Source organism: Myotis myotis, unplaced genomic scaffold (assembly GCF_014108235.1).
Source record: "Myotis myotis isolate mMyoMyo1 unplaced genomic scaffold, mMyoMyo1.p scaffold_m19_p_3, whole genome shotgun sequence".
In the NCBI taxonomy this organism is placed as follows: domain Eukaryota; kingdom Metazoa; phylum Chordata; class Mammalia; order Chiroptera; family Vespertilionidae; genus Myotis; species Myotis myotis.
Window position 1 is genome coordinate 165454398 of NW_023416335.1, and position 243237 is coordinate 165697634.

The window sequence follows — 243237 nt, forward strand, 5'->3', positions numbered from 1 at the left end:
CTTTGATCAGCTCCCTCCTCCCCTGTCCCCTCCGCCATATTTCTTCTCCAGTTCCCCTCTCTGTAAATGGCTTCTCAGTTCATCCAGGAGCTCACAGCAAATATCTAGGAATCATCCTCAGCAATCTGTACACCTTCATTTTCATTTTGTAATAAATCACCAAGTTTTAATAATTCTTACCTTACAATATTTCAAACTCATCCATATCTCTCCCTTTTTATAGCCACTAACCTAGTACAAGCTCCCATTATTTCTTGCCTAGATCACCAAACTTCTGTTTTTCCCATTTTAATCCTTGATCTTCCCCTTCTATTATCCATTCTTATCATAAAATCAAAGTGATCCTTTAAAACACAACTATGGTTATAAAACCCATCAATAGCTTCCTATTCTTTATGGATAAAGTTTAGAATCCTTAACATGTCCCCCAAGACCCTGCCTGATCTGGAGCATCCAGCCTCAACGTGTATCACTCCTCCTTATTCTGGCTTCTTTCTCTTCTTCCAACTTCTTAAGCTCTTTTCCTCTTGGAGTCTTTGAATATTCTTTTTTATTTGCTAGAAAGCCTACTCCCTGCACCTCCTCCACACTTTGATCTGGTTATATCTATTCATTTTTGAGGTCTGTGCTCAGAAAGTTTTCAGTGACCTCCTAGTATGGTTGTGGTGCTCTACTGAATGGCCATATTGCCCTCCAAACTTTTCCTTATTACCATTGTGATCTTTTAGACAGTCAGGTGATTTTTTATCTAATGTTTACTTCCCACACTAAACTTACAATTTCCCTGGAGACAAGGACTACGTTGATCTTATTTTCAGCTGGATATTCAGCATCTATCATAAGAAACAAGTATTTGTTGAATAGATGGATGGATGGATGGATGGATGGATGAATGAATGAACGAAGAACTAATTACTATTGAACTCTGAGCAAGAAGCCCGAAGGAACAAATGCTCTATTTCCCCTCCAGGGGGAGACATACTCCTACTAGAAATAGCACAGGACTCAGGCCCTTGAAATATTTTTTGTCTTAATTTAAAAATTTTTAAGAACTTGGGGTGCAGTGTCTTCCCCATGTTTTGAGTGTTTTTTAAATTTAATTTTTTCTATCACCATTTATCCCCTCTATGCCCTCTTCTGCCTCCACTTACCCCCTCCACCCTTGTAATCACTGTACTATTGTCCATGTCCTTACGTTCTTTTTTTCTTTTTTGCTCAATTCCTCCATACCTCCCGGCCCTCCCCATCCACAGTTGTCTGCCTGCTCTCTCTCTCTGAGTCTGTCTCTATTTTGTCAAGCCCTTGAAATTGATTCATAGAATTCATTCATTTCCTTGCTAGTAGGATTCTCCAGATCAGTCTGGACCATCCACTGGTACCAGGCCAGTGGCATTTCCTCTGTTAATTTTTCTCCCTTGAACAATCTTAAATCTCTCTGGCTAGAGTTTCTCTATTGCAGTCTTGACTTGCTAGGAAATGTAGCTATAACTGCTCACATTCTTGGAAAAATAGTATCATGAATATGTAATTTAAATACTATCATTAACATTGTTATTTGTATTTTTACTGTAATTTCCCCCCCCCAAAAAAATTCCTTAGATAGCCTTTCTCTATGAAGTCTCAAAATCTTTCGAAATTATTCGAATAGTGAAATATATAAGTGAACTATAGAGCTAAATAATAATACAACATTGATGAAAAGCTAATTTAAAAACATAATACAGTGATTCAGAAATTTCCCTGAGCCTTGGGGAAAGTTAAAGGAAAGAAAAAAGAGTGGAGTTTGAATATTGAGAGCATGTCTGCCTCTCAGCAGTTTTCTGAAAGAAGTCCTTGTTTAATCCTGATGACACGTCTTGGGAGACTACCCCTGCTGCACATTAATACTGTTCTTTTCTCGGCTGAATTACTTTCTCTAGGACAAGGTTTAAGTGTATAAAAAATTTCGAGAGGCTGACATTATATTTCTCTGAACTTTTTTTTTTCTTTTCTTTTGCTCTATTTCCAAAGCTCGCTTTCAGTTTTCCTTTTATATGTGTTTTGGAGTTCTTTCTCAGGACCAGTACATAGAGGCATTCCACTACTCCTGCCTTTGAGAGGGCAGTTCACTTTAGTTAAATTCAGTTTGCATTTATCCAGTACCTACTGAGTTTGGGACTGTGCAATGGCAGGGAGGTAAGTGCAGGAAATCTAATTCCTATCTTAAGGTGCTTACAATGTAACTGGGAAGACCAGACATCTGGTAACCTCCTTAAACAAATTTATATATATAAAAGCCCAGCAACCGGAACGGAGGAATGGCCAGAACAACCAGAACGACCGGTGGCTATGATGTGCACTGCAGCAGCCAACTGGCCTGATCTGGTTCCCGATTGGCCCCCAACACCCTGATCGGGGGTGGGGCCGGTCAGCCAACCACCCGTGGCCCCTCCCCCCCCCATGGGCTCCATCAGGGCCGGCTGGCCAGACCCCACCCATGCACAAATTTGTCCACCAGGCCTCTAGTATAAAATAATACAAGGATGACATAGATAAGATCCAACATATATATAGTTTACAAAAACACTCTCCACAAATGCAATCTAAGTTTTGTGAAATTAACCCTTGGGGTATGTGTTGTTGCTCTCATCCTGATGTATAGATCAGTAAACAGAAACTTAGATAATGTAACTTGCTTAGACAGGTAAAGTAACTAGAGCTACTATCAGAAATGGAAGCCTGGTCTTGATGGTGTTCACATAATACTACATTGTTCCTAAAATAAGGATTATGCTATAAATGATAACCCTAAAAAGTAAAGAAATTCAAAGTAAAGAGGATACACTATTATAGTAATAAAGGAAAGCTTATTTTTCTCAACTGGTCTGGCACTTAGATCTTATTTTCACCTTACTTTGTTAATTTTGATTGATTCCCCTCTCTCTACTTTGCCCTAGGATATCTCAAACTTCCTTTTGGTTCTTTTCTTTTTCTTCGATGATGGGGGAAATGCTTATTTGGGACAGCTGAGGGGACAGGAATTATTTCTTACTTTCTTTAGGAAAGCTGTCAGGAAAAACTTTGCCATCAGCATTAGTCAAGTGGCCCCTGAAGAGGGGTGAAGCCTTTTTAGACAGCAGAATAATTAATGGGCTCTGGCGAGAACCCAAAAAAACGGTTATGAAAGGCTTCTTGTAACCACTTAGCAAGGTTGCAAGGCAGAATTCCTCTCCTCCAGCACGCTGTCACTCTAGAGGATTGCACTCAAAATCAGGAAAGGATTTGGAGCCAGCAGGTGAAGAATGGAGTTTTTCACTTCAAAAAGGCCTGTCGCCAATAGGTAGCCACAATGCTCAAAGAGCAAGACACCCAGATCTGTAACCTGGGACAGCTCAAATGCTCTACTCACGGAGATTGGATACTAACACAAGTGAACAGTGATAGCAGCAATAATTACAAGCAAAACATCATTATCAAATTTCTAGTTTAAGTTTATGCCAAAGTCTGAAAATAGGAACACTAGTTGTTCTGTCAATCAACACCATCTAATGAACACTTCTTAAGAGCAGACCTGGAATTAGCAGGGGAGAGAAGAAAAAATAATGCAAAAAGTCTTATAGAGATACAATACATTAAAAAAACAACTTATGGAATTACTTATAATCAAAATATGAAGAACAGAAATAAACTGAAATATATAAAGATGAAGTTGGAATGTTAAATGCAAGATCCATGGGATATAATCAAAATATAATTTTACTTTTTGGCTTTTACTATATTTTAAAAATAGTTATTGGGAGGTGATAATTTTCCAGTGCCCCTGAATGTAAAATTGAGCAGATTCCCTGACTTTTTAGTTCATTGTTTTATAATTGACAGTTGCTTTAACTAAAAAAAAGAGTCTTAATTTAGTAAATAGAATGTTTCCAGTCCAAGATGGTAACCAAATACTTCAGTGTTCATTCTAAGGTACTAGTCTAAGACTTTTCCTTCTCCCCCTCCCCTGCACAAAGCCTTCTGTGGCTAGTGGCTGCCAGCCTCCAGCTTTCTCCCCAGTTTACCTCCACCCCCATTAGCTAACTGCTATCTGATCTGCTGTGTAAAAGTGGGAGGAGGCTGGACAGCTGAGGGGATAGGGCAGATCTGTTTTGATAGGATGGGTCTGTACTACCTGGGTCTGGCAGACGGTTCAAGTTGACTTTCTTGTAGAGTGCTATTAAAGGTTCTCTGGAGATTACCATCATCAGAGAACTCTCACTTGAGTCCCTTTGTCCTAGATAGACACAGATGGTTGCTTGTGACAACCTCTATAGATTCTAGGATTTCTGTGTTCATCTCTAACTTCTGGTCACTGGGTCCCTCCACATCTGCAGACAGCCCTTTTGAATAGTCCAAAGGCAAACCCATGCTGACTGCCTTCTATGTGACCCACATCTGGTCCAGGGAAACATTTACGCATTCATCATCCTGATCAAATCTGGGAGTACTAGTGGATCCCAATGCAGCCACCTCTGCTTTATGGCTATTGCCTTCTTCAAGTTTGTAGGTAAGAGTCAGTGCAGTTCTTGTGTTTTACATCTATAGGGAACAATTTCCAAGCTCTCTAGTCCCACAGAAGCCCCTCTTTATACTTGAGGAGAGGGTACAGCACAAGTACTGTCTCTTCCTCTGTGTATGAGGAGAGTGGGGACTCAACAGCACAAGCAAATTTCTCCCCAAGAAACATCTTCACAGACCCTCCCTCTCTACACTATCTTGATCTCACCATGAAATAGAACTGTTCTTCAACATTGACCTTGTACATAAAAACGTCATTGAAATAATCATCTTTAATGGCAATTATCCATTTGCAACTCTCTCTCCCAGCCCTTGATAGAAAGGGAATTATCTTTCCATCTTCATCTTCCCTGCCTGCTGAGCACAGACCTTTGAACAAAGTAGGTGCACAGTAAATGTTTGATGAATGGATGAATGAATGGATCTGAACTCTCTTTTGGTTGTGCAGTGGATTCTCAAACACTGTAAAATAATCCGTATAAGTAGCCTATTTTATCACTCTCTGGGAGACTAATCATTCTTATATTTATAACATGCTTGGAGTTTTCCAGAATTTATATACTCTAGCATTTATCATCCAAGAAATTTTGAGAGATGACACAACACAGGGAAAATGTCATCTTTTTTCAAGGAAGAGATGAATAAATAAACATGAGATAGCTTAGGTTTGTAGAAAAGTTATGCGATGTCAAATAGAACCTCATAAAAAAATTTAAACCTGTGAGAACTGCAGATATTGTTTGAGTAGTTCATTTCAAAACCCTAAAGCTGGAAAAAACAACAGAGAAAAAATTAGATTAAAATATTTAGCAACCTGTTAATGTGTTAAACATAGGTGATGGATATAATGAGTTCACCATACTATTCTTTTTAGTTTTTTGTATGCTTAAACATTTTATCTTTTATATGATATTAAAAATTGGAGCTGGAAATCACCAATGTCTTTACCCTGTTTTAGAAATGAGGAGCCAGGAGAAGCAAAAATATAACAGAAACTATGTAGACTTGGCCATCTTATAATGAAGCCTTCACAGGTACCATTAATATACAGTATTAGTATTACAACAGCCATAAAGCTGTTCTTATTTGGACTAGGGAATAAAAAATTTGGAAGCAGGAATTTTTGCTAAGGAATTAGGTAGATTCAGAATTATAGAAATAGAGGGATATAGAAATAGAGGGATACTTCAGCCTGTGCTCTCACTATACAAATGAGAATACTGATATACCCCCTCCCACCCATATTCCCCAAAATGGAATGAAATAACTACCAATCTCAGAGCCAGGGCAAAAATCTAGGTATTCTATATTATGCTTTTTCTTTCTATCATCCTGGTTGGCACATGACATTGAACAAGAGCTACTTTCTTTTGCTGGGTCCTTTTGGCTCTAGCATTTCTGTTGTGTACAGGCAGGCCTCCTTCTTTTGTGGAGGATTCTCTGAGACTGAGCAGTAGACCCACTAGAGCTGGACTTAACAAAATGAAGGCCAGAGAGGCAGTCAACCTCAATAGGTCAGTTGTGTGAAGCTGTGCTCCACTTTGAGAAAGGTATGGGTGGTGCCAATCAAAGCATCACCTTGATCTGGAGAGAGGAAGACTTAGCAGGCCTGGGCCCACGGTATTTATTACATCTCTGCCTCTCATCTCATTAATTCCCCCAGCCAACGAGGATCTAAAGCAGCGGTTCTCAACCTGTGGGTCGCGACCCTTTCACAGGGGTCGCCTAAGACCATCGGAAAACACATATATAATTACATATTGTTTTTGTGATTAATCACTATGCTTTAATTATGTTCAATTTGTAACAATTAAATTGGGGGTCACCACAACATGAGGAATTGTATTAAAGGGTCGCGGCATTAGGAAGGTTGAGAACCACTGATCTAAAGGGTTCAGGGGAGAATATATCACTGGGGTATTAATGTGAGTCACACAGTTCTGGACACAAAAATGGGAATTTGAGAGGTACTGACTGAAATGAGGTTAGGTCCAGACAGGACATGCAGGTGGTTTGATTTTCCTTATGATTGTCCCTGCTGGTGGTCAGGAAAGACCAAGTTTCTCAGATAACTCCTCTATTTTGGATCAGCATGATCCTTTGTTTAGAGGTCTAATGTTCTTTAGGACCCTAATATAGTTTTCTAGTTTAGAAGCAATGGACATAGAATCAAACCATTTCCAGGTCAGTGATTTGATCCAAAGGCCTTAGAGCAGTTGGTGGGTAGGGGTGAGAAAGTCTAGCTTCCGTAAAGTCTCATTCAAACTTTCCCAAGTAAACCTATGCATTAAAAAACAATAGACTTAATATGTAGCTGCTACTTCAAATCAAGTCTCCAGACTCGCTCCCAATCAGAGGACTGCCCCCACAGAGCTGTCAGTGACCAAAACTGCCTTTAATCCTGAGTCTCGAATTGGTGGTTTGCAGGCTGAATGTTGCCTGCTTTTAAAAACAAGTATTAAAAGAAGGAAGGAAGGAAGGAAGGAAGGAAGGAAGGAAGGAAGGAAGGAAGGAAGGAAGGAAGGAAGGAAGGAAGGAAGGAAGGAAGGAAGGAAGGAAGGAAGGAAGAAAAGTTGCAGCCCTAGCCAGTTTGGCTCAGTGGATAGAGTGTGGGCCTGCAGACTGAAGGGTCCCAGGTTTGATTCTGGCCAAGGGCACATGTGCGGGTTGCCGGCTCTATCCCCAGTAGGGGGCTGCAGGAGGCAGCCAATCAATGATTCTTTCTCATATTGATGTTTCTACCTTTCCCTCTTCCTTCCTCTCTGAAATCAATATATATACATATAATTTTTTTTTAAAAAGAAAAGTTGCCAACATTTGCAATTTGGGAGAATTCACTTTTTAAAAATCCGGGATTTCAGCTTCTTTTGAAATATTAGACAATCTCACCATAGCGGAGTGGCGGGAGATGGGGGACATTTCTGCATGGCAAAAATCCTTTGCGTTTGGAATTCAGAGGAGGCACACTCAGACTGGCGTGAGCTTTTCCAGTTCACCACCCCCTCACTGTTGTACATGGATGGTAGCGCCCCGCTTTACTTTTAAATATTGTTGCTAAGAGCAAGCTTTGGAAAGTGGGTGCTGGGGCACTCTTGGTTAGAAAGGCTGCCAGTGGACCGCAGCACTTACAGTCTGTGTCGGCTGCTTCACTCTTTGTGTGCATCACTATACTATGTGCTACTGGCTTCGACGTGTGTATGCTTTATATGGAAAGTACATCGCAGGCATCTGCATCTCTCTTGGTGGGACCGGTTATTGTTAGCATGTACCTCTTTTTCAGGCCTCAGCATTTGGGCTACTGCACTCCTTAGGTGGTTGTTTACCTTTGCTCCTTCTGAGTGAGGGCTGACAGTATTCAGGAGGGTTCCGAGGAGCATGAATGCGTTCCAAAGTTATGAATAATTCTGGAAGTCTCTTTATTCGCCAAAGACACTTCTTACTAACTGGTCCGTCTCCTAGACAACTGAACTAGTGTGGCGACTTTGGGAATAATCCTGGGAACGAGGTGCTCAGGACTGATCTCAGATGGAGCAGTGGGAGGCAGCGGGGGGCATGGAGGGACCCACTGCAGGCCAGGTCTAGGCAAGTGCGGCCCCACAGAGTGGGTCCCACAGCCCGCGAATGAGCTTGTCCCCACCGCGGCGGACCCGGGCCCCGCGGCTGCGGCCGAAAGCGCCACATTGCGCCTGCGCGCAAAGCCTCCGGGGCGGCAGAGAGAGCGACTGGTTCATTAGGCCTGGGAAGGACCGGCAGCTTCACAAGTCTGCGCAGGCGCGGCCCTCCTACGGACACTGGTCGGTGCGCAGGCGCCACCTAGTCGCTCTTTAAGTCCTGTAAACAGAGAAGCCCGCTGGTGACAACTTCTGCTTCCGGGTCACTCCTTGACAGCCGCTCTCACGACCCAGATCTACCCCACGGTTCGGTGAGTGCGGCCCTCGCTGCGGGAATGTTTGCATCCAGGTTCCTTAACCCGGGCACCGAGCCGGGTAACGCTCCCTCCACTGTCCGCTCGGGGTCCGCGAGCCCTCGAGCCTGAGATCTCGTCCCGGCCTCTGGAGACCAGGGAAGGGGTTGATCTGCCTCTGGGGCTCCCGCGGCTCAGTTTATGCGACCCCCTCAAAGTACCGACTCCGGGAGACCTGCCGGGATTGCTGCAATTTAGGGGGAAGACATGCGGAAAGTGACACCTCACGTCCTCGCATTTCGTACCCTTACCCTCCGCCCCCTGGTCTCGGAGGGACAACGCTGCCGCGAGCCCTCCCCCAGCAGGTGCGGCGGAGTTGGGGTCCCCTCCGGCTGGGCCGAGGGTCTCCCCTCCCCACGGAAGCACCAGAGCTATTAAGTGTCGCCTCCGACGTTGCTTCTAGTTTCTCAATAAAACCCCCTTGGTGTTTTCTTTGGATCTGAAGTGCAAGTAAATGGGGGAAAGAGGGCTTTCAGCTCCAGGAGAGGAAAGGGGTCACTTGGGGGTCAAACCGTGCATGGCTGCAGACTGGAGATAGGTCGAGTTTAGATTTCCTGACAGTGAATGTTGTCAGTGTGCCCCGGAGTTTCACTCTTCACCAGGAACTTGGAGGCAGCAGCAGAGAACCCCTGGTCATATGCTGAGTTAGGAGTTCCATGAGCACCCCCAGAATGATTGCAGGGCTTATTTAGCATCTTCAGATGATCATGGCCCAGAATCGGTTAACAGAACCACTCGGTCTAAGCCAGTGGTTCTCAACCTTCCTAATGCCGCGACCCTTTAATACAGCTCCTCATGTTGTTGGTGACCCCCAATTTCATTGTTACAAATTGAACATAATTAAAGTATAGTGATTAATCACAAAAGCAATATGTAATTATATATGTGTTTTCCGGTGGTCCTAGGCGACCCCTGTGAAAGGGTCGTTCGACCCCCAAAGGGATCGCGACCCACAGGTTGAGAACCGCTGGTAAGCCTTCCACTTCAGATGCTCTGTCTTCTGTCCCAATTCTTGGAAGCTCTGATTCAAATGCACCTCTGCCTTTTCCTTGCAATAAAGAAATATAAGATACTGACCCTTGTCTCTGAGGAGTTTAGCGGCTGTTGGACAGATTATGCTAATTCTAAACTATCTAGAAAATTTCAGAGAGACATATAAACAAGTGTGTGAGCATATTCATAATAACATAGGGGAGAGGAATTCCCAATTTGAATCATTGGTACCTACAAATTGAATAATTTTAACTTGCATTCTGTTAATTAATACTGTATGCATTTAAACAGAAATGGCTAGTGATTAGCAAAATAGAAACTATTAGAGTTTGTAGTATGTTACATAATGTATGAGGGGATAGAGCAAAAATTATATTGTATGGAATGACCAAAATAATTTTAGGATTTTTCCCTTAGTAATCATCATATGCATAATGTTGTTTAACTACAGGTCTTGAATTTTTTAAGATCCAAAGTAATAAGCTTTACATTGGTTTCAACAAATATTTATTGAGAACCTATCATGTGCCAAGCACTATTGAAAATAAGACTATATTTACTCCCAAGGAACTTAGTTTAATAATATGGATTCTAAATAGTTGCACATAGAGGGCTAATACTGCATACTATATTTTCTCTATAATTTTTGATATATGCTTGATATATACAGCCAAAACTTTGATCATAGTTGAATTTAAGTATATTACATTATTTTCTTCTTCCATCCTAGAACTCTCTGTCATGTGTTTTCAATATATATTTGCCCAAATCTGTTTCTCAGTTGTCACAAATGGCCAGTTATTAACATTTTTAATTCATTTTGCACTCAAATCTGATTCTTTCCCTATAACTGCATGTGTCATTGGTGCAAACTTTGAATTATTTTCTAATTAAATATAATTGACTCTAGAGTTGTACTTTTGCGTTTCTTATTTTAGAATATTACCTCAAATATTTCCCATTTTTTCTGTTAAAAACATTTTAAACTTTTTCACAGATACTTTGTCATTAACAAACTGTAGTTGTTCTAAAGTCTTTTCCCTCTCTTCTCACAGGTAACAATCACTTCCATGTCCTTTGGTCAATCAATCAACCAATATTTATTAAATACCTACTTTTTGCAAGTCTCTGTGGATAGCCTTACATGGGCAAAAAAAGATCTTGCCTTACAATTTCTTTTCTTTTTTAAAAAATATTTTTTATTGATTTTAAAGAGGAAGGGAGAGGAAGAGAGAGAGATAGAAACATCAATGATGAGAGAGAATTATTGATCAGCTGCCTCCTGTATGCCCCCAACTGGGGATCAAACCAGCAACCTGGGCATGTGCCCTGACGGGGAATCGAACCCATGACCTCCTGGTTCATAGGTTAATGCTCAATAAAAACCCCTTGGTGTTTTCTCTGGCTCTGAAGTGAAAGTAAACAGGGGCTGGGCTAATTACAATTTAGTTGGAGAAAACATATGACTATAAATATACTTCAAAGCCAAATATATCAAATAACCTAACGGTGGTGCTAATAATAAAGACCACAAAATTCAGAGGAGGAAAATAATGTTTTGTGGCATCTTCAGCCTTTAAAAAAATTCCCTTCCTTGTGTACACTTGTTTCAAATCACACAGAACTCCATGGGGTTCTTGGGGAAATCTTGTGCTAGGTTAGGTCAGAGGATGGAACTGAGGTTCTAATGGTCAGGTCATTTGTGTCCAGGTTTACCCAGCTCCCTAAGCAATTATTATTAATTTTTTTCTTTAGATTAAGAGAAAATTATATTAACTAATCATTGATCTCTTTGAAATCTGCTTTGGTATTAGGAAGGCCTCAGAGGACTCCTACCCCTAAGGACAGGTAGCTCAGTGATATTGTGTATGCCTAAAACTTCTTTGTTTCAGGCAGTTTGGAGCATGTGAACATACCCTGAGCCTTGATGAGTTCCAGTATGTGGTATATTATGCAGAGCATTCAGAGCAAATACTCTCTCTCAGAGCGCTTAATCCGAACAATTGCTGCCATTCGCTCCTTCCCACATGATAATGTAGAGGACCTCATCAGAGGGGTGAGTGTGCTGTCATTGACACAGAGTCCTTGGGGAGGTGAAAGTTCCTGGGAAATCCTAATAGATTACAGATTTGTAGCTTTGACTCAGCTCAAGATCACAAGGCAATTTTACAGTATTTTTAAATGTATTAATTTGACCATTGAAATATATTTTCCCTATTTTTTGCTTCTCTTCCCCTCTCCTGTTCACTTTGAGCATCTGATATTTTCCTTCAGAAAATAGGTTCTAGATAACCCTGGTCTCATGTTCTTTGTGAAATCCCTGTCTGGATATGGTGTCTATCGGATCCAGCAAGCTCAAAGTCTTCTACACATGTACTGAGGGAGGGAGGAGACCAGCAAAGCAGAAGTGGTTTTCAAATCTTTGTGTTTTATGATTACATGGAGAGATATCACCTGCCTTCTAACAACAGCTACCACTTCTAGTTCTGTAAAGAATAGTATCAACCCCTAAAACACATGGTAATTCTTGACTTAAGAAAACACCTTAATATCTGATATTTAACCACTACTGTTCAATAATTCATGACTAGTGTATCCTAGAAGGTCTCTGATACTTTTTTCTGCATATTATTCCTGTTGAAAAGAAGTTACAGTGTAATTTTTTAAAAATACATTTTTATTGATTTCAGAAAGGAAAGGAGAGGGAGAGAGAGAGACAGAAACATCATGATGAGAGAGAATCATTGATCGGCTGCCTCCTACACGCCCCTTACTGGGATCAAGCCTGCAACCTGGGCATGTGCCCTTGATGGGAATGGAACCTGGGACCCTTTAGTTCACAGGCCAACACTCTATCCACTGAGACAAACCAGCTAGGGCTACAGCGTCATTTTTCGATCACTAGAAAATGTGTCCAGATGGTTACTTCTGTACATTCTTTTTAACAACTTTAGAATCCTTACTTACAGCCTAGAGCTCTGTAGCTGCTTCAGAGTTGTGTGGCACAGCAGTGAGAAGAAAAAGTCATATGGTATTAGCTTGTTCTCAGCAAAAGTGATACCCGAAGGTCCGCAGTAGAAATTTTGTCACGTTCTAATTCTAGCTCTGCTGCTGAGTCATTCAGTGACTTTGGTCTGACTATAGTAGCTCTATCTCCTTGGTCAGATTTGGGGGGAAGAAAGTACCAGCAGGGCTAGATAGCAGAGAATGCTGACACTAAGAGGCTACTTTGAAAATGTTTGTAAACAAAAAGATAATGTTAAGGTGAGCTTACTACTAGTGATGTCATCTGTTGAATGGCAAAAGGAGCGTGCTCGTTCTGCTGGCTTTAGTCTGACTTCCTTTTTCAGAGCTTAGTGCTCATAGAAAGCTTTTCCAGCTTTCCTGCCTGCTGATGAGGTTCCCACCGCTTTTACATATCAGCTTATGTCCTCAGTGATGTCCAAATGACCTGGCAGGCTCTCTTGTGGAGAAAATAACTCGATTTAAGGAATTGACAGTCCCTTTTATTCATCATCAGTGTTTTTGTTTGCTTTGTATATTAACAATATTATTTAATTAATAGGAATAGAAACTGGGACCACTAGTCTGTTTACAGTTGAGTTAGAACCCTCATCCCCCTGGACTCAGTTCTGAGATCTGTCCTGCTCGATGAGCCAGAGCCGAGCACACTGACTGAAGTTTCCCTCTGCCGTAGGGAGCAGATGTGAACTGCACCCATGGCACGCTGAAGCCTTTGCACTGTGCCTGCATGGTGTCCGATGCCGACTGTGTGGAGTTACTCCTGGAAAAGGGAGCTGAGGTAACATTCTTAACACTGTCACATTGATGATTTACTAAAACTGGAGCTTCACATTTTCTTAAAATTTCTCTCTTCTCCCATCACTTCCCACCTTCTAGCTCCTGGTAATATTGGCATAACTAGTATGAAAGCAAAATGCAATGGCAAATATATGAAATCATCCTAAGGATTTCATTCCTTTGACTTTCTTTTTAAAGTTGCCCAGAAAGAAGGAATCTTATCTCCCCTTTCTCTCCCAGCCTTCCTTCTGGAGTTGTTTATACTACCATTTAATCCTTTTGCTGCCTATTGACTGTCCAAGAGCTGTAAGTGCAGAGGTCCCTTGACTCTGATTAAATCTAAACCACGTGAGACCTGTTGCTACCAGACGTGCACTCTTTTTTTTCTTTATTTGTTTTTATCTTTTTTTTTATTGCTTAAAGTATTACAAAGAGTATTACATAGGTCTCCTTTTTTTCTCCCCTTGACATTCCAGGCGTGCACTCTTAATACCATTGTCACTGGGAGATACATATCATTCAGCAATCCCTTCCTCAATATTGGGTTACTTGTGCTATTTCTGCCTACCAATTATTTTGTCTTAGTACATCTTGCTTCTGTAAAAACTATAGATTAATTTATGTTGGCATTAGCAAGAAGCAGCAGAGTATACTGAGTGATTAAAAGAGTAGACTCTGGAGCAGGACTTCATGGATTTGAATTCTAGCTGTCACTTCTTCCTGCTGTGTGACCTTGAACAAGTTACTTAACCTTTCTTTACCTTAGTTTCCCCACCTGTAAAATGGGGATAATAATGGTATCTTCTTTATAAAGTTGTAAAGTATTTAGAACACTGGCATGTAATGATTGCTAACTGCTTGTTAAATAATTATATAAGCAGTTTTGACTCTTGGTGAACTATCTTAACGTGCATATGCTGAGGTACTAATTTGAATCAGACATGCCATGAAGCTGGTGTGCAGGCTCCAAACACTAATCAGTAAGTCTAAAGGGCAGCCCCAGCATCTGATCTCCACACAGCTGTGTTGTTCTCTACTGTCATTATATTTTCCATAACTTTTTTTTTTTTTTGTCAATTCTCACCGCAGGATATTTTCCCATTGATTCTTAGAGAGAGTGGAAGGGAGGGGGAGGGACACAGAGAGAGAAACATTGATGAGAGAGAGACACATCGATTGGTTGCCTCCTGCACGCACCCCAACTGGGGCCAGGGATCAAGCCTGCAATCAAGGTACATGCCCTTGACCGGAACCGAACCCAGACCCTTTAGTCCATGGGCTGATGTTCCATCCACTGAGCCAATTGGCCAGGGCTCCATAACACTTTTGTGAGTGACCCTGAAATAAAAGCCAGTGATTAATGTCAGTGATGAAAATGAAAATATCTTGGGGGAGAAAAAGAGAGTTTTTATCTAAATACAAGGTTGAACTCAGTTTAAATGTTTCCGTTTTTCTTTATTGCATATAGGGGAAAGGAGGGGCAGAGGGAGAGAGAGAGATTGAGTAGTTGCCTCTAACCACTGAACCATACTAGCCAGGGCATCTCTTCTCTTTCTTTAGCCCTTATTCTGCGGTAGAGATTCTAGTGCATAATAAATGATAACAGCAGCAAGCACCTAAAGAACGCAGGCCAGCCAGGAAGTGCACATAATAGTGTTGCTTGGAGACAGTTCTTTTCCTATTTGCTCCTAAGCTCCTGTGATATCTCTACCTTGATCACTAAGGCCCTCCTGGGAATTGCTTGTTGACTCTCTTGTTCAGAACATTACAAGCCAAGGTAGTGGATAAACATGCATGCTTCTTTGCCCACCTATCATCTCAGTAGTCCATCTACTGTAATATAGTTCCTCCCTCTCTTCAGGTGAATGCCCTGGATGGTTACAACCGAACAGCCCTCCACTATGCAGCTGAGAAGGATGAGGCTTGCGTGGAGGTCCTGTTGGAGTATGGTGCAAACCCCAATGCACTGGATGGCAACCGAGACACCCCCCTTCACTGGGCAGCCTTTAAGAACAATGCTGAATGTGTGCGGGCCCTCCTAGAGAGTGGGGCCTCTGTCAATGCCCTGGATTACAACAATGATACCCCACTCAGCTGGGCTGCCATGAAGGGAAATCTTGAGAGCGTCAGCATCCTTCTTGATTATGGTGCAGAGGTCAGAGTCATCAACCTAAAAGGCCAGACACCTATCTCCCGGCTGGTGGCTCTGCTAGTCAGGGGACTTGGAACTGAGAAAGAGGACTCTTGCTTTGAGCTCCTCCACAGGGCTGTTGGACACTTTGAATTAAGGAAAAATGGCACCATGCCACGAGAAGTGGCCAGAGACCAGCAGCTATGTGAAAAACTGACTGTTCTGTGCTCAGCCCCAGGAACTCTAAAAACACTCTCTCGCTATGCTGTGCGCCGTAGCCTGGGACTCCAGTATCTGCCAGATGCAGTGAAGGGCCTTCCCCTGCCAGCTTCTCTGAAGGAATACCTGTTACTTGTAGAATAGCCTGGAGGAGATGTTTGCACCATCACGCAGGCAACTCTGGGTCAGGTTTTCCCGGCACTGCTGTCTCTTTGTCTTGGAAAACAGGAAAAGCAGCTGTTCCTGTTGTGTTGTTTATATTTTGAGGCAACATGTCACAACAGTAACCTCCACACCACCTCCTCTCCCCAAACCAAGCAACCAAACAACAAGAAAAAGATCTCTCACTTTTGTCTTCTGTTTGCTTATTATATTGCACCCTGTGAAGAGATCTCCCATCTCTCCTCCTCTTTAGAGAAAAAGCCGACAGTGCAATCTAATTTTCTCTAGGAAGATGAAAAGTACAAAGTACTCAAAGAATGTGTGTTTGGTTTTCCTTTGGGGACATAACACTTTGGAACAATCCTCTAGAAGCATTTTAATTGATCTGTGAAGAAGTTTAAGGAAATTCCATCTAACTTTTGCCCAAAGATGAAGGTATTATATAGCCTCAAGTAGTGTGCAGATGGAGAATTGGGCTGGATGGTATCCCTAGAGTGTCACCTCATGGGGCATTCAGAAGGGTCTGGCTCCCTTTCTCACCATCAAAAGAAACAGCAGTCTTTGCCTCTTTTCCATGGTTGTGCCCAAGGATTACAATAATTCAGCAATTTAATTCAGAAAGATTGTCTCACTGCTTTCCATATATTAGAAGAGATAGCAGGTTCTACGCAGTCCTAAAAATTTTCTTGTAATGCAGTTCTTTCTCCCTGAAAGCCAGCTTGCTCCAATGGTGTAGCAGGCATTTCCTGCACCATAGGCGAAGGTGTTTGCTCTAGGAGAAGAGGAGTGGGGCTGCCTTTCCTTGTGGGTCTTCCTTACTCCCTATGTGAAGCTCCCTTTGCTAAGGGCTTGGAATTATTTTTCTTTCATTTGTTTTGGAAAATTGGCTCTTTACTGATCTGGTGGAGGGGATGGAGTTGGGGCCGGGGGAAGAGCATTACACGAGCCTTTTTTGAGATGGCCCATCTACCCAAAAAAGATCTGTTTCAGCGACTAATACTTAGTCAACAATACTCCTTTCCATGTCCCTAACCTAGATCAAGTTATTTTTTTTAAATTTATTTTCAGAGAGGGAGAGAGAGATAGAAACATCAATGATGAGAGAGAATAATTGATTGGTTGCCTCTTGCATGCCCCCTACTGGGGACCAAGCCCACAACTCGGACATTTACCCTTTACCGGAATGGAACCTGGGACCCTTCAGTCCAAAGGCCGACACTCTGTCCACTGAGCCAAACCAGCTAGGGCTAGATCAAGTTATTATCGGTCTTAGATGACCTATATGCAAATTTGAAAAACCTTTAAAAAAAAACAATTGGGAACTACAAATAAAAGTGAACAATCTGCTGACATAGCTAATTTGAACAAGTATACTATCTGCTTTTGCTCTTTTGCTATTGGTGTTTTTGCTTCCTTAAAAAATAAACAGTTCTGAAAGTCACTGGTAATTTCTGCTGTTCTTACTTTTCTCCACATTATTTAATCACCCTGAACTCATCTCTGAAATGGGACTGTCACCCTCCCTCATAGGCTGTTTTGAGGATTCAGTGATAACAATGCTTGATACTTATTGTTACTTCCTGTACTAGTATAAAGAGCATTTGGCTGCTTTAATTCTGGACTCTGACACGCCTTCTCAGTCACTACACCTAGAAAGTTTTTCAAGGTAAAGAAGTAATACTTTGGACAGCCAGCAAAACCGACCTATTAGAGATAATTCCTTCCTCCACCCCTTGTAAACCTGAACCTGCTTCACCAAGCAGATGAGGAAATGAGTTGGGAGGAACATGTTTGCCTGCGCTGTGAGCCAGGATCTGGTTATTGAAGGCTAAGCTGAAACCAGGGCACCATCCTGACCATTTTGGGTATAATTTGTAGTCCCAATCCTGAAGACCGACTGCATTACATGGGCACTTGGCTGATGAAGAAGAAGAAGCTGTTGTTATGGGACAGAAAACAAATTAAGCTGAATAAGAACGGACATCTTTCCAAAACAGTATTGCAACCAAATCAGGTCCCAGATTAGCTGTCTAAATTTCCCAAGCTTTCCAAATATACATGGCTCCCCACAAATGGAGTCTGGCTTTCACCCAGGAAGGAGTACAGGGGAAGAGTTGAAAAGGGAGTGCTGGGGTCCAACCCCAGCGGTCCAGGGGTCCCCAAAGGTGTGGATGGAGTTGGCGAAGAAGGAATGACATGGAGACAGCGTTCAGTTGATCAGCAGCCTAGCCAGGATCTCTAGCCAGGATCTCCAGCCAAGTTCTGGTCTGGATCTCCAGCAAAGTTCTTCTTAGGATCTCCAGCCAGGTTCTGTGTCCATGTTCTCTTGCTAGGTTCTCCAGGTTCTCCAGCCAGGTTCTGTAGCCATGTTCCCTTGCTAGGTTCTCCAGCCAGGTTCTGTCCAGGTTCTCCAGCCAGGTTCAGTCACCAAGTTCTAGTCAGGTTCTCTTGCCATGTTCTATAGTCAGGTTCAGTCCAGGATCTTTTGCCATGTTCTCTCGCTAGGTTCTGTCTCTAGGTTCTGTTGCCAGTTTCTGTCCAGGATCTTTTGCCATGTTCTCTCCAGCGAAGTTCTTCTGTCTCTAGGTTCTGTGTAGGTTCTGTCTTCTTGGTTCTGTCTTCTAAGTTCTGTGTTCTAAGTTCTGTGTTCTAAGTTCTGTCTCTCGCTGTCTTGTTACATCTGTATTTATACCAGTTGATTCAATCCTATCAATCTCTATTACAAAGGTTAGGGCGTTTCTTATCTCCATTCCAGGGAGTAAAGATTATGTAGCTTAAGCATGATTGTTCGTAGTTAAAGTGATTAATTACCCGCCTGGCACTTAGTTAAGAGGTTTTTATTCCCTCCTTAACTTCAGGGGAAAATCCCTACCTGGGGAAACAACCTTTCTCAGAGACCTTGGTTAAAACACATAGTGCCAAGAAGGTGAGCAAACATATTAAGAACAGTATGCCATATATGCCAGGTCCCTTGAAACAGCAAGCATGGACTGGCTCCCGGCAAATTCCCCCTTTTTTATTTTTTAAAAGCAGGCATTAAAAGAAAAACCCGAAATGCTCTCTTGTATCCATTTTAAGAGTAGGATTGGCACTTTCCACTATTACCTGAGTCCTGATCTATCACCCCAGGGAGAACTTGCCAATCCTGCACTTTCCCGGGGTGGAAAGGCTGCAGTGGGGTTAAGAATAAGGCTTCTTGGGCCTACCTCCTCCCATGCCTTTACATTTACCTTTCCTTCCTCAGAAAAGCATGGACATACTTCTTGTATAAAACGTTCTGTCTGACTGGGAGTAACCTTAATTCCTCTGCTAGCAAGCATATGTGTTAAAAGATCAATACAGAGTCTTATTTCTTTAGACTCAGTATGGCACATCTTCTTAATCTAAAGATCAATACAGAGTCTTCTTTCTTTGGACTCAGTATGGCACATCTTCTCAATCTAAGTTCTGTACTATCCACCTTCTTACCCTATTTATCCTCTATAGGGGGGTCTGTAGCACCCTGGTGGGGTCCTATCCGTCCCGAGTGTGGGGGTTTTCAAGGGGGGGCTTACCTAGGGGAATCCTGTTCCAGGGGTTCCCTAAGGTGTGGACGGAGTCGGCGAAGACTATCCACCCTCTTCCTATGGTGGAGTCCGATCCGTCCCGATTGTGGGGCAAAGACTATCCACCCTCTTCCTATGGTGGAGTCCGATCCGTCCCGATTGTGGGGCAAAGACTATCCACCCTCTTCCTACGGTGGAGTCCTATCCGTTCCGAGTACGGGGCACTTACCTAGGGGTCCCTGTTCGGGCGCCATATACCGGGGTGCAACCCCAGCAGGTCCAGGGGTTCCCAAAGGCATAGTCCGAGTCGGCGAAGAAGGAATGACATAGAGACAGCGTTCAGTTGATCAGCAGCCTAGCCAGGATCTCTAGCCAGGATCTCCAGCCAAGTTCTGGTCTGGATCTCCAGCAAAGTTCTGCTTAGGATCTCCAGCCAGGTTCTGTGTCCATGTTCTCTTGCTAGGTTCTCCAGGTTCTCCAGCCAGGTTCTGTAGCCATGTTCCCTTGCTAGGTTCTCCAGCCAGGTTCTGTCCAGGTTCTCCAGCCAGGTTCAATCACCAAGTTCTAGTCAGGTTCTCTTGCCATGTTCTATAGTCAGGTTCAGTCCAGGATCTTTTGCCATGTTCTCTCGCTAGGTTCTGTCTCTAGGTTCTGTTGCCAGTTTCTGTCCAGGATCTTTTGCCATGTTCTCTCCAGCGAAGTTCTTCTGTCTCTAGGTTCTGTGTAGGTTCTGTCTTCTTGGTTCTGTCTTCTAAGTTCTGTGTTCTAAGTTCTGTGTTCTAAGTTCTGTCTCTCGCTGTCTTGTTACATCTGTATTTATACCAGTTGATTCAATCCTATCAATCTCTATTACAAAGGTTAGGGCGTTTCTTATCTCCATTCCAGGGAGTAAAGATTATGTAGCTTAAGCATGATTGTTCGTAGTTAAAGTGATTAATTACCCGCCTGGCACTTAGTTAAGAGGTTTTTATTCCCTCCTTAACTTCAGGGGAAAATCCCTACCTGGGGAAACAACCTTTCTCAGAGACCTTGGTTAAAACACATAGTGCCAAGAAGGTGAGCAAACATATTAAGAACAGTATGCCATATATGCCAGGTCCCTTGAAACAGCAAGCATGGACTGGCTCCCGGCAAGGGAGAACCCTGGGTTGTCAGTGGAGGAGTAGAGATCATGGGATGGCTGGGGAAAGCAGCTCTGGGTAATGGGTATATGATCAAAAAGAGAAACAACTTCAGCTTAAGGGAGTCGGGAGCATCGTACTGACTGCAGAAGCAGCTAGTGCGGATGAAGGTGAGGACCAGTGAACTATGCTCTAGGACAGCCGTGGGCAAACTACGGCCCGCGGACCTTTGAAATGAATAAAACTAAAAAAAAAAAAAAAAAAGACCGTACCCTTTTATGTAATGATGTTTACTTTGAATTTATATTAGTTCACACAAACACTCCATCCATGCTTTTGTTCTGGCCCTCCGGTCCAGTTTAAGAACCCATTGTGGCCCTCGAGTCAAAAAGTTTGCCCACCCCTGCTCTAGGACCTGGTGTGCAGAGCCAGGCGATGCTGCATAAATCCATGGGCTGTTCACAAGGGCTGCATGTCCCATGTGTCCTGTCCAGGCAGAGTCTGGTAGTGCTATGCTCTACTTGTGAAGATGACAGCAGGAGATCCAAAAGCACAGTGACCAGTTGGCATTTATTAGTGTAGTTATTGTTTGTCATTGCAGCAAACACAGTAGAGGAACCAAGACTTTGTTATCACAAAGAAATAAATAAAGCTTATTTTTAGGAAAATTCTAACCGAGTAACTGAAATCTAGCAGTAGAGGAGCCCAGCCTGTGTGATGGATGAAGCTGGGGTAGAAGTCTTGATAAATTCTACCTAAAAGGAGCTTTCACTCATTGCCCCCTAGCCAGAGCTGATCTTGGCTGCAGTTAGAGAATAAAAGGAAACCTAATGAAAAATGAGCTAAAACACTTGAGAATATGTGGACTTGGATCTCTCAGGGGGTGTGCTGACCATTATCAGACAATCCACCCCCCTCCCTCCAAAGATGTTTAGACAGGAGCTTCTCCAGACCGCTTCCGATTGATGTGCTCCAGGTGCGCATGCTCTGAGGTATCCAGGTCAATCTCATATTTGGCTAGGATTTTGAGGATGGGCCTCAGCTTCAGCCACCACTGTTCCTTGGGGATGCGGTGCCTACAGAGGAATGAGGTAGGTCAGGGGTAGGGAGTGTCCAGCCCGCGGACCGTATAAGGCCCACAAAGTCACTTGGTCTGGCCCTGCCAAGGCATTAGGGTGAGTTAATTAAATGTTTGGCCAAATATAGCAGGCTAATTTTTAAATTGATAATTTTGTATGGCCCATGAATGATGTTATAAATATCCAAATGGCCCTTGACAGAAAAAGGGTTCCCCACCCCTGAGGTAGATGATGATTTAATCTTTTAGCAGGGCAATCAACTATCAAATGCTTATGCAAAGAAGTTGAGCAAAAGAGGCTGGATTTAGGGCATGGGCATCGGATCCTAGGTAGGCACAGCTACAGATGTTACTCCTAAGAGAAGAATGGAAGGCAGTGAGCAGACTGGGAAAAGTAGACTTTAAAACTACCAGGGAGGGAATCACTCCAGGAAGCAGATGTACTCACTCAAAATCGGTCTGGTCCTTCAGCTCAGCCACTGGTTGAAAGACCAGGGCCCTCTTACGCATCCCTAGAACGCAGCCCGAGTCTGGAGTATTGGCAAAAATCCGTCCTGCAATAAGGCATCGTCAGTCAGCTTCTATACTGGGGAGCCTGCCTCTTTGGAGGGGCCTTACCCTCTTACCCCACCTACCATTACGGTAACTCTCTTTGATTTTCCCAGTCATCCAGTTCATGGCCTTGGCACCCATCTTAGTGGCAAAATTCCTGTCAAATGGAGTTGGGCTCCCACCCTAGAAAAAGAATCATAAAAATTACTGAGGGAAGGGCTCTAAGTAGCACAGATATCTGAAAACAGAGAAAAAGGAAAGAATGGACCCAGGTTACTGCCAGAAACAGAAATCTAGAAATCTAATTACGAAAGGAAATCCTGAAATAGTTCTGGGAGCCAGGGAGAGCTGGCCAGGAATATTTGGCCATATGTAAGGTATAAGAGTTACTAATTAGGTAAAGGGATGACCGGTGTCACAGTGGCCACTCCTAGCTACACAGCTCCCAGATCTTGTTCATGTACTTCTAGTCTCATTGGCCACTCGGTCACTTCCTTACCCCTCTTCAACCTAGCAGCTTTTGTCATCATCATCAATGACACTGAAGTGTTCCTTGTAGCCCAGTCTAGATGCTCTTGGTAGCTCCTCAGAATACTATAAAACACTTGAAGCCCGATGCATGAAATTCTTGCAAGAGTAGGCCTTCCTTTCCCCCCGCTGCCGGCACCGGCTTCCCTCTGGCCGCTGGCAGGCACCCGGGACCCAGGCTTCCCTCACAGCCCTGGCTTCATCCCGAAGGTCATCTGGAAGGATGTCCAGAAGGACATCCGGTCTAATTAGCATATTATGCATTTATTATTATAGATTATTATAGATATATATTTTTTTCTGAACTAAGAAAAAGTAGGTTGGAAAGTGGGAAGGAAAAACAGAAACGAGGTCTTCATACTTTCATATAATAGTACCCCATTCCTGCAGGTACTCATTCAAACTGAGATACTGGGAATTCATCTGTGGGTCGAGGAAGGTCAAAGGGCAATGTTTAGATAGCATCAGCTGGGGACATTTTGGATGGGGGAAGTCTCTAGTATAGCCGTGGGCAAACTACAGCCCGTTTGAAATGAATAAAACTAAAAAAAAAAAAAAAAAAAAAAAAAAAGACCATACCCTTTTATGTAATGATGTTTACTTTGAATTTATATTAGTTCACACAAACACTCCATCCATGCTTTTGTTCCGGCCCTCAGGTCCAGTTTAAGAACCCATTGTGGCCCTCCTCAGTCAAAAAGTTTGCCCACCCCTGGGCTAGTACCATAAGTGAGTGAGGCTGACCTTGGGTGGGGATTGGATGTGGGTGGTAGAAAGGAATTCCTTTTCCCTTGAAACTCAGTTAGTGGAGATGGAGCCCAACAGCAGCAAGGTGCCTGTACTCATATTCCACAGGCTCCGCATGAAATGGGGTGGAGGGAAGAGCAGTGGCTGAGGCTCATTCTGGCTCTCATCCAAGCTTAATGAATGGTCCTGAAAAAAATGTTTCTCCTCTCTGGGCCCCATTTTCTTCATTGCAATTAGTGGTTCTCAACTGGAGACAATTTTACCCTCCAGGGGACATTGACAGATTTTACTTGTTATAACTTGGGGTGGCAGTGCTACTAGTGTCTCGTGGGCAGAGTCCAGGGTTGCTGTCAAACTGTCCTATGATGCACAGAATAGCCACTACGACAGAGAATTATCCTGCCCAAAACTGCAATAGTGCCGCGGTTGAGAAATCCTGCCTAAATGAAGAGGATGGGCCATGTAATCTCTAAGGCCATTTCCAGGGTAAAGATGGTTTGGTTCTATGACTATAAAAGGCTGTAGGCTCATGCTCTATGCGGCACTGACAGCCTCCAGCAGGTCAGAGGCCAGTGGGAGTCTGAAGGCTGGGAGGGTTATGGTTGCCTGGTGAAGGGCATGACTGGGGCGTCTTCCCTACCTGCTGCATGTGGCCAAGCACATTCTTCCTGCTGTCGAAGATGCCCTTCCCCTCCTCAGAGTACAGGTTGAAAATGAAGTCAGTAGTATAATTCTCATTGCACTTCTCATTCCTGCCAGGTAGAGACCAAATGCCCGTGACTTTGGTTGTCTCCCCACCCCAGCACCCCCTTTCTGCCTCTGTAGGCTCTGCTCTGCCCTCTGCTATCTCCTCCCATGATTCAGGTTCCCTCCCTTTGTATCCAGATTCCTCAGTGTCCCAACCGTGGACCCGTTCTGTGGGCTGGGGCCAAAGCCTGGCAACTTTCTCTCTTCAGTTAGGAGCACGCCGTGGATGAGGTACCTTAACACCAAGCCCCTTTTCACAGTTGTTTTCATCTTTTGCACCAGATGTTCAACATTCGCCTAAAAATGAAACAGTAAATCCTAAGTCTGTGGGAGTGGATAAGGTCGGGCACGTGCAGAGACCTCTTCCCCACCAGGCTTCTCCCAGAGGGCACTGGGCCTGATCCCTTTATGAAGTTCAGTGCAGACTGAAATTTAAATGAAGACCGCAAAGGAAGAAGTTGGAGACAGCTGTGGTGACTGTTGGTTTTAGCCCCCTGGCAACCCCTCTCCTTGCCCCTTCCTAGGGGTTTCTGGTTCCCTCGGGGGGCTGACTCTGCTCTCAGCATCAGTCTGTACATGAGTTGCTTGTATGTACAGCAGTGATTCACCCGGGAGGAACCTGTTCCTTCACTTGGGCTTTGAGTTGGGAGTAGGAGAGAAAAAGTCCCGCCCTCCACTCCTGGTGGGGGCTGGCTGCAGTCTTGGATTAGGGAACTCCTTCAGTAGCCACTGTGTGGCTCTTTTTTTCCTCCAGGGAACTGGGATCTTGGGAAGTAAGGGCCATATGGTCTCTCTGAGAGAGAGGAGTCAGCCTCACCCTGGAGGTGAAAGGGTATCCCCTTCTCGAAACTGGAATGAGCAGAGCCCATGTTGGTAGCAAGGGAAATTGGGAAGGGCAGCACGATGTCGTAGAAAGGTCACCAACTTGCTCAATCAGTTCTGAGTTTAGAAAAGTTTCTAACCTCTCTAAACTTTTCTCGTCTGTAATATGAAGATAGTATTGCCCTAGCATGTCTGTTGTGAAAATAAAATGAAAAACACACATAAAGGTCCGAGCAGCATGCCGTCCTTCTAGAGCAGTGGTTCTCAACCTTCCTAATGCCGCGACCCTTTAATACAGTTCCTCATGTGGTGGTGACCCCCAACCATAAAACATTTTCGTTGCTACTTCATAACTGTAATTTTGCTACTGTTATGAGTCGTAATGTAAATATCTGATATGCAGGATGTATTTTCATTGTTACAAATTGAACATAATTAAAGCATAGTGATTAATCACAAAAACAATATGTAATTATATATGTGTTTTCCAATGGTCTTAGGCGACCCCTGTGAAAGGGTCGTTCAACCCCCAAAGGGGTCGCGACCCACAAGTTGAGAACCGCTGTTCTAGATGAATGCTCCAACAGTAGGTGCTGTGGTCATGTATGTGAGGTCACGCTAAGGAATGCCTGCTCAGTGCTCTCTCTAGTCTCCTCGCAGGACTCCCAGACCAATCAGCTCTGTCCTCATCTTGAGCTCTCTCAGCTCAGGTCACTGTGGGGACGGTGGGGACAGACTGGGGTAGGGGAGAACCACTTAGCGGGCTCTGGGTGGCTGTCTACCTGCAGGTCTCGAATGGTGAAGGGCTCCTCAAAAATGTAGGCAGCATCAGCCCCAGCCGCCAGGCCTGCCATGGTGGCCAGGTAGCCGCAGTAGCCACCCATAGTTTCAATGATAAACACCCGACGCTTGGTGCCTGCTGCTGACTGCTTGATGCGGTCACAGGTCTGCAAAGACAAAGGGTCAGAGAAAGACACAGTCAGGGATCTGATTCTTGTCACTTCCGAGGCCCTTGTCGTAACCTAACCCTGGAGCTATCCCCTCCCCGGGCACCTTAGGTTCCTGCCTGCAGGACGGCAGGCATACTTGCCGCACACACTGCAGAGCTACCCTTTCCGTTGCTCAGAGAACGGAAATTAGGCTGTGACCTCAGAACGGAAAAATACTTTTGGTGTCAGAGTCTTGACGCATTTCTCGGTCAGAGGACTCACAGATGAGGAGAATAAACACATATGAATGGTTACATAGTCTGTGCAAATGCCTGGACTTGAAGAAGCATTTTTCAAATACTGCCACTTGGTTGGTACAAAAAAATATACCTCACTTTCCAGGACCAGACTCAGCCCAGGGCTTTTAATCTTGGCCAGAGGCATGGGTGGGGGCGGGGGCTCTCACCGTGCAAATTGTGTTGAGCGCTGTGTCAGCCCCCACACTGAAGTCTGAGCCAGGGACATTGTTGGAGACGGTAGCAGGAATGATCACAAATGGGATGCAGAGCTCGTCATACTGCTTCCTGCCCTCCATCAGTTCCAGGCCCCCTGTGTAAGCCTGAGAAGACAGCAGTAGGGGCAGGATGAGGGGAGAGAAGGAAATGTAGGAGGGAGGGAGGGAGGGAGAGGGGGACATGGGACTGGCACTCACCTCAAAGCCCCCAATGATGACAAGGCCCTGAATGTTAAACTTAGTGATGTTGGCACTGATCTGTTCTAAGCTCTTCTTGGGCAGAGTCCTAATTGGGGGTGGAGGTGGGTGGGAAGAGGTGTAGGGGTGGGGAGGAAGGATAATGAAATGTGGGGAAGAGACAGCAGAGAGAGAAAAGTTAGAGGACACTTTAATTTCTTGATTTGTGCCCTCTTCCCTACCCTACCCCCACCCAAGAACACACACTGGGGCTCTAAACTGCCAGAGCTGGTAAAAGGGGTGGGGTGGCCTGTCTGCTCTCACTGAAGCAACTGTGAGCATAGCGGGGAGAATCCCAGACAACAGCAGTGGTCCCAGCAGACCCTGACCTGGCGAACTGACTCCCAGGAAGGGGGTGCTCCTGCAATGCCACTTACCTTTTAGTCCCAAGTTTAGACCCACCCTGGCCAGTCCAGCCTCCAACATAGCTCCAGCCAGCTTCCTCAATCTGCAGGGAAAGGTCAGATCGTACACTGACCCCACCTGAGTTCTGAGCCCACCCTGACACCCGCTGGTTGGAAGAGGACCACCAGGGATTGGTTTTTCCCTGCCTCGTTGGACATCTTCCACCCTTTCTGATCATTCCCAAATGATGAGCACCTACTTATGTGAGGCACTGTGTTGAGCTTTGCGATAGAGAATTAAATGAGACGTTGCTTGCAAAGGGTTCGATTCAGTGGCCCTTGCCTGTTTCTACTGTCCTAAAATTAAATATTTGCTTCTGTTCAAACTATGAGACAGAAAGGTAGTGAGGGGCAGGGGAAGAAAAGAGAACAGACAGATGACCCCCTGCTACACTTATCCCCCATGACTGCTCCGTGGCCCCAGAATACCACCCTCTTTCCTTTTGGCTCCCGTACCTGACCCTTGGCCAGGCCCTCGAAGCCATCATGCACAACCAGAACTCGGTTGCCCTGGATGAGGCCAATTCTCACGGTGGAGCGGACGGCGGCATTCATGCCTGCTGCCGGGGCCCCCACATTCATCACGGCCACTGTGTGCAAGCCCGTCTGTGAAGAAGCAAGCAGAGAGAGAGCAGGGGAAAAGGGGGGACAGGTCAGAGAGGAAGCTGAACTAAGTCCCTTGTGGTCCTTGAGTCAGGACATCTGCCTGACAATACACACCTCTCTCTCAGGGAACTCTTGCATAGCTTGCTCCCTCATACAATGGAAGCAAAATTCCGTATCACAAATCAGTCAATAAAGCTGCTGTCCCTGACCCCAGATATCCTATATAATAAAAGCCTAATATGCTAGGTGTCCGGTCAACCAATCAAAGCATAATATGCTAATGATATGTTAAGACCACTCAACCGCTCGCTATGACGTGCACTGACCACCAGGGGGCAGATGCTCCGACTGGTAGGTTAGCTTGCTACTGGGTCTGGCTGATCAGGACTGAGCGAGAAGGGCCGGTCATGCCCTGGAGCCCTCCCGCAGCCCCTCCCCGGCTGGCCAACCTCGCGGGCCTCTAGTCATTATATAATGAATAAGATCTTCCAGAGCAGCATTTTCCAAAGTGATATCCTCGGACCACTTGCTTCAGAATCCATCTAGGGAGCTCATTAAACCTATCTCTTCCTGGGCCCTGCCCCAGATCTAAATCCCATCTGGAAGAATGACCCAGGAATCTGCATCAGCACCAGGGACTCTGATCTACATAAATATAGAGAAACACTACTCCAATGGAAGAGGTGGCTTAAACGCACTTAAGTGTGACTATTCCCAGATTTGTTCAGAGAAAACAATACCTAAGCCCTCTTTCCTGTTCCTTGCGTGCTAGCACGTCAGCCCTGAATTGGACCCGGGTCTTGGTCAGAGATACCCAGGGCATGCTAAGAACACAGGGCTGGTACCTGGGCGTGGCTAACAGAAAACTATCTTTGTAGGGTCAGGGACTTGGCACTGAAGGTGATAGTGGGCCAAGAAACTGGGAAGGCTGAGGTACTAGGGACTGGGAGAAGCACTTAATAGAGGGAGACTGGGGGCACGCCAGGGTGAAGTAGGGTGAATAACTTGCCAGTACCTTAGACACTGGGGGTCTGACATGAGCCAGAAGCTTGTACACCTCCCAGTTGTTCATGAAGCTCCTGTAAAAAGTAGTGAGAGGTGTCTTCCATCCATTCCCCAAGCCAGCAGCCAATGGGATCTGGTCTGAAGTTTTGCTCCCAAAGTGAAACTCCACAGGGCAAATCTCAAAGGACATAAGTGGGGCAACAGCAGGGACTGGGCAGGGTCTGCAAAGGGGGCACTAATTCATCAAACCCTCCCGAGCACTCTTCTCCCCAGGCTCAGCACAGAGACTGCCCCTTGCCTAGACACTTAGAATCTAGCCGGGCTCCACAGAGAGAAATACAGATTATAAAAGGCCAATCTCAGGGAAGGCATCCTTGGGATGAACTGAGCCTCATGGATACTTCACAACTAATTCTCTTGGGGAAGAAAGTTTGCAGAGACAATAGGAAGAGGAAGAGGCAGAGGCTCATATTTTAGGTCAGAAGCTCTGTGACTTTTGGCTTCATTTGGCATCTCATTGCTGTAGCTAGTGAGCTTCGGGTCGTTTCCTCACCGGCCTCGCAGCTTCAGGGCTTCATCAAACTTCTTCTCGCTCATGGCCTTGGTCACGTCTTTGGTCTGAGGGAGGAGCACAGCAACAATCACGACTCCAGGGCAGGTCTTGCACAGCTGGAGGCCCATCCCACAGGGAGACTCTGCCCATCTCTGGCGTGTGACTAGGTCTTGTCCACCCTGCACCCCACCTTTCCTCAAACTTTCACAGAAGTATTTTTGTTTTTCCCTTAATTTTCTTAGTAATGAGCAGCAATAGAAGAAAGCTGATCCAACGCTCTAATTAGTAGAAGATGGGCAGAGTGGAGCAGTGCTCACATATAAAACAGCACCTTCCTCCACCACACACTCAGGGCCCAGCCTCCCAGTAGCCCCTGCACCAGTGAGTGCATGAAGAAGACCCTGCAGATGACCCAGATTGGGAGAAAGGCTGACCCCGGCCAGGTGCTCCCCCACCACTGACTTCTGCTCTGGGAGCCAATGCTTTAGCTCTAAGGCTTTTAGAGATCCAGTTCCGAGCAAGGCTGGAGCCTGCCTGGGCTGTGGGTCACTGGAACCCTGAGGGCCAGCCCTGAGCATTCATGCCAGACACGTTAGCTCTCAGCCACGATGTTCGCTCTGTGGTATCAGTGATTCCTCTATAAGGGCCACACCATTTCCTGAGCATGCAACAGTTTCCAGGCACTGCATCAAACCCTTCACGTAGCTTCTCTCCAATCCTTACACCAGCCCTCCAGGTGGGTATTAGTACCTCATGTTGGTTCAGAGAAGCATGTCCAGGGTAGAAATCAGAGGAAGATATAAGCTACCTAGCCAGACCTTAATAATATCCCCTGCTTTTAATAAAGTTTGGAGAGCCCTAGCTGATTTGTCTCAGTGGATAGAGCATCAGCCTGTGGATTCCAGGTTCGATTCCAGTCGAAGGCACGCCAGGGTTGTGGCCTCAATCCCCAGTAGGGGACGTGCAGGAGGCAGCCGATCAATGATTCTCTCTCATCACTGATGTTTCTATCCCTCTTTTCCTCTCCCTTCCTCTCTGAAATCAACAAAAACATATTTTAAAAAATAAAAAAATAAAGTATGGAGAGCCTGGCTGGTGTTGCTCAGTGGTTGAGCACTGACCCATGAACCAGGAGGTCACAGTTCAATTCCCGGTCAGGGCACATGCCTGAGTTGCAGGCTCGATGCCCAATAAGGACATGCAGCAGGCAGCCGATTGATGTTTCTCTCTCATTAATGTTTCTAGCTCTATCTCTCTCCCTTCCTCTCTCTCTAAAATTAATAAAAACATATTTTAAATAAATAAATAAAGTTTGGAGAGATATTGCACTCCTCTTCTAATAGACATGATGAAGGGGTTTGAGGTTGGATGTCATGAGATAATGGGTCTCCTTACTAGGCAAGATGTAGAGTCTCCCATTCTTTAGGAACATGTCACAGATGGGGAAACTGAGGCTGTGTTGGAGCGGTTACGGCTGCTATGCAAAGCCCATGGCGTCCTTTCCCCAGACGGCTCTTACTCTGCCGTGCTGCCTTCCTTCTGCTCCTGCCCCAGCAGCCTTGGAGTTGGTCTCCTTCCCCATAAGCTCCAGCTCAGAGACGGGTTTGGAGCATTAGGAAGGGGCACTGGAGTCAGTACTTACCACCTGGACACACTCCATGAGAGGCAGGCGCACAGCCTGGTTACCGGAGAGGCTCACCACACAGGCTGGGGTGTCTGGGGTCCCCTCCAGTAGTGCCATCACTGCTTCCACACCCATCCTGCTGCCCTGTAGGAGCCCAAGGAGCAAAGTCTGGTGCAGGCCTCCTTGTCTTGGCCAGGCCTGGGGAACCAGGGCACTTCACGCCCTTTCCATCTCACAGGGTGGAGTTCCACAGTTAAAGACTGTAGCCAAGAACTTCCTGGGCTTTACCTCCCTACCTGCCGGGAGCCGGTCCATGCTTGCTGTTTCAAGGGACCTGGCATATATGGCATACTGTTCTTAATATGTTTGCTCACCTTCTTGGCACTATGTGTTTTAACCAAGGTCTCTGAGAAAGGTTGTTTCCCCAGGTAGGGATTTTCCCCTGAAGTTAGGGAGGGAATAAAACCTCTTAACTAAGTGCCAGGCGGGTAATTAATCACTTTAACTATGAACAATCATGCTTAAGCTACATAATCTTTACTCCCTGGAATGGAGATAAGAAACGCCCTAACCTTTGTAATAGAGATTGATAGGATTGAATCAACTGGTATAAATACAGATGTAATAAGACAGCAAGACACAGAACTCAGAAGATAGAACCAAGAGAGACAGAACCTAGGCACAGAACCTACACAGAACGTTCTCTAGAGACAGAAGAACTTCGCTGGAGAGAACATGGCAAAAGATCCTGGACAGAAACTGGCCTCAGAACCTAGAGACAGCACCTAGCGAGAGAACATGGCAAAAGATCCTGGAGTGAACCTGACTACAGAAATTGGCAAGAGAACCTGACTAGAACCTGGTGACTGAACCTGGCTGGAGAGCCTAACAAGAGAACATGGACACAGAACCTGGCTGGAGATCCTAAGCAGAACTTTGCTGGAGATCCAGACCAGAACTTGGCTGGAGATCCTGGCTAGAGATCCTGGCTAGGCTGCTGATCAACTGAACGCTGTTTCCGTGTCATTCCTTCTTCGCTGACTCTGTCCACACCTTTGGGGACCCCTGGACCTGCTGGGGCAGGACCCCGGCACTAGACAGAACCTGGCAGAAGAACCTGGCTACAGAACCTGGCCACTGAACCTGGCTGGAGAACCTAGCAAGAGAACATGGACACAGAACCTGGCTGGAGATCCTAAGCAGAACTTCGCTGGAGATCCAGACCAGAACTTGGCTGGAAAACCTGGCTAGAGATCCTGGCTAGGCTGCTGATCAACTGAACGCTGTCTCTGTGTCATTCCTTCTTCGCCGACTCCATCCACACCTTTGGGGACCCCTGGACCTGCTGGGGTTGGACTCCAGCACCTACCCAGATTGCACCTAAAGCTTCATGACTCTTCATCCTCTTGCCATCAGAACCCCAAGGATACTACTTGATTCCAGAGAAACATGTCCCACTATAGTGGTCAAGGGGATCGATGAGGCTTAATAATATTCTTTTCTTATTGATAAAACAAGGAAGGATATTGCCTCTCTCTTCTAATGAAAGTAGGATAAGAGGGTTCAAACTGAGTGTATGAGGTTAGATCAGATCTTAACAACTGCACTGATGCTCATAGCTCTAAGATAGGAGACCTCACCATTGCAGGAGCATATAGTTTCCCATCATTTTTTGCAACAGAAGAGAACTCCCAAGTATAAGGGGATGGGTCCAGCCACTGCAGAGGCTGGTGGCGGGACAGCGTGACCAGTGGTTTAAGGCCCTGTGCTGGTGAGGTCCAGTCCTGCAGGGGAAGGACAGCAAGCTGAGGGTTCTAAGGCAGGAGGGCCACCAAGCCCCAGGACTTACCAGGATGCGGTCAAAGGCTGACGGTGTCCCACCCCGCTGCACATGCCCCAAGACGGTGACCCGGGTGTCATATCCCAGACGCTTTACCACCAGCTGAAGAGACCAAGAGAGGAACAGAGAAAGGGATATACAGAGTCAAAGAAAGAAGAGACGTAGATAAAGCATGGACAGCTTATCTTCTTATCTTATAATGATTCCTGGTGGGAGGAAACCAGGGGGCAGGAACCCTGGGAGAGATGTGCAGAAGGATTAAGGAGAGACTCAGAAATGGTTAGGGAATGGGCCCGGGTGGGTAAGGTGTTCAAGACACCTCTGACTTCATGCATACTAACGTTCTTGACGTCTTCTGAGGTGATTGGTTTCCCATGCTTGTCAATCGCACCCTCAGCCACAATGATGATGTTCAGACGAGAACCACGGGTCCTTGTCTGGTCAAGCACAAAGAGGGAAGTGGTGGGTGAAACCGATGGAGGGGAAACGGAACATCAGTGAAACAGGGTGAGGAATTTTATTTTTTAAGGGCAAAGAAATAGTGCCAGTACCTCGCTGAGCCGGCGACAAAGGTGCTCCTCCCAGTCATCATCTGGTGGACATTCAGGAATAAAAACCCAGTCGGCGCCACAGGAGAGAGAGGTGACAAGGGCGAGGTATCTGAGATGAGAACCAGAGGCATCACGCTAGGAGCTACGCTCCACAGATAGCCTCCCCTCTACCCAACAGGCTCGCCAGTCCCCATAGTTGGTGAAAGCACTGAGGAGCCTCAGTTTCATTCTTGGGGTGAGGGTAACCCTTAAGACAGCTTCTCAATAGATTCTGCCCCTGCAGGGCACTTTCTATTCATGCTCACCTCCCACAGTGGCTTCCATCTCAGAGCACTGCCTGTTCTTCCACACTGCGTGTGCCTGTGCACTGCACACATGTACACTCATGCACGTGTAGGTATGCACGGGAGGTGCAGTGGGGACAGGGAAAGGGGCCACACCAAGAGGCCAGGTCTGTACCACTGGAGGCCTCTCTGGACTCCACAGGGAGAAGAAAAGGGCTAGTGCTGGGTCCATGGAATAAACGAGTCAAGACGGGGATCTTACCCACAGTGCCGGCCCATCACCTCCAGCACAAACGTTCTCTGGTGGCTGCAAGAGATAGACACTTACACAGTCCAAGTGTCCCTATGGTCAAGATCAGTTGTACCCACTTTTAGACCAAGTAACCTCTCTGGAAGATGTATTTGTGCTGCTAGGCCTTCCAGCAGGTTTCCTGAGCGAACAGGAAGACCTATGGGAAACACTTTAGCCACAGGGTGTCCTTCCTACGCCTAAGAGAACACAGCAGTAAAAGGTGTCAGTACTGCCCAGTGGATAGAGTGTCGGCATGCAGACTAAAGGGTCTCAGGTTCAATTCTGGCCAAGGGCACATGCCCGGGTTGTGAGCTCGATCCCCTACAGTAGAGGATGTGCAGGAGGCAGCCGACCAATGATTCTCTCTCATCACTGATGTTTCTATCTCTCTCCCTTCCTCTCTGAAATCAATAATATATATAATTTTTTTTTAAAAAAAGGTGTCAGTACTAAGGCTCTGTTCCAGAAAGGATGGGCCTTAGGAAAAGAAGGAGAGAAAGGGAAAAGAAGGGAAGAAGAGAGGACTTGACTAACCTGTTACCCTTCGCCCTCCCATTCTCCCACACTGCCTCCAAGCCCCCTAACCGCTGAGCAGTGGTGGTAATGGCCTCTACAATCTCTATGATGTGGTTGGAAAGGGCGGCTCAGGTTTTGGGCTCCCTAGATTCACCTCAGTCTAGACACTAATTATGTGGGAGACTCAAGAGGTATAAAGACCTCAGAGCTACATGTTTGGACAGTGGGCTAGACAGAGGCAAGAGGCAAATCTTGCAGCATTTCGAGAGCAGTGCAATTTCAATGCTCTAGGGATAATTCCTAGTTAAAAATGTGTTCTAGCCTCAGGAAACTAGTCATTATAGTCACCAGAGCTCAAACACTCCATCTTCTCTAGCTCAGAGCTCTTAGCCTGTCCCAGCTGCCATCTTCCTACTTTGCCCACCCCCAGCCCCTTACCTCTGAGCAGTAGTAGTGATGGCATCTACAATCTCTATGATCCGGTGCAGGGCAGAGTCAGTGCCAATGGTCATATCGGTGCCGCAAAAGTCATTGTCAATTGATCCAACCAGACCCACGATGTTCAGGTAGCTAGACTTCTTTGCTTCCTCAGCTGTGATCTTACCTGACAATGGAAAGCAAACCAGGAGCCCTGGGTGAGGTGCCTGGCATGCCAAAGAGCACATGACCAGAGAGAGAGGGAACTGGAGCTAGTGGGAATTGTAAGCTACGGCAGAAAAAGGAGGGCAAAGACGGCCCATTTTGTCTAGGTAACGACTTTCTCCAAGGGAAGGGAAGGGGGGTGTGTGTGCACACACAAACAATACCGATGAGAACAATGTCTCACCCTCTTTCTGGAGGTCACTCAACAAGCCACTCCACTCAGAACGGAAGGTGTCAGCTCCAGTGAGGCTGCCATCACCTCCAATGACACACAGATTGGTGATCCCACGCTTCACCAGGTTGTGGGCAGCTCGGAGTCGTCCCTCTCGTTCCCGAAAGTCCTTGCACCGGGCACTGCCAATCACTGTGCCTCCCTTTGGGGAAGAGAGAGAGAAGTCAGCTCACCAGATGACACAGCCAAATTTGGGCTTAACATGCTCAGATTCCCCTATTCCAACTCTGTGATGGGCTGACATAACCATGTGGTCCCTGGGAAGTTCCCTGATATCTTTAAGAGTCATTTGTTCCTTTGAAAGGAAAGGGCAACAACGCTGGCTGGGATGTCACGGCATCATTCCTACTTTCTGCTACACCTCTTGGAAGGCTGCTAAGGTCAACCCATTTGGTTGAAGGCCTTGTTCTCAACATGATTTTCCTCAAAGAGAATACATAGATGTCTGCTGGCTTTTGAAATAATCTCCACCCTTTGGAAATTCTCCCTACTGGCCTGACATTAAGGATTGCATCATCTCAATGTGCTTGGTAGTATTCTCCTCTCTCCACCACACTGTGAGTTCTAATTGTAACCTGGCACTGCCAGGCTTTTCCCTTCGCTCTGTGGGATCTATGGTGCTAGTGGAGTGAGCCGCAATACCCAGGTATTCACAGGAAAAATAGCTTTGGATATAGAAAGCCTTAAATTTCCAGGGGTTTACAGATACCCCAAGAGGTAAATACTCTTATTTTCAAAAATCATATAAGCTCCTGATATCCAGAACTTTGGGGCACTGATGGAGACTCCTGGCTCATTCCCAGATCATGTTATGGCAGGCACCATCACTTGCCTAGAACTGTAACTACGCCCTGCACATTAAATTTCTTTCCATGGTGTGGTAAAGGATTGAGGCAAAGGATGGAGATATAAATATAATTTGTAAATTTTTCAGTAAATCAGAAAATGAGTATATAGTAACTTAAAGAATGACTTAAAGGCAAAGAGTTATGGATATGATCGGGGTATTTTTAGTTTTTCGTTTGTTTGGTTGGTTGACTTTAACTCTGAAAGGCTCTCTGGGTTCCTTCCTCCCTTAAATGGTCTGGTTTCAGGCCACCTCATCCCATCACATGAGGACTAGCATATTTCAGCCTTACTTCTGGCTCTGGCTCCCGTCCTCTGGTAAGGTTATTTTCAGGACCAGACCTTCCCCATGACCCCAGAGCAGGTCTTGCTTACATGCCAGGTCCCCAAGTATTGCCTATGACCTTTATATACAGAGCAAACTGTCCTATGAGCACATCCCCACTCTCTATCCCACTTTAGGAAACCAGGGTGATACTTTCAAATGCAAAGAGTAAAGGTCAAGCATAACCCCTACCTTGTCACTGAATCCCTTCCCATCACACCACATGGCAGGGAACTTGGGGAACCATGAGCCCAAAGCAGCACGGGGTGAAACAAGGACAAAACATGGGACAAATGTCTTCTAGAACGTACCAGCTGAAGCATCATCGAAACGCTCTCCCAGGTGGCTTCCCTGATGTTCTCGCCACCATCCACCAGGCCTTGATAACCCTGTGGGGCACATCAGACCCATTCAGTCTCTGCTAGGCTTCCCCCTAAACTCCCAGGATCAAGACAGGAACGTGGGAAGAGGTTCTCAGAGAATGAAGTCACCTGCTCCCATTACAGATTCCTGGATACTTGTGAGACCAACATAGTCCAACTTTTTCAATACCCTCTTCTAGTTTCTCCCATTTTTTATGTTCTTCCTAACACTTAATCTTAATTCCTCTTGTTCTTGGCTCATCCCATTTCCTCTAATCCACTTCCCAGGGGAACTAGATAACAGATGGTTTTGGTAACAGTGGAGGAAAAGAAAAGGGGATGTTGGAGGGAGGGAGAGGAATATGATTTGAAAAGACAAGAAGCTATTAAATTTAAGAGAAGACAGCTAGACCTTACCTAAAGAAGAGTGACAAAGAACAAGAGGAAACGAAAGGAAGGGAAACAAAGAGGAATTAGAACCTCGGAAAGTTGGGCAAACTATAGAAATCTAGTGAGACTCTTTCCTCCTACAGCTCTATCTCTGAATATACTCAATTTGCTGTGAAATGCTAACTCATTTCAGCTTCTCTCTCTGTTTTGGAGGGAAGTGGAGAGAAGACAGGTACTTCTTCCTTTAAACTGAACAGGCAACATGAGGACCCGATCCACAGATCCCTGGGTCCTACCATCATTACTGAGGCTGAGAGTGGGGAGGGAGCCAAGAAAAATCAGACCCAGCAATATAACTGGGAGGTAAGGAAAGAGAAAGTGGGGTGAGGAAAGGAGCAGGTTAAGCATATAGCAAAAAAAGAAATGGAGAACAAAGTAGAGAACCAACCTCATGGACAAAGAAGACACGGGCACCAGTAAAGATACCAACTCGGACCACAGCCCTGACAGCAGCATTCATTCCTGCAAGGAGAAAAGAAAGAAGTGAGAAAGAGGTTACTTCTAAGAAAAGCAGCCTTGGAATCCAAGATAGGAGACAATTCTTTTCCCTATTTTATTTTGTTTTATATATTTTATTGATTTCAGAGAGGAAGGGAGAGGGAGAGAGAGATAGAAACATCAATAATGAGAAAGAATCACTAATAGGCTGCTCCTTGCCTTCCCCACACTGGGGATTGAGCCTGCAACCTGATCATGTGCCCTGACCAGGAATCGAACCGTGACCTCCTAGCTCATAGGTCAACACTTAACTACTCAGCCATGCTGGCCAGGCTTTCCCCCTATTTTTTAAATATATATATATATATTTGTATTGATTTCAGAGAAAGGAAGGGAGAGGAAGAGAGAGACAGAAACATCAATGATGAGAGAGAATCATTGATCGGCTGCTTCCTGCACACACCCTATTGGGGACAGAGCCGCAACCTGGGCATGTGCCCTGATGGGAAATCGAACCATGACCTTCTGGTTTATAGGTTGATGCTCAACCACTGGGCCACACTTGCTGGGCTAGGCTTTTTTCTAAATCTAGAATATTCCTCTCATCCAAGTCTCAATGTTAATGTAGCTCCAGATACTCACCTCATTTTCCCTCCCCGCAAATCCTATCTTTCCTTGCCAGGGCAATCTAGGGAATAATAATCTTGAATGCTATTGTATTAGACACTACTAAGTGCTTATCAAACGTCATCTCAATTAATCCCATCCACAACCCTAGAGTTGCCTCCATTTTACAAATTTTGGAAACTGAAGTTCCAAGAGGTCAAGGTCAGAGCTAGTACTCTTAAAAAGCTCAGATTTAAATCCAAGTCCTAAAATACTTAAACCAACACTACTGACCTCCATGCTATGCCCTCCTAATCTCAATGGCTGTCCTAGGTTTTTCTTTGCCTTCTGCACTGAATTTAGACATACATCTAGCTTTGGTAGGCTTTTCAGGACAAAGACATGACTCTCTGAGGCTCAGTGACCTGCCTCCACACATATACAGCTTTTTAGTGTCACTTGAGTTGTATGTTACAATGTGTATCACACAGTTGAGATTCTCTGGCTTATAATGTGAGGAGGGACTCAAGGTGATGGTCAAGGAATCATAGCACCATAAGAGATCAACTTCTTATTCAAGATATTCCAGTATGTATTTTTGTTTCAATCTAAAATCGACTTGCATCTTCCTTAACCCTACCTGGGGAAATACCATCTACCAGTGAGCACTAGAGAAGCCAGAATCCATCACAAACTACTGCATAACCCAAAGCTCTCTGGAAAGGAAGAGAATCAAAAAGACCAGAATGGCCCTAACCAGTTTGGATCAATGGATAGAGCATCGGCCTGCGGACTCAAGGGTCCCAGGTTCGATTCCGGTCAAGGGCATGTACCTTGGTTGCGGGCACATACCCAGTAGGGAGTGTGCCAGAGGCAGCTGATCGATGTTTCTCTCTCATCGATGTTTCTAACTCTCTATCCCTCTCCCTTCCTCTCTGTAAAAAAGCAATAAAATATATTACAAAAAGACCAGATGTCTTCTTCTGGTTGGTGTTTTATTTTTTAGGCTGATATGGCTGTAAGCTCCAAATCATATTGGAGGTCCATTTGTCATGGAACAAATATTTATTGAATACACATCATGTTCCTGGCACTATGTAGGCATTGGGGATACAGCAGAGAAGAACACAGAGTTGGGGATATAGGGATAAAGTGCTTGGTAATGGTCCTCAAGACCTATGAAGAATTATAATATGGTGACAATATGGGTCCCTATGAAGGAGATTTGTACAAAGTGCAGTGGGAACAAGGAGAAGGAGCATTTCAGCTGCTAGGAGGAAGTCTGGGAACGCTGTACAGAAAAGACTATTTGTGCTGAGACCTAAAGGATAATTTTTCATTTAACCTTTTTGTCAGGTGGACAATTTGGGGGGAAATGTCCCAGGCAGGGAGAATAACACAAATAAAGGTGAGTTTCAATGAATAACCTTAGGTAATTCAGTATTATAAAGAATAAAATATAAAATAGGAAGTGGTGAGCGATGAAGCTGCACAGGTGGGCAGGCACCTGTGCATGAGAAAGTGGCCTTCATTCTGTAGGCCAGTGTTTGACTAAGGATCCATGGGTAACGCTTTTGCGGGCATGGGCCCTTCTTTTGGGAGAAGGTCCACAGCTTTCATTTGATTCTTAAAAGGATCTGTGACCAAAAAATAAATTTATAGACTATGGAGAATCATTGAAGCACCGTGACAGTAGAGGGGTAGGATGAGATCGACATATCAGAAGATGGCTTTGGCAATGTGGAGGACAGACTGAAAAAGAAATCGCTAGGATTAGATGGCCACCAGATAGCCTAGAAATCACTAGGATGGCCATCAAATAGCCTAGGCAAAAAAATGATGAGGTTCTAGACTGAGAGAGTAACATTTGTTGCAAAACAGAGATACTGGACAGGAGACACTCAGGAAACAGAAGCAATAGGACTTATATCTAATCAGCAATGTGATTAGATTTCCAAGTTTTGTGGAAGAAGAGGAAATGCCCATGACTGACTTTCACAAAGGGTAAATTGCGTGCAGTTAACTGAGCAGATGCAGGTTTTGATTTGGGAAGATGGGGTGGGGATGACACACTCATATTTTGAGTTGAGTTCCTGTGGGACAGCGTGTGAACTTGGAAGAGACTGTCTCGAGAGACTATGAAGACTTGGAAGGGAAAAGGGCAAGGGAAGAAACCCTGAGGAAAAGCAACATTGAAGGAATGGGCAGGGGATGAGGAATCCATGAAGGAAACTCCAAGGAGCAACCAGAACGACAAAAGAGCCCAGGGCTTAGCAACGTCTTCGAAGCCATAGGGGACAGTTTTAAGACCTGGGAACAGTGTCTAATGCTTCTGATAATTAAAATAACAGCCGCAGGTTGGGCATGCCAACAAGAGGTCATCGGTGAGCACTGATATCAAAGCTTTTTTATGACATCACTGAGGCAAAGCCCCGTGAAGGCTAGAGGTCTGAGTTAACACCCTCAAATTGAAGGACTCAAAACTGAGAAGTCTGGGAAAAAAAACAAAAAAAACAAAACTGAAAAGTCTGTGAAGAGAGGGGGCTTCTCGGAAGCTTTAAGAAAAACCTGTGTGTGCCCGGCCGGTATGGCTCAGTGGTTGAGTGTCAATCTATGAACGAGGAGGTCAGGGTTCGATTACCGGTCAGGGCACATGCTGGGGTTGTGGGCTCAATCCCCAGTAGGGGCGTGCAGGAGGCAGCCAATTAATGATTCTCTCTCTACAGTAATGTTTCTATCTCTCTCTCCCTCTCCCTTCTTCTCTGAAATCAATAAAAATATATTTAAAAATAAATAAGTAAAAGGTTTTAAGTGTAAAGGAAACAACAGATGGTGGGCACAAAATATCCAAGTCCATTGGGCAGGAGAAAAATCCCACAAGAAAAGATTCTTTCTCTTCTCTCCTCCCTCTGCCTTCTTCTTACCTCAACCCTACCAACCTCTAGAGGTCATCTTTCCCACTTCTAAATGGATAGTTGAGTGTTTTCTTATAAATCAAGTTTTAGGACCCTCTTTCTGTCCCTGGACCTGTTTCTCAAACTCCTAGTTCCCTAGACATCACAGACCAGGATGTACAGATAGTTTATACCAGGGAGTCCCAGTAATTCTTTGGACTCTGCTATCCAAACTCAGTGGCCTATTCTGGCCCAGGCCAGTCCTGGCCAGGCTCCCCTTGGCTGTTCCATGCTGTTCTAAATAGCTCTCTATGAGCAGCTGTCTGACCTATTAGAAGCAAGATGAAGGATAAGATTACAGGCAGCATCCAGGGGGTATTCTGGGTACAGCTAGGAGGGGCTCTGGAGAACGTCAAAAGCATGCAATTTTTTAGAGTCTCCAATTACAGCCTGCTGCAAAGAGGCTTTGGGAAGAACTATGAGTGATGGTTCTCTACAAGATAGAAATAAAACTAATATATGACTTGATCACTATCTTTTTTTTTTTTAATATATTTTATTGATTTTTCACAGAGAGGAAGGGAGAGAGACAGAGAGCCAGAAACATCGGTGAGAGAGAAACATCGATCAGCTGCCTCCTGCACATCTCCCACTGGGGATGTGCCCGCAACCCAGGTACATGCCCTTGACCGGAATCAAACCTGGGACCCCCCAGTCCACAGGCTGACGCTCTATCCACTGAGCCAAACCGGCCTCGGCGATCACTATCTTTTTTAAAGCGGAAACTAAAATGTTTCTTTCTGCCTTAACTGAACTTTGAATAAGAGAAAAATTATTTAACTCCGAATATGAGGACTAAATGTTTGTTAGATGTGAATTACTCTTTCTGATGAATATGTTACTGAAAATTATAACTCCTAGAATAGCAATCAGAGCGATAATAGAATCCCTGCTCTCGTAAACATGTAAAAATAGAATGAGCATGCATTTAAATGAACTGCCTAGCCCTGGCTGGTTGCTCAGTGGTTAGAGCATTGGCCCACAGGCTGAAGGATCTTGGGTTCGATTCCCAGTCAAGGGCATGTACCTCAATCCCCAGCCCTGGGTGGGACACTAAGCAGGAGGCAACCAATTGATGTGTCTCTCTTACTTCATGTTTCTCTCCCTTCCCTTCCCTTCCCTCCCCTTCACTCCCCTCCCTTCCCTTCCCCTCCTCTTCCCTTCCCCTCCTCTTCCCTTCCTCTCTCTCTTTCTCTTTCTTCCCCTACCCCCTCACCCCTTCCTTCCACTTTCTCTAGAAATAAATTTAAAAAAATCCTTATTCCTCGGGTGAGGATTAAAAAATATAATAATAATAATAATAATAATAATAATAATAATAATAAAATAAATTAATTAAATGGACTGCCGGTCTGAAGACAGAGGGCTAGAGCAGATGACTGAGGTCCTTTCCGACAGAACATGCCGATTTCCTAAGGCCACTGTGGCATGGTTTAGGGGCGCAGGGCTGGGAAGAGAACTAGGATTTACTATCTAATCAGCCCAACTTTTGAGCTCAGGATGTCTCCTCACTCCTGGCCACTTTTCTACTTTAAGAGGTTACTAGCTTTGCTAAGGCTCAGGGAATGACAGAGCTATGACTTCCATGGATTTTACAGAGCCCAACCTCACTTTCCCATGTGACCCTAGCCTCCAGGGGAAACACACTTCTGTGCTCTCTCCCTGAGAGAATAGGCACCGTTAAACTTATCCCTGGGCAGGCCGCCTCTGTATCTGAGCTGCTTCTTCAGTTGGGACCTCTCAGCTCTACTGTGACTTTTCTGCTTTGCTTCCTCGCCTTCCTAGAATTTCATCCTCTACCACTCTTGGTGCCTAATGCTATGTGCCTGTGATACTACAGTATGTGGACTCACAGTGAGACATCTCCCTGAGTACACTGATCCTGTCATAGGATCCCATGGGCCTTGTCCTCGGTGGGCCTTCCGGAAATCAGCCTGTCAACAGCCCCTGCCTTCACGGAAGGTGACCCTCCCCTTCACACAGGTTTAACTCAGGGGATGGTCATCTCTAGAACAGGAGGGTTCTCTCTGCTCAGGAGCAGATGCCGAAAGGGCTCTGTTGCTCTTAGACCCACGTTAAATCCTAAGCCTTTTTTCCCCTCTTACTTCTTTCCCTTTCCAGAGAGATCTTCTTTTTCATAATGTCACAACTCTGTGTGACTCCCTTGGGACTTTTACCAGGTCCTCATTTCCGACAGTCTGACCCATTCCACAGGCCGTCCTACCCAAGTTTTAGGATCAACCCTCAAAGTTTATGTTGAAGAGCTCAGTACTGGCACAGGATTCTTTCCAGGAGCGAAGAATGAAGCGGCAGGAGCCAGGTCAACAGTCTCAACAGCCTCAACTTGGGCTCTGCATTCTAATCTCCCCACTATTCCTAAACCCGGGCTTCTGTGCCCCCCTTCCTCAGCTTCCTCATTCTAGCATTCTCCTATTCATAATATATATCCAGCTATAACTAAATAAGTGTTAGTTTAAAAAGATGCTTAAAGTCTAGCATACTAATAAGAAGGACCATTATGCAAAGACAATGTGTGACTTCTTCATGAATGTAGCCCTAGTGCTTAGCATCCTGCTTGGCACATGGCAGATGCTCAATTATTCACTTTATTTAATTAGTAATACATTTATTGAGTACTTACTATGTACCAGGCACTGTTCTAAGCACTTTAGCTGAATGAAGAGTTCAGTTTCTTGAAATCTATCTTCTCTGTGAAGTTTTCCCTGGTTAATCCTATCTTTTCATTGTATAAGCGGAGTCTACTGGGTTAAGCCCACTTGATAATTGCTACTTATGTGTCCTACATAGGCGTTCTAGTAATGTATGACATCTTTTCTCATTAAACTGTAAGTTCCCAAAGGAAATCACCTTCTTTACAACATATAAGACAGGGCTCTATACAAAGTGCGTGCTTACCACAAAGTCTCGGAAAGCCTAGGGAGAGTGGTGCAGAGGAAGGGGACACTAGCTGAAATCTCTTTCTTTCTCTTTCTCATCACAGTCTCCGTGTCCGGGTGTCCCTTTCAAAGAGATTCTGCCTCTCGTCAACGTATTAAGTTAGAATATACAAGATCATCAAAGGAGGGGAAAAAGTAAAATAAATCACACATCCCCTATCTCCCACTTCATTTTCCATAGTCCTGATTTTTCTTATACGTAACTCAGAAATGGGTTCCCTCTGGCTTTCTGCCCACTGCCCACCCCCACCATGGATCTGCACTGAATGACTGCTGCTGTTGTGTGTGTTCAAGGGCTAAAGGGATGGAAGGGGAGGAAGGCCAGAGAAAACAGAGAACGGAGCAGATCTCTGCCTCGTAGAAGGACATGTGCTGTAAGAGTGAGGTGCCTGGCCCTGGTCAGTGCAGGAATTCTGTAGACATCAGAGTTAATCCTGAAGCTGTAGCTGGAGCCCACCAAATACCAATTCTGGGTCTCCTCCTTTTCCCAACATTCCCACGGTACTTGAAGTGAATCTATTTACTGCCTCCTCAGTCGCTGTATATCATCAGTCCCTTTCTTTCCAATGTTCTTTGAGACAACACCAGTCTTTTAGGTACCAAAGGACCAAAATGGACCACATCTTCAGAGAAATTTGGAAAGAAGTTTTACAAAAATTTAGGTAAATAAAAGTAGAGAAAATAAAATCCAAAGCAGTTGAGGGATTTTTAGGAAAACCCAAGATTCCAGTGTGAATCTGTAACAGGAGGATCGTTCATTCTACAGGCTAAGGGGAGTCAAGAAGCTCAAGGGGGCCCATCAGCCATGTTTTTGTCTCTAACCAAGCAGGGCCCTCCTCCTTACCTTGGGCATCTCCACCAGAGGTTAACACGGCGATGGCTTTGCCGACCCCCAGGGTTCTGGCTGCATGATGCTCTTCATGGGTCATGGTCCAGTCTAGAATGCAAATAGTGACCAGTTAAGACACAGCTGGACCAGGGTGCTATGAGCTCTGAAGTGGCTGTTAGACTGGACAGAGCCACTTCAGTCAGGTTCTCTCACTAAACGGAGTCTGGGCTTTGCAGCCTGAGAGCTTGAACTTCCTCCAAAAGAGAGGCACACACCCCCAGAGTGACAAGCTGAAATGTCACAGTCATCAAGCCCGAGACCACAAAAGTCCTGGCTGATCCTGCCAATTGGAGCCTATTTGTAGAATAAGCAAAGGTCAAGGAGAAGAGCAATTGACTGGGCAGAAATGAAAAAGGAAGGAGAAAGTTAAGTTAGCCTTAGCGATCCTTCCTTTTAATGAAGGGAAGGGCTGTTGCAGAGCATAGGAATCAGATGAGACCCAGCAAAGTGAAAGCAGAAAAACAAAGATAGGTTGGATTATGGTTAAGATTAGGGCTGGGTGTTATGGAATTGGGCTAAGTGGAAACTGGACTTTAAGGTTTAAAGGTGCATTAGAACTTGGGCATGTTAACAGTGTCAGGCTAAGGAATGGTTAACAGCCGTGGGCAAACTACGGCCCGAGGGCCGGATCCGCCCATTTGAAATGAATAAAACTAAAAAAAAAAAAAAAAAAAAAGACTGTACCCTTTTATGCAATGATGTTTACTTTGAATTTATATTAGTTCACACAAACACTCCATCCATGCTTTTGTTCCGGCCCTCCGGTCCAGTTTAAGAACCCATTGTGGCCCTCAGTCAAAAAGTTTGCCCACCCCTGGGTTAGGGACTTACTTTTTACTATTATTTTTTAAATATTTATTTATTAAATTTATTGGGGCGACATGGGTCAACATGAACATACACGTTTTCAGGTGTGGGTTTCTATGCTACAAGATCTGTATATTGCACCATGTGCCCACCACCCAAAGTCAAATCTTCTCCCGTCATCATATAGTTAGGGGCTTTCTATGGTTTTTCCAATCCCCCTCAGGCTCTTCACCTCCTGAACATCTCTTGATCCTTTGTCTTCAGCCCTTGCCCCTCACACTACATACAATCAAAGGAGAAGAATAACACAAAATCACTGTCACACATACTCAGATATGTGCACACAACATGTGAGCACCTTCATATTTTTGTCTTTGGGGCTTATCTCTCTCAAAGGAACACATAAGACATACTTTTGTGTCCATAAAATGCCAATGGAATCATCATTCTCCCAGTTATCCAGGCTCAAATCTTATATTTTAAAATGTATTTCCTCCTTACTCTCAGAATCAAAAGTTACCAAATCCTCTTATTCTCCCTTCTTTTTCTTTTTTTTTTTTTTTTGTTAATCCCCATCTGAGGATATTTTTCCATTGACTTTTAGAGAGAGTGGAAGAGGGAGGGAAAGTCAGAGAGAAACACTGATGTGAGAGAAACACATCGACTAGTTGCCTCCTGCACGAACCCTGACCAGGGCCTGGGCCAGGGAAGGGGGGTGGGTGGGGCGGGGGGGGGGGGGGGCGCCTGCAACCAAGGTACATGCCCTTGACCAGAATCTACTGAGCCAAACCGGCTAGGGCTATTCTCCCTTCTTATTATCACTCTAGTCTCTTCTATCCTCACTGTCTCTTTCCATCTGAATTACCTACCACAATAGCTGGTCTCCCTCTCCTTGTGTTTCCCTTGTCCACTCTATTAGAGACACAAAATAAACCTCCATGGAAGGTGATAGGCATCTGAGGCCTCAGTGGAGAGAAGAATCACTCACATGAACAGTGGGTGATGACCTTTAAGCACAAATCATGTTTCTGCTGTGTATCTGGGAAAATAGGGTAACTGCCGATAAAGACATAGGTCACATAAACACAGATCCACACACTTGCCAATAAAATGCATGCAATGAGACTCATAAAGACATACATTCACACAGAGTGTTATTAAAAGACACAGATTCACAGACATACTTCATATGATCAGCGCTGACAGATAAGTCCAGACTTCTTGGGTTGGCATTCAAAACTTCCAAGATCTAGCCCTTGCCTAGAGCTTGAACCTTTGCTCCCACGAATTGTTTCATCATCACCTGAATAATGCTTTGCTCCTTCCCACTTCTGTGCCTGGACACACTGCATTCCTTTTCCAGAAGGCTATGCAGTTCCTTATTGATCTCTGGGCCTGTCCCACAGGTCAATATCCTGCTCCATCATGTAAGACCCATCTTAGCTGCACCCCTATCAAACCTATTTAGCCTTCACTGATGACCATAGGTCAAGGAAGGCTCCTTTTTGGACCTCCTCTAGTATCATATTGTCTGGACCTGGATCATTCATGTAGCACTTAATTACAACTTTCTGTAGTATTGTAATTGCACATTATTTATTGAAAAGAAGGTTAGACTAGATCAGGAGTCAGACGCAAATTACAACCCATAGGCCAAATCCAGCCCTTCTCATTTTAAAATGGTTGAAAAAACAATTTCATGACATGTGAAAATTATATGAAATTGTAATTTCAGTGTCCATACCACTCTCATTCTTTCATGTATCATCTATGACTGCTTTTGTGCTACAACAAGAGAATATTAGTAGATCATTGCAACAGAGACCAGATGCTCTGCATAGTCTAAAATATTTACCATCTGTCTTTTTACTGAAAAAGTTTACAGCCCCCTGAACTAGATGATTACTAAAGCCATTTTCCCTGACTAGACTAAAAACTCACCCAGGGAGGGTTCATGTCCAGTTCTTAAAACTCTCCCACAGCCTGCCAAAGTCTAGCGAAGTCTATGCACGTAACAGGAGTTCAACAAATACTTGTTGAAAGCATTAGTGAACTGACGAACAACACAAAATGCACACAAATATGTGAAAAATTTTAAATATGTTCAGATACAGATATAGCTTCATCTTATCTGTACTTCTAACACATACAGCTACAAAAAGGACCAAAGAAACCAAATGCTAAAAGAAATATAAACATGTGGGTAGAGACTATCTCCTATTTAACATTCACATCCAAATGTCTACTGTTCTCAAAAAAGGAAGGACTAAGTGGCTGGTGCAAATAGGAAAGTAAAAATTTGGAAAGAAAAGACCAAAACACCTGAAGGCTTCAGTGAGGGAGAGAATTCACCATAGCAAGGAGGTCAGTAGTGCTGATCACACAAAAAAACTGCTCAGATTCTTCTGCATGTCTAAGTTATACAGGCACAGGACACAGAAATGCACACAGATTCAAATAGAAGCATCTTTTATAGATCCACAGTGACACACACGTAAAAATAAATATTAAAACCTAAACATAAAATCACGTGTGTAGAGAAGCAGGAGGGAGGGAATAGGAGTCAGCATCGTAGGTGCACTGATTTGAATTGGGTGAGTGCCAGGATAGGAGCCTAGCAGCCAAGAGCCACAAGGTCCGAGCACCTTGCACCCATCCCTGATTCCCAGGGAACCGGCTGTGCGTGGGAGCCCAGGGGCTTAGGGTTCTTCATGACTGCTCTACCCATCCCCCCTCTGGTTTCTGATGCCACACCACCTCTTCTTCCCCTGCTGCTCCTTTCCGTTCTCCCCGCCGCCTCCTCCCAGAACGGTCATTTCCACGTCGCTCTCAGCTTTCCCCCTCGCCTGATACCCAAGGGCCCCTCTTGCCTTTTTGTTCTAGCTCTTCTCGGACGCGGCTTGCTTGCACACTGTCCTTGGAGAAGGGGGGAGGGGAGCTTGGCGAACAAGGGGAGGAGCCAGGTGGAGGCACCAGGGAGGAGAAGGAGGCGAGGCTTCCCAACCTCCACTGGCAGAGGCCGGCCAAGAGGCTCCGCCTCCTCATGCTCGCCTCTCTCCTCCTCCCTCTCCCGCTATGAACGCGGCTCAGATGTGACAAGGGCTTTAGTTTTTTCACTCTCCAGAGAGTTCTCGGGCCCCCACACCGCTCTCGGGAGCCATCAGCTCCTGTAGACAGTAGGAATCAGAAATTATTTAGTGGCTTCTCTTGCTGTCAGCAGAGACAACTTTTCTCCTAGCCCGGACTCTCCGAGACTTACTGCATTCTAGCATCCTCGGCAACTAAGTCACCCCTCCCTCTGGCCCTATCTATGGTCTCCCACCTCTCTCTGAGCGAACACTTACTGGAAGGCTGTGTGCCAGGTTTTAGGTGCTGAGAGATGAAGAGATAAATGAAACAGAGTCCCAGCCCTCGAGGAACATTCAACACTGGTATTTACTATAGAGGGACCTCAAACACTCCCTTTACATGTGCGTTACCTTTCTCAGAGAAATACAGGGCAGTCAGCTACGGATGGGAGTTCCAAGAGACAAGACCCCTGCCGGGATAGCCCTGTCCCAAGTCTGCAGGAGAAGAGGGTGCAGGACTCTGGCGGCGAAGCCAGCATATCCTCTGGGCTACAAAGCAAAGCGGATCCCCCTGGGAACATTGGTGAAGTACTCCCAGAGCAACCCGTGCATCTTTCACTCAGAGCCGCTTTACTCCTTCCTCTGCTCCACCTACGTCTTTGCGTCGGTGCCTCTCCTCAGTCATCTCTTTTCTTGCGGTTTCCACAGCCCAGTCTAGCTTACTTTTGTTTCTGCACCTACACCTTCTAGCCACAAATGATAGGAATGCAAGTCATTAGGAGATAAAACCATTGGCGACACAAAATTAACTTTTGTGCTGCAAATGTTACCATCAAAAAATTAAAAAAACAACTCATTAGAAGAATAAAACTTTGCAAATCATATAATCTGATAAGGGACTGATGGACATCCAGAATATATAAGTAACTCTTGCAACTCAATAATAAAGAGTTAATAACCCACACTAGCTGGTTTGGCTCAGTGGATAGAGTGTTGGCCTGGGGACTGAAGGGCCCCAGGTTCTATTCCCATCAAGGGCACCTGTCCGGTTGCTGGCTGAGTCTCCAGTGGGGGGTGTGCAGGAGGCAGCTGATCAATAATTCTCTTTCATCACTGATGTTTCTCTCTCTCTCTCTCTCTCTCTTCTGTTCTGAAATCAATAAAGTATTTTTTAAAAAAGGTAATAACCCAGTTTAAAATGGGTAAAAGATCTGAACACTTACCTCATCAGAGAAGACATAGAGATGTCAAATAAACATGAAATGATGCTTAACATCATATGTCATTTGGGAACTGCAAATTAAATTGGTGAGATACTACCACCTCTTACAATGGGTAAAAAACAAAAACCCTGACAATACCAAATACTGACAAGAATGTGCAGGCAAGTCTCATTCTTTGTTGGTAAAAATGCAAAATGGTCAAGTCACTTTAAAAGACAGTTTGGTAGTTTCTTACAAAGCTAAAATAGTCTAACCACATGATCCAGTGATTACCCAAATGAGTTGAAAAGTACATTCACACAAAAACATGAACATGAATGTTTATAGCAGCTTTATTCCTAATTGCAAAAAACTGCAAGCAACCAAAATGTCCCCTAAAAGGTGAGTGGATACACAAACTGTGGTGCATCTGTACAATGAAATATTCAGTGATAAAAAGAGAAAATACAGAAAATCTAGCTAGGAATGGGAATACCAAGAGGTAAGACCTCCCCACCTTAATATGACCCCTTGAGCCAAAAAAAGAATGGAAGAAACTTAAATATATATTGCTTAGTAAAAAGAGCCAGTCTGAAAAGGGTATATACTGTATGACTCCAACTTACATTGTGGAAAAGGCAAAACTATACAGAGAGTAAAAAGCTTAGTAGTTGCCACGGGCTTGGAGTACAGAGGGAAGGATAAATAGGTCCAGCACAGGGGATTTTTAGAGCCGTGAAGTTAATCTGTATGATGTTACAGTGGGGCCTTGACTTAAGAGTGTCCCGGCTAACGAGTTTTTTGAGATACCAGCTGTCTCTCCGCTGATTTTTTTGCATTGAGTTGATAGAGTAATTTGAGTTAACAAGCTCCTTAACGAGCTCGGTCTCGGAACGAATTAAACTCGTAAGTCAAGGCCCCACTGTATAATGATGATTACACTACATCATGACTGTCAAACTTACAGAACTGTACAATACATAGAGTAAACTTTCATGTAAACTATGGGCTTTAGTCGATAATAATGTATCAATATTGGATCATCAATTGTAACAAATGTACCACACTAGTGCAAGATGTTAATCATAGGGGAGACTGAACAGAGGAGAGATGATATATGGAAATTCTGTACAATCTGCTGAATTTTCTGTGAGCCTAAAATTGCTCTAACAAATAAAATTATTAATCTAAAAAGTATATTCTGTTCATTGAATATAAAAAAGTTGTGATATTAAAAACAAACAAAAAAATGGGCAAGGGTTTGAATAGACATTTCTCTACAGAGGAGATACAAATAACCAATGAACACATGGAAAGGTTCTCAACATCACTAATCGTTAGGGAAATGCAAATCAAAACCACAATGAGATTCCCTTTTACACCTATTAGGATGGCTATTAAACAGAAAGAAATAAAAAGGAGCCCTATCCTGTTTGACCCAGTGGATAGAGTGTCGGCCTAAGGACGAAGGGTCCCGGGTTTGATTCTGATCAAGGGAACATACCTCAGTTGCAGGCTCCTTCCTGGCCCAGGCCCTGGTCAGGGCTCATGCAGGAGGCAACCAATTGATGTGCTTCTCTCACATAGACATTCTCTCTCTCTTTCCCTCTCTCTTCTACTCTCTCTAAAAATCAATGGAAAAATATCGTTGGGCGAGGATTTTTTTTTTTTGAAAGGAGCGCATTGACCTGTGAACCAGGAGGTGATGGTTTGATTCCTGGTCAGAGCATATGCCCAGGTTGTGGGCTCCATCCCCAGTGTGGGGCATGCATCAATGATTCTCTCTCATCATTGATGTTTCTATCTCTCGCCCTCTCCCTTCCTCTCTCTGACATTTATTTTAAAAAATATATTTTAAAAAAGGAAAACAAATGTTGAAGAGCATGTGGAGAAATTAAAATCTTTGTAGATTAGCCAATATGGAAAACAAGTTGGCAGTTTCTCAAAATGTTAAACATGGAGGATGCTCATTAGCAATTTTATTCATAATAGGCAAAAAAAAAAAAAAAATGGAAGCAGCCCACATGTCCATCAACTGATGAGTGGATAAATAAAATGTGTCATATCTATACAATAGAATGTTACTTGGCAATTAAAAGAATGAAGTACTAATACATGCTACAACATAGATAAGCCTTGAAAACATTATGCTAAGTGGAAGAAGCCAGTCACAAAAACCCACATATATAATTCCATTGATATGAAATGTCCAGAATAGGCAAACCTATAGAGACAGAAAGTAGATTCGCAGTTATATTACTCAGGGCTGCAGGAAAACAAGGAGTAACTGCCAATGAGTAAAGGATTTTTTTTTTTTATTTTTTACAGCAAGGAAGGTAGAGGGATAGAGAGTCAGAAACATCGATCAGCTGCCTCCTGGACAACCCCACTGGGGATGTGCCCGCAACCAAGTTACATGCCCTTGACCGGAATCGAACCTGGGACCTTTCAGTCCACAGGCGGATGTTCTATTCACTGAGCCAAACCGGTTACGGCAAGGATTTTTTTTTGATGATGATGAAAATGTCCTAAACTTAGAGTGACTGCACAATTCTATGAATATACTAGTAGTAAAAAAATTAAATTGTATACTTATTTTAATGAAGTTGTACTTATCAATTATTTCATGTTGTATGTAAGAAGGCATCATCAACCCAAGGTCATTTAGGTTTTCTCCTATGTTATCTTCTAATCTAGAAGCTTTGTAGTTCTGCATTTTACATGAAGTCTAGGACTTGTTTTGAGTTAGTTTTTGTGAAGGGTGGAATTCTATATCTGGATTCATTTATTATTGTGCACATGTCCAATTGTTCCAACACCATTTGTTGGAAAGACTATCTTTGCTCCATTGTATTGTCTTGGCTCCTTTGTCAAAGAATAGTTGCCTATATTTCTGTGGGTCTGTGGCTGGCTCTCTATTCTGTTCCACTGCTCTATTTATTCATTCTTTCACCAGTACTACACTGTTTCGACTACTGTAGCTCGATAGTAAATCTTGAAGTTGGATAGTATCAGGTCTACAACTTACTTTTCCTTCAATATTGTCTTGGCTCTTCCATATAAGCTTTAGAATTAGTTTGTTGATATCCATAAAGTGACTTTCTGGGATTTTGACTGGGATTGCATTGAATCTGTAGATCAAGTTGAGAAGAACTGACTTCTAGACAATATTGAGTCTTCCTATCTGTGAACATGGAATTTATTTATGTATTTATGTATTTACTAGAGGCCCGGTGCATGAAGTTTGTACACGGGTAGGGCCCCTAGGCCTGGCCAGTGATAGGGCCGATTTGTGGGGCGACTGGTGGAGTGATGATCGGAGGCAGAGCTGGCACCCGCCTTGGCTGGCCTGGTGCCACCAGCTCGCTGGCCCCCACCACTGATGCCAGTCAGGGCCTGCAGGCTGGGGGCAGCTCCTGTGTTGAGCGTCTGCCCCCTGGTGGTCAGTGCACATCATAGAGACTGGTCATTCCACCCGTCATTCCTCTGTTCGGTCGATTTGCATGTTAGAGTTTTATTATATAGGATGTATTTATGTATTTATTTTATTTCATTCATCAGTTTTGTAGTTTTCTTCATGAAGATCTTATATATGTTGTTAAATTTATGCCTAATTATTTCACTTTTGGGCTGCTAATAAAATGGTATTTGTGTTTTTAGTTTATAATTCCACATGTTCATTTTTGATATATAGGAAAGCAATTGACTTTTACATATTAACCTATCATGCAAACTTGCTATAGATTTTCTATGTAGATGATCATATCATCTGTGAAAAAAAACAGTTTTATGTTTTCCTTCTCAATCTGTACACTTTTTATTTCATTTTATTGCATTATTGAATTAGCAAGGACTTCCAGTAAAATGTTGAAAAGGAGCAATGAGAGGGAATATCTTTGCCCTGTACCTGATCTTAGTGGAAAAGCTTCAAGTTTTTCGCCAGTATGATGTTAGCTGTAGGTTTTTTGTAATCTTTAGCAAGTTGAGACAGTTCCCCTATATTTCTAGTTTACTGAGAATTTGTTACGATTTAGTGTTGAATTTGTCAAATGCCTTTTCTGCATATATTGATATGATCAAGTGATTTTTCTATTTTGCTTTGTTTACATGATGGATTATATTAATTGATTTTTGCATGTTTGCATTCCTGAGATAAATCCCCTTGGTCATCATCATGAATAATTCTCTTTATACTTTTTGGATTTGATTTGCTAATATTTTAAGGATTTTTGTGTTTATGTTCATAAGAGATGTTGATATATAGTTTTCTTGTGATGTCTTTGGTTTTAGTATGATAGTAATGCTGGCCTCATAGACAGTCTTCCACCACTGGAATGTAAGCTCCATGAGGACAGTCCTTGGGCCTAGTTATGAAACCATTGTCTGCACTGGAGAGTTATCTTTAGCTCTAACTGGGAAGGGATGACTCCTGGAGACAGCAGCCTCCACCAGCCAAGAATATCAAAGTTACTGACAAAGAGCACTGGATTAAGACAATGGTTCTCAGTTTTGATTAGGGCAGAGGTAAACAAACTCTTTAGCTGAGGTATGCAGCCTCCAGCTTGCAACAGATAATATTTTTCTTTCCTTAAAGAAGTAAATTTTGGGGGATATCAGAGCATAGAAGATAAATAATCATTTTGTAAGACAATCCTGGGAGTCTTCTTCAGATCCACTAATACCTCATCAAGACTAATGTGGAAGGCTTAGCTGTTTAGTAAGCATATGGGCCAAGGAATATACCTCTATGCTCTTAAATACATTTTCCTGGGTTAATTGGGAGGTAGTTTAATAGGGGATTGCCCAGAGTACAGTGGTCCAAGAGGAAACATAAGATCATCTCTATTAATCAATGAAAGATAAGTGTTCCACAGTTCTACTGGTATGCTTGCAGATTTGACTAGAAGAAAAGCATTATCCACTCAATTATCTTCCAAATTCAATTGACATTATAAGAGTCCTGGGAGTTTTAGCTTTAGGAAAACTCAGGTTCTCTGGAGCTGGTTCTGGAAGGTTGGGGTCAGAAGCTCAAGGTTGAGATTAAGGTAATCTTGGTAGAGACAGAACTCCATTGATATTCCTTCAACAAAAATGCAGGTTCTTGGATCACTATAACATTGCTTCAATATATGAGGAATCTTGTGTACCTGCTTAGGAAGAACTTGGGCTACGGGGAGCAATCATCTCTACTTATCAGTTGCTCTCACAATATTAGGGTAACTTTGCATCTCAGTCTGCATAAACCACCTACGTATGCGTACACTGTCACAGGAACAGAAGATGGTGGGGGTATGGGCAATGCTGATGACAGGTAGCCTATATGAATAAAGAATATGATAGTAAGGTCTTGTGCTTCGGGGAGAAGCTGTGGCACAGATGGCAGATGGGTGTAACTCTGCTATCTTGGCATGATCCTCCATTTGCAGCCCAGAAAGTAGTCTTCTCAAGCGTCACAGGTTACCAACCAAGGCCTGTTGCTCATCAGTGAATAGGAGAGGTTTATGCATAGGAGAGGTTTTTAAAAAAATTATTTATTTTTAATCCCCACCAAGGACATGCTTAGAGAGATGAGGGGAGGGAGAAGGGAAGAGAGAAAGATAAATACCCATTTGTTATTCCACTTATTTATGCATTCATTGGCTGCTCCTTGTATGGGTCCTTATGGGGGATCAAACCCACAATCTTGTCTTATCGGGGCAATGCTCTAACCAACTGAGCTACCCGGCCAGAGCAGGAGAGACTTTTGATAGCAGTTGGATCTGCTGGTCCAGAGCCTGGCCCATAAAACTGCCCCTGAACCTTTGTCCTGGAGGTAGTTGTCCCCCATGAGTGGCTATCTGAGAATGCTAACCACCGTTCTTTGCAAAGGTTATGGGCCTAGGTGACTCACTCCTTTGCTGTGCTCCAACGCAAGATCAAATGCCTTCCTCATGTTGGAAGTTGATCCTCTATTGGCCAGAAAGTGTTTATACCAAGCATGTCAAACTCAAAGGCTAACATGGGCCAAATAAACAAGGTTTAAGTTTATGTGGGCAGCAAAAAAACAAAAGCTTCAATTTTCATAGAAACACAGGTTTATTTCGATAGAAACATGCTGAATACAAAGGGCTGGAATAAATGAGTAATCGTTAACATAAAATCATGGAACATTTTAATAAAAATTAGTATTTTTTCTTGAACATTAACTTACCAGACACTGAATAACTGCACAAATTAATAAGTGTAACGCAAATAAACCTACTTTTCTTGTTCTACGAAAGCGAAATATTTCCTGTTGCGCACACCAAACAAGTCAGTCTAAGACGAATGACATGGCAATCGGCTGCTAAAATAATCCCTGCTGGTATTAGTAGAGAGAAATGGTGTGCCTGCGTGTAAGGCGCATAAGGGAAACGAATGCAACATGATTATAGTGATCAATTATTAGTGAACAGTGTAGTTCGTTATTAATAATTATGTATAACAGGATATTGTAAAAATTAAGTTAAGAAATTTTTATTAAAACATTTCTTACATAGTGTTATATTGGCTAGGCTGCAAAAATATTTGTTGTGGGCTGCTTGTGGCCTGTGGGCTGAGAGTTTGACATGCTTAGTCTATACTGATTGGCAGGGAGTTGGAGAAAATTGCAGCTGTAGCTGCTTCCCTGCCAGGTGTATGACTAGAAACAAAATGTTTTCCACTTTTCCAGCTTCTCCATTCATAGCTTCACTTAGAGCAAGGAGCAGACATCCTGCAGGGAGTCCCTATATTTTTTTTTCAGGCTGGCAACAGCGGCAGAGGGACATTGGGCCAGGATTTTGGGGTGTTTGGGCACCAGTAGCTCTGGGCTCACCTCTGCCAATAGAATTGCATTGCCTCGATTTGACAAATGGAGCGAGGCAATGGCATTACCACCACAGCAGGTTACCACTTTTGCCCCTTCCAATCCATCCTCAACCCAGGAGCCAAAATGACCTTTTAAAAACACAAATATGACCCTCTTTAAAGATCCTGTCACTCTTTAGTGATTTCCCATAGCTCGGGAATGGTAAGACCTAGAAGGTATATTATGATTTGGCTCTAATACAATTGGGTTTTTTTTCTTAATATGTTCTTACTGATTTCAGAGAGAGAAAGGGAGAAATGGATAGAAACATCAATGATGAGAGAGAATCATCCATCAGCTGTCTCCTGCATGCCCCCTACTGGGGATTGAGCCCAAAACTTGAACATGTGCCCTGACAGGGAATCAAACCATGACCTTCTGGTTGATGCTCAACCACTGAGCCACAGTGGCCGGGCACCAATACAATTTTTATAGTTCATTCTCCAGCTACTCTTCCTCTCACTCATGTTGTATGGGCCTTCTCTATTCCTCCAATGAGCCAAACTCCTTTTCATTTCAGAGCTCAAAGTCCCTTTTTTCAGAAAATTCTTCTTCCTTCTTTGCCTGTCTAATGCATACTCATCTCTCAGGTCTTCCTGAGAAAGGATTTTTCTGACTTCTCAGTCCAGATTAGGTCCCATTTTATACTTTGATTACATGGTAGGTATTATTTTCCTTCATTGGCCTAGCACCATTCTAATTATCTAACCACTAGAGGCCCAGTGCACAGATTCACGTACTGGTGAGGTCCCTCAGCCTGGCCTGCGCCCTCTCTCAATCCGGGACCTCTGGCGGGGGATGTAGTAGTGCGCGAAGTGGCAGGTGGCTGGGGAGGAGCCTGAGTCCTGCTCCTGCTCATCCAAGACCCGCTGCTGCACCCTAGCCACCGCAGCTGTGGCAGGAGAGGCTCATGCACTGCAGCTACGCTTGCCAGCCATAAGCCTGGTGTCTGGCGCCCATTAGTCAGCTGAGTGGCACTCCTGCTGTGGGAGCTCACTGACCACCAGGGGGCAGCTCCTGCATTGAGCATCTTCCCCCAGCGGTCAGTGCACATCATAGTAAGTGATCGAATGGTCGACTGGTCAAACGGTTGCTTAGGGTTTTATATATATATTAGAGGCCTAGTGCACGAATTCATGCATGGGTGGGGTCCCTTGGGGTTGGCCTTCGGGGATCTGGCTGAAACCCACAGTCCAACGCCACCTGCTGCTCCTGCCTGCTGCACCCACTCATCCTGGCCCCACTGCGCCTGCCTCCAGCTCTCGCCCAGTCAGTCCAATCGGGAAAGGCTCATGTTGCCACAGTGGCCGTGAGCCCTGAGTCTGGTGCCCATCTGGAGGGAGGTGAGGGAGGCTGGGATGCAATCGGCCCTCTGGGCAGTTGGTGAGGTGCCCTTGCCAGCCTGGGATCCAGATCTGTCCTGCTAACTTTTGCGCTGGTTGTCGGGAGCCACCTGGCGGAGGCTTTTATATTGTTTCTTCCTGTGGAGCGTCTAGGGAAGGGAAGCGGCTGCAATGCCCGAGACTTACTCCCAGGAGGCCAGCGGTGCTGTCAGGATTGGGACGGGCCTGTTCTCTGGAGATTGGACCTGGGAACTATTGAGGGAGTGAGTGGCTACCACGAGGCTGGTGGGCCACTGGGAAGGTGGATCAGTCAGCTGAGTGGCACTCCCGCTATGGAAGTGCACTGAACACCAGAGGGCAGCTCCTGCACTGAGCATCTGCCCCCTGGTGGTCAATGTGCATCATAGTGACCTGTCATTTAGTCGTTTGGTTGCTTAGGCTTTTATATATAGAAAAGGCATGTGTGTGTGTGTGTGTGTGTGTGTGTGTGTGTGCGCGCGTGTGTGTGTGTGTGTGTTATTTGATTACTATCTTACTCCCACAAGACTATAAATTTCATGAGGGTGGGCAATGTATCTATTTTGTTTACAATGCCTGACAGAGTGTGTGCAAATTTTCTTGGAAGAAATGAAAAGAAGGAGGGAGAAAAGGAGGGAGGTAAGAAGGAAAGAGGAAATGTCATAGGGAAGCAGGCAGAGAGAAGACAGAAACAGAGGAAGGGAGATCCCCAATGGGGCTAATAGGTAAGATGTATATTTGATACTTCCTCTTTAGTGGGAAAGTTGAAAGAGTTAGATATAGCTCTTAAAGATATAGCTCTTTAATGCTTAAAGGCAGAAGTTGAACATCAGAATTTTTTCTATGGGATACTGCTGAGTTCAAAACACAGAAGTAGGTCCAAATGGGTCATCAGAGCAAAGGGAGTCTGAGGAGAGTATTAGGTATAGAGCAAAACGAGAATGGGAAAAGCAGGAGAGTTGAGGGAAAATAAGAACAATCTAGCCCTGGCCGGGTGGCTCAGCTGCTTAGAGTGTGGTCCCGACACTCCAAGGTTGAGGTTTTACAGCCCTGTCAGGGCACATACAAAAATCAGCCAATAAAAGCATAAAGAAGCGGAACAATGAATCAATGTCTCTGTCACTGTCTCTCTTTCTCTCTAAAATAAAAAGAAATAATCTATACAAATTCAAAAGAAACTGTAGGACAAGGCCACCAGCTGGGTTTATTTCTTGTACCTCGTGGCTTTTCATTCATGGGCAAGCAAATCTGATTAAAGGGACATAAACCACACACACACTTGATATATATGAACAAAAAAGGAGCCACATACTAACCAGATAAGCTAAGAGGAGGCCAGCATCGTAGGCCCTACAAACTCTAAAAGTAACCACATCAGATGGTCTGAACATAAGAATTCCTAACTAAAAGGGGCTCATGGCAGGTCCTAGGCCTGTAGCTTCCTTGACAAAGATCAGTCTTATTTGAGGAAGCCTGTCTACGGCCTTTTTGCATCTAAGATAACATACCTCTGGTTTGTTTCTGTTGTGTTTTTTTTTTCCTCTTTGGAATGTCAGAGTAATCTCCTTTTCCAGACCCCTCAGGGCACCAGAGTAGAGACCACAGAACCCCTCATTGTTATGTTGTTCCCGAATACCATCTCTCTGTGCTATAAATGTGAATTGCTAACTATCCTATACCCACCAATGTAAAAGATGTGTCTCTCCATTTTACTCTTTATCCAATCTCAGAGATTTCCCCACTTTGCTTTCTCCAGTAAATTTCATGTAAACTCCCTTATGGCTCCTACTTTGATTCTAATGTATAAAATAAACTGTAAAATTGCCATTCGCCAGAGCATTTTCTCAATTTGTTGGGATTTTGCTTCCTGGCAACTATGACATCTCTTTTGAAATTCAACTTTTTGAACCGAAGTAATAAAGCTCTTAATTTAACATTGACTGCTATTATTTCCCTCCTTAACTTGCAGCTCCTGGAGGACAGGGAGTCTCCAGTTCATTTTCTCATCTCAGGCTGATGACTTCAAATACTAAATGGTCAAAAAGATTACTTAATAAATAATACTATATTTTTCACAGGTGCTGGGAGTAATTACTCCAATGAATTTAACTTCTTGAGGAAAACCTTTGTAGATCTGAATTCCTTCTGAAAATATAAAGAGTTGGAGTAAATATACTCTAAGGCAGAGGTCGGCAAACTGTGGCTCGCGAGCCACACGTGGCTCTTTGGCCCCTTGAGTGTGGCCCTTCCACAAAATACCACATGCGGGCGCGCATGTACAGTGCGATTGAAACTTCGTGGCCCATGCGCAGAAGTCAGTATTTTGTGGAAGAGCCACAGTCAAGGGGCGAAAGAGCCGCATGTGGCTCATGAGCCGCAGTTTGCTGACCTCTGCTCTAAGGCATTTCCAAAATACAAACTATTGGGACAATGGTAAGGTTATGTCATATATATTCTATATAATAAAAGCCTAATATGTTAAGTGTGCAGTCGTCTGGTCATCAGTTCAACCAATCAAAGTGTAATATACTAATGATATGCTAAGGCCGTTCAACTGCTCGCTATGACATGCACTGACCACCAGGGAGCAAACGCTCCAACTGGTAGGTTAGCTTGTTGCTGGGGTCTGGCCAATGTGTACTGACCGAGAAGGTCTGGACACGCCCCGGAGCACTCCTGCAGTCTCTCCCCAGCTCGTCAACCTCCCACATTCCTCCCCGGCCCTGATTGTGCACCAGTGGTGTCCCTCGGCCTGGCCTGCGTCCTCTTGCAATCCAGCACCCCTCGGGCATTGTCAGAGAGCTGGTTTCGGCGGACCCCACTGGTCATGAATTCGTGCACCGAATTATTTATATATATATATATATATATATATATATATATATATATACTATCATTTTTTAGTATATTACTGGGTACATAGTGGGAACTCAATAAGTGTTTGCAGTGAACTGACTCCAGTATAGACATATTTAAGTTGAGAAGAAACAAAGATGTGTTTCTGAAGTTTCATATAAATTGCTTATGAAATGAACACTATGTAAAACATACAAGAGAAATTTGTTATTAAATGGTTCCTAAGGTGAATATTTTTTACAATATTTGGAATTACTTTGCAATATAATAACTCCTTAATCTAGTCCATTTTTAAAGTTCCCATTTTTATGTGTCAAGGTTGCTGATAATAGGATAAACCAGATTGGTAGCTTACAATTATAAGGGCACCAATCTACTTATTGACTAAATCAAGCAATTATTCTGAGAGAATTATCCCTCTTTCTAAAGTTCCCAAGATGATATCTATGTATTTACCCCTCTCTCTCTCTCCCCCTTGTGTCTTAACTCATAATTCAAATTTGGTAGATCTATCCTAAATTATAATGTTATGCATAAATTTTTCACTTTCCAATACTCCTTTCCACATTCCTCCCCTGTTTAACCACATGCCTCACCATTTGTGAAAATAGGTATGTCTTCCATGGTGTCTGGATCATCCATAGTATCTAGATTCTTCGAACCGTCTGCCTCAGGTGGTGGCTTTTGTGTGAGCATGCTGGAAGTGGAAGCTTCCTCACCTTCCTTTTGTGTGAGCATGCTGGAAGTGGAAGTTTCTTCAGCTTCCTTTTGTGTGAGCATGCTGGAAGTTGAAGCTTCTTCAGCTTCCTTTTGTGTGAGCATGCTGGAAGTGGAAGCTTCCTCAGCTGAGAAACAACGTGTTTAAGTCACCCTCATGGTGAGATTCAGGGAAAGCAATGCTCCTTATTCACTTTTATTCCCTCTATGCCTCACAGGCCCTCTTTCCATAAACCCAGCGAAAAATTAGAAAAGTAACGACTCTTCTCAACAACTATCTTATCTCAAAAAGGCTCTACTCCTTTGATACAAATGGGGGAAAGCAGAAAATGTAACTAGATTCTTTGAGACTGGGGTAGAAGAGAAAGCCAGTTTTCTTTGGGACTCTTTATTTTACAACTTTCAGAGTATCAATTACAATGGGAACAAGGACCCCCATAGATGAGCCCAGAAAGATTAAAATAATTCACAAAGGACAAGAAATCAACTACTAGCTCATGTCCTATAAATCTCATTCTCTCTCAATTCCCAAGTCCTCCTCATCTGCCTAGGGCTTATCTGCACGTATCAGGCCAAAATCTTACCTGATACTTGTACCAGGAAATAAAACGACTGACAAATATTTTATCATGGAATAAATGTCAGTTGACCCCTAAAGCCTGCATTTACATTATCAGTAAGTCTCACAACCTGTATTGAGCCTCCATTCAAGAGACAAAGGTACCTGTTCTCTGAGGAGTCCTGACTAATTGGCGAGATTGAATCACGCACATGAAAAATTTCAGATGCAGTTCCTCTTTATGCATGGCTGACTCCTAGAAATAGAGAGAGTTTAATCCAAATGAACAGATTTGTGAAATGAGGAAGATGAACAAAAGTGACACAGACCAGGTATGTTCACTGCTAACAGGACTTATGACCTGACAGTCTAAACTTCAATCTACGAGGTGATACAAAAAATCTACTTTTATACACGTGACAGAGCAAGATCCCCTGAACTCAGCAAGCACCCCTTTCCCAGCTGCTAAGAGTAGCTAAGAGGCTGGGGGCCTCCAGCGGCTTCCATTCTTCAAGTCTGAGCTCAGACTGTGGCTATCATTTGGGTCTAGAGTACCTACTTAGGAGCATTTCTGCTAGGTTTCTAGGCAGGCCCCAAAAACTGAATGAACAAACATATTTCTCTCCATTATTTTCTCTTAAAAAGTATGACACATTTAAGTAAACCTATAATATTTTATCTAAAGAAAAAAAAAGTATGGCACAGATTACAGGTTAATCAATTCACTCACAGGAACACCACCAGGGCCATTTAGTTCCTCAGAGGGCAGACCCTTTGGTCCTTTCCTCTCTTTATTTAGAAAAGTAAATCTCTGGTGGATCCCCAATAGCTTTCCTCACACCTACACCCCTGTTTCAAACTCCTCAAGAGTTCTGGGCGTTTTTACATGTTTAGAATCTAACCTATGCCAATCCGAAGCTCTCCCCCCCTACCCCCCTACCCCCGCCCCTTCCCCCATTTTTTTCCTTTTCCCTAATGGCCAATCAAGCATGATGTGGTGCAGAGTACCGGTCTGCAAGTTAAGAAACTTATTTCCTAATCCCAGATCTGCTATACACTTTATAACTTTGGGGAAATATTTCACTTTTCTGAAACTGTTAAACTATCTCCAAAATCCTCTACAATCACTAACGTTCTGTGATTCTCAAAACACAATATAGCCTGAGCTTGATTGAGCTTTCAGGTCTGCATCTGCCAAGGTGGCAACAGGTTCCAGCAGATGAAAGGCCAGGAGAAGGCTGCCATGGAAACTGGAGCTGTAAGCAATAATCGCACACCGGAACCAGAAGACGGCGGGTGAGGTGGTCGGGGGAACAGAGAAAAGCGAAGGACGGAAGGCACACTAACAGTATTCCGGGAACAAGAAAAAGCCCAAACTGAAAGATCAGAGAAATTGTGACTGCAGCCTCAGATGCTTCCTAGGTTTCTGAGCCTGGTCACACTGCGCAGGCGTTCCGCGGGTTCTTCACTGTGCTCTTTGACCTCCCGCCCCAACCCCCTTCCTCCTCAGCCACCGAGCGGCTCTTCCGGTGTTGGGGAGGCGGTTCCGGTTCGCGGCCGTTCCCGGGTTTTACGTTCCGCGCCCGGCCGGAAACCCCTTCGTATAGCAGCCGGTTCCGGTTCGGTGAGTGGCGGCGGGAAGCTGGGGGAGGGGGAGGATGGAGGGAGCCTGGGCCGGGAAGTTGTGCTGCTCCGGGCCCCGCAACCTGGGCTGGGCTGGGCGGAAGCGAGGACGGCTGTGGGGACGGCGCTGTTCCCTCTGCCCCGCCCCCTGGGACCACCTCCCCTCCCCGGAGCTGTCCACCGGCGACCCGGCCGGCGGCCGTTAGGCTCCGGGAGCCGTTCCTTCAGGCCTTTTCCTTTTGGGCGGTGGGAGGCGGTCTCCCCGCCCTTCCGGAAGCCCCCGTCTCGGCGCCCAGCTCTCCTGGGAAACAGGCCGGTTGGGATTTCGGGGCTTTCCCGCCAGAGCAGGGTCATCTCACGGGAAAGCTGTTTTCGCCGGGAAGATCAGCTTTTCTTTTCTTTTTTCCCCCACCTGCTTCCTCTCCCGCCTTCCTTGAGACCTGACTGGTATTTCTCGACTGCTTCTGCGTCCCCCGTAACCATTTCTCCCACTCGTTTACTGTGTGGTATCTCCCCGCGATGTGAGGTCGCTAGTGCCACCGCCAGAAAGAAACGTCCGGACCCTCCCGCCCCGGCCATGACCCCCCCTACCCGCCGCGGTTTGCTTACCTGGCTCATCGCCTCCCGGTAATTCGCCGAACCGCCTCTCCCGGTGCCCCCTGCCGTGGCTCTCTGGCCGCGCGCCCAGCTCCTCCCGAGCTTGGTGATTTCTGGTTATCGCCGCCCCTGCAGCATCGGCACTATCTTGTTGGCAGTAACCTGCTCCTTTATCGCTCTCCGCTCAGCCTTGTGAAAGGCACTTCGCGTTTGCTACGCTCACTGTAATCGGGGTGGTGGTGATTCTTGCAAAACGTCTGTGAAACCCTCTAGAGCCCACCAACCATTTGACTTGGGGTTCCTGTTCTAAGTGGGTATTGTGGATGGAATAGGCCGGACCTTTACTCTTTATAAAGATAATTTGTGTTAAGGACGCCTATTGAAAGGTAAATTACACTCCATTGGAAATTACGTTTACAGTGAAACTTTAAGCATGATTCCTTCACTTTCTTCCAATTTAGAGATTTTCTTCCTGGCCCGCCCCCCTCCAGTGCCATTTGTGTGGTGTGTGTGTGTTTAAAGAATTAATCTTTTTTGTTGTTGTTGTTAATCTTCATCTGTGGATATTTTTCCACTGATCTTTTAGAGTGGAAGGGAGAGGGGAAGACATCCATGTGAGAGAAACCCATCGATTGGTTGCCTCCCGCACACACCCTGACCTGGGCCCGGGCAGGGGAGGAGCCTGCAACCAAGGTACCTGCCCTTGACCGGAATCGGCCCGGGACCCTTCTGTCCGGAGGCCGAAGCTCTATCCAGTGAGCCGAACCGGCTAGGGCTCTAGTTCCAATTTGGAAACCTCATTCATTTTTTTACCTGATTACAATTAATTATCCCAACCGTCTAGGGCTTTAGTTCCATTTTGGAAACTTCATTTTTATCTGATTACAATTAATATGGTCTTCATATCACCCATCTGATGAGTTAAAGCTAGAGGAGCAAATGGATTAAAAAACAGGTTCTGCTACTTCAGGCTAAGATGATGTAACTCTTAGCTACTGCTTGCAAGCCTTTCCTTTACCTGACTCCCACCCTACCAATTGCATTAGCTTTATTGGCTTGCTGTAAATATCCATTTATGGATCTTACTTCCCCCAGTAGACAGTGCTCTTCTCAGCAGCAGGGACCAGTTCTTATTCTTCTTATCCTCAGTATCTTGTGTGTGTGTAATTGGTGCACAGTAAATGTGTGTGCGTGCAAGAAGTTTCTTAGTGTGTAAGGTGTTAGAGTCTAATCGGGAGAGAATACATGTAAAAATACCAAAAACAAAAACGTGATGATGTAGTACAAACTGTATCATATACAGAGTTTTCCAGAGCACAAAGTAGGGTGATTCACATGATTACTTCCACACCCTTTTCATATCATAAATGGTTCTAACCACATCTTGGCCCTGGCTAACGCTAATTGTACAGTGGTTCCTACAGTATATACTTCCTAGTAACTTCATAGCTCTAAACATTCTCTTATAATCACCTCTTTGCATGTATGTAAGCACATAAATGTTTTGTCATACTTGTTACATTCTGTTACTGTCAGGACTTTGCCATTTTTTTCTTTCAGATTTCCCGTTATCTTCTGTTCAGTTACTAAATTGACTTCACATGAATATCTGTAACTATTTATGTTCTTTCAGTAAAATAAATGACCAATGTGAACTAGGAAATGAGTTATTAGAATACTTTTCTAAAAAGGAAAAAATGTTTATGCTTATAAGAATTTTGGTGGCACCAAAGGTTCCAGATCCAGCATTTCATGTTGAATCTTGGGTTAAATGTCCCTCTCCCAATGCTACTGCAAAGTGGCAAAATGAAAGTACCATAAGCACACTGAAGAAGCTGGATATATTTGTATGAAAATGTAAATTTAGGCCTTTAATTATTAAAATCATAAAACAGCATAGATTCCCTAGAATTATCTAGGGTTTGCTTTTATCTTGTTAAAGTGTATGACTCTTTGAATTGAGGATATGTTAAAGGATGAGTAGTTTTGTGATGTTTGTTGAAAGTCACATTTGCTTTTAAGTCAGGATGCCTGGGTTTTTGCTTTTCCTTGCTCCATCTGTGTGATTTTAGGCAAGTCACTTAACCTCTCTGGACATAATCTCAAATTCTTTGATTTCTTGTTTGCTGAAGCAGCCTTTCTTTGTGTGTGCACTTTGTTGTGATCATAGCGAATACCTGTTACCATTCTGTAGTTGATGAAGTATTCAATCTTTTTTTTAAAATAATGGTGATAGGATTATGAGTAATATAAGTGTGACTATCATGCCTAGTCTTCTCTTGGAAATCTGCCAAGAAGTATGTGTGCCGAGGGTATGTTTATTAACCCAGTCCCAAGCAAGTTAGGCTTTTAACCTCCTTTTCTGGGAAAATTAGAACCACCAGAGGAGAAAGTAATTTCATATAAGCAAAAGAGCTTTGAATTTTAGCAGTTTGAATAACTATGGGGAGAAAGTATTTAGTACTACTGGGACATTCCTTGACTGTCCTCAGAATATCAGTAGCTTTATGTTTGGCTACTGAATAAGACGTGTATAGAAGACAAGTCTTAATAGGACCACCACAAGATCTATCACTTGTTTATGAAATAGTTTAGCATGAGATAATAGCAAGAGCAATGGGTTGGGAATTTCAGTGTAGTCACTAGTCAACTTTATGACCAAATGCAAATGAATGTCCAAAGGGTTGGCTCTCCTAACTTGCTTCTTGATGTAATATTCTGTGATTCTGTGGGTAGTCCATAATTGCTGTTTAGTATAGCATAGATTGTAGAAATGTTTGGAAAGACCTCAGGATAGTTATAGTTCTCATTTTCTTCCCATCAACTCAACTCTCCTTATCACCTTATATTTTTCTCCACTAATAACACAAATTTCACTTCTGAGTGATTTCCTGTTTTAGAATTAAATGAAGGAGATACTGCAGTGTATAACCTTTCTGTTTTCTGCCTTCTTTTACAGGACTTTGTATTTCTGCTAAAGTCAGTGATGTGAAAAGACCTGACATGGGTAAGACTGATTATGAAGTGATCATTCAGTCCTTCTAGTTGTAGTTACTCTGATTAGTTAAGCTGAATTGGAAGAATGGGTTTTCTTAACTTTTTTAATATTTGCATTTTTGAGCTTAATAATTTTAAGGGAGATCTCATACTAATTATGTAATACAGTATACCAAACAATTTTCTTTTAGTTGAGACTTGGTCTATAGCATTGTTGGGAAGCATTTTCTCATTCATTGTATTGAAAAAGCTAAATAATACATACCAGCAGACATTTACTATGTGCGAGGCCCTGTTCTAATTACTTAAAATGTATTTATTTAATTTACAATCATCTTACAAGGGTACCTATAGTACCTACAAAATAGGCACTGTTATCCCCATTATATCGACAAGGAAACTTACACACAGAGGTTAAGAAACTTGCCTAGAGTCACACAACTATAACTGGCAGAGCCAGGATTTAAACTCAGGCAGCCTGGTTCCAGAGTCCTTGCCCTTTAGTACTGTTATATTTCCTTCTATATGATAAATAATTTGATTAAGGTAATTTTTAAGTTTTATTTAGCTAGTGGCACTGACAGTTGTGACTGGAACATTTTCCACTATTCAAGGTACTTTATGTCTGTAAAGGGGGGGGGGGGGGTCAGTATAAGGTCAAGACTAGTAGCCAAATTAAGAATAGATTGAGAGCCCTGGCTGGGTAGCTCAGTTGGTTAGAGCATCATTTACTAGTAGAGCAGGGGTGGGGGACCTTTTTTCTGCCAAGGGCCATTTGGATATTTATAACATTCTCGGGCCATACAGAAGTATCAACTTAAAAATTAGCCAGCTATATTTGGTCAAACATTGACTTAACTCACCCATCATGCCTTGGCAGGACCAGACCAAGTGATTCCGGGGGCCTTGTAGGGCCCAAGGGCTGCACGTTTCCCACCTCTGATTTAAAGCATCATCCCGATACACTAAGGTTGTGGGTTTGATCCATGGTTAGGGCACATACAGGAATCAACTAGTGAATGCATAAATAAGTGGCCCCCCCACTTGTCGCTCTAAAATCAATAAATTTTTTTAAAAAGAGTAGGCTGAAAATCTATACAGTTAGATCTTAAAACATTCTATCTGCTCCTTTTAAATTCACATTGGTCTTCTCTCTTGTTTCTGTTTTTCTCTTTTGCTTTGTGTACATTCTGTCATTTGTTTCCCTTTTTTTTCATTGCTGATATTATAAGTCATTGAGTTCCTTTATTATTTGTTTCTATTCTACTCTTTTATAAGAAAGTAACAAAGTTCTCAAAAAATGGTTGTAAAGTAAGATTCTGCCATAATATTACAGTGATTGAGCTGATGTCTGTTAAGAGCCATATGAATAAATGTTTTTGGCAGAACATTTTTAGGTCGATTAATTTTTTTGAATTAAAACAGAAGAAATAAACCACTGTTAACTAGTGTTTGTTTTTTGAATTGTGAAATTTTGCTCCATTCTTATTATATTAAAATTTTTTCTACAGTTAAAACATTCAAAAATTTATTTTGGGGAAATGTCATTATTTTAAAATTTTGCATTTAACTCTTGACAGTTTTGAGATTTCTTGCCAATGGTTATTTATGAAGGAGAGGTCTTATAATATGGCTGGTCTTTGGGAATTATTATTGTTATCATCCTTACCCGAGGACATGTTTTTATTGATTTTTAGAGAAAGAGAAAAGGAGGGAGAGAAAGAGAAACATCAATGTGAGAGATAAAAATCAATCAATTGCCTCTTGTAATTGCCCCAAATGGGGATTGAACCTGTAACCTTTTGGTTTATGGACTGATGCTCCAACCAACTGAGCCACCCAGCCAGGGCTGGGAATTACATTTATTAAGTGAAAAGACTGATGTATAATAAAGTAGTTATTAAAGCATTATGTGACTTGAACTAATTCGGACTCTTTCTCCAGATGATATTGCTGATGGGATGAGAATGGATGCTGGAGAAGTAACTTTAGTGAACCACAACTCCTTATTTAAAACCCATCTCCTGTCGCAAACAGGTTTTCCAGAGGACCAGCTTTCACTTTCTGACCATCAGGTTAGAAATAATTTTCTTTTGTCAGTTAATGAATTATTTTGGCTTAAGTTTTCATCTTATGTAGTTTAACGGCAAACTCAAAAGAACAAGCATATATATAACCTCTTTAGAATCAGTGACTCTAATGTTTGAAATTCTGTTTGATATATTAAAGTTAAGACAAGAACCAGACTATGCATGAGTTCTTTGACAACAGTACCTTTGAGAAAACTCTGTTATTCCTCTGAATTTTACAATTATCAGTACCCAGATCTATGTTGTTTTAAACTGTATCTTAAAATTGCTGAGCATTAAATGGGGTGTGTATATTTGTGAATATACAGCAGTTCTGAGATTTTTCCGTGCTATAAAGCTTTTATTCTCAAAGGACCAGCAGCGGCATCATCACCTGGGAGCTTGTTGGAAATGCAGAATTTCAGGCTTCACCCATACCTACTGACTAAGAATCTACGTTTTTAAAAATCTCCAGCTGATTTATATGCACATTAAAGTTTGAGGAGCAATATTAATAAAGCAGTCTTTTTCAGTAGGAAAGCCATTACTAATTTGAATATTATTTTTGAAACACAAAAATAAACTGTGTTTCATGTGCTCACAACTGTAAACTTACTTTTGCCCTACCCTGTATTGAATTCTGAAATAGGTCATAATCTTGTTTAATGATACATATTTTTCCAGTGTAAATTTTTACTACATTTTATTGTCAGAATATGACTTCAGAAAAATCTTCTGCTTTGTTTAGATATTACCTTCCAGGCAAGGAAATTTGGATGGATCTTATACATGTTCTACAAGAAGTGCAGCTTATAGTTCAAATTATTATTCAGGTATGATACATTACTTGGAGTCAAAACCTACATACCTTTCAGATTTCTTCCTAGTGTATCATTTGTGTTTGCCATCTGTAAAAGTGAAAGCATTGTCAAAAGCAAAATAGTATTTTCTCCACTAACACATCGTTTTAGTAAGCTGTGTATGTGTGTATGTGTATGTTGTTGCTATGATACTTACCTGATCTAGTCTCGACTAAATATTTTTTAATGGAAAAGTTGTTTTGAAATCCATTCTCCTACTTGTTCATTATGTCATTGTAAAAGGCACTACAGTGTTTTGTTTTGTTTTAGATATGTCTATGTGATGTAAAGGTTATTTATTTTATTGATTTAAAGCTCAAAGTTAGCCTATTTCAATTCTGCTTGAAAGCATGAATTCTGAAAATTTATTTCTGCCCAAGTGTATCCCTCCATCAGGGCAGGAAATGTTAACTACATGTCTCTATCTAGCACCTGCCACAGCCATGCTTGCATATTTAAGGGCTTGCCTATTCAGCTTGTGATCCATGACAGAAGTCAGCATTCTCTAGGCTATCCTAGCCCCTGGGCTGCCTGACTTTGCACCTCCCCTTCCTAAGATTTGGACTTCCAAAGATTTTCTGGTTCTGTCTTGGGGAAACGAAGAATTTTTGCTCATTAGCCTCTTCGCAGACTCAGGAAGATATTAGTATTTTCCTATGTCTTTTCACTCCTGCTTCAATCTCCCCATGTTATCACAAATACGGGAATATTAGTAATACCACTGAACCTGCCTCAGTGAGATTTTTATAAGGATAAACAGATAATAAGTATGAAATGCAAGTAATAATTATTGTTGTTATTTGGCTTCCTCAGGATTCTTTGTCAGCAAGATGAGATCTCCTCCCCTAAAAAGACGTTAGTATGATGCTCTTTTAGATTTATATTATATTTAAATGTCATTTAGGTGGGTGGTAATTTATCCTGGGCTCTGGATTTCCTCTACTGGGATGGGAAATGGTCTCCACATAGTATGTGCATAATTTGTATAGAAAAATCAGTTGTCATGGTTCTTATTATTGTTTTTTTGTTAATCCTTACCTGAGGATATTTTTCCATTGATTTTTAGAGAGAGTTTAAGGGAGGGAGAAAGACAGAGAGAGAAACATCGATGTGAGAGAACATCAATGTGAGAGAGACATCAACTGGCTGCCTCCCACGTGAGCCCTGACTGGGGCCAGGGATGGAGCCTGCAACCAAGGTACCTGCCATTGACCAGAATCGAACCTACCCACCCTTCAGTCCATGGACTGATGCTCTAAGCACTGAGTCAAACCAGCCAGGGCAGTCATCATTATTATTGAAAAATCCTTTCTGATGAGCAAAGAATCTGAAAGCTGGTTTGATAGCTCATTATTAATCCTAAGGGAAGGGTAGTTGAGTGGATAATGAAATCAGATAATTAATATTTCCATTTGAACTCAGTTTGTGTTTCCTTGTAATTTCACATGCTGATTTACCATTGGATAGAATATTTGCTTTTAGTTAAAAATAATTGCTCAATAATAAACAGTTTTATAGGGAAAATTATATTCACGATCTCCTATAATTCAGCTCATCCTTAACTCCTCTCAAATCATCATGTTCTTGACTATAGTGATATTTGGCCAGATTCCTGGCTTTTATGTCAGTTAAATTATTTTTGAGAGTTACATTTTTCCTATATTTGTCCTTATCTACAAGACCTCTAAGGTCATTCTCTAAAAATCAGAATTTTAAATCTTGAATGTCAAGGGTCTATATACCTTTTTCTTATAATAAAGTTTTTCATTTAAATCTACTTTTTACTGTGTACTTTTTAAAACTGTCTTTGCCATACTTATTTCAGTTCATTGCATGTCCTACAGAATTTTGTCTCTGCTATCTCCTTTGGATGTATTATTTTCTGATAATCTCCACATTGATTTCTGTGGTCAGTCACTTCGAGCTTTGCCTCTTAATTGTGCTAGACATGGGTCCCAAGTTTACCTGCCTTAGTTTTCTCATTCTGACTGTATTGGTATTTGTCTCCTCTCTCACCCTGCTATCCTTTCCTCCACCAAAATGAAAACAAACACAGGAAAATCCCAAACTTTAGAATGTAGGACCTGGAGCTTTCTGTTTATTGCTTTACTGGATCTGACTCTTGATATACGAGAAGCCTTCTCAATGGCATGTGACAGAGAGGCATATCAAGCTTTTAAAAATATACTTCTTAATCCATTTAAGATTTGACTATTAAAAACATTGATTTAAAAAATTTTTAGCCCTAACCGGTTTAGCTTAGTGTATAGAGCGTTGGCCTGCGGACTGAGGGTCCCAGGTTCGATTCCGGTCAAGGGCATGTGCCTTGGTTGCAGGCACATCCCCAGTCGGGGGCGTGCAGGAGGCAGCTGAATCGATGTTTCTCTCTCATCGATGTTTCTGACTCTCTGTCCCTCTCCCTTCCTCTCTATAAAAAAATCAATAAAATATATTTAAAAAAAAATTTTTAGAAAACAGAAAAAACGCAGCATTTTCATTTTAATAACTTAGTGCTGGTCAGACGTCAGGACCTCTTTAATTAAGAGTATAATTGAATAGAAAATTAAAACATTTTAAACCCTAAACAAAGAAATGATTTTGCTCATGCTTAGAATCTTTATCAATGTCTTCTCTTTAGAAAATATGTTAAATTAGGTTGCCAAACTGGCATTTAGTAGATGAAATGATTTAAAGCATCCTGCTATTTCTAATAACTCAATAAATCCCAAGGAAAGCAGGAACTACATACTGTTGGTTACTTTCATAGTAAGTGATTGGCTGATACACTTTTTTTTTAAGATACCCATAAAAATACTGCCTGTTCTTATAGAGACTTAATAGAGAAAAGTAGGAAAATACCCATCATTTTATTAGAACACAACCAAAATTAAAATTTGGTTATATTCTCTTATAGTTTTATGAGTGTTTATATACACATGATAAGTAATCTCATTTGTGGCATAGGCAGTCTCGTTTCTTAATGATGACAGAAAACCAGGCTAAATCACCAAAAAATGAGTGTCTGTTATATCATTGGTCCCTCTGTATCTTTGTTTGGTCACATCAGCAATAAAGGACTGTTCAGTGATTTCACTGAGTAAAGATGGAACCACCTTATTCTGGTTAAACAGACTGCCTGATTCTGTGCCTTTCCCTTGCATTTTAAAGCTGAGGTCTCTGTCACATGCCCTTGAGAAGGCTACTCTAGTTTATCCTTAATCTCAAATTTCACACCTGTCAGGGTAATTTTCATTTTTTGGTAGACATCTCTAGTGAGATCATTCCCTAATCAAATTTTAGCAAAAAAGTATGAGAGACAAAAATGTCTATTGTTACTGCTTTGCATTTAATTTGAAGATAATTTTCTGGCCCTTTAATGAGACTCATTTTCATTAGCCTCATGTCTCTATCTTGAAAGTAATGGTAAAAGATGCTAAGCATAGGTAATGATTACAAAGGAGAAAGGTTGTAATTCATTTTGAAAGTAAATTAAATTATTAGATTAGGTTTATCCACTGGTGAATCAACTGGTACTAATATCACTCACCCCGACTGCTGCTTTTTTTATATCATATTTACCCTAAATCCTGATCAACTGGAAAAAGCACACACAACACAATACAAAACTTACACTTTTGTCAGCTGCCATACTTTGTGGAGAGAATATCAAAGGCTACATTAAATATTTTAAATAACATAAATATGTAATGTTAAAAGTCCTATAGTAATATGCTTTGAAAGAGGATCTTCAATGTGATATTGACAGACCAAAAAATGTAGGAAGCAGAGAATTATCATTCTCGTTTTTCCACTGATGCTCCTCAGAGTTCCATAGCCTAACATCTGAAGTTATTTTGAAGGCATGTAAATTGTCCAGTCTTGATGATTAGGAGAGGAAGGTATAGAAATTGTTCTGTTCTTAGCTGAAACTTGGAAATACAGGGTGTCAAAAAAAATGTATACATACTTTAAGTTGAATTTTGAAAAAGAAATGTATTTTAGTAAACATTGCCTTTATAATTCTTCAAAGTGTGTGTATACATTTTTTGGGACATTCATTTTGAAAGTGAATTTAATTATTAGATTAGGTTTATCCACTGGTGAATCAATTGGTACTAATATCACCCTGACTGCTGCTTTTTTATATCTTATTTACCCTGAATTCTGATAATCCTGATCAACTGAAAAAAAAATTATTATCCTTGCTTGTAAGCCACAAGTCAGAAAATTCAAAAAAAAATTAACAAATAATTCTTAGCCTGATTGCAGCAGAAAGCATTGGAGTATTGATATGTCTGTTGATTATGGCATTAAGTGACTGAGATACCATATCAGAACCAGATGAACATGATGGGTCATTCTTGCCATAAACTGGCCAAGAATAAGCAGCAATTAAGTTATCTCTGCTCTTAGAGAGAGCCTCTGAGTTGTGAACATGGTAATTAAAAACAGGAGATACCAGCTGCTTATTAAGCAATAACTGTTGTTCATTTGAATTACAATTCTCGGCCCTCCACCTGCTTTCTTACTGGTCTGGCCTACCTTCTTTCAGGCCCAGGCCTGGGAGTGCTTGCAAGATATAGTTGGGGTAAAATGTTGACTTTTGGTGGACACCACGGAGTCACATTGATGCAGATAAGGCACATGGCTGTGGCAGGATTCAGCTCCTTCAACAATTTTCAGGTTAGTATGGCTGAATCAATTATAGTTTGTAGAAGTTCCCTTACTGCAGACTTTACTGGCAGTTGAGACTGGGATCTTCCATGAGAGACATGGTAATATGCCACATTACTTTAGAATTCAATGTTGGACATGGTTGCAGTCAAATGGAGAACCACAGTAGGTATTTAATTTATTCAAACTTTTATTCCTTTAGATAAACCTTCCTCAGACAGTTTTCTTGGCTCAGGAGACTTAAGAACCTTTGGTCAGAGTGCAAATGGCCAGTGGAGAAATTCCACTCCAGCATCAGGTACAACTTCACAAAAATCAAGAAACAGCCGAAGTCTTTACCTCGAAACCCGAAAGACCTCAAGGTAGGTATTCTGGCTGCTTAGTTCATAAGCCCTTTCTGCGACATAAGAGGAAATGGCTATAAGATAGTTGTTACATTGGTATTTTAAAAGAGTAACACCTTGCCAAACCGGTTTGGCTCAGCGGATAGAGCGTCAGCCTGCAGACTGAAAGGTCCCAGGTTCGATTCCGGTCAAGGGCATGTACCTTGGTTGCGGGCACATCCCCAGTAGGAGGTGTGCAGGAGGCAGCTGGTCGATGTTTCTCTCTCATCGATGTTTCTAACTCTCTATCCCTCTCCCTTCCTCTCTGTAAAAAATCAATAAAATGTATTAAAAAAAAAAAAAAAAAAAGAGTAACACCGTTTTTGAACTTTAAACCATAGAGATATGGACAAGTCCATTTTAAACTTTCAACTTTTACTTGTTGCTGAATTTTGATGACAGCCAAATCTTATTAAAGAAGAGAGCTTTTTTAAGATATATTTTTATTGATTTTAGAGAGAGGAAGGGAGAGAGATAGAAACATTGATGAGGACATCGACATCCATCGGCTGCCTCCTGCTGGGGATTGAGCCTGCAACCCAGGCATGTGCCCTGACCGGGAATCATTCGGTGACCTCTTTGTGCATACCGGCTGGGCTAGGGGAGAGTTTTGAGGGAAATTTGGTAGATATGAGTATATTAGGACCCTTGAGGATCTGTATAGCTATTATGAATCTCAAAGTGAAAACCAGTATCTGCAACTAAAGTAGCAAATAAACTCGCACATGTTGTGAGTTCTTACATAACAGAGACTGCTTAAACCAAGGCAGCTCTGTACCTCATGGCCTTAGTCATCTAGACATCAGCTATTTCTGTTAGAAAATAGAGTCACAAAGTACTTGCTCCTATTTACTATTTAACCCAACTTCATAAGCCCTACCTATCCTCTCACCAAGTTTATACTGATTATTAAAGGCAGATAAAATTTGGCTTAGAAGCTTTGCCATCAGGCACTTTACTATATAAGTAAAGTATTTATTCTTTAAAATTGTATTTATGACTTCTTAAATTTTACAGGAGTGATGGGTTTTAGGCATGTTATATCATTTAATTTCCTGCTTAGTCAAGGCTAAGCTTTCTAGTGTTGATTGAAAGCCACCAATAAGATGGCTTTTTTTTTTTTTAAATGTATTTTATTGTTTTTTTACAGAGAGGAAGGGAGAGAAATAGAGAGTTAGAAACATCAATGAGAGAGAAACATCTATCAGCTGTACCGCAACCCAGGTACATGCCCTTGACCGGAATCGAACCTGGGACCCCCCCAGTCCGCAAGCCAACGCTCCATCCACTGAGCCAAACCGGTTTCGGCCAATAAGATGGCTTTTATTTTATTTTATGATTATTGGCACATGGACTGTGGAAACATGTGTCAGTACTCTCAGAATCATCTTCCCACTTCTTAATATTTTAAATAATTATACCTGAATTCATGAATACATTCACAAAATTAAAGCATTACTCATAAAACTAAAGACCCATGACCACTACCCACAATCTCATTCTCTTCCCTTAGTGTATTTCCTTCCAAATCTTTTCCTATGCTTGCTCTTCTTTCACTATCTCTTACTCATATATAGCATAATATATATGCTATGTATATGATGATGAAATGTATAGTATCATTTTGTCTTCATTAAAGATATTGCGTCTCTTGGCAGGTTGCTTTTTTTGCTAAACAATGCCATGCTGTTATTTTTTTCAAGTAACATTATTGCAGAAATAGTACATGTGCTTTGTAAAAAATTAGAAAATGCAGATAAGCAAAATAAATAAATAAATAATAGGAGCCTCGCATTCCCACCAGTCAGAGATCACCTTTGTAAAATTTTAGTATATATCCTTCCAGCTTTTTTCTCTGCATTTACACACACTTTTTTTCCCCAAAATGAGTTTATACTGTGCATATTCTTTTGTTAATCTGTTTTTTCAATCATCTCCTTTTTACCACTCAGTAAATTTTATCTTATACTCTAACTAAATTAAATTTAAATTTTCCTAGTTGACCCAAACTATCCTTTACAGCTAATTTTGCTTAAACCAGTATCCAATCTAGGATTGCATCTGGTAGTTATTGCCCTTCAGTCTCTTACAATCTAGAACAGCCCCTTTTATAATGACATGACTTTTTTTCTGCAGAATGTCTCACTTTTTGGATTTTATAGATTTCTTTGTCATAACATCATTATTTTGTCCTTCATTCTCTGTATTTTTTCTAAACTAGGTTTTTGACTTGAGTAAAAGGTGATGCTGTCTTATTTCACATTTAGGAAACCTCTATCTGGTTCTCCTGTCATTAGTGATAATGGATTGATCTCTGGATTAGAGAGATAATAGTCTCGTCCTTATTTGTACAGTTAGGTTTCATTCCCCCTTGTGACTAGATGTAATCTAAATGATGTTACTTTGGCATTATATGAATGACCAGTTTCATATCACTCTAATAGTTATTAATCTCAATTGATAACTCTTATCTGGTAACAGTTTTTTTTAAATTGAGGTATAATTGACATAGCATATTAGTTTCAAGTATACCACGTAATGATTCGATAGTGAAATGATCACCATGATAAGTCTGGTTGACATCAATAACGATACATGGTTACAGAAATTTTTTTTTCTTGTGGGAGAACTTTTTAGATCTAATCTTAGCAACTTTCAGATATGCAATACAGTATTATTAACTATATTCACCATGCTGTACATTACATTCCTATGACATTTTATAACAGGAAGTTTGTTTGGATTTTATAGATTTCTTTTTCATAACATCATCATTTTGTCCTGTAGTACAGGAAGTTTGTACCTTTGGGCCTCCTCTGAGCGTATAATAATTTTACTAGAGTTAATGAGATAATATTTTTCTAATTTTATCATTTTTTCCTACACTTATTAATTGGCAGCCTGCTAAAGAAGAGCTCTTCTTCCTCATTAGCTGGGGCTATTTGGTGACTCTGGAATACATTTCCTACCGAGAAGGCAGGATATATGATTAGGTCTTCCTTTTTTATTACCTATTTTCAAAATAAGTTTATTTTTATTGATTTCAGAGAGGAAAGGAGGGAGAGAGATAGAAACATCAATGATGAGAGAGAATCATTGCTTGGCTGCCTCCTGCATGTCCCCTACCGGAGATTGGGCTGAAACCTGGGCATGTGCCCTGACCAGGAATTGAACTGTGACCTTCTGGTTCATAGCTTAATGATCAACTGCGCTGGCTGGGCTCCATTGATTTTCAGACAGGGTAGAGGGAGGGGGAGAGACAGAGAGAGAAACATGGATTGGTTGCCTCCTGCATGCACCCAACCAGGGCCAGGGGTCAGGCCTGCAACCGAGGAACGTGCCCTTGACTGGAATCTAACTCAGGACCCCTAAGTCCAAGGGCTGACGCTCTAACCACTGAGCAAAACCGGATAGGCAAAAGAAAGTTTATTTTATTTTATTTTTTTCTGTTCATCAGATTATTTATTCACTTGATTTTTAGATTCACTTGTTGATAGATGTGTATTTGTTGTTCATAATTTGTATCTTTACCTTTTTCTTCTTCCTCTTCTTAAAGGATACCTTTCAGCATTTCATATAATACTGGTTTGGTGGTGATGAACTCCTTTAGCTTTTCCTTATCTGTGAAGCTCTTTATCTGACCTTCAATTCTGAATGATAGCTTTGCTGGATAAAGTAGTCTTGGTTGTAGGTTCTTGGTATTCATCACTTTGAATATTTCTTGCCACTCCCTTCTGGCCTGCAAAGTTTCTGTTGAGAAATCAGCTGACAGTCATATGGGTACCCCCTTGTAGGTAACTGAGTTTCTTTCTCTTGCTGCTTTTAAGATTCTCTCTTTGTCTTTTGCTTTTGGCATTTTAATTATGATGTGTCTTGGTGTGGTCCTCTTTGGATTCCTTTTGTTTGGGGTTCTCTGTGCTTCCTGGACTTGTAAATCTATTTCTTTTACCAGGTAGGGGAAGTTTTCTGTCATTATTTCTTCAAATAGGTTTTCAATATCTTGCTCTCTCTCTTCTTCTGGCACCCCTATAATTCGGATGTTGGTATGCTTGAAGCTGTCCCAGAGGCTCCTTACACTATCTTCATATTTTTGGATTCTTTTTTCATTTTGCTTTTCTGGTTGGGTGTTTTTTGCTTCTTCGTATTTCAAATCTTTGACTTGATTCTTGCAATCCTCTACTCTGCTGTTGGAACTCTGCATAATATCCTTAATTTCAGTCAGTGTATGCTTAATTTCTAGTTGGTCCTTTTTCATAACCTCGAGGGTCTCACTAGATTTCTTGAGGGTCTCACTACATTTATCGGTGGTCTCACCAGACTTTTTGAGGGGCTTACTAAATTTACCGGCGGTTTCTAGAAAATTCTTGAAAAACCTTAAAAGTGTGGTTTTGAACTCTATATCCAGTTGTTTGCTTACCTCCATTTCTGTCATTTGTGACCTGTTTCTTTGTCTCCGCATTTTTTATGCTTCCCTGTGTTGGTAGAGTGGCTTTGTGTGCTAGGTGTCCTATAGGGCCCAGTGGCTCAGCCTCCCCAGTTACTTGAGGTGGACACTCTTGGTGCACCCCTTTGTGGGCTTTGTGCACAGTCTTGTTGTATTTAAGCCTTGATTGTTGTAGGATCACTGGGAGGAATTGACCTCCAGGCCAATTGGCTGTGAGAGTCACAGGTGGGAGAACTTCTGTGCTGAACACACCCTTATGAGGCAAGACTTGCTTCAGTGGGGCTTTGGTGCTCACTGAGTCTGCCCCCTGAGTGTATCCCTTATGGATCTGAGGAGTTATAATCTGGATCATCCCACTCTGACCACTGGGTACACTAGCTCTTGGATCTAAGGAGGTGCTAATTTAGCCTCTGCCTGAGGCTACCCAGCAGGAGCTACGAAGAGATCTGCAGATTCCCCTTCCTTGTTTGGGGTTTGGAGGTGCCCAGATGAGGCCCAGCTGTGAAGCAATGCAAGCTGCTGTGGGGCCTTGGGCCTTCTCTTGAAAGTTCTGGGTCTGTCTGGCCCAGCTGCAGTTTGTTAGGTAATTTTCAGATTGCAAAGGGCCAGGGCATTCATATGCAAAAGCCTCTGCCGCAGCCTAGGTGGGGCGGGGTCTCAGAGAATCAACAGGGTGGAGCAAGCAGCTGTGGCTGATCCTCAGCCCTGCCCTAAGGGGCCCCAAGTCTCAGTGTCCCATGGTAATTGCTGCAAGCACCTTTGAGAGAAAGTTGCCCTCGAGTTCAGAGTTCCTCCTGCTGCCAGACAGTCCAGTTTCTCCCCGTATGAGTCTGGGTCCCCAGAGACTCACCCGGAACTGGAGTTCAGAGCAGCTGGGGGCTTGTGACTCCCTTCCGATTCAAAAAGACAGCCGCGTCCTCAGTTGCCAGCCCTTTCCGCGTGCGCCTCCGTACCTCCGCACTTTACTTCCGCAGCTCCTCTGAGTTTCAGTGTGCTTTTCTCTTTGCTTCTAGTTGTAGAATTTCCACTCAGCCAGCCTTCCTGTGGTTCTGGATGATGTCCGTTTTGTCTTTTAGTTGTATTTTTGAATTTGTTGTGGGAGGCAGCAATTTCCGGTGTTTACCTATGCCACCATCTTGGTTTCTTCCAAGAAAGTTTATTTATTTATTATTTTTTTAAAAAAATATATTTTATTGATTTTTTACAGAGAGGAAGAGAGAGAGATAGAGAGTTAGAAACATCGATGAGAGAGAAACATCGATCAGCTGCCTCCTGCACATCCCCCACTGGGGAAGTGCCCACAACCCAGGCATATGCCCTTGACCGGAATCGAACCTGGGACCCCTCAGTCTGCAGGCCGACGCTCCATCCACTGAGCCAAACCGGTTTCGGCCAAGAAAGTTTATTTTAATAGCCACTTCAAGTGGTTCAAATATATATATATTTTGTTCTTTTATTTTTTTTTAGTGCCACTATGGCTTTAGTGTGTTTTAATGCACTACAATCATTTTTGATGCTTACATTCTTGCAACTTTAGCCAGTGGGAGTCCAAGCTTACTTCTGTGTCTGACCCAACATTGTTAATTGTTGGTAGTATACTTGCTGTCTGGCATTTCAAGATGCCCTTCTACTGTTTCTTTAGAAAAAAAGAATCTTTTATTAAAAGCACAGATACAATACACTCTCTAGGAAGCATAAATACAAAAGACATTGAGGGGAATTCATTATATCTTCACCAAACAAATTATATCATCCTTGCCATCTTTTCCTAGCTGCGTCCACCCGTCCTAAGACAATAAGCCAGTTCCTGAAACTCTGAGTCCTTGCTCCTTTCTCCACTCTAACACACATAGAAATCATTAGAATTTGAAGAGTTAGAGTGTATGTGTTTTTTTATTTTCTTTAGACCTAGTCTGATTCATTTGTGCCCAAACCACATATACTGATTTGAAGAGTTGATTTTATTGAATTCAGTTTAGTCAGCTCTGTAACTCTATTTTGCATTCTCAGCAAAAAAAAGAAAAGAAAAGGAAAGAAAATTCATTATATTGGTAGCAAATACTTAAGACTTGTTTGGTAACAATTAATGAGAAAGAGCAAATTTTTAACAATTTTAAATTATTTACCTGTCCTTAGAGATAAGACTGGGTTTGAGTTTACAAAACTATTTTTCCTGCCAACTTTTCACATTATTTGGGGTGCAAATAATAAAAAGAAGCAAAAACAAAATTTCCTTCAGAGGAGATATACAGTGAGGCCAGAGGAGAGTTCACAGAGAGTGTTACAGTCTAATAAAAGCCTCTGGTTGTTTTTAATGAAGGATGGGAGCCCTCTGTTGGTGTTTTAGGAAATGTTAAAATTCAGTTTAAAAGCTTTATTGAGAGGCTTTGGTTTTATCCATCTCTGCAAATTTAAGCTTAAAATAATTCCCTCCAAAGGTCTTGGGGCAAGGGGATGTGAGGAGTAAAAAGGAAGTGTATTGTGTATGTTAATATACCTAGAACTCAGATTTTTTGAAGGGGTCTAATATATGCTCTCTGTTGTACCACACAAGTATGTAGTTCCTGACTAAAGGAACTTATAGATCCTGAAGCTGAGACATACAATTTTAGGTGTTTGAGAATTATATAGTTTGGCAATCTAAGACCTCTTAAGTGGCAGAACCTGATGCAGCAACCCATATATCATTTTTTGTATATTTCCCTTAAGTGGTATATCTGTCATTCTACCTGCTAATTTTTGTTGTGGTGTTGTTATTTCTTGAAAGTGGAATAATACCTGGGTTAGATTTTCTTACAAACTTTTGTTTTGTTTTGTTTTGTTTTGTTTTAGTGGATTATCAAACAGTTTTACGGGAAAGTCAAACCATCACTGCCACATGTCTGCATATGAAAAATCTTTTCCTATTAAATCTGTTCCAAGTCCATCTTGGAGTGGTTCATGTCGTCGAAACCTTTTGAGCCCCAAGAAAACTCAGAGGCGACATGTTAGTACAGCAGAAGAGGTAAGGAAAACCTGCAGCAAGAGCTACGGTTAGAATCTTTGCCTACATTCAGCCATTTCTCCCCTCCAATTTAGATGTTTATTAACCATTCCATTTACTTAATCTTTTCTATGGTTTTTCTTTCTTACTCTTTTTGAATGCTGGTATCTGTTCTAAAGAAATTGAAGAGATATTTTAGTGTAGGACTTTATTATTTTTCTTACTGTCTTCTATTCCTGTTGGATAGTAGACTTAATCTTCATTATTGTCTGAATACTTCTCATACATTAAGCTATCTCTCTTCTTTCTTTTTTGGACCCTTTGGAAACTTGTTTCATGTGGCAAAACTGTTAACCTTGCTGGATTTGATTAAATACCCACCCTTTTAAAAAAATATATATTTTTTATTAATTTCAGAGAGGAAGGAAGAGGGAGAGAGAGAGAGAGAGAGAGACATCAATGATGAGAGAGACTCATTGATTGGCTGCCCCCCCCCCCCGCCCCCTGCACGCTCCCCACTGAGGATCGAACCTGCAACCTGGGCATGTGCCCTTGACCAGAATCAAACCTGGGACCCTCTAGTTAGCAGGTCAATGCTCTACCCACTGAGCCAAACCAGCTAGACCACCCTTACTTCTTACTAGGACAATTTTCTCTCAATATAAAAGAAAAATCAAGAAGCCAGCTAAATAATTTCTATCCTTTCATTATGAGTAAGATCTTTGAGATCATAGATTTTCCCCAAAAGAAAGATGTTCTCTTGATAGTTGGGTTGTTATATTTATTCAATAAACCTAAAGGAAAAAAAATTCTGAAAATATCCCAGTTTAAGAGCAGTCTTACCTGTTCCCAGTGTTGCCCCTCCATCACTTTCTATTATTTTCTTATCTTTAATTTTGTTCATACTATCGACTGTTTTGTTTTTCAATCCTTTAACTGTAAGATAAACACCATAATAGCAGATAATTTATACTATAGGAAATGTGCTTATAAATAAATGTTCAGTTAAATATTTTTTATGCATCTCAGCTTTGTACTGATTGCTGTGGAGATACAAATGAGTAATAATGACCTTACATTTATATAGCATTAGAGTTTCCAGTGTGCTTTCCACATGCATTATTGTTTTGAATCTGTTTAACCCTGTGATACAGGTAGAAATGAGGTAATATTTACATTTTACAGATTTGAAAAGTAAAAATCAGAGGTCATACAACTAGTAATTGGCCAGCCTGCAACCTCAGTCTTCTGAAGGAGTCTAGTCAGTGTGCTTTTTTGTTATACAACCTGGTGATGTGGTTCCTGCCCATTGCAGCTTACATATTGTGGAGTCAAGAACAATTATATAATTTGGTAATGAAGATATTTTAGGTGGCAAGACTTGATTATTTGTGACTTAGTAAAAATGCTATAAATTTTTTTGGTTTGAAGTTTGGATTCTAAAATACTCAAGCAGAGGGTGGCAGGACTAGTAAATCATAGTAGGAAAAGGATAGACAAACTGGCAAGAGTATGTGATAAGAGCTGAGCAACAGTTACAAAAAGGACTCATTGCTTTAGCCAGTTTTCTCAGTGGATAGAGCATCAGCCTGCAGACTGAAGGGTCCTGGGTTCAATTCCAGTCAAGAGCACATACCTGGGTTGCAGGCTCGATCCCCAGTAGAGGGCATGCAGGAGGCAGCCCAATGATTCTCATCATTGATGATTCTATCTCTCTCTCCCTTTCTCTTTGAAATCAATAAAAATATATTTTAAAAAAGATAAAATAAATACTGTAAAAGAACCACTAGCTATTCTACCATAGAGGGTAAGAGTAGAAACAGGAAAAACAGGAGGCTCTTAAATCATTCCAGAATGAGAGATGTTCAGAGTGGTAGTAGAAGGAGTGACAAATTTCAAATTTGTAGCAAAAAAAAAAAAAATCAAGAAGAAAAAATTTAGTCTCTTTACCTTTGTATAGATTATTGCTTAGTTCATTCTGCCTTTAACAAACACTTGTAGCTAAATAAAATGCTTATGTGAATATCGAAATGGCACAACGCAAGATGCTGCTAGCCCTGGCACAAAGTATTATAATTGTTTTGTGAAGATTGGTGTGTGTATTAAATTGTATATAAGATTTCAAGGAAGAAAAACACTGGGTATATATATTATTTAGTGAATGCAGCTTATTGCTAGGGGATCTATATAGAATAGTGCTTTACCATGGTTACAAGTCCTTATGTAATCTGTTTTTCTGTAAGTAACCTCATTTCTTTTTCTTTAAAAAAAAAATTATTATGTATTTTTTTGTTGTTAATCCTCACCCAAGGATATTTTTCCTTTGATATTTAGAGAGAGTGTAAGGGAAGGGGAGAGACAGAGAGAGAGAAACATCGATGTGAGATAGAGATACATCTTTTGGTTGCTTCCTGCACACACCCCCGCTGGGGCTGGGGACCAAGCCTTCAAGCAAGGTACCTGCTCTTGACCAGAATCAAACCCACAACCCTTTGGTCCATGGGCTGGCGCTCTATCCACTAAGCCAAATTGGCCAGGCTCATTTCTTACTACTATTTTGATTCACACTGACGTTGCTCTTCCTTGAACACATCAAAGCACATTCCTGTCTCAGGGCTTTTGAATTTGCTATTCCTTTGTATGAAATACTCTTATAAATTTCTTTGACTTCCTCCCTTGATTTAGGTTTTTGTTGAAATATCACAGTTTAAGAGTAGTCTTACCTGTTCTCAGTGTTGCCCCTCCATCACTTTCTATTATTTTCTTATCTTTAGTTTTGTTCATACTATCTGACTAATGTTTTGTTTCTCAATCCTTTAACTGTAAGGTAAACTCTATAAGAGCAGGAACTTTATCTTTTTCAGTGCAATAACTCTACTGACTGGAGCATGGTTGGTATTTAAGTCAATAAATAAATGAATGAATCTTATGGAGCATGTGCTTTCCCTAAGTTTTTGGAGTTAAGAAAAATAAATATGTGTTGGAGATGAAAACCATCTCCGGAAAAAGCATTCTTAAAAATTTAACGGAGTAGAAAATTGTTAGAAAGTTATTGCACTCAGGTCTTGACTGTTCTGATCACTTCCTTGTGATTTTTTCTAATAGGTATCAAGAACCAAGGGTTTTGTTAGAATCTTAATTTAGAGGTCCTCAAATGTTTTATTTCTGGGACTCTATCAGTTGACTCAGAAATAGTTGCCTGTTGGCCTTCTAGTTTCATATTCTATAGCTTCTTTGCACTATTATTTACATATATGCCCCACAATTCTCTGAACTATACTATCTGGAATTTATTTTACTAAACTCCTCTTATATGTATTATATAATTTTCTAGAATATCCTTAGTCAACCATAATTCTTAATTACCTTGAGGACTCTGCCTGAGCTTTGGCAAGGCTTCTGGGAATCTAGATGCTACTTTGAGAAACACTGGCCTCGGAGCTCCAGTGGCGCAATCGGTTAGCGCGCGGTACTTATAAGAGAAACACTGGCCTCATTGAATGCGTTTAAGATTTTTTTTTCTTTTACAGACAGTTCAAGAAGAAGAAAGAGAGATTTACAGACAGCTGCTACAGATGGTCACAGGGAAACAGTTTTCTGTAGCCAAACCCACCACTCATTTTCCTTTACACCTGTGAGTCACAAAACTTATTTCAAATGAATTTAATTCTGCATGCATTATATGATACTGAAGTATACTCTTCTCTTGCTAGATCGCGATGTCTTAATTCCAGTAGGAATACTTTACAAGACACACTGTTTCAAAATGGAAACTCTTATGCAGCTCAGATTACTGGCTCTGATACTTCATCCTCTGGATCTGCCAGCATTTTAACTTCCCAGGAACAATTGTCTCACAGTGGGTATCCCTTATCGTCCTATACGCCAGATATTTCATTCAGTTCCAAAGATTCTGATCTACTCCATCAACTCCAACATCACCACTCTCTTCCACATCAGCCAGATAACTCATCAGCTTCAAATACACAATCCAAAGGTAAAAATGGTATTGTATGCCATATTTTCAATATAATTTAATTATACTTCCTAATAGCCAATTTATTGGCTCTATGAATTATAATGCAAGGTTGTAATGCACATGTAACTTAGTTAACATAGAAATACCTTAAGTACGTATAATTCACTTAGCCATGCTATAGGTAAACCTATAAGTAACTTTTTTCTTATATGGAAATGCAAATGATTTTATATAGTATGTAAAAGATTAACTTCCGAAGCAGCATCTGGAGTCAAAGTTCATTAAGCCCAAAGACTTAAGTACTTTCTGTTTCTCGTATTTTATAATGATTTGAACAACATGGGGGGTAGAGGGTGCTGACCACCCCTACTCCATGCACTCGAAAATCCATGTATATGACTTTTTTTTTTAAATATTTTATTGATTTTTTACAGAGAGGAAGGGAGAGGGATAGAGAGTTAGAAACATCAATCAGCTGCCTCCTGCACTCCCCCTACTGGGGATGTGCCCACAGCCAAGGTACATGCAGGCCCTTGACCGGAATCGAACCTGGGACCCTTGAGTCCGCAGGCCAACACTCTATCCACTGAGCCAAACCAGTTAGGGCCTATGTATATAACTTTTAACTCCCCTCAAACTTAATTGCTAATAGCCTATTGTTGACCAGAAGCTTTACAGATAATATGAAGAGTTGATTAACACATACTTTGCATGTTATATGTATTATATACTGTATTCTTACAATAAAGTAAGCTAGAGAAAAAATGTTAAGAAAACCATAAGGAAAAGAAAATACATTTACAGTATTTATTGAAAAAAAAATCCACATATAAGTGGACCTGCACAGTTCAAACCCATCTGTACAAACCCATCTGAAGTGTCATCTGTACTCTGATGTTCTAGTTGTTTTAGTAAATCAATTAAGTATTGAAGTAAAAGTTCTTAATAAGCTAATATACAACCTGGATAATAGGTTTATACGTTTTAGAATGGTCGTCAGCAAGTTTTGGAAACAAAAAGAGTTTTCTGCTTAACTTTCAGCTAATAAAAATATTCTGTCCCTTAGCATTCTAGTTAAGTAAGGTTTTGCTATGATAATTTTTTTCTTTGCTTAGTTTGCCCTTCTTTAGGTATGTTATATACTAGTAGTTATTTACCAAGAACTATCATTCCTTTAAAAAGCCTTTAACCTCAGAAGCATACCTTGTATGGCAGATGCTTAGGTAAAACTAAACTGGGACAGATGTATTACATCGAACTGTTCAATTACTTGTACTATTTAATAAATATTATAAATAAGGTTTTAATCATAGTGCTTTAGAAGGACATGATTCTTGCTTTTATCAACACAGAAACTAAGTGATAGAATGATAGCGTTTGTACTTTTTGACTCAACTGCTTCTCCTATAGCTGTTTCTTTTTGCGTTTCCATCCCTTTTTACCTCTCCCTCCCCTTTGCTCTTTCACTTTGTTCAGTCTCATGGTAGTTCATGAGCTAAAGACTTTTGAGATATCTTGGCATGTTCTTGTTTCCCAGGAATAGAAAGAGGAATCTCAGGAAACAGGCATAGCCCAGGAGTAGAGGCTGAAGCCATATACACTGAGTGGCCAGATTATTATAACCACCTGACGTTTGTAAGCAAATTAGCCGTACACTGCATCGTATGGGATATGGAAGCCGAAGGCCTGTTAGAACACCTTTGCTGTCTGCAGTTACCAAGATAAAACGTCGCCAATTCACACAGGAACACAAGGATTGGACAGTCAAGCATTGGAAAAAAGTCATGTGGTCCGATGAATTGCGTTTCCAGTTGCATCATGCAGATGGCAGAGTGAGAATTTGGCGGAAACGGCATGAAAGCATGTACCCCACATGCATGAGTACAACCCTTCAAGCTGGTGGGGGCAGTGTTATGGTTTGGGGCATGTTTTCCTGGCATGATTTGGGCCCTTTAATTCATGTGGAACAACGTCTGAATAGCACAACATACCTAAGGATCGTTGCTGATCAAGTTCATCCTATCATGTTGATGGCGTATCCCAGTAGAGATGGTTTCCTCCAACAAGACAATGCGCCATGCCACGGTGCTCGTATTGTGTAGGAGTGGTTTCAAGAACATGAGGGAGACTTTACCTTGCTTAGGTGGCCCCCCCCAATCACCAGATCTCAATCCAATGGAGCATTTGTGGGACGAAGTTAAAAGAGCCATCAGGCAGTTGGTTCCACAGCCATCAAATCTCACAGAACTGGACAGTGCTATTCATCAGGCATGGTGTCAGATTCCTCGCATCAACTTTCAACATCTCGTGGAGTCAATGCCAAGAAGAATCGCCGCAGTATTGAAGGCAAAAGGTGGCCCAACGAAGTACTGATGGGGTGGTCATAATAATCTGGCCACTCAGTGTATACTTGTATTTCAGAGTAACTACTATATTTGTGGGGTAAGCTCTTCACTAAGCCCTATTCTTGGCTCAGTCTCTCTCTCTCCCACCTTGTCTTTATTTTTATGCTGTGTTGTTTTTATGAAAATAGATTGTAACAAAATATGGGAACTTAAGACACAGACATCTAGGATGTATAACTGCAGTTTTATCAGTAATAATATGCTCTTGTGTTTCTTGTTTAGGATCAGACTCTGTGATTTTACTCAAAGTGCAAGATTCCCAGACTCCAGCTCCCAGGTAAACTTTGGAAAAAGCACATTTTTAACATAATCCCCCCTTTAATTAGTTTCTTTACTATGCGTTACATAGTATAAAACTAAAATTGACTCTAAATCGCCGCAGTATTGACCTCTGTCATGTGTAGTTTGAATTATTTCAATGACTTTCTAAGTAGTCTTCCTTTCTCCAGCTTCCATTTTGTTCTTCATTCCATCTTCCACCATGTTTTCTAGTCCATTCTTTGAATTGTTCTTTAGTCCTTCTTCATTCTTCAACCAGAGTGATCTAAAAGGCATAGCTGGTCATTCACTAAACTCCCTCAAGGGTGGTTTATCAGACAGAGAAGCAAGCCCAGACTTTTTAGTGTGGTAATCAAAGCACTTTTTTCAGAAACCCCACTTCCAATCACACATTCTTTCCTTTAACAATTACTTATTAATAGCCTACTGTGTGCCAGTTGCTTGTGCAGACACAGGATAACAGCAGTGAACAAAATGAAATCTCTTCTCTCAAGCAGTTGACATTCATGGTATTGTTTTAAGTTGATCCAGTTTCCCTTGCTCTTTACCCTTTAGCTTCTAGAGAATTTGATTCATTCAAATCTAGAGTATTTCCAGGAATACAGCAGGGGTAGAGTGAACTGGGGTAGGATGCGGGACTTGAAATCTACACACTTATATTTAATTAAAAAGTGTGCAGCTCTAGTAAGTGGCCTACAAATATTGAACATGAATAATCAGATAAGACACTTCCTAGTATAAAGAAACCAATAAACTTTTTGTGGTGCAAATTCAGATAAAATTTTTAAATTATAGCATAGCCAGAGTACCCACTTGATAGCTATGTATAAATTTATGTTAAAGATGTACAAACACAAATCATGGAATGCCAGAGCAAGTTGATTTAGGCTGCTTTTTGTCTAATATAAATAATGGAGAATGCTGCAAACCTTCAGGTACACTTAACTGAACATAATTTAAATATTGGAATATATTTTGAAAATAATTAAGTAGTTAGAAGTATCTGTAATACTAATTCAAAGTGATAGTATTATGGTGACTATATTATGTAGTTTACCCAGTATATCTGCTTTAAAGTACACTAATAAAATTTGCATTTAGTAAGAAAAATGGAGCTTGCATTCTAGCTGTAGATGGTGTAAGGGGAGGAGTGGGGGACAAATAGTGAACAAATAAATAAAAATACATGTCTGGTGATGATAAATGCTATGAAAGAAAAAGAAAGCAGGCAATTATATACCCTGGCGGGAGGGGATAGAGAGAGGGGCGTTATTTAGGATGGTCTTGGCAAGGTGACAGCCAAGGGACATGATGGAGGTGAGAAAAGAAGCCATAAGGAAATATGGGACTCTTTCATGTGTTTATTATATGCTGAACTATAATATGATGTCTATTTTCTTACCTTCATATTCAGTATTCTTTCTGCTGTTATGTCCTTCCTACCTCAACTTGTCTATCTGGCAGTGGTGCTTTCTTATCTCTTAAGTCTCAATTCAGATTTGATCTTCTATATGAAACTTGACTCCTCAGGGAGATATTGAGTACTTCTTCCTCTGTAATCCAATAGGTTACTACTTAGATTGCTATGTCCTTGCCATATATGGCATTAGCAATTTAATTGCTAGGGTGGTAATAGTATCAGTTTTCTATTGAGAAGGTTAGGGATAATAAAATGCTTTTCTCATCTCAGTCCCTCTACTTCTTTGCAGTTCTCCTCTATGTTCTAAACTTAGGTATTTTTAAAAAATTATTTATTTGTTATGGTTTCTCAAGGAGATTTTACAGTTTGGATTTTTTTTTTTTTTTTTTTTAGTCACACCTGGGTTCTGAGCTTGTCTTTTCCAGGCTTCATGTAACTTTAACAGGTTATTCTTCTGAATTTTAGTTTCCTTATCAATAAAATGCCAGTATTAATACTTTACTCTTGAATTGTTGTGAAGATTAACTTACAGATAAAGCATTTATAAAAGTTTTCCACAGGTACTACACAAAAGTAGGAATTCTTTCTTGGGAAAAAGTTGATCTCATGTAAAGAGTGCTTTCAGTTCTGCAATGGCTCTTCACTAAGTCTTCCTTTCCTTTATGAAGGATTTCTCCTAGTAATAACTGAAGAATGAGATGGAAGGAGAAAGATACACTGGGTAAAACTGATTAGACAATACTGTTCATGGAAATTGGAGGTTACTCTCACAGGCTTGGTTGATTGGCTTTTTAGTCTTAATTTCCTACCAGCAGTGAAGATTTGCCCTTATTTCCCAGAATATGCCATGCCATTTCATGCCTATATGTCTGGAATTCCCTTCCTATCCTTGTCCACTTGTTAAACTCTTACTTGGCTTTTTAAAACCTGATGGGGGTGTTATTTTTTCTCTGACTTCTCCAGGTAGCATCAGTCTATCCCTTGAGCACTTCTATCCCTGTACCTTGTTAGTTACTAACACCTTTGCATTTATCGCCTAGGGCCAATCAGTACATTATGTGGGCACTTAATAAATAAACCTTTGTTAAATAAATGAATTTCCCAGAAAGCCTGCAGTGCTCTCTTGACTAGCTCAGGTATTTATCATCTTCATATTGGTTTAATGTTTTGATTTATTAAAAGGCATTTTACAATAATAGAAAAAACACAGTCTTTGGAATTGGACAGACATAGTTTCTAATCCTGGCTCTTCCAAGACAAATTATTCTTCTGGACCTCAATTTCCTTTTCTGTATAGTATGAGTAATAATTCCTTACTATCTATTATTGCGCTTTAATTAATAGAGCAGAGTTTTACATATAGAGCATTAAGTAGATGTTCAGTAAATAGTTGTAGTTATTATTATTGTATGCTTCAATTATATGAGGAACAATGTATAATTTACTCTTCGAAAAGCAAAGAAATTTTGCTTTTCCCCCTGAATTTTGCTTTCCTAAGCCAGGAGATACCTCGATCCATTGAAGAGAAGTGCTTGTCTTACATTATTCATTTATTTAATAAATACTGAGTGCCTGCGGTGTCCCAGGCACTATTCTTGGTGCAGAGGATACAGTAATAAATTCAAAAGACAAATTTTGTCCACATCAAGTTTATGTTCTAATATGGAAGTGGACAAATTTGAATAGCATAAACCAATACTGTGCAGTTCTGTGTGATTCTTGTCAACTTTTTATATTGTGCAATATATGTGTTCTCACGTTTTTAGTATCATACACTAAGTAGCCCCTCACTGCTGCCACAGATCTCTGTGACTTTCTGTGTTGGTTGTTATGTCAGTTGTTCACTGCACACCTCCTGTTATGTTCTACCTTTATTAACCTCAGTGATGATGGAGAGGCAATAGAATAGCATTTTCATTGCCAAACCCCAGCCTAAGGATGATTAGGAATACTAATTCTCAAGAATTAGGCTAGGAAGCAAGGCATACCCTCTGAGCCCATGCTCTTGCCTTAACTAGGACAGATCGTAGAGATTTAAAAACTGAAAGGGACTCTAATCTCCAGAATTTACAAGTCCTAAAACTAAGTCTCATATAAATGACTTGTGCAAAATCACAAAATGTAATTAGGGACAGCTCCAGGAGTTCCAGATCTCTTAACTCCCAGCTTGTTTATTTGTTCTACGTATCTAAAAGTTTTCTTTGGAAAAGAGTTTACTCTTCCATTTGTGTCTGTGAGAGGTCCTTCAGTTAGGGCTTGGCAAGGAGATGAAGTTTGAGAAGAGCAAGACCTAGGACTTACAGTTAACATGGCTGTGACTCTGCTAAGCATTATTCACTCAGGTTGTCAGCAAGAGCTGCATCAAATAGATTTGATCTCTCATGTTTGGAATGGAGTTGTGTTGCTGATTCTTTGTTTCGGTTTATTCATTGACTCATTAGCTGTTTCATTTGGATTGTTCTGTGGGTGGGGAATTTCAGTATCTACTTAGATTTGGTTGAAAATATATATATATATAATTTGTTGTTGTTCCAAATATACTTTTTTAAAATGTCAAGCAGCTTCCCCCCGCCCCCCCCCCCCAATTATGGTTGACATTCAATATTATATTAGCTTCAGGTGTACAGCATAGTGGTTAGACATTTATTTAACTTATGAAGTGATTCCCCCAATAAGTCTAGTACCCCCTTGACACCACACATAGTTATTACAATCTTACTGACTGTATTCCCTGTGCTGTACTTTACAGCCCAGGCCTGTTTTGTAATTGCCAATTTGTACTTCTTAATCCTTTCACCTTTCATCCATCCTCTTAGTCCCACCTCCCCTCTGGCAACCATCCGTTTGTTTTCTGTATCTATGAGTTTGTTTCTGTTTTGTTTGTTTGTTGGTTGAATATATTTTGATTCAAGTGGACTGGCAAGAAGTCTAAGAACCCATAAGATGACTAAATTATTAATAAATCTGTCAATCTGAACCATTCGGGAAGAGTAACATTCTAGCTTAATGTATTATCTTGACAAGTGATGTACTCTTTCACATAATGTTGGTCTCATGCAAGTAAGGAGCTATGCTAAACTTAGTTTCTCTGCTGAACTTTGGGTCATCTTTTTAACTATAGTACAGGTGTAGAAGAAAATAGAAAAGTAAGAACAATAACATGACAATTACATTCAGAAGGGTTTCTTGGCTTCAAGAGTGTCCAAATACAAAAGCAGTTTTGCTGAAATCAGTGGGATGCAGCACAAGAGAGGTAGCTTTGCATGTCAGAATATCTATTGATGCAAAACCCAGAGCTGGACCAAGAACATGAGTCATAAAGTTTCTCAGACATGAAGGAAACCTATTCTATTGGATCTGACCTCATCTCTTTGGGAATTCCTCTTCACTCATGCCGAGGGACAGGACACATTTGTCAGGCATTTTACTGCTATGTTCTTGCTTAGAAGAGCTGCATTTTATGAAAATGTGCCTGAATATCATATTGATGCTCATGAATAAAAGCAGGGACATAACCTAATCTCCTATCTGCAAGTTCAAAAACTCACCCTTATTCCATAGTGAATAGCTGTGGAGCTAGTTCACAAGAGGTAATTGTTAAATTTCAAGGAATTTTGAGAGCTAGTTATTAAACACAACCACTATTTCAAAATGTAATTATATAAACTTGCAGTTACATAAATTATATTGAAAACAAAGGTAATAAGTATTCAAAAGTCATCATTTCCTACTCATTTTACTATTATCCATCTAAGGTTATTGGCATGTATCGTATCTGTATGGTGGAAATACTATAGAATGATGTGCTCTTGCACACCTTTTCCCAATTCCACATTCATTGATGTCATTTTGGTAGGTGGAAGTAGGCCATAGTGGGAGCATTTACATCATGGAAAATTCCCACACCACAAATCAGTGCTTGACTTACTGTTTTGTTGATGAACTAGCCTTAAAGTGATGGAGAAAATGTCAATAATGCCAATTAAAAGTGTATCATGTTTGCAGTGATTACATTGTGAATAGTACAAAAGATTGAAGATAAATTCTACCATTACTTAAAAACTATTATCTGATTTAACAAAGAAACTGCTCACATTATTATTGACAAATAATGAAGTTATGATGTATCCTTGTTATTTTCATCTTACCTGTTAACATAAATGAAACTATCAACCAGCATGCATGTTGGACCTATCTATACTCATTTGTCAATTGCCACCACAAAGTTGCTATGGATACAGAAGTTTGACAGAAATCAAGGAATGCATTCTGTAAGAATCAGTTATCATGCAATCAGTGAAGTGTATTTTATTATGGAAAATGTATGCAAATGACTCATTTATATTTCTTTAGTTCCCAATTACAAAATATGTAATTTAGTCCTTGTATTTATTCAATACTTGTAAAGCATTCTTGTAAATTATTTAAATGATTGATTTTTCTGTTGACAATATTTGAATTTTCTCATAAGCCTCCTGCTCATATTTTTCTTTCCCACCCATAGTCCTACTTTTTTCCAGGCAGAGTTGTGGATCAAAGAATTGTAAGTTATTATTTTTGGTATCATTTTTTTCTTCTCCATCACTTCCTAATTTTAGTTAGAAGAAATCAATTAGCCAATCATCCTACCTATGTTTAATCAGTAAAAACTCCCTATGTATAGCTATTTATTAAACAACTTTTAAGTTTTGGGGGTTTTTAATTCTATTGGTGGTAGGACATTTCTATGTTCATGTTTATTAAATTTACTAGTGGCCTGGTGCATGAAATTCATGCACTTGTGGGGGGCGTCCTTCAGCTCTCGTGCAGTCTGGGAGCCCTCGGGGGATGTCTGACTGACTGCTTAGGCCCGCTTCTTATAGGGAGTGGGCCTAAGCTGTCAGTCGGACATCCTTAGCACTGCTGCGGAGGCGGGAGAGGCTCCCGCCACTGCCGCTGCGCTCGCCAGCTGTGAGCCTGGCTTCTGGCTGAGCAGTGCTCCCCCTGTGGGAGTGCACTGACCACCAGGGGACAGCTCCTGCGTTGATCATATGCCCCCTGGTGGTCAGTGTGCCTCATTGCGTCTGGTGGTTCCATGGTTCTGTTGATTTGTATATTTGTATATTTGCCTTTTATTATATAGGATAATAGTTGAAGTTAACTTGAATTGGAAAAATATTTCAAAATTAGCAATTATATAGAAAGGAAAATAAATGCCCTTATTTTCACATGGATAAAACTAATTTATTGACTAATTTCTATTTCTGGAGTTTGCAAAATCACTAAAAGCTTTTAGTCTCCAGTTTTAAGAACTCACTTTAAGTTATCCAAACCCCCTAGTGTTGATTTTCTTAAAAAAATAAATAAATAAATAAACCCATATTTTTTTCTTTTGGTTCATAAATACAATATTTGAATTAAAACCTCAATGACATTTTGTATTATTTTCTCCTTTGGGGTTCAGTCTCATTTTTCGGTTTCCAAAATAAAGCTTAATTTTCTCCATAATCTTAGAAGCATGTTGTTTATTTTTTAAAATATATTTTTTATTGATTTCAGAAAGGAAGGGAGAGGGAGAGAGAGATAGAAACATCAATGAGAGAGAATCATTGATCGGATGTCTCCTACACACCCCCTACTGGGGATCAAGTCCGCAACCCAGGCATGTGCCCTGACCCGGAATCGAATTGGGACCTCCTGGTTCATAGATCAATGCTCAACCACTGAGCAACACCGGCTGGGCTTACAAGCATGTTTTTAGAAAAAGACTACACATTTACAAATATCTGCAAAAGCCACCTGTTCATATTTGGCAACAAACTAATAATTTTCACTATTTCAATAAAAACAGTAGGAAAATTTGAATAACACCATGTGGTTTCACTTATAGTGGTAAGTTAGTGTCAGGATTTTAGACTGTGTGTATGAGGGTTTCATATTTAATGCTCACTGTACATCAATAATGGGCTGATAGTAAAAGAGTGGTCTGCATTTGTGTCACATTCCTTTTCACTTCTAGAACTAGTGTTTATGATTCTCGAGCACGGGAAAGATGGCGCCAGATTGAAGAGCAAAAAGCACTGGCATTACAGCTTCAAAACCAGGTAAAAAGAATTGGGATAAGATTATAAGTAAATAGCATATCCAAATTGAAACTAATTTGAAAGGTTATCTGTATTTAGGGGTCAAAGCTGTTGTAATTGCAAAATAGTATGGTATCATAGCATTGTGATAAATGCTAAATGTTCTTGGTCTATTCAGCTAGTACTAATCAGTTTACATAGCGAGATAGCATATTTCTGTATTCCACTTATTCTGAAGTTCTGTCTTTCAGAGATTACAGGAACAGGAACATTCAGTACACGATTCAGTAGAACTGCGTCTTCGTGTACCTCTTGAAAAGGAGATCCCTGTCACAATTGCCCAAGAAACAGAAAAAAAAGGTCGTAAATTAACTGATAGTGAAGATGAATTTCCTGAAATCACAGAGGTAAATTATATAATTCCTGTACTAGCAAGTGTTGTATTTAGAAAGAGTTCTCTGGACCAGTTTAAAACATAAATGTAATAGAACATGTGGTATTTAAATTGTATTGCATATGCCAGAGGGGAGGAGAGTTGGGTGAAAAAGGTGAAGGTATTAAGAAGTATAAGTTGGTGGTTACAAAATAGTCAAGGGGAAGTAAAGCACAACAGAGGGAACATAGTCAATGATAGTGTAATAACTGTGTATGGTGCCAGGTGGATACTAGACTTATGGTGGGAGGATTACTTCATAAATTATATAAATGTCTAACCACTGTGCTGTACACCTGAAATTAATACAAAATAATATTGAATGTAAGCTGTAATTGAAAAATAAGATTTTAAAAAATGAAAAAATTGTATTGCATACTCGTGCTTTCATTTGTATTACAGCCCAGTGTTGGCTTTATTTTTAAATGATTATTGCACATTGAGGAAACAATTATGGGTGGCTTTTAGCAACTTCAGTGAAAAAGCATTTAATAAATTTGTGTTTCATGTCATGTACAGTAAGCTGAGGCTTACTTTTTTTATAAGTAATAAAAACTCAGTATAAAATTTAGAAAATACATAAAGTCTGTACATTTTAAAGTAATCTGTTCCTTAGTCTAGCCTTCTGTTTGAGAAACTCACATAGCTGGTGAGTATAGTACATGTTTTTTAGTTGTATTGGATTCCATGTTTTACATTAAAAAAGAACAAACAAAAAATCCAGGAAAATGTTTCTACAAGAAACTACCTTTAAAGAAATGACATAAAATAAAAGAGACTACCTTTACTTAGCTCTTCCTACCTTTGGGGAAATATTCTATTTCTCAGAAAATTGTTTGGATCAAAAATATAATTAGATCTTCTCATAGACTTAGAATACTTTTCATAGACTTATGAAATACTGTATTTCATAGCAGGAATAAAATGAAACAAGGGTCTGAGCTGTTGTGCTGAAAAAGAGAGGGGGAGGACAAGGTGGGATAGAAGGAAGTAATCAGAGAGATTACTACTGGAAGGAATAGAAACCAAAATGTTAGAAGTAAACAGTTGATTAATGATAAATTGTCTGGGGATAGTGTGGACTTATGAGAAATCTGGTGTATCTGAAGCCATGTATGCTTAATCTCTGACACCTCTTGCTTCTCTAGGAAATGGAGAAAGAGATAAAGAATGTATTTCGTAATGGGAACCAGGATGAAGTTCTGAGTGAAGCATTCCGCTTGACCATTACACGAAAAGATATTCAAACTCTAAACCATCTGAATTGGCTCAATGATGAGGTAATCTTGCACCTGATTTTATGTTCAAACTAGAGGCCAGTGTATGAGATTCGTAGTCCCTCTCACAGTCCAGGACCCCTTGGGGGATGTCCTCGGCCAGCTTAGGCCCAATCCCCTGTAAGCGGCAGTCAGACATCCCTCTCGCAGTCCAGGGCTCTCGCAGTCCTGGACCCCTTGCTCCTTACTGCCTGCCTGCAGCGAAGATGGGAGAGGCTCCCGCCACTGCCACTGCGCTTGCCAGCCGTGAGCCCAGCTTCTGGCTCAGCGGCACTCCCCCTGTAGGAGTGCACTGACCACCAGGGGGCAGCTCCTGTGTTGAGCGTCTGCCCCCTTGTGGTCAGTGTGCATCATAGCAACTGGTCATTCCCCTGTTTGGTTGATTTGCATATTATACTTTTATTATATAGGATAGTAAGTGGAAATTAAATCAAGGCATTATCACACTGTTTGAGTCTCAAAGTTTGGTCCTTGGATAACCTGGATCAGAATCCACTGTCACAATTCTCAATTCTCCTGAATAAGTATGAAGCAGTGTGGTAGAGATATGCATTTAAAAAAAAATCTCAGATGATTTTTATGTACTTTAAAGTCTGAGAAGTGCTCATTTACCTTTTTATATATTGACAGTTTGTACACTGAGGGAGAGGACATTCACTCATTCGTATTGTTTCTGTCTTTAAGGCACCTCACATCTTCAGAGAAAATACTTAATAGCTGACTATATTATAGCAGGAAGGAATGGTTTCCATCTAGGAATCCATTGCTACTTCCCCTTCTATCTCTACTTGTTCTTTGTCACTGAAGTTATATATAAGCTTTCCAAAATGGCCTATTTTTAAAACTGACATTTTTTAAAAAGTTATATTATTAAATATTTGATATATTGGTTAAAAAAAAGTTATGACTCTCAGCTTTTGAGAGTTCAGATTATTTTAAGTAAATATATTACATTATAGTCTTTAAACTGATCTGTCCTATTCCTATACCTGGAGGTGCTTGTTTTATTTCAGAAAGATATTTCAAAGCAAAAGAAGAAAATAGTTTGCTTTTTTCTAAGTACCTGCCCCCTTTCTTAGGCTCACTAGCAGCACCCCTGACTGATATTTTGGGGTATATTTAAGCTTCACAACTATGGAGGATTTTTAGATACTTGGAATAGAAAGCACTGGATAGTCTACATATGTGTATCCTTGTCTTGTATACTAAAGACTTTCCAAATAATAATATTGGTTAACATCTATTGAGCATTTGCCTGATGTAGGCACTGTTCTAAGTGTTTTATGCTTTCTGCTCATGTAATGGCCACCACAACCCTTGGATTTTATTATTTTATCATCTCTATTTGATAGATGAAGGAACAAAGTATAGAAAGATTAAGAAACTTGTGGGGTTATATGGCTAGTAAATATCAGAGCCAGGATTCAGACCTAAGCATATATCTACACTAATAAAAGACAAAGATGTTAATTGACCATACCTTCGTACACTCATCAGCCAATCAGAAGAGTATGCAAATTAACCCAACAAAGATGGCCGTTAAATTTGCATACTGCAGGCGGGGTGGCACAGTGCGATCCGCCGCCTGCCAGGCCTGCTGTCCCTGTGCACACCCTGCCCCGCTGCGCCGCCTGCCAGGCCTGCCGTCCGTGTGCATGGCCTGGCAGCCGGTGGGGCGGCGCGCGGCCGATCGCGATCCACCTGCCCCACCCCGCCGCCCGCCAGGCCTGCTGTCCATGTGCGCGGCCCAGTGGCCGGTAGGGTGGGGCGCGGCGAATCACGATCCGCCCCGCCGCCTGCCGGGCCTGCCGTGTGCGGCGGGCAGTGAGGCGGGGCGGCACGGCAGAGGGCCTGCCATCTGCGACCCAGTGCAGGATCCGGGCCTGCCATCTGCCACCCGGGGAGTGGGCCTAAGCCAGCAGGTGGTTATCTCCCGAGGGGTCCCAGTCTGTGAGAGGGCACAGGTTGGGCTAAGGGACACCCCCGCCCCTGCCAGTGCACGAATTTTTGTGCACCAGGCCTCTAGTTATATCATATTGCCTCAGAATCTTAAGTTGGATCCCGTTTTAGGATTAGATGTATGGAGTTTGAGAGCCATATGCCATGCCCAGCATGTTAATTTTTTTCTGGAGCCAGCTGGACTGGCCCTTTTCTCTTTGCCACTGTGAATTTATAAGATACAAATTTTCATCAATTTCTGAATAATATCTTTGACCAAGAATAGTAAGGAATGTATGGTTTGATACTTGCTTTGCAGTGGTTCTCAACCTGTGGGTCGTGACCCCTGAAAATACATCCTGCATATCAGATATTTACATTATGATTCATAACAGTAGTAAAATTACAGTTATGAAGTAGCAACGAAAATAATTTTATGGTTGGTGGTCATCACAACATGTGGAACTGTATTAAAGGGTCGTGGCATTAGGAGGGTTGAGAACCACTGCTTTAGGGGCTTTAGGGAAAACTACCTTTGCTTCTTTTAAAAAATATATATATATTTTTTATTGATTTCAGAGAGGAAGGGAGAGGGAGAGAGAGAGATAGAAACATCAGTGATGAGAGAGAATCATTGATTATGCTTTCTGCATGCCCCTTAATGGGAATTGAGCCCACAACCTGGGCATGTAGCCTGATCAGGAATGGAATCAATGACAAACTTTTGGTTCATGGGTTGACGCTCAACCACTGAGCCACATGGGCCAGGCCACCTTTGCTTCTTTTGGCTCAAAATAGTGATATTAAAACATTGGAACAAATAGAGAAGAAAAAAAAAGGCTTACCAGATCAAAAGGCAAAATGAAAATCAATGACAGTCAAAAGTATCCACCAATTAAGTGTTTTTGATTTGGAGTCATTAACTCTGGTCTCTTACCATTTTTTGCCTGCCACTGCTAAGTGGGAAGGGGTCAATTATTCTACAGGAATGTGACCTGTTTGTTGTAGATTATGCAAAACCTTCTAGGGGGCAGCAATGAGTAGGCTATGAGCTAAGTTCTTGCTATTTTAATATGGCAGTTACCTCAGTGAGGTCCCTTACAGAGGCAGCATTCACCAGGACATATTTTCCATTCCCTGGTCCCTCAGAGGCTGGATTTTTAGCAAGCAAAGTTAATGGAAATTACGTTATTTAGAAGAGATGAGGGGAAGGAAATATTCTTTGTCTACTTTATCTCTGTCAAGCCTACCTATAACTTGTAGGGAGTACTTGTCTTCTGAGTTTAGAATAATGGTAACCTTGAAAGCAGGTGCCAAGTCACATGTCCACAATGATGATGAGAACCATTTTAAAAAGCACCATTCTTAAAGTACCTTACTTCTCAGGCTTTCAAAGTTATTGCCTGTTAGAAACTAACATTCTGATAGGGAATTAGTAGGTTTTCTTAAGTATTTATATTCATTTAAAAAGTAGAGGGCTGGAGCACAGAATTCATGCACTGGGGGAGAGGGGGGCCCCTCAGCCTGGCCTGTGCTCTCTCACAGTCCGGGAGCCCCGCAATTGATCACACCAAAGAGGTAGGCCCTGCCCACCCAGCTGGGCCCCGTGATGGATCGCCCCAGCAGAGGGAGGCCCAGGCTACCTGCCACAGTGCCAATGGCCAAGTAAACTGGGGCCCAAAGAAGGAGGCCCCGCCCACCCGCTGCAGGGTAGTCTGGGCCTCCCTCTGGGGCGATCGTGGAGCCCCCCCGACTTATCGATCGCCCCAGTGGCCTGGGCCTCCCTCTGTACGGCGATCATGGGGCAACGGTGGGGCCCCATGATGTGATTGGGCCCCCGACCAATCACATCACACCTGCCTTGGCTGGCCTGGCGCCAGTGCGTGTCATCGCATGGTCTGGTCGTCTGGATGGTCATTCTGCTGTTTGGTTGTTCGGTCAATTTGCATATTATGCTTTTATTATTATAGATACCTATTTCAGTTGTGAACTCTCGGTCTTCTTTTGCAAGATTTAATATCATTATAGTTTACTTCTTTAAAGTATTTCTTAATAGAACTAGTCCTTTTACTTAACCAAGGATTTATGTGGGTAATACAGAGAATTGTAATTACAGTTATCATGACTCCATAAAAATTGATATTGCCTACCTTTCTCTAAAACTTTAGCAAGTAATTATAATAATTTGTTGCTTAAATTTCCATGTGAGAAAAAAATGGGGCACATGTTCACAATGAGGGATGCAATACACAGAACTTTACGTGAAGTCTGCCTTTTTGGTTTTAATAATATTATTAGGTTAAATCTTAGGCGTGAATGACCTTCTGACTCATGATATTCAGGTATTGCTGCTTGGTTAGTCTTTTGGGCTTTGTGGTTGGCTAGGATAGGTTTAATTTAAAGATCAGAATAGTCCCAGGCCCCTGTTGCTCAGTCATTAGAGCAGTGATGGCAAACCTATGACACGCGTGTCAGAGGTGACACGCAAACTCATTTTTTTGGTTGATTTTTCTTTGTTAAATGGCATTTAAATATATAAAATAAATATCAAAAATATAAGTCTTTGTTTTACTATGGTTGCAAATATCAAAAAATTTCTATATGTAACACGGCACCAGAGTTAAGTTAGGGTTTTTCAAAATGCTGACATGCCGAGCTCAATAGGTTCGCCATCACTGCATTAGAGCATCGGCCCGCACACTGAAGAGTTGCAGGTTCGAATCCTGGTCAAGGGCAAGTAACTGAATTGCAGGTCAGTCCCCGGCCCCAAGTCGGGGTGTGTGCGGAAGGCAACCAATTGATGTATCTGTCTTGCATCAATGTTTCTCTCTCTCCCCTCCCTCCCAATTCTCTCTCTCTCTCTCTCTCTCTCTCTCTCTCTCTCTCTCTCTCTTATATATATTTCTTTTATTGATTTCAGTGAGGGAGAGAGAGAGAAACATCAATGAGAGAGAATCATTGATTGGCTGCCTCCTGCACACCCCCTACTGGGGATCGAGCCCACAACCCAGGCTTGTGCCTTTGGCCAGAATCGAACCCGGGACCCTTTGGTCCACAGGCCAACACTATCCACTGAGCCAAACCAGCTAGGGCCCACCCTCCCAACTCTTTAAAAATCAATGGAAAAAATAACCTTGGGTGAGGATTAATAAAAAAAAAATAAAATAAAAATCAGGATTGGAAGACCAAGGTGAAAAATCTAGGAGAGGTAAAGTAGGAAAAACAGCTTTGTTTCCCCTAAAAGTTATCTTGATCTCTGCTCAGGAACACTGTCATGCCCAGAACTTTTAGAACATTTTTTTTCCTAAGCCAATTTGAGGGTTTCAGAATGTAACATTGGGAAGGGTTAAAAGTCAAGGTTTTACTGTTAGTGAGATGTTTTACTTCTAAATGCATGAGAAAACAATAGCTTGGCTGGTTTAGTGGGCAAAAAGGAAGATACAAATAGCAGTGGCCATTTATGTCATTGTGGTAACATACAGGAAAAGGATTGAATCCTTAGTTTGAAAACATTGTAGGCTTTTCTTTTAAAGAGAAGCTTTTTTTCGGCTTTATCCTGGCTGCTCTTCAAATAAAATCACAAAGGAACAAGACACTATAAACAACCATCCCACCCCCAAACAGGACTGCATAGACAAGCAGGCGCTCATAGCCAAGACTGTGAAGGCAGCAGGAAGGGCAGCTCCTTAGGCACCAGGAGCCATAGTGAGCAGAGGCAAGTGTGGGTCCCCAAAAGAGTGACAAGTGGACTAACACTGGCTGTCGTCCTCAGATGTTGATATATTGGCAAGACCAACAGTAGGCGCAGGGCTGGTTTGCTACTTTTAGCCCCTTATTTCAAAGGCAATTGAAGATCTTCTGGAGCTAAGAGAGTCTTGTGTGTAGAAAGGCTCTCTCCATGGGAGGGGAGGAACCCTTGTCTTCACAAAATATAAGCAGATACTCTGACCATCACTGCTTCTTTTTCATCTTAAGTACTGTGATCCCTTCTCTCATTTCTTTCTCCTTCATCTTCAGCCCTCCTCTGTGAGATGACATGTAGGATTCTTTTTGTTCTCTAATTCCTAGCTTGTTTTTTTTGGTATGATTGTGTCTTGGCTGAACTATGGCAATTTTCCTCATTTGGACAGAGTAATAGCTGAAAAACCAAGGAGAGAAACTTGAATCTAAATTCTGCCTCAGATGTCAGATTATACATTTTCAGCCAATGGGAGGGAACATTGAGGCCACCACACTCCCTCCTACTGGGATACAAGAGAAATGAAAAAGAACCCACATCACTTCTTGGAGCTAATTAATAAGCTGACTTTGGAGGAGGCCATTTCCCTCCCAGTGGAGAAATGTCGGTTGGAGCAGAGCTAAAGCAGTGGGAGAGGGGTTCTTAAAGGAAACAGATGGTGTTAGGTGTCCTGAGTGCTAGGCCTTTGTTTCTGTTTGGAGGGGTTGGTCTATAGTCCACTCTTCCAAAAGAACCCCAAACAACTCAGGCAGTGTAAGTCCAGCTAAACTTCATTGGTCTGTAGCATTCTTTCCTCCTAAAAAATAGGATAGTCATATGAAGCTTGACATTCATTTATGTCATACTTTTTTACTTCAGGGTAATTATCCCAAAGGTCACAGTTATGGGCACCTGGGGAAGAAATATCTCCATGGCTTTCATTTGCTTGGCTGTCCTTATCTCTGCCTGATTCCTTCCAGCTTTCCCTTGAGTCGTTATTGCCTCAAATATGTAACTTGCCTGCCCCATAGAAGGTTTGGCTTACAGTGACTGGCAGGTCATCTGCCTATTCACTTCACCCCTTAGACTGAAGGATTTACTGTCATAACATGGCTAATATTGTGGGGTGGGTAGAACGCCAGAGGAATCAGTCCCTTCTTGCTGGTTTTCTCTCATTAGATAATGTAGTTTATAGCCTAATTATAGCCTAATCTGTGCTTGCTGGGCAGACCCTCCTGTATTCCTGGCTGCCTTCATTCCTACAAGCATTATTAGCACCATTGTCCTTGGGGGCAGAATTATATAGGAAATCTAGATTGAGAAAGCTATAATCCTAATTGTGTCTCAATTCATTATCATTATTTAAAATAACTGAGTTCCAATTATCTATTGGGAATCACACTAGGCAGAGAATTAGCCACAACCTAAGCTCTCTCGGCCTGCTGGGCCCATTGCTCAGTCTTCAGAGATATAGGCAGAACAGTGTCTTTCTTCAACCCTAGTCATCCCCTCTCCCTCCTGCCTCCAGTTCTGCCTCATGGCAAGTGTGGTTTCCCTGCAACTGCCTAGGTATCCTCATCTATAGGCCCTTTCTCTAGTCTAGACCATGCTCTGGTGTGTTCCTGGCAGTGGTCCCTGCTGCCTGCCCGGTATGTAGGTGCCTACTGTTGGGCAGTAGCTCATTGCTCTGGCATCCTAATGTGTAAATATTTTGTCAAAGGACCGGGGCATTTTCCCATTCCCCAAAAAGCATTCTGAAAAACATGCCTGTTTTCTTAGTCATATTTCCAAGCTGTGGATCAGTTAGCCCATTCATTCCTTGCAGTTGACAGACACTGGCCTGGCCTCATCTGACCACATAAAGTAAGTATGCAGTAACTTCTGGCCCAGTAACTTACCAGCTTTAGTACCAAGGAGCCCTGGACCTCAAGGAACCATAGACAACATAGTCACAATTAGAGAACACATTGCTTCATTAATAGAAAGAATCACATATTTCCTGTTCAAGCATTTTAATTTCTTTCATTCATACTTGACATTGAAGGCATAAATGGAATCAACAAAAATGAGAAAGCTAACCATACAGATTCTGGGGAGAACTTTACTCTTTGGTGTGTAACTGTAATTCCAGGTCTTAGTTACATTGGTTTTTATACTATATTCAAGTGTGCCTCTATAAAAGGTAACGTTGCTAACTACTGTCATTTTATAAGTGTTTTGTCCAGTATAATTGATGATTTATCCTGTTATTCAGGTCTGCTTGAAACCAAAACAGTTTGTCTCTGCAAGCTAGCTTAAAGGCTAAAAGACAATCGTTAGCATTGAACCAAATTTTTCTATCTTTGTATAAAAACAGGTGACCCACGTATAAGAACTGAACTGTTGGTCTTAGCCTTGTTAACAGATTTGACCCCATCCTGTCTTCTGGCCAGCATCTGCCCATATGTATCCCCAACTCCATTATTTATATATATATATATATATATATATATATATATGACCTCAGCTTTTTGTTTTCACTGTTTATAACCACCTCACTGTTTATAGCCTCCCTTCTAGTCAGAATTCAATATAGGGCCATGAGGCTGTTGCATGTTAAAGTCTTAATTGAGTTAATTAGGAAACAGTAGCATATGTTGTACAATACAACACTGCTTTTCCTTCATATAACAATTATTATGAAAGGCCTGATATAATACGTACATATAATTTCTTCCCACAGATCATCAATTTCTACATGAATATGCTGATGGAGCGAAGTAAAGAGAAGGGATTGCCAAGTGTACATGCATTTAATACCTTTTTTTTTACTAAGTTAAAAACAGCTGGTTACCAGGCTGTGAAACGCTGGACAAAGAAAGTGGATGTATTTTCTGTTGACATTCTTTTGGTGCCCATTCACCTGGGAGTGCACTGGTGTCTTGCTGTGAGTACCCACTTGTTTTTGGTAAAATTTTAAAAGGATTTATATAATTATAGAATACACAGAGAATAGTGAGTATTAGTTCTACTTCTTCACTGGATGATTGAGAGAACAGTAGTATTTAGTTGGCTAGAAATTGGATAGATCAATGAACTTTCTGTTAAGAGTGAGAGATACTTAGACTTTGAAGAAAGCTGTGGAATTTCCTTTTCTGGAAATATTTAAAAAGGAATTATAAGTCTAAGCAGCCTCAAGGTAAAAGCATGGGGAGAAAAAGTGACTTTTTAAATTTTTACACTCCCATCCTCTTTATTATGCAGAGCAATTCAGTAATTTCTGCACTGCATCTGTCTTTTCAGGCTGTGTCCCATCTTTTAAAAGCTACATGTGTCTTTAAGGTATTTTCCTAAACAAAAAGAATTCCCTCCTGTAGAGGGATTCCTGCAGAGGAATTTTTTTTTTTTTTTTAGTTTAATTTTTTATTTCCTTCACTTGTACTTAGATCATGCTTGACAATTTTGGAACTCTTTTTAAGGACATCAATAAACTACAAGGCAAGAGAATTTAGCTCAATTTATCAAAACCTGTATAAAAAGTGACTTCCTAATGATGCTGCCAGTTCAGATCCCGTGGCTATTATTTTCTGCCTAATCATGACTTGGCCTTGCATACTTGGTAATTGAATATTTTTTATGACTCTGAGAACATGGCTTAACGAATTTATGAAAGTATGAGAGTTATTTCACAGTCTTTTTTTGAATTACATTTTAAAAACATAAAGCCAAAGGAAATTCTCCAGGTAAAGAAATGACACCCATAATCTATTATTATCTTTCTGAAACTGTGGAAATGACTTCAGTGAACTTACATTCTTTGAAGAACATGTTGTGTCTTCATTGTTGCCCACATTGTGGATGGGGACCCTAAATACAGAAAAAGGTTTTAGGGCAATTAATGGGGTTAGCAGTTGATCAGCCCCCACTGTAGTTCTGTATTCTTCTGTCTTCTGCTGATTAAGCATGGTGTGATGCACAGTATCAATCATACATGTTATGATTTCACAGGAAATCTGGCAAAAGGTTCCAGGGAAGGGAAAAGCTGAGAAACCAGTCTTCTTCACTTTATAAACACAGATTTTTTTTTTATTCCTAGGTTGTGGACTTTAGAAAGAAGAATATTACCTATTACGACTCTATGGGTGGGATAAACAACGAAGCCTGCAGGATCCTTTTGTAAGTAAGGAGTTGAGGACGGAAGAGTATGGTGTCAGTATATATTGTCTTCCAGCTATTGAACTCAGTTATTTTATACCTTCATTGAACTAATTAATAAAGGAAATTTTTATATTAAGTAAGAATGGATATTTTACTTTACAAGTAAAGTTTAATAATGTACTAATACCAAATATATGCCCTAATGGGGACAATTACTGTCCTAGTGCACTAAAATATAGAGTGGGTATGTACATATAGTTATAGAAACTATTTAGAAATCATCTAATCCAACCTCCTAATATTGCAGATGAAGATACCAAACTCACAGAGTAATTTTTATTTGCCCAGGCCCTACTAGATAGTGGCTTAACTGGGAACCAGAATGCAAATCTGTTTATACCCTATCTGTTTCTCTTTCCAAAATGCTTATTCCTCCCTGTACCACTCTGGTAGATAGGTTCCAGAATGGTGAGCAGGTTGCACTTATGAAGAATGCTCCATATTAGGTGTATACTCAACATATTGTTGGCTTGTATTGAATTTTTGCACAGGAGACTCAAGACTAATAGTAAATAAATAGTTTGATGTTGCTAGAGAAACATTCTTCTTCCATTAGATTGAATTTGAAAGGACCATATAAACCAAGGAAATGAATCAAAGCTCGTTCCTCAGGAGGAACAGTAGATAGAAGGAACCCTAGTTATCAGAGAAACATCATGTTTCTCTTGGGTGGACAGGGTAGGCATGAATTGTGGGAGTCCCAAAGGAGGCTTAGCAGTGTAAAGATACCCCACCCAACATTGTATACTGTTTTTTCTCAGAAGCATATATGAAAACTCTTCCTAAGGGTTGTCTGCTCCATTCTTTGGGTGGCAGTGGTCATCCATGTTCTCCACAGCTCATCTCATTCTCTCCCAATACCTTTAGGCAATACCTAAAGCAGGAGAGCATTGACAAGAAAAGGAAAGAGTTTGACACCAATGGCTGGCAGCTCTTCAGCAAGAAAAGCCAGGTACATTTGATCTTGATGAGGTAAAAGTTCCTGACATGAGAGTAGTTGGGAAGGAAAAGGTATTACTGTTTGATTCCCAGGGAGCTTCTTAGTGTCTGTCTTGACTTCAGCTTGGTTGTTTTGTTCCTTGGGGAAGATAGAGAAAGCTGTTTGTGGGAAAACTGGTAATGTGTTTCTTATGTAGAGCTAGGTTTTCTAAATGCCCAGCTATTTTGCTAAGCTTTTCGCTCCTGTAAGGTGTGTTTGCTGATTGTTTGGCCCTACTGGGAGGGACCAGATTTTACACCCTTAGGTGCCATGGAAGTCTGAGATGGTTTCCTATGTGGTTAATATGAATTCCACAGGCCTGAGAAGCTCTATTTTTTCTCTGAGCCTATGTTGTTCTGAGTGGGGAACGAGGGGTCATTTCTTCAAAATTCAGGGAAACCTGTAAAATTTATCTGCTTTGGTTCTTATTTATAGTCTAACAAGAAGGAAAGAACCTTGGAAAGATGTTACCTTTTCATTGTTTTTGGTCTTTTAGGAAATTCCACAGCAGATGAATGGAAGTGATTGTGGGATGTTTGCCTGCAAATATGCTGACTGCATTACCAAAGACAGACCAATCAACTTCACACAGGTGAGCTGAGGCCTCAGGGGTTAGGGACCTCTCTGTCCACCCTGTCTCCAGGTGCCCGCCAGGTGTTTTTTTCTCTACTTGCTTTGATTAGGGGGCTCTGCTTCGGCCTGTAGCTTGTAACACTGGTGGTTACTGCCTGCCACATCATAAGACAAAGAAGGATAATAATAGATCACATCCTGGGTTTCCATATATCACATACTGAAGTCAAAGAATCCTGGGCAATGGCAGAGCCTTCTCTGCCCACCTCGCCCACCTACTTCAAAGCCTGTAAAAACGGAGAACTGGGACCAGAGCACATTTTCTTCAGTTAGCACTCAAGTTTTGCTAACCTCAACTAACTTTTTACTTCTGTTTGAATTAATAGCTTTACTGGATTTTTCCATCATAGTTCTTGACTCTTACAGTTCCCATAACTCTTCCTCTAAAAAGTGACTTTTAGATTTTCAGGTCTCAGATCTTACATCCTCAAGATTTCAATGTAGAGGACTTGGTAGACATTCTCAGAATTCTTAAGAGACATTTAGGTATAGCCAGGGGATACCTGGAAATGCCCAATAAAACTTCTGAGGACACCGCAATGGAAAATAGCAGTGGATGCCTGGTCGTTGTGACTCAGTGGTTGAGTATTGACATCTGAACCAGGAGGTCACAGTTCACGTCCATGTCAGGGCACATGCCCAGATTTTGGGTCCAATCCCCAGTAGGGGACGTGCAGGAGGCAGCTGATCAGTGATTCTCTCTCATCATTGATGTTTCTATCTCTCCCTTCTTCTCTGAAATCAATAAGAAATATATATATTAAAAAAGAAAAGAAAATAGTAATAGGAAAAAGCAATGGAAAGGAAAAAGAATCACATGTAATCAAGAAGGAGAAATTTGAAAGACCAAAAATGCAACTGAGACTATAGTTGAAAACCTCAAGGAGGAAAGGAATATGGGGAAAGGAGTGTTGGGTCTGGATTAAAGAAATGAAAATGAAGGGTGTCTCTGTGTCCCTACAGCAACATATGCCATACTTCCGGAAGCGGATGGTCTGGGAGATTCTCCACCGAAAGCTCTTGTGAAGACTGTCTCAGTCAGCAGGCATTGACGTTGTGGGACCAGCTCTTCGTTGTCTACAGCCAGAGACCTTGGAAACAGCCACTCCCAACCCCTGTTCTTGTAAAGCCCTTGATCCTGGACCAGGCCCTGGCGAGATGCATTCACAAGCACATCTGCCTTTCCTTTTGTATCTCAGATACTATTTTTGCAAAGAAACTTTGGTGCTGTGAAAGGGGTGAGGGACATCCCTAAGCTGAAGAGAGAGACTGCTTTTCACTTCTTCAGTTCTGCCATCTTGTTTTCAAAGGGCTCCAGCCTCACTTGGTCCCTAATTAGGGGCTGAGAGAAGCTTGGAAAGACTCTTGGTTTCATATAAAACTCTTGTTGTTAGGCCTTACTAAGAAGTAGGAAAGGGCATGGGCAAAAACATAGGGATAAAAACCACCAGCATATGCACGCACACACACATACACACTTGGTTTTCAAGATGTTTTGTCAGGAAAGTGACTGTAAACTGGACTTTGGGGCACATGCCTAAGTCCCTCCTCTAGGATGTTTCCTATTTATATGCCCCGTTGTAAAATCTGTCTGCTTCTATACCAGGCTGTTCTATCTGTAGCTTCCTCCCTCCTGAGGCACAATATATGAGCCCTGGGTGGACCCCAAAGTCCCGGGCAGTCCTTTTCTTAAAAGCAGGGGTTTGCATGTGTTCACAACACATGATACGGGGAAGACCCACCCAGGGAATGGTTAGTGGAGCAACAAGGCACCACTTTTACTGCCGCCTACTTCTGACCAAGAAGAAGGACCTCAGTCTTTAGCATAAAATTCCAGCATTGGATGAATGCAAGTCTAGTTTGGTCTGTGGCTAGTTCATTTAAATGTTTCTAACCACAGAGAATTTAATATATATAAATATATATATATATATTTCACAGGGATATGCTTTTTTTTTTTAAAGGCTGAATGTGTTCATCATTTTAGCCTGTAGATTTATTTCCATTCTCCAAATTTAGCTCCAGCACGCACAGATCCCAGCCCCTATGTGTAGGGTGTTTGTGGACTTCCTAACAGAATTATTTTAAGACCTGGATAAACTTTGGCTTAGGGATAGAGGTTACAGAGGGAGGTGATATTTTCAACTGGAAAATGGGTGGAATTTGGACTGATCAACTTGAGATTGAAAAACTATTCCTTTTGTTCTTTTTAGTACCACCCATCCCCTCTGAGAATTTCTCAGGCTAGCTAGTGAAACGATCCAATGCCAGTGTCATTTTTGTACTTAAGTTCCAAAATAGGAACGTTTTATACTTCTTTCTGTATTGTAATAGGTAGTTTTGTATGAAAGATTTTCTCCTCCTCCCTGGTACCTCATCCCTTCCAGCATTGTGCTTTCTCCCTAGGCTTATTTGAAAATTTTACTCTGTTTTATACCAAGCTTGTTTAGTACATTTTTCTATGTTTTACCGCAGGTTACAATTTGAAAAGAAAACTATTTTTTTTAAATATTCCATTGTTAACTGAATGTTACTGTTTCCACTCCAGCAACTAGATGTTCTACCCTTTTCATAACTGCCTGCCTTTGGGGGGGAAAACTACCTTTTGTTTGTTTTTCTTTTCTTCCTTTTTTTTTTTTTTTTTTTGGTGTTTTCTATAGGAAATAAATAGCTTCCTATATATGAGTTGCTGGGACCTTACACATTCTCTTTTAGAAAGCAATGACATGCAGCCTCTTTGCAGGACTCCTGAACATTGACTCTGGTACTTATGTGTTTAAGTGACAACTTGAAACATGGCAGTATGGTATAGATTGGGACGATGATTCAGAAGACCTGCGTTTTTCAGGTTCTCTCACTATTTCCGGGGGACTTGGAACAAAATAGTTTTCTGTATTTATTGTTTGTTTAGATTACATCTGTTTTACCTTTCTCGCAGACTTTTTGTACAGACCAAAGCAACAAATATTTATTGCCATGTGTAGCAGAAAATGAAACCTGCAACAAAAGCACTATGAAAAATACATAAGATATTGTTGAGTCTGTCTGAACTTGGCCCCCTTTTCTGACCAATGCAGTTTTATACAGGGAGGAGTTAGTGATCCTGAGACCACCCTTCATGGTAGGAGTGAGCTGAGCTGAGACCTAGGTTGTAGCCTAGATGGCTCATTGGGACCTAAATATAGACTGTTAGAGTGGGCTGTTCTCTCCAGAGGGCTCGCCAACAAGAGCAGGACCCACGTCTGGCAACTTACTTTTGCCTTCATTTGAGGGTGGGCTTTGATGACCAGGGGAGGGAAAAATACATTTCTGTATTCCATGGCCAAGGGCATGTTTCCAATATTTTGTTTAACCTTGTTTAAAGTAAATAAGCCTATTGCTTTTCTTTTCTCCTATTTTTCTCTTTCCCCTGGGCTCAGTGCTTGCCGGGAGCCGGTCCATGCTTGCTGTTTCAAGGGACCTCCAGATGCCGGGGTCCAACCCCAGCGGGTCCAGGGGTCCCCAAAGGTGTGGACGGGGTTGGCGAAGAAGGAATGACACGAAGACAGTGTTCAGTTGATCAGCAGCCTAGCCAGGATCTCTAGCCAAGTTCTGGTCTGGATCTCCAGAGAGGTTCTGCTTAGGATCTCCAGCCAGGTTCTGTGTCCATGTTCTCTTGCTAGGTTCTCCAGGTTCTCCAGCCAGGTTCTGTAGCCATGTTCCCTCGCTAGGTTCTCCAGCCAGGTTCTGTCCAGGTTCTCCAGCGAGGTTCAGTCACCAGGTTCTAGTCAGGTTCTCTTGCCAATTTCTGTAGTCAGGTTCAGTCCAGGATCTTTTGCCATGTTCTCTCCAGCGAAGTTCTTCTGTCTGTAGGTTCTGTGTAGGTTCTGTCTTGTAAGTTCTGTGTGTAGGTTCTGTCTTCTGAGTTCTGTGTTCTAAGTTCTGTGTCTTGCTGTCTTATTACATCTGTATTTATACCAGTTGATTCAATCCTATCAATCTCTATTCCAAAGGTTAGGGCATTTCTTATCTCCATTCCAGGGAGTAAAGATTATGTAGCTTAAGCATGATTGTTCATAGTTAAAGTGATTAATTACCCGCCTGGCACTTGTTAAGAGGTTTTATTCCCTCCCTAACTTCAGGGGAAAATCCCTACCTGGGGAAACAACCTTTCTCAGAGACCTTGGTTAAAACACATAGTGCCAAGAAGGTGAGCAAACATATTAAGAACAGTATGCCATATATGCCAGGTCCCTTGAAACAGCAAGCATGGACCGGCTCCCGGCAAGTGCTTATGGTCACTTACCTCCCCTAAAAAAGGAATATTTGAGGGATGATAAGCTCTAGGTGCCAGACATCAAGCCTTCAGCAGAAACCATAGTCCAGCAGTCACTCCTGGGCCCTGTACAGAGAAAGCCAGACCATTCCAGCCCATTTGAAATAACATGGTCTGAAGCACAGAGGTTAGTTCCACCCCATTTGTCATCTGGGATCCATTGTTGCTTCTCGGAGTCCTGTTTAGGGTTGAATATAAGTACTTTTTCCTCATCCAAACTGGAGACTTTGTGTAAATTAACTCTTCTATATATGAAGCGCCTCACACTTCTCTGTAATATCAACTTCTCTTTTCTTTAGCCCCTGTAATCACACTAGCATCTATCCACTGTTCCTAGCAATATCGACCCCAAGTTTTAGTGATGTTGAGTGGGAACAGATAACCTGGAAGAGCACTTCCAGCAGCCCCATCCCATAGCCTGTCCATCACCACCTGGCTTTACATGCTCATAAAAGGCTCTAGTGGGGAGGGGGGGAGGGTTCAGATAAGAGCCCCGGTGTTTTTGCTGTCTCAGCCTCTGGTCTTTCTCCTCAGCGATCCCTCTAGCTCTCAAATGTGCCTCCCAGGTTGAGAGAAATGACCGGCACTCGGCACTCGGGCTTTGCCTTCTCCCTTGCATCTGCATGGGTCAAGGTGAAGTGGCATATGGTGCTGTGACCCCGTGACTTCACATACCCAAGAGAGTTAGAAGAGGAGGTGAAAGGCTATCAGGCCCTGTTGTTGACTCAAACAGGCTGCATGCTAAGCTTGTGACAAAGTTGCCATATTTCCTAGAACAATTTATGGAGAGCTTAAAATTCATCCAAAAATTTTGGGAAGGACAAGTAAGATTCAGCCCAGTTTCTTCCATCCAGAGCCTTACTTCACCTGTGCCGAATCCTAACATCTGTTCTATTAAGAGCCCATGACTTTGGAAGTGGGGAAGTACATAAGAGCATGTGAGGTCATGCTGGTCACACATGAAGATAAGGGTGAACTTACACATGTCTCCTCTGAGAGAGAGAAAAGAGAAACTAGGAAACTTTGAGCTAGAAGATAAAGCTCGATGAAATATTCATGTGAGCTGCCTCTCTGCCCATCAGGGGTAGAGTAGGGGTCATTCCAGCTGTGAGGGGTTGGACCAGATGTCTAGAGTCTTGTCAAAGTCTAAGATTCTGAAATGTTAGGGCCACAATGCCGCTTGGAATAGAAATCAGTCAAGGTGAGAGGTTCAAGGTTAAAGTTTAAGGCCAATGTTATCATTAGCTTGGTCTTAGAGTTAAGACCCAGGTCAGTCTTATCCTGATGGGACTAACAGCTGCTAACTTTTCTCTATTCTCAGCTGAGCAGTAACATCCACTGCTTGATTTCTGGAGATTGTCCTTCCACCCTTCACAGAATACAAGTGCGTGAGGGAGAGGTGTGTGCCCAAGGAGCATAGTCTTCAGTCTGCTGGGTGCCCCTCATTCGGTTAATTACTCTTTTATTCCTTTCATAAATACAGAGCACACACACCCAAATCCCATCTCCTTGAAGCCTTCCCTGATCATATTAATATCTCTTACCTGGGTATCTGTAGCCCTTATAATCAGAAAATAACATAACTTCACATGGTGTTTGCATTGTAATCTGCCTCTGACATCAGAAATGGACTGAGACATGTCACCAGGAGGGCAGGTGAATGGTGCTTTTTTTCCAAGCCAGGAGTGTAAGCTCTCTCTCTCTCTGGCCTGTCAGGGAGGAGTTAGGGATACCTAAAACGTTTATTTAGACAATACTGCAGGACTTGGGGGGAAGGGCCACTCATAGCAGCCTGCAGTGAGGCTGCATCTCTGTGGACCCCAGCGGCTCATCTCCGGCCCCAAACCTAATGCCCACTCCACCCTTAACAAACAGGCCTTGCTCAGCAGTTCAGCATGCCCTTCAGAGGGCTCAGCCCTACCCTAGGGAGCTAATCAGAATAAAAGGAATTAACTGAATGAGGGGTGCCCAGCAGACTGAAGTTTTTTTTCCTAACCACATATATTTCTTTTTAAAATATATTTTAAAATTGATATTTAGAGAGGGAGAGAAACATTGATGTGAGAGTGGAACATCAATTGGCTGGCGCCTGCAGCCCTCCCACCCCCCAGGGGACCGAGCCTACAACCCAGGCATGTGCCCTGACCAGGAATAGAACCGGCAACCTTTTGCTACATGGGACAATGCCCAACCAACTGAACAACACTGGCCAGGGCCACATATTTCTATTATGTATAGTTTTCTCCATCTTTTTTATTTCCAGTGATACTGTATAGCACTTACACATTGAGATTGTGGGTCCCTCTCTGACTGCTGTGTCCTTGAAATGGACTGTTTTACATGCTGCCTGTGCTGAGCCTGTGCAGAGCTAAGTTCCTGGAGGGCATTTGCCTTATACTCCTAGGGAGCCCGTTACCCTGGGTGTTTAATAAGCATGTGTTTAAGCACCGAGCTTGGGGGCCCGGAAGGGGGGAATGAAGAGATGGTTTGACCAAGGAAATAAAAGCCACCTGTCCTCAAGGGCCCTATAGTCTAACACTTGAGAGTTCAGGAAGACACCAAGCAATGTACCTTATGGAGAAGGCAGATACCGAGGCACACAGTCCAGTGTGAAGCTGGAGATGGGCAGTGGAGAGGCAGAAGTGGAGAGTCAAGGATGCTGTTGCCTTTCTCGGCCAGTGAGTGTGTGTGTGTGTGTGTGTGTGTGTGTGAGAGAGAGAGAGAGAGAGAGAGAGAGAGAGAGAGAGAGAGAGAGAGAGAGAGAGAGAGAGAGAGAGAGAGACTCCCTGGTTTTTAAAAGTTGATTTATTTAAAATAAATTATGTGGATTTTGCTTTCTTGCTTTGACTGGAAACTCCTGGTAGAAAAGACTCTATGGTGTTTGTCTCTCTATGACTGTCTCTCTGTCTCTTTGACTGTTTGTTCTGTCTCTGCCTGGGTCTGTGTCTCCTGATCCAAGCTGAAGCAGTGATTGGATCCTCAGTGTGGTCTGGATTCCTGAGTCCACCCCTTAACCAGGAGTCTGAATGCTGTTCATTCATTCATTTCATTCCACATACCTGGAATTGAATCCTGAACGCAAATAACATGCAAATCCGTGGCTCCCTGGCACCTTTTAAAACCGGGTCTCTCTGTGGAACTGGCCAGAGAACCCTCCTGAGCCAAACACACCAGACAAGACTCTAACCCACCCTGATCACAGCATCCCTTGTCTCCTCGCCCCTGTCCTGCACCCCTTTTCCTTACAATCGAACCTCAAAGACATGCTCCCTCTGCTCTACCTGTAAAGCTCATTCTCCAAAGAATAAGACATAAGAAAGCACCAACTTCTGAAAGATCTCCCGCTATGTTGGTGAAAGCATTTTTACCTGTGTTGAGTTAGAAGAAACCCTTGTGGTCTCCAGGATATTCTTGAGTTCTGACATTTTTCTAGGCCTGGTTAAGATTTTTCAGTCATTTGAAAGTGGTTGACGCGAGGAGGAAGAGCTTGAGCCCACCCTATATTCTGGTTCCTAAATGTGGCTAAAGATAGCGGAGGATTGCCTGGGTCTGCATGTATATTACCGGAGGGAAGAAAATGCCCTCGAAGTGGGGACCTGGGCCCAGTTGTGAGTCAGAGTCAGAGTCGCCTCTTTCCCCAGCTGCTCTGGGTGCCTTGTTTGGTCGTAGGTGCTGCAGAAGTTGCAAAGGCAATGGACCTGGGGCTCAGGTTCCTTGAGGAACTTGTGTTCTAGATGCTCTTCTTGAACCCCAGGAAAAATGCTTTGCTTCCTGTGTACCTGTGCCCCATTTACCATCAGCCCATCACCAGCCAATTGTGCCTACAATGGCCTAAGAGGCCCCACCGCCACCTCACCAACACCATCCCCTACCACTGTGCCCAGGCTCACTGGTCCCAGCCACACAGGCATTCTTAGGCGTTTGTCTAACAAACCAAGCTGCTTCCATCTCAGCCCTTCTACGTGCTGCTTCCTGTCTGGAAGGCCTTTCCCTAGATTTCCTCCTGACTGACTCCCTCATTCCCCTCCGGCTCTGGTGGGATATCAGCCCCACACCCCAATTCTTACGCTCCCTGGCTCTCTTCGTTTCTTTCTCTGTAGTATTGATATCTGACTATATTATTTACTCATTTGTTTTGTCTGTCTCTCACTAAAATGTCAATTCTGTTCATACTGCGTCCCGGGTACCTGCGATGGTCGAAGGTGAGAATTTTTGGAGTGAATGGATTACCGTTACTCAGCTTCTCTGAGTTATGCTTCCTTTCCGTTTTGATAGCCTCCATCCATTCAAGTCCTCATTTCCTCCTGTCTGGTTTACAGTGGGATCAGAGACCCTCTCCTGGGGTCTCTGGATTTAAATTCATCATCCACTTAGCAGTTAGAGCTATCTTCTTCCAATAACATTAGTAATAAGAGTAAGCATTTGTTGAGGCCCTGGCCCCAACCTTATATACAAACACTTTATATACATTACCCATTTAATCTCCACAAGTCTATGATGTAGGTACTATTATTATCCCCATTTCTCAGATTGAATAACTTGCCCAGAGTCTCACAAATTGGTCAATGACAGAAATAGGGACTTCAAGCCAAGAGGAAATGTCTTCAAAGCCTCTAAAAGCCCTGTGATCTGCCGCTTCACACAGCCAGCATTTTTCGTGTCAATAGGTTAAGTGCCTAACCTGGACATCGTGGGGTCACTAGTGTGAAACCAGGGAAGAGAGCCTTTGCTGAGGTGCAGAGTCCAAGCCTCCCTCTTTTTTCTCCTGAGCAGGACTGAGGTCCGTCCTTAACTCTTCACCTTAGTTTGGAAGGTCAAGGGGTATGGCAGGGTCTCTCTGCCTTTGGGTCATTTACTCTTGGCTTCTCCAGAAAGGGGCACTAAGAAATTCCCTTCACCCCTCTCATGAAAACCCTTTCCCCAACTGTCCTTTTTCTTACTGCTTCCCACTCTCCTCCCCAGCAGTAAGCTACCCACATTAGCACACTTTTCCTTTGAGGTTCTAACCCAGAAAGGGGAAGGTCTAGGGATTGGGAAGGTGGGGAAGTAGGGAGACACCATGAAGATCCAGATTACACCCCAGGGCCTCAGGAACCAGGCTGTGTATGTGCAGGGACATGTGAAGGTCACCCCCAGGGCCTCAGGAATCAGGCTGTGTATGTGCAGGGACATGTGAAGGTCACCCCCAGGGCCTCAGGAACCAGGCTGTGTATGTGCAGGGACATGTGAAGGTCACCCCCAGGGCCTCAGGAACCAGGCTGTGTATGTGCAGGGACATGTGAAGGTCACCCCCAGGGCCTCAGGAACCAGGCTGTGTATGTGCAGGGACATGTGAAGGTCACCCCCAGGGCCTCAGGAATCAGGCTGTGTATGTGCAGGGACATGTGAAGGTCACCCCCAGGGCCTCAGGAATCAGGCTGTGTATGTGCAGGGACATGTGAAGGTCACCCCCAGGGCCTCAGGAATCAGGCTGTGTATGTGCAGGGACATGTGAAGGTCACCCCCAGGGCCTCAGGAATCAGGCTGTATATGTGCAGGGACATGTGAAGGTCACCCCCAGGGCCGCAGGAATCAGGCTGTGTATGTACAGGGACATGTGAAGGTCACCCCCCAGGGCCTCAGGAATCAGGCTGTGTATGTGCAGGGACATGTGAAGGTCACCCCTCAGGGCCTCAGGAATCAGGCTGTGTATGTGCAGGGACATGTGAAGGTCACCCCCCAGGGCCTCAGGAATCAGGCTGTGTATGTACAGGGACATGTGAAGGTCACCCCCAGGGCCTCAGGAATCAGGCTGTGTATGTACAGGGACATGTGAAGGTCACCCCCCAGGGCCTCAGGAATCAGGCTGTGTATGTGCAGGGACATGTGAAGGTCACCCCCAGGGCCTCAGGAATCAGGCTGTGTATGTGCAGGGACATGTGAAGGTCACCCCCAGGGCCTCAGGAATCAGGCTGTGTATGTGCAGGGACATGTGAAGGTCACCCCCAGGGCCTCAGGAATCAGGCTGTGTATGTGCAGGGACATGTGAAGGTCACCCCCAGGGCCTCAGGAATCAGGCTGTGTATGTGCAGGGACATGTGAAGGTCACCCCCAGGGCCTCAGGAATCAGGCTGTGTATGTGCAGGGACATGCGAAGGTCACCCCCCAGGGCCTCAGGAATCAGGCTGTGTATGTGCAGGGACATGCGAAGACACTTCTGGTGCTCCACAGTGTTCCATTTGATCTTTTCACTTTTGTATCTCATGCTCTGTCCCCTCAGTATGAAGCTCCTTTTGCCATTCCATTCAGGCTGGATTGAGAATCTCAGGAATGCACAGCACTGTGCCCTCCTGCTCCCCCTCCCACCTCCATACCCAGTGCCCCTGGAGAGGAGGAACTTAGTTCCAGCTAGAGCCAAGGGGGGAGGGGTTCTTCCCTCTGATGGAAGAAAGACAGTCTCAGCCTTTCTCCAACCTCTCTCAGATTTCTTTTCCCAAATCAGTCTGCCACTTTCAGCTTCCTCTTAAACAGACGGCCTTTCCCACCCCCACAGGGAGGCCCCTCTTGATGCTAATTACTCCTAATCATTTTCCCTTGGCTCTCAATGACCTTCCCTGCCTGCCCTGAGCCAACAGTTCTGTGTCTGCTCAGAACATAGACTCAGACCAGAAGGAAACACTTTGGGGCTCAAAGCCCAGGTTTTCCGGGTCTAATTCAACTTTGCCCATGGATACGCTCCCACTTATCCAATGCAAGGCTCCCCTTGGGACTCTGCTGAGGCAGATTCCAGTGGGGAGCAGTGATCAAACTTCAGGAGCACTTCCCAGCAGCAGGGCCGCTCAGGAGCTCTGAGCAGTTCCTTCCATGAAAATCTCAGCACCAGAAAGATCTACTGGGTTTGACCTGGGGGACAGGACTCCTAAATGGGGTCTCTGAACCCATAGTTCTATCTGGGCTTGGTGGTGTGGAGCTTCCTAATTTATTAGGCAAGCCCCCCTCCTCCCCACCAGCAGAACAGCCTTTACCCACCAAATCCCTCCCCCACCCCTCCACCCGCCATACATCATCCTATGCCCGCCTGGCCATTGGGTGAGTAGGCCTTTGCCAGAGCTTGTGACCATCACACACACACACACACACACACTGCAGCAGCAGCAGCAGCAGCAGCTTTGTATTGCAGGGGTGTAGATACACACATTGTTCCTTTTTCCCTTGTCAGGGCTGCTGACTGGTTCATTCCACCCCCAGAGGAAGGTCCTTAGTGGTCCAGAGCTTTTGAGAATCTATATATCCCTTAGGAAAGGATTTTGTTGGATAAGCCAGATAGAAGAGGACATAGAAGTGTTTTATTCACCCATTCAGTAAGGGCCTACCATATGTGTCAGGTGCTGGAAATGTTCTCCATCCTCTGGTCCAAGCACACAGCACTACTCTAGCCGACATCATTTTGTCCCTGCCCCTGTTCCATGGCAGGCCCACAGGCTGAAGCTCACCTCTTTCCACCTGACTCAGTGCTACTTAGCTCAGCTGCAGAGTACCTTTTCCAGTGGGCAGAGCAGCCTGTACAGGAAGGAGCCTGAAGAGTGGGCACGAGGAGGTAGAAACGGCCAGTTTCACCTAACCAGATCTCCAGGGGAGTCTCAGAGACACGCTACAAAGGATCTGGGCTAAGATACCGCCTTTAGATTCAGGGGAAAGATGGCCGCACCTTCTAGACTTCGGTTTCTCCTTCCTTCTTTCCCATGTTTGGACCAAGGAACCAGATTAGGTTTTTATCAGAATGTCTACTTGGATCTCAGAATCTTCATTATTTATTTATCTATTCATTTACCCAGCTACTCATCCATCCCATCCATTCATTTAACCATTCACTCACTCTTTTAGGACCTATTCTATGCCAGCCACTAGGGGACAGGGATGAATGTGGTAGGTTACTGGTTTCTGTAGGCCCAGCCTTTGGTCCCAGGGTATCTCTCTCAGCCTCAGCTACTTCCTTAGATCCCAGATCTCCCTTCTTTCCTCACATTGGAGGACAGACTCCAACTGAGGAGGTCTCCCAATGGGTAACTAGAAGTCCTGAACTAGAGGCCACTGGTAATCAGAGCCAACCAGGGTAATGGAGGCCAGGCTAGTGGTTAGAGGGATGAGGAAGGCACCCATCCAGGCCACTGAGCCCATCAGTGTGGTTTGGCTCCTTTGGTGAAAAAATAGCAAGTTTGGACAAATGTCTCCCTGTGTCCTGAGCTCTGGATTGCTCCCAGACAGGAGTTGCTCCATTAAACAAACCACAGCCAAGGGCAACAGGGGCTCAGAGGGGACTAGAAGAGGGGGTGTAAACATGGGGCTCAGGACAAGACTTGAGACAAGCTTGTCCATTACAGGCAAGGGTGCAATGAGGCCGCTCACTGGGTGGGAGGTAGAGTGTGTGCTGCAGGAGCTGCAGGTGAGGCAGGGGAAAGAGAAGCCACACCAGACTCACAGACACACATCGTAGAAAACTGAAACAGCCACAAAAGCAAATGGAGTCCACTCTCCAGAAACTGTGTTAGACATTACCTGGACACTCTTCCCCCAAAGCACCCAGATGAGTAACAGGAGGCTGACAATAGGGTTGAGGAAAAGAGTCTAATCAGAGGGTGTGTGTGTTCTCTATTCATATGTGATTTGGGGTCTGTATAGTTCCTTTCTTCTGTGTCTTCTGCTTCATTCTCAAATCAGAAGGACTGGGTGGTTTGGGCTTCTCTGGGCCTCTCCTCCCCTTTCCACATGTGGCCGAGGGCGAGTTAATGGACCTGAGCACACAGAGGCTCACACAGCCTTGAGGACAGAGGCCCATTCATACCAGGACACTGTGGCACCTCTCTCCCAGGCTGGCCTGCGCCCCTGGTCCCGTAGCACCAACACACGTAATGAGAGACGTGCGCCTTTGCACATGCAACCTTGCTGTCGAACACACACACACACACACACAGTCACACTCAGTTCTGTTAACCCTTCACTGCCATGTGCAGGGGGCTCTTGGTTCTTAACCTGGGCTCTGGCATTGCCTTTCTCAATCTCTTCTACCCAGCCCTGGACCCACCTGAATTAACCTTTGAACAACCTTCTCAGGACCACAGGGAGCCCACTGTGGGTTTGCAAAGCCTCCCCAGTGCCTAAAGGGGGAAGGGAACATAATCTCAGCCAAAGAATGTCCTCAAACAAGTTATTTAACCCCTCTGGGCTTTAGTCTCTGACCTGTGAGATGAGTAGGGTTAAACCTGAGGTCCATAGATAAACCTGCTGAAGTTTATATGCAAAACGTAGAATTCTACTTTTCATTGGAAAGAGGTTTCATGGTACCTTGAACTCCCTCAGAGATCCCTTGAACTCCCCCAAAACTTAAGAACCAGTGAACTTCTTAGACATTCCAGGACTCTGAGTCAAATGCTTTATAAGTGATGCGAACATGGCCATTGTAAGTCCACTAAATCATGCAAGGTCACTGTCAACTGCCCCGGGAACCTAGTGCCTAAAGTTCTCCCACATGAACCCCACTAATATACCCCTAGATTGAGGAACTGTACACAACATCACCTCCATGAGGAGCCCAGCTCAAGGTCAGCTGAGGCTCTCTCATCTGATGGACCCATTTGCTGGGATGGGGTCAGACTTGGGTCAGGCTGAAGGTTCAAGCCCAGCAAGGGTCAAGGAGAAAGAGAATGGAGGATGGGGTGGATATTGGGAATAATAACCATGATACTGGCGTCTATTGAGTATTTACTATGTGCCAGGCATTGTGTGATCAATCAATAAAGTGAATAAAAATCATTATTCCCATTTTACAGATGAGGAAACTGAGGCTCAGGGCCTGTCAGTTGCTTAGGATCACTCAACCAGTAAGTGGTGAAACTAACACTGAAAGGAGGTCTGTCAGACTCCAAAGACTTTTACTCTTAAAAGAGAAGGAATGAGAGGACATAGAGGAGATGACTTCCTCTCTGGTGACATTTCTGATGAATTGGGCACCTCACTGGAGAATTTGGGAGGGAGAGCTGCATAAGGAATCCCCTTTTGGGAGAAGGGGCCAGAGCCAGCAGTCCGCCCAAGCCAGTCCTTGGGGGTATGCGGGCAGTAAGGAGGCTTGGCCGGAGGCTCTGGCTCTTCGTACTCTCACTAAGGCCTGGCTCAAAGGCCTCTTTGTTCACTGCTCTGACTTCTACCAGGAATTCTCCGCCCAGGGTCCTCCATCTCCATCCTCAGGGAACTTGGGCTGCTCCAGCCATATACGGGGGCTCTTCAGTCCCTCCCACCCTCTGTTCACCCTGAGAAAAGATAGCTCCCATCACACCATGGGGTCCCTAAGGGAAGGTGGCTCAGGGACCGGGGGCAGGACTGCTAGGGAGAAAGGGTGGGCAGGAGGCACTGATTCGCTGTCAGGGAGAATCAGAGTTGAGGGGCTGTAAGCTCGCTGTTCCCCAAGTAATGAAACATGTTTTACTTCTTTTGAGACAGAGAATCAAAGACTTATTTGCTGTTTATTTTTATATTAATATTTTTGTAAATTATTATCGATTTGCTGTTGGGGCTCAGCATTTCCCCCAATCACTTGTGAATACTGATCCTCTATTCTCTTCTTTCCATAATCCTTCCCATTGCCCCCTTCAGCCTCTGCGGGATCAAGAGGAGCAGGGAAGATGGGGAATCATACCAACTGGATTATTGCTGGGTCCCCCTGAACTTTATTCCAGTCTTTTTGTCCTCAGACTGAAGTCTAGAAGGACCCAGAGAACGCAGGAAGGCATCCTAGCCCTCAGGAGTCCTGGAGGATGGGGTCAGCTCCACCAGGGAGTGGACAATCATGAAAGCCCCAACTCCCTTCCTGTCCCCCTGGGGACACTCCTAAGGCTCCATTCCTCTCACTCCTTTCCCCTGACCCTTTTGGATTTGGGCTCCTCCTCCTTCCTGAGAGTAGGGACAACAGTCCTTGTTGCCTTTCCTAAGCCTGGGAAGAATATGACTTACCGCTGGCAGGAGCCTCCATTTCTGTGGCCTTGTTTCCTTGCCTCCCTTCCTCTCTCAAAGAAGAGCATGAGGCTGATCCCAGATGGGCTTCGTTCCTGCTGCTGACCTGGGCCCCCCTCATGGAGCACCTTCCTCAGGTGCCCCTGGTCTCAGCAGTCAGCTACTGCTCCACCTCACGCATCTTCCTATCCTGGAAAAACCAGCCTTCTCTGGCCTCCAAAATAGCACTGGGGAGACGGCAGTGTGCCATAGGAAAAGGGCATAGGATTTGGGACCAAAGAGTTTAGGTTTGAACCCCAGAGCCATTATTCACTACTTGAGGGACCTTCGGCTTACGCGCTCTTAACCCCCATTTTCTCCTCTCTAAGCTGAGTGTAGTATTATCTGACCGTCTACTTCAGTGGATTGTAATGAAGGTCAGATGGAACCACAGATGCCTAAGCACATTGAAAACAGTTACTACGTCAACATTAGTCATCATTAGGGCACATAGGGAGGGAACATCCTGGAGAGACTGCATGGTGCCTCTTGTCCACCTCTTGGGTTCTGGTCCAACCCAAAGATATCCCGGGAAGGAAACGCAGCCCCTCAGTCTAATTCTGGCCTCACAACTTGGTGAGGGTTGTCTCTATGTTGCTGAAACATACACCTGTGGGTTATGTGAACAATAGTGGTTTAAGTTTAATTCAAGGCAAATTTCTAAAAGGACTCCCTTTGCTAATTGCAAACACAACTCCACCAGACCTCAGGTAGGGCTTCTTGGTCCCTATAGTGTCATTGAGGACTGTCATCTCCAAGCTCAGCCTCCTCCTGGCCGGGGCAGGATGTGGCCCAGTGTGCTGTTTCCATCGTTTGGGCACACCGTCGCGGCCTTCTAGTTGAAAATTGCCTCTCCTTGGACAGCCCTCAAGCACTGCATTTTTTTCAGCTACTCTCATCAGACCCACAGATGAATTTATCTTCTCTGCATGCACCGTTTGGCTGTTCCTGTTTCAGGGAACCGCGAGCTCAATAAGCTCCACTGTTCTACCAAGTTGGCCAAACAGCCGAGTCTCTGTTCTCCCAGCCAGACCCTGAGCCCTGAAGTCCTGCCTCCGGGAATTCCAGAAAGCAAGAATGTTAGAGCTGGAAGAGACCTGAGTCCTCACCTAGTCCTGCCCCAGCCACTGTACAGATGGGGAAACTGAGGTCCAGGGAGGGAAAGGCTTTCAGGAGTATAGAACATTGGCCTTTGCTTTCAGCCCAGCACCTGCCTCGGGGTGGAGAGTGACTCTCCCAGGCAGCCCACTCCATTGCTAGACCATAGCAACTCTCTTCCTACTGTTGGGCAAAGATTGACCTCCTGCCTCCTGTTAATGCTCACTTATTGGTGCAGTCTCCATGGAGAGAGAGGACCAGCCTCTACAGAGCGATTGGAAATCAATTCATCCTCGAAGGGAGAGGGGCAGGCCATCCCTGGTCACCAGCTTGGAGAGACCTGGATGCTCTTGCTTAAGAGCTATGTGGTGATGAGCATGTTACATAGCCTGTTTAAGTCTCGGTTTCCTTATCTCCAAAGGCTTTTGTGAAGATGCACTGAGATGACGTGAAAAGGAAAGACAAGTCTTTTCTTCCCTCATTATTAAATCAAGTTCTGCCCTACACTCCGTTTGGACCAACTGAAGGAGTTCCCCTGGCACAGGTGATGGAATTACCCTGATTGGCCCAGCTCCACCGGGCCTACCCTTGGAGCTGGAACTGGAGCCAACCCTACCAAACTGCAAGTCTGCTACCCAGTGGGGGTGGGAGTGGCCAATGGCAAGGGAGGCACCACCACGCACTCTACAGAGGACATTTGTCAGGGCTAAATGCGATAATCCATGTAACGGGTTCAGAGCAGTACCCGCCACACAACAAGTGCTAACCCTTGTTCATTAACGACTATTGTCATGACATCCTGAGCACACGCCACAAGTCACTTTTCAAATACGTTGTTGAGGCCGGTTTGATTTTGGGGTCCACTCCCAGGAGCATCAGCAGTGCTACCCCACTGTATGTCACAGCAGCCAGGTGGCTGCAGCCCCCCTCTTTCTCTCCTGGGCCTCTGTTCAGCTTCCTCCACTGGGAACCCTTTAGGCCCTGTGGTGCCAACAGCCTGCTTTCTGTTGCTCCCTAGCCCTCTCCTAGGTTCGGTGGACAGCTGTGCTGCCTGGCTTTGTCCCCAAAAGTAGAGCTTCCTGTATAGTCTCTCCACATTTTAATTTCTGCCTCCAAAAGTTGTTTTAAGGCATCGTGGACCCCAGCTCCAGTCTCTCCTCTGAAATGTGTCACTCAACACCAGCTCTGAGCCCCAGGGGAGCTAACATGTCACCTTCTGCTGCTGGCCCCATACATTATCCCAGGAGAGATCATCTTCCCTCCTAGATGAGTTTCAAGGGTGTCTTTAATGGCACGTGTCCTGCCAACCTCTGATTCTGTGTGGATCGATCCCAAGTTTGAATGATGAAAAACGATGGGAGATGTCTTATAGCAAAGGACTTCACTTATATGGTTAACACCGGCATCTCCAAATGACGCGGTGGTCTTTTCTTTGACCTTCTTGCTACAGCAGAGAGAACCTTCCCTGAAACTTTCAGGACAGACTAAGACTCTGACGACTTAGGTCAACGCCAGCCCATTGCCAGTGCCTGGAGAAATGGGTCTGAATGGGGCATCCATTCTTGTTTCTCCCTGGCACTGTACAGCTTAGCCCATTTGGATGCCCTTCCATGAATCTGCCCAATGGCTCTGGGTGGTGGTGGTGGTGGTGGTGGTGGTGGTAGGGAGGTAATTATTTATAAGTAAGAGAACCAGGCTGGAAGACCATAAATGGTTTGTTCAAGACCACCGGCTAAAAAGAGTGAGAAGGAGGACTCGAATTCAGGCCTCCTGAGTCTAGTGCCAGTTTTCTCTCACTCCTGCAGATTCACTTCTTGCCTTTGGGCCTTGCTCTTGGTGGGGTTACCTTGAGAAACCAAATCAGGCTTGTGTCTTCATGCCCAGGCCAGGCTGAGCCAGCATGGGAGCTGGGCCATGAGGCTGGGCAAGCCTTCTCCCTCAGTGGGGACACAGTGGGGATCCCAGGAGGGACCGAATCCTTAGCTACATCTGGGAACACGTCTGCGGTCTCTTTCTGATTCCTTGAGCCCTGTCTCACTGGGTGAGCATCTCCGGTTTCTTGACTCCAGCCCCCTCCTCTTGTCTCTCTTCTCCGTTGGACTTGATTTTCCTACCTCCTGCCTGGACTCTTTGTTTCTCTCTTGATCGCCAGTGTATCTCCCATTGGGTTTTATCTTTTGTTGATTGCTTTTTTTTTTTTAATCCTCACCTGAGAATATCTTTTCCATTGATTTTTAGAGAGAGTAGAAAGGCGGGAGGGAGAGAGAGAGAGAGAGAGAGAGAGAGAGAGAGAGAGAGAGAGAGAAACATTGATGTGAAGAATCACATCAGTTGGTTGTCTTCCACAAGCACCAAACCTGCAACCCAAGTACGTGCCCTTGACCTGGAATTGAACCTGTGACCCTTCCCAGGCTGATGTTCTAACCATTGAGCCCACTAGCCAGGGCTCTTATTGATTTCTTCCTTTTCTCTTTCTCTTCCTTCATTCCTACTTAGGAATTTCCTGGGTCAAGCAGGCGGGGGAGGAGTGGGGGATGGTTTAGCAGGACTTTCTCCTTTCCCTCCCCCCTCCATTCTCTCCCTCCCCCAGCAGCTACCCTGCACCCTCTCACTTGAGCCCTGGCCCCTCGTCACCTTAGTCAGCTCCTCCTTGATGCTCGGGGCTGAGGCAAGGCACAGGGAGGCTGTTAGAGCCACTTCTCTGGATACAAAAGCCTCTTTCTCCCCCTCAGAGATGAGGTTTCCAGGCAGGTTATTTTTATAGCAGGGCTCAGGCAGGATCCTTCAGAGAAAATAAACAAAGTCACACACACCAGCCCTTCACACTCTTCAGCCCCTTCCCTGGAGAGGGGCCCAGCCTGGCTGTGCCGACTCAGGGACGCCCACCGCCCCAGAGGGGCCGCAGGGGCTGCTGCCTGGATGGGGAGAGGCAGAGGGCAGAGGTCGGGCTGGGGGAGGGGCACCCCTGGGAGGGCGGCAGACAGAGGTCCCTGCTGCTGGCCTGAGCGGTTGGGAGGAGAAGGTTGGAACTTGGGCCACATCACATAACCTGGTCCAGGGCCCCAGGCTCTGCATCTGAAGGGAGTCCGATTCAAATCCAGATTTAACTCAGATTTTCTAAATGCCTACTAGGCGCTTTCAAACACATCTCACTTATTCCCATCATTCAATCCAGGAGAATCCAGTTGGGCACACTGCAGTTTTGTACCCACTGCTCATGCCCTGTGTTAGGGCCGCGAGAAGAGATTGGACAGCTTTCCAGCGGGCGGTGGGGGAGATGGTGACTGCACGCCCTCCCTCGGGGCAGGTATTGTGCTGCTCATTCTGAAAACCAGGGTTCAGTGAAGCGAGCAACGTGCCTGTCCAGGGAAGCTTGGGACCAGGGGCTCTGAGGCCTCTCCTGCAGGCTTCTGCGAAGAGGGTGTAGAGGGCAAGAAGCCTGAGCAGGGCTGGGGACAAGGCTGGAGTCCTGTCCAGCTCTCCTGGTGTCCCCATCCCCACAGTCCGGACCTGGGGTGGGCACAGGGTTCCTAGACCTTGAGGGCAGGCAGCAGGCCTGCTGACAGATGCCCAGAAAGGGAGGCCTTTCATAACGAGGTCCCTAGTCTCCTCAAAGCTCCTTTATGAGGGAGCCTCAGGTTAAAGACTTCATAAATCAAGCCCCTGGGGCGTCCCAGCCCAGCACAGGCAAACAGCCCTGTCCTTGCTTCCCTCAGCAGCGCCCTGGGGCAGCCCTCCCCCTCAGGCCAGGGAATTCCAGATTCCAGCCTTTCTCACTAATTACCCTGCAAGAGGAGTGTTCAGCTGCCGCAGCCCCAGTCCCCATTCAGCCTTTTTATGAATAACTGGAAGGAAGGAAGGAATGTGTCCCTGGTTCAGAAATTCCAAGTGTCAGGAGGTAGTTCCAGTGAGTTCTTGAAGAGCCAGAGGAGCCCCAAATAACACATTCTGGTGTCTACACTGCCTTCTCTTTAAAATGGAGCCCATGATTCCTAGGGCGTGCGTTACTAAGAGCTTAGAGATTGCAGCACTTCGCCTAGTGCCTGGTGCACAGTGAGTGCTAAGCAGTCAGCTATTTCCCGCCAGTGTGGCTCAGTGGTTGGGTGCCGACCTATATGAACTAGGGGTCAGGGTTCGATTCCTGGTCAGGGCACATGCCCGGGTTGCAGGCTTGATCCCCAGTGTGGGGCGTGCAGCAGGCAGCCGATCAATGATTCTCTCTCATCATTGATGCTCCTATCTCTCCTTTCCTCTCTCTCTCTCTCTCTCTCTCTCTCTCTCTCTCTCTCTATATATATATATATATATATGTGTGTGTGTGTGTGTGTGTGTGTGTGTGTGTATATATATATATATATATATATATATATATATATATAATTTATTTATTTTTAAAGAAGTCAGCTATTGTTGGCCCTCCTCCCCGGGAGGGAACATGCTGAATATTCATTCTACTCCTCAAAGTTTGTTGACTCCCACCTGTGCAGAGCATGCCGGGCTCTAAGACTCCCTCTCCGGAGGCCCAGCCTCCGCCCTCCAGTAATCCACGTAATGGAGGCGGACCAGACCTCTGGGATTCCTAGGATCAAGAGGGAGAAGCTGGTGGCCCTTCCAGATCCGGAGCCTTCCCTTCCCAGCCTGAGCGCAGGCATCCCCTCTGAGCCTACCAGCTCACTCCCCACTGCTCTCAGCTTATTATTTTCATCGCCCAGGGACTGACCTCAGTCTGGTCTAATGGCCTTTGCTCCTGGGGCCCCTCTCAGCTGACACCTGGAATGCGGTGCTGAGCTGCCTCCCGCCTTTCTGTCTGCTAATGAGGTTTTCTAACAAAGCCGTGTCACTGGAGTCTGCACACAGAGGGGCTGCTGGCCTGCAGCCCGGGACCAACCGGGAAGGCTCGGTGGGAGGAAGGGGCTGTGGCAGGGGGAGGGTCCGGGGAACACAACATTTCTTTCAGGAAAAGCTGAGGGCTGGGCCGGGGGAGAGGGCTACTCTGGGCCTGCTCCAGGGTGGCCCCTGGCTGCTGAGGGCTAGGGACCAAGGAGCAGGGCCTGCATCTCATGGGGGGCACCTAGCACAGTGCCTCGCACAAGGAGCCCTGGGTCGGAGTGTGCTGTGGCCTCTCTCCAGTCTGTCCATGGAGGCGGGCTTTGGAGGAGGTGGCCCAGTGCGTGTTGGGCACCATCTTGTCTCCACTCACCTGCTCTGGGGAAGCTTCCTGTGCCGCCGCCCCCCGGGTCTCACCTGCTCCTGGAAAGACCAGCTGTTAGGCCAGATGTAAAGGAAGACGAGGCAGCGCCAGAAAGAGTCCTGGAGACCAAACATAACCGCGCCCAGAGAAGAGAAGGCCCCGAGAGAGCTGGGAATGGATGCTCTTCAAGGCTGCAAAGGGCTCTCAGGCCCAGGAACGGGGACCCTGCCCTCAGGCTCTGTGGAGTCTCTGATCAAGAGAAGCAGGTAGCCCAGCCCGTGTGGCTAGGTGGTTGAGCGTCAACCTATGAACCAGGAGGTCACAGTTCAATTCTCGGTCAGGGCATGTGCTCGGTCAGGGCATGTGCCCCCCACCCCCCAGCGGGGGTCATGCCAGGAGGCAGCTAATTGGTGATGCTCTCTCATAGTTGATGTTTCTCTCTCTCCCTCTCCCTTCCTCTCTGAAATCAATAAAAATATATATATTTTTAAAAGCATGTAGAAAACACATCACAGGACAGCCACAACCAGCGAAACATGTCTACCGAACACCTTCTCCTTGGAAAATGACCACCGAAGCTGCTCTTGGCAAGAATGAAATTCCTCGTTCAAGGAAGTTGCAGCCACTGCAGTGCACTTGTTGTTACTCTGTGTCTGGTAATATGCCAAGAGCATTATCTTATTCAGTTCTCCCAACAAACCTGAGAGGAGGTCATTACTGCTGCCATTCCCCGCTCATTACACATGAGGTAATTGGTTAACAGAGAGGGTAAGCATTTGGTTCAAGGACACACAGCTGGCAAGCATTAGCGCTAGAATCAGGACTCAGACCCTGACCTTGAGCAGTGTGCTGTACGAGCTGTCCCTCCTGCAGGGAGGAGGAGGTGGAGGTGGAGCAGGACAGGTTGGAGGTGGTGGGGTTCACATCAGCAGAGCAGCGTGAGCTGAGGGGAGACCAGATGTTGAGACAGTGAGCGCTGTGGGCCTGAGGCAGAGGCAGGAGAGATGGGTTGACAAGGACCTCTAACCTGGAGGCAATGGGGAGTTACAGAGGACTTTCGAGCAGTCAGAGTGAGAGAGACGATGAGAGTGGTGTTTGAGGACAGCAAGTCAGGCCAGGTGCAGAGAGCTGGGGACAGGCAGAACCCCGACCAATCAAGAGAGCTGCGTCCCGTCATGAGCTCTGTGAATACGGAGCAGCCCTTCTTTCTGACCAGCCCTGGGGCAGGGCCAGCCTGTTTAGATCGAAATGCTGTCCGTTCGACTGCCATGTCCAGGAAGCGTGAGGTAAGGGTGGAGATCAAGGGTGCGGGGTTCCCAGAGACCTTTATCAGATCCGAGGGTCAGCTGGACAAATATGCATTCAATACTTCCCTTCAATCAACGTTCTCATCTCCTTTGCTTTACTCAAGTTTATTTGAATTTAAGACTATATCAAGGGATTGAGAGTATGCCTTTTCCTCCAATGCTCGATAAAAGAGATCCATTTCAAAAATAAATACATAATTATGAAAATGAAAAATGTTTATCCCATGTTCCACCGAAAATCACCCCAGTGACATCAGCGCTAAGGAAATATCTGTGACCCTCCCCTGGCTCCCCCAGTCGAAGTGACCTCATCAGAGATTTCACATTTGGAAAAGGCAAGTCAGAAATCTCTCAGAGCCAGGGGAGGGGAAGGCCAGGTGGGGAGTGGGGGTGGGAGTGGGGGCAGGGGGGCAAGGGGAAGCTTCCATAAACCAGGTCCAGAGGGGGTAGCTAGTGGGTGTGGAGCTGAGGGGCTGGGGCCCCTGGGGACGCTGCCTGGAGAAGTGAATGAGGCCTTGTTGAGAGCTGGCAGTCATGCAGTGTGCGGAGACCGTGCTGCAAATGTAAAGTTCCCAGCAACTATGGGTGGTTTCTTAATAAACATCTGAGCCTCTGCCCTGGGAGAGGTGTTGTCCCAGGGAATGGGGCCGGGTCTGGGCTGGGCGAGGGGCAGTGTCTCCCCTCTCCCCGGCCTTGACTTGCCCCTTGTCCTTCCTTGTTGTCATAATTAGGGTAGCTTGCATTTGCTGAGCACTAACTGTGAGCTGGGATTGCACGAAGTTCTTCCTTCATTTGTCTCATTTAATCCTCACAATCACTGCAAAAGGCAGGTGCTAATCTTGTGCCACTTTCACAGGACAGGACACCTGTCAGCGTGTCGGGTAGCGCCTATGTTCCATGGCCGTGCTGGGCTCAGGCCCAGATCTCTGTGGCCCCAATGCCACCCACACCCTGATAACTCCTGCGGCATCAGTCTTCCTCACTCTGCCCCGCCGTCCCTTCCTCCCCCCACCCCCCAGCTCCCCCCAGAGCCAATCTCAGCTGTGCCTCTCCTTCATATCACTGGGGAGATACCTGCTCCCCAGGCCCCTGTCAGAAGCGGCACCACCCAGGAACACGACGGCAGCCTGCAGCTCCGCAGCTCGGCTGGCCTTCCCGGAGGGCACAGAGGAGTGCTGAGAAACCTTTCTAGGCTTCGAAAGCCCTTTGGATTGTTGGCTCTGGCTTCAGATAAACAGGATAAATAAACTTCAGCCAAAAAGGAAATGGTTTCTGGGGTCTTTCTCTGAATCTTGTACATCAAAGCCAAGTTCCAGCTGGAGGCATGAACTTCTCGTGAGCACCGTCCTGCGGTGCCTGCTTTGTTTAGCGGCAGTATGAATCCATAATTTTTAAAAATTGAAGATGCTCAGTGGCCTTCATGGGCCCATCCAAAGATAGAATGTTATAGGAGAGGGAAACATCTCTAGAAGAAAGGTTCTCAGATGTCAAGAGACAGACATGGTGGCTTGGAAGCATTCCACCTATGGCCCTAGTAAACCCGCAGTGCGTCGCTCAGAGGCATCTATCAGTGTGTGGCATCAGCCCCGCTAGAACTGGACAATCTGACTTCCCCCCTTTGTTTCTTGGGCCTGGAGCTCCTCTGAGCTGTGACATATAATTTCTAAAAACTCCCAACGCGGAAGCAGCCAGCTGGCAGCTACGACCCATGAACAGAATCACTCTGATCCTCTGTACAGAGAAAGTCCTTACGATTATTCAGAACCGGATGGACTGATGCACACGCAGCACTGCCCTGGCCACTCTTATTGTGTGTGGCATGCAGACTGCAAACCCTTGAGGGCAGAGACCAGGGACCAGGGCAGCGAGGCCTGCCTATTGCAGGCCTCTGCGGTGGAAGCACCCAAGTTTGTTCTACTCTCACACATTTAAGGAAGATAAAAGAAGCCCTGGCCGGGTAGCTCAGTTGGTTGGAGAGTAGTCCCGATATGCCAAGGTTGCGGGTTCTATCCCCGGTCAGGGCACATACAAGATTCAACCAATGAATGCATACGTAAGTAGAACAACAAATCAATGTTTCTCTCTCTCTCTCTCTCTCTCTCTCCCTTCCTTTCTCTCTAAAACCAATAAATAAATAATTAAATAAGATAAAAGATAGATAACACATTAGCACATTAGCTAAGAAATCTCAAAAGCTGATGAGCAGAAGTGCCAGCATCCATTAGGTGGGCGACGCTCTGGCCAGAGAACTGGTCCTCTTCCTCCCTTTGCCTCATCTGTGAAGGCTGTTCGGAGGAGGGAACTGTGGACCCAGACTCTTGGTGGCTTCATCAAAAGAAAGAGAGCACTTGTTCCAAGCAGTTCCTTCAGGTTGGAATTCCGCTTCAGGTCTCAGCACCTAAAGCCATTTTTCTTCCTGATTTATGTTTCCCGTGGAAAGTCTGAAGGAAAACTTGTGGAGCATCTTTTGAGTTTGTGTTGGGGAGAAAATATGCTCCTTCTCCGCTGGGCAAACACTGCAAACATTGGTGCTTTCACAACCCAAACACAAGCTGGTTTCAAAGCCGCCCGCCCGCCCGCTTGGCGGCCCCGGAGCTCCTCCGAGGGGAGGGGAGGGGAGGGGAGGGTGCAGCCACCTGGGCCCAGGAGGTTTGCTTTGGGAGCAGAGCTTGGAACTTGTGAATTTTCTACTCTAAGCACATCCAGATGGTGCAGCCGCAGCCCCTTCTGCACAAGCTCTAGCCAAGGGGGCTCCATCTGCCTGGGGTGGGGGTAGAGAGCCAAGGGCCTCAGATAACCATCTCCCTGACCCCACGGAAGCCCTGCTGGGGCGTAGGAGGCTCAGCAGAGAGGATGCAGACGAGCAAAGATGGCCTCTGGTCCCTCTCTCTGGGTGATGCTGAGACAGAGGGTGGAGGCCATGTTTCTGCACCCACAACAATGTTCAGGCTTCCAGACCTGAATCAGGGAAAGCCCTGGGCAGAACTTGTTCCTATAGAGCTGGCACTGAGGTGACAGCTGCGCACTATGGGCTGTCTGCATCTTTCATTGTGTTCTGTAGCAAGGATTTCCTCCCTCCCTTCCTCCCTTCCTCCCTTCCTCCCTTCCTCCCTTCCTCCCTTCCTCCCTTCCTCCCTTCCTCCCTTCCTCCCTTCCTTCCTTCCTTCCTTCCTTCCTTCCTTCCTTCCTTCCTTCCTTCCTTCCTTCTTCCCTCCCTCCTCCCCTCCCTCCCTCCTTCCCTTCCTAGCTTGAACAATTATCAACCTTGTTTCATCTATAACTATACCTACCCCACCCATTCTCTGCCCTCTGACTGGAATGTTTTGAAGCAAATTCCAGACATCAAATTATTTTATCTACAGATTTTTAAAAATTTAATTTTTAATTTCTTATTATTGGACTCCGATGAACACCAAGGGCCCTCCTCTCCACCCTTTAGAAAAATGCTCACCTCAAGCCCATGTGTACAAGTGCATTCAACAACTTTATATTTAGACCCTCTGGACTCTAGGGTAGTCTGTGCCTCCAAAGGAAAGCATTCCTTTTGATGGCTGGGAGCTATTGGCTGTTTCATCTAAGATTTATTTTCTCATTTTATTTGCAGTAGTTATTTATTAGGTCCTCAGGGACCGTGCTTATTTATTGCAGGGAAAAGCGGAAGAAGCAGAAGTCAGGGCGGCTGCCTTCCAGGCGCTTCCAGTCCAGTGGGAGGTGCGTGGGAAAGAGCTGGTGGGGAGGGAGCAGGCGCTCAGGGGCCATGAGGGAAGGATGATGCTTCGGCAAAATCTCCTGCAGGCTTATTTGTTGGCTGGCTTTAGTTAGGTCTCTTAGTGGCTGTTAATGTGTTTGTTTTGGGTCTGCTGTAACGTCTTTAAGATAAGGACCAGCTCAATTTACACTCCACCGTCAAGTGCTGGGCTTGGACAGCGGGGAGCCTGTGAGGGAAGCAACTGGGTGATCAAAGCCACTGCTCGAAGGCCTTGGGGCTCCTGACATTGGAGGGAAGGCACCCAAGAGGGGATCAGCGGAGTGCACAGAGGAGAGGGGCTTCCCTCCAGGCTGCGTAAACAAATAGATTTTTTAATGAGGAAACTTCTTTGTTTTCTTTTTGTTTTTCTTTTGAGAGGAGTTATGGGAGCAAAGACATTTTAGATGTAGGATTCTTTGGAGAGAGATTAGACGTTTTCTGATGTTAAAATCAAATTCTTCTACTATTCCCCCTCCCCTGCTGTGTCCCATCCCAGTGTCTGTAGTCAAGTCTGAGCTGCACTCAGGAGAGAGATGGTGGTGGGGGGGGGGGGGGGGGCAGGGCGGTGCAGGGGTATGTGGGCCAGGGCCCCGGGAAGAGCTGAGATAGGCACAAACAAACTGGAATTTACAACATGGTAACGATGGCAGTTCAGCCAGTGAGAGGAGATAGACTTCTCAATAAATGTCCTGGGGAAAAGGGGAGGCACTCAGGGAAATAAAGTCAGATTCATACCTACACCTTAAAATGAAATAAATTGCCTGTGGATCAAAAGTTTAAATGTAAAAATTAAACCCTAAAGGAACCCAAAGAAACCATGAAACTATTTTAAAGACTATGAATGAAACCAGAAACTATACAATAAAATAATGACAAATTTAACCATAAAAAATAAAAAGATTCTGTATGGCAAACTCACAAAACCCCCATGGGCAAAGTCAAAGACAAAATGTTGCATCACAAAGTACTTGCAACTCTTCTCATAAGCAAGGTCTAGCGTCCTGTACAAAGAGCACATCCAAGTCAAATACAGTATAAAATACAAAAATACAACAGAAAAGTGGATACAGAATGTGAACAAAGAGTTCCTAGAAAGCAAAACAAAACTCAGTCTTAATAAGAGAAATACCAGTCAAAACCACACCGAGATGCCGTGTCTCACTCTTCAGATTGACAAGGACCAGAGGGTTGTAAACCACAAGGCAGTGGTCGGCAAAGGTGATGCTAAATACCTGAATATGCATTCTCATAAGTTGCTGGCATTGCTGGCAGGAATGGCATGTGCCATGTGGAAGGGAATTTAGCAATATCTGTTGAAATGTTTAATGCACATCAATTTTGACCTAGCAATTTTGTTCCCAGGAAATTATCCTACAGATAAACATACACATGTGCAAAGGACATCTATACAAATATTTTTTTCAGCAAAACACTAGAAATAACCCAAATGTCCATCAAAGGGGACTAAAAGAAATGATGATATATCATAATTTGGTATAATGGAATACTAAGTGATCATTAAACGAATGGGGATGTTTTTAGTGTGTTGATGTGGAATCATCTCCAAGATACACAGCATGAAGTCCTGTGTAGACCAGCATGTATAGCATGGTACCATATGTGCTGGTGAGCAAGGGGGTGTGGTGAAAGAAGCAAACGCTTTGGAAGAACATCAGCCTGGGTGTAGGAGGATTGGAAGGGGCTCCGTGGTTTCCAAAGCAGGGCAGGTGAGAGGAGGCCTGGGCTTGGGAAGTGGTCCATATTTGGGCAAATGTTTCTGTATTTATTGTTATCTCACTGTGGTGTCAATGTTTTGATACTGTCACCAACAATAATCCTTTATTTAGGGAACAATTTTGCCATTTCTTGGATTTTTTAATATTGCTTCTTGGGCTGGGATATAACCCTGTAAGGGTGTTGCTATTCTATAAGTTCTCCCTTATTTGGATAAACAGGACTTGCACCAAAAGCTGATAGAGAATAAGAAGGTGGACATAGTTGGAGGACATAAATTCTCCTTTTGCCTCTTGTCCAAGCCAGTGTCACCTTGGGCAAGTCTCTAGCCTTCCTGCCAGGGCCCGGCCTAGGGTGAGGCGAGCAAGGCACTCGCCTTGGGTGCAAAGTTTAAGGTGCACTAAAAAATCTCAGTAATCAGAATAAACAGTATTTTAAAATGAAAATTGATGCAAAAAAAAATCCATGAACAAAATTTCAAAGTTCTTTTTTTAAAAAAACACCGCTTCCCAGGTTAATGCCTATGTTTCCCCCAGAAGGGAAGATCTTTCTTTAAAAAAAAAAAAAATTTATTTTATTGATTTCAGAGAGGAAGGGAAAGGGAGAGAGAGATAAAGAGAGAGAGAGAAACATCAATGATGAGAGAGAATCATTGATTGGCTACCTCCTGCACGCCCCCTACTGGGGACTGAGCCCACAACCCAGACATGTGCCCTTGACAGCAATCGAACCCGGGACCCTTCAGTCCACAGGCTGACGCTCCATCCACTGAGCCAAACCAGCTAGGGCCTTTTTTAAAAAAGTGTTGCTGATGCTTCCTTTCTGGTTCATTGCTCTGCCCCCTCGCCTCACTTCCCTGTCTCTAAGTCAAGAGGTTGGACCACTGGACCATCAGGTCGCCTGCTGGGCCCTGATTCTTTATGGCTTGCTAATGAGTGCCACTGAAGAGTTAGGCAGCATTTTGCAAAGTGCTAACTATACAGCACAGACAACAGGGCAGGTGGGTGACGGGGTCTTCACTGAGGCAGCGGACCAGCAGTAGAGTTGAAACAGCTGAATAACATTGGCCAACGTCTGCTTCCACTGGGCACAACTTCCCCTACACGGCCATGGAGGAGAGACAGTCTTCCCTCTGCCTCTTTCCTGATTCTTCCCTGGAAATGAGCTCATGTCCAGTTGGAGCACAGAGAGCCTCATTCAGATGTGACTTGTGGCCCAGGGGCCACTGGCTAACAAAGCTTTCTAAGGATATCTGGACATCTGCAGGACGCTGGGTAGCTGGCATGTGGAGGTGGACATGAAGGGAGAGCAGCAGCGGCCCCTGCTCGGGCTGTCCTGGGCACTCCCAGGGCTGACCCTCACGCCTCCCTTGCCCCACGATGGGCAAAGCATCACAGCTTGCTCTCTTGTAACCTTCCCGAGGGCACCCTTGTCTCGGCCAAGTCTCCTAAGGTTGGCACTGGGGTCACAGAACTATGAATCCTATAGACACATCAAGACAAATGAGCTAATAATTGCATGTTGAGGATCCCATTTCCAAAGTGGACCACTTGCATCTCCATCCCACCGAAGTCAAGGGTGACATTCCTCCGCAAGACTGGAAACCGGTGCTCCACGTGGGCTGCAGCTCCTGCCCTGGGACAGCCTCCCTGCTCCTGAGACCTGATTTCCTCAGAGGCAGATTGCAACATGCTTGGCCTGAACCTTCACCAACTGGGAGATGAGGCTCATCTCTGCAAATGCCATTTGTCACTAGAAAGTGGCTGGAGCCTCTCAGGTCCCGTTGGGATCAACAGGAGGAGAGAGTCCGGCTCTTCAGGAAAACCCACCTTTTCTCTTTGGCCCCAGTGGCCCTCAGACACTTGCTGAGTGGCAGGGAGGGACAGCCGAAGAAGACAAGTGGCATTGGAAAAACCAGCCACCTCCACCCGGGATGGGAAGAATAGCTCCCTTCATGGGCTGCTCCAGGATGACAGGGTGATCCAGGTCGCAGAGCGAGGAATGAATCAGCCCTCCCCCACCGTCAGTCATCTGCCGGTCCAATATGCTTTGATGGTGTGGCATTTGGATGTGTTTTGTCAAAAGCTAATGAACATCTCACTTGGGCATTGGAAACAAACACAGGCCCAGCCAGTTCTCACACTTGCTGAGGATGAATAACTCCCTTTGGCTTCCCAGCCAGGCCCAAGTGAATGCAGAGGCTACACAAGTTGTTGGCCCTCAGATGGGCTCGGCCATCGGCCATTGGAGTGTGGCCCCGGCTGGCTGCATGGCCTGAGGGCAGCTGTTCTCAACCTTGGGTGCTCACCTGCATGGCCTGAGGGCAGCTGTTCTCAACCTTGGATGCTCACCGAATCATACAGGGGCTTAGGTAGCATTGATGCCTGGATTCCATGTCCCGCACCAAGTAATTCTGGCTTAATCTGTCTGGGGTGCAGTCACAGCATTGGGAGTTTCAAAATCTCCCCAATATGCAAGTGATTCTAACATGCAGTCAAGATGGAAAGCCCTGCCCTAGACTAGTGCCTCTCAACCTTAACTTGCAAACAGATGACCTCAGGATCTTATTAGAATGAAGGTTCTGATTCAGTAGGTCTGGGCTAGGGCCTGAAATTCTGTATTTCTAACAGTCTCCCAGGTGATGTGAGGCTGCTGGAGAGGCAAGAATGTGCTGTATGGTCCAGTATGGTAGCTACTAGCCACATCTGGCTATTTAATGAAAAGTAAAACCAATTAAAATGAAATAAACTTAAAAATTTAGTTTCTCAATTGCATTCGTCATATTTCAAGTACTCAGTTGCCACATGTGGCTAGGGGCTACCCTAAGAGACAGCAGATAGAGAATACTTCCATCATCTGAGATCTGTCCCTGAAACCCTATTTGAGTGGCCATTTCTTTAAATCCTCACCCGAGGATACATTTTTATTGATTTTCAGAGAGAGAGAGAGAGAAACATTGACATGAGAGAAAAACATTGGTCCATTGCCTCCCGTATGCGCCCTGACTGGGAATTGAACCTGCAACCTCTTGGTGCATGGAACAATGTTCCAACCAACGGAGCCACCCAGCCAGGGCAAGTGGCCATCTCTTTAAATGTGGTTGAAGCTTTATTGGTGGCAGGGATTACAATACATTTCTTTTGTGCTCTTCATATCGTGCCTGTAGTAGGTGTTCAGGTTAGAGTACTCACACTTTTGTCCACAGACTACCACCCTATAAACACCAGCTGACTCACTGATGTCTACCTGAGCGCCGATTAGCATTCTCGGAGAGTTTTACCCACGACGGCTCAATAGGAATGTCAGTTTGGCTAGAGGTTAACACCAGGTTGCTCTGGGAATTCCTTCCCTACCTCTGGCTGGCCCATGACTCAGGCAAGAAAACACAGGGCTCAGGTGATCTTTCTGTCAGAGCATCTGTCATCATTAGTCATGAGAGCCCAGAAGACCAGCCGAGATGCCCAGGAGCAGCTGATGGGGATTCTTCGTCTTCCAAGCCAAAGCACAGGAGACAAATCTAGACACATTCCCTCTCTCAGGGCATTTTCTCTGGGTCTCAGGGAAAGGGAAGTGTCTGGAGGAGGCCTGCTTCCTATTTGTGGACAACTGCTCTGCTTTCCTTAGACAACTGGCCTGGACCCAGGAGACAGGTAGGGCTGGGAGAGGGGTGCTGAGTCCCAGGGGCAGGGGAGGGTCCACCTGACTTAGCCACACTGGGCGGGAAAGTTAACCCTTCAGCCAGCTGATCTCTCATTTTTGCTTCCTAGTGGTTGATTTTCAGATTAAATTGATGGGTCATTGATAGTAAACCTAAATTCTGTGAGGATGAGGGTAAATGGTGAAGGGAAAGAAATGAGCTGGTGCCACTCATCACAAAACCACAGGGGAAGCACTGAGGCCCACAGAGTAAAGCATTTTGATCAAGATCACGTGGCTAGTTAGAGGCGTAGGTCGGTGTTAAATTTAGGTTTCCTGACTCCAAGGCCAGTGTTTTTTCTACTGCTCCATGCCCATGAGATTTGCAAGAATGTATAAGCTATTCAAGGAAAGGAATAGAACATTACATAACTGTGCATCTATGGCACAGTACACAATACAGGTGTTCTTTAAATGTTTGTTGGAAAGGTTGATAATGAAATTGCCTTTTTCCTGTCTTCTCACCTCTACCCACCACAAGGTGTTGGATTCACCTTGGACACACTCCTTCTGGGATAACTAAAACTCACCTCCCCCTGCCCCAATACATATACGTATCTCAGTAATAAAGCAACCTCTCTAATGAGTAACTAACTCACTGTGAGTAAAGAAAGGTGAAGCAATGAGCACTGTTTCCAAGCTGGAAAGAAGAAACAGTAGCTCCATTTGTGAGTCTCCAGACACACCATCCTGCACATTTGCAAGCTGTGCAGCCCAGCGTGCCAAAGTGGTGATCAGTCCGCTCTCAATAAATGCATAAACTGACAACAGCCAACATTTCTCAAAATTTCCTTATCTCTTCCCCACCCCAGTCTTGATCATGTTACTCACAAGTTCTCAGGATAGAAAATTATCCAATAGCTCTCATCATCCAGTGTTATCTTCATTGAGAATCGGTGCTAGACAAAAGTAACCACTGCCCTTTAATTTAATATCAAGGACCAATATACCAAAGTGGACAGACACTCACAGGCATTAATATTGGGGAAGTGAACATTTGTTAAGTGCTCTCATTTACTTAACGTCAGGAGGTGTCATCTCGCCAAGAGCGACATGCTAACTGACTTCACAAGTAGAACGTCAGGCATTTATAGCCCTTCCACAAGAGGAGAGGACGTGATGTTTGCTGTTAGGTGGCATTGGCCACGCCAGCACTCCTCAGGCCATTTGCTGCTGGGCGCTGTGCCTGCAATTGTGACCCTCTGCCACCAGGTGGAGGCTCTATCTTATCTGCGGGCAATCTGAACAACCTGGAACATGCAGTTTCCTGTCCTATATAATAAAGAGCTAATTTGCTAATGGTTGTCACACCATCATGCCATAACAACCGATCAGCAGGAGGCTGTGTGTGCAGCAGGTGCACGTGGGTGGGCAGGGCTGTGTGCTCGGCGAGGCACGCTCAGGTGGGCAGGGACTTGACTCTGCATCCTTCCAGACAAAGCTGCAGCAGCTGCCTGAGGCTCAGGCAAGCCTCAGATGGCATCTGCTGCTGTCCAGGGCCGGCCTGAGGCTCAGGCAAGCTGCTGCTGATGGCTGCCGCTGCCCAGGGCCTAAGGCTCAGGCAATGAGGGCCGGGCCAAGGCTCAGGCAAACCATGGTGGCTGCAAGGGCCGAGGTTCAGGCAGCTTCTCTGGCTTTGGTGTGATGGGGTCATTGCCTTCCCCTGATCGCTGGGTCACTTCCTGCAGAGGGAGGCCAGAGGCAGCAGCAGCAAGGGTGTGATAGGGGCAGTGCCTTCTCCTGATTGGCTGTGGGGAGTGGGCCTAAGCCGTCAGTAGGACATCCCCTGAGGGCTCCTGGACTGTGAGAGGGGGCAGGCCGGGCTGAGGGACCTCCCTTCAGTGTCTGTCCACTTTGGTGTATTTGTCCTTGATATCAAATTAAAGGGCAGTGCATGAATTTTCGTGCACCAGGCCTCTAGTTTAAATATATCTTTCCTGACAAACTAAATCCCTTTATTACTACAGTTAGATATAAAGATCACAGAGGATCAGGATAAGTAATTTATAAATAAAGTTACACAATTTCAAGCAAGACTTAAAGAGACAGAAACACTTAGATACAATCAGGTATCATTTTTTACTCATTTCGAACTGTTCTCCCTGCTTGGAAATACCAGCTGACTTGAAAAGGACAACGTCTCCCTCTCATATCTCAGAGTTAGAACCTCTGGAGATCCTCATCAAACCAGATCAAAAAGCCTTTCAGGTCATTTCCTCTCAAATCTTGATTTTTTTTCACATTTATATCAAATGTGTCTTTTGTGGAAGCTGATAGCTGTTGAGGTCAGTCACTCTCCTAGTCTTCCTAGCTTTCATGATAACCTGGAAAGTTCTGTTCTCCTTTTTAGGGAACAATTGTGCCCAAGCATTGGACCCATGTGTCCCTAGTGCCAAGTTTCCTTTGCAGGTAATATTGAAAGTCTGTGAATGCTGAGTTTGCTTTACTAATTTTACAACAAAACATCTCCAACTCTGCACCTCAAATTCCAGGCTATTCATCAATCAACCTAGATCCTGTCCATTGTAATCCAAACACATGGAAACATAACTGGTAAGATAAAAATGCTAACAGGGCTCGACTAAATGAGAAATCGAGATGTGAGATTGCTTCTTTCTGGTATGTTGGGGGTGAGGGGCGAGGGCAACAACATGGGGTGGAGACCAAGGAAGGCGGTGCTGAGGATACTGCCCTTGGCACTGAGCATCCCCAGCAAAGCTCTCTGCCGAGACTTCACCTCTGTTCCTTCCTTCATCCTCACAGTGAGCCCGTGAGCACAGTTCCCTGCTCTATGGGTGAGGTTCGAAGGAGCCCAATGACTCTCCTGAGAGGATAAGAGGATGGAGCTGGTGAACCCGGCAAGGTGAAGGGCCACCCTATCGCTTTATATACTTATTCAGGAAAACATTAAGCACAGTGTGCATTTCTAGATACCTTTAGGATGAAACTGGACAGGCCTCTCGATGGGCAGGCGTAGGAGGAAACTGGGTGCAAGCAGGATTTTTTTACTCTTGTTCCCATGAGATGGAGTCCTTTATAACCAGTTGACAAGGAAGGAAAACCATTGTGGCGGCCTTGCTGGTATCTTAGTTAATGTGCCAGAGGAAGAAACGTATACTTGGGGATGGAGGAGGGTGGAAGAAGGCAGATTGCTGCAGACCCTCACAGCTAGTAATCGCCGTGGACAGACGTGACCGGGCTGCCGTCACCGCCCGAGCCTGTGTCAGGAGGAGCTGTTCTCCGCTACAGGCCAGAACAGAGCGCCTGGGCCTGTGGCAGGTGCTGAGCCGTGTCACCACGTCACAACATATCATGGTATAACTCGTTTGCCTCGAAGTGTGGCTTTTTATGTGAATATCTCTGAGGCAGTACTCTCTTTGAGGACAGGATCCACGTCAAACCATCTTGCTTGCTGTCCCCCACACTACCTAGCAAATGCCTAGCTCAGCACGTGGAGCAGACGGAAGGCTGGCCCAGGGATGGGACGGGGAGGGGACGGGAGCAGAGTGAGGGGAGACAGTTAAGGAGGTCCAATGGTCTGAGCCCAGGAGGTTGGGAGGGCGGGAGGGGTGTCGGGGCAGTGGGTGGTGCCAGGTGAGGAGCTGGCCAGCCAGCTGGAGAGGGGTGCAGATGTGCAGAGTAGATGGTGCCCCAGCCCTCCCTGGACAGGGGCCTCGGGCAGAGCAGACAAGGTGCCCTCACTAGTTCTGCATGGGCCAGGGTGGCACGCACTGTCCTTCTGTTCCCTCCCCAGGTTGTTCTTGGCACAGGGGCCCACTAGAAGCTGACCACACGTTGCCTTGAGCTTTTCAGGGACTTCCTGGAGGGCAGGCACACCCCACCCCCTGGAGAGAATAAACTTGGTTTCTAGGTGCCTGGCTCTCTGAGGGGACACATATCCTGCTCAGCCCAGAGGCACCCCAGTCTAGCTCCTTACTGACCATGATACTTCCCACTCGGGAAGAGTTCATGGGTCAGGAGTTTCCGGGAGGCGGGGCTGGGAGGCCCTTGGGAAAGAGGTAAGACTCAGCTACTCTGTGCACAGCTGAGCCCTGATACTCTCTCCAGGGAATTCAGGAGGGAGCTCTGGAATGGGTCAGCCCCTTCCTAGCACCGATTCCATTTCCTGTCGGAGAAATGGAACATGGGAAAAGTGACCTCCCACAGACTTAGGAAGGAGACAGCGCTTGAGAGTTGACCGCCCCCCCCCCCCCCCCACCCAGCAGCAGGCTTTTCAGTCATGCATTTGTCATCTGCTCTGCAACCCGCTGTCCATCCCTCTCCCTCAACTCACTTCTCCTTTCTGCCGTCCCTCCTCACGGGGCGGACGTGATCCCAGCCGCTAATAGACCACGCTGCTGTTGGCCAGGGCCACGCATCACAACTGGTCCACCAATATTTAGACGGGCACGTATCCACCCTTTACTGGCAAATGATTTATCTGGAGATTTTGGTAAAATGCCAATCCTGATTTTGTAGATTCTGTTTTTCTAACAAGCTCCCGGGTAGGTTAATGCTGCTGGTCAATGGGCCACACGTCTAGTGGCAAGAATGTAGAGCATTTACTAGGGGACAGCACAGTGACAGGGAGACTGGAAAACACTTTAAATGTCCAAGTTATGGCCCCTGCTCTCAAGAAGGTATGTGAATAGACTCATATAGGATTTCTCTACATGTTTGAGAGATAGATGAGTGAACGAACGAATGAATGAATGAATGAATGAATGAGGGCAACTCCATGGTACTGGCCATATGTAAGTGCAAAGAGGTCATGGGAGGGAGAGAGACAGGAGATAGAAGCCACCCACTTACACATGTCTGGCAGGTTGTTGGCCCCTCGGAGGGTGTCCCCCAGAGCCCCTCACTGGGCTGTGCCATTGTGTGACAGGTGCCCAGAGCAAACGCCGTCTGGCCCTTGGAGACGGCTGTGGCTGGACCACCATCGGATGTGGACCCGCGTGCTCCACAGGCAGCCTCTGCTGGGAGCGCTCCGACAGCTCGGCATTGAGGCGTTTATGCTTTTCCCTTTCCCCCAGAGCCATCGGGAGCTGATGAGAGAGACATATGTTCCCTTAAAGCCAGAAAGCCACACACTTCAAGAAAATGCAAGATTTGGCATGAAGTATTGTGTTAAAAAAAACACAAAGTGAAATGGGAAGATCATTTCTGTGTAAAAGTATAGCCATTGCTTCCAACCGTAAGCCTTCAAAAAGCCCAGACATATTTCTCTTTCCCCCAAAGGCTTATCTAGCAGGAGACAGACAGAAGAGGGGAAAATGAGAAGTGGGAAAGGCAGGTCTGAGCCTGATTCAGCGACAACCAGTGGCATTCGTGGAGTCCTCCGTGTCTGACCTCGATTTCATCCCTGGTGACACGTTTTAATCCCAGTGGCTTCCGTGGCTGACTCCACAATGTTTTGGGTCCCCTGCCTGGTCTCCTGGTTCATCTGCCTTCTTTGGTTTTGAATAGGGGACCTGCCCTCTCATTATCCCACTGCATTTCAAAATCCACCCACCCACCCTAACTGGTTTGGCTCAGTGGATGGAGTGTCGTCGGCCTGCAGACTGATGGGTCCTAGGTTCGATTCCGGTCAAGGGCACATGCCAGGGTTGTGGGCTCGATCCCCAGTGGGGGGGTGGAGGGGGGCGGGGAGCATGAAGGAGGCAGCTGATCAATGATTCTCTTTCTTTCTTTTTTTTTTTTTTTAAAGTTACTGCATGATGAGTTTTAATAGTTTTATACATTCATAAAATTTGCTACCATAATCAAGTTAAAGATTGTTTTCATTCCTTCTAAAAATTATTTGTGTCCATGGGCAATCCTTTCCTCCTCCTACCTTCTTTTTTGTTTTTTTGTTTTTTGTTTTTATTATTGCTAAAAGTATTACAAAGGGTATTACATATGTGTCCTTTTTTTCCCCCCCCGCCTTTGACAACAATGATTCTCTTTCATCATTGATGTTTCTATCTCTCTTTCCTGCTCCCTTCCTCTCTGAAATCAATATATATATATAATCATTTCCTTTAAAACCAAATCCAACCCACCCTTGGAGACTCACTTCTCCCAGGGACCTTCTCCAGCTTGCTCTGTGGCTTCCAGAATGCTGCTCTTTCTGGTTTGTTTTTTGTTTGTTTGTTCTTTAGGAGGTAGGAGAGTGCCTTCCTTGCAGCATTTTTTTTTTCTTTGCAGCATTTTTCACAGTCATTTTTTTTCTTGTTTCCTCAATGGATTCAAAGATAGTCTCTTAATATTCTCTGTTTCCCCATTTCAGACAGGAGTGGGTGTTCAGTTCCAGTGTGGCGCTGGGGCAGGGCCGAGGAGACTGGCTGGGACTCTTAATGCTGTTTGCGATCGAGAAGACAGAATAGCACATTTATGCTCCTAGAATGTAATAAATCTGGGAATCCTATCCTGGACAGTCCTGATCCTGTTACTCTGCCCCCAAATGCCAAAGCAAAACATAAACACATCTTGAAAGGATGTCTGAGCTGAGCCCGACCAACAGAAGAGGAATGTCACTGAGGGAGCTGGACCCACTCCCCCCGCCCCCCCCACCCCCCCCCCCACCCCCACCCCCGCTAGCCGCCGCCTGTGTGAAGTGTGGCTGAGGCTGAGTGAAGGCTGTGCATTCACCACCTGCCATATTTGGGGTGGGCTTGCCTCTTTGGAATGTGGATCCTTCCTCACTTTTATCACTATTTTAAAATGAGATTTGTGTTGAGGGAGAGAAGGAGATCTTTTCTTTACGGTCTACCTACAAACATCTTTCCCAATAAGGCTGTGTTTATATAAGTCTAAATTTAATATCCCCGTAAAAGAGGGAAAAATAGTGAAGCAGTTATTTTGTCTACTCAACACAAAATGACTGTTTCAACCCATCTGTCTCACTGAGTTGGTCTGATTTGGTGTAGATACACTAATTGTGTCTCTTATTTCTAGATGTTCTACCTACATTAGGCGTGTTGTACTTAAAGGTGCAAGTGAATGATGGAGGTGGGACCTTTGTTCTCAGCCACGGACGCCTGACTCCCGCCAAGTGGGGAAACAGCAGCTCTGATTCCAGTCCTACAGTCCTGGAAAGCACGGTGTGTCCTCGTCCATCGAACTCTGCCAGGATGTAGATTCTTCACATTGAGTGAACGAACATTTATTTTCATTATGTTTAATGGAGACCTTTCGAAAGTGGAATACTTATGTATTTTCCTGTCTACTCAAGGAGACCACAATACACTTAAATTAACATTTTGTTGGACATTTGAGTTCATCATTATAAACCGCAGGGACTGTAGCAGATGCTATAAAACAGAATATTCCCTGGAATCATTGAGGACTATAGTACTATTGACTCCACCCTATTGGCCCTAGGCTACCAAGTGTGTGTGTGTGTGTGTGTGTGTGTGTGTGTGTGTGTGTGTGTGTGTATATATATATATATATATATCTTATTGTTGATAGTATGACAGATGTCTCCCATTCCCCCCTTTATTCCTCTCTGCCCAGCCCCTCCCCCATGTTTTTTATTCATTGCATCAACACTTCCTGCTTTTCTATCGTCTCTCTTATTGTCACTTCTTGCTGTTCTTTTCTTTCTTTTTTTTAATCCTCACCCATGGATATTTTTCCATTGATTTTTAGAGAGAGTGGAAGAGAGAGGAAAAGACAGAGAGAAATATCAATGTGAGAGAAACACATTGATTGGTTGCCTCCTGCTGGCCCTGGCTGGGCCTGGGAGGAGCCTGCAACCAAGGTACGTGCCCTTGACCAGAATCAAACCCAGGACCCTTCAGTCCGCAGGCCAACACTCTATCCACTGAGCCAAACCAGCTAGGGCTCTTCTTTCTGTTCTTATTGTACCTTTATCCAACAACTGCTCTCCTATATTACCTCTTTCTACTGCTGAATGGTGAGGTCAGATGACGCTACCTGTTAATACACTATGTAAACTATGAGCTAATAGAGTAAAGAAGGACTCTACTATGTTCAAAATGCATACATATATATTCACCACATATGGGTTCAATTCCAGTCAGAGTCAGAAATTAGAAGTTTGAAAATTGTAGTTGTTTGGATTCATGAATTAGTAAAATATTAATATTGGTGTTTGGTTGACTTTAGAACTTAACTAGTTTCCATAGTTTATTTTGGCTTTGTCAACTTAAGTTTTATTTTGTTTTTGTCAATTCTCATCTCTGAGGAGAAAGCTTTCCCCCCGCAGGGAGTGGAGAACTAAACTTGGCTTTCACAGATGAACCACGGTTACCGGAAAGAATCCAGAGCTCTTATATGTCGATACAGTTCACTGGCAAAGATGAATCATCAGAGTCAGGGAGTGGAATCAAGAGCAACCTAGCAGTAGAACTAGGTCTCTCTTTGCTGCCCACTGAACTAGATCACTTTCAAATAGATTCCAACGTTTCATATATCTTAGTGTTTTCACCAAAACCCTTATTTTTCCGTTGAATTCTTATGGCCACTTGTAGTTGGGGTCAAATGGATGAATGCCTAACTTTATAGCTGCTGGTATGTTGCTTGCATCATAAATCATAGGTTGCATTTAAATGCCTTAGTCCACGGGGGTTTCGCTGAATTAACTGTGTGCCAGCATTATGCTGGGCCCTGTGCTTGTCTTCAGGGAGCGTCCAGGCTCGTTGGTAAGATAGGACCAATGACTACAAGGGGGAACATGAGAACTACACACAAAGTATGCAGCTTCGAGTATAAGTGTGGACTCAGGGTATAAATGCCAGAGGGATGTAGAGAGACCCTGCATTCTAGACAGGTCAGGGAAGGACCTCAGAGGGGTTTTCAGCTAGAGGGTCTTAAGAAATGAGTGGGATTTGGTCATTCTACCTCCCCGGTGGAGAAGACAGAACCCATGACCCCAAGGGGGGCCACAGGACACCGTGGCCGTGAGATCAGCTTTCTCTTGGCAGTGGCTGGGGCTGGGGAGAGGCTCAGAGTTCAGTGCAAGGAGTTGAATAGGAGGATGGGGAAAGAGTCAAGGAAGGCCCATGGCCCAACAGGAGATACTGGGATCAGTGGTTCCAACCGTCATCTACCTCCATCCAGCCTGGACAGAGCGTGGCAGCGTCTCCTTAAACCATGCAACTTCTTCCCCTTTCCAGCCAGCACACTTGCACACAAGTGAAGTTCTGGACACTTGGAATTCAGAAGTTTCAGATCATGGGGGTGGGGTGGGGGTGGAGGGATGCCTGGAGTCCCCAGTGGAAGCCTGCAGCCTGGGGGTGGGGGGTAGAAGCAGGGTCTGTCAACTTCCCGGAGGAAAGTGCTGCAGAAACCCTACTGCTGAGAAGGGGCGTTCTGGCTAAGTCAGGGCTCAGTTCTGAGTTTCGTGCAAGTTTGTATTTGCCTGAAGTTCTTTTGGGGGGGGGGGGGGTCCTACAATCCTGGGACAGAAAACTAGCTCCTTCAGAGGAAGAAGTCCGTTGGGGGCTTTTCCTCCCTCTTATCAAAGGAGGCAGCAGGAGCCAGGCGAGGAGCACAGCGGAGCCCTGGGGCTGCGGTGCCAGCGGTGCTCACCAGGGAAGGTGAGGTGAGGTGGGAAGCCGAGGGCCAGGGGGCCAACTAGGAAATTCTGGCATCTCCCTTGGCTCACGGACTCGGTCCAGCTGGAGAGGCCTCCTCGCTCCCTGGACGGGGCTGCAGAGTGGCCAACTGTCTCTGGCTGGAGCTGCTCACCCAGGGCGGCAGCGCCCACTCCCCCCGGACTCCGGAGCCGGGCCAGGAAGAGCAGACACCACGTCTGAGCCCGGAACTAGACAGTCCCCCACCTCGGCAGCGTGCTCGGTTTAGTCTCGGCTTTCTCCGTCCTCTCTGGCTCCTCCATCCCCTTCCCAGGACCTGCCTCCGCCCTCCCCCACCTCACACAGGTCCCCCTCTGTGCTGCTACACGCCGGCCCCTTTCCTGGCGGCCCTCCGTCCCACGTCTGCCCGGGCTCCGGAGGAGGCTCTTTCATCGCCTAGCTGGATGGGGGAGGGGCTGGGGGGCTGGCTTCTGAACATCCAGGTGGGAGCCCGGGGCCAGGTACCCCCGAAAGGGGCCCCCAAACTTGACCCTGCTTGCCAGTCTCTACGATTTAGGGTTCCAGACACCTTCGTGGGCTCCCCTAGCGCCCTACCCCCCGCGCCCCCGCAGTCCAAGGTCCCAACGCGGTGCCCCCTCTACCTCCCGCGCTGCTCCTTTCTACCACTTTCCCCTCCTCCTTCCCAAGTCTTTTCCAAAGTCTGGGGCTCGCGGCCTGGGCCTCTGCAAACACCCCCCGCCCCTCCAATCGGGCAGCCCTCCGAGGGGCGGGGCCGGAGCCCCCCTCCCCGACTGTGGTCGGAGGGAGCAGCGCCGCAGCCCCGATGGGAGGGGGGAGGACAAGGGCCGGGTCTGCGCCCCGCCCGATCAGGCCACTCGGCACACTGGGGTGGGGGGCAGGAAGCCGGGCAAGCTGAGAGGGGGGTCCGGGCCGGGCAGGTGCGGGCTCTGGCGGGGCCTGGGCGGGCTCCGGGGGCGGGGTCTCAGGTTACAGCCCCGCGGGGGGCCGGGGGCGGCCCGCGGTTTGGGCCAGTTCACCAGCCTCCAGTGGGGCCCGGCGCATATAACGGGCGCCGCGGCGAGGAGAAGACGCAGAGCGCCGCTGGGCTGCCGGGTCTCCTGCCTCCTCCTCCTGCTCCTCGGGCCTCCTGCATGAGGGCGTGGTGAGACCCGCACCCACGCCGTGCTCGTGCCGCCTCGCTGCGCTCCGCTCGGCCGGCCCGGCCAGGCCCCGCGGTGAGCCATGATCCGCCTCGGGGCTCCCCAGACGCTGGTGCTGCTGACGCTGCTCGTCGCCGCTGTCCTTCGGTGTCACGGCCAGGATGTCCGTAAGTCGCCCAAGTCCCTGCCGGCCGCCCTTCCGTGCTGCCCCTCCGCATCCTCCTAGACCTAGCGGGTCCCTGCTGCGCTGAAGCCCGCGGGTCCGGGTGGGAGCGGCTCCTGGGGTCACAGTAGCCGACTCGGGCGCAGGGTGCTCAGAGCTCGCCGAGTGGAGGTCTGTCTGCAAGGCAGCGGCTCCTTCCCGAGTCCTCCAGGCCGGTTACGATCAGAGGCATGTGCAGGTCCCGACTCGGCCTCGGGATATTAAATAAGCAAAGTGTCGGGTTGGAGAGGTTTGCGCACAGACTTAAGCGCGCTCCTTTTCACCAGCGTTGATAATGAGGAGAACACGCACGCATCTCGCCTCCTCGAAGCACTCAGAGTTCAGCAAAACAGGTCGTGGCCCATCGTTCTTAGAAGTAGGAGAGAAAGGACTGGCGAAGGAGCCAGCCAGCGCCAAGGGGTGGACCTTGCAGTCGTGGCCAGGGGTTGGTCGCTGGGGGGTTCAAAGAAGAGGTAGACAAAGGAGAAGCTCTGAAACTGGTGGCTGAAATCCGAGGCCACAAAGAAAGGCTTCGGAGAGGCGCTCTGCGACCTCAGCGCCCCTCGCGGCTCCCTCCCCCTCCGCGCTGGCCGGAGCAAGGTGCAGCCCTCTTTCGCATCTCGGCTTTCCCCCTGAAACTTCCCAGAAGAGAGGCCATCTGAAAGGTGATAACATTCCAATCAGACCGAGCTTTTCAAACGCCCCTGGAAATAGCGCCCCCTCTCCGCGGTCTTCCCCCCCTAAACTCCCGAGGTACTACAATGAGTTACTTTTCTGTTTCTGAAACTCACCGAGTCAGGCTGCGTGTGTGTGTACACGGTTGGTCGATTGCTATAACTATCTCAACCCAATATAGTTAGAGATAGATGGCAGTTTTACAATCTGGTTCAAAGGCGGTTCGGCCCGCACCGTGCCATGGCCTCCTTCCGCAAAGTCCTTCAGTCTGGGATTATATTCAGGACAAACGAAGCCTGGAAAGTGTATTAGGTAGAGAGACTTTTTTCCACGTGTTTGGGCATGTTTCCGATGGCTGGGATTCCAGCCCTGTCTTTGTATGTTACAGATTGTAAATCAATCGCAGGGCAACCTTTCTTTTATTTGGGGGGGGGGGGGTGGAGTCAAAGTCCATGGAGGAGGCTGTGTGCTGTCTCGTCTCCCACCAAGCTGTCCCCAGAGATGGATCTTTAAGGCTGCGGGCCTGGGAGGACTTTCCGCTCATTAGAGTGGCTGACCCAGGCGGGGGCAGGACTGAATCCCGCTGTGCAGCCGCAGGAAGCCTGGGGCAGGAGGTCCTGGCCAGGTGTTGTGTGGAGCGCTAATAGGCTGGCGGTGAGCTCTGGGGCACCTGTTGGAATACGGTGTCAATATGGTGTCATGTGAATGTGGGACTGATTATATTTTGTCCTAAATTTACATGAACACACCCACAAAGCTGTTTTCTTGATTGACCTCTGCTTTAGTGCACAAAGGAATTAGCTAGGTGACTGTAAAATAATTCCCAGATTCTCCACCTGGGATTGGAGGCGCTCACTTAAGTGGCAGAGCTCTCACCGCCGCCGCTTCCTCGAGAGGGAGTGAATTCCACAGTTTCTTGGGCCCAGCTCTTCCAGTCGCTGCTTCTCCCCCCGCAGGGAGAGTGCATCCCAGTGGCTGATTTCGCGCCCCGGAGTATCCCAGCTCCATCCCCCCATCCCCTCTGGTCGGCGGGCGGACCTATTTGACGCGGGGAAAGGCGCAGTCAGCGTGGACGTCAGGAATGTCAGAAACCTAGAGCTCGGGCACGCCCCTCCTCCCCGTCTTTCCAAGAGTTTGAGAAACTTATTGGCGGTGGCGTCTTTGACCCACATCTGCATTTCACAGCCCTCGCCTCCGAAAGTGCTCCTCGGCGAGGAGGAGAGACCTCAATCCTCCTTTGTGAGGCTTGTTTGCGTTGGGAGATTGGCAGCGATGGCTTCCAGATGGGGCTGAAACGCTGCCCGTATTTATTTAAACTGGTTCCTTGCGGAGACCTGTGAATCGGGCTCTGTGTGCGCTCGAGAAAAGCCCCATTCATGCGAGGCGAGGTCCGGTGGGTTCCCTCGGATTCCCCGACACCCTCTCCCACAATGCCCCCCTGTGCCCGCCCGCCGCCACCTCCCGGACTCCAGCCCTGCGCAATTCGGCGGCCGAACGAAGCGGTTCCCCGAAAGAGGTAGCTTTTTAATTGGCCTGCTACAAAGAATCACTTATGCGGCGCTGCGGTAATGAGCGGAACCCGATCGGGCGCGCCGGGATGCTATCGGCAGCCGTTTGGAACTGCAATTATGGTGGTGCTGGGCTCCTCCGTCCACACCTAGGGGATCCGGTTACGGTGCTGGCTCCTTTCTGGGGCAGTCATTTAATCCCACTTTTCACCCTCCCAGTGTCTGTGGGCGAGCCGTGTCCAGAGCCGCCTCCACAAAGAGTCACCCCGCGGCTCTCACACCCAGCGCGGCCGGGCCCGGCCCCTGCGCCCGCGCATCCCGGCAGCCTTGCCAAGCGAAATCCGATCCGCATTGGGGGTGCACCTCCCTCTGCCAGCCTTTCCCCCTCTTTCTATCCTGGGCCTTCTTAGGTGAGGGTGGGCTCTTCCTTAGTCCGGACCAGAGACCATTAACCTCTCCTCCTTCCTCGTCCCGGCCTTGGGCTTTCTACAGTACCAGCAGTTTTAGGGTGGGTGTGTCCCAGCGGCTTCTGTATATCCCCTGGGCTTCCCCCCGCCCCCTCCCTCCTGATTGTCTTGCCTAAAGGCGGAGAGGATTTCTTCTAGTGGAAAAGAAAAAAAAGAGAGGTTTATCTTTAGATTTTCAGAGTCTGCTTAAAGAGCAGGGGGCAGGCCCGGTTCGGTCTCCGCCCACCTGGTTTGTGGCTCTTTCCTATTATTCATCCCCTGCAGCTGCCATTGCTTTGGGGATTTTGATGAGAAAAACAGCGCTGGGCGCTCCCTAGCGCGTGGTGCGGGCTCTTCAGCCCCTGGCGCTCTCTGAGCGCTCTTGTCAGCACAGGTTTCATTTGCAGGGTGGATGCCAGATGGCAGGACGCTGTGGAAGGGACTAGTCCCTCCCCATTCCTGGTCTGCATTCTTAGCCCAGGCCAGGCCCTCACCGGTTAATCTTAGCCCAGGCCCAGCATTCAAAGCCCCCTGCCCTGCACATTGGGGTTGCCTACGGATGGAGGCAGGGCCTCTCCACGGAGGGCTACAGCGGAGGTCAGCACTGGGAGCCCTTTGGCCCTGCTTGCCTCCCAGGACATTTTATTAGCCTGCTTGGGTCCAAGTGTATTGCTTGAATGGGCCTATCCTCCCCCCAATTGGCCCTAATCCTAATATAGTTTAAAGAATGGGACACGATCCTAATCCTAATGGCCCCTTCTTTCAGCTGCTCTGCCCCATGTCCACAGTGGGAACCTGGCTGTTTATAGATTCTAATTTTTGTGGGTAGAATTTTCTACATGTCTCCTGACTATTAGCTATCCGTGATATTTAGCAAATCCCGACATTCCGAGGGGAAGGCAGAAAAAGAAGGCCTCTGTTCCGTGCTGGGGGGAGGGTGTCTCCCTTTCCCCCTCTCGTCTGCCTGTACAGTCCTTGAGTCTCATCTCGTTCTGCTCCCACTCTAATTTGCCGCTGCCCCCCCCCCCCTCCATCATCAGGTCTCATGCCAGAGGCAGGAAGAGAAGATAGTCCTGCACAGTCAGTACACTAGTCCCCCTCCCGCCTTCATTACTGGCTCCGGATTTTCACTGGTGGATAGACTGCGTAGTGCAAGGCACGCAATAAATACTTGTTGACTACATGGAAGAATGAATGATGCCTTAGAAAAACAATTTTCAAGTTCGTTATGTTTGGGTGGCCCGAGGCCACATGCTTCAGCATTTGAATGATGTCAAGTTGACTGCAACCTCTTTCTCTTTTTCTCTTCTGACTCCCACCCCCTCCTTCCCTTCGCTCTTTGCTTCTCCTGCTCCACCCTTGGTGCAGAGAAGGCTGGCAGCTGCGTGCAGGATGGGCAGAGGTATAATGATAAGGATGTGTGGAAGCCCGAGCCCTGCCGGATCTGTGTCTGTGACACTGGGACCGTCCTCTGCGACGACATAATCTGTGAAGATATGAAAGACTGCCTCAGCCCCGAGACCCCCTTCGGAGAGTGCTGCCCCATCTGCGCAACTGACCTCGCCACTGCCAGTGGTCGTAATTTATTTATTTCCCATTCCACATAAATAAATTACTGCAGGTGCAGCAACTGCCTGCCCATGGATGCTGGTTATCCATGGGGCCCCAGCGGGCTGAGGCTGAAAGGAAAGGCCACTTCTCGCTTGCAGGTTGAAACTCGAGTGAGCCTCCAACATTAGAGGGTCCTTCCTTACCTCCCACGTATATGCTTCCCAGACACGTGGAAGGGCAGGTGTGATTCCACAAAGCGCCTTGGCATGTCCCTGCGCATTAGAGCCACAGTGGAGCTCGAACATTCCATCTGGCCAAGCCCCAGATGAATTCCTCCTTCTCCGTAGGAGACCTCCAAAGAGAGGGTCTTCCGTGAGGAGAAGCCTCTGCTGGCCGCGGGAGACAGAGGGCAGCCTCCGTCTTTGAGGCGGGAACACGGATGGAGGTTCCTTCTGCTTTTACCTCTTGGCGTGGACGGCCAGTTCAGAAGCACATTAGCAAGAGAAGGAGCAGCTGGGCTCTGGGAGTCCGAGTGGTGAAGGTGGAGATGGGGCTGGGACTGCGTCCTGTGCCTGCACGCTGGTGGGCAGTAAACTCCCAGCTGGAATCAGTGCTGGCGGATGATGTGTGTGCAGGTGACCTCCCCAGCACTCAATGACCTGCCCTGTCTCCCTGCAGAGGGATGGGGACCCACATCTAGGCCTCGTGGGTGGCCTCACTGGCCCCTTTCTGTTCAGGTAGAGAAGAAGTTGAAAGGAAGCGAGAGGTGGCCTTTCCTTAACACTGCGCCAGCCCTGGGGAGCTGCTTGGGGAAGCTGCTTGTAGGGTCCGGATTGCCAGGTCATTTCTGAGGGGGCCTCTGAGTGCAGTGTTGGTTGCCTTTATTGTTGCTGTTACAAAGGGCCAGAGGTCACTGGTTTGGGGTGGCACTGGCTGCAATGCCCTTTATAACGCCTATGCCCTGCTGTTTTTGTTTTTTGTGCTTGCTTCAAGGAGACCCAGCCTGAATGTAAGACCTTTTTAACTACCTAACTTCCTCTGGGGGGCTTGTGCGGGAAGAGCTTCCGACGTGGTGGGGGAAAGAAGGGACTGAACCTACTGCTTTCGGGGCTTTCTGGGTGGCTGCTTAGATCTTGAGCTCTTTGTTTTCTCTTTCCACTGGCCCCGCTCCATCCCCTTGCATGCTGGCTGCTTTTGGAATAACAAAGTCTGGGTCATCTCTGTTCCTCTTGGGACCTCAGCAACCCCAGGACCCCAGTAACTCTAACACCCAGCAGAGGGTTCCGTGGAGGAACAGGAAGCTGCCTCCTTCCTCGGTTGTGTCCTCCTTTGGGTTTGATTCCTTAAAGAGTGTTTGAGTGACAAGAGCTCGTACTCTCTATCTCACGAGTCTTACATTCTCCTTCTCTATTTGTTTCCACTCGCAGGGCAACCAGGACCAAAGGTGAGGCTTTTTTCTTTTTTACGTTGGCCTTGCTAGTTCCTTCTTCAGAAGCAATGCTATTGCTCATGCAGCCTGTCACGTCTTAGATGTCTGCAGAGGTCTGTTTCAGAGGGCGCCTTGGGCAGGATGTTGTGTTTGGGGCTTGGTGGGCTTGCTCGGCTCTAACCTGAGACTGTGTCATGTTTTAGGGACAGAAAGGAGAACCTGGAGACATCAAGGATGTAAGTAAAGATTATTCTCACACCATGTGGCTTCTGTTGCTCTCACTGGGTCACTTTCTCGTGGTCCCTTCTAACTTGCCGTTCTGTGGGTCTCTCTCTCTCAGATTGTAGGACCCAAAGGACCCCCTGGGCCTCAGGTAAGACAGGGAGAAAGCCATTCCTCTGCCCCTTCCTCGAGTTACTGATCTGCAGGCCCTGGTCTTGCCGTGATCTCAACATTTCTTCGCCTTCAGGGACCTGCCGGTGAACAAGGACCCAGAGGTGATCGTGGCGACAAAGGTGAAAAAGTGAGTAGAGAAACAATGCTGCCAGCCCTCTAAGGCCCCCTATGTGCCTGCCCACCACCTCGAGGGCAGCCAGTGGACAGATGGCTCTTGCACTAACACTGCTTCACATGGGTGCCTTTTTCTCTTTCTGCCAAGGGTGCCCCTGGACCTCGTGGCAGAGATGGAGAGCCTGGGACCCCTGGAAATCCTGGCCCCCCTGGCCCTCCTGGCCCCCCTGGCCCCCCTGGCCTTGGTGGAGTAAGTATCCTTATGTCCCCTTTCTTTAGGATGTCCCTCCAGAAATGTGGCTTCTAAATTGCTACTCACACCTACCTGGCTGGCTCCCAGGGCTGCCAACTGTGTGTACACAGCCTGCCCATGGCCTCGCCCCCAGGCCTGTAATTTAGTGGAATCACATATTAGGCATGAGACTGTGGCACTAAGGGTTGACTTTTTTCACTCACTGGGTTTCTGCAAAGAAAGTCTCCAGTTACCTGGCTCCCTGGCGTCTGTACTGTGTGGTCAATTCTTGGGAGTGGGTGTGGGGGTGGGGGAGAGGATGACTGGGCACTTGTACTTCCCTGGAAGAAGAGTGACCACTGTCCTTGGAAGACATTTATTCTCGGTCCCTGCCAAGTACATTCCAAGCAACTATTCATTCTCATGAAAGAGCCCCACTGAGTGAAGGTGTGTGGCTAAAGTCGTTTTTGGAATCCAACCAATCAACAAATTATGTTATTGCCCAGTTTTTTCAGGTTTGCCATTTTGATGTTTGCTATGTTTTAAATGTTTAAACTTTAAACTCACTGACGCCTACTACCTCCCTTCCTAAAATATTTCAAGACCTTGATTTTAGTCTTTTGCTGGGCATTAACATCTGGGGCGGGGGGCACTTTTAAAAGTGAAGTTGTAGTCATATTTTTCAATATATGTTAACATATTTAATGTTTTAGAATTAAAAATAATAATTTTATCAAATGAAATGCAAATAACTAATACTCTTCCAAACAACACTTAATCTTCCAGGAAAATTATGATGCCACTGTCATCTACAATCACATTTCCAAAATGTTTTTCAGGAACCTGATCAGTGCTAGGTTAATCTCCAATAATTAGGAGTTTATCTAAATAGGTTTTTCTACCCAGAGATAGCTTACCTAGCCAAGTAGGAAAAACCTAGGGCCACTCAAGCTCCTAATGTTGTTGGGTTTATTTGCAGAACTTTGCTGCCCAGATGGCTGGAGGATTTGATGAGAAGGCTGGTGGCGCCCAGATGGGAGTAATGCAAGGACCAATGGTAAGAGAAGACACCAGTTCTTTGCGGCCAAAATGGCAGGAGGCGGCCGTTAGCAGAGCCAGAGACTCTGTCAACCTCACTTTTCAGATAATTGCTTAGAGCAGCTCTTCTCCATCCGTTATGTAACCTCCTATTTAGTTAGCCCAAAGCATTTGGTGTTTAATGGCCATGGATGCCAGTTTTAATGATGTGCGGGGGCAGCTCAGCAGAATGAGGATGGAGAGATGCATATAGGCCGATCTGTTAGAAGGCCAGTTGCTATTGCTTTTGGAATGAGAACTGAAGAATGCAGACAGCAGCCACTGTTCTCCGCATCCACAAGACTTCCAGCAGGAAATCTCAGCCCTGCAGCTCCGACTTGGCACAGGCTAAATGAAACTCAGACTTTAGTAAACATGGCTGCTGTCCAGGAGAAAGCGAGGCCAGCTTTTCTGTCCAAATGGTGCCTATAAATAAAAATGGATCGTTGCGTGGGGAGTGGGAAATGAGAGGGAGCAGCCACTGTAGGCCCCCTGCCCACAGAGTAGCTCCTTGTCCTTTGTCTGGGCTGTTGGCCGGAAGGAGGTGGCACCGTGGAGGCCTCTGGGGAAGCAATTCCAGTGAACCTTCTCGTTTTCTGTCCCAATGCAGGGCCCCATGGGACCGCGAGGACCTCCAGGCCCTGCTGGTGCTCCCGTAAGTACCGGGTCTTCTCTTCTCTGGGACAGTGCAGCTGCTTTCAAGCCCTCTGTCCGTGTGTGGGGGCCAACCTTGGGTTCTCACGTTACTTTTTAGGGACCTCAAGGATTTCAAGGCAACCCTGGTGAACCCGGGGAACCCGGTGTCTCTGTGAGTACCAGCGCGGGCCCTCCTCCTGGGGAGACTCCAAGATATACCCCTCAGACCCCAGGCCTGTCAGTGCCCCTTCCCACACTCTGCCCTGGGCTTTCCCACAGTGGAGGGCACAGAGGAGATCCAGATGTCACTTCTTAGCTATGAGGGACTCTGACAGAGAACCAATGTGCCAAGGACCACCAGGGACCCTCTCCTAGCTGCCCCCTTTGGCCCATTGCTGGCCTAGCTGTCTGCAGCTTCCCACTGGGATCTGCCCTGCACCTTTGCTCTCTCTTAGCACAAAGTGAGGTTTTCCTATCTCCCTTCCTTAGAGGGGAACTAGCTTCCAAAACTACAGTCTCAAAGCTTTGTCCACTGATTCGGTGTCTTCCCCCTTCAACCACCTCCTAAACCCTCTTCCTTTGCAGGGTCCTATGGGTCCCCGTGGTCCTCCGGGCCCCCCTGGAAAGCCTGGTGACGATGTGAGTATTCCCCAGTGGCTGGCTGCCTCTGTGAAATGCCTGGAGGGTGTGTGCTGGGCAGTAATGGGCTTGGCCCCGGGCGGGGGCGTCCGAAAGGGTGAGACTGGTCAGTCAGAGTCTGGGACCCTGTCTGCTGTCTACACTCCTGCTTGCAACTTAGCTTTCAAGTGCCCCAGGGACTGCTGTGGCCTCACTGGGAAGGGAAATAATTAAAACATCATTAGCTCCAGGAAGGGAAATGGAGAAACAAGAGAAGGGAGAGGGAGAACACCAGGGGAAAAGATACAGAGAAGAAAAAACAAAGAAAGAAACGTTCAACAAGCCAGCATTATCTTAATTGTAAATGAGTTCGGACTAGTCAGCCTGAGTCAGGATGTCTACAAAGGATGAAGAGACAGAAGTGGCACTCGAGCAATGCTTACGATTGGCATTAGAGAGCCAAGTCTCCCCGGGTTAGGGAGCGAGCCCTGCCAGCAGAGCTCCGAAGAGCAGAGAGAGAGCCCCCAGGGGAAGTGGAGACTGGTAGGGATGGAGGAGCTTGCCCACCCAACACGTAGCTGTCCCCAAGAATCCTGTGACCTGGGAGAGGCCTTTAGGGAAGTCTGGAAAGTGAAGGAGGTGAGGGAGATGGGCCAGCAGGCGGGCGAAGGCATGGAGGGCTGAGAAGAGAGACGCTGTCTGGACTGTGCCCATCATGCCACCGTGTCTCCGAAGCAGCTGAGGTGCATCTCTTCCTGCAGGGTGAAGCTGGAAAGCCTGGAAAATCTGGCGAAAGAGGCCCTCCCGGCCCTCAGGTGAAGCCCCACCTCTCCCAGCCTCAAACCTCCCTTTTTGCTCATCCAGCTCAGTCAGCTCACTTCCAAAATGAAATTCCAACCATCCCACATGTATCACACCTTCATGCTGATGATCATGCCGATGATTCTACATGGGTCCTCAGGGGAGGCCGGGCAGCTGTTGTTTCTACCTACTTTGCATGAGATGGGGTGAGGCAGGTGAGGGGGTTCTGGGATTTTCTGAAAGAACGTCTAAGTGCTGGGCTTCTCCCCTGCTCCCTGGCAGTTGAGGCAGTGGCTCTAAACGCTGTCTAGCAGCTCGGCAGCCTTCACCGGGCCCTTCTGCTCTGTGCCCTGACATCTCCTCTTTGGATTTCAGGGTGCTCGTGGCTTCCCAGGAACCCCAGGACTTCCTGGTGTCAAAGGTCACAGAGTAAGTATCGTGGGTGAGGGTGTTGGAAGGAAGGGATTGCCCTGGGGGAGAGAAAAGCATGTGGGGGCCTGTGTATTTCTTCCTATCCGGGCTCCCCAGCAGTGTGATCGACGTTTTCTCTTGTCCCCCAGGGTTACCCAGGCCTGGATGGTGCTAAGGGTGAAGCTGGTGCTCCGGGTGTGAAGGTGAGGACCAGGAAGCACCTGGGACAGGGCACGCAGGGAGGTGATGGGAGTCTTGCTTCCCAGTCAGGGAGACTCTGTTGAACTAGTGGAGTCAGGATGTCAGGACAGCTTTGGGTGGGAGCACCCAGTCCTGTGTCCTGATGGACGAAGAGTGCTCGGGGGTTGTCCCTCACAGAGCTGAGGCTGGGGGGTATCAGTGCGAGGCGAGGACCAGAGCTTTCCACCTCTTCCTTGGGAGTTTTCTGGGGGGGGGGGGGGGGGCAGTGGGGTCCCAGTCACTGACTGTGTTCATCTTTTTTCCAGGGCGAGAGTGGCTCCCCTGGTGAGAATGGTTCTCCGGGCCCCATGGTGAGTATGAGCATCCCCTGTGCAGGGCCCCAGACACTCAGACCCCTCCTCCAGCCCAGCAGAGGCCCCTCCATACACAACAGTGTTTCCTTTGTGCAAAGTAGATATTCAACTTTGTAGACTGATCTACATTCTGAGCAAAAAGCAAAATGCATTCAATAGATGATTTGGTCAAGGCTCCACTAACTTTTCCTTGAAATAGCCTAACACACTTTGTGTGCTTGCAGTTTTAAACATTCTGTTTAGGAGGCCAGTTGTGCCTGTAACCAGGATCCTGGTCAGTAACAGGAGTGCCTGCATGTTCCTCCGGGCAGACAGACCTTTGGTGTGCTAGCCTCCTGGTGGAGGCGGGGAGGTGGGGAGGCGGGAGGCGTGTGCACCTTTGCCTGTAGGGCGCCTGCGTGCTTCCTCCCTGCGGTGTCTGGGAAGGGCCTGCAGAAGTGATGGCCCATAGTGTTGTTGAGTCAACTCACGCTGTGCTGGCCTGGTGTGTGTTCCAGGGTCCCCGTGGTCTGCCTGGTGAGAGAGGACGGACTGGTCCTGCAGGCGCTGTGGTGAGTGATTGACAAGGCCCAAAGTCACCATTTGCTCCGAACTTTAGAGTCGACGAGGCACTTTCACATGGAGTTACTCACTTGACTCTCAGAACGACCCTGTGAGGTTTAGGGTACTATCATCCTGTGGGGGTCACTCCGATCTGCCAGCACAAACTCCCAGGCCGGGTCTGCTCCCTCGGAGCAGGGGGCGGGCTCTCGGAAGCTGGTGGCGAGGACAGGACTCTCTCTTAACCAGTCTGCGTTATTCAGGCCATCCCCTCAACAGCACATACCCACTCCCCGGCCAATCCAGTTTGAATTTACGGACAGAATTAAACTGGCTACAGTGCGGTGCGACTTTTGGTTCTCTGGGTTAACTCAGATGATGCCCTAGAAAGCGTAGCCATCTGGTGTCATCTGGCAGAGCCTGTACCCAGGACCCTGCTGCTGCTGTTACTGTGACATAACACCAGCGGCCAGGCCTCCGTTTCACGGGCACCTCCTCTGTGCAATGCCTTACATGCTGGCCTCATTAATCCTCCCCCAGATCCTGTGAGTGGACTCTATTCTTCTCCCCATTTTAGAGAAGAAGAAACCGAGGCACAGAAAGGTTACATAGCCTAAGACAATGCTTGGCAGCCTCAGACTTTGGTGGCCTCTTGTAAACGTGGGCGATGAGAAGCGAGGGGATTTGCAGCCGGAGGGTGCAGGTGCTTAGTGCTGATCCCGTGGCAGTAGCGAGCCCTTGTAGGCGCTCAGTCAGGCGAGTGGTGCGATGAAAGCCGTGTTTAAGAAAGATTATGCTTTCTGTTGACTTCATGCCCCGGCCACCCACGCACTGCGGCCCCTCCTCACCGGTCCTCACAGGGCTGGCCAAAGTAAACCAGCTTCACCCAGTTGTGCTGCTTTCCAGATAATATATCTGTTTGGCAGAAATTGCTCTCAAAAGCAGATCAGTGGAGTAACCGGCAGCCACGACCCCCATTTGTCACCCAGAGCTGCTGAAGTGCCTTGTCCCAGGGTCGCTTTGTGTGAGGGGATTAGAGAGCGCTGAGCCTGCCAAGAAACACCGCTGTTCCTTCAGATTAGCAGGGCCTGGCTTGTGGCTTCCTGGCCAGGCCCAGAGCCACGGTGGCTGCCCCTGTGTGGGGCAAAGACAAGCTGCATCCCCTGCCCTGTTTTCCCTCCTTCCTGGGCACAGTGGGCCCTGCTTCTTGTCCACCTTCTGGTTCCGGCCCCCACAGGCAGGGTGTGCATAGGATTTGGCGTAGAAGGTTGACAACGTCACGTAGCTCCACGTGCAGGCCTGGCGGCAAGGCTGGGCCAGGGACTGGGCTGGGTTGGCCTCTGCCTGCTGCAGTCACGTGCCCCCCCTTTGGGCCAGACTGTGTCTTCCCCCCCGGGCTTGCTGCAGGGAGCGCCTCGGAGGCCACCCCAGCTCCCCTCTACTCATGCCCAGCCCGGGCCTCTCCTTTGGCCGAGCCCTGGAGGGAGGGTGCCCCAGAGCTTCCAGAAGCAGCCAGGGCAGCCCAGAAGGCACTCTGGCCAATGCTGAGGCTTTATGTTCCCTCTGACGTTTTTCTAAGTCTTCTCTTGCTTTCCTGCTTAATGCCAGTCGGGAGAAATGGGGCACAGCCAGGAAGAAGAGCTGAGTCTTATTAAAACATGAGCTCCCCCTAAAGCATCCTTCTTCTGCAGCTTCCGCAGAGAGGCAGAGGCCGGTGGCGGGGAAAGGTTGCCTTCAGCCCCCCTCGTCCCCTGCCAAGGACCAGGTGCCCGGCCCAGCCCAGCCTAACGGGACCTGGAGTTTGGGTGAAAGTTCCCTGGGCCCTGCAGGGCCTTGAAAGATAAACCGAGGGGTGCTCACCACCAACCCGGGGAAAAACCCTCAAAGTGCAGGTCCTAGAGAGAGAGGGAGCCGCAGCCTGGCCTGTCTGTGTAAAGGAGCCTCGGGGGGCGTGAGCTCGGATGTGGTCCTCGGGCTGTGCTGGTACCTTGTCCCCGTCATGGAGCTTGTTCCTGGGCAGACACCCTGTGAGCATCTTCGCGTCCTTAGGAGCAGGTGGGGAGGGGCCAGAGAACAGAGGCGGCTGGAGTCATCAGGGGCGGCTCACCACCCCCTGGAGCCTGCCTGCTACAGGCAGGTGGGCGGCAGGATCCCAGTCAAGGTTGCTCCTCGGTTGTTTTATTTTCCTTTGGCTCGGTTCTCTGAATCTTTAAATGGTAACTTGGCCTTGAAAGTGGGGATATTTGAGATTGACACTGAAGGTTAAGAAACGTGGGGCCCTGGCCGGCGTGGCTCAGTGCTAGAGCCTCGGCCTGCCTGCGCATTGAAGGGCCAAGGGTTCACTTCCTGGTCACTTACCTGGTTCATTCCCTCCTCCATCCCCCTCCCCCCTCCGAGTTGGGGCCCATTCAGGAGGCAGGTAATCACCAATCAATGTGTCTCTCTCACATGGATGTTTCTCTCTCCCCCTCCTTCCCTTCCACTCTCTCTAAAAAATCAATGGAAAAAATATCCTCAAGTGAGGATTCACTACAACAACAAAAGAAACAATGGAACAGCTGGCCAATTACCAAGTTTTATTGAAGCTGAGAATGAGCTCTCTGGAGCGCCCCCCCGCCCCCATTCACGCAGCCACCATGGAGGGGTGCCAGGGCTGCTCCCTCCCATGGGGCTGTCCCACAGTTCCCCTTTGCTCATGCCCAGCCCAGGCCTCTCCTCTGTCACTCGCCAGCCTCATGCTCAGCCCTGGGACACCCAGGCACAGCGTTGCCCCAGTGTCTGTGTGGGTGGGCTGTGGGCAGGGAGGGACCGAGATGGCACTTCTCACAATGTCTGCTTCCTTCTCCTTGCTCACAGGGTGCCCGGGGCAACGATGGTCAACCAGGCCCTGCAGGGCCTCCGGTAAGTTCATTTCCTCTTCTAAGTTCATTTCCTCCTCGGCAGGTGTGGTCTTGCGGCCCCTTCAGTGGCCCCTTCAGCAGCCCCGTGAGGCTCAGTGCTGTTTGGTGTAAGCACAGCCTTCTCCTGGAGGAGGAGGAATCATCAGGGTGCTTGAGCTTGTTGATAAGAAGCTTTAAAGCCATGGGTTGTTTTTTTTCTAGGCGACCTTTTGAGCAGTTTTTTGAGGAGGGCTAGATAGAGAGAGAGCTGGGAGGATCATCTGCTTCTTACCAGAGTCTTGCTTTGCCTCTGAAGCCAGGCCTGGGGGCACTGGCAGTGGGGACAGGTTTCATCCAGGGACTTTTTAGCCTCAATGGATGTAGAGTCACGTCAGTACAAAGTACAAAGGTGGGAAGGCGTGGGAAGTGTGGGGGTCGCTCACTCTGGGGTCTGCAGAGATTCCGCCCAGACATGGGATTCACCTCTGTACCCCCTTTCTTCCTCCAGGGTCCCGTGGGTCCTGCTGGCGGTCCTGGCTTCCCTGGGGCTCCCGGTGCCAAGGTGAGTGCCCTGCTGGTTGAGTTGGGTACCCCTTTCCCCATGGCCTTTGCTGATTGCCCCTGGACGATCCCCTTCCCTTCTGAGGAATGTCTCCCACCCGGCCACTGCTCTCCAAGGAAAAGAGCCAGGCGTTTTCGCAGAGTCACCAGCTAGAAGGGAGCGTGAGATGGAAGGATAAGGGGCTAGAGGTACTACAGTTACAGCTTCAGAGAGAGGAAGGCCAAGAAAGGTGGAGAGATGCCGGAGACCTGGGAGGGAGCAGAAGACCAGGGATGGAAGGGAAGAAGGCAAAGCTCATCCAGCTCTGGACCCAGAAGAGAGTTGGAGGGACGCAAACGGGGCAGGGAGCCAGTTCCATGCTTCCCTCTCCTGGCTTCATCAGGGGCTTGGCTCTTCCGAGCACTGAGAATTGAGTCCTTCTGAGGATTAATAGAGGCCAGTGGAAGGCCAGCCAGTGCAGGGAAAGGCCCGGTGGCACAGCAGGGATTCCAGTGCACACGTCCCTGTCCCTGGGAATTCTCCCTGTCACCGGCAGGAGATGAATAAGGAGCCTCCCTGTGGTCACTGGCATCAGGTTGCTTTTAGCTCCTGGGGGTTTCCATGGCAACCAGACAGTGTCTGAGGCCCTGGGAGCCCTGTGAAGGAGACCCATTGTGAAGAGGGACAGCGGAAGGTGAGGGGGCCTGACTTTTAGAAAATAATAATTACAAAAGTGAGCAAGAATGTTCTGAGAAGAAACCCGAGGAGGCCCTGCCTTCCCTGCAGGTCAGCAGCCCTCCCCAGGGACTGCCTTCCAGAGCCCAGACTGCAGCTTTAAGGGAAAAATGAAAGTAAAAGCAGAAGCCATTTCGGGGGTGGGGACTACCAGAAGCCAGGGAGAACTGGACCGTAGTCAGAGCAGGGAAGAGCAGAGTGGGTGCTGTCCTAGCTCGCATTGGCCTTGGCATTCTGGCTCAATTCTAACGGCCGTCCTGGGGTAGCGAGTGGTGTCCTTACATCAGCCAGTACCAGTGGAGCAGTGCCCTCAGCTGCCATGGCCCAGGGCCTCCGTCCCCTCAGTAACCGAGAAAAATAGGTGGAGGGGGAGATAGAGGTACCTGCCAGTCTCAGCTCTGCCTCCATCACTGGGGTGGCGGGACCCCCGGCACAGGCTTTCCCGTGGGTGCCGATGGGACCCCCACGGTGCCCATTGCTGTAGCGTGTAACCGTGCATTTGCTTCTGGTGGTTCACAGATTCCAGGGGAGATGGAGAAGGAGGCAGGGGGAGGAAGTCACCAGGCCAGCGAGCTCGGTCAGGTGGCCCCACGTGCTCGCGTGCAGGGTGGATGCACATGGCTGGCTCAGCTTTTGGTGCATGCCTACAGCTGGCCCTGAACTGTTGCTGGTCCTCGAGAGGTCCGCGGCCCCTGTCTTCTCATCCCATCCCTCCGTCTCTCCCAGGGTGAAGCTGGTCCCACCGGTGCTCGTGGCCCTGAAGGCGCTCAAGGTCCTCGCGGTGAACCTGGCACTCCTGGGTCCCCCGGGCCGGCTGGTGCCTCTGTAAGTGCAGCCTCTCTTTGGCCTGAAGGGTCTGGGGTCTGTGGCCCTGACACTTGACTCTGCTTCGCTGTGAGGGAAACTTTCACTGTGACCAGATGCTTGTCCCCCACCCCCACCTCTACAGACAAGTCTCCCTCCACCTCCCATCAGATCCTTGCAGCATCAGCAGGACAGTGCCTGGAAAGGGCAGCTGCTGGCCCAGCCCCGGGGCCTGTGGCCTGGGAGGGTTGGGAAGGCTGGGGGTTATGCTTTGCTGCTTATTTTATGGTGACCATGTCCCCTTTTCAGGGCAACCCTGGAACAGATGGAATTCCTGGAGCCAAAGGATCTGCTGTGAGTGTTGCCTTTGGACTTGGCTCCTTCAGGTGGGGTTGGTCCCCCCTCACATCCTCTCCTGATGCCTCTCTCTTCTGCTCACACTGACAGGGTGCTCCTGGCATTGCTGGTGCTCCTGGCTTCCCTGGGCCCCGGGGTCCTCCTGGCCCTCAAGGTGCAACTGGTCCTTTGGGCCCAAAAGGTCAGACGGTAAGAGCCTGGAGTGAACCCCACGTCCCACTGACACCCTGCAGTCAAGCCCCACCCTCCCTCCTTCCCACACATGCCCTGGTGTCCTTGGGTGGGCACCTTTATGGGTTTCTGGAGGTGGGGGCAGGGTCCGCGGGGAGAACCCAGGGTGAGCCTGCCTCTCTCTCTGTCAAGGGTGAGCCTGGTATTGCTGGCTTCAAAGGCGAACAAGGCCCCAAGGGAGAAACTGTGAGTATCTGCCCATCAGTCCTTGTCTTTCCACACTGATGCTCTCGGGGTGGGGGTGGGGGACCCAGGGCCATTCCCACCACCTCTGTAGCCCCGCCCCGCACCTGGGACCTCTCAGACTGTGCCCAGAGGAGGGCATGTAACAGAGTTGCTGCTGCAGCTCTTGTCTTTGACTTGGCCACTGTGAACAGTTTGAACGATACACCCTCTGTCTCCCCTGGGCCACTTCTGCTCTTCCACGATGATCCTTTATGGCCTCCCTTCCCAAGTCCCCCAGCCCCGAGACAATGATCAAGGCCACTTTCTGCACAGGGCCAGGTGAGGGCTCACCCTGTTTCTCCTTTGTGCTGGTTTTCAGGGCCCTGCCGGCCCCCAGGGAGCCCCTGGTCCTGCTGGTGAAGAAGGCAAAAGAGGTGCCCGTGGAGAGCCTGGTGGTGCTGGGCCCATCGGCCCCCCTGGAGAAAGAGTAAGTGGGCCAGGAGTCCCCACTTTCGCTGGGGTGTGACCCCGAGAGGGAAGTCAAGTCCTTGTGGCTGTGTTCTCACCGAGTCCTGTGACCTTCTGAATATCATTCCCCTCTTTCCTCTACCCACCGCCATCGCGATAGGGCTCCTTTCTCCTTTTTTGTGTCCCCCACCCCAGGATGACATGAAACAGTTTGAGCTCCTTCCCAGACAGGCGGAGACAGGCCCAAGAAATTAATCTTGCAGAATCTTGCAAGCTGTAGCTGCCGCTCCATAGAAACTGTGCTTGGAGGGATGGGTCCCGGAGCCGGGCTAGCTTATCTGCAGCCACGGTGGTTCAGGGCCCATCCAACTCACTGCTCTTCCTCTCCACTTCTTCCTAGGGTGCTCCTGGCAACCGTGGTTTCCCTGGTCAAGACGGTCTGGCCGGTCCCAAGGTGGGTCAGGGAAGAAGGGCTGGGTCCCTTCCTGCAGCCCTCGTCTAATGGCCTCCCGCTGACTCCCTGCCTCCTCTTGTTCTTGTGTAGGGAGCCCCTGGCGAGCGAGGGCCCAGCGGCCTCGCTGGACCCAAGGGAGCCAACGGTGACCCTGGCCGTCCCGGAGAGCCTGGCCTTCCTGGAGCTCGGGTAAGTACAGAGCTGCTTTTGCCCTCGGGCCTTCCCCACGTGTTCCCTTCACCCCGGTGCTGCCAGGAGGGGGAGGTCCCGGGACCTGCTCTGACCGCCACCTTCCTCTCTCTCCTGAACAAAGGGTCTCACTGGCCGTCCTGGTGATGCTGGTCCTCAAGGCAAACTTGGTCCTTCTGTAAGTCCCTCATCGGGTGGGCTGGGAGGGGTGGGGGTATCCCCGGGGAAGCAGGTGGGAAGAGAGGCAGGAGTTTGGGTGGGCACAGCCTGTGGATTTTGAGAATTGGGGAGGGGGCAGACGGTAGGTAGGTACTGGGGTTGGGTGTGGCCTGTGCAGTGTCTGTGAGCTCTGGAAATGTCACCCCCTTGTGCGCTTGGGCCACTCCTTGGGGGAGGACAAAGCCTGGTATGCACTTTCAGAAGCAAAACTTCTAAGCCAGCGGTACTCAACCTGTGGGTCGCGAACAATGAAAATACATCCTGCCTATCAGATATTTACCTTACGATTCATAACAGTAGCAAAATTACAGTTATGAAGTAGCAACGAAAATAATTTTATGGTTGGGGGTCACCACAACATGAGGAACTGTATTTAAAGGGTCGCGGCATTAGGAAGGCTGAGAACCACTGTAAGCAAAACCGTGCCTGGTCACCGAGGCAGCCCACTGTGTGGTGTGGGCTGCTGGTCGCAACCTCGGTCAGTCCCACATGCTGTGTCTGGCTGGCGCCGGGTCCTGTGCCTGCTGCACAGTAGGCACGTAGTAGTATTGGGTGGAGGAATGTGGTCAGAGCGTCTGTGCTGAGAACGGTGCCCTCTCTTTCAGGGAGCCCCCGGTGAAGACGGTCGCCCCGGGCCTCCCGGGCCGCAGGGGGCTCGTGGGCAGCCTGGTGTCATGGGTTTCCCTGGCCCCAAAGGTGCCAACGTAAGTAACAGTCTGCCCTTCCATTTCCTCCACGTGGTGCTCCCTCCCTCCCTGGGGAGAGGGCTGGCTCCTGAAGAGAGTTAACCGAAGGGCAGGGCTGAGCAGGGTCCCTGGTGCCTCATGTCCTGCAGGAGTGCATGCCACCCGGGGACACCCAGGGCTCCTAAGCCCCGAGACCGCTCAGCCATGACATTGCTCCATGGGCAGGGCTCTCAGTTCATGCCTCTGGGTGTAAGAGAAGGGGCTTGATTCTCAGCTCTAGTCTGCTGTCCGTCAGGCCCCAAGCCCCAGGCTCTGCAGCCTGCTCTCCCCTCCCCTCCCACCCAAGCCCTCCACCTCACAGTCCTGCATTTTCTCCTCCAGGGCGAGCCTGGCAAAGCTGGTGAGAAAGGACTGCCCGGTGCTCCTGGCCTGAGAGTGAGTACCTGCCCCAGTGCCCTGCCGTGGTGTTGGCTGCACACCCATGAGGGAGAGGCATCCCTGCAGCATGTTCCTGGGACCCCTCATTAGCAGGGGGGCTTCCTGCGGCTGTGCCCATCTGCTCTGGGCCCTTTGGGAGTCCCCACAGGGGGACTTCTGGTTGCTGTCAGTCAGCAGCCCAGGGAGACAGACTGAGGCAACAGGAGGGGCCAGGGAAGGAAGGGGAGGGAAGGGGTGGACACGGAGTTCCGGGTGTGGGATGGTGGAGGGTGGAAACTCTGGGCCACAATGCATCTGTCCAGGGCTGGGGTCTGCGGAACTGAAGGAGTGTCATCACACCCCCCTTCTCTCTCCTCTAGGGTCTTCCTGGCAAAGATGGTGAGACAGGCGCTGCAGGCCCCCCTGGACCCGCGGTAAGTACCTGTCCAGCTATTCAGGTGGCCCTGTGGACAGGGGCTTCGTGGGGTGGAGGCGGAGAGGCGGGGAACCTCAGGCCACCCAGCAATGGAACTGACAGACATGGGTCTGGGCTGATCCAGGACACTAGACTAACCCTGGGCCGAGGTGGGGTATCCCACCTCGAGGGGGCCATGTGGACCCCACCCTGGCTGTCCTTGAGAACAGCGAGGCCTACAGGCAGCACCCTGGCCTGCACTGAGCAGGAAGGAGTCTGTCTTGCCCTCCCATGGCCGCCCAGGGCGCTAGCTGAGGCTCTCAGAACTCTGGAGTGCTGGCTCAGCTCATCACTGTTTCCTCTGCAGGGACCTTCAGGTGAACGAGGCGAGCAGGGTGCTCCCGGACCATCTGGCTTCCAGGTAGGCCGCTGAACCAGGCTTTCTCTGCAGCCCCCTTCCACTCCAGAGCGCAGGGGGCAGCAGCCCGCCCCGGGGGTGGAGGCCTCCCCACCCAAGGGGACCAGGGAAATGAGGTTTCCCTGCACGCCTTGTCCCGCCCCATGCAGGGCCTCCCTGAAGGGTGGGGGCAGCAAGCTCGCCCCTTTGCTAATGCTGTCACTTTGGCTTCTAGGGGCTTCCTGGCCCTCCCGGTCCCCCAGGTGAAGGTGGAAAACCAGGTGACCAGGTGAGTATGGGGCTCTTTGAATCTGCAACCTGTTCACATGGGCAGATCTCTCCTGATGCCCAAGAGACAAGGGCACGCGGGCACGAGGAACCCCTGAGGCCCGGGATATCTGGGACCACATCCCAGCTCCGGGATGACAGTCTGGGCTCAGGGGTGGATGCTCAGCCAGGGCTCGGACATAAAAGTTTCCAGTCTTTCAATCACCCTTCTTGTTCTGCAGGGCGTTCCCGGCGAAGCTGGAGCCCCCGGCCTCGTGGGTCCCAGAGTGAGTGTCCTGCTGACCTCCCCTGATGGCATCCTTGGGCCTGCCTCGCCCTGTGCAGCCTGCGAGGCCTCCCAGCAGTACAGCTGCCTGCAGTCCTGGGCTCCCCCTCTGCTCCCCACTTCCCTGCCTCTCCTGGGCCTCTACCCCATCTCTTTTGCCTAATTGCGCCTTGGTGTCTCTGCCACAGGGTGAACGAGGTTTCCCAGGTGAACGTGGCTCTCCTGGTGCCCAGGGCCTCCAGGGTCCCCGTGGCCTCCCCGGCACTCCCGGCACTGATGGTCCCAAAGTAAGTGAGGCTGGTCCTGCCGGCAGGGCCCTCTGGGCTGGCCTGGGAGGCCTGCTGAGGGTGGAAGCGGAAGGGAGAGAGGGAGGCTTGGGAGATGAAGGAGAAAGGAGGTCTGGGCAGAGGAGGAAGAGGAGGAAAGGGGCATCTGGGTACTGGGATCCCGGGGGAGGTGCTGCCCACCACACACTCCTTCTCTCCCCCTCCCCCTAGGGTGCATCTGGCCCAGCTGGCCCCCCTGGGGCTCAGGGCCCTCCAGGTCTGCAGGGCATGCCCGGTGAGAGGGGAGCAGCTGGTATTTCTGGGCCCAAGGGAGACAGGGTAAGTACCAGGCAGCCGTGCCTCCCCCAGATCCATGCTCCGTGGCCCCCACACTCACGCCCTGTCCCACAGCACCCAGGGGTGAGGTTCCCAGCTACCTGTCTTGAGGGACTTGGAGACCCTCCTAAAGTCTCTGTGTGCCTTTTAGTGACATCCTCCCCCCACCCTTCCCTCCATCTCACTCCTGTTACTCCTTGCCACTCACCCTTGGGCCCCAGCAAATCCCTCTTGGCCAGAGTCCGAGCTCTCCCTGGAGCCCCATTCAGGGTGACACTGAGCTGGCAAAGGGCTTCTTGGAGTGACCGTGACCCCTGAGGTGGCCCGTTTTCTCTATCCCACAGGGTGATGTTGGTGAGAAAGGCCCAGAGGGAGCCCCTGGGAAGGACGGTGGACGAGTAAGTGAATGCTGGGGGCTGGGTGGGGCAGATGCAGGGGCCCTAGAGGTGCCCAGCCCTGCACTGGGGGAGGAGGGGCCATGTATGTGTGCAGTCCCTCGTCCTATCTCAGCTGTCTGGGCTGGGCAACCACCGGGACTTCCTGTCAAACTGGGAGCCACAGGGTGAGGGGGAGTTCTGGGGCCATCGGGTGTGGGGTCCCAGAGTCCCTGTTGGGCTCCACATCCCAGACCACTCTCCCTGACTTCCTCACCTCTGCCCTTTCTCTCCCCAGGGTCTGACAGGTCCCATTGGCCCTCCTGGCCCGGCGGGTGCCAACGGTGAGAAGGTGAGTCCTGGCTCCCTTCCCCCATCGAGCCTTCTCATATCCTGCCAAGGACTGTTATTTCTTCTCCTCACCCATCAGTTGCCACCCTGCTGCCCACCAGGGGCTGGGAGGAGGAAGGGATGTGGGTCTTAGAAGCAAAGTCAACGGCCGTGTGCCCTGTGGAGTGGAGAGGGACTGGGGGGAGGGGGATGCACTCAGTGAGGGCCCTGGACATGCACAGGTGTGGTGGCTGAAGCAGCAGGAGAAAGACCGTGTGGAGGGGAACCCAGAGCCCCTGTCCATCCTCAGGACTTCCTGGATGCACGCACGTTGCTCTCAAAGGGCCCCCCTCTGACCCCTCCCCCTTCCACCCTTAGGGAGAAGTTGGCCCTCCTGGTCCTGCGGGAACGGCTGGTGCTCGAGGTGCCCCGGTGAGTACCTGCCCCCTGAGCCTCTCTCTGTCCCCAGGCCCCTGGGAGCAAGAGAGCCAGCTCTGCCTCAGCCTGGCCCTGCCCCCTCCCTGGCCCAGGGTCTGGGGGCCAGAGGAGAGATGAAAAATGATGGGGGGAGGCATCTCACCTGCATGGAGTGATCAGGGTGGAGGGCTTTGAGGCACTAGGGCCTCTGGCCGAGAGAGGCTCTCGGACCTGGGTCCCTTTATTCAGGACGGAGCCTCCTGAAGCTACTCTCAGAGGCCTTCCCTCTGGGGTTGCAGTGCAGGAGGCTGGGCTGGGCCCAAAGGGGCTCTGGGCTCCCAGAGGGAACAGAGCAGGCAGGCAGTGGGCCTTACCCCTCCTTGGCCTCCTCTTCTCACAGGGTGAACGTGGAGAGACCGGACCTCCCGGACCCGCTGGATTCGCTGGTCCTCCCGTAAGTGGACCCTTCCACCAGCCCCTCCACTCAGGCCAGCTCACATCCGGGACCTGAGGGCACCTCGCAGCCTGTGGGGAGGGAGGGGCAGAGTTTAAACAAGAGAGAAATGGTCCTGTCCCTCCTCTCCCGTTACATCTCCACACGGACACAACAGTCCTTAGGCCCGGCGTTCAGGCCCAGGTGGACAGACACGCACACATCCTCGCTCAGAGTCTCAGGCCCTTTTGGAAGAACCACAAGTATTTGGCTTTCCCCTCACCCACTGCTTCCCCCTTCCTGGGACAGGGTGCTGATGGCCAGCCAGGCGCCAAGGGTGAGCAAGGAGAGGCCGGCCAGAAAGGTGACGCTGGTGCCCCAGGGCCGCAGGGCCCCTCTGGAGCTCCGGGGCCTCAGGTGAGTTGTGCCGAATTCATACTTAGGGATAAAGGCTCAAGTAGATGAATTGGCTTTTATTTTCCTGGGTGTGGGTGTGTGGTGGGGGCTGGGGGCTGGACAGAGTGCGGCTCTGTCTCCCTGAGGGTGCAGAGCCCTGGACAGAGCAGCCAGTCTCCTGGGGGTGAGAGGGGTGATGGGGAGAGGTGACTGGCTCTGTGAATGCCTGATGGGCTGCTCCGCCCTGAGATGTAGGTGGCTGGGGAGGCAGGCCTGCCTGTGACAGCTTCTGAGCTGGGAGTTAGTGCCAAGAAAGCTGCATCTTTGCAATCAGCCCTCAGGGGTCCACTATTGGGGCTCAGACAGGCCCTCCCCCGGGCGAGCAGGCCTCACTGTCTCTCTCCCTCCTTCTCTCCCAGGGTCCTACTGGTGTGACTGGTCCTAAAGGAGCCCGAGGTGCTCAAGGCCCCCCGGTGAGTGAGGCCCCCACTCCCTCCCTGACCCAGATGTGGGGGGCGGGTGCTGTGGGGGCAGCAGCTTCTCTCACACCCGCACCCCTGGCCTCACAAAGACCTGGCCGCAGGGGCTCCACTGTGGTGTTCTGGGACTCACCCCCTCCTGCCTCCTCAGTCCTGCTCCTGCCCCCGTCTGAGCCCATCCCGAGGGAGGGCGCCCCTCTCTGCTGGGGCGCAGGGATCCTGGGAGACAGCCCTGGGTGCTGAGTGCCCCGCTGCGCCCCCTGCAGGAGCCCGAGGCAGAGAAGCTACAGCTGCCCAAAAAAGCCCTTTCCCCTCTGGCTCCCGGGCCCTTTCCACATGGGCCTCTCAGATCCCCCACATGAAATTCTTGGAGCTCCCGAGGGACCCAGGGGTTCAGGGGCTCCCCTCTTTTCACATAGGGAGCCACCGGATTCCCCGGAGCTGCTGGCCGCGTCGGACCCCCAGGCTCCAACGTAAGTGCTCTCCTGGTTGGTTCCTTATTCTGGGCACGTGAAGCGCAGGCAGGGGCTGCACAGTCTTGCCCAGTCCTGACAGGGCCCCAGGGAGCCCAGGCTCACCCCTGTGCCCATTTCCTGACCCTTTTGTTGGTCGTGGGGAAACCTTCCCAGCTGGCTGGGGCTCGAACCCTCAAACCCAGGCCTGGTGGGCAGGATGGGGCTGCATAACTGCCTCCGTCACGGACACGCATGTCTTGTGCACGCTCTGTGCACCGGCCTGTGCAGGTCACACATCTTGCCCTGAGGGGGGTGCAGTGGAGAGAGGAGCGATCAGGAAAAGCATCCAGCTCACCAGCAACACAGAAGGGCAGGGGGAGCGGTGCACAGGCTTAGGGGGCAGAGGAACTGGGGTTGCGCCCTTTCTTGAGGAATGGGGGTGAGGTGGGTGGGGGAATTCAGGGAGAAGGGAAGGAGGCAGGAGAGACTCCAAGTAGATTAGAGAAAGCCACACGAGCAGGGCCTGGAGAAGCCAGGGCTGGCTGCCCAGAACTGTCATGTGGGAGAGAAGATCGGAGAGAGACTGGGGTGGGGGGAGGTCAAGCTGCCCTTCCCAGGGGAACTGCTGTCCTTGGGGCCGCGGTGGCTTTGCAGCCCCAACGGGCAAGTGAGATGAGTCCTCACTTCCTGCATTTGCTTCTTCTAGGGCAACCCTGGACCCCCTGGTCCCCCCGGTCCTTCTGGAAAAGATGGTCCCAAAGGTGCTCGAGGAGACAGTGGCCCCCCCGGCCGAGCCGGTGACCCCGGCCTCCAAGGTCCTGCCGGAGCCCCTGGCGAGAAGGGAGAGCCTGGAGATGACGGTCCCTCTGTACGTCCCTCCTCAGGCCAGGCCGGGGCTGGCCCAGGGCCAAGGGAGGAGAGGCTTCCTCGCTCAGAGCAGGGGGCAGGGGGAGGGCAGCAGGGCTGTGGGGTGCGGGGAGGGGAGCAGAGCAGGAAGAGTGCTGCTCCCTGCAGAGTGGGCAGCCAGCTGGCTGGGTGGCTGGGCCGCTCTGGGTCCTCAAGTTCTCATCTCTCTCCTTTCCTCTTAGGGTCCCGATGGTCCTCCAGGTCCCCAGGGTCTGGCTGGTCAGAGGGGCATCGTTGGTCTGCCCGGACAGCGTGGTGAGAGAGGATTCCCCGGCCTGCCCGGCCCATCGGTGAGTGAGGGGTGCCCTCTGGGTGAGGGGGGGCCAGCCTCGGGCTGGACGCTCTTCCCTCAGAGCATTGGGTGTCCCTTCGTCAGCCCTTTCCCCGGGGCAGGGACACTTAGGGGCCACGCTCATCCTCATGGTCACGGTTCCTTCAGGGCGAGCCTGGCAAGCAGGGAGCTCCTGGTGCATCTGGAGACCGAGGTCCCCCTGGCCCCGTGGGCCCCCCTGGGCTGACTGGTCCTGCTGGTGAACCCGGACGAGAGGTGAGTAGTGGGTCTCACCGTGGAGAAGGGTAACAGGATGGGCCGGGCTGAGAGGCTCAAGCACCGGGTGCCATGGGAAGGTCGTGGTGGAGAGAGGAGACTTGGACTTGGGCGCTAGGGAGGAAGGTGGGAGGAGCTCTGTGGGAAAGCTTTGGCTCCAAGGCCACAGTCGGACAGAGAGCCGGCCTGGGGCTCTGAGGGGAGCAGCGTGGGAAACGGGGAGACGGGCAGGGGCAACTCTAACGGCATCGTTCCCCTTTGCCTAGGGAAGCCCTGGCGCCGACGGCCCCCCTGGCAGAGATGGTGCAGCTGGAGTCAAGGTGAGTGTCGGGGTCTCCGGGGCAGGGGGACCTGGAGGACGGTCCGCTGGGCCTGATAGGTCAGCGGAGGAGTCGGTTGGGGTCAGTTTGTGTCAGCCTGGAAGCACCTTCTTCCCTTGCCTCTTTTGGAACATTCTTCTCTGAGCCTGAGACCTCTCTCCTGACAGGGCGATCGTGGTGAGACGGGTCCCCTGGGTGCTCCTGGAGCCCCGGGGCCCCCTGGCTCTCCGGGCCCCGCTGGCCCAACTGGCAAGCAGGGAGACCGAGGAGAAGCTGTGAGTACCAGGGGAGCCCAGCCCGATGGTGGATGCAGAGGAGGTGGCCCTGTCCCCGCCTGGCCCTGACGCTGCCCCCACCCTCTCCTCACAGGGCGCACAAGGCCCCATGGGCCCCGCAGGACCAGCTGGAGCCCGTGGGATCCCAGTGAGTATTTGAACGTCCTGAACTGAGTCCCGGACAGGGGCAGGCTGGGGGGCAGGCTGGCGGGAGGGGGGGGGGGGCAGCGGGTGCCCTGGGATCCTGGACTCATGGCTCAGGGGAGGCCAGCCGGACCTGACCCAACCTGTGTCTGTCCGTCTTGTTTCCAGGGCCCTCAAGGCCCCCGAGGCGACAAAGGAGAGACTGGAGAGGCTGGCGAGAGGGGACTGAAGGGACACCGTGGCTTCACTGGTCTGCAGGGTCTTCCTGGCCCTCCTGTGAGTATTGCTGCCTGTGCTTGGCTCCCTAAGGCCTCCCCCTGCTCAGAGCCACCTGAGTTTCCCACGCTGCTAAGATGTGGTATCAGCCTGAGGAATGTCTCAGGTTGGAGGGAGGAGCAGGTTGGTTGGGAATAGGGTAGGGCCCATATCTATTCCTCCAACTCCATGATGTATGTATTCACGGCCCCCCATCCTGGAAGACGGGGCCCTGTCTGTGCTGACCTCTGACCTTTGCCTCTTCCTTCTGCACAGGGTCCTTCTGGAGACCAAGGTGCTTCTGGTCCTGCTGGTCCTTCTGGCCCTAGAGTAAGTGGGATGGAGCGAACCCTTCCTCAGGGTGGGGCCAGGGCGCTGGCCAGGCGTCCAATTGGGAGGGAAGTGTGGCTGCTTCTGGGGAAGCCTCGTGCTCAGAGGCTCACTCTGCAGCGGAGGGAGGACCGGCTCAGTGTGACTGTGGCCAGGCGAGCACCTGAGATCACAGGTAGGATGAACATGCAAGGAGCTCCCAGGAACAGGAAGTACAAAGAGGAGCTTAGGAAGGCAGGGGAGCGTGAAACCAGTTTGGGGCCTATGACTGAGAAACGCGGACATTGGGACAGAGTGGCTAGTGCTCAGGACGGCCACGTAACCAGTCCCAGCTACTCCCGACCTTCCCCTTCTGTTTGCTGATGACTGTTCTCTCCCTCCTCTCTCCCCGGCCTGCAGGGTCCTCCTGGCCCCGTTGGTCCCTCTGGCAAAGATGGCTCTAATGGAATCCCTGGCCCCATTGGACCTCCTGGTCCCCGTGGACGGTCTGGCGAAACAGGCCCCGCTGTAAGTGCCCTGACTGCTGCCTGGGGTGTCCCCAGCATCCCAGAGGCATGAGCTTTTGGGGGCAGCAGCCTGCAGCTAATGGTGATGGCATCCTTTATCCTGGGCTCTCCCTGGAGGTTCCCACGATTGGTGTTGGGAAACAGAAGAGGGGGCTAATGAGGAAATAGGAAAGGTGCTATGGTTTTCCTGGTCCTGGCCTGCTGCACGCCCCCCCCGCCCATGGGACTGAGAAGAATACACTCTAGTGCCTTTCAGCAGGTGATGGACACAGGAGGGGCACCTCCCCGCAATTCCAGGCTGATTTCTCCGTTTTCTGATGCAGGGTCCTCCTGGAAATCCTGGACCCCCTGGCCCTCCAGGTCCCCCCGGCCCTGGCATTGACATGTCAGCCTTTGCTGGCTTAGGCGGGAGAGAAAAAGGCCCCGACCCCATGCAGTACATGCGGGCCGATCAGGCAGCCGGCAATCTGAGGCAGCATGACGTGGAGGTGGATGCCACGCTCAAGTCCCTCAACAACCAGATTGAGAGCATCCGCAGCCCCGAGGGCTCCCGCAAGAACCCCGCTCGCACCTGCCGGGACCTGAAACTCTGCCATCCAGAATGGAAGAGCGGTGAGCCTGGAGGGCAGGACCTGGCCCCAGGGAGGAGGGCAGCCATTGGGCTTGGCCCCTTCAGAGCCAGGGAGGAGGCACCTCTTAGTGCAGGGCAGAGGTGGGCCTGGAAGGTTCTGGCAGACAGCTGCTCTCCCATTTCACAGCAGAGAAACTGAAGCCCTGGCTCCTGTCCTGCCATGGCTGCATGGTAGAGTTCCATCCTCCAGGCAGACACTGCACCTGCCTGGCTGCTCACGGCCCCATTTAGCACTGACTTTCCCATTCAGCCCCCTTCCCTTGATCCCTCTGTCCCCCCTGACTTGGGCCACGTGTGGCCCTCACACCCTGCTCCTCTCCCCCTGGTATACCTTCTGTCTTTGAGCCTCTGAGGGGAGGGTATGTCTGTGCCTGTCTGAGCCCTGAAGGGGCGTTGCCTCCTCCCCCTGCAGGAGACTACTGGATCGACCCCAACCAGGGCTGCACCTTGGACGCCATGAAGGTTTTCTGCAACATGGAGACTGGCGAGACCTGCGTCTACCCCAACCCAGCGAACGTTCCCAAGAAGAACTGGTGGAGCAGCAAGAGCAAAGACAAGAAACATATCTGGTTTGGAGAAACCATCAACGGTGGCTTCCACGTGAGTGCCTGCTTGCTCTTGGCCAGAGAGCTCTTCTCTCTCCCTGGAAGTTTTTAGCACCTTGCGCACATTCTCACCAGTTTTCTTTGGGGCCTACAAGGAAGGAAAGAGGAGGAATAGCATTTTCTGCCATTTAGAGGTGGAGGAAGAGGTCTTTGGAGGCTTGCTCTACACCCTGGAAGCAAAACCATCCTCCCTTGACCTGCTCCCCTAACCCCCTTCAGCTCCTCTGAACCCTGGGCCCTGGAGCCCCTGGTCCCATCGAAGGCCACTCCCAGGCCTCACACCACTGCTCTCTGCCCTAACAGTTCAGCTACGGGGATGACAACCTGGCTCCCAACACTGCCAACGTCCAGATGACCTTCCTGCGCCTGCTGTCCACTGAAGGCTCCCAGAACATCACTTACCACTGCAAGAACAGCATCGCCTACCTGGACGAAGCAGCCGGCAACCTCAAGAAGGCCCTGCTCATCCAGGGTTCCAATGATGTGGAGATCCGGGCTGAGGGCAACAGCAGGTTCACGTACACGGTGCTGAAGGATGGCTGCACGGTGAGTCGGCTGCTGGAGCTGCCAGAGACGTGAACTGCCCGGGGCCCAGGGGTCAGGCTGAGCAGGCGGAGGGTTGGCCCCCAGCAGGTGTCGTGGTGCTAAAGTGAGGGACTCATCAGAGGTGTGTGCCATGTAGAGAAGTCGTGCAGAGTGACAGGTGAGGAAGAGGTGTTTGCTGTTCTCCTGGGCTCAAGGGAAATAAGACCTTACCCAGTGTGTCCAAAGACTCTTGTAGGAGGATTCCTGTAATGTTCATGGGCTGACTATGAGATGGAATGACAAGGGGGTCACAGGCAAGGAGCTCACTGCGGGGAGTGGGAAGGAGGAGAAGGGAGGCCCTGCTGGGAAGGACAGGAGTAGAGGTGGAGAGGGTTCTGGCCAGCCAAGAAGAGGTCTAAGGAGAACCAAGTGTGTTTTTCACTTTGTGTTCTGCGATGCTCAGTGTTGGGGTCCTGGGCAGCTGGCATTGGATTTCAAGGTATCACTGAATAGTGTCTCCTCTCTTTCTTCTCCAGAAACACACCGGTAAGTGGGGCAAGACTATGATCGAGTACCGGTCACAGAAGACCTCGCGCCTCCCCATCATTGACATTGCACCCATGGACATAGGAGGGCCCGAGCAGGAATTTGGTGTGGACATAGGGCCTGTCTGCTTCTTGTAAAAACCCGAACCCAGAAACAACACAATCCATTGCAATCCCAAAGGACCCAAGTACTTTCCAACCCCAGTCACTCTAGGACTCTGCACTGATTGGCCGACCTGACCTGATGTCCATTCATCCCACCCTTTCACAGTTTGGATTTTCTCCCCTCTCTTTCTAAGAGACCTGAACTGGGCAGACTGCAAAATAAAATCTCGGTGTTCTATTTATTTATTGTCTTCCTGTAAGACCTTTGGGTCAAAGCAGAGGCAGGAAACTAACTGGTGAGAGTCAAATGCCCCCTGAGTGACTGCCCCCCAGCCCAGGCAAGAAGACCCACTTCGGGTGCCGGGCACAGGAACTGTGTGTCCTACACAATGGTGCTATTCTGTGTCAAACACCTCTGTATTTTTTAAAACATCGATTGATATTAAAAACAAAAAAAATTATTGGAAAGTATGTATGGACTCGAGCTTTGTTCTTTATTTCCATTAGTCTTTGTTCTCTAGGCGTGACCAGATGGCCATCTGAAGGCTTTCTTTTGTTGACTTTTCAATCAAAGGGCGGGCACCGAGGCCACACTGCCTGGTTTAGTGACCTCACATGAACACAGACTTGCCTCTTTTTGTCAACCTTGACACTGTGTGGAACCCAGGAGTGAACTGGGGCTAGAGACCAAGATTTGGGAAGGGAGGGACAAAGGAGGGATGACAGTAAACATGGCACAGGACTCTGCGTAGATTAGTGCAAGAGAAATGATATGCTCCGAGCTCAGAGGATGGGACAATGTGTGGGCTACATCTTGCTGGGCGGGCAAGGCTGAAGATGCTCCTGAGGGAGGAGGGGGTGTGGAGAGTGGGGAAGGAGAGGGGAGGGAATCTTTGGGGGGCCCATGCTAAGGACACACAATCAGGCAATCTTGGTGACCTACTTATTTATGTCTTTTCCCAAGACTTTTAGATCAAGGAGAGGTGGGAGTGTTGAACACATAACTCACCCCTATTCCTCTTTCCTGCCCCTGTACCTCTGTCCCCCCATTCTATACTTCCTGGACCTACATTTAAAGCTTCTCTGCACTTCCTCCCAACAGTGGGCTTATGAACAGACAGCTTCCCATCTCTCCTTACCATCAGGTGTCCCTTGCTTTCCAATGACTTGTGTATGTGGCAAAAATGAGGAAGCTGACACCTTCTCCACTAGAGAGGGCTAGTTCATAATTTAGAATAAACAACCCTTCCATCTATCAAGATAGCTAATGGGAGCCAAGGGGAGAGCAGTGAGGTGTACAGATGCTTATTAAAATATTTCCTTAGACAATAGGTGGAAATGAAGAGTTGAGTTTGGTTTGAACCTGTCAACCACACTCCAAGAGCCCATTCTGCTTCCTACCTCACTTTGCTTCCCACAGTGTCATCAGAGCTACTTATTCCTTTTTTTTTTTTTTTTTTAAATAATAGTTTATTGATTTTTAGAGGGAGAGAAACACCGAAGTGAGAGCAAAACATCAATTGGCTGCCTCCTGCATGCCCCCTACAGGGGATCAAGCCTGCAACCTGGGCATGTGCCCTGACAGGGAATGGAACAGGCAACATTTTGGTGCATGGGCAACGCCTGATCAACTGAGGCACACTGGCCAGGGCAGAGTTACTTATTCTTACTAAAGCAGCTCAGACCTTGATAAGTGAAGTCCCATTTGCACCAGGATATAAAGGTGATCCCTCGCAGCCCACACACTTCCTGGGTACCTGGCTAAACCCAGAAATTGTAGTAACTGTTGCGTGGTAATTGGGGAGGGAACCCGAGGTAGAGCTTAAGGGAAGAGAAGCAGAGGAACAGAGAACCTTGCCTGTGTGTGGTCAAATTGAAATGCACCACCCTGGCTGGCAGTCAATGTGCTACTTACTGCTGCTTCCTTGTCCCAACCTGGCCCAGAGGGGGTGAGAGTAACCAGGTTCATACTAACTCCTGTGGTCCCGAATGCCCCAGGAAAGGCAGAATTAGAATAGAATTAGAATAACTTCTCATAGAAAATCCTGACGCCCAGCAGGCTTGAGCAGACAGACCTGGCTTACTAATTGTGAGGCCTCAGGCAGGTTATTTTTCCTCTCTTGAGCTTCCTCAGCTCTACCGAAGTGTCTGAAGGCTTTTAACTGGGAGTCAGGAGTCTGCTCCAGCCAAGACTTACTCAAGTTCCTTAGATCCAGGGTAAATTACAGAACAACTTCTGTAATAGTTCCCCTTCTAAACAAGTGAAGGAACACAGAATTTTAAAAGGGTGCTCTCAAGAATCTTACTTATAAAGGCAAAGAATAAGGACTATTTTGAGCAGAGGAAATATTTGGGAACCCCTAGGATTCATGGAGAGCATTTACAAATAGGCTGGTTCTTTCAGTAATGTTTCACACTTGGGGTTACAATTCCTAGACAGTTGACCCGGAGATTGAGGGGACCCTACTTTGGGGTAACTAAAGTTAAGGAAGAGATGGGGCCTGGTGAATATAAGAGGCTTGTGATGGTGCTCACTTTCTCAGTACATATACTAAAGAATTGGAAGGATAGAGATTAGCATGGCCCCTGCACAAGAATGACAGGCAAATTCATGAAGCATTTGATATTTTTGGACATAGACAATAGTTTGGTGAAGGCCCAGGCAGGGAGAAGTGGGGATGAATGAAGGAGAGCAAAGGGCTCTCAATTATGTCACCTTCAATTATGTCAACATTAAAAATCTTTAATAAAATTACCTAAAACAAAAGGCTTGTGATGATGTTTTAAACTTCTAGCTATGACTCTGGACAAAACACATCAGAAAATGTAATCCTTAGCATACAGCAGGTGCTCAATAAATACCTTTTTGGAATGAGTAAATGAACCAATGGAGATTTCAACCAGGTGACACAGGGTAAGTAGTTTGAGAGCAAAAAAGGGGTCATAGTAGAGGCCAAGCAGGAAGCTACAGAGAAAAAGAGATCTCAGAGTATGTCTTGTTTTCAAGAAGCACATTCTTTCTAAATTTCAATCCACTAGAAACACGATGATGATGGCAATGACAGCTGAGCCAGCCACTTCCCCTTTCTATTTTGGTGTTGCTGAGAGCAAACTGTATGCATTTGTTCAAGAACTGATGGAGAGCCTGGCACAACTATGCAGGTATCCCACGGTGCAGCACAGGGGCTAAGGATGTAAACAGGTATGAGATTTCAGAGCATTACGAGGTCAGACTTACTGCTGTTTAAAACAATTAAGTGCTTTCCTTTGAACATCGCAGCTGGATTTAAAGGTAATACTGAGAAGCAAGAAATGCTATTGAAGCACAGCCACAAAAATCATTGAAACTTAAGTACCAGTATGAGTAGTTTTTCCAAAATTACATAAAAATATGCACTAGAAGCTATTTGGAAAATGGGAAAATTAAAGAGGAAATGTCGCAAGGTGAACATCTTCATGTGTGTAGGGCAACGATCTCAGAAACGGTGTACATTTGCCTCCGTGCAAGTCCTGTCCCATCGTCAGTATACAGAACAGTCATCACTACGTGTTCATACAGACAATTAAAGGACCCAGTGTCACACTGAAATTCAGCTCTCAGCGTGCGGTTACTCAATCATGGTCAATGTCAATAAAGCAGTCACAAAATTTAGCCTTAGTTAAAAAAAGATTCAGTGGCCCTAACTGGTTTTGCTCAGTGGATAGAGTGTTGGCCTGTGGACTGAAAGATCCCAGGTTCGATTCCGGTCAAGGGCATGTACCTTGGTTGTAGGCACATCCCCAGTGGGAGGTGTGCAGGAGGCAGCTGATCGATGTTTCTAACTCTGTGTCCCTCTCCCTTCCTCTCTATAAAAAAATCAATAAAATATATTTAAAAAAAAAGATTCAGTGTTGCCCTAGCCGGTTTGGCTCAGTGGATAGAACGTAGTCCCTGAGGACTGAAGGGTTTTGGGTTCGATTCCAGTCAAGGGCATGTATCTCAGTTGCAGGCTGGATCCCTGGTCCTGGTCGGGGCACGTGCGGGAGGCAACCAATTTATGAGAGACAGATATTTTTCTCTCTCGTTTCTCCCTCTTTGTTCCACTATCTCTAAAAATCAATGTAAAAATATCCTCAGGTGAGGATTAACCAAAGAAAAAAAAGATTCAGTGTCAAAATCAATGAGCAAATATTGAAGATGAAGCTATGGGCATGAGGACTAATACTGACCCCTGCCACCACCTGCTGCTGTTAGGGCTTCCCGAGGCTACCTCAGCTGAGGTCTGAACCCCGACTACTCCAGCATCCCACTGTGGGGCTGGAGCCCACTTTGGTGGTTGTAGCTTGGAGCCAGTTCAAGAAACTTTCAAACTCAAACCAGGCCCCTTTCATCAGAACGACAGCCAGGGGGTCGGGGTGGTGGTGGTGGGGAAGTTATTCCGCCCCAAGAAGCAGCTTCACTCCTTAGGCATCTCTGCCCTACCTCTTCCAACCTCCAGGGGGCATTAAGTGCTGTTTGGGAGGAGCAATAGGGCAGCGCGTCACCGCCAGAGACCAGGAAAAGCGAGGCTGTTCTCTGTGCTAAGAGCCTCCGGGGATGGCACACTCAGGGCTTTCTTCCCTTCCCATCCTGTGCTGACCTCCTTAGCAGGCACCTAATCCACGGCCCCCGGAGGTGTCTAAGTCATCCAGGCAAGAGAAGATGCAGATGAGTCAAAAGCAGGGTTTATTTTCCTACCAAACCCCCAATCCATGTTCCAGCCAATGGATGCAGGGTTAATCAAGCCCCACATAGACTCTTAGTAAAAACAATTATAAATTTCTACAAGAAAAAGGTTTTTAAGTTCCTAGGCATTGAGGAACAGATGAAAAAAAATCACATATTGAATGGTCTGCGCTTTCTTTTATGTATTCACACGTTCCCTCCCTGTGCCTCTTCGGTGCGATGAGGTCCTGATGACAGCTGTGCAGCTGCAGCAACAGTGCTGCCTCACGCCCCTCTCTGGTTCTCTAACCTCGTATCCCGGTCTGCTTTCAGCTTATAATCTCCAAGCACAGCTGGCAAGATCTGAATGAAAGTCTTCAAACCTCGAGTGCCTACTATTTGCTGGGCACAGAGTGGGTACTGGGCAGTGATTCGCTGGTTCAGGGAAACGGAAATGGTGCCACAGAGGCGAGGTTTCCTCCCAAGCGGCAGGCGGGTGTTTGCTGGGGATTAAGAGAACCAGTTTCTCCTCTACTTCTACCACCTGGGTAGGTGCAGAACGCAGGCCCTAGGAACGGATGGGGTGTCTCTTCCGACAGGTACTGCCGTGGGAGAGCCAAAAGCAGTTTCTAAACAGCTGAGAAGTTTGTTCCACAATCCACATAGTGATGTGTCTCCAAGGAGCTCTGGGTCATGTGACCAATGTACGAAATCTTCACTGAAGTTCTAGGAAAAAGAAACCAAGGAGATTTAATTCTGCTTTTGAGATGAAATAAGAAAAATTGCCCAAATAATTTCTTGCAAACTCAGGCAACAATATCCATGTGTCCCATTCCCATTTTTCATGGTTATGCAACCAGAAACCCAGAGTCTTTCTACATCCACCGAGATGCTGTGACATTCTAAACAAGCATTTCTCAACTGGGGAAGATTTTACCCCACACAGACTTCTGGCAATGTCTGCAGACATTCTGGGTTGTTACAACGGAGGGGGGTTGGTGGTGTTACTGGCAGCTGGTGAGCAGAGGCCAGGGATGCCATTAGACATCCTACTATGCACAGGAAAGCACCTACAACAAATAACTGTCTCAGCCAAAATGTCAATAGTGCGAGGCTGGGAAACCTCACTCGACACCAGGGGTGGGAATGTCCAGCCCTCTGGCCGTATAAGACTCGCAAAATCCTTTGGTCCGGCCCTGCCAAGGCATTAGGGTGAGTTAATTAAATGTTTGACCAAATATAGCAGACTACGTTTTAAGTTGATAATTTTGTATGGCCCTGGAATGATGTTACAAATACAGTAGGTCCTCGGGTCTATGGCGCCAAGTAACACGATTTTCGCCGTAAGTCGGAACCCACCTACATAAGCACCTACGTCACTCACATGGAGCACATACACAGCAGTAAAGAAGTGAAACAGCAAAAAAAAAAATTAAAAGAAAGTTAACAATTCCTGACCTTTACTTGTGGTAAATACAGTAAATAGTAAAAAAACATAAAGCACATATGTACATAACGTAGAAAGGACGGAACTTTTTTTTTAATAAATAAATGGGAGATGGCAATGTAACCACGAAACGACGTACATCGAGTCCAACGTAACCCGAGGACTGCCTGTATCCAAATGGCCCTTGGCAGAAAAAGGTTCCCCACCCCTGCTCTACACTCTCCTATTTCAAATGTCTGCAGCAGACCCTTGTCATGGTTCTAGGAGTGACCCTAAAGGTCCATGATATGTGGTAGGTAATTTGTGTGGCTAGAAAGACAGTCTGGCCAAATGCTCAGTACTTACACCTGGAGGAAGCTTTCTGTTCTTTACTAGTCTTGTCAGGATTCTAAAGGGATCACAGAACTAGACCTTGTTTCACAGAAAACATTATACATCTAATTGTTCATTGTGAGTCTGGAAATTTGTGACGGGGTTTGGACACGGCATCCAGAGGACACCAAAAGTTTACTGTATCTGTGCCTGAAGGCAGAGGCGCCCCATCCCCTCTCTGGCTGGGTGCCTTGTGGGTCACACAGGCTCTCCTGCGCGGAGGTGGCGAGCTCACACAGCCTCATGGTCGAGACTCAAATACAGAGGCCGTGGAACAGGAAGAAGAGCAACGTACCTCATGAAGATCACGATGTTGTGCACCTGGATATCGGGTAATGTGCAGAAGAAGCTAACAAACAGCAAATATAGAAGCAGTCAGTTTAGTTAAAACAAAACAAAACAAAAAAGAAAAACAGCAAAAGAGAACGGAGTTACACTGTCAAGCGGCGGGGCAGTCAGCCCTGTCTGGGCGCCTCCCCTCCCCACACCGGCTCTCCTGACCTCGGCGCTCCCACGGCTGACTGGTTCCCAATCCCTAGTGTCCTTGCCTCCTCCCACACCGAGATACTCTGTTTTTTCAAAACCATCATATAAATGCTGGAGCTTGGAACTGTCTCTAGTGGCTTAATGTTCTCTTTTAGATATTCCAGCACTTCAGTCACACAGCTAAACACACATCCTCCAAATAAATCTCAAGACAGCCAAAGTCAGGGAGCCTATAGGCCAAAGGCTGGGACTTAAGGCAGGACCAGCCCCAATCAATCAACTGGGCACAACTCTGCATCCCTTTCATCCAGCGGAGAACACAGAGAGAGAGCAGCGTCCTTACTACACATAGGAAAATGGTCCTCCCATCTCCGCCTGCACCAGAAAGTCCACCTGTAAAGAAGACACCAGAGTCGGTCTGTGGCCAAGCAGGACTGACACAGAACAATACTGTCATTAGCATCAAAAGACCTGGGACCACCCTTCCATCTCAGACACACGTTTCCCTAAGACTGGCCCTCACACAGACTATGTGCCCCTAACAAATTCTTCCCGCCTCTTCCCTTCGGAGAGGCCAGTGGACCTCAGACTACCATTTTGCCTCGTCTTGATTTGTACCCAATTGCTTTCTTTTATATATCCTTTTGTTCCTCTAATATTTAAATGCAAGCTGATCCCCCCACTCCCTCTAATTTTTCATAATTACAGAGCTCGCCAGGTCTTTCTCATCAACCAGTTCTTATAAGTGGAAATGAGAGGAAAAAGAAAGTAAGGAGGCTATGACATTCCCACAGCCCCCACTCTTCTCTCAGGCCTATGGGGTGAGGACCCTAAAAAAAACACCGGCATACCAGTTGCTCACTCCGAGGCGGAATGAGAGAGACGTTAGTTGTCATATATGACCCAACCACTGTGTTCATGTACTGAACTTGGCTGGACAGGCTGGTCACTGCCACAGAGTAGAAGTTGGAGTTCCTGATTTTCAGGGTGGCCTGCATCAGGGCAAGGGAGGGAGGAAGTGTAAGTTTCCTGGGTCTGAGACATGCAGACACACAACCCAGGAAGGGAGGCCCTAGGTCTTACCTTGATGGCGAGGATTACAAGGGAGTCCTGCTTATTAAATGTGACATTCATCATTCTGATGCCGTCATCATCCACAAGGACTGAATGTGGAAACAGGAAGAAAGCCACCAAACCAAATGCCAGGAGGCACAGCAGGACAGACAGGAGGACATACTGCTTGCTGCAAATGACACAGCACATGACCCACGTGGGTAGTCAGATGTCAAGGTCCAATCGGTTAAGATTAAATGCACAGCCAGGACTGACGGGGGCAGGGACAGGAAAGGACAAAGGGCTAGGAACCACAAACCAGGCAAGAATGAGTGCAGAGGCAGAAGCCTTTGCTGTTTGCAATCGGGGAAGGGACGCTGAAGAGGGGAGCTGTGTAGACAGAAACATTTTTTTCAACCCCCAGGACACCCCTGCTCCAATTCCTTCCAATTCAGTTCCTTCCCTGGGCCCTCAGAATGTTTCTAGCTTCAAGTTTCCTCCCCCAGATGGTGATGAGGGCAGAGATATCTTTCTTGAGCAAATAGTATTAAAGGAAATGGAGGAATTGACAAGAACAGATAAAAGTTTTCAAAAACTGGCATTTATATGTATAGAAAGGGACCAGGGATAGAATTAGGTATTACCAGGAGAGAGGCAGGTAACTCACGTTCTCTGAGGGCGGAGTCTCTGATCACTGTGTGGGATCAAAGCCACCAACTCATTTACTTGCTCTATAAAATAACCAAACAATTATTTTGCTAAAATAAATCTCACATGTTAGCAGTACTTGCCTTCGCATCGCACAGCAGCCTGTCACAACCTATACTTGTTTGGAATTAGACGTAGATTCGCATTTTGGGTCTAATAACTAACTCTATAGAGAGTGTCACAAATTACAAAACATGTATCAGTGCTGCCAGGGCAGTGACGTGGAAGTTGAGAAATCTAGGGTCTGAGACATGCAGGTACACTACCCAGGAAGGGAGGCCCTAAGTCTGGCTTTCCTGCATGGCCTTGGGGAAGGCATTACCCCTTCAGGCCACTGTCTCCTCACCTCTAATATGAAAGCTTTGGAGGAGATGGTTCTTACAGCTCTAACCTTTGTGATGATCTGAAGCTGTTATGACTTCCTGGGAACCAGCGTCGTGACATATGACTCTGCACCTAATCCAGGCTCCACTCCTGAGCATTTGTTTTTCTCTCCCCACGTGATACACATATTTTTCAGATTTTAGGTTGTTAATGATTCACTATCTGCTCCCTTGATAAGAAGCTTCCACGGAGCAAAGCTGTTCCAAGTCTTACAAGTGACAACAATAAAGAAACGTGCCTGTCAACAAATCCCACAATGCACAGCAAACTGTGAAAGAGACAACCACAAGCCCAAAGTGGAGTCACTTGTGCTGAAACCCATGACAGTGAACCCAGACTTAATGCTTGACCTAATTACAGTTTCAGACTTCTCCAGGAGTGTAATCTTAATCAGTCAGTCTGGAATTTTCTGGTCATGTGGACTCTCTTCCTCCTCTCCCCACCCCCACGAACAATCCCCTTTGCCCGAAACAATCCTTTCTTTTCTTTTGCTAACAACTTTCCTGTTCCACCCAGTTTCTGCCTATAAAAGCACCCACACTGTACAGCTCCTTGGGGCTCCGCTATACTTGGGATGCCGCTCGATTTATGAATCGCTCACTAAAGCCAATTAGATCTTCAAATTCACTCGATTGAATTTTTGCTCTCTAACAAAACCAAAAGTTCCAAGCCAAGGAAACAAAGAACCAAAGAGTGGAAGTGAAGAAAAGAACGGCTTTCAAATATACGGAAACCAACAGAAGTTGTGGAACCTGCCCCAATGTATCGGGTCAGCTGATGGCTCCTGTTCAGGGCACCATCTACCACTGTGACATTCCTGCCCAGAGTAAAGGCTCTGTCTGGGAGCAGAAGCCCTGCGGGTACCTCGGGATTCTCAAAGGTTCTCACCTGTGGGAATGTAGCCTGTCCCTTGGCACGTGAGACAGGTGATGCTGTCCCGCCCCGTGAACTCCACATATGGGAACTGGGCAATGGCTTCTTCCTGCTCCCGTTCGTCCAGCATATCCTCTCTGTCATCTTTCTTTCGCTTGTGGGAAGGAGGGCGCGCAGAGGCGGAATGCTGAGACCCCATGGCCAGGGTGTGCCACCTGGGTCATGTCCTAGGGGGCGAAGAGTCCAGGCGGTGCATGTCAATGGCCACACTGCACAGGGAGGGAAGAAACCGAGAAAAGGGAAAACACAACAGTGACCAAAGTGCTGTTCTCAGTGTGATCCCAAACACCTGTACAGCTTCTCCCGAGCCTTCGTTTTGTAGCAGTGCTCCCCACCCCCCTCCGACCCCTCCGTGCAACGGGAGGGACTGGTCGCCTCCGCCAACCTGCCCAGCTCCTCGCCGTCCGGGGACTCGGGGCACCCCAGCTCCCACCTGGCCCGGCTTTGCCCCTTCTCCGTCTACTACTGCAAACTCTGTGTCCTCCTCGAGAAAACCTTCCGCAACAAACAACGGACACCAAATTAATGGCCAGCCTTAGAGATCCTCCCACTCGCCTGTCAGCCCACGAGGCGGGCTCAGGTCACGCCCCCTGGCGAACAGCGACGCTCGGAGACCACCCGCCCCGCCCAGCAGGGAGCGCAGGCCGCAGTCCCGCACCTGCCAGGCGCGAACTCCCAGCAACTCCTTCCTGGGCGCACCCTACCGCGCCCCGCCCCCTGCCCGCCTCCGGAGTTAACCTGTCCGGTCCTCTGAGCAGCCGCACTCGGTGCGCATGCGCCGAATGGTGAGCTGCCGGGGGCGCGGCCTGCGCGTGCGCTCTTCGCGGCCCAGCAGCCGGCGCCGCTGGAGGGCTGCCGAGTGCGGGGAGAGCAGCGCCCCAAGCGGCCTGGGGGAGGTAACCGCGCGGAGAGAGCGCCGTTACCCAGTAATGTTGGGAAAGGCTCCAGCCACGTTTCCGGAGCAGAACGTCTCTCCGCCCGCCCGGGAGGAATAAAGAGGCTCCGCAGCCAAAGCCACTCTCAACGATTTTTTTTTTTTTTTTTTGAGTACAGAGGCCGTGTAGATGCTGAAGGTACAAAGATGCAGAAAACACGAAAACTGCCCTCCCCTCCCCCAGCGGTCCACAAGCAAAAAAGACACGCACATAGGGGTTAGAGAACACTTAAAAAATATATGTTTTTATTGATTTCAGAGAGGAAGGGAGAGGGAGAGAGAGATATAAACATCAATGATGAGGCAGAATCATTGATCGGCTGTCTCCTGCACGCCCTGCACTGGGGATGGAGCCTGAAACCCCAGCATGTGCCCTGACCGGGAATTGAACCATGACCTCTGGTTCATGGGTCCACGCTCAACCACTGAGCCACCCCAACCAGACCGCTAGAGACCCTGGCCGGCCTAGAGAACACTTTAAAAGGTGGGTTTCTCTGTAGGTACTGCCAGGTCGAGCTTAGCCTGCAAGCAGAAGGAAGTGAGGGCAGACATTAAGCAGTTGAAGTTACTAAAGATGATGCTTGGGGGGAGGAGAGATTCTCAAGGGAGTGAATGAGGGGCCTGCTTGGCAATGGAGAGTGGGCTGGACACCTCCGAGTTCTCTGCTGTGGGGAGCCACTACAGTGCTTTGGACAGGTTCAAGCCTTGGACTGATGAGAGGGCACAGTCTTCTCATTGCCACGTGCAAGTCCCAGCTTGGAGAGCAGAGCCTTCCCAGCACAATTACATCCAACAGCTGTAGCTGTAAGCTTGAACCTCTGGTCGGAACACGTGGCCCCACGTGGCTGAGTGATGTGGGCTTGATAGATTTCAGGTGCATGTAGTTGAGTAGGCTTGAAACCCACGAGAATGTTGTAAACATCTTGATCACGCCCTTACTTTGCCTCGTGGCATCAGCTATAAAATAAAGACACGGCTTGTGGGCGCTGGTGCTGTCTCTCCGTCAGAGAAGCAGCGTCCCATTGAGACCCAGCTTTTATTCTCTTGTCTGTCTTTTCTCAATCCCTCAATCCCCCCCTCCCCCCTCAGGGTCACTGAACCAGGCTGAGCTGGCTTGGCACATAAGGTGCCCTGGGGCTGAGTGTTCCATGGCCGTGCCAGCTCGCCACACTCTGCCACGTCCAGCTCTCTTTCCTCATTCTCCTGTGGGGAAGGCGGAGGCCCCTGCATCTGTCTAGCCAACTGCCCAACCGCTGATCACCATCACCTCCCTGAGCCGTTAGGATAAGAAGTGCTAAAGGAAAACACATTGCATGACAGTTGAAGACAGTAAGGCAGGCTATTCAAGAGGATCAGGGCTACATGTGTAGGGGCTGCTGCAGTAGGGTCTTGCTGTGGGAAAGAGAGATCGGGCTCAACTCTGAATACTACATGGGCAAGTAGGAATTCATAGCCAGGAGCAGGGTGAGGGTCAGTGGATGGGAAATTACGAAGAGGGAACATTAGGAGTGAGGAGAACTCTGGCTAAAGCAACCTAATAGAATTCTCGCTGAAGACAGGCCAGGGTGATCAGACATCGCCTGGTGGAGGCCGAGGGATCCAATCAGATTTAAGGTGATCGGCTATGGAGGGTTGGGAGTTCTCGCTGGAACTGAATTTTACAATAAGTTCACAGAGGGACCTAGGAGAAGGTTCAGGAGCCTGACTAAAGTCTGGCCAGGTAAGAAATCTTTGTCAGAAGCAACAAGGAGCCATTGCTCCTCCTTTTTCACTTCTGCCCACACCGTCTCCTTCCTGAAATCTGGTCTTCACCTCTCTCCTTGCAAACACTGTACCAGTTTATATTCCTTATCTATACCAATCTGGTTTTGTTGGGTGCAGCAATATGCTCAGTTAAAAACATGCTTTACGGCCTTTCTTGCCAATCCAAGCCGATAATGTAGAAGCAGCAGTTTGTGGGACTTCCAGGAAGGCTTCTAAAAAGGGATGGAGACTCAACTAGTCCTTTGACCTTCCTCTTCTTGTTTGAAATTTGGGTTTGATGTTGGAGGTGGGGCAGCCATCTCGTGGCCATGAGGCGAGAAGCACCTGCTGAGAAAGGCTGGGTAGGAGGAGCCTGGGTTCCTGATGGCCGTTGGGGCCACATTCAGACCCTGGGCTCCCTGTCTTCTGACTTCTCGTTACAAGAGGAAAATAACCACCCCCTCAACACTGTGAGGGGTTTTGGTTGTTTCTCACAGTAGGATGACACCCTGAAAGATACAGACACAGAGGGAAGGGGGAAGCCTGGGTTTTAACACAAGCAGTCTGACTGCTGTAACCACACGCCAGGTAGAGCACACTTGGTTTCTACCCGTTTAAAATGTCTGCTCTCGGGGTACATGCCCTTAGAGAGAGGGAGGCCGCTTGTCTTCCAAGTTCAGTTTTCTTGTCTGAGGACTCACTTCTGACAGGGAATTCGCCTAGGGAACCTGGGGAATGAGCCCATCCTTCAGTGACATGGGTGTTGCCTCACTGTGTGGCCTCTGCTGGAACCTGCAAAGACAGGGCACAATAAGCCTAAAGTTCGTACTGTGGATGGACAGTATGGAAGGTTGTCTAAGCTGCCCTAGAAGCAGGGAAGCTGAGGAGACAGCGGCCTGATCCACACCAGGTTAAGAGGAAGAGTAGGTGGGAGGAAGGCTGAAGGCTATGGATGCTGTGAAAGGAAGAGAAAGAGGCTAAGGGCTGGGGCCTGTGGGGAAGAGAAGCAGAACCCTCAAGGCTTTCTGACAACCTGCTTCCAAACGTGTGTCTAGGACAGATGGACTGAACTCTCTGGTGTGGCTCTTATTTATCCTTGTCTCCCCAGTAGGCCCTCAATAAATGCTTGCAGAAAGACTCAGCCTAGAGGCTGGCCAGCATGGCCTGGGGGGGCGGGGGGAGTCCCAGCACCCACCTGAGCCATCTGGGAGGCAGTTTTAATTGGGCAGCACATTCCTAAGGAGACACCCATCACTTCTCACCTGTGCCTGGCTGCCAGCTTTATCTCATCATCCAGTTATGAGCAGTGAGGTTTCTGCAGACATGAGCTCACTGGGGCTCTCCGGGTGGGCCGGGACAGAGCGAGGCCAGCTGGGGGTCCCTGCACCCCCAGCCTCCTCAGTTTCTCCATGTGCATCATGTCCCCCGGGCCCCACAAGTTGAGGGGAATAAAAACCTCAAAGGGCTGCTGTCCTGAAAGCTCTGAGGGGCAGGCAGAGACCAGGCACCTGCTCTGCACCTTCTCTGCTCACACACAGGACAGGTCGGGGCAGGGGAATGTCTAGGACTGGGTTAACCTCCCTCTGCACTGAGAGGGAAACTGGGGGCTTCACATTGGAAGCTCTCTTCATGTTCCTCCTTCTGCCCATGTACTAGTATGTACCCCACAGTTGGGTAAACTTGCTTAAGGTTAAATGATACCCAGTAAGGGAAAGAATCAGGACTGGAACCAAATCTGCTGTGTCCTTGTTTGCTATACTTTGCAAAGGGACTTGCTAGAGCTTGGAGAGGTAGGGGCAAAGCCAAGTCCTAGCCCCACTGCTGCAGCCACTGTGGTACAACAGGGGGATTTAAGGGCCACGCAACCCTCTTGTGTAATGAATTCCGTGTTTATTGTAATGTGAATCAGAGATCTCAGTGTGCAAAGCTCCGGCCCATGTGCTGTCTGGGTGAACAGAAAACAGTGCCACGCTCTGCAGCTCCGGGTTTGGTCCTCGAAGGGAAGGACAGGGGAGAAGAGGAGACGCCGGTGCCTTCATTTAAGAGCCCCTTACAGCAGTAGAGCACGTTGCCACTTACCGGCCACTTCCTTTGCTGGGAAGCAGCTCATTTCCATTTTCCACCGCGACACAACCAGGGAAGCAGGCTGCCCAGCGCTAGCGGTAAGGTCAGAGCTGGATTGTGGGGCTTCTGCTCCCAAGTCCTGTCTCTTCTCACTGTGCTATTTCCTCTGAAGAGTGGTCACAGGGAGGACATTTACAGACAAGTTCTGGGGAAGGAGTGGCGCAGAGGGAGCTCAGTGACATAAAGGGGTCTGGGTGGGGGCTGCGTTGTGTGCTGTGCTCAGAGAAGTCCCCTATGAAGGGGACTCTGTGGGGCTGTGGGGGCTGTGTGTTCCAGGAACTGACAGTTCACCACAACCTGGTAACGGCGACCCGTGAAGCCACAGTCCATCAAAGTGGCCTGCAAAGCCGGGGTCTCCTCAGCCCCTTCCCTGAGGAGCATAAAGGAGGCTGATTGGAGGGCCCCCATTTACCTGCTTGGGGATGCGCCCCAGAAGAGTCGACACAGCGTTCTGTGCTGGCTGCCGCGGGAGGTAGGACTCGTCCTCCCAGGCCCAGGTGGACAAAAGATGTTCTATTTTTAATAAATGGAAACAAGATTAGATCGGGTGCGTTTAAGTCCAACTCAGAGCCCCATCCTGACGGGCTGGCAGGGAATTTAATCTCCTTGGTGATCGAGGCCGAATTCCCTTCACCGAGGTCACTCAGGAGTCCCGGAGACTCGCTTCTTGGAGCCCAGGAGGCGAGGGCAGGAAGGGCCTCTCGCTCCGCCCATGGGTCACGCTCTCTCCTCCTTGTCCAGCGCCACGCAGGCCTCCGATTTGGGTGTCGTTACCGCCACCTCAGGGCCCAGGAATCTTTGCCCAGAGCTGGTGCCCAGGGTCGGGCATGCCCAGCGCAGCCATTCCCCCAGCCATGCCAGGGAGGTTCTCTGTCCCCACGACCCTGCCAGAGGAGCCCTGGAGGCCCCGCCCCAGCGGAGCAGGCTCCCTCTCTCCCTGCTCTCCTCCTGGTTTCCTTTCTCCCTTCAGTGGCAGCTCAGGAAACCTGGCATTGCCTCTCCAACAACTGAGCCATTGGTGGAAGACAGTTCAAGGTGGTGTCTTAAAGTAACCTTTTAAGAAAGATTTCTGCCCCATGGGAATCAAAGTAACGCAAAGAGCTGTTCTCTCCTTGGAACAGGGGACAGAGACACAGGGAAAACCCAAACTCAAGCTGACGCCTTAGGGAACACCTAAGCCGGGCTCTTGCGGGAGTGGGGTGGGGTGGGGACTGGGCTAGGGGTAGGCACTGTCAGGGCAGGTGTGGCAGGAAGGCGGCCTGAGCTGGAGACTTGGGGAAGCTATGCCTGAGGGTATCCAGGGGTGGGCTTGCTGATGCCAACTCTGCAGTTAGTGTTTGAGGAAACCCACGCAATGGTCAGCCAGTCTCTGTGGTCGAGCCCTCCTCCCTGGCGCTGCCTTTCTCACCCACGGTGCCAGCTCCGGGGACAATCCCGGTGGCTGAACAGATCCACACGTGACTGTCTTCAGAAACCGCCACTCAACTCCTGTCTGTGTGTGCTGCGGTGCTGGGCACGGTGCCTGGGGCCTCGGCCAGCAGCACCTCTGCAGCCTCCGCCTGAGCACCAGCCAGAGAAATGGAAGCGGGACAAGCACTGAGCAAGGGAACACCCTGTGCAAAGCAGCCCATGAAAAGCATGGAGGGGGGGGGGGGTTGGGGGAGGACTGAGGGAGCCACAGGCAGAGCCTGAGGACAGAAGGTGGAAATGAACTCCAAGAGGTTTTTAGAAAAACCAAAGCAATACCCAATCCCATCCCAAAAGTCAACAGTCTGAATAGCTCCTGGTTCTCCTCCCCATCCACAGTCACCGTTAGCTCCAGGCCCTCTACATTTTTTGCCTAAGCAATGGCAGTAGCCTTCTGAGTAGGCTTTTTGGCTTAAAAAAATTATAATTTACTGACTATCTATTATGTGTTATAGTAGGTCCTTCCTGCACATTATCTATTTGGTCCTTTCAACAGCTCTGCAGGCTGGGCATCAGCCCCCTGTGATGGATGTGGCGTCTGTGGCTCAGAGAAGCGAAGCCACTTGCCCAGGGTCACAGCTGGGCTACAAGCGTCTTTCCCAGCCACGGCCCTTCCTCCGCACGCATTGGTCGGTGCTCTAGTCCCGTGGTCCTTTCCTAAAGTGCAGATGCGGTCCTGCCATTCTGCTTCTTAAAACTTCCGCTGGCTCCTCAGCCGCTGCAGGGAAAGACCAACCCCCTTCCACAGCTTGCAAGGCCCTCTCCCACTAACCACACACTCCAGCCACAGAGGACTATTTGTAGCTCCCTGGACATGCCGGTACTTCATGTGCCTGCTCACTCTGTCCTCCCTGCAGATGATATTCTTTTCTGCCTGCCCCACCCCACTCCACAACCCATTTCCTGTGCCCGGAGAGATCCTACACAACCGTGCAAGCCCAGCCCAGAAATCAATCTTCCCTCCAAACCCATCTCCCGCCGCCCCTGCACACACACTGCCCATGTCAGTGCAGCTGTCCTCACACCTGCCTGTCTCCTCCTCTGAGCTCTTCTCTAGTGTCTGTGCTCTCCTCACACTATACTGTCGCCTGTGAGCCTGCCTGGGTGTCCAGTTAGACTGTAAACCCCCTGAGGGCTGGGATAGTGTCCCTGGAGCTGAGAGAAGAGCCTGGCAGAGAGTAGGAGCTTCAGAAATATTTCATTGATTGAATGAGGGAGCTGAGAGAATGGATTGGGGAGCTCCTTGGGGCAGGGACAATGTCATAGTCACAAGACACAGTCTGTGTTCCCATCTCATGGCAAGTGCCTGGCACCCAGTGGACATGCAGTCAGGGTGAATGAATAGAGACCAAAGGAGGAGAGAGGACGGAGGGGAGGAGAGTTGAGGGAAGATTGGATTTGGACAGCAGAGCAGGCCTGGGCACAGCTCTGTTCTTCCACCAGGGGGCGCCAGAGGTCCGGGAGTTGGGGCCTCAGCCCTAAAACCCACTGAGGTGTGTGTTGGTTGTTTCCCTTCATAGAAGGGTTCATGAGGTAGCCAGGATCCCAGGGAAGGAGCCCACCCAAAGCTGGGTTACCACAGCAACAAGCCCAGGACTCGCTAGGCCTGCCCTTGCCTGGTAGGACAGGAGGCAGCCAGCTCCCTATTGGGGAATCAGGATACACCCAGATCAGGCCCATCTTGGGATAGACAGGGCCTTGCAGCTGAAGGCTGTGGCTGGAGTCAAATTGGCCGAGAGCTGGGAAAAAGCTCAGAGCCCTTTACATGAAGGCGGAAGGAAGTTAGCATCAATTCCTGGACACTGGTAACTCATTAGAATTCACGCTTTGTCTCCCCACCTCACCTCATGCCAGTCAAGGCCAACCCCATCTTCTAGGAGGTTGGGGCCTTGGGAGACAGTGGGAGCAGGACATCGTCCCTACCCTCCAGGAACCTGCACCCCACCCTCCATGGAAGCCCTGCACCCGTGCCCTTCCAACCAGGCGGCCTGCATGGGAATCCTGGCTCAGCACCTCACTAGCTGTGTGACCTTGGGCACCATTCTTAACCCCTCTGTGCCTCCGTATCTTCATGTTAGTGATGTTAGGACGATAAAATAAGTTATTTCACGAGAGCCTTCTAGAATAGTATCTGTCAGGTAGCAAACATTCCATAACCGGAAGCTATCATCACAGTGATGATTCTCTAGCAGCAGGTCCGTAGACGCTCACAGGTGAAGGCACAGGACACCAGCTGGACCTGTATCGTTAGATTAGCCTTGAGCTTCCCCGCAGCTGGTCATTCTATGCAGAGAGGACTTAGTACTCAGCTCATGGGGCTTTTGGACCCAAAAGCGAGCACACCAGATAGATCCAACGAGACAACTGTGGCCCAGAGATGCCATGTGACCTGGAAGAGATCACAGCAACAAGTGGAATAGGGCGGGGAGAAGGGACCAGTCCACTGACCAGCTAGCCTCTCTCTTGGGTTCTTGGGGCCACATGGTTGTGCGGCCACCCCACTGGGTCACTCATCCCAACCAAGACAGCTTGGTGCTTTTTGTCTAAATTAGATGCCACCAATATTTGAATTATAACGAGTTTTTGCAGTTTTGTGGCTTTTGTCTTTCATCCTCCCCTGTGAACAGGTTTGCAAGGAGACCAGTACAAATGGTAAGAATAAGAGACCTGTATGGGCAGGGAGGCATCAGAGGGAGGCGAGAAAGCGGTTCCGGATGCTGCAGAGATGGAGCATGGATCTGAATCACTGTCCACAATGGCTGGGCCTGGCCTGGCTGCCCATCCTTCCCCTCTGGCCGCTGGGTGGCGGGGACCACACAGGGGGAGCTGGGCTGCTTGGGTCTTGTTTCTGCCTCTGCTCCTGCCTCAGCTCTCTCTGCTACATGCCTCCCGACCCTCTCACTGAGCATAGGCTCAAAATCCCCATTATTCTTCCAGTACTCCTTGATTCTGACCCTCTGCCAGACACCATCTCTCTCTTCCTGAATTCTCATGTTGATTAGTTTGTACTTCTCTGCTTGCTTTGTAGATCTCAGGGGTTTCTGCCTCACCCTTGAAGGATCATATACAGAGGAGGGTGAACGTAGGTGTACAGTTGTTTGTAATAAATATATAATAAATAATACTACGATGTGTACTCACAACTGTAAACCCTGTAAACCTACTTTTGCCCGCCCTGTAGAGTGCATAGCACGGGGGCTGAGAGCGTGGATTCTGGACAGACTCCCCTGGCTCAGAGGCCGACTCCACCGTTTACCAGTTGTAGGGTGGCGTGAGAGTTTCTTAACTTCGGTGTGCCTCAGTTTCCTCTTCTATAAGATGGGAATAACAATAGCACCTTCCTTGCAGGGTTGATAGGGCTTGAAGTGGGCTCATGACCCCATACATAGGAAACACGTTCTAAGTGTGTGCTATTGTTGTCATTGGAGTGTTTGTGTCTGTCTGTTTTGTCTCTTAATGAAGCCAGCAACTTCTGAGATCAGTCTCTTACTTTAAACCGAGTTGTGTCTCCCTGTGGTCTCAGCACAGGGCCTGGCCACAGGGCATCCTCACTGACTGGCTACGGAATGATGATGGACTCAAGTGCCCTCTTCTCTCCTCTGCTGTCCCTGTGTCGGTCCCCTGCAGAGCGGGGCTGTCTCCGTGGCTGTGGCCCTTCCTCCCACAGCCCCGCCTGAGCTCCGGCAATTTTCCCTGGCAGCTCCCACGTTCTGGACTAACTTTAGGGTTGGTTTCCAGCTGCGGTTAGATTTTTCTGTTTGAAAAATATTTTAAGCAGCTGGTGGGGAAGAGGTGGAGAGGTGGGAAAAGAATAATAAATAAGCTTGTGAAAGGAAGATTGTCTGAATGGCTCGGAGCTGCTGTGGTCTACAGCTTGGCTCGGGGTCCTGCCAAGGACTCCCATCAGGTGGCTGGGGGGGTGGGGGGGGCACGCTGGTGGCTTCACAGGCCGAGGAGGAAGATTGCCCTTGTAAGCATCTCTTGCGCGTGCTTCCACTTTATGCCCTGCGTGGGTTCTGAGGAGGCAAGGACTAAATGGATGGGGAAGAGCTAGTTTTGCAACAGGCCGGGTTGAGGTTAGATATTGAAAAGAACTTAATATCAGAATCTATCCCAGAAAACCACATTTGTGACCCCAAGACTCTGCTTTTCTCCAGAACTCGACTTCCTTGTGAGCTCTTATTACGTAACGCCTCAGACAGCCTGCCCCGCCCCCCACCCCGTTGCTCATCCTAACAGTGCTGTCCCACCTCCTGCACCTCAGGCTTCATCCTTCCTCTTCCCTTTGAGCTCGGCTCTGCCACTGAGGCCCTCATGCTCTTTTTGGAAATTTTCACCTCAACCACCTCCCTGAGTGGGGAGAGGGGGGGGCATTGAGGCGAGGAGACTCCCAGCAGGAGCAGGCGGCAGCAGGCTGACAGCCAGGAGCAGAGCCCATGGCCACCACACACAGTGATGGAGGCCCCTGCTGCCCCTGTGCTGGCGGGGAGGACTGGGACAGAGGCGCACAGAAAATCAGGGACGGGAGAGAAACTAAATCATAGAGTTGAACAGAAACCGAGTCCGAAAGAGACAGGGAGCAAGTCAGATGTGGGGGTAGGGAGTTGACTGTTACAGGCAGTGCCCCTGGCCAGGCCCACACAGACATTCCTGTGGCCTGTGATGGCAGGGTGGGCTCGGCCCCAGGGTGCTGGTGCCTGCGGGGGCTGGGGCCCAGCATGGGGTCTCAGACAGGGAAGCCCTGCCCTCCACTCCCAGCTCTCCTGAGGGCTCCCTCCACTGGAGTCAGAGCGGGCAGTGGGGTGATGCCTTGAGGAGCTGTGGGTGGCAGAGACAGCCTCCTAGTCTAGGGGAGCCAGCAGCGGGGGCGTAGAAAAGGCTGGGAAGTGGGGAGCCGATCTTCTAGGAACAAGGTGGGACACCAGTGCAACAGGTAAGTGGACCAATGTGGGAGGGGTTGTGCTGTTGAGGATAGGGGGTGGTGGGCAGGTGTGGAAAGGAGGGTGTAGGGGCTTTGCAGGGGTGACTACGCACCAGCAGAAAGTCTGGTGGGAAAGAGTGCCTGCCGCTCTCACAGTCTGCGGTGGGGGAGGGCCCATGGGGGAGGGAATGCTTGCTCAGTTTTTTGTTTTTAAAGATTTTTTAAAAATTGATTTTTAGAGAGAGAGGGAGGGAGAGAAACATGGATGTGAGAAACATCCATTGGCTGCCTCCTGCATGCCCCCTACCCTGGATCAAGCCCACACCTGGGCATGTGCCCTGATGGGGAATCAAACTGGCAACCTTTTGGTTTTCAGGATGATGCCCAACCAACTGAGCCACTCTGGCCAGGATGAGGCTTGCTCAGTTTTGAAGGGATTGGTTTACAGCTTTCTTCAAGGCCTACCCCTAGCCATCCACACCCTCTTAAGCCTCCTCCAGCAAGGAGAAGAGCACTAATTTAGGTTAGAAATGAAATTCTACATATTAGGTGATCTTGCCACCGGTTAACTTGGACCACAGCAAAATTTAAGAGCCCCAGAAACTATTCTGAGGCTAGGAAGGTGGGAATTGACACTTCCCTATATCATTTTACATTTACAGTGAACATCAAAATTCCCAAAGCATTTTTTCTTATTATGAAACATAACATAGATATATATTAATATATATTATAACTGAATAAATAATTATAAATCAAACACGCATGTATCTATTGCGCAGGTCAAGAAATAAAATACTGCCAGCACCCCAGAGGTTCCTGTATCTTCCCCTGGATCACAACTCCATTCTTCCTCCTGACTTTTTAAAAAATATATATTTTTATTGACTTCAGAGAGGGAGAGGGAGAGAGAGATACAAACATCGATGATGAGAGAGAATCATTGATCAGCTGCTCTTGCATGCCCACTACGAAGGACTGAGCCCGCAACCTCAGCATGTGCCCCGATATGGAATCAAACCATGACCTCCTGGTTCATAGGTCGACGCTCAACCACTGAGCCACGTCAGCTGGGCTGTCCTGACTTTTGTGATCGTCACTTCCTTGTTTGTTTTCAAAGCATTTAGTCTCTTAGATATTATCATCTTTGAGTTTTACAATAACCTTGTTATTCCAATTTTACAGATGAGGAAACTGAGGCTCAGGAAGATTAAATAACTAGTCCAAGGACACCCAACCAGTAAGCAGCAGAACCAGGACCATATTTGGATTGGCTGATTGCCCCCAGGAAAGTTTCTTAGTCAAACCAGAATCCACAGGCAAAGCTGGGTCAGCCCCAGCATTGGAGACCATGCCCCAGTGCCCCAGAGAAGGGGAGGCCAACTTCATAGCCAGGCCAGGTACTCCCTCCTGGATTGGTTGACTCTCCAGGGTTCTGCTCTCTGAGTACCTGACAGGAGATGATGGAAGCCCAGTGGAGAGCCATTGGAGGTCTGAGAAGCAAGAGGTGCTGGGAGATGATGTGGGATGGGATCAATGCCTACATAGAGCTTCAGGCCCTGCCTGACACATGCCAAGGGCACCGGGACTCTAGGGATGTGGCTGAGCCAGGTGTGTGCCCAAGTGTTTGCCAGATTTACCAGGTGTGCCCTCCTTGGTATGCCTGGTGTGAACATGCATGTGCATGTGTGTGTGTGTGCACATGTGTGCACCTGGCATGTCCATGTGCATGCCCCACTCTACTACACACTTGGATCGCTCTGAACCACTCCCCCACCCTCAACTTTTTCTTTTCCTTATACATGCGCCTTATAAAAAATTCAAATACAAAAGTCTTTCCTCTAATTCTAATCCAAATGATCCCAGATGTAATTTCCAAATGCAGCTGTTTTAGGTTTAATTATTTTTAACAAAATAGTATAAAAATCTACACATTTTTTAACTTTTTTTCACTGAATATACCTTTGCCCTCTTCCCTGTCAGTATGCATGGATTTATTTCACTTTTTTTTTTTAACAGCTGAAGAGTGCTCCATTAAATAAATGTGCCATCATGTGTGTGATGGGGTAGACCCCTCTGTGTCCTCGCTCCCCTCGGCTCCTAGAAGCTGAGAGAGTAGGGTGCAAGGGGAGGGGTACAAGGAAAGCGGTTCCTCAAAAGTTAGCCCCACCCCGGGAGGCAGCCCAGTCCCAGCTGCCCTTTGACCTGCAAATGGATTCCCCTACAGCTCCACCCACCCAAAGTCCACCCTTTCTTCTCCAGTCCCCTTCCCCTCTTCCTCCTGACCCTGAACCCGTGTGCAGTGCTGCAGGTTTGGGGGCTGCTGAGGGAGTGCCTGGCCTCTGAGCCCATCTGATCTCAGGGAGCTGGGGAGAGTTGGGCTCCGGGACCAGAGTTCAGGAGGCTCTGAGCAGACAGCCTGCATGGGCGCAGGCCTCCGCAGGGGAAGGAGCTGTGCTGGTGGTGAGGCTGGCACGGCCTCCTGCCCCTATGGCAGCTTCCTGCTTCCCAGAGGGCATGGGGGTGGGAACTGTGCCAGGTAGGCATGGTGCCTCCGCCCCGGCACCAGTGTCATGGAAAATCGAAGCCTTGATCTTTGTTCTTGATTGCTCCTCCCCGATTTTTACTACTGGAAACTTTCGGCTTCTTTGTTCCCATCAGCTTGGGAGGGAGGTGCTGAGAGGGGCAGTAAGAGGTGGCTCCGTCAGCAGCCAGGCAGCCGGGTACAGGGCTGGCACTTCTGAGGATCCACCTGACAATTCTCTCTCTCACTGACGCTCACATAGTTTACCTATAAACAGACCTCACTTCTTTGGAGGGGTGGCGGGGTGGGGTGGGGTGAGGGGGTGGCGGGGGGGGGGGAGGGTTGGGCAGAGGGAACAGGATGGGCACAGTCTTCTTTGCCTTTCCTGTGTAAGCTGCCTCCCTCACCCAGGATTGGCCTCCAGTTGTCCAGGGCCATGGTTCCCCTGGTTCCGCACACCCCTAAGCCCCCTAATGTCCCAGTGGCTAGTGGCTCCCAGTCCTCCTCATTCTTCAGGGCAGGTCCAGCGTGTCTGTTTCCCATGGGAACCAATGAGAAGTTTACAGCAAGGAAACCACTCTGCCAGGTTGCTCCCTCCCCAGCGCCTTGCCCAGCTCCCCGCCCTTCTCTCTCAGGGTCAGCGTTCACGGAAACTTCTCAGGTCAGTGATTCTCACCTGCCTTTCCTCCTCAGGAGAGACGGGCCCAACCCCCATGCTCTGGAGCCTGGCACCTGCCTTCCTCGGGATGGCATGCTGTGGGAGAGAGGGGTAGCCCTGGGGGCAAACCAGAGCAGAGCATCCCCCTCAGCTCTCACCTCACCTCCCGGCATTGTCTGCTGGATGAGCAGATGGTGCCTCTGGCTTCCTGCCACTTTAGGGGTGAGCCTGGGGAGGGAGAGGTGAAGCAGAGAGAGATGGGAGACCAGCGCAAGGTGAGGGAGGACACAGGTGCTGAAGCAAAAAGGGAGAAAGCTCAGACTTCACTCCGCAGCTTCTGTACTCAAACACCAGCCTATCCCTCGTCAATTCTAAGATGCTGTTAGAACGTCGGCATCCCGTCTGAGGGACATAGACTGCAGCTGTGTGTGGAGGGGTGTGGTGCGGGAGATGTGCAGCATTGGATGGGAGGTTTAGCACTCAGAAGAGGGAGATCTGAGAGAGGTGGGCACGCCAATGCCTGCTTCCTGGAGGGGTGGGAGGCCAGTGAACACTGGGCCAGCTGGTGTGGTCGGAGAGGAGGTGGCAGGTGGGGTGGAGGGAAGCAGGGGAGCCTATCTGGAATCCTGTCTGCCTGGCTGGGGCTCGGTGGGCTCTGCCCTGTCCGTCGGTCTGGAGTGTGCAGCAGGCAGCGGCTGTGCAGGCAACCAAGCTCGCCGGCCGGGTGCTGAGTGCACGACCTTCACTTGATGATGCTCTGTCCACCGGGAACCTGGCTGGGCCAGAGCAGGACTGAGAAGAGCAGTGCTCACCCCTGCAGGCCAGAAAGGGGTGCTGCGGGCCCAGGACGAGAGGCCAGGCCTCTCCACCGACCACATCCGACTCGCCTCGCTGCCCAAGCGGGACAGATTATTTTCGTTCCTTCAGACTCTGCCAGTGCCTTTGCCCCTCGCCACGAGTTATTCAGTTACCAGTGTTGGTGTTCTATTTCCAGAGCAAGGCAGGCCTTCCCCGGCCTGGCTTCCTCCACCCTGAGCCTCGAGCCTCAGTAGGCATTTCCTTCCACCCAGCCTGGATAGGCTGGGTGCCGGGTCCAGGTCCAAGGGCAGGGTCATCCTCGGCTCATCTGAGGGCGGCTTAGCCCCTCTCTCCTTCACACCTTCATTCTCCTGCTTCCTCCTAGACCAGTGGTTGGCAAACTGCGGCTCGCGAGCCACATGTGGCTCTTTGGCCCCTTGAGTGTGGCTCTTCCACAAAATACCACGCGTGGGCGCGCACATACAGTGCAATTGAAACTTCGTGGCCCATGCGCAGAAGTCGGTATTTTGTGGAAGAGCCACACTCAAGGGGCCAAAGAGCCACATGCGGCTCGCGAGCCGCAGTTTGCCGACCACTGTCCTAGACCATTCCCATCAGCACACGAGCATGCTCTAACTCTCACCTTAAAAATAAAATCCCTCTCCAAGACCCAGGCCCCTGCAGCCACCGCCCATCACTCTGCCCCTCTCACAGCCAGGCTCCTCGCCAGCCGGGGGGGCAGGTGCCCCTGCTACCTCCTCCCCAGACTTTCCCTCTTCACCACCCCCGCCACCCCCACGTGCCTTCGGCCCCGCCAGCCTCTCCACTGCACCTGCTCATAGTAAATTCACCAGGGCTGAGGCCCTGGCTGGACAGCTCAATTGGTTAGTGTCGAGCCCATACACCAAGGTTGTGGGTTCGAGCCCCGGCCCGGGAACATACAAGAAACATCTAATGAATACATAAGTAAATGGAACCACAAATCGATGTTTCTCTCTCTCTCCCTTCCCCCCGCCCCCCAACAATAAAAATTTTAAAAAATTCACCAGAGCTGATGAACACGTCTCGGCCCCCTTCTCCCCTCTTTCAACAACTGAAACTCAGCTGACCCCCACGCTGAAGCCCTTCTCTCCCTGTCCCCCCACAGGGTCCTCTCCTGGTTGCCTTCCTGCCCTGCTGGTGGCTCCCTCTCAGGCTTCGTGGCAGGTTCCTCTTCAAAGCCACCGCAATGCCAGTGCCCTGGCACTTGGTCCGGGGTTTCTCTCCCTAGGTTTCCATGGCCGCAGACACCACCCATTTGGTGGCAAGTCCACATTTCTGACTCTAGCCCGTTCCTCCTCTTTGAGCGCTGACTTTCAGAATCAGTGCCCACTTGGTATTTCTACTTGAGGTCTCCCAGACATTTTGAACTTAATCTGTTGCAACAAGAACTCTTTTTTTTTTAAAAAATATATTTTATTGAGTTTTTACAGAGAGGAAAGGAGAGAGATAGAAAGTTAGAAACATCGATGAGAGAGAAACATCGACCAGCTGCCTCCTGCACACTCCCCACTGGGGATGTGCCCACAACCCAGGTACATGCCCTTGACCGGAATCGAACCTGGGACCTTCCAGTCCGCAGGCCGACGCTCTATCCACTGAGCCAAACCGGTTTCGGCAAGAACTCTTGATTCTCATCCTATTACCTCCAGTCTTGCTACATCACCTCCACCTTCTTAGTTGCTAAAGACTGTGGTCCTTGATCCCTCCTCACCTTTCACATCCAATTTATATCCAGCCTAGCAAATCCTACCTCCAACGTGCACTTCTACTTCCGCCATGTCTCTCACTTGCCAGCCCACCCCGTGTTTCTCTACAAGACCCTCCTCTCTTACCTGGATTCTTCAGTGGCCCCCTAACTGGCCTCCCTGCTTCCAACTTGAGGCTCCTCCATTTCAGTGGGCATTGAGCATTAGGATTCGTCATTCAGACCCTACAACCCTTTCAGCACAAGGCTTTCTGTGTGTGAGTGTTCACAATGTTACTGCAGCCCATTAGGCTCTCAGTGATTCTGGACTTTTCCCATTTCTCCAGCTTCATCTCATGCCCCCCTCAGTTGCCAGGCACTTGGGTCTTCTTGCAGTTCCTAATGGTCAAAGTTCTTTTCCTGCCTCAGGGCCTAGACTTTCTCCCCCAGTGGCAGCCCGCCCATTTTCACCCTTCAGGCCTATTATCGCCTCAGAGAGGGTTCCTCACTGTCCTGTCCAAAACTGGCCCTCCTCCTTTCATTTCTATTTTAATCCTTTATTTCAAGCGCGTCAAACTCAAGGCCTACGGCCCCCCAGCCACAAGTTTGACATGCTTGCTTTATTTAGTTTATTTGCATACTAGCACTTACTACCTTCAGAATCCTTTTACTTATTTACTTACTTTTACTTTTGTTGAATATAAGCTCCGTGAGGGCAGGACTATGACATTTTCACCATTTTACCCCCCAATGCTTAGCAGAGGCTTGGTGCTTGGTGGACATGCAATAAAACCGAAATGAGTGAATGAATAAATTAATGAATGGCCCCAAGCTGCTAAAGCCAGTTAGGTTCTGATGGGGCTGGAAGAAAGGTATGGAGGAAGGGAAGACGATAGTTGGTAGAAAGACACTTCCTAGATAGGGTTTCCAGATTCAGCAAATAAAAATACAGGATGCCCAGTTAAATTCAAATTTCAAGTAAACAACAAATCCTTTATTAGTATAAGTGTGTCCAAAATTAAAATTTAATTGGGTATCCTGTATTTTATCTGGCAACCAGGTGAGTGAAGAGGGTGGAGTGGGCGAGGAGGGTGGGGTGGGAGGGGGCAGGAGCCTGATGGTATAGAGCAGTGATGGCGAACCTATGACATGCGTGTAACTCATTTTTTTGGTTGATTTTTCTTTGTTAAATGGCATTTAAATATATAAAATAAATATCAAAAATATAAGTCTTTGTTTTACTATGGTTGCAAATATCAAAAAATTTCTATATGTGACACGGCACCAGAGTTAAGTTAGGGTTTTTCAAAATGCTGACACGCCGAGCTCAAAAGGTTCACCATCACTGGATAGAGGGCTGGGGGACAGTATGCAGGACCAGTGGAGTCAGGGGCTGTCCTGAGACCTACTCAGGTAACAGCAGAGCATGTGAACAGTGTACCAGTGTGCGGTGCCCTGGGGGTGAGGTGCAGAGGAAGCTCTGAGAGACATTGACTGAGATTGGGCCGAGGGCTGCGGGACTGGGTCCTGAGGTGGGGGTGGGAATCCAGGTTCTTGTCCTTTCAAGTCACAGGCAAACCTGCCAGGCCCTTCATTTTCCATGACCTTCTGATGTGTCAAATTTAAGGGTGCAAAGATGAGCAAGACTTGTCCCTTCCTTTCAGTGTCCCCTACCTGAGCTCTGGACAACAAAATCCGGCCCTGGGAGGCAAGCCATCACCAGCACCCATGGTCCCCAGTCACAGGGCTGGGCCTCTTCCTTGCTTCATCTTGTTTCATCCTCCAAAGACCCCCACAGGAGAAGGCACGTTTGCTGCCATTTCATAAGCAAGGAAATAACTGTCCAGCTGATTCTGTAGCTTAGCAAATGTCCCACAGGAAGTAAGACATGGAGCTGGAAGCAAATACCTGGAAAAGAACTCCTCCCTCTCAGAGCCAGGCCAGAGCTGGGCTGCAGGGGGAAAAGGGGGCAGGACTCCCCTCATGCCCTGCAACAAGGGCCAGAGCACAAACTTCCTAACAGTCTCTTTGCACCCAGGCCCAGAGAAGTCGCCTGGACACATGATAGGACAGGCCACTGCCCACGTCCTGGTCTCACCAGCCTCTCCCAGTGACATTAAACATATTGTCTACTGACTTCAGTCCCCGCAAAGCTTCTAAGCCCTGGGGAATACAAGCAGTATGTAAGAAGGGGCTGGTGACATGCTAACCCACCTGACCCCCCCCCCCCCCCCGCACCCTGAGAGCCCTGTCCCTTCTGATTCTGGGGTTACAGCTGGGCTCACATTCCTTTGCTTGGAGACCCCATGTCTCATAGACGCTCAGATGAGTCTGGGCTCCAAGAGGGCATCCTTGGCCTCCTTCTTCCTCCAGGAAGGCCAGGCCTTCCCCCATGTTGACAAGTAGGCATCAGAAATCCCTGAGGGAGAGGCTGCCCAGCCCATCTGGCTCATCTTCCCATCGTCTTCTATGCCTGAGGAGTAGAAACTTCTACCCCGCTTTCTCCCTTTCAGTGGCATTTGTGGACGCTTGCGAGAGCCCATGTCTCTGAGAACCAAGATGACCTTGGAATTTCTTGTTCAACTGATTCTTTTTCTGTCTTTCCAGTTTCCCACGGCTTTATATCTTTATTTTCCTTGTGTCTCCACGTTACTTCCCGATTAATTAGTTAATTTTCAAGGAGATGTAGCTTGAGTGCGGAGGATCTCCTTGAGCTCTTCATGGGACTGACACATGGGATTTCTCAGCGATGGATCCAACACCTAACGAGTGAGTCTAGACACACACTTTACACATTTTCTTAATTACATTTGGTCTAATTCTCAGGGCTGCTCCCTACATGTGCATGCACACACACAGTCACACATATGCACAGTTGCACACACATGCTCTCTCACCCATGCTTGCACACACATTCATACACTTACACCAGCACCTGCATGCCATCCATCTGTCCACCCTGTAACAAAAGGCATTGGTGTCAGGAGAGGGCCCACTATCACTGACAATCTGTAGGAAAATTCATCCTTGGGCCCTTTATTGAACAAACATCATGATGGGCCATTTGGGTCGAGAAAGGCAGTCCTTGCATGGGATGGGCTCGGACTGAGACAAAGAGATAATCAAAATAGGAATTTGTGGTGAGGGCTGTTTAGCTTAGAAGGAGCTTGGAGGAGGAAGGAGCCGTAACATAATAGGAGGCTTGAACCCAAGTAGAAGACATTTCCCCATGGTGGGAATGTGGGGGAAGGAAATAGCTGAAAGACTTTTAAGGACAAAGATTCTAGTAACAACATTATGATTTATTTTATTGTGCGACAAAGAACTGCCCTTCGGTTACTTTCATATCTGCAGGGAAAATGTTCTGCATCCACTGACCTTGGTGAGTGATGTTTTGAAGAAATCATGGTAAATGGACTGAATTAGATGTTTGATTCAATGCAGGTGGAGAGTAGAAATGTTTACAGGAGGCAAGACATACGAGAGAGAAAAAATTCCACAGAAGCAAGAACTTAGAGCCAGAAGTGACTGGGGGAGGAGGTGGTGTGTATGTGTCAGGGGGCGGGGCGGGGGGGGGGTGCCCACAGGGACACAAGCTCAACTCCATTCCCACCCCAAACATTTCTAGAGATATTGGGAGGGACCTGTGGGATGAATGTTTGAGTTCATATTACCTCACTTCAAAGAACAAAATGGCCTAAACTGAATGACATGTAAATGCACATATTAAAACACACGTGTCTTCACGCTCCTGAGCACTTCTTTCCCTAGATAGAATGTGAGTGAGGCAGTGATTTGGCAAGTATCAGGTTAACTTTAGAAATGAAGACAGCCAAACCAGAATATTTAGGTTCAAAAAATCTACCACGGGCCTGAATTATTGGTTTGGCCATCTAGACTTAGCAAATTAACCAGAAAATTGCCAAAGTCCTGCACTTAGCTAAACAGACACAGTTTTAGGGTGGCCCACATCCTTGCAGATACATAGATATCTCCCCACACGTTATTATTAAGTCTATCTTTCCATATGTTATTACATCTAATATGTATTTGTAACCGACTCAATGATTGTCCCAGATAATCTGGGACCAATCTTTCATACAAGGCTGGTTTTCTACAGCTGCCTCTCATGTGACTGGCCCATGGATATAAAACACTGAGAAAGTAGGACATACTCAACAAAGACAAGGCCATGATTGCTTCTGTTATGATTGTTTTTATTCCCTATTAATGCGTGCTCAGAAAATGCAGTGAAGTTAACTATTAGCCTAAATTGCACATACCTGGCAAAGAAAGCCTGCTTTTAAAACAGAACCCAAAATAAATAGCAGTGAATATGAAACAGAAAGAAAGAAAGGAAGGAAGGAAGGAAGGAAGGAAGGAAGGAAGGAAGGAAGGAAGGAAGGAAGAAAGAAAGAAAGAAAGAAAGAAAGAAAGAAAGAAAGAAGAAGAAGAAGGAAGGAAGAAGAAGGAAGGAAGGAAGGAAGGAAGAGATAGGAAGAGAGCAGGTGTAATGAAGGCTTCTGAGAGAAAAGAGAGAGGTGGGTTTTCGCCTTAGTTCTGCTAGAGACTTGCTTTGAAAATTTGTCAGCGGCATCATTTACATCATGATGGAGTAGGTCCAGGTCTTTTTCTGAGAAGCCCCTTCCAGCTTTGAAATACTGAGGAACCCTCCCCCCACCAACCCCCAATCCCCAACCCCCAGCCCCCAACACAAGAGTGTGTAACTCAAATAATTTCATCAGGTGTTATAAGGTGCGGTCTGACATGGTGGAAATAACGCTTCTCAAATTTTCGTGTCCATGTTAAACGTGAATCGCCTGGGGATCTTGTTGAAACTTGGGTTCTGATTCACTAGGTCTCAGTTTGAGATTCCTTATTCCTAAGACCTCCCAGGGCGGGCGATGGGGCCATCGAGGACCACGCTTGAAGAAAGAGGGGCCTGAAACGTATGTACTGGGTCTGGACTGAGAAGTCCAGGTCTGTCCATCCTTCCTTACCTTTGCCGAGCCTCCGTTTCCTCTTTTGAAAAATAAAAACAGGCATAAACACACTCCCCCAAACGAGGCTGTGAGGCTGTAGGAGATCGCCTTCCCATGTCGTCAAGTGCCTTACGATGTTTGTTGTTACTGTTTCGGGGGTGCCCGGCTTTACCTTGAAACACCCCTGGGAGCTGCTGACCTGGTAGGTGGACTGATGGAGCGATAGCCTCGCTTCCTCTCTCGGGCGCACAGCTGCGCTCACGTGCAGCTGTTTCCCGGAAGCTGTTATTTGCAGAGCCAGATGTCCGTGTATCTCCCTCCGCCCTCGGATTGCAGGCCAGCTTGTGCTCCTGGCCCAGGGAGGACGCCTGGCTTCCAGCTGTGCTGGGGCATGTGGAACTCGTTCCTCCCCCTCCCAGCTTGTGGGCTCTCCCTTCAGCTCACCGCAGGCCCGGGGCTGGCCCTGGGCAGAACTCTGCACTCGGCAGTTTTTCCTCTGTTTTCCCCTCAGGCAGCCAGTGCCCTCACGCCCTCACGCCCTCACGCCCTCATGCCCTGCTGCCCTCAGCTCACCCCACCCAACCCGCCCCCATCAAACCTCAGGTCAGGAAAGCGCCTGATACTCAAATTCACAGAGTTGGCAATGGCTGATAAGGCTTAGGGGTGACCTCTCCTTGGGGGAAGAAGCCAAGATGAGGGTTAGAACCACAAGGGAACAGTTCAGGCAGCAGTGCCTGGAAGGGGCGGCAATTTTGGAAGTGGGTAAGAGGCCTCTCTATTACCTCGGAAACCCCAGACTTCAGTGTCCTGCGTCGGTCTGCCTTGCCATTTTCCATTTCCAGCCAGAAGCATGCCAGCCTTGCTGTGCTCCTCACCCACTTGTGAAAGCTGAGACCAGCCCCTTTGGTTTTATGGACTGATGTGAAAATCTGGCAGGTCCGGCTTTCCTGGCCACGTGGAAGCTTGGGCACAGCTGTCATGACCAGCCAGAGGTTCTCAGTCTGCTTCCCCTGGGACGGCCTTGGCAGCGGGTGCTCCCGTGTGGGGCACAGTCTTTTCCGAGCCCCCTGGGCAATGAATACCACCCACACCTCAGCCCCCAGCCCAGCTATGCTTCTACCCCTTTCTCTCTTGTTCAGGCCAATCTCATCCACATAAGGGAGAATAATAATAATATAAGGATAACCTTGATTTGCTCTGATGATTAGTTTTTTTTAAAGTATAGCATTCCTAAACTTTGGTGCTTTATTTACCGTTAGGAACAAATAGTGACACATGGATATTCTGTTGCGAATTCTGCCCACAGACTCTGCTTGCTCCAATATTGGGGCCAGGGGCTGCCTGCTCAAAAACGGGATTTGATTTTATACAACAGATCCACTGAAATCTAGTATGAACCAGGCTGCCAGCCTTGGGAGAGACAGGTAAGTAAGACACGGACACTCTGTGGCCAGCGAGAGGGAGAGAGAGCTCCGTCTCCTCTAAGGACATATTCTCTCCGGCTGTTATCTCACTGCACTGCCTCTAGTTGCCACGAAGGCTGTTTCTCCGCCTCTTTCTTATTCTTTCTTTCTTCTTTCTAGGTGAATCTTGCCATTTTCATTTTCTTTTTCAGTTTGTCAGGTTTAGTAATCTTTTCAGAGACCAGCTTTTGAGTTTGTTTTCTTATTCGTCAATTTTTGCTTTTATTTTTGTTTCTTCTTTCTTTGAATAGCCCCTTAATTTTTTTAATTGAATAGGTAGCTCATTAACATTTAATCTTATTTTCTAATCAATAGATTTTAAACTATACATTTCCTAATAAACACTGCTTTCACTGCATCCACCAATTTTTTAAATTTTTTAAATTTATTTTTATTGTCTACAGTTTTACATATGTCTCCTTTTCCCCAATTGACATCTCTCCCCCAGTCATTCCCACCCGGGCAAGCCCCCACCACCCCAGTGTCTCTGTCCATTGGTTATGCTAATATGCATGCATACAAGTCCTTTGGTTGCTCTCTAACCTCCCCCCAACCACCAATTTTGATATGTATTGATTTCATTATTTGGTTATAACTTTCATAGCTATAATTACTTTTCTTTAACCTATAAATTATTTAAGAGAGCGCTTGAAGTTGGCCAAATAAAAATTTTATTGACCTTTTTGAAATTGAATTTTTATTTTACTTCATGTGGTCACAGAACATATAAAACATTTTTTTAATCTTTTCTGAGACTGCTGTACGGTCTACTTTAGTAAATATTGTGTCACATGTTCTTGAAAAGAATATGTATTTGCCAGTTTTGGGGTACAAGCTTCTATATATGTCCTTCAGATCAACATGTAATAATAAATTCTATTAAAATGACTTATGTTCTTCAGTTTTGACTCCTTAAGCTTTGAGTTTCTGAAAAAGATAAGGACATCTCCCACTGCAGGGTACCATGCTGGGGGAAGACCAAGATGGATTCTACTCACCAGGTCCTATTGTCCAGTAATAAAACATCACAATAGCCCATACCCAAGGAGCAGTGAACACCACACAGGAAGCAGGCACTCGATCTATCCAATCTAATGGCAGAGGGTCAGAGTTGTCTCTTCATTTTTATGAAAACAACACAATGTTCCCTCCCCCCCCCCCCCGCCCTCAAACAGCTTTATTAAGGTATAATTAACATACAACAAATGGCACCTATTTAAAGGTTAATGATTTGATGATTTTTGATATATATGTGTGAAGCCATCAATGCAATCAAGGTAATGAACATGTCTATCACTCCCAAAAGTTTGCTTGTGCCTCATTTTAATCCTGCTTCTCTCTGTTCCCCATTCCATGCCCAAGCAAACACTGGTCTGCTTTCTGTAACTATGAATTAATCTACATGTTCTAGAACATTAAAAACGGAATAATATGTGCTTTTAAAAACTTCTAGCTTCTTTCAAGCTACATAATTGAGATTCATATATTTGCTTGCATGGATCAATAGTTAATTCCTTTTCATTGTTGAGTAGTATTTATTGTGTGGATATATCACAGTTTGTTTATTCATTCATATATTGATAGACATTGGGTCGTTTCCATTTTTTAGCTCTTACAAATAAAGCTTCTGAATGCTCATGTAAAAAAAAATATCTCCCACTGTGATTGTGGATTTGTTGATTTCTCTTTGTAATTTTATCAATTTTTCTTCTTGTATTTCAAGATGATATTGCTAAATGTTTCAACTCTCCCACTTTGCACACATAGGCGCGCGCGCGCACACACGTGCCTGTGGGTTCCTATGCTGGCTCAAGTATAAACTGGCTAGAGACAATATTGCTCTGAAGAGCTCCATTGTCTGGGGGTGAGAGTGGACAAAGGGGACGTGTAGGTGGGGGCACTGATCTGGTGACCAAATGACACTGGTGGATTTAAGAAGCACCCGTATTCACTCAGTTGTGAGTCCCATGTTTCCTGCCCACAACAGGGTTGGGACTGGAGTGTCCAGGCTATCTCCTCATCCAAACTGAGGTTAGATTTCAAAAGGCTGAGCTGAGCTTCAGTGGAGAGGTGGTATCATTTCTAAAAGTCCCACCCTACTGGCTTAGGGTGTGGAAACTGTAGAGGCTGTGTGAGAGTCTGTGGTCCAGAGAAAGGCATGAAAGGCAGGAGGCAGGAGCCTGATGCAATGCACAGGGCCCTGATGTGCACGAGCACACCAGGAGTCTCAGGGGATGCGATGTGGGCAACAAGGGAGGTCCCTAGAGACCTTGTGAGCAAGAGAGCACCTAACCTGTGCACAATGCCGCACCAGGGGGCTCTCGTAGGGCCAGATCAGGTACCAGGTGAAGTCCAGGGACCTAGGGAGACAGGGGTGACAGAGCCTAGGGGTGGGAGTGAAGAAGGGCCATCACCACCGTTCAACCTCCACTGAATTGGCAGGATCTGAAGACCAGTTCATCAGAGACCCTACTGGGGCTGGGAGCAATGGATAGCTTCCATTGCTTGAAAGCCTTCCTACTGATGGGAAACAATAGGAGAGGCAAGGGGTTTTTTGTTCATTTCTTTTTTAGCAACAAGAGGTTTCTCAGAAACTATAACGTATGCTTGGGAACCAAAATATATGTTCACACAAATCAATGACTGAAATGAAACATTGAAACAATTTCTAAACGATGTCCTATGCTCAATCATCCCAGATTTCATTACTCACAGGTGGGATAAAAGGCAATAGCCGTGCGCGTGGGAACATCTGTACAACACCTGGGGCTGCTTAAGCTAAGAAGTCAATGCTTCTTCAGATGCTGACCCCAAGTGAGCTCTGTGGCCCTCTCATCTACAACAGGAGCAGGGGCATGTTCTCACTTGGTAACTTCCTTTCTTACTTTGGTTTGTCTCAAGCACACCCAGATATAACTAAGCCATCTAGCATCAGCTGATCAGGATGGACAGAGCTGGATAAGGATGGCATTCTTGGTTCTGGGCACCAGGCAGAAAGGACACTGGGCTGGGGCATATAGAGTGGTGTGTCTAAATTTTAGTATCTCCCCAGATCTCAGCTTTTCTCCAGGCAGCTCAGCACAAACCCAAATCTTTCGATAGATCCTGTGCAGACATCACCCCCGTGTTATCCACTTGCTCAGCTGAGATAAACTCGAGGTTTGTTTGCAGCATCTTGGGGATGGGGAGGGCTCTCTGCCCCCACCTCCAACTTGTTTTGGATCCTATCTCCTCTGGTGACAGTTGTTGGGATCAGTGGGTACACTGAGTTCCCGGAGAGCCCCTAGTGTCAGCCCCACTCAGAGCTCTGGAAGAAATATCTCAGCAGTGGGTGTGTGGGTGTGTCCCTTCCTTCCTGGCACCCGGCATTAGAGTAATTGGTCCGATTACTGATTACCACCATGGCAGGTGAGGTGTGTAATTGTGCTAGGGTGTGTGTGTGTGTGTCATGGGGCGGAAGGGGTGTGCAGGGAGGGGTGTTGAACCTAACAAAGTGAGTTTAGGATATTGAAAGCTGGCTTATTGATGGGGAGAGCTCTCTTGCACCTGGTACCTCTGGAAGGAAGAACCTGCTCCAGGGGGCATTGGGGCCTGGAGTTGAGGGTTAAGGTGAGGGTGGAGGTAATGGTGGTACCCAGAGAGTCCCAACTTTGGGCCGCTTGCTTACAGTGGGTTTCTCTTGCTTACAGTGAAGCTAATAAACTCTAAGTCCTATCTGGCCCTAAGTTTGTCTTTGGACATCAAAGCAGGGAGGATCAGATGATGGCTGCTATCCCCACCCATCCATTACCCCCCACCCATATTTCTAGTCTGCACTTAATGTACAAAGCCTGGCTGAGGACTTCATGCCAAGCTCATGGGCTCCAGGAGTCCCTGGGGAGCCATGATGCCTCTGTGTGTGTCTCGCCTGTGGTCTCAGGCAGGCTGCAGATAACACAGGTCAGCGTGGTCTTGGGATCAGCTTCCACCCTCCCCACTGGCCATGCTGACCCGGGCTTCCCAACCCCATCTTGGCCTGGTCTCCCTGTGTCTGGGGACACAGGGAAGAGGGCCTGATTGTGCAAGTATGGGATTAGACCTCTGCTGTGGGAGCCTTCTCAAGAGGGAATTTGGGCCGTTTGTGTAAACAAGCCATGTTCTTGAGAAGAACTGCCCGGACCAGCTGCTTGAGGTTGAGGGAGAGGACCCAGTGTCCAGACCCAGGGCCTGTGGGCCAGGCCACACAGAACCATCTTCAGGGAGGGGACACTGCACTCAGCCAGAGTCCTCTCTTGTGCCCGAAGCCTTCCCTGGCCCTTCATCTGGGGCTTCAGTCTGCCTTACCTTAGCTCACGGTTGCTGACCTGCTCCTTAAAGTCCCACAAGGCTGGAAAAGCCTGCTTCGGTGAGCCCAGGCCTTGAGCCAGGTGTGGGGTTAGGTGAGGAGTGAGAGATAGTACTTAGCCTTTCTGAGCCAAACACTGAGAGGAAGCAGGGGTTGTCCAAATTGAACAAAGAAGCCCAGTGGTATGTGTAATGGGATTTGGGTCATTCAAGGTCTCCATCTCTTCTATAGTACTGACTGTGGGTCTTCACCAGAATTAATGTTTAAGTCCCTGGTTGGTCAGAAACTCCCTGGGATCATTCTAAGACTAAGAAAGATATTTTTTGGGGAAAATGTCCTTATTTAAAGCTGAATAAAACAGTGTGATTCTTGCTGTTCTAGTAAATTTATCAACCCCCTATAATTTTCTTGACCCAAAAGATAACAAGTTGTGCTCTTAAAGAAGGGCTTAACCACATCCTTCCCCTGTGCAATCTCTTTGCTACCCTTTCCCTTCAAAACACAGCTATAAGGCCCTGGCAGAAATGGTCAGTCCAGCCCACAACTCTAAGCATGGTTTCCCACCACTCTGAGTATGTAGACCCTAAATAGTTCAGGCTGTGATCTCTGGGAAGCCCCTATTGTCCTCAGGCCAGAAGCTCCCACAATGACATATGATACCCCTGTGTTTCCCCCCAAATCCTCTCCTATTATGGGAGGTGATTGCACTCATAGAGGGTCCCTGAAATGGAGGGCCAAGTTGTTGTCATGGGGTCTCTCCCTCTTTCAGGTTATCCCTCCTCTGGATCCCACCAGCAAGGGAAGAGGGCCTGATGTACAAGTTTGGGACCTCTGCTATGGGAGCTTCCTCTGGGCTTTAGAGGGAATTTGGGCCATGGAGTAGAGCTATAGTGAGGGTCCCTGGGTTAAGAGTCACCATGGTTGAGCCCATAGATGGCCTAGGTTATGGCAAGTTCAACATCATGGCAAGGCCAATGAGCCTTCTAGGTTCCCTTATACACTAATCATCCTCTGATCCTCTTTCCTCACCTCAAGATACATTCTCAAAGGCTGACCCCTCTGGACTACATCTCCCTGAGCTCCTTTGTGGACTGGCTTCCAACTAGGTCCAACCATGGGAGGCACTTACAGGGGTCAGAGTGTGGCAGGAGAGAGAGCTTGGGTATTGCTTGCTTCAGAGTAATTCTGTGGCAAAAGATTCATGCTTCTGTGACTGAAGTTCCCTCCAGGTGGCCCATTCTCCATGGTTTCAGCTCTCATCTGGCTCTGGTTACAATTTTTTCCTTATCCCTCGGGCCATCAAGGTAGAAGTTGTAAAGGTTTGCTTCCATTCCTAAAGTTCATTTTCCCCCCTTTATCTTGCCCACACATCTGTCAATTGACTTCAAAAGACTTCTTCAAAGTCTCTTCATTTGAATCATCTAGGATCAGTCATATTTCCTGCTAGGGCCTGACTGACACATCTTACCTCCTTCATTGCCCACATAGACAGCACTTGACCCAGGATCCTTGGGTCAATGCTCAGCGCCTTGCTGCCCATACTTCTTCCATTACTGCCCACATGAGATACCCTAACTCTGGTCCACTCTGGTCCTTGCATTTGGAAAAGTTGATTCTTCTCTCTCTCATCATACGCCAGTCCTGTTAGAAGGGGCTGGTGGTGGACATTGCCGGACTTGAACAGGAGGGCATCGTCAAAGCGATGGCCACACAGTTACGGGTTCTTCCCACCATCACCTGGAAGGACTCTTGGGCATCCTCCTGCATGAAGGGGACGAGTGCCAAGAGTGGAGAGCAGGAATGAGGCAGGTGGATATGAAACAGAAAAGAGGGACAGAAGCATAAAAAACTGGATGAACATGCCAGACATTAGTCAGGTGAGAGAAGCATTTCCATGCTGGGCAGGAGATAATGTCATTGCTAAGGGGTAAAGGGAGATAGAACGTGGTGCCCAAGATAAAGCCCAAACAGCTTGACATGCATGAAACTCAGTGACTTTCCCAGTCTGGCTCCAATTCAACTGTGTAGACTTCCCATGACACTGCCTTGCACTCATGCACCTCAAGTTTCCCTGCCGTGTGCCTGCCCCCGGAGTCTCTCAGCACTCTCCTTCTCCCATCACTGTGCTCATGCTTTGCCCTTTGAGCAGAAACCACTCTGTATTACTTTTCTATTGCTGGGCAGTAAGTATCACATACATAATTGCTTAACACAACGCCTACTTATGACCTCCCCTGGGTTCTCTGTTTAGGGTCTCACAGGCCAAAATCAAGGTATCAGCCAGTGTAGGCTCTTATCTGGAGGCTCTGGGAAGAATCTGCTTCCACGCTCATTCACGCTATTGACAGACTTCATTTCCTTGTGGCTGCAGGACTGAGGTTCCTGTTTCCTGCAGGCTGTCATCCAGGGGTCTCTCTCAGCTCCTTAAATCCACCCCACTCCTTCTCATGGTCCCACCATCTGCAGAGCAGCAATGACATATTGAGCCCTTCTCTCTGGCTTATTCTTCTGTCGTCAGCTAGATAAAAGCTTTTGCTTTTAAAAGGAGATAAGGACAAAATGAAAAGCACCTGAAAGGTCATCTGCTTTGAAGAGTCACATTTCTATAAAGATGGTGAGGATACTAGGACCACTTTATTATTTTTTTAAAGTTTGCTCCACCTCCTCTCTACCCGCTCCTCTTCTCTTCCTTGTTCTTCAACCTTGATTTGGAAAAGTTTCGGAATCAGCGCTTGTTTATGACCCCCAGGAGGCAAGAACTGACATTTTATACCTTTGTTTCCTACCCAAGTGCATCCTCTATTCACCCAAGAAGTTTGTTCTAACTAGTGTAAGTCCGTCCAGTGGTCATTCTTTCACAAGGCAGGGACCAAGAGGACAGGTCACAAAGGACAAAGCCTGGGAGGTCTGGGAACTTTTCCAGCTTCAGACAGATATGAACCCAGTAAGGTCTCTGAGTTTAGCACCAAGGTTTTACAGGGAATGAAAAAAATCCAATCCTTTTCTATTTGGAGAGTCATACATTTCAACAATAGGGTATCAGACTTCCTGGTATTCCACCAGTGGAGGAGAGGAGGCACTGACCCCTTTAAAGCAGCGCTTCTCCTTCTTCAGTAGTAAGACACACGCCTCACTTAAAGCACGGAGCTCCAAACCCAGTGGCATAGCCAGACCCCATTCCTCCTGCAGGAGTCCCAGGTCAGTCCTTTCTGGTTCTTCTCCCATGTTTCCCGTTTCCTCTTTTTCTTACCCCAGACCCAGGTACCATCACGGAGAAAGGTGACTCAATGAAGGAAACACATCCTTTTAATGCACTGACACTAAACAATCATAAATGTAACACATGTGCATGGTAAAAACCCAAGCTGAACAGAAAGATTAAACGAAAAGTAAAAACCTTCCTCCACACATCCCTCACCCACCCTAAGTTCCTCTCGCTAAAGTTTGCCACTGCTGACAATTTCTTATAGTTCCTTTCAGAAAATTTTTTTATGCGACCTGAATTCTAAGCTTAATCATAATACTTCTGCAGCTAGTACACAGTTTAAGTGGGGCCTGATTTCCATAGAGATCATTTTCTCTCCTCTGAACTATTAAGCCAATTTAGAAGTGTCTAGCAGAATAATTTTTTCAAGCAAAGTACTGAACCTGTTTACAGTTCATCCAAGATGAAGATGAGGTCTTATTTTAATTTCTCCGCATGGCAGCTTTCTCTTTTCCTCCTCACCACCAAGCCCTTCTCATTTCCCAGCTCATCTCCGCTCCCAGATGAAAGCAGGCAAAGAGTTCAGGAAGACGTTTTCAAGGCATTTCAATATTTTCTCTCCAGAAGACAGAAAATGGACAAAACCATCTCTCTGGCATTTTCCCTGTCTGCCCTGAATACAGCCCTGGATGGATGCAGAAAGGAGACAATTACTGAGACGATCGAATAAGGAACAGCCATACACTGGAGGGGTGCAGGAATCCTCGCTAGTTACATTCCAATTTACCTGTCAGGATGTGATCTGAAGCATTTATCAAAGTTGTGTGTAGTGTGTGTGTGTGTGTGTGTGTGTGTGTAACTGTTTTTATTGAGAGGCAACCTTTCTTTTTATAAATAAAGCTTCAGCAGAAACAAATGAGTCCAGGACTAGAAAGGTCTGAGCAAGACCTTTCAAAGACTTATCCTAAGAGAGACCTAATGAGCTAGATGTCGGGGTCAACCTTGGGGGAAGGTCTCCATTTTACTATTCATGATCTTTTCCATCTCCACTCCCATTATCTATACACTTTCACTCAATGTATAGCTTCACAAATCATCTTGACTCTTCAATCCTCTAAAGTAGCTTTGAGGCAGAATATAACATTTATTTAGGTATAAAGTCATTTATAAAACCTAACGCAGCATGTCCAAAAGTATGAACGATGAAAAAGCTTTCCACTAGCTGCTCCAGGAACATGTAGGTTTGGACAGCCCTGCACCTTACAGCTCCTGCTTGAAGAGTTCCAACACAGATTCACACATGAGTGGCTCTGAGAAGTCCTGTTGTGAAGAAATCTATTTAAGGTTGGCTCATGCATTCATTTAAATATTTATTAAGTTTTACAGTGTGCCAGGCATTATTCTAGGCACCAGAGCTGTGGCAATGAATAGGAAAGCTATAGTCTTTTTTTTTTCTTCATTTTATTTGGAGGAGCAGATAATACACAAGTCAAACTGTTAAAGATTGTGATGAAGAATAATGTGGTGGGGGTATCGATCTTATTATACTATTATTTTTAAAATATGTTTTTATTTGTGTGTGTGTGTGTGTTGAGAGAGAGAGAGAGAGAGAGAGAGAGAGAGAGAGAGAGAGAGAGAGAAACATTGATTGGCTGCCATCCACACTCGCCCTGACTGGGGATTGAACCTGAAACCTGGGTATCTGCCTTGACCAGGAATCGAACCAGTAACCTTTTGGTACATGGGACAATGCTCAACCAACTGAGCCATACAGGCCAGGGCGGAGGTTATCTCTTTTAAATGGCAGGTCAGGGAAAACCCTCTCTGGGTATGTGACATTTAAACCAAGACCTAATGACCAAAAGAAGCCAATTATGTGAAGATCTTGGGGGCACATTCCTGACAGAGGTTCTAGCAGATGCAAAGGTGCTCACACTGGAGTGAGCTTTTGCATGTTTGGGGTCTGAAAGATGGAAGGCAGGTGCACCTGGACTAGAGGAGAACAAGGGGAGAGCTGATCGTTAGGAAGGGGCTAGAACACTCAGGACCTTGTCATCCTCAGAAAGGATTTTACTTTACTCAGCATTTTCTAGCCTTATTTGATCAGAAAACCCTCCCTCCCACACCCGCTGCCGGTTTACAATTATCTACCAAGACGCCATAGAACTAGTTTGCAAAACCCAGCCTAAAAGCTTTATCCCTTTCAGAATGTTTGCATCCCCTTGAGGGAATTTGTGTTCTAACAGGGGTTTAAGTAGAGTTGCAGACTTCAACAAGCAAATGGGAGAGTTTTTGTTTCTTTCCTCTTTTGATGCTTATTTTAATAATAAAACATGCTCTTGGTTGTCAGAGGTCATTTTAAAAGTTCATAAAAGGTTATGTATGTAAATTATTGGTTTTGTAAGTTTTAAATATTTTAATGCCAATGTTTCTTGAAGGTTGGCTTTTAAAATTACATCCTGAAATGTTTTTAAATCGGTATGCTTGAACAACAGAGAGAGGAGGGAGGGGTAAAGCAATTAAGATTCTTTTGTGTGGAAAAGAGAAGAGATGGGAACGGAGAGTTTTTATCACAGAGTTAAAGATCAAGGGCAGTTATTCCTTATCCTCCCTGAGGAATGAATAAGCACATCGGCCGGGGCCCAGGAAAGGGAACTGAAATCAGAAATCAGGAAGAACCTCAAGACCAACAGAAGAATGTGGCCCTGCGAGAAATTACTGAGAAATAGTATAGAATGTTCTAGCAGCTCAGGAGCCTGGGGAGATTTTAGGTTAACTTCCTGGAACTTTATTTTGATGCCAAGGCAGTGGAGGTGACAGTGGGAGGGTAAGACATCTGGGGAAAGGACTATTTCAGAGTCCAAGAAAGTGAACAAGAAATAGTTTCACCACAAGAAATAACGCAGCTTCCAAAGCAAATCAATATTATTGAGATAAAAAGCAAAGGAATAGTATCTGACATTTATTGAGTACTTGCTACATTTCAGACAACCCGCTACGTGCTTTGTGTATGTTATGTAATTTAATGTACAGACACCTCTGTGAAGTAGAAAAAAATCCCTATTATACAAAGAAGAAGCTGGGGGTTCACGTGGTGATATAATTAGCTCAAGGTCATGCAGTTATCGAATGGCAGGCCTGGGATTCAAATGCAGATCAGTTTGAGCCCAGAACCATAATACTAATCACTGCCCAAACGTGGAGGCAGAACATTGATTATTAACTTGCTGAATTTGAAGGTAAGATGGGGAAAAGGAATTTTTTAAAATCTTAGATCAATGTACAGATCTCTAAACTATTTTTTTTTCTTGTCTTCAGAGAAGAACACAAACAGCAGAATAAGAAGAAGACTGAGCCCTAGCTGGCTTGGTTCAGTGGATAGAGCGTCAGCCTGCGGACTGAAGGGTTGAGTTCGATTCCAGCCAAGGGCACATGCCTGGGTTGCGGGCTCGATTCCCCAGTAAGGGGTGTGCAGGAGGCGGCCGATCAATGATTCTCTCTCATCATTGGTGTTTCTATCTCTCTCTCCCTCTTCCTTCCTCTCTGAAATCAATAAAGAAATATATTAAGAAGAAGAAGAAGAAGAAGAAGAAGAAGAAGAAGAAGAAGAAGAAGAAGAAGAAGAAGAAGAAGAAGAAGAAGACTGAGATGTAAGTGGGCAAGATTCCTGCAAAAGATGGTGACCAGAAGTTCATGTGAAACAAGACCTTCAGTCTCAGATAACAGGAGGGATTTGTAAACTAGAGCCCGGGGCTGTGGAATGTGGAGAGATGTCCAAACATGAACAAGTCCGGCTCCAGTGGGAGCTGAGGAGAGCAGACCTGAATGTGCAGCCCTGGAGGAAGCACGTGCCAGGAGTGACTGGGAAGTTCAGAGGGCACTGCGAAGACCATGCACACAGTTACCTGAAATGATCAGATAGAAAATGAAAAGACTTATGAACACAAATTTAAAATGAGAAACTGGTGGACTGTATAATGGAGTCAGCCTTAGTGAGAAGAGGTAAAAAAGGAGTTCCACCTATTGAATGCTGCTCTTAGCTCATGCCCACCATCTCAACATGTCTATGTAGCTCATTTACACATCTTTCATTGAGGTAGTTAGTTATTATCAACAAATGCACATGCATATGATTCAAAAAGAGTATATTATGATTATACACAGTTGAATTCTAATTCTAGTACATGTTACAATGAATACCCATATGTCTAGATTAAGAAAGGGAGCAATATCAATACATCAGAAGCCCCCACTGTGTGCTATTCCCCTGACAGTTCACCATTATTCTAAACTTTGTGTTAATCATTTCCTGTCTTTCTTTATAGTTTTGCCACCTGTGTATGTATCCCTACCTATTATATGATCTAATTTTGCATGCTTTGGGCATTAAATAAATGAAACAATTTTGTGTATATTATTCTGTCACTTGCCTCTTTTGCTCAATATCATATTTTGAGATCCAACCATGTGGGTATGTATTATTGTACTGCCTTCATTTTTTCACTGATTTATAGTACTTGATTTTTGGAACATACCATGATTTATCTATTATACCACTGATAAATATTTGTTGGGCTGTAAGGTTTGAGTGATAAGTGTTCTCTATGCTGGCTCCAATATACCCTGCCTTCTGATTCTCCTAAAACTTGAGTTGACTGACTTTAATTGGGAGGTGTAAAGTAGTATTTTATTGTGGTTTTAATTTGTATTTCCCTGATTACTAATAAAGTTGGATTTCTTCTTTCTGTATACTTATGGATCATTTGTGTTTTCTCTACTGTGAAATGCCTATCTGCTCATTTCTTTTTATGTGACAGTATTTTTCTTATTGACTCATAGCTGCTCTTTGTATATCCTTGATGCTGATCCTTTGTTGGTTATCTCTGTGGCAAATCTCTTGTTCCACTGTTTGGCTTATCTTTTTACTCTTTTGGTGGTTAGTCTTATAAACAGAAGTTCTCCAGTCTAATACAGTCAAATTCGTTAGTCTTCTCTTAGTTTACCCCTTTTCTTTCTTGTTTAAGAAACTTTTCTTTTAAAACATTCAATAAGCTTTTAACTTTAGAATAGTGGTTGATGTGTAGAAAAGTTGAAAGAATATTACAGATGATTTTTATATACCATGTCCAGTTCTCCCTATTGTTAATATCTTACATTGCTACAGTACTTTTGTCACAGCTAATGAACCAATATTGGTACATTGTGATTATCTAAAGTCCATATTTTATTCAAGTTTCCTTAGTTTTTCTGTTCCAGATTCCCATCCAGGTTACCACACTACATTTAGTCGTCAAATCTCCTTAGGCTCCTCTAGACTATGACAGTTTCTCAGACTTTCATTGTCTTTGGTGATCTTGAAAGTTTTAAGGAGTACTGGTAAAGTATTTTGTAGAATGTTCTTCAATTGGTTATGTATGATTTTTTTTATGGTTAGGCAGGAGTTATGGGTTTTCAGGAAGAGGACCACAGAGGCAAATTGCCATTTTCATTCTATCATATCAAGGGTAAGTGCTCTAACATCACTGATGATGTTAACCTTGTTCACTTGAGTGAGGTAGTTTTGTCAGGTTTCTCCACTGTGAAGTTCCATCCCTCACCACTTTCCATCCTCTACTCTTTAGAAGGAAGTCATAATGTGCATACCATACTCAATGAGTAGGGAGTTATGCTCCACCTCCTTAAGGGGACAGTATTATAAATTATTTGGAGTTCTTCTCTATGGGAGAGTTGTCTATTCTCCCCTATTTGTTTACTTATTCAATCACTAATTAATATTTACTTATCCTGGATATTTATTTGTGGATCATTGAAGGTGGAAGCCAAGTTTCTCACTATTGGAGAGGAAGGTTACAGCTAAGTAAGGGGAAAGGCTGGAACAAACCATGTCATTCTAGTTGAGAGTTGAAGACATTAATATGAACTCAGGTTTAGCTTAATATAGATATTGACACTTAATATGGATAAATATAGCAATAATTATATATGTGTATACTAGTATACACATATATTTCCTAGCTCTGTCTGCTGAGAGAGTCTACAATACCCCAACAATAATGAGCACACCCAACAATCAGTTTTTAATTTTTAATACCATTCACCAATAAAAAGAACCAGGGACCTTGGAGAAATGTCCCATTATAGGGTTAGGCAGGAAATATACAAGATGAGCCAGGAGCAACTTAGAGGGACAGAAAGTAAGGAAGTGCTCAAAATCTCACAATGATGGGGGTATGTCAAAGGAACACAGAAGCCTTGAGAGCTCCTTGTGGCCAAAGTTGGAAACAATTTGAGCAACAAAATAAATTATAGAGTATTGAGTTATAACCCAAAGTATAAAAAAATCCATTTTTAAAGTCAGTGTTCTATCAGGAGTCTCCCATATTATCTTCTAACAGTTTTCTAAATTTGCATTTTCCCATTTAAACCTTTAATCAACTTGTCCTGGGTTTATGTATTGTGTTTGAGGGAGAGATTCAATTTAATCTTTTTTTTTTTCATATGGATAACTGGTTGTTCTAGCCTTCTGTAGTGAGCAGTCCATCCTTTCTCCACTAGCATACAATACTCAGTCTATTACAAATAGGACTCCATTCATGTGTGGGTCTGTGTTTCATTTCTGATTCATTGGTCTAATTGTCTTTCTCTGCCTCAATATCCCAGAATATTAATTCTTAGAGTTTTATACTGTGACTTGATATTGAACAGAGTGAGTAACCCACCTTATTCTTTTTTTAATCAGAAATATTTTGTCTGTGATTGGCACTTGATTTTTCAAATAAATTTTAGAACTAGCTAACCCATTTCCAAGAAACATTTTTGTTGGGTTTTTATTGGAATTGCATTGAATTCATAATTCAATTTGTAAATAATTGACATCTTTATTATACTGAATCACCTTAGCAAAGAACATGGTGTATCTCTCCACCTATTTGAGCTTCCCTAATGCATTTCTGTAGAGTTTTATATTTTTCTCCTTGAAGAACTCAAACACCTTTTGTTAGATTTTATTTCCTGGAACTGTATATTGTTGCTATTATTACAAGTTTCTTCTTTTCACTCTTTTAATTTTTCCAACAGATAACTGATGGTATATAGAAAAGCAAGTGATTTTATATTTTGTATCCAGAAATTGTCTTAAACTGTTATTAATTCTAATGTTTATTTGTAAATGATTTTGGGTTTTCTATATAGATAATCACATCACCTACAAATAATGACCATTTAACCCCTTCCTTTCTAATCCCCATAGCTTCTGTTTATATTTCTTGACTTATATTAACTGGCCAGTACTTCCAGTATAATGTTGAATAGAACTGGTAATAATGGGCACTCTTATTTTGTTCTAGATTTTAATAAAAATATTTCAAAACATCATTGCTAAAAATGTTGTTTTCTATATGTTTTATCAGGTTATGGAAGTTCCCATCTATATCAAGTTTTCAAGTGCTTTTTAAAAGCCAAGAATGAATGTTTCATTTTATTGAACACTTTTTTTTGCATATATTTTAGACAACCATGTGGTTCTTTCCCCTTTAATCCATTAGCACATTACGCATTGCTAGGTTTGGTTTGCTAAAAGTTTGTCTAACATTTTTGTGTTTATGTTAATGGGTGAGATTAGCTTGTAATATTCCCTTCTTATACTGTTCCTGTCTGATTTTAGTATCACAATTATACTAGTCTCATAAAATGAGTTGAAGAATGTTCTTTATTGTTTGCAAGTGTTTGTATAAGATTGAAATAATGGGGTCTTTGAATGTCTGCTAGAACTTACTGAGCGCATCACCTCTTGTGTCCTACCTCACACCACTTTCACTCCAGAAATTGCAGTGAGAACCAGCTTCCCACGGGTGTGAAGATGCTGGTGCCACCAGATGAGAGCAGTCTGGACACAGAGTTACACATAGTGGGCAGCTACCCTGGACAGCTACCGTGGAGGGAAGTCTGCACCTGAGCAAAAAATAAAAATCATTGTGTCAAGCTACTCAAGTTTTAATGTTGTAATCACAGCCTAATCTAGCTTATCCTCCTGGTATTGTTTCCATTTTAACTGAATAATGTCGAAGAATACAATTAATTTGAAAGCAATCCATTAACCTGACAGCATCTCACCTCAGCTGCCTCATCTCTCTCACTTTAAGTCCTAGGTTTTCTTCACTACTGCTGTGGAGGGGAGCCTGGAGAAACCCCTAGCACTTGAGGGTTTGCAAGTCTGGAATTTTAAGAAAGTTAACACTACCTTGACCAATGGGGGATGGAAAGCAGTGGGTAAATGCTTTCCTCTTCCATCCCTCAGACAAACAATTCTAAGATGCATTCTACTTAGCAGGATTGCGCCCTATTTACCCATAGTGGCGACACCATTGTGTTGGCTAGTCTTCTTTCCTGGTTCCCCATTCCCACATTAAACATTTAACTTTCTAAAATAAACCACCTACATACAAGCTCTTGACTCAGGCTCCACTTTCTGGAGGAACCCAGGCTATGACACTGCCTGTGATTAGCTGTTTGGTGCTTTCTTCATGGGAACATTTTTCACTATCAAGTCATTTTTTAAAAATAGACTATTCAGGTTTTTATTTATTCTTTTTAAATATATTTTTGTTGATTTCAGAGAAGAAAGGGGAGGAAGAGAGAGATAGAAACATCAGTGATGAGAGAGAATCATTGATTGGCTGTCTCCTGCACGTCCCCCACTGAGGATCCAGCCCGCCACCCAGGCATGTGCCCTGACTCTATTTATTCTTTTTTTATTGTTTAAAATATTATATATGTCTCCTTTTTCCCCCATCAACCCCTCCCGGGCCACTCCCACCCCCCAGGACAAGCCCCCACCACCCCAGTGTCTGTGTCTGTTGGTTATGCTAACATGCATGCATACAAGTCCTTTGGTTGACCTCTTACCCCGCCACCCCCACCCTCTCCTGCCTTCCCTCTGAGGTTTGATGGTCTGTTCAGTGTTTTTCTGTCTCTGGATCTATTTTTTGTTCATCAGTTTATGTTGTTCATTATAGTCCACAACTGAGTGAGATCATGTGTTATTTCTCTTTCTCTGACCTGACTCTATTTATTTTTAATCAGTTTTGGCAAAGTGTGTTTTTCTATGAATTTATCTCTTTCTTCTAAAATTTCAAATTATTGATAGAAAGTTGTTTATATTTCCTTAACTATTTAATTTCCACATCTCTAATTAGAACCCCCTTTAATTGTTAATACAGTTTCTTTGTACCTTCCTCCTTTTTTCTTGATTAATCTTAACCTTTGTCTTGCAATACGTTTGTCTAGTTGTTTCAAAGAACCAACTTTTGACTTGGTTGATTTTTCTGTTATATATTTTTTTTCTAGTTTAATTTCTACTTTTTAAAATACTTTTTGGGGCCATCCCCCCAACTTCTTCCACAAGATACTTAAGCACATTAATTCTGAACTTTAAAAAATTCTAATGTAAGCACTTGCAACTATAATACATGGATTCTGAAGCCAGATTGTCTGAGTCCAATCCTGGCTCTGCTGCTTGCTAGCTGTGTGGCTTCATTTGCTTCTCTGTGCTTCGGTTTCTTCATATACACTTGCCTTCAGGGTCATTATGAACATCAAATGAATAAAATGTGTAGAGCACATAAAACAATGCCCGACACATAGTAAATGTGAAGTAAATGTGAGAATTGTATATTTCCTTTAAGTACTATTTTAGTTATACCCATAAGTTTGGATGCATAATATTGTTATTTTTAAGTTCTGAGTATCTTCTCTTTTCCACTATAATTCATTCTTCAGAAGTATGTTTTACAGTTGCTAGTTGTAAAGTTTCTTTCCTGAACCTTTTGTTATTGATTGCTGTGGTGTTCATCAATATTTCCAGTTGCCCTCCCTTCCTGGACCTATGGGAGGATTACACTCCACCGACCCCTGAAGTTGGTCACAGCCAAGTGACTTGCTTTGATCAATGAAATGTGAGTGGAAGCATTTAGGAAAGCCACATGCAATTCTTCATGCTTTCTCCCTTTCCACGGGGATTGGGGAAAACACATGCTGAGGTGCAGGCGCCACCAGACCAGAGAAGTCGGAACACAGAGCTACACAGCGGGCAGCTACTCTGGACAGCTACTCTGGAGGGCTGTCTGCCCCTTGAGTAAAAAATAAATGTCAAGCAACTGAAGTTTTGATGTCATAACCACAGCATAGTCTAGCCCAGGGGTCCTCAAACTTTTTAAACAGGGGGCCAGTTCACTGTCCCTCAGATCGTTGGAGGGCCGGACTATAGTTTAAAAAAAAACTATGAAGAAATTCCTATGCACACTGCACATATCTTATTTTGAAGTAAAAAAACAAAACGGGAACAAATACAATATTTGTATTTGCATGTGGCCCGCGGGCCGTAGTTTGAGGACCCCTGGTCTAGCCTATTCTCTTTGGTGTTATTCCCATTTTAATTGAATTATGGTCAAAGAATATATTTGGTTCGAAAGCAGTCCTTTAAAGTTGTTGAGACCAGCTTAGTGGTCTACCATGTGGCCAATTTCCATAAACATTCCATGTAGTGCTTAAAGAGAATATTTATTCTCTAATAGTTATGTACAATGCTCCTTCAATGAATATTAGATCAAGCTTGTTAACTATCTTCTCTAGCCTCACTGATTTTTTGTTCTCTTAGTCCATCACTTCCTGAGCGAGGTATGTTCAAATCTCCTACTGTGACAGTGGTTTACCATCTTCTATCATCCTGTCAGTTTGTTCTATATTTTTGAGGCTGTTATGAAGTCATGCAAATTAAGAATTATTTTTTTAGCTCCCTGATCGACTCTTAACAGTGCAGATCTGGAATTTTAAATATCTAACCTCTCATCATCCTTTACTGGAACATTTATTTACTTGTAATTTACTGTGGTTACTGACATATTTTTACTTACTGCTCCCACCTCACTAAGTGCTTTGTCTTGATTTTTGTATCTGTTTCTTTAATATACCTTTCTTGAAGTTATTATGCACTCTATCTCTACTTTTGATGGTTATCTTAGCTATTTTTATATTTATTCTTACTTTAATGAAGACTGCAATTAATCAATTTCTGTATCTTCCTCTTGAACAATACAAAGATCTGAGAACACTTTAACCCTAAATGCCCCTGCCCAACCTAGATGCTTTTATTGTCCATTCCTTTAGTTCTAGCCTTCCCCCACCACACATAAATTAGACATTATCATTACTATTTTAAATACTTACTATTTGTTAGTATTCATTTGTGTATTCACCAGGATCTATTCACCATTTGTGCGTGTATGTCAAATGGCCAATCTAAGATCATTTACCTTCTGCTTGAAATAAATACGTGAGAATTTCCTTTAGTGAGGATGTGTTGGTTGTAAATACTTTCAATTTTTATTAGAAAATATCTTTGTTTTGCCCTCATTATTGAAAAATGGTTGCACTGGACATGGAATTCTGACCCATAGTCACTTTATTTCATCACCTTGAAGATATTGCTATATCCCTCATTCTCCTGGCCCCCATTTTTACTGTTGCGAAGTTGGCCATAAGTTTAGTTACCCTCATTCTTTTGTAGGTGATATTTTTCCTTAGCAATTTTTACAATCTTCTCTTTTTTTCTTTGATGTTTAGTTTCCTATAATATTCTTAGATGTGAATTTCTTTTTATTTGTCTCTTTGGCATTCACTGGGCTTCCAGAAAGATTCACAATTTCCACAGTTCTAGAAACATTGCAGCCAATGTCTCTTTGAATATTACCTCTTCCCTGCTCTTCTACTTTATTCTAGAACTCTAATTAGGCACAATTAAATTTTCTCTCTTCTTTATGTCTCTTAGCCTTTCACATTTTCCATGTCTTTATCTTTCTGGTCTATAGATAATTTTTTTTCAACTCTAGCTTCCAGTTTACTCATTTTTTCCTCAGCCATGTCTCATTAGCTACTTAATCTATCCACCGAGTTTTAAGATTCAACCTTTTTTTTTATTTCTAGAAATTCTTTTTGGTTCTTTTCCTAGTTTAGTTATTTATAGTCTCTTATTCTCTGCTCACTTTTTTCTTACATTTTTCTTTATTGATTTTTAGAGAGAGGAAGTGAGACAGGGAGGGAGGGAGGGAGGGAGGGAGAGAGAGAGAGAGAGAGAAAGAAAGAAAGAGAGAGAAACAGTTGCCTCCTGTACGTGACCCAACAGGAGATTGAACCCATAACCCGGGTACGTGCCCTGACCAGGAATCAAACTCACCACCTTTTGGTGTATGGAACAATGCTCCAAACAGGAGTGGTCAGGGCTCTACTCACTTTTTGAGCTTCTTTTAGGTGTCTTTAAACCTATTAAACTTAGTTCTATTCTGTCTCTAAAAGTTTCAACATCTGAAGCCTTTGTGGGTCTGTTTCTGCTGATTCTCACTCAATGTGCTTTATTTCCATGTGTGCTTTGTGATTTTAACCAGGAGTTGTAATTTTCCTTGAATTTTCAATGGAGGCAAGTCTTTACATGCTAAGATGAGGTTGAATAAGCCCTACAGAGAAGATTTACATCTGATCCAACCAGTTACCTGAGCAGAACCATCTGGGATCACTTTAAATTTTCTACTTGAATTTTTTGAATTATGCAGCATGTGAATTTGGACTGCAAACCCAGCTGAGCACTGGCTGTGGTTGTGAATTCTGAGGGGATATTTGTTATTTTCCTTACCATCCAGCAAGAACCAGGCCAGTTTATTTGCTGTCACCTTCTATTGGAGGATTTATTTCTCATTCGCCTACACAGAGTTCTGCAATGTACCTCTTGAGGGCCCAGCTTTATGCAAAAGAATCCCTCAGCCTTATCTCCTGACCCTATGCCCTGTGAAGCCATCAAAGTGAAAGCTCAAGATTCGAAAGACTCTCTCAGGGCACAGACCAGCTTTGGTCCTTGCTTACCAACCTGTGCTCCTACTTTCACTTTATTTTGAGTTCTTTAGATTACTTTCTTTTGTGCCAGCTTGGTGATATATTTTTTAAAAATGTTAATTAAAATTGCTGTTATTAAAATTGTTGCTTCAGTTGGAAAGGTTGTTCAGGGTATGTAATACATTGTACTGTTAGAAATGAAACATCTTTTTCAAGGCTGGGGTTGAGAAAAAGGTAATGCAACCTAGACACATGCAATTCTTTGTCAATTGTTCTCGTTCCAACATCTTTTGTCCTCAAATGCTCTCTACTTAAAAGGTGTATGCTGTTTTGGAGAAAGAAACATGGCAATAAATCTTTAATTGCTGTAGATCAAATGTCAACATATAGCTTAATGTAGTAGATAAGGGACTGGAGGGAGAACTCTTATTAATCACAGAGCAGGGATTGTGTCTCCTCACATTCAGAGCTGTGACAAGGAAGTAAACCAGCTGTAAGCACAAAACCAACCTCTATCAGCGTTGTCACAACTAATAGGGTGTACGGTATCAGTCCAAAGTTTAGGCCCCATGGAAAGGGGGAGAATATGTGGGAGGGAAAGGTTATGTAGAGACAGGTGCATCTCTAGAGTTTCAACTCCCAACAATGGTGAAAATGGTTGAATTACTTCATTCATCTTTAGGAAGCAACAGTGGAGATTTTGACACCTGCCTATGGGATTTACTTCCAATTCCTGTTGAGATCCAGCATAAGGTTCAAGACAGGGCACTGGGATGCCAAAATTACTTCAAGGACATAGGTCACAAATTCAATTGCTGTAATTCATTGTTCTGAATCCTGCATCCTATTCAGAATCTCCATTCAAATCCGGTGAGGAGCCAAGGAGTTGGGCACCTGAACTCCTTGCTTAAATGTTCTCTCTTGACCTATCTTCACCCGTGTTTTGGGTTTCACTGGAGGAAAAGGCAGGGCAAATGCAGGAAAAGGTTGGCAACTGGGTTATTCTCTTTTCTGGGCAGGTCCAAGTCTCATTGACCACCAACTCTGGCTGGCCCTTAATCGCCCTATCACTTGACAGATGAAGAGCCTGGTGATGAATAATGTACAAAGGTGTGTGAGGTAAACTGGGGAGCAGAGGGAGGCAGAAAAGCAAGTTTTAAGGAGTACTTGGCTTTTCTAGACAGAGAAGAGTGGGTGGAGGAATGTTAAAGGCTAAAACATTCCACTGAGATGAGGCCTGTTAAGAAGGGATGGAAACCCCTGATGGTTTGACCTCTTCACCACGTTCTTTCTGCACTTGGTAGGTGCTGCTCAAAAGTCAGTCAAGCTGGACATCTCTCCTTCCCAGGTTCCAGGAACCCCAACTGAGTGACAGCGCTTCCTGAGAATGAGGGTTGAAGGACGGTTTTTGGTGGTGAACAAACTAAGAATTTACAGGCACTCTCCTATTCCTAAATACCAAAAGTAGGCCACCACCTAGGCTGGTAGTCATTGCCTAGAGTTTCTGTTATTTTCATCTCTGGTTTAATCTGGTTGGGAGCCTGTGGCATCAGACTATTAGCCACTGTGAGACACAGATCTCAATGAATTCTACCTGGATCTTGCCTCAGACCCTGGTAACATAAGCCAAGAATTGAATTTCTCAGCCCTCAACAGATTCACACACACACACACACACACACACACACACACACGGTGTGCTTTCATTTCTCCATGAAGCAGAGGGAAGAGGAGACATACAGTGATGAGAACAGTGAGACCTGGTTTTCAAGGCAGTAGACGTGGCCTCTAGTTCCTGCTTTGAAACTCACTGATTATAAACTATAAACATGGATGGGTCACCTAAACTTGCTGTATCCTTTGGGTTTAAATCCTACTTCTCTCTTCTCTAGAGCGAAGGTCTTCCAGGGAAGATGAGCTACATGATCCCCTGGGTATAGGAGGATAGTATCAAAGGGTTCCTTTTTGATATTTTACCTTTTAAAAATTAAGCTTTAATATCTTTAATATATAGCACCATCACTTTGTCCTTATATCAGACAGTCAACATGTGAGGGCTGTTGGACGAGGTACCTGAATATGAAGAAGGTAGTGTCAGGGAAATCAGTAAAAATTTCAAAAGTATCGAGAACATCATTTGACATACAGATTTAATTCATTAATGTTGATGATGAATTGGGCTCCCTCCTCTCTGGTTTCTGGGTGCGTCGCCTGAGAACCACCGCTGCCAAGTCACTGCAGGTTGGCAGCTCCTGCATTGAGCATCTGCTCCCTGGTAGTCAGTGCACTTCATAGCAACCGGTTGGATGGGCAGAGGGATACTTAGCATATTAGCCTTTTATATATATACTAGAGCAGTGATGGCGAACCTATGACACGCGTGTCAGAGGTGACACGCGAACTCATTTTTTTTGGTTGATTTTTCTTTGTTAAATGGCATTTAAATATATAAAATAAATATCAAAAATATAAGTCTTTGTTTTACTATGGTTGCAAATACCAAAAAATTTCTATATGTGACACGGCACCAGAGTTAAGTTAGGGTTTTTCAAAATGCTGGCATGCCGAGCTCAAAAGCTTTGCCATCACTGTACTAGAGGCTTTTGTCAATAGGGTTTTACAATAAAAAACATTTAATGACCACTTCTTGGTTATAGGACGTATGGGTGATACAAAGCAGCACCACACCACTGCCATGTAGTCCAGAGTAAACTCTGCTGAAAGCGGAGGTGGACAACTGAAACATCAGTTTCAACAATGGCAACACATTTAATAACATAGGACAACACAGCAAATACAACAGAGAGAGGCACCTATGTCATACAGTATGGCTGTTCCAGGTCAGAGACCAAAGGCAAAAGAGAAGAGCTGTCAGCATACACATCTTTCTAGAGTTGGGGCCCCAGGCGAGAGTTGTTTAATGCATTCCTGGCTGCTTACGGAATGCCCTTTCCGTTCCTCTGGAGAGAGAAGCTGCCATGCCCAGGATAAGGCACGTGGGGCTTCTGCTCACTGGTAAGAAGAAAAGGGGATCATCGCATCATCACCGTCCTTCCCTGGACACCTTCCCCTGGGGAAGGAAAGCTTCTTTTGAAAACAGTCAGCCTTTCCCAACTGACCTGTTCAGCGGTGAAGTGACATTCTCACCTGCCCCCAGGACACCTACCCCCATGCCACAGAGCCTCTCATCTCACCTCCCTCACTAGGCTCTCCCACAAGATACTTCCCTAGAGGAGCAAAATCAGAATGTCCCAAGGGTGAGAGGATAGGAGTCACTTCATTTCCCACTAGAGTCATTGTAGTGGTTGCAAAACTGACAGCCACAGGAGTCATGGATGGGAAAGGACCCTGAGCCTCTAGTGTATTTCACTGGTCTCTATGGTTGAGGTTGGGGCTTAAAGAGTCGTCATTGTCTGCTGGGGTTTGGATGGGAGCCAAGCAAATACCTGGGAGCTTGGGAGAACTCTGCAGCTGCCTCTGCCTGGAGATGCAGGTGGGAGTCTACACCTTCCTTCATCCGGCCCCTAGGCTCTGTTCACCATGCCAGCAGACGCTGTGTGCGGGCCAGCAGGCTGGCAGCCTAGGGCTCAAGGAGGTGGGAGCAGGTGGGAAAGACAAGTGCCAAAAGCCCAGAGGACAGAGACATGAGCTGGGCTACTGGGAATGGAGGCCTGGAGCCAGACAGATTTGGCTTGAATAACCGGCCGTGCCCTACACTTTCTAGGGCAGGCTGAGTCTGTGGACACTCACTTCTCATGGCTTTGCACACGACTCCCCCACAGCTGTCTTGTTCTGGAAGAGTCAGGGTTTCTGAGATGCAATAAAACTTCCTAAGGCTGAAAGGACTCCTCGAAGTTGGAAAATGCAGGAGCATGGTAAGATAACAGCTGAGTTCAGACCACAAAGGCAAACACTGCTTCAGTGACTTAACCCTGACCATGTGACCTTGGAGGGAGAGTCCTCAGCCCCAGAGCCACCGTGGAGCCACTTTAGGGTTCTGAGGGTGCTCTGTATAAGCTGGGCTGGTCTCTCAAAGGCCTTTCTGGGGATCTCATGTTGCAGGTGCTAAATGAGGGCATCCCATGGTGAGAGGCTTTTTCAAACTTTGGGTCACAATCCATTAGGGACTGTGAAATCGACTTGGTGGATCCCCCAAAAGAAAGACAAAAAGGTAAAAGGAAGGGAGAGCGGGTGAGAAGAGAAAATGATAGAAAATGATTTAAGCATAGATAAACTAGGTCATAATAAAACTTATTTCTTACTATGGGTTGCAGTTAAAATTTTGAAAAACATTGTCCTGGGAGGACACTTTTGTTTGGGTTGATTTATTTTATTGTTTACAGCTTCTTCCATTTATCATTCCATTTTTACCATCTAGAACAAAAACACAAGAGAACAGCCCTAACATAGCATAGAAGAGATAAATTCCTTTCTGGACTTAATACTTTTTAAAAATCTCTAAAACAAGGGAACTGCCTGAGAGGCCTGGTGGTTGCCATCTCTATGAATCCATGACTCTGTCTCTCAGAATGTTCTTTGGGAGTTGGCTGATTGAGACCCTTCCATTCATTCCCACCATGCACATAACCATAACATTTTTAAGGGGAAAAGGGGGCCCTAAAAAAAGGGAAAGTAAACAGTTAGATGGGAGCGCTCCAGGGAGAGCTCAAAGGGCACATTTTACCTGGATCCAGAGAGTGGTTTCTGGACAGCTTTTAAACCTCTGTCCTTGGGGAGAGGGACTCTGGGAACCTCTCAGGGACAAGGTGATCTACTCCAGCCCTGGCACCACGGCAAGAGGTTCAGAGGGTGCCAGCCAGCTTAGAGGACAGTGACCAGGCTACAGTAAAGGGGATCCATTAGCTGAGCATAGTCTGCAGTCCTGTGGTCTGACTGTAGGCCTGCCCTGCCATCCGCAGGCACCTAGAGCCTGGCAGAGGCCGAAAGTCCAGCTCTGCCTTTCCCCTGATTTTGTGAAAGGAAGTACACCTAGGTGGCCTCAGCCTGGCATCTCAGAATCTCTTCTCCCAGGCAGGCCACACCTGGAAGAGCTCTTTTGTTTCTATACAGACCATTGAGTCTATAGCATCTACTAGGTGCCTAGTAGATGGTCCCTGATGTAATTTTTAAGAGAGGAAAACTGACCAAAAAAACACAATCTGAATGTTCTATAAGGAGTACTCTTCCCAGGGACAAGTGAGAATACAAGAAATGTTAACTTTTTGGGAAAGAAAGAAAATTAGTGTTTTCAGCAGAGGTTCTGGTACTTGTAGCATACAACAGTCAAGCTAAAGGAGTTTAAAGCTATTACTTCAAGTACAGGAATGCTGTCTGTCATCAAAGTCTTCAAGAGAACAGGGTATGGATAGCCAGTCCCTAACTAGGAAGAAGCAAGATCAAGAGACAATTAGTGAATTATGACAAAACCGGGAGAAGTGAATCTCATGGATTTTGCTTTTCTACTTCTACAAAATAGCATTCTTCCTAAGAATAAAGCTGAAGTAAAAAAATCCATCTTTATTCAATAAATACAAGATGACTCAATATCAGGTTATAAACTATGCAATACATAGAATACATGCTACAAAGACCAGAGAATGATAGGTCATTTTGGCCTGAAGATGAAGAGGAGAGGCCTAAGGTGACAGATGGGATCTGAAAGAGTAGAGAGTCTGGAGAAACAGATAAGAGAAGGAAGATCAGGTTCCTGGCAGAAGATAAAAAGAACTTGGTTAGGGACATAGTGATGGGGCTGACGATAACATGTGGAGGGACTGCAATGACATCTATAATCCTGTAAATCTGCCAAAACCCAGCGAGTTCTCCAAGCTGGGTTATCTAGATCGTGGTTCAATAGCTAAAACGCCCATGGACATGATTTCTTTTAGAGAGGCTCATGGAGCAGTGGACAGTGCAGAGGGAAGACCTGGGTTCAAGTATCCATTGCTCCCCAGCTAGAAGAACTTCGACAACTCTGCACATCAGTTTACGATGGAGAGAGTATTTTCTAGTCGACCTGACTCATCAAATGAAAAACTGTGAAAAGAGACCAACAGTCCATTACTATTGAAACACGTAGTACTCATCTTCTATCACTTTTTGACAAGGTTTATTTTTCCCATGTTCACCTGTTTGGCCAGGTAAGCACCACAGAAGTGACTTCTGAGTCATTTAACTGTGTCCAGAGGCTCATGGTACTCCTTGAGAATGTCCCAAAGTGTTGGTTGTCAGAGATTTCCTCATACTTTTCTTCGCATGAGAATTACTGCTGGCTTTCCCACAATGCTTTGGGCAAGGAGATCCTTTTTACTTTCATTACAGTTGAGAATACATCCA

General features: G+C 46.6%; 5 protein-coding genes, 1 non-coding gene and 1 pseudogene across 23 annotated transcripts; 4 read left to right on the forward strand and 3 right to left on the reverse strand.

Moving 5' to 3' along the window:
* The window catches only part of LOC118650685, a 5488-nt pseudogene extending 4803 nt beyond the window's left edge, over positions 1 to 685 (reverse strand).
* Positions 686 to 8309: 7624 nt separating this feature from the next.
* ASB8 (ankyrin repeat and SOCS box containing 8) lies at positions 8310 to 17247 on the forward strand. 5 transcript variants are annotated; one of them, XM_036299499.1, is made up of 4 exons: positions 8310 to 8458; positions 11386 to 11549; positions 13191 to 13295; positions 15156 to 17247. In XM_036299499.1, exons 2-4 carry the CDS (start codon positions 11421 to 11423, stop codon positions 15786 to 15788), a joined length of 867 nt encoding a protein of 288 aa, XP_036155392.1. In that variant the 5' UTR covers positions 8310 to 8458; positions 11386 to 11420; the 3' UTR covers positions 15789 to 17247. The 5 variants fall into 5 exon arrangements, with proteins under 5 accessions (XP_036155392.1, XP_036155393.1, XP_036155396.1 ...); XM_036299500.1 differs by having other exon boundaries at positions 8321 to 8458; positions 11390 to 11549; XM_036299501.1 differs by lacking the exon at positions 8310 to 8458 and adding an exon at positions 11775 to 12013 and having other exon boundaries at positions 11410 to 11549.
* Positions 17248 to 21023: 3776 nt separating this feature from the next.
* Positions 21024 to 64803, reverse strand: PFKM (phosphofructokinase, muscle). Of its 3 annotated transcripts, none has more exons than XM_036297179.1 (23): positions 64673 to 64803; positions 44958 to 45050; positions 37547 to 37620; positions 36658 to 36735; positions 35128 to 35317; positions 34740 to 34905; positions 33756 to 33800; positions 33210 to 33318; positions 33000 to 33095; positions 32668 to 32760; positions 30837 to 30962; positions 29195 to 29259; positions 28652 to 28715; positions 27487 to 27636; positions 27004 to 27074; positions 26588 to 26675; positions 26342 to 26494; positions 25729 to 25893; positions 24360 to 24421; positions 24018 to 24129; positions 22186 to 22285; positions 21999 to 22104; positions 21404 to 21548 (listed from the first exon to the last, which is right to left on the reverse strand). In XM_036297179.1, the coding sequence occupies exons 2-23, from the start codon at positions 45040 to 45042 to the stop codon at positions 21404 to 21406; spliced, it is 2343 nt and encodes a 780-aa protein (XP_036153072.1). In that variant the 5' UTR covers positions 45043 to 45050; positions 64673 to 64803. The 3 variants fall into 3 exon arrangements, with proteins under 3 accessions (XP_036153074.1, XP_036153072.1, XP_036153071.1); XM_036297178.1 differs by lacking the exon at positions 64673 to 64803 and adding an exon at positions 48680 to 48796; XM_036297181.1 differs by lacking the exon at positions 64673 to 64803 and having other exon boundaries at positions 21024 to 21548; positions 44958 to 45052.
* Positions 63968 to 125898, forward strand: SENP1 (SUMO specific peptidase 1). Of its 9 annotated transcripts, XM_036297182.1 has the most exons (19): positions 64842 to 65046; positions 67620 to 67667; positions 69602 to 69732; positions 70475 to 70559; positions 71400 to 71441; positions 75463 to 75622; positions 82920 to 83091; positions 86601 to 86704; positions 86784 to 87067; positions 89677 to 89731; positions 95658 to 95696; positions 97152 to 97236; positions 97467 to 97622; positions 98797 to 98928; positions 107304 to 107507; positions 108657 to 108736; positions 109646 to 109730; positions 110254 to 110349; positions 125332 to 125889. In XM_036297182.1, the coding sequence occupies exons 2-19, from the start codon at positions 67664 to 67666 to the stop codon at positions 125791 to 125793; spliced, it is 2376 nt and encodes a 791-aa protein (XP_036153075.1). In that variant the 5' UTR covers positions 64842 to 65046; positions 67620 to 67663; the 3' UTR covers positions 125794 to 125889. The 9 variants fall into 9 exon arrangements, with proteins under 9 accessions (XP_036153077.1, XP_036153075.1, XP_036153082.1 ...); XM_036297184.1 differs by lacking the exons at positions 64842 to 65046; positions 71400 to 71441; positions 125332 to 125889 and adding exons at positions 63968 to 64064; positions 111354 to 112901; XM_036297187.1 differs by lacking the exons at positions 64842 to 65046; positions 67620 to 67667; positions 70475 to 70559 and adding an exon at positions 75139 to 75269 and having other exon boundaries at positions 69601 to 69732; positions 125332 to 125893.
* A 27171-nt stretch (positions 125899 to 153069) lies between these two features.
* Positions 153070 to 183557, forward strand: COL2A1 (collagen type II alpha 1 chain). The gene is made up of 54 exons (XM_036301081.1): positions 153070 to 153373; positions 157406 to 157612; positions 159016 to 159032; positions 159221 to 159253; positions 159358 to 159390; positions 159487 to 159540; positions 159676 to 159777; positions 160739 to 160816; positions 161447 to 161491; positions 161591 to 161644; positions 162058 to 162111; positions 162852 to 162905; positions 163267 to 163320; positions 163452 to 163505; positions 163809 to 163853; positions 164354 to 164407; positions 167253 to 167297; positions 167784 to 167837; positions 169278 to 169376; positions 169665 to 169709; positions 169803 to 169901; positions 170076 to 170129; positions 170488 to 170595; positions 170977 to 171030; positions 171121 to 171219; positions 171344 to 171397; positions 172044 to 172142; positions 172506 to 172559; positions 172922 to 172975; positions 173324 to 173377; positions 173589 to 173642; positions 173863 to 173907; positions 174095 to 174193; positions 174404 to 174511; positions 174853 to 174906; positions 175181 to 175234; positions 175591 to 175644; positions 176030 to 176083; positions 176372 to 176479; positions 176878 to 176931; positions 177357 to 177410; positions 178099 to 178260; positions 178481 to 178588; positions 178738 to 178845; positions 179112 to 179165; positions 179333 to 179440; positions 179535 to 179588; positions 179753 to 179860; positions 180116 to 180169; positions 180569 to 180676; positions 180999 to 181287; positions 181719 to 181906; positions 182215 to 182457; positions 182973 to 183557. The coding sequence occupies exons 1-54, from the start codon at positions 153289 to 153291 to the stop codon at positions 183117 to 183119; spliced, it is 4464 nt and encodes a 1487-aa protein (XP_036156974.1). The 5' UTR covers positions 153070 to 153288; the 3' UTR covers positions 183120 to 183557.
* A 2056-nt stretch (positions 183558 to 185613) lies between these two features.
* Positions 185614 to 185717, forward strand: LOC118652274. Its single transcript, XR_004966536.1, has one exon. It is a non-coding gene; the product is annotated as a U6 spliceosomal RNA (small nuclear RNA).
* Positions 185718 to 187770: 2053 nt separating this feature from the next.
* Positions 187771 to 193909, reverse strand: TMEM106C (transmembrane protein 106C). 4 transcript variants are annotated; one of them, XM_036300629.1, is made up of 8 exons: positions 193812 to 193909; positions 193109 to 193362; positions 191796 to 191859; positions 191159 to 191318; positions 190927 to 191067; positions 190419 to 190468; positions 189885 to 189938; positions 187771 to 188496 (listed from the first exon to the last, which is right to left on the reverse strand). In XM_036300629.1, the coding sequence occupies exons 2-8, from the start codon at positions 193290 to 193292 to the stop codon at positions 188400 to 188402; spliced, it is 750 nt and encodes a 249-aa protein (XP_036156522.1). In that variant the 5' UTR covers positions 193293 to 193362; positions 193812 to 193909; the 3' UTR covers positions 187771 to 188399. The 4 variants fall into 4 exon arrangements, with proteins under 4 accessions (XP_036156522.1, XP_036156521.1, XP_036156519.1 ...); XM_036300628.1 differs by having other exon boundaries at positions 193709 to 193853; XM_036300626.1 differs by lacking the exon at positions 193812 to 193909 and adding an exon at positions 193587 to 193805.
* Positions 193910 to 243237: the final 49328 nt, after the last annotated feature.

What these genes read in the sequence shown, in the direction of transcription:
- SENP1 (XM_036297182.1), top strand. An exon ending in TTCAAATACACAATCCAAAG is followed by an intron (nt 87,068 to 89,676) that starts GTAAAAATGGTA and finishes TTTCTTGTTTAG; the next exon opens with GATCAGACTCTGTGATTTTA. An exon ending in AATTTCCTGAAATCACAGAG is followed by an intron (nt 97,623 to 98,796) that starts GTAAATTATATA and finishes TTGCTTCTCTAG; the next exon opens with GAAATGGAGAAAGAGATAAA.
- COL2A1 (XM_036301081.1), top strand. Translation starts at nt 153,289, where the DNA reads ATGATCCGCCTCGGGGCTCCCCAGACGCTGGTGCTGCTGACGCTGCTC. An exon ending in CTGGTGAACCCGGACGAGAG is followed by an intron (nt 178,846 to 179,111) that starts GTGAGTAGTGGG and finishes CCCTTTGCCTAG; the next exon opens with GGAAGCCCTGGCGCCGACGG. An exon ending in CCATCAACGGTGGCTTCCAC is followed by an intron (nt 181,907 to 182,214) that starts GTGAGTGCCTGC and finishes CTGCCCTAACAG; the next exon opens with TTCAGCTACGGGGATGACAA.
- TMEM106C (XM_036300629.1), bottom strand. Translation starts at nt 193,292, where the DNA reads ATGGGGTCTCAGCATTCCGCCTCTGCGCGCCCTCCTTCCCACAAGCGA. An exon ending in TTGTAATCCTCGCCATCAAG is followed by an intron (nt 191,068 to 191,158) that starts GTAAGACCTAGG and finishes GCCCTGATGCAG; the next exon opens with GCCACCCTGAAAATCAGGAA. An exon ending in CGCCTCGGAGTGAGCAACTG is followed by an intron (nt 190,469 to 190,926) that starts GTATGCCGGTGT and finishes TCTTCTTTACAG; the next exon opens with GTGGACTTTCTGGTGCAGGC.
- PFKM (XM_036297181.1), bottom strand. Translation starts at nt 45,042, where the DNA reads ATGACCCATGAAGAGCATCATGCAGCCAGAACCCTGGGGGTCGGCAAA. An exon ending in CCTCAGAAGACGTCAAGAAC is followed by an intron (nt 32,761 to 32,999) that starts GTTAGTATGCAT and finishes TGGTCTCTTCAG; the next exon opens with CTGGTGGTAAAGCGTCTGGG. An exon ending in TCATGGAGTGTGTCCAGGTG is followed by an intron (nt 29,260 to 30,836) that starts GTAAGTACTGAC and finishes CTCCTCCCTCAG; the next exon opens with ACCAAAGACGTGACCAAGGC.
- ASB8 (XM_036299499.1), top strand. Translation starts at nt 11,421, where the DNA reads ATGAGTTCCAGTATGTGGTATATTATGCAGAGCATTCAGAGCAAATAC. An exon ending in TAGAGGACCTCATCAGAGGG is followed by an intron (nt 11,550 to 13,190) that starts GTGAGTGTGCTG and finishes CCTCTGCCGTAG; the next exon opens with GGAGCAGATGTGAACTGCAC. An exon ending in TCCTGGAAAAGGGAGCTGAG is followed by an intron (nt 13,296 to 15,155) that starts GTAACATTCTTA and finishes CCCTCTCTTCAG; the next exon opens with GTGAATGCCCTGGATGGTTA.